General features: G+C 43.9%; 4 protein-coding genes across 10 annotated transcripts; 3 read left to right on the forward strand and 1 right to left on the reverse strand.

Annotated features, from left to right (window-relative positions):
* Nucleotides 1-2,756: 2,756 nt before the first annotated feature.
* LOC129811573 (low density lipoprotein receptor adapter protein 1-B-like) lies at nt 2,757-97,911 on the forward strand. Of its 4 annotated transcripts, XR_008752905.1 has the most exons (11): nt 2,757-2,977; nt 48,968-49,110; nt 50,418-50,530; nt 51,998-52,112; nt 52,468-52,540; nt 72,613-72,708; nt 77,281-77,414; nt 77,966-78,000; nt 94,666-94,795; nt 96,121-96,220; nt 96,476-97,911. XR_008752905.1 is itself a non-coding variant. In XM_055862989.1 (10 exons), the coding sequence occupies exons 1-10, from the start codon at nt 2,893-2,895 to the stop codon at nt 84,642-84,644; spliced, it is 873 nt and encodes a 290-aa protein (XP_055718964.1). In that variant the 5' UTR covers nt 2,757-2,892; the 3' UTR covers nt 84,645-84,744. The 4 variants fall into 4 exon arrangements, 3 of the variants coding, with proteins under 3 accessions (XP_055718964.1, XP_055718963.1, XP_055718965.1); XM_055862989.1 differs by lacking the exons at nt 94,666-94,795; nt 96,121-96,220; nt 96,476-97,911 and adding exons at nt 83,655-83,686; nt 84,598-84,744; XM_055862990.1 differs by lacking the exons at nt 94,666-94,795; nt 96,121-96,220; nt 96,476-97,911 and adding exons at nt 5,623-5,696; nt 84,598-86,022 and having other exon boundaries at nt 2,915-2,977.
* Nucleotides 97,912-102,033: 4,122 nt separating this feature from the next.
* On the reverse strand, nt 102,034-153,813 carry fndc5a (fibronectin type III domain containing 5a). Of its 4 annotated transcripts, none has more exons than XM_055862991.1 (6): nt 153,273-153,810; nt 119,490-119,605; nt 117,735-117,936; nt 106,928-107,011; nt 106,325-106,458; nt 102,034-105,749 (listed from the first exon to the last, which is right to left on the reverse strand). In XM_055862991.1, the coding sequence occupies exons 1-6, from the start codon at nt 153,343-153,345 to the stop codon at nt 105,690-105,692; spliced, it is 669 nt and encodes a 222-aa protein (XP_055718966.1). In that variant the 5' UTR covers nt 153,346-153,810; the 3' UTR covers nt 102,034-105,689. The 4 variants fall into 4 exon arrangements, with proteins under 4 accessions (XP_055718966.1, XP_055718970.1, XP_055718969.1 ...); XM_055862995.1 differs by lacking the exon at nt 153,273-153,810 and adding an exon at nt 126,619-126,702; XM_055862994.1 differs by lacking the exon at nt 106,928-107,011 and having other exon boundaries at nt 153,273-153,812.
* Nucleotides 153,814-243,284: 89,471 nt separating this feature from the next.
* LOC129812144 (oligodendrocyte transcription factor 3-like) lies at nt 243,285-244,818 on the forward strand. The gene has a single exon (XM_055864066.1). The coding sequence runs from the start codon at nt 243,621-243,623 to the stop codon at nt 244,386-244,388; it is 768 nt and encodes a 255-aa protein (XP_055720041.1). The 5' UTR covers nt 243,285-243,620; the 3' UTR covers nt 244,389-244,818.
* A 2,989-nt stretch (nt 244,819-247,807) lies between these two features.
* Nucleotides 247,808-258,719, forward strand: LOC129811575 (BSD domain-containing protein 1-like). Its single transcript, XM_055862996.1, has 11 exons — nt 247,808-248,024; nt 248,669-248,732; nt 248,977-249,093; nt 249,684-249,851; nt 250,758-250,812; nt 251,186-251,301; nt 254,110-254,178; nt 255,580-255,664; nt 255,790-256,356; nt 256,909-257,012; nt 257,130-258,719. The coding sequence occupies exons 1-11, from the start codon at nt 248,014-248,016 to the stop codon at nt 257,157-257,159; spliced, it is 1,386 nt and encodes a 461-aa protein (XP_055718971.1). The 5' UTR covers nt 247,808-248,013; the 3' UTR covers nt 257,160-258,719.
* Nucleotides 258,720-288,358: the final 29,639 nt, after the last annotated feature.

Below are 288,358 nucleotides of genomic sequence, written 5' to 3' on the forward strand. Positions count from 1 at the left end.
CCTGCCATCCAGGACCTATATAATAGGCGGAGTCAGAGGAAAGCCCATAAGAATTGTCAGAGACTCCAGTCACCGAAGTTATAAACTGTTTTCTCTGCTACTGCACAGCAAGCGGTTCCGGAGCGCCAAGTCTAGGACCAAAAGGCTCCTCAACAGCTTCTACCCCCAAGCCATTAGACTGCTGAACACCTCATAGAAATTGCCACCGGACAATTTACATTGACACCACCCCTCTTGTACACTGCTGCTACTCGTTGTTTGTTACCTATGCATAGTCACTTCGCCCCCACCTACATGTACAGATTACCTTAACTGGCCTGTACCCCTGCACACTGACTCGGTACCGGTGCCCCCTGTATATAGCCTTGTTATTGTTATGGTGTTACTTTTTATTTTATCCTACTTGGTAAATATTTTCTTCTTAAACTGCACTGTTGGTTAATGGCTTGTAAGTAAGCATTTCACGGTAAAGTCTAAACTTGTTTTTGGAGCATGTGGCAAATAGTTTGATTTGATATAAGGATCAGTCAATTAAAATAAATGATCTATGGATTTCGTCACGGTAATTCTGTGCATTCAAATTGACATCGTTAAAATGCAATTGTGTCCGTAGTTTATGCCTGCCCATACCATAACCCCAGCATGGGGAACTCTGTTCACAACGTTTCAATCAAAACCGCTCTCGCACACGACGCCATACACATGATCTGCGGTTGTGAGGCCAGTTGGACATACTGACAAATTCTCTAAAATGATGGAGGTGGCTTAAGGTAATTGAATGTTAATTTCTCTATCTGGCAACAGCTCTAGTGGACAGACATTCCTGCAGTCAGCATGCCAATTGTATGCTCCTTCAAAACTTGAGACATCTGTGACATTGTGTGACAAAACTGCAGATTGTACAATGGCCTTATTGTCCCCAGCACAAGGTGCACCTGTGTAATGATCATGCTGTTTAATCAGCTTCTTGATATTCCACACCTGTCAGGTAGACGGGTTATCTTGGCAAATGAGAAATGGTCACTAACAGGGAATTAAAGATATTTGTGAGAAATAAGATATTTGTGCATATAGAACATTAGATATTGTATTTCAGCTCATGAAACATGGGACCAAAACTTTACATGTTGTGTTTACTTTTTTTGTTCGGTGTATTATGGATGTTGGTTCATGAAAGATATTTGAAAAATGCAAAGTGGAGACGTTCATAACTCATGTGTGGTACACAGTTTCATTATTCAGATTCAATCAGAGCCAACTCAAAATATTTATATTGACAAAAAACCACCACCATTCCTTCACGAATCTAGGGGAGAAGAGCTTTTGTTATGGCCTGACACCCAAGAGTCCCCTAGGGAGTCCTTTCAACACAGCTCTGTCTCCAGACAGGTGATCATGTCACACAGAGTCTGCCAGGAACAGGGTAGTCTGGAGGGACTTGCTGAGAGCTGGGGTCTATGGTGATGGAGCAAAGGCTCACTGGCACTGCTTTGTTTTTTCACCAGCAGCTGTCTGTCATGGCACCAAGGGAGATTGGGGCTTGGGTTACACAGGGGGAGGGGGGGGTGCTTAGGTTTAAATGTAAATGAAATGTGTAACTTGAGAGGAAATCCAACATCTGTGTGTAACAGTATAACTTTAAACCGTCCCCTCGCCCCGACACGGGCGCGAACCAGGGACCCTCTGCACACATCAACAACAGTCACCCACGAAGCGTCGTTACCCATCGCTCCACAAAAGCCGCGGCCCTTGTAGAGCAAGGGGCAACACTACTTCTAGGTTTCAGAGCAAGTGACGTAACTGATTGAAACGCTAGCAGCGCGTACCCGCTAACTAGCTAGACATTTCACATCCGTTACATGTGCAGTGCACATCATCATGATGACAAATATTGTAGCCCATGACAGGAGTCCTGTCAGATATCTACATGATATGTGGCAACTCGGAATTAATTTATCTAGTCTACATATTCACCATGTCCATAATAATTATTTAGCCACATTAGTTTATGAACACATCAATTAGTAATTTATGTCTATTTTGTTGATATTCTGATAAACTTCACTATTCAAAAGAATAGGAAAATCAGTCACACTGAAGTCACCACCTCAGCGAGCAACAAGGGCCCGGAAAGAGCTGCGTAGCGAGCTTGCTCGTGTGATAAAGGACAAAGAGTTGAATAGATCCTTAATTATTAAGCAGGTGAGTAGTTTTTGTATGGGGGGGGGGGGGGGGGGGGGGGGGGGCGGCGGCGGCAATGAGTGTCGGATTTAGTCAAGTTGAACATAAATTGCTATATTATAAAATTCTTAACGCTTAGGTTGTTATGAGTGTACTGATATAAGTGTAATGCACGTGACATCCGGACAACTGAGAAAAAAACACTTTATATCGGAGTTGTCCCCTGTAGGCGTTCGAGACTGTTTATGCATATTCATGAGGCTAGCATGCGTCTCCATTGAATATAGTCGGTTAACGTCACCCCCCCCCCCCCAACCCCCTCATCGAATATTAAAAACTATATTTAAATAAGGAGATGTTTCCACCAATCCAAAGAGAGGAATAGGCGGGAGCTTGACAGCCCGCCATTCCACTCTGTGGACAACGAATCCCATTGTTAGGGTGGAGACATAAGCATCTCGTCATTATATCTACATCTCCGTTAAATATTCCACAAATATACGTCACGTACATTATGCGGTTAATTTACATAGCTAGCTACATAACACCGCCCAGTGGGACGAATATGATGTTTCTATTCTGGGCTGTCTTTGAAACAGTAGTGGGGGGAAAAAACCGCTGGAAAAGTTTGGGAGAGTGTGACAAACCAAGCGCTTCGAGAGACAAGAATCGAAACCCGTTGGGCTCTTTGCCCCAATTTTGGATTACGATATGGACGCTTTGAAGTCGGCTGGAAGGGCAATAATTCGGAGCCCCAGTCTCGCTAAACAGTCATGGGGTGTGGGCAGACATAAAAGTAAGTAGTATTTGTAGCAAGCTGACTAGCTAGCATGTGGATACTAGTAAAAGGTAAACAAGTGTTTGCTATCTAGTCTTTCCTATGTAACTATATTTAAACGCTGGGTACCGAATGTAGCTTCCTGCTGTATTCCCCAATGTGTTCCTCTGTAGCTAGAGTAAAGTTCAGTACTTAAAGATCATACCTAGACTGAAAGTACTTATCTCACACACGCATACCGAAACACATTCACATTCATATGCAGCTGCTACTCCGTTCTTTATTCTTAAACATATTATCTATCCTGATGCCTAGTCACTTTACCCTGCCTTTATGTACATAACTCTCATACCCCTGCACATGTATCTGGTACTAGTACTCCCTGTATATTCCTACATGCTTATCTTATTCCTATTGTTGCTTTTTTGTAATTATTTTAACTCTGCATCGTTGAAGGGATGTAAGCAAGCATTTCATGATGAAGTCTACACACCCGTTATATTCTGCGCATGTGACAAGTATTTGTAAATATATATATTTTTTCTTGTGATTGCCGATAGATCACTAAAACTAAAACATGCTAGGAAGATTGTTTGGCTATCATACCAGGTTTTCCCCAGGAAGCGTCTAGCCAGAATAGATTCTGACCATACTTTTGCTTACAGCTGTACTGGGGTCGGACTAGCCCAATATTGGACTAAAGGAGCCTAAAGTTACTCCTTAGTCCAAGGAACTTGCATGTTGAGTTTAAAGAGAATTGGCCCTGGAAGCCAAAACGGCCAAATAGCCTACTCAATATAAACGTGAATCGATTCTCAATTCCGGTATAGTTCTAGAAACATAAATCCCTCAATTTAAAAATCACATCAAAATAATTTCACAAATGCCAAATACACACTTACTGTACACTGTTTTAACACCGTTGCAGGTGACAACACGTTTTTGGCGTCTGTCTTCAGTTTACACACAGGTGTTCAGAAACACAGATGGCTAATTAGCACAGGTAATCCACTGTTTTCCATAAACAAATGCTGTAACATGGAAATATGGCCGTGTGGGAACCTTTACCCTATAAAAGGTGTGTATCAATTTAACCATTTGTTTTTTTGGAAGTCATTTCTCACCGATATGAAAGATAAGGTCCTTATGCTTCCAAAACGGTACCGCAAGCAATGCCTGTTAATGTTCTGACGAAGCGTCGCAGCTCTTAACAAAACTCAACGCTACAGAAAACGCCTTCATCCAATGACTTATGTGTATTGTAATGGAACTGAGTCATGATCAAGGGCTAGGGTCGGACAGGCTTCCTGTTTAGATTAAGACACTGCGGAGCCGGCACGAGATATGGCTCAAAAAACAAATTGTCTACACATTTTGCTTCACAATTTTTGTTTAAAGGAGTGGTAGCAGGGAGGTCTTACACGCTGACCAGACCGGACACGTTGCGTGCGCGAGCGTCGCAAAATAAATGTAGAAACCCATGTTATTCAATTATTGCACCCACACTGCTTGCGCACGCCAAGGGGCGTCTGCGACACCAAGGGCTAAAATAGATGTCGTTCCTATTTCTGACGCAGATCGCGCTGCAAGTCCTGCCTCTCCCATCTCCTCATTGGTTTATAGAAGCAGGTATCCACGTGCAAACTCCTCATTGGTTATACCCACGTGGGTGATAGAAAGACGAAAACTGTTTTGCTGGTAGTCGTGGTAATACAATGAAAGTTTAGATGCGATCACCATATAATTTAAACGATGAAAAAGCCTGGAAGGAGGAGAGATGACTAGAAACGATTCGGTTGGCCGTTTTATATGTGGATTAATTGTCGGAGTAGAGATCCTTGTCCATTTCAGGTAAAATAACAACTAAAGGTTTATATCCCAGGACAAATTAGCTAGCACCAGCAAGCTAGCTAAACAGGACAAATTAACGTTAGCTAGCAAGTGCAAGCTAACTAGCTAAAATACCGTACATGTTTAATGCTTTTCGACCTGTCCCCAAATTAATGTCATTGGTTCAGAGTTTGTTTTGATATTTTAACCTGCGTGTCGTGATCACGTTTGGTGTGGGGGTGCAAAATAAATTTATACACGATGGCGCACGCGAGCAGCCGGTTTGGGCAAGGTGTTAGAGGGGGCTCGATTTAGTTTTTTTTGGTTAACATGTAGCCTAAAAAACAACAAGCTGTAAACACCTTTCAAACACATACTGTATGATCAACACTTGGGAAATTGGCTTAAAATGTAATACATGGATCACAAGCCACTTTAAACAATGCCACTTTTATATGTTTACATACCCTTCATTACTCATCTCATATGTATATACTGTACTCTATACCATCTACTGCATCTTGCCTATGCCGTTCTGTACCATCACTCATTCATATATTTTTATGTACATATTCTTCATCCCTTTACACTTGTGTGTATAAGGCAGTTGTTGTGAAATTGTTAGGTTAGATTACTCGTTGGTTATTACTGCATTGTCGGAACTAGAAGCACAAGCATTTTCGCTACACTCGCATTAACATCTGCTAACCATGTGTATGTGATAAATAAAATTTGATTTTGATTTGAAAACAGACTTCTTTACTTATTTTATTACACTGAACAAAAATAAAAATTTCATCAATTTTTTTTTTTATTTCGTTCTTTTCTCCTAGGTATTAGTGCACTGTTTGAGCTACAAACAGAAGCCTTTCTGAAGGGCATTCCTACAGACAGAAATACTCCTCAGGTACTCCTCAGTTTTCACAATGGCTTTGATCTGTCTTCAGTGGTTTGTCACACACAGCTATACGATGTGCAGACACCCGAGTGGGTGCGTATGATCACACTTGTAGTATGGTTTTTCAAAGCGAGGTGTAGCTGCTTCGTAAAACCTTTTTTTGCTTGGTTTCACAGAGGGAACATTGCCTCCTCCCCTTGTCTCACCTTCCTTTTCTTCATAGACAGTGGGGTCGTTGGCAGACTTGGTAGCATGATGCCACATGTGCAATCAATGCTTTGTTTTGGTCCACTTTCTCTGGGTGAATAATGAGGCTTTCTAAAGGCCTACTTCCTGTCCCCAGTCTCTCCCGGCAGAGACGATGCATGGCCAACAGCCAGGGTTGGTGGAAGCTGATAATGCCCATATAAAATCATGGTTACAGATTTATCAGGGCAGCGTTGCATCTTCACCTTTTATGTTGTTGACCTCTATATGCAGGTCATGTGGGCCCTGGTCTGTGATAGCCTCTGGTCTAGACCTGCATTTCCTCTCACCCACACGCTGCCTATTCCTAGCAAGGTCAGGTAGTGTTTATGGCCAAAACATCTATGTGGTTATTTCAATACAGCATGGCTAGTGTAGAGTGCACTGGTAGCTGCTGTTGATAGAAAGTAACTTGTTACATCTTGTCATATCTGGAAGCATACCACTGCTGCAAGATAGTCTGTGTTTTGTTGTGGGCAAGTGACACATGCTGCTTTCAATGCTGAGACCAAAAAGAAGTATTCAGAGTCTTGTTATTGACATGTCTGGAGTCCATGCAAGGCACCTCCAAGTCCAAACACACCTGGATTCAATGTTGGTGTCCTCCACCCCTACATAATAGAATGTTTGAGTCCCAAATAAAGTAACTTGGCGCTCATGCTTTGGGCTTGGCCTTGTACATGCATGCCTATTTTGTTTTGGCATCTATGCACAGAGCACCCCCTGCCCCAGTCTCTTTTTAACCATGCCTTTATTTGTTCCTAATTTATTTATCCCATTGATATTTGAAGTGTTGTTTTCAAGAGAGACCACTCAAGTCTGCAGAGCATAATTCAAGGCATTCACAGCTATGATTTTCCCCCACTTAAAATACTGCTTGACTAGTTGGGCCCAAGCTTGCTGTACAACATTAAAACCCATTCGGTCTGTCTACAATCAGACTCTCAATGTTCTTGATAGAAAGCCCGATAGCCATCACCACTGTTACCTCCTCAGAATGCATAAGCTCCTGAGTTGGGATAATCTTGTGCAATATCTTGTATTAAAGATCCTAATTGGCCTGCCCCCCCCCCCCCCCCCCCCCCCCCACTTAGTGCTTTTGTCAAACAGAAACCCAAAACCCATGGCAGCAGATTCACAAAGTCTGCAATGAGAGGTGACTATATAGTTCCCTTAAGGAAAAGCACCTTTTTTCAAACTGCTTTCTCTGTTAGCGCTTCCCGTGTCTGGAACACACTGCCATCAGACACACGACTATTGCAACTTCACAAAAAGCAAAGACATGGCTAAAGGACAGTCAGATTTGTGAACATAATCCCTAGCTGTGTATTGTCGTTTTCCATGTATTCCAATTCAGAGTTTTAATAGTCACACATACAAGGTTGCAGGTGTGATTGCAGTGTACAGTGAAAAACTTAGGCTTTGAGCTTCAACATTCAAATTATGAAAATGGTAATAAAAAAAAAAACAGTACAAATAAATAGCACTATATACATAAAAACAACTGTGACAGTGATGAATAAATAAATGTTAATTTGGGTAGAGGGAGAGTAAAGACTGAGGGGGTGCGGTGGAATGGCCATCAGCAGCATGACCATTGAGTGAAATAAAAACCAATGTTTTCATATTTAAGTAATATACAGTTGAAGTCGGAAGTTTACATACACCTTAGCAAAATACATTTAAATGCAGTTTTTCACAATTCCTGACTTTTAATCCAAGTAAAAAAATCCCTGTTTTAGGTCAGTTAGGATTACCACTTTTATTTTAAGAATGAAATGTCAGAATAATAGTAGAGAGAATTATTTATTTATAAGCTTTTATTTCTTTCATCACATTCCAAGTGGGTCAGAAGTTTACATACACTCAATTAGTATTTGGTAGCATTGCCTTTAAATTGTTTAACTTGGGTCAAACATTTCATGTAGCCTTACACAAGCTTCCCACAATAAGTTGGGTGAATTTTGACCCATTCCTCCTGACAGAGCTGGTGTAACTGAGTCAGATTTGTAGGCCTCCTTGCTCGCACACACTTTTTCAGTTCTGCGCACAACTTTTCTATAGGATTGAGGTCAGGGCTTTGTCATGGCCACTCCAATACCTTGACTTTGTTGTCCTTAAGCCATTTTGCCACAACTTTGTAGGTATGCTTGGGGTCAATGTCCATTTGGAAGACCCATTTGCGACCAAGCTTTAACTTCCTGACTGATTTCTTGAGATGTTGCTTCAATATATCCAAATTTCCTCCTCATGACGCCATTTATTTTGTGAAGTGCACCAGTCCCTCCTGCAGCAAAGCACCCCCACAACATGATGCTGCCACTCCCGTGCTTCACGGTTGGGATGTCGTTCTTCGGCTTGCAAGCATCCCCCTTTTTCCTCCAAACATAACGATGGTCATTATGGCCAAACAGTTTTATTTTTGTTTCATCAGACCAGAGGACATTTCTCCAAAAAGTACGATGTTTGTCCCCATGTGCAGTTGCAAACCTTAGTCTGTCTTTTTTATGGCGGTTTTGGAGCAGTGGCTTCTTCCTTGCTGAGAGGCCTTTCAGGTTATGTCAATATAGGCCTTGTTTTTCTGTGGATAGATACTTTTGTATCTGTTTCCTCCAGCATCTTCACAGGGTCCTTTGCTGTTGTTCTGGGATTGATTTGCACTTTTCGCACAAAAGTACGTTCATCTCTAGGAGACAGAACGCATCTCCTTCCTGAGCGATATGACAGCTGCGTGGTCCCATGGTGTTTATACGTGCGTGCTATTGTTTGTACAGATGAACGTGGTACCTTCAGGCATTTGGAAATTGCTCTCAAGGATGAACCAGACTTGTGGAGGTCTACAATGTTTTTTCTGAGGTCTTGGCTTATTTTTTTTATTTTTTATTTTTATATTTTTTTCCCATGATGTCAAGCAAAGAGGCACTGAGTTTGAAGGTAGACCTTGAAATACATCCACAGGTACACCTCCAATTGACTCAAATTATGTCAATTAACCTATCAAAAGCTTCTAAATCCATGATGGAATTTTCCAAGCTCTTTAAAGACACAGTTCATTTGGTGCATGTAAACTTCTGACCCACTGGAATTGTGATACAGTGAAATAATCTGTCTGTAAACAATTGTTGGAATAATTACTAGTCGATGTCCTAACTGACTTGCCAAAACTATAGTTTGTTAACAAGAAATGTGTGGGGCGGTTGAAAAACAAGTTTTAAAAACTCCAACCTAAGTGTATTTTAACTTCTGACTTTAACTGTACATATTAAAATCTGCAACAGTGATGAATGTCGTTGAGTCTTATCTGTTCTCTGTAGCTTGTGAGGTGTGTCAAACACTGTTTGTTGCTTTTATATATTATATTTTTGGGCAATTGCTCTGTCAGTGTGCGTACTACGTGTTGCTTGTCCTATGTTGCTCTGCATGTGCTCACTGCTCATTGTTTGTCTGTATTGTAATTGTTTTTAATAACCTTCCCGGGAACGGTTGGTTAAACCAGGACTTTTACTGAAACTCAAAGACAAAGAATAACAATGTAATCTAAAAACAATTCCAATCAAATCAAATTTTATTGGTCGAGTACACAAATTTGCACATGTCATCGCGTGAGTGGCGAAAGGCTTCTGTTTGTAGCTCAAACAGTGCACTAATACCTAGGAGAAAAGAACGAAATAAAAAACTCGCAAAATAATCCAGTGAAGAAATTAAGAATTTCAGAACAAGCAATGTCAGAGACTGGAATATATGTGTGTGTGTGTGTGTGTAGACAGTATATGAATAGAAAAGGTGTGTGTGTAGCAGTTTTTCAATAGGATGAGTCATGACAAGAGTACAGTGCATTCAGAAAGTATTCACACCCCTTGACTTTTTCCACATTTTATTAAATTTTACAGCCTTATTCTAAAATGTATTAAATAATAAGATTTCTTCATCAATCTACACACAGTACCCCATAATGTCAAAGTGAAAAAAGTTATTTTTTAAATTTATTTTTTAGCAAATTCATTAACAAACTGATACCTTATTTACATAAGAATTCATACCTTTTGCTATGAGACTCAAACTTGAGCTCAGGTGCATCCTGTTTTCATTGATCATCCTTGAGCTGTTTCTACAACTTGATTGGAGTCAATTCATTTGATTGGACATGATTTGGAAAGGCACACGCCTGTCTATATAAGGTCCCACAGTTGACAGTGCATGTCAGAGCAAAAACAAAGCTATGAGGTCAAAAGAGCTCCGAGACAGGATGTGTCCGGGCACAGATATGGTGAAGGGTACCAACAATTGTCTGCAGCATTGAAGGTCCCCAAGAACAGTGGTCTCCATTCTTAAATGGAATCGGGGGAGAAGGGCCTTCGTCAGGGAGGTGACCAAGAACCCGATGGTCACTCTGACAGAGCTCCAGAGTTTCTCTGTGGAGATGGGAGAACCTTCCAGAAGGACAACCATCTCTGCAGCACTCCACCAATCAGGCCTTTTTGGTAGTGGCCAGACGGAACCCACTCCTCAGTAAAAGGCACATGACAGCCCGCTTGGAGTTTGCCAAAGGCACCTAAAGGACTCGGACCATGAGAAACAAGATTCTCTGGTCTGATGAAACCAAGATTGAACTCTTTGGCCTGAATGTCAAGCGTCACATCTGGATTAAACCTGGCACCATCCCTATGGTGAAGCATTGTGGTGGCAGCATCATGCTGTGGGGGTGTTTTTTAGATCGAGGGAAAGATGAACGGAGCACACAGCCAAGACAATGTAGGGGTGGCTTCAGGACAAGTCTCTGAATGTCCTTGAGTGGCCCATCCAGAGCCTGGACTTGAACCATATCAAACAACTCTGGATAGACCTTGAAGTAGTGACGCTCCCCATGCAACCTGACCGAGCTTGAGAGGATCTGCAGAAAAGAATGGGAGAAACTGTCCAAATACAGGTGTGCCAAGCTTGTAGCGTCATACCCAAGAAGACTCGAGGCTGTAATCACTGCCAAAGGTGCTTCAACATAGTACAGATTAAAGGGTCTGAATACTTATGTAAGTGTGATATTTCAGTTTTATTTGTAATAAATTTGCAAAAATTTTTATAAACCTGTTTTTGCTTTGTCATTATGTGGTATTGTGGGTAGATTAAGGGGGGGAAACAATTTAATCAATTTTAGAATAAGGCTGTAACGTAACAATGTGGAAAAAGTCAAGGGGTCTGAATACTTTCCGAATGCACTGCCCATACACCGAGTTTACAAAACATTAAGGACACCTGCTCTTTCGATGAAATAGACTGCCCAGGTGAATCCACGATCTCTTATTGATGCCACTTGTTAAATCCACTTCAATCAATGTAGCTGAAGGGGAGGAGACTGGTTTAAACAAGCATTTTTAAGTCTTGAGACATGAATTGTGTGTGTGGCTTTCAGAAGGTAAATGGTTGAGACAAAATATTTAAGTGCCTTTGAATGGGGTATGGTAGTAGGTGCAAGGCGCACCGGTTTGTGTCAAGAACTGCAACGCTGCTGGGGTTTTCACGCTTATCGGTTTCCCGTGTGTATTAAGTGGTCCACCACCCAAAGGACATCTAGTCAACTTGACAACTGTAGGAAGCATTGGAGTCAACATGGGCCAGCATCCCTGTGGAACGATTTCGACACCTTGTACAGTCCATGCCCCAATGAATTGAGGCTGGTCTGAGGACAAAAGGAGGGGTGCAACTCAATATTGGGAAGATGTCCTTATTGTTTTGTACACTGTGTATAAAGTTGGTAAAATAGTATGTAAACATTAGTGACCAGTGTTCAATGACTTTAGGGTAGCAGTCTCAAAGGTGCAGGGTAGAGTACCTGGTGGTAGCTGGCTAGTAACAGTGACTAAGGTTCAGGGCAGAGTACTGGGCGTAGGCCGGCTAGTGGTGACTATTTAACAGTCTGATGGCCTGGAGATAGAAGCTGTCTCTCGCTCCCAGCTTTGATGCACTTGTACTGTTTCCACCTTCTAGATGGTAGCGAGGTGAGCAGGCCTTGGCTTGGGTGGCTGAGATCCTTGATGATCATCTTTGCCTTCCTGTGACACTGGGTACTGTAGATGTCCTGAAAGGCAGGCATTGTGCCCCCAGTGATGCGGTGGGCTAACCACATCACCCTCTGAAGAGCCCTGCGGTTGTGGACAGTGCAATTGCCATACGGGCGGCGATACAGCACAACAGGATGCTCTCAATCGTACATCTGTAGAAGTTTGTGGGTCTTAGGGGTCACCCCTGTGGGGCTCCTATGTTGAGGATCAGCGTGGTGGCGGTGTTGTTGCCTACCTTCCCTACCTGGGGTTGGCTCGTCAGGAAGTCCAGGACTAAGTTGCACAAGGAGGGGTTCAGACCCATGGCCCTGAGCTTAGTGATGAGCTTGGAGGGCACTATAATGTTGAAGGCTGAGCTGTAAATCGATGAACAGCATTCTTACACAGGTATTTCTCGTGTCCAGGTGGTATAGCGCAGTGCAATGACTATTGCGTCGTCCGTGGATCTGTTGGGACGATATGCGAATTGTAGTGGGTCTAGTGTGTTTGGTAAGGTGATATGATCTTTAACTAGCCTCTCAAAGCACTTTATGATGACAGAAGTGAGTGCTACGTGACGATAGTCATTTAGTTCAGTTACCTTCACGTTCTTGGATACAGGGACTATGGTGGACATCTTCAAGCAAGTGGGGACAACAGACTGGGATATGGAGAGAGTGAATATGTCCGTTAACACTCCAGCCAGCTTGCCTGCACATGCTCTGAGGACGTGGCTTGGAATGCCATCTGAGCTGGCAGCCTTGCAAAGGTTAACACTCTTAAATGACTTACTCACATTGGGACACAGAGAACGCGCGAACACAGTCCTTGTGAGTGTTGGTGGCCCGCGTTAGCGGCTAAATGTTTTCCTTGAAGCGGGCGAAGATGTTTAGCTTGTCCGGGAGAGAGGCGTCGGTGAACGCGACCTGCTTGGCATTCCCTTTATTTTATTTTTTTTAATTTTTTTTAATTTTTTTATTTTTTTTATCCCCTTTTCTCCCCAATTTTCGTGGTATCCAATCGCTAGTAATTACTATCTTGTCTCATCGCTACAACTCCCGTACGGGCTCGGGAGAGACGAAGGTCGAAAGTCATGCGTCCTCCGAAGCACAACCCAACCAAGCCGCACTGCTTCTTTAACACAGCGCGCCTCCAACCCGGAAGCCAGCCGCACCAATGTGTCGGAGGAAACACCGTGCACCTGGCCCCCTTGGCTGGCACGCACTGCGCCCAGCCCGCCACAGGAGTCGCTGGAGCGCGATGAGACAAGGAAATCCCTACCGGCCAAACCCTCCCTTACCCGGACGACGCTAGCCCAATTGTGCGTCGCCCCACGGACCTCCCGGTCGCGGCCGGCTGAGACAGAGCCTGGGGGGCATTCCCTTTATAATCTGTGAGTCTGGAGTCGTAGTCCCATACGTCTTGTGTCTGAGCCGTTGAATTGAGACTCCACTTTGTACCTGTAGTGTCATTTTTGTCTCTGATTGCTTTACGGAGGTCATAGCTGGTCTGTTTGTACACGTCCATGTTTCCAGTCCTCTTGCCATTGTTAAATGTGGTGGTTTGCGCTTTCAGTTTTGCTCGAATGCGGCCATCTATCTATGGTTTTTGGTTTGGATAAGCCATAATCGTTGCAGTCGGAACAACATCCTCTAAGCACTTCCTTATGCCCCGGGTCAGTGTACAAGTCAATACTATTCTCAGAGGCGACCCTGAACATTTTCCAGTCCGCGTTATCAAAACAATCTTGAAGAACAGATTCCGATTGGTCAGACCAACGTTGAACAGTCCTTACCACGGTAGCTTCCTGTTTAAGTTTCTGCCTATAGGTAGGGAGGAGAAGAATGGAGGCGTGATCTGATTTGGGGAGGGCCTTGTAGCCGTCCTGGAAGGGAGAGTAGCAATGATCCAGGGTTTCGGGATGTAAAGGTGTTGACATTTGAAGGAGGTATTCCAGATCGTAAGAACCAAAAAATCTTCTGTAACAATGTTGCAGAATGCCTTCTATAATGGATGTCTAAAAGCACATTCCATCATAGACGACTCAATCAGGAAGGAGGGAAAGATGGCGGAAGAGGATGCTGAGTTCGAATCAAGCAGCGCGTCATGCAAATTGGTGAAGACGAATATTCTAAATGGACAACAGTAGTATTGACAACTGGAACAAAGGAAATTGTCTAAAATTGGAGTGGAGGATAAGTTTATGAATGATAATGAATCACTTCTTTTTGGGATGCATTTGAGTAAGGATGCATATGTGGGAGACCTGTTTTGAGGTGTGGAAAATGGTGAAGTATGCGCTGTGAAAAGGGGTGCCTGTCAGTTACCAGGACTGTGTATTTTGATTAAATGTATTTCTGAAGAACAGAGGAAGATTGCAGTGAGTTTTGAACTTCGGAGTAGAGCACCTGTCAAAGAAGTCATCTCAGGGGCGACGGTGGATGTTCAGGTTGAATACCTGAAGAGCATCCCTGATGTGGTTGGTGCCTGGCGTCTGAACCGCTGGGTGAATGTCGGTCCTGTCTTTTGATAAAGAGCTAATACACAACCAAGCTTCACAAACGTAGGTAAGATGCACTGTAAGCGCTTTCGTCCCCTAACCATTGCAATGTAAGAATTGTAAAGGATTTGGTAATGTTTCAAGTGTGTGCAGGCGGACAGAGTGTACTGAAGAACGGTGTATAGAAGGACGACTGTGTTGCAATTTGTGGTGGGGATCATGATCCCAAGTTCCTGGAGTGCCCTTTTTAAGAGTGACAGAGATTGAGGTGGCAAAAGTTAGTGGTCAATCGAATCTTCTATGTGAATGCTATTAAAATAATTGAGAAAACAAGTGATGCTAGTGAAGATATGGTATGGGATGGACTACAGCCTGTAGTAAATGTTTGCTGCCAGTCAAAAGATACCCTGTGTGTTAAAAAGTTGGATTTTGTCATGTTCATTGCCACAGTTATAGACTGTACTACGCTAGTCTCAAAGAAGTCTAAGAAACTGGACATTATTGTGGCTGTGGCAGAAATGTTTTTGGGACTTATGGATTTTACATCTGAAGACTTGCACGGGCTTTCTGGTGCCGGAAGACCTGCCCTCCAAGGTGCCCCCTGAGCCTGTGTAGGGAGCAGATCTGTTTTTATTTTTTAACTGAAAAGTTGTTTAATTTAGTTTAGTTTATTTTAAAATGTTGGTTGTTTTTTGGTAGTTTGTTCTGATTTTGGGAATCTTTATTCCATCCTGCACAGTAGGTGGCGGGATGCATATTAAATTGTGTGATCGCCAATATACCATAGAAGAAGATGGCACAGTCAAGCTAGCGTCCTCTACAACCACAAGTCAATTGGCCCTCCCCTAAGCCCGCCCCCCTTGGTTATTTACATTTACATTTAAGTCATTTAGCAGACGCTCTTATCCAGCGCGACTTACAAATTGGTGCATTCACCTTATGATATCCAGTGGAACAACCACTTTACAATAGTGCATCTAACTCTTTTAAGGGGGGGGGGGTTAGAAGGATTACTTTATCCTATCCTAGGTATTCCTTAAAGAGGTGGGGTTTCAGGTGTCTCCGGAAGGTGGTGATTGACTCCGCTGACCTGGCGTCGTGAGGGAGTTTGTTCCACCATTGGGGTGCCAACACTTTACATGTTGCGTTTTATATATTTTTTCAGTATAGTAATGTTAAAATATACCACATTTACACATTTAGTAATGATAGAATGCATTTTAAACTTCACGCATAGTAACACAATAAAATAATTGTATTGCGATAAGTGGGGTGGGAATCTGAACAAATTTCAATTTTCATGCTTCTTGTACAAATCATCCTAAAGTATCTAAAAATTTGTGCCACAAATGCAAAAAAGTTAGCATTTGAAACAGTGGCCAAGTAAACAAAACCAAAGCATGGGTTGCTGTCATACCTGGTCCACAGACTCCTTACAGGGTAAGAACCAATATGTAATTGTGTAATTTGGGTGAACTAAAATTGACAATTTGGTTGCAATCAATTAGCGTAATTTGTCAGAGATCAAATGAATGCTTATTTGATCTGTTTCTAACTAGAAAAATGTTCAGAACAATCTGAGATGGTGAGTGTCGTGGCTTGCTGAAATTACATGGTACTACACTTTAGCCATTTTTTTTAAAACAATTTTGTTTTTGGATAAACTCTGTTTTTGCAATGCCCTCATTAAACGTAAGGCTGTCTGAGGTGTCGGATTCGACAATGGTTGCGATCCATTGGAGTGCTGCGATTGGTTGTCCCACATTCTGGGGCGGAGCTTAGTGAAGGGTCAATTGTGTCTCTGTTTTCCATCCGCTGCCTGACTTCAGCATATAATAGAGTGAGACTCCTACACTGTTTGCCATTTCCTGCTGACAACAAACGGCTCTCGTGATTTTGGCAGTGCTGCTGATAAAGGCTTACTCTGCACAGCTATTGTCTGATTCGCTTTAGTTTGTCTGATAAATGTTCTCTGACATCAACCTTTAAAACCTCTTCTCAGGCCATAACATTTGGTTTATTTTCTTTCTGCTTCCTTTCCTCTACAATTCCCCATGTTATGTCGGTATGCCTCTGTCTGTGCTTCAGACACATTGCCTTAGTGCTGGCCTAGGAACTGTCACTGTTACCTGCCTGGAGCCCTTTCTACACTGGAAAGACTGGATTTAGAAGCTTGACCAGTTGATCCAGGACATCCACAGATGGACGCCTGGGGAAAGCCCCAAGTGGATGTGACCTGAGGTCAGGTTGAGGGGCAGAAACCATTTGACTCTTTAACCACTCAATGTGTTGGTTTATCAACCAATATAATGGCAGCTGAGGGGATGGCTGCTGTTTTACAGACTCCTAACCAACTGTGCTATTTTGTTTCATTTTTTCGCATTGTTTAACTCATTCTGTACATGCTGCTGCTACCGTCTCTTATGACCGAAAGAGCTTCTGGACATCAGAACAGCAATTACTCACCTTGAACTGGATATAGATTTTTTAATTTATTTTTATGAATCTGACGTGAAGGATTCTTCAGCGTGAAGAAAAGACAGTGTGCCTTGTAAGAATCTCAGGTGAGAAGGTAAACTGAACGATCTACAACTTGGGCTTGAAAAATATTACGCACTACAAAGGAAAACCCATATGCGAGCTGCCCAGTGACGCGAGCCTACCATATGAGCTAAATGCCTTTTTTATGCTCGCTTCTAGACAAGTAACACAGAAGCCTGCATGAGAGCACCAGCTGTTCTGGACGACTGTGTGATCACGCTCTCCGTACCGACGTGAGCAAGACCTTTTAAACGGGTTAGCATTCACAAAGCGGATTACCAGGGCGTGTACTCAAAGCATGTGCAGACCAACTGGCAAGTGTCTTCACTGACATTTTCAACCTCTCCCTGACCGAGTCTGTAATACCTACCTGTTTCAAGCAGACTACCATAGTCCCTGTGCCCAACAAAGTGAAGGTAACCTGCATAAATTATTATCGCCCTGTAGCACTCACGTCGGTAGCCATGAAATGCTTTGAAATGTTGGTCCTTTAGTTTCAATGTTGCTTGTGGAACTTGTTCATGTATTCTTCTCGTGTTCCAGGATCAAGTTATCAAGGCTTGGAAATGGACAGAAATGGCTCACATCAACACCATCATGCCGAAAACCCTAAACCCACTCAAATTCGCATACCGCCCCAACAGATCCACAGATGACGCAATCTCAATCGCACTCCACACTGCTCTTTTCCACCTGTACAAAAGGAACACCTATATGAGAATGCCTATATGTCTACAGCTCAGCGTTCAACACCATAGTGCCCTCAAAGCTCATCACTAAGCTAAGGACCCTGTGACTAAACAACTCCATCTGGAACTGGATCCTGGACTTCCTGACGGGCCGCCCCCAGGTGGTAAGGGTAGGCAACAACACATCTGCCATGCTGATCGTCAACACTGTGGCCCCTCGGGTGCAGGCTTAGTCCGCTCCTGTACTCCCTGTTCACCCATGACTGCGTGGCCAAGCACGACTCCAACACCATCATCATCTCCAACACCAACACCAAGTTAGCTGCTGACACAACACGACAACGATGAGACGGCCTATAGGGAGGTGGTCAGAGTCCTGGCAGTGTGGTGGTGCAGGCGGCCGAGTACATCACTAGGGACAAGCTTCTTGACATCCAGGACCTATATACTATGCGGTGTCAGAGGGCCCAAAAAATTGTCAGACTCGAGTCACCCAAGTCATAGACTGTTCTCTCTGCTACTGCACGGCAAGCGGGGTGGGGGGGTGGGTGGGTGGGGGGGGGGGGGGGGTCAATGTAAATAGTCTGTGTGGCCAATTGATTAATCGTTCAGCAGTCTTATGGCTTGGGGGTAGAAGCTGTTAAGGAGTCTTTTTATCTATGCATAGTCACTTTACAATTTACGTCGACTAACCTGTACCCCCACACATTGACTCGGTACTGGTATCCCCTGTATAGCTTCGTTATTGTTATGTAATTTTCTTCTTACATTTTTGGTTTGTTTTTGTATGTTTAGTAACTCTTTCTTGAACTGCATTGTTGGTTAAGGGCTTGTAAGTAAGCATTTCACAGTAAGGTCTACAGCAGGTAGCCTAGTGGTTAGGGCATTGGGCCTGTAACCAAAAGGTTGCTGGATCAAATCCCCAAGCTGAAGAGGTAAAAATCTGTCGTTCTGCCCCTGAGCAAGGCAGTTAACCCAAATGTACCCCGGGCGCCGAAGATATGGATGTCGATTATGGCAGCCCCCTGCACCTCTCTGATTCAGAAGGGTTGGATTAAATGCAGAAGACTCTATCAGTTGTACAACTGACTAGGTATTCCCTTTCCCTGCTGTATTCAGTGCATGTGACGAATAAAATGTGATTTGATTATAATAGTGATTCCCCTGTTGGTTGTTGTTGCTGTAGCTTCATGGGGTTATGTTGACTAGTGTGGCCAACTGGTTATTGTGGCCTGTGTAACCAGAATATCCTAGGTGACATGATCGGGAAAGATCGAGCCATGGAGGAGTAAAAGTCTGTCTAGGCTCTACTTTTCTGGTGCCCTACTACTGGTACGGGGGCAGTCTTCTAAAACGGACATGCCATACTGGAGCTGTAGTTTACTCTGCTCTGTCCTGGCTAGTTTTTGCCCTCTGCCTCTGGCCCGTGCAGTGGAATTGTGTCCCCTGCACAAAGTCATCCAAAGTACACTGCCAGGTTGTAATTGAGATTGCTTCCTGCATGATTCCTTTATGGAGTTGTAAAGTCCCCAGTGATGTATTGCCCTGTTACATCTCCAGTATCTCTGGAGTTTGCTTGTGTTTGGAGCCACACATGCGTGTGTCACTGTGTGGATGGGATGGAACTGAACAATCATGCTTTGTCACAGTTTTTCTTTTTAGATTGGCAATATGTAACTTTTGGGGTGACTTGACCAAATTCACATAGAAATGTGAGTGATCGACCTATCATTGTACTTGAAAGCAAGTCTGCGTGGTAGAGCTGTTCTATGTGAGCTGTTTCTATGCTTACCGTTTATATATATATATATATTTTTTTTTTGTCTTTTACTTTTGGTTTTATACACCAGCTTTGGTTATTTTTGGTTATGGGAACTATATTTCAGTGGTTTTAGATGGTACAATGACACTACTAGTTTATTTTGTCACCTAATCTGAAAAATATACAAAAATTAATTTAGTGAAAGAACTGTGCAGATGCAAACGGAATCACTGCAAAAATCTCCCTCAGGGTTTTATGCCACCACAGTTTTTGGAAAATGTGTTAAATATCTGCTCCGAATTAAAGATTCAAAGTTGTCTGCAGAAGGAATTGGGTGTCAAATGTGGCAATGCACCTTGAGTTTGAACACATCTATTTTGGTTATTGAACTACAGTAAGTGAAGTGGCATTACACCTGGTAATGGAATTACGGTTACTGAGTTACATCATGGGTCCCTGATCTGTACTACTGTAACGATTCTCCTCTTCGTCTGAGGAGGAGTAGGAAAAGTCAGACCCATGTGCAGCGTGGTAAGTGTCCATAATTAGATTTTTAATAATTCAACATGAACACGGAACAAAATAACAAAAAACACAAACAACCAAAACAGTTCTGTATGGTTAAACACAGACACAGAAAATAACTACCCACAGCCCATAGTGAGAAAACCGGCTACCTAAGTATGATTCTTAATCAGAGACAACGATCGACAGCTGCCTCTGATTGAGAACCATACCAGGCCACACACAGAAATACAAACATAGAAAAAACAACATAGAATGCCCACCCCAGCTCACACCCTGACCAAACACAGAAATAGACAACCTAGACATAAAACATAGAAACATACAAAGCAAACTATGGTCAGAATGTGACAACTACACAGAAATTAGTAATTTATGGATACGAATGTCATTCTCATGTTTCACAAGTTTGGACAGCAGAGCACATTAGAGTACAATTCAGCAGAGTATGGTAGAGGTACAGTGCAATACAATGCAGTAGAGTTCAGTACAGTAAAGTAGAGAAATTTAGAGAAAGGACAATAAATGACGGCCCAGAGTTCCATGGCTGGGGCAGCTCGTCCAGGTGGCCACATAAATTAACTCATACTTTAATGGGATTTGTAGGCCTTCAATGTGCTGTAAGTAGCCTCAAGTGGCATACAATATACTGTACTATACTTTTCTTAACTGTATTATACTATAATATTGTATTGGTTTGTACGTTTCTGTTTACTCACAGTATTGTACTGCGCTCTACTCACTGTACTGTGCTAGCCAAACTTGTGAAACATACGTCTATGATGGGTTCAGATTTGGTCCATTTCGGTCAGTCTGGACGTTTAATCCATTGAGTCCTACCGTAACGCTGGCGTGTTTTGGACTTCTAACGCATTTTAAACATTGTGCATTTGAGCAACAGACTTCTGGGTTGTACTGTTGGGATTCTATTTCTTCTGCATCCGTATATACCAACCATTAGTCTGTGTGATTAATGGGGGCTGAACCAGAGCAGTGTTTGTGAGACAAAGGCGGATCCCAAAGGGGCCTGGGGCGGGTCTTATATTCAAAATTGTCTGTCGAGTCTGAATGATTTTAGTAGTTTGTAGCTCAAACCAATATATGAAAAGCTGAGTCTCTCACGAACAAGCACATGTAATGTTTTGCTCTATGACGCTCACAAGCCACACGAGTCGTTAAAAGTGTTCTTCTACATAGATCATAGGAAATGCCAGGACATAGTGTCTATAATACTGTATTAAGCTCACATAGTTGCTGTCACAAACTCCACACAGTTGTCACTGACCAGTTGTATATTCATTTCCCAGTGAGCAAACCATTTTTGTGTTTACAGCAGACATTTTTTAAACTTATTTTTCGACGTTTTGTCAGTAAAACTCATGAATGCAACTGTTTGTCAAATAGTTTTGTGTTCTACTTGTAGCCCTGCTTGTCCTGAAAAGAAAATGGTAAAACACTTAATTGTGAGGCTAAATATAATGGCTGGACATGCAGATAAATGAAATGCCCATTTTTGCTGGGGTCTTAGAGTAGATAGGGTTAACGTCAAGGCCAGGGTGGACTGGCCAACGTTAAACTACTTTTCAACGTCCATGGACGTTCGGTGTCGGCCGTGCTCAGTTGGTGCGGATGCTGGTTACAGTAAATGGAAAGTGAGGGGGGCTCATGGCAAGAGCTGGGAGAGGTGACGTTAACTAGAGAGGGAGGGGTTGTCCAGACTCTGATTATTTTAACTCTTGGTTTGACCACCAGACAACCAAAAGACAAAGAAAAGTTATGAGCTGAAGTTCACAGTATGCCAGTTGAAGGGAGGCCCGTAACAAGTGGCCCAACTGGTTTGTGTCTATTAGGATTCCTGTTGTAGCCAATCCAGTTTTCCTGTTTTTTGTTGTTGTTGTTGGTAATTATGAGTTTTAATCACTTAATAAACAAACAAAATTAATATCAGTAAAATCACTAACTAATTGGTAGGTCTTCCTTTTTACTTGTTACTTCTGTGAACTTTCATTATCCTCATGAGGGAGTAACATTTGAAAATATCTGAAAGATATGTGGCTTTTTGGTAACGGAATTACAAGGCAATGTTTCTTAAACTTACAGAAGGTAAACCATTTCTTCAAAACAAAATGTGTTGATACAGTATTTGTTGGCATGGGTCTTTACGTCAACATTGTTTTGATGTATTTCTGATACCTTTTTTAAGACTTTTTCTGGCAGATGTTTTCAAAGACCCCTTTTCTATCAGTTTATCCAAAAATAAAAGCCCGTACTTATGCCTCATACATTTTTCAACCATTTTGCTCCCCCCAAAAATATCAATGCTTTCATTTCCCAAAATTATAGACTTTTAGCTTTCATTTGGCACCCAATTTGATATGTTCCTATCAACTTCACATGTTAGTGCTCATGGATCCTTTTAGATGAAAATGCCCTTATTGTCTTTGAAGAGATTAGGCCTGTTTGAAGGGTGACTAATGTTTAGGTAAATGTCAGATCATTCTGTCAGCTTGTTATACCAGTATGGTTAAGCAAGTTTTGGGTTGTACAGTAGGCATTGTGTTGATTTCAGAGCTCTAAAAACCAGTGCATTGTTGGATGGGGTCTGCTGCATAAATGCACGCCACATGAGGCTATTTACAGAAAGTTGAAGGCCAACAAATCCCATTTGAAGTATGATTTTATTGATGTGGCCTCCTGAATAAGCTGTCCCAGCCGTGGAACTCTGGGACGTTATTTATCGTCGTTTCTCTGTGTCTCCTGAGGGATGACAAGGAATCTGAGAACGATGTGTGAAGGGCCATATGCATACTTACTCTAAAGTGAGCCTCTGGACTCACTGGACATTCTCATGGCTGGCCCTTAATGCTATTTCTGTTGTTTAACCTGTTAGGAGGGCCATAAAGGTAATCCAGAGATCTCTCAGGGCATTTTGTCAGGCAGGTTTGAGAAATCGTGCTACTGATGCTGCACATATTGCCTGTCCCACATATACACTGCATGTAATTCAGGTAAGAATGTTCCTGACAGTTTGAGTGAGACTGCTATTGACCTCATGTTGCTTTGCATAGCGGTAATATGTTGCTGCACTCATGTTCTGGTATTAGGATAGGATGTTCTATTTGTGCTGAGGCTGAAGCATTAATACCCCCTAGGCCTCATGACTAGGTCCTGGAGGTATTCATGGTTAGATCACTTGATCAGGAAAAACTCCTGGCCCTAACCATGACGACCTATGCCTGGACAGCCCCTGTGATGTCTACCGTATAATAGTCTATTTAACCAGCGGCAAGTTCATTCTTTCAGCACATGTAAACAGCACAGGCCCTAGCTGACTACTGGTTTAATCCCGAACTGACAGGACAGTTCTCCTCCTTTGATCAGTTCTGCACAGAAGCACCTGTCTCACTGTTGGGACTTACAGGCCTGTGATACGATTCTTATCTGATCTGTGAATCCCTTCAGTCAGCTGGAATTGTTTTGGACACACACCAAATCAAACGCTGATAACTACTCTGGGTTATGCAGTTTCTCCTATACCAGCTGTACGCCTGTGACTGCTGCTGTTGCCATAATGATTTTATTGGGCTGACATTAATTTCTGAAAGCATATTGATCAAACCTGACGTAATTAAATGAATGAATTAATAAATAAATGCGCACACAAATAGATAAATACATCAATAAATGCACATATAAATAGATTAATAATTAAATGCACGCATCAATACATAAATAAATAAATAAATGTACACAAATATATAAATAATGAATCCCACTTTAATTTAATTTATTTCTGAAGTTCTTCCTCCAAAATGATGACGGGGTATCTAACCCACCATTGGTCAATGCCACGGCGCGTTGCTCGATTTGCCTATGCTGCGTTCAGTATGAAACAATAGTGTTCAAAGTTTAAAGTCCATGTTTCACATTAGCATCCCCCAAACAATAATGTGTAGTGCATATAGCTATGTATCAATATATGTCACTTTTTTGGGGGAAATAGGAGGTAAAATCTATATTGTAACGACCCGGTATTGTGTTCTGTGTTTGTGGGTGTGTTATTGTTCTCATGGCTACTAGCAGGGGTTGAATATGTCAGGACAGATGGAAAGGTTGGGGGGGTATGATGGGTAATACCGCGGGATTTGGAAATGCATAAATAGGGATTACTGTCTCATTGTTCTCTCTCTTCTGTTCGTGCCTTGATCTGTTCCTATGAGAGTGACTCTTGACCCGACAGGGTAACATTGTGTACGTTCGGCATTTAGCGGCGTGGGTTGTGGCCGGAACAATAGCCCAGTTTATGAATAAACCTGTGTTCTGACCTGCACACCTAGAGTCCGTCTCTTTTCCCTTTATGACCCAGCCGGGTCATTACATTGGTGTCAGAAGTGCTTTCGAACTACGGGATCGTGACTAGGCGAGTTAGCTGTTCAGTAAAGGCCGGGTTGGCTTTAGCGTGACTCGCATCTACGGTCATGTCGCTTGGGGCGAGGTGGAAAATTAAGGAAGAGTCGGACAAAGTGTCCGTTGTGGGCTCGGGGGTACCCGGTCGGGAGGGTCAGGCGGCGACTGCCGCAGGGAAGCTGGAGAGCCACATGGCGGGAGTTAAATTGTCAGTCAGCAAGATGGCAGAACTGGCGGGTTTTCCTTCGCATCGCTCGAGAGCTGACGTCACGGCGACGGGGATATCGACGTCACCGGGTGCGGAAATGGCTGGGCCTGCTAAGGTAAACAGAGATGGCGGAGACCTATTGCCATTAGCCACGGTAGCGGCTAAACTACCAAAGTTCAATGGACAAGGTAAATGGGAAGTTTTTTTCACTCAATTCGAGTTGTTGGCTAGAGCCGGGAGGTGGTCTGACGAGACGAAAGCGTTACAGCTTGCCCTGAGCCTGGCGTCGGAGGCGTCGGAATGCCTGCTAACGCTAGCCCCGGGCGATAGGGGCGACTACGGTGCGCTAGTGGAGGCATTGGGGGGCCGTTTCGGCAGCGACGCGCAGCCCAACATGCTGCGTATTGAACTGTGTAACAAAAAGAGACTTCAGGGGGAATCATTAAAGGCGTTGGCAAGTGGTATTCTGAGCCTGACCAGGCGGGCTTATGCAACTATGCCGATTGGGGTGCAAGACGAGCTGGCACGGGACAGTTTTATTAGAGCGCTCTCTTCCACCGAACTGGGTAAGCATGTTCAGATGGCGGACCCACCATCTCTGCAGGCTGCAGTGGAGATAGCCAGGAAGAGGGAGCTGATCTGGGGTGAGGGAGTGAGAGTGGAAGTCACCAGTCAACCAGAGGTGAGAGCAGCGGTGGCTGGGGTGCCAGGGGTCACAAAGCCAGAGTGGGTTGACGAGTTGGGCGGGCTGGTTAAGACTGCTTCGCTTGTCATGGAGAGGGGCTCCAGGCAACGTCGCAGTGTCAGCTCAACTCCTATTGTCTGCTGGGGTTGTGGCCAACCTGGCCACATTCAGCGGGAGTGTGGCAGATTCCCCCGTCACCAGGGAAACGACAACGGGTTCTCGCGCAGGGGGCAGCGCGGGCCCACCCCCCCGCCCCCGAACCCACTGTAAGCAAAGGAGGTACCCAGCAGCGCAGACAAGAGGGTGGGGTCCTGCTCCCCCAGGGTGTAGCTGCCGCCGTGTTTCCTAGTCCGGTAGTTGTGGTGGGACGTACCACCGTTGGGGACTTCTGCAATGTCGTCGTCAAGGTAGAGGGGGTGGAATGTTTGGCCCTGGTCGACACGGGCTCTACAGTAACCCTGGTGAGACCAGACATACTACCTGTTGGGGTGCGGGTGGAGCCGACCCATGTCCAGCTACGGACTGTCACGGGGGAGCTAGCCCCCATGTTAGGGAAGTGTCAGCTATCTGTGACTGTGAGGGGGAGAACTGTGGGGTGTCCGGTGTGGGTAGCAGCGGTGCAGGACCCCTGTATACTGGGAATGGACTTTTTGAAAAACTGTGGGGCTCAGTTGGACTTAGCGTCAGGTACTTTGAGGCTGTCGGGGGGGCCCACAGTGGGAATGTCGCCTTCGGGAGGGCCAGCAGGGGGCAGGGCTGTTCCTCCGTCTTCCTCCAAGCTTGCAGAAACTCCACCGGTCATCCCGGCTGCTCCCTTGGTCGTTGTGCCATCCCAGCAGCTGTCTCCGGCGGCGACGGCCTTCACTCCCCATCATGGTGCAAGCACAGGCAGCCCAGTAGCCCAAAACACACTGGCCCCTTCAACCCATCAGCCCGACGGGGGGAAGGAGGAAGCTATCGACGCCGTCGAGGCTGTGTGGCTGAAGAACTGTCAGGGTCTGGATGAGGGACAACAGAGACAGTTAAAGCAGCTGCTGTTGGACTTTAAAGATAGCTTCGCTTGGGGGGAAGATGAGGTAGGACAAACGCACCTAGTTCAGCACGAAATAGACACTGGGGACGCCCGACCCATTAAAATTCGGCCCCGTCGTATTCCCCTTGCCAGGAGGGAAGCAGCAGACACAGCTATTGTTGACATGTTGCGGGCTGATTTCATTGAGCCATCAGATAGCCCATGGTCCGCGCCGGTCGTCATGGTGCCTAAGAAAGGGGGTAAACTTAGGTTTTGTGTTGACTACAGGGGCCTAAATTCTGTCACCACTAAAGACTCTTATCCCCTACCGAGGATTGATGAGTCGCTAGACCACGTGAGAGGGTCCTCGTGGTTCTCCTCCCTTGATCTGCGCAGTGGCTACTGGCAGGTGCCCCTCTCGCCAGGGGCACGTGAAAAAACGGCCTTCTCCACAGATAGGGGCCATTGGCAGTTCAAGGTGCTGTGCTTCGGGCTCTGTAATGCTCCTGCCACCTTTGAGAGGCTCATGGACAGAGTGCTGGCGGGGGTTCCGAGAGACGAGTGTGTTGTGTACCTAGACGACATATTGGTGCACGGCACATCGTTTGAGGGGGCACTGGGGGCAATTAGGCGAGTGTTGGAGAGAATCTCGGGGGCGGGGCTAAAATTACATCCGGGAAAGTGCCATTTCATGCAAAGGGAGGTGGCGTTCCTGGGGCATCAGCTGGGTGGTGAGGGCATCAGCACGATGCCAGACAAAGTAGAGGCTGTGAGGGGGTGGCCAGTTCCAGGGGGAAAAAAAGAGGTTAAGAGCTTCCTGGGACTGGCATCCTACTATCGTAGGTTTGTGAAGGGGTTTGCGGGGATAGCGGCTCCTTTGAACCAGCTACTCAAGGAGGACACTGTTTTTCAGTGGACCGAAGAGCACCAGCGGGCGTTTGAGGCCCTCAAACGGGCCCTGATGGAGGCCCCTGTCCTGGCCTCACCAGACCCGAACCGTCCGTTCATCCTGGACACCGACGCAAGCAATGAGGGGTTGGGGGCTGTGCTGGCTCAGCGGGGTCCTGATGGGGAACACGTAGTAGCTTATTACAGCAGGACTTTTGATAAGGCTGAAAAACGCTACTGCGTGACAAGGAGAGAGCTTTTGGCTGTCGTGGCAGCAGTACGCCATTTCAAGTACTACCTGGGGGGCCTGCCGTTTGTGGTCCGGACGGATCACTCCGCCCTGCAGTGGCTTCTCTCCTTCAAAGAGCCAGAGGGTCAGATTGCCCGCTGGCTGGAGGAGCTACAACCCTACGACTTCCAGGTGGAGCACAGAGCCGGCCTTCGCCACAGCAATGCAGACGCCTTGTCCCGCCGCCCGTGTGCTGAGGATGGCTGTGGGTACTGCGCCAAACGGGTGGAGCGAGAGAGAGAACTGTGCAGGGAGGAGGGAGTCACCGCCACGGTGAGTCAGCTGAGTGTGACAGAGTGCCGGGAGCTTGAGGCTGTGGACGTTGGGGAGTGGAGGCGTCGCCAGGAGGAGGACGCAGAGCTGCGTCCTGTGCTGCGGTGGGTGGAAGAGAGAAGACGACCGCCGTGGGGGGAAGTAGCCCCTCTATCACCAGTCACCAAAGGACTGTGGGCTAAATTCACAGTCCTTAGAGTGGCTGAGGGAGTGCTCCAGAGGGGGTGGAAAAAGCCAGCGACTGGAGAAATTACGTGGCAGGTAGTGGTGCCCAAAAGGCTGCAGGGGAGCGTGTTACAGCAGCTTCATGGGGGAGTAGGCGCAGGGCATTTTGGGGTCTCCAAAACGTTAAAGCGCATGCGTAAAGGCTTCTATTGGGCAAGGCACAGGAGGGATGTTGAGGACTTTTGTAGGCAGTGCGACGAGTGTGCTGCTAAAAAAGGACCTCCAGGTCAGTCACACGCCCTCCTACAACAATTCCCAGTAGGGGAGCCCATGGAGAGACTGGGGGTAGACATAGTAGGGCCGTTTCCAACCACAGACAGCGGTAACAGGTGGATTCTAACCGCCATGGACTACTTCACCAAGTGGCCGGAGGCTTACGCTCTCCCAGACCAGGAGGCGGGGACAATAGCTGATGCGTTGGTGGGGGGAATAATCAGTCGGTTTGGGGTGCCACAGTCTATTCACAGCGACCAGGGAAGAAACTTCGAGTCACGGGTGTTCTCAGAGTTGTGTAGACGGTTGGGCGCGGAGAAGACGCGCATTACTCCGCTTCACCCGCAGAGCGATGGGTTGGTGGAAAGATTTAACAGAACATTAGCACAGCAGCTGGCCATCGTTACCTCAAAACACCAGAGAGATTGGGACACCCACTTACCGTTTATTCTTATGGCGTGTAGGTCGGCTGTTCAAGAATCGACTGCGTGCTCCCCAGCACTACTAATGTTAGGTCGTGAGTTGCGCACCCCAGCCGAACTAACGTTTGGCCACCCTCCTGATAATGACGACGGGGTTTTGCCTGGCCCGAACTATGTGTGTCGTCTGCAGAACCGGTTAGAAGCGGCTCACACCTTCGCAAGAGAGCAACTCGAAAACGCAGGGGTGCGCCAAAAGCGCCACTACGACTCGCGCGCTAGGGGGAGGCACTTTGGAGCGGGAGAATGTGTGTGGCTTCACAACCCCACGCGCAAGAAGGGGCGGTGCCCAAAGCTGGACAGTGCATGGGTGGGGCCGTGTCTGGTGATAGAGAGAGTGGGGGAGGTGACGTACCGGGTGGAGGTTCCCCCACGGAGCAGGAAGGTGGTGGTCCACCGGGATCGATTGGCACCCTACAGAGGGAGGAAAACGGTAGGGAATGGGAGTGAGGGCTCTGATGTGAGCCCACGGGAACAGTCTAACGAGGAGACTCTAGCACAACCTGAGCCTGGGGAGGGGGCTGCTTCTTCGGAGGGCGCTGGAAATGACATTGGGGCAGAGGAGCGTTCTGGGGGGCCACCGCTGAGAGTCACGGGGAGGCCCAAGAGACTGATGCGACCTCCGGGTCGTTTTAAGGATTTTGTTGTGTAACCCTAGGGGCTAGGGTTTAGAAAGGGGGGGGCTATGTAACGACCCGGTATTGTGTTCTGTGTTTGTGGGTGTGTTATTGTTCTCATGGCTACTAGCAGGGGTTGAATATGTCAGGACAGATGGAAAGGTTGGGGGGGTATGATGGGTAATACCGCGGGATTTGGAAATGCATAAATAGGGATTACTGTCTCATTGTTCTCTCTCTTCTGTTCGTGCCTTGATCTGTTCCTATGAGAGTGACTCTTGACCCGACAGGGTAACATTGTGTACGTTCGGCATTTAGCGGCGTGGGTTGTGGCCGGAACAATAGCCCAGTTTATGAATAAACCTGTGTTCTGACCTGCAAACCTAGAGTCCGTCTCTTTTCCCTTTATGACCCAGCCGGGTCATTACAATATGTTGCTGTGCCGCATGCGCACAATAAAAACACAAAAATAACAGATGCAACATTGTGCTTGCTTGATGTAGAAACAGGTGAACAGTTTTGAAACACGGAGCCATTGACTGCTTGCCTGCACCAGGTGGCTATGTTTGAGTGGGTTGCTTATGACAATAAGGCACCGGACTACAGTCATATAGTTTTGAACCGAAAAGAAGAAGACTGGAGTAGGCAAGGATTTGACCGGGATGGGCGAGAGGACTGTCCATTTGGCCAGACAAGTATGGTAGGCTAACGTTACAGAGTGAGTATCAAGCTAGCTAGCTTGGCTACAACTGATAGTCTGAGGCTAGATGGCTTTGTTTTACAGCCAGGCTCTCAGTTTTACAATTAGATAGCTAGCTAGATAATGAACTAAACTGCAATTATCATAAACCATTATCTATGCTGAAAAAAAATATAAACCCAACATGCTACAATTCAAATGATTTTACTGAGTTACAGCTCATATATGGAAATCTGTTAATTGACATAAATTATGTCCTAATCTATGGATTTCACTGGGGAGCCAGGCCCAGCCAATCAGAATAAGTTTTCCCCCACAAAAGGGGTTTACTACAGACAGAAATACTCCTCAGTTTCATCAGCTGTCCGGGTGGCTGGTCTCAGCTCTGGTAACATTCCTGCTGTCAGCATGCCAATTGCATGCGCCCTCAACTTGAGACATCTGTGGCATTGTGTTGTGTGACACAACTGCACATTTTAGAGGGGCCTTTTATTGTCCCAGCACAAGGTGCACCTGTGTAATAATTGTGCTGTTTTAATCAGCGTCTTGATATACCACACCGGTCAGGTGGTTGGATTAACTTGACAAAGGAGAAATTCTCACTAACAGGAATGTAAACAAATTTGTGTGCACAATTTGAGCGAAATAAAGTTTTTGTGCTTATGGAACATTTCTGGGGTCTTTTATTTCAGCTCTTGAGACATGGAACTATAACTACATGTTGCGTACATTTTTTTTTGTTCAGTATATTTTACATTTTAGTCTTAGTTACATTTTAGTAATTTCATCCTTCGTTAGTTTTAGTTATCAGTCGACTAAAAACGTTTAGTTTTAGTTACAGCCATTTTAGTCACATAGTTAATGCATTTTTTCCCCCCTAATAAATAATGAATATTTAGGTTACCTCCTCCTCATCATCATGTGCACATTCAGATAGCCTTGTCCAGTATAGGCCTACTATCCCCTCGTATACATTAGCTGGCAACATTGATATTGAGGCAGATTGTAACCAATGCCAGCCATAATTAGCCATATAGGCTATATAAAGCCTTGGCTTCTGGTCAAACATTTTACAGCTGATTTTCTCCCCATCATAACAGTCAAGGGGGTATATAACAGTGGTCCAAATAACAGGACCTCCACATCCGGCTTCACCTTTTGGGTTGGATGAAACTGGGTTTGCACAGCCAAAGAATTTCTGTACAAACTATCAGAAAATGACTCCGGGAAGCTCATCTGCGTGCTCGCTGTTCTCTCCAGGGTCTTGACCTGATTGTAGTTCGGCGTCGTAACCCACTTTTTAGTGGGCAAATGTTCACCTTCAATGGCCACTGGCATGCTGGAGAGGTGTGCTCTTCACGGAAGAATTGCGGTTTCAACTGTACCTGGGCAGATGGCAGTGTGGGCGAGTGGTTTGCTGATGTCATTGTTGTGAACAGTGCCCCATGGTGGCGGTGGGGTTATGGTATGGGCTAGAGGTCGACCGATTATGATTTTTCAACGCCGATACCGATTTATTGGGGGACCAAAAAAGTCGATACCGATTAATCGGCCGATTGTTATTTTATTTTTATTTGTAATAATGACAATTACAACAATACTGAATGAACACTTATTTTAACTTAATATAATACATCAATAAAATCAATTTAGCCTCAAATAAATAATGAAACATGTTCAATTTGGTTTAAATAATGCAAAAACAAAGTGTTGGAGAAGAAAGTAAATGTGCAATATGTGCCATGTAAGAAAGCTAACGTTTAAGTTCCTTGCTCAGAACATGAGAACATATGAAACCTGGTGGTTCCTTTTAACATGAGTCTTCAATATTCCCAGGTAAGAAGTTTTAGGTTGTAGTTATAATAGGAATTATAGGACTATTTCTCTCTATACCATTTGTATTTCATATACCTTTGACTATTGGATGTTCTTATAGGCACTTTAGTATTGTCAGTGTAACAGTATAGCTTCCATCCCTCTCCTCGCTGCTACCTGGGCTCGAACCAGGAACACATCGACAACAGCCACCCTCGAAGCAGCGTTACCCATGCAGAGCATGGGGAAGAACTACTCCAAGTCTCAGAGCGAGTGACGTTTGAAACACTATTAGCACGCACCCCGCTAACTAGCTAGTCATTTCACATCGGTTACACCAGCCTAATCTCGGGAGTTGATAGGCTTGAAGCACAGCGAAGAGCTTCTGGCAAAACGCAGGAAAGTGCTGTTTGAATGAATGCTTATGAGCCTGCTGCTGCCTACCCCCGCTCAGTCAGACTGGTCCATCAAATCATAGACTTAGTTATAACATAATAACACACAGAAATACGAGCCTTATGTTATTAACATGGTCGAATCCGGAAACTATCATCTCGAAAACAAAACATTTATTCTTTCAGTGAAATACGGAACCGTTCTGTATTTTATGTAACGGGCGGCATCCATAAGTCTAAATATTCCTGTTACATTGCACAACCTTCAATGTTATGTCATAATTACGTAAAATTCTGGCAAAGTAGGTGGCCCAAACTGTTGCATATACACTGACTCTGCGTGAAATGAACGCAAGAGAAGTGACACAATTTCACCTGGTTAATATTGTCTGCTAACCTGGATTTCTTTTAGCTAAATATGCAGGTTTAAAAATATATACTTCTGTGTATTGATTTAAGAAAGGCATTGATGTTTATGGTTAGGTACACGTTGGAGCAACGACAGTCCTTTTTCGCGAATGCGCACTGCATCGGTTATATGCAATGCAGGACATGCTAGATAAACTAGTAATATCATCAACCATGTGTAGTTATAACTAGTGATTATGATTGATTGTTTTTTATAAGATAAGTTTAATGCTAGCTAGCAACTTACCTTGGCTTCTTACTGCATTCGCGTAACAGGAGTGCTCCTCGTGAGGCAGGTGGTTAGAGTATTGGACTAGTTTAACCGTAAGGTTGCAAGATTGAATCCCTGAGCTGACAAGGTAAAAATCTGTCGTTCTGCCCCTGAACAAGGCAGTTAACCCACCGTTCCTAGGCCGTCATTGAAAATAAGAATGTGTTCTCAACTGACTTGCCTAGTTAAATAAAGGTGTACATTTTTTAATTTTTTAAAAATCGGCATCCAAAATTAGGTCCGATTTCCGATTGTTTTGAAATCGGACCTAATTAATTCCGATTAATCGGTCGACCTCTAGTCTCAACCCCACCCTGTGCAACTGGGTCCTGGACTTTCTAACGGGCCGTCCCCAGGTGGTGAGGGTAGGTAACAACATCTCCACCCCGCTGATCCTCAACACTGGGGCCCCACAAATGTGCGTTCTCAGCCCTCTCCTGTACTCCCTGTTCACCCATGACTGCGTGGCCATGCACGACTCCAACTCAATCATCAAGTTTGCAGACGACAACAGTGGTAGGCTTGATTACCAATAACTACGAGATAGCCTACAGGGTGGAGGTGAGGGCCCTCGGAGTGTGGTGTCAGGAAAATAACCTCTCACTACATGTCAACAAAACAAAAGAGATGATCGTGGACTTCAGGAAACAGCAGAGGGAGCAGCCCCCTATCCACATCGACGGGACAGGGGTGGAGAAGATGGAATGTTTTAAGGTCCTCGGCTGCAGCGCCTCTTCAACCTCAGGAGGCTGAAGTAATTTGGCTTGTCACCAAAAACACTCACAAACTTTTACAGATGCACAATCGAGAGCATCCTGTCGGGCTGTATCACCGTCTGGTACGGCAACTGCTCCGCCCACAACCGTAAGGCTCTCCAGAGGGTAGTGAGGTCTGCACAATGCATCACCGGGGGCAAACTACCTGCCCTCCAGGACACTTACACCACCCTATGTCACAGGAAGGCCAAAAAGATCATCAAGGACAACAACCACCTGAGCCCCTGCCTGTTCACTCCGCTATCATCCAGAAGGCTTGGTCAGTACAGGTGCATCAAAGCGGGGACTGAGAGACTGAAAAAAAGCTTCTATCTCAAGGCCATCAGACTGTTAAACAGCCATCACTAACATTGAGTGGCTGCTGTCAACATACTGACTCAACTCTAGCCACTTTAATAATGGATAATTAAATACATAATTTATGTAATAAATGTATCACTAGCCACTTTAAACAATGCCACATTATATAATGTTTACATACCCTACATTACTCCTCTCATATGTATATACTGTACTCTATAGCATCTACTGCATCTTGCCTATGCCGTTCGGCCATCACTCATTCATATATTTTTATGTACATATTCTTATTCATTCCTTTACACTTGTGTGTATAAGGTAGTTGTTGTGAAATTGTTAGGTTAGATTGCTTGTTAGATATTACTGCATGGTCGGAACTAGAAGCACAAGCATTTCGCTACACTCGCATTAACAACTGCTAACCATGTGTATGTGACAAATAACATTTTATCTGATTTTGATATGTTATATTTTTGTTCAGTGTAAATAAATATATAAATTAATAAAATTTAACATTTGAATAATTGGATAATACATAAATAAGAAAATACAGATATGTATAGAATGTATTAATTTTAGTAATTATTTTTGTATTTCTTTGCTCATTAATTTAATTGTGTGGATTTATTTAATTCTAATTACGGCAGGTCTGGTCCTCCATAGAAGTGCACTGTCCACTGTTCTTAATTGCTTGGACAGATTTGGCGGATGTTCCAGCTGTAAAGTAAACACTTCACATGTACTGTAGAGTACGTTGGTCCATGTTTATGTGTGAAAGTGTATAATATTGCTCTAAGCCTCTGACGTAATGTAAACATCTCAACTCTCCCCTCAGTAGCTGAGTTGAAGGCAGCAGCAATAGTGTGTACTACTGTGTACCAGGCAGAAGAAGTCAGTCACAGTGGCACACCTCCTTACTCTCCAGTCTCCACTGGCCTCCTCAACCTTTCCATACTGTCTCCCAGCCTGTCTCACAAAGCCTCCTTTCAGTCCACCGCCTCCACAGCAGCCACTTCTCTGTCTCTGTGAGGAGCTGGAGTTGGTGCCAGGCGCTGCTCTGCACAGAGGCTAGTAGGCACAACACAAGACAGGGTTGAGTGGGTTTAAATGCATAATGTGACATACAGGAGTTCCTACTCACTACTGTGCCAAGCATACTGTATGTGAAGTAAATCATGCATCTCCTGTGGTTTAAATCACTCTTTTTACCTGTGAAAACAAGTGAAGCGAATCTCCTCTCACCACGAGTGAATCTCCAGGTCTGAGTCTGCAGGTTCCTCAATGAGCAATAAGTGCCCTGATTTGGAATCAGATGACTCTTCACTAGTAGGTGAGGGGAGATGGATAGGTCAGATGAGCCCTTAAATCAGAATCTGCTCCGTCAGACAGCAGTACACTGGAGTTCAGCATAGTGATTGGTGGACATGGAGGTATATCTCTAGAATTGTTGTAACGGACCATGAGATCAATACACATCTCAGTCCTGTTTGTTTTTAGGCTGTGTATTTTCAGACTGAGTTCTGTCCCCTAACAGCACAGTTCAGTCTCTCACTCTCTGACGCGAAGGCTGTTCTCCCTGGATCACCTCTTGTTTGTGTTTGAAAGTGTCCACATGTTGGCAAACACATGTGCACACACTCACAAAGATAGTCACTGTCAGACCTGGTGGGTAGGTTGTGTGTGTGTGTGTGTGTATGTCCGTCCCAGATTCCCCACTGTGTTTACTGCACTCACAGATCAATGGGGCTCACACATACACAGGGTGGCTAGTTGTGTGTTAACTCTGTCCCTGGTTAAACAGCCTCACTGCTGACTGGGCCACTGCCATCTTCAATATGCACATCCCAGGGCAAGCCATGAAATTGACTCCCCACCAGCCGACAATTGAAGTTCTGTGTGTGGCTATATGACCGAGAGAGAGTTTGCATGCATATGAGTGCAAGTATTAGTGGACCGTTGAAAATGAATCCCTACTCTTTTTGTATGTGGTGGGAGTACAGTAGGTCATGTGCAGGTGGGCAGAGAGGAGCGTTGGGCCTGCTCTAGTCTAAACAATGCCTCTTTGACAGGCCTGCATTCTGCTGGGGATCAGAGTGCTTAGTTACTTCATGGACCAGGAGCTATTTGCAGGCTCATTCATTTAGACAGGCTTCAGCCAGGCAGGCAGCATTCAGCTCTGCTCAACACAAACCCATGCAGGGAGCGCTCAACTGTCGGAAACTTGTTCAGGCTCTACAAAGGCAAAACTGTTGATACAGCAGGCTTGACTTTCTGGAGCTGCGGGGCTTGTTAATTGACCTGATAGTCTTGTTTGTGTTTGTATGTAACCTGGAGAAGCACAGTAGAGTAGAACAGCAGAGCAGAGTAGAGCAGGAGACCCCTTCCCTCCCACTGGCTCAGGCACAAGTCATTCAGCCTGCCAATGGAAGGAGGAAGACCCAAGGTTAGGGAGCAGTGGTGTAGTGGAGAGTAACACCGTTTTTACCACCTTTTTTAATTTGCCCAACTGTTTACTCACCTTTTGCAGAAAATGCATTAAGTATAGGAAGCATGACCTTTTTCAGCGTGACCGGCAATCAGAGTTTATCCACCTATAATCTTTTTTACCACTAAATAAAAAAATATATATATTTTTATTTTTTATTTAGCTAGGCAAGTCAGTTAAGAACAAGTTCTTATTTACTATGACGGCCTACCCCGGCCAAACATCACAGTTTGGGAGTAACATTTGAATCTGATTACAAAAAAAATGGTTACCAGCAACAATATTGTAATCAGATACTTTTTGAACAGCTAGATTTCTTCTTGGATTACTTTTGAATTCAGAAAGGATGTTTGTGGGAAAATTACATTGATACTTCTGTTTTCTCAATGACATTTAATTCAGAATTGAAAAGTTTTTAAGTTTGTTCCACCTCAGCGAGTCTGACCGCAAGTCGGAGACCACTATGATGACAAAGCAAATGCGTTTGATGGATCCTTTTTTTCTTCTAATGCCTCTTAAGGGGAAAGTAATCAAAGTAACTGAATGTAATCAGATGACATTACTGAGCTTGTGTAATCCAAAAGTTACATTACTGATGACAATTTTGCACAGGTAACTAGTAATTGTAATGGATTACATTTACAAAGTAACCTACCCAACCCTGGGAAGGCCTCTGATGGCAGGATGTTGTGTAACTGACTGACTTAGTAACTGATTCCTTAATAGTTTTTGTTTCTCATGTCCGTGTGGCTTTACAGTGACTTGATTTGGGCTGCCGTTGCGATGATACTAGAGAGGGAGTACTTGAGAGACAGTAAGTGCCTTGTATCTGCCCATGTGTAAGGTGAGTGGGTTAGCCTACGTCAGCTAGCACTTTGCTCAACTCACTGAAGACCTGGCAACCTGATCTGCCTTGTCACCACATAGCCAACATGGTGTTGTGTAAAATAGGTGGATCTCTGAGAGGAGTGGGTTTGTTTGTGTCTTTCCTTTTGTTGATGCTATTAAGGGGCCATCAGCATTCCCTTGTCAACTAGTGAATAGCCTGTCTTGAGATTCTTAACGCCATGGCTAGAAACCATAAACCATAAACACCCTAGGCTGTCACATTGTGGAAATACACAGCCATGATTTGTGTTTTCATAGGCAATCATTGAATGCCTATCTCCTTCAGTCGCTCTGAGCCTCACTATCGCTGTCTGCTCGGGCTGCATTCTCTGAGAGTTGCTGCCTGTTTCCACAGTGATTAAAGACTGTTGCATGTCCCACATATCTGAATAACGTGTAATGGCCTGTCAGACTGGCTGTGTGATGTCTCCTTCTGGTTGAGAGTGTGTGTGCACCTCTTTTTTTCGTCTTGCTCTGTTTGACTGTCTCATTTGTTCTCTCTCTCCTTGTCTGTCTTTCCCTCACTCTCTTTCACCCTCCCACTCCCCCTCTTGTCTTTAGTTCCAGGGCAGAGGGTATCCTATACTTAGATGAGAGCGCTGGATTCCTGTCCTTATTATCTGCGGTAACTGCGGTTGTTGATGGTGGAGACATCGGTGATCTGATGTGACCCTCTGTCTCCCCACCTCTTAATCTCCAGCCTCATTTCCTCTTTGCACAGCACCCTGCAGTATCTGCTTTCCCTCTGCCTCCTCTGTCTCTCCTCTCCATGGTGTCAGGCCTGCAGTTCCTTTGATTCGAATCCCCCTGATCAGAAATGTTGGCATCTCCACTGCTCGTTGCACCAGGAGAGGTCCCATACTAAATAAAATATTTTTTTCATTTTTTCATGAGTTAATATAATTGAGGCTTTATGTTCTTAACCTTTCTGAACCACCCATCCCGGTACTGGGATAATTGTCATCAGCAACGCTGAATAGCATAGCGCCAGTCAAATAATATTACAAAAAATATTTATAATCATGCAATTACAAGTGAACTATACCAAAACACAGCTTAGCTTGTTGTTAATCCACCTATGGTGTCAGATTTTGAAAATATATTTTACAGCGAAAGAAATCCAAGCTTTTGTGAGTGTAGTTTTCAATGGTACATCAGCTAACCCCAAATTAGCATAGTCACGAAAGTGTGAAAAACAATAAAATTCATCGCTTACCTTAGATAATCTTCGGAGGGTTCCACTCAGGAGACACCCAGTTACACAACAAATCTTCTTTTTGTTCGATAAATATTACTTTTATCACAAAAAAACGCCATTTGGGTTGTGCGTCATGATGAAAAAAACGACAGCCTCATTCCGGTCCTGAAAGGAAGACGGAAATTTCCAAACCTATCAGATTAAAAAATATTACTAAAAATATTTATAATCATGCAATCACAAGTGAAATATACCAAAACACAGCTTAGCTTGTTGTTAATCCACCTATCGTGTCAGATTTTGAAAATATATTTTACAGCGAAAGAAATCCAAGCTTTTGTGAGTGTAGCTTTCTATGCTATAACAGTTCAATATAACAGTGATAGGTTTAGGCTACTACATGATACAACATTTTCCCTATACCCATCATGAGGTTGCTACAACCTAGCCTATGAATGTAAGTTTACAACATAGGTACACACAGGTCGAGAGCCAGACGGTGACATTCAATACCGCCTTGCGGCAAGAGTGTGCCTGCATCTGGGTGTTATCATTAGTCCAACAGTTGCAAACGAGTTTTTATTGTATGTTTGTTCCGTTGCTTCCGTTTAAGAAACATTTTTTTTCAACAGGATCGGCTGAATAAATACATCCCTGATCATGCGTAAACAGAGTTCACTCTCATAACAGCCGCGTTGTATTCCTTCTCTTCCCTTCACTTGTGGACTTCAATGCACAACACATCAGCTGTATGTGACCAGGTGAAAAAATGTTTCCAAGCCAAACCTCAACAAACAGCCTACATCGTTGTCACCATATTAACTAAAGTAACGACATAGTCAACATAGCTAATAGAACTAATGCATTAGTAAACCTGTTATAATCATGCAGTAACCTTAGTGTACAGTCAGTAAGCAGTTACACCGGCGGGCCACGGTGGCAATAAATGAGTAATACCAAAAACTTACCTTGACTTGAAAGCGTTCCAGTGTTGTGTTGGAAAGTCATAGCCAGCTAGCTAACACAGCATCCCTCTGTTTTGAGCATGGCATTGCAGTAGGCTACACTAGCTAGCTGTATTTGCTAGCTAAGTAAATGAAACTGAAAGTGAAAAATAACCTCTCTCGCTTGTCCTTCATTTTGGAAGAAATTAATTTATAAACTGTTCAACTATTGTCTTTCTGAGTCAACTACTCACCACATGCTAAGCACTGCAGTGCTAGCTAGCTGTAGCTTATGCTTTCAGTAATAGATTAATTCTCTGATACTTTGATTGGGTGGACAACATGTCAGTTAATGCTGCAAGAGCTCTGATAGGATGGAGGACATCCTCCGGAAGTTGTCATAATTACTGTGTAAGCTTATGTAAGGGGGTGAGAATCATGAGCATCCTAGGCTTTGTATTGACGTCAATGTAACCATAGGAGGACGGAAACTAGCTGTCCTCCGGCTACACCATGGTGCTACCTTAAAGAGTGCTGTTGAGGCTACTGTATACCTTCGTTGCAAAATAGTGTGTTTTAATTAGTTATTTGGTGACGTGATTATATTAAGTATAGTTTTATCTAAAACTTCACTGAGGAGGATTGTCCTCCCCATCCTCCTCTGAGGAGCCTCTACTGATTCCGACCCCTTGACTTCTTCCACGTTTTGCTACGTTACAGCCTTATTCTAAAACGGATTGATGAGGGAATAAAAAAAATACATCTACACACAATACCCCGTAAAGAGAAAGCAAAAACAGGTTTTTCTAAATGTTTGCAAATGTATATATTTTTTACTGAAATGTCACATTTTGTTTAGTATTCAGACCCTTTACTGTGCGGGGCTGCCTTAATCGACAACCACATCATCGGCGCACGGGAACAGTGCCTTGCTCAGGGGCAGAACGATAGATTTTTAACTTGTCAGCTCGGGGATTCGATCCAGCAACCTTTCGGTTACAGGCCCAACGCTACTGCCCGCCAGGCTACCTGCCGCCCATGGGGACCTTTAATGCTGCAGAAATGTTAATGCTCCAGATCTGTGTCCCAACACAATCCTGTCTCAGAGCTCTTCCTTTGACCTCTTGGCTTGGTTTTTGCTATGACATGCACTGTCTACTGTGGGACCTTCTATAGACAGGTGTGCGCCTTTCCAAATCATGTCCAAACAATTGAATTTACCACAGGTGGACTCCACTGAAGTTGTAGAAACACCTCAATGGAAACAGGATGCACCTGAGCTCAATTTTGAGTCTCATAGCAAAGGGTCTGAATATGTGTGTAAATAAGGTATTTTTTATTGATTTTTGTATATACAATTTTAGAATAAGGCTGTAACATAACAATGTTGAAAAAGTCAAGGGGTCTGAATACTTCCAGAATGCACTGTATGAGTAAGGTTATGGTCCTCTCAACTCCTCTCTCATTGGTCTGTTCAACAACAGAGGGAACGGCCAACGTGTGTTCAGAAGCACTGCATTTGAGGTCTCTGGGTAGCAGCTGACATTAGTAGCGATGTGTGGACATCTGAATGACCCACAGTTTCACCAGCTCTCCGGGTGGCTGGTCTCAGACAATCCCAAGAAAACGAATGTGGAGGTCCTGGACTGGTGTGGTTATACGTGGTCTGCGGTTGTGAGGCCCGGTTGGATGTACTGCCACATTTTCTAAAATGACATTGGAATGCTGCTTATGTAGAGAAATGCCCATTCAATTCTCTGGCAACAGCTCTGGTGGACATTCCTGTAGTCAGCATGCCAATTGCACACTCCCTGAACTTTACAACATCTGTGGTGTTGTGTAAATAAAAATGTACATTTTAGAATTGCCTTTTATTGTCCCCAACACAAGGTGCACCTGTGTAATGATCATGCTGATTAATCAGCTTCTTGATATTAAGCCAGCAGCATAAGCCAGCAGCACACCACCCTGCATACCACTACTGGCTTGCTTCTGAAGCTAAGCAGGGTTGGTCCTGGTCAGGCCCTGGATGGGAGACCAGATGCTGCTGGAAGTGGTGTTGGAGGGCCAGTAGGAGGCACTCTTTCCTCTGGTCTAAAAAAAAATATCCCAATGCCCCAGGGCAGTGATTGGGGACACTGCCCTGTGTAGGGTGCCGTCTTTCGGATGGGACGTTAAACGGGTGTCCTGACTCTCTGAGGTCATTAAAGATCCCATGGCACTTATCGTAAGAGTAGGGGTGTTAACCCCGGTGTCCTGGCTAAATTCCCAATCTGGCCCTCAAACCATCATGGTCACCTAATAATCCCCAGTTTACAATTGGCTCATTCATCCCCCCTCCTCTCCCCTGTAACTATTCCCCAGGTCGTTGCTGCAAATGAGAACGTGTTCTCAGTCAACTTACCTGGTAAAATAACGGTAAAATAAAAATACAAAAATAAAATATGCCACACCTGTCAGGTGGATAGATTATCTTGGAAATGCTCACTAACAGGGATGTAAACAAATTTGTGCACAAAATTTGAGAGAAATAAGCTTTTGTGTGTATGGAACATTTCTGAGATCTTTTATTTAATCTCATGAAACGCGTTGAATTTTTTTGTTCAGTATATTTTAAGTTTAGTTTTAGTCTTAAAGTATCTTTCAGTCTTAGTCACATTTTAGTCATTTTCTCCTTTGTCGGTTTGTTATTATCAGTCGACTAAAAAACCTTTAGTTTTAGTCACAGCCATTTTAGTCACATAGTTAATGCATTTTTTCTAATAAATAATGAATATTTAGGTTACCTCCTCACCATCATGTGCACATTCAGATAGCCTTGTCCAGTATAGGCCTACTATCCCCTTGTATACATTAGCTGGCAACATTGATATTGAGGCAGATTGTAACAAATGCCAGCCATAATTAACCATATAGACTATAACGTCATGGCTACTGTTTAAACATTTTACAGCTCAAATTTTCTCCCCATCATAACTGTCAAGGGTTTCAATAATATCAGTGGCTTCCTTGAAAAGGGGAGAATTTGAGGTTTACAAAAATGCCTTAAGTATAACTGTACTCCTAATATTCAACAAATAGCATTTATTTTTCCCATATAAAAAGCAGCCACAACTCGCATTTGCGACCACGTTGCCAGAGCAGCAACACAGCTGAATGAATAACAGTGTACATGGAAAAATAGAGATTCTGACGTGATCAAAGAAAAAAAATAGCCTAGATGAAATAAGAGAAATTTAACATTGTTTCTAGTTGAGGTTAGGTACAAGTCAAGTATCCTGGCTTCGCATCAGTTCAAAAGATTGATGAGTGATGGAAGTGACCGCCTGGGAGCTGTGTGGGAGAGCTGGGCAGATCAGCTCTATCAACCACAGAACTGAACATTTTCAATTCTGACAAAAAGAGGATTGTATGGATTGATTGGACAAAACCTATGAAAAGGAGCTTCATGTCATATGTTCTTGTTTTGTAAAAATTTCATAGACTAAAATTGAAAGTAATTTGTAATAGTTATAATTTTTTCAAGGGTGTCTCGTCATAGTTTTAGTCAGGAAAAATAAGTTGACGAGAGTATTTTATTTTTTGCCATAGTTATTTTTGACGAAATGAACCCTGCTTTCCACTAGTACTGAGAGACCTCAGATGGGCAGAATGTCCATGCACTATCACTGTCACTCAATTATTGGCTAACACTCTTGCCTACCGGTAGTCTAGGAGGCAGTTTGTAGCCGCTGGCACATCTGTTTGATATTCAGAGCCGTTCACTGGTTTTATCTCACTGCTGCCATCTTCCCATGATCCAGCTACCAGACAAGCTCCACTTCACCATAAGACACCAAGACAGTGGGGGGCAGATAAGGTCATTTTCACTAGGCACAGTCCCCTGAAACTATTCTGGGTTCAGATGAGGTAGAACACTGACGGATGGAGAGAAAGAAGGGAGGAGGAAGGTAGTAGGGTTTATTTGTTCCCCTCCTCCCTCCCTTCTTCGTGATTGATGTGTTAAGACTGGTCTGATCCAGGAGGAGAGGAGAAGCAGAGGACTGGAGGTGGTGTATCAGTACGGCAGTGTGTCAGAGTGGGCTCCTCACAGCTTGTTTGATTAGAGGGCTGTGGAGCACACTGCTCTCTCTGTCTCTCTGCAGGATTAGTCTGACACCTCTCACTGCCACAGCTCTGAGGGAAGCACCATTCTATCTGCTGTGACAGAAGACACTGGAATTGGATCACACTTCTCACAGCGATGACATAGACTGAGTGTGGTGTATAGACCCTACTGTTTGAAGAATGTCTATACATTCAATGGGATTCTGTATTCCTGTAACTGTCTCATTGTTAATTCATGATGGTGGTGCCTGATAATGGGATGTTTCAAAAGGGCCTTGTCTTTTATTCATAAAGGGGCATATAGTGTATCACCTCAAAGAAAAATGTGCCTACAGGAATGTATTTGGGCCACTTTAGGGGAATCTCTTATTTCTCTTTCCCTACTTTGGCCATGATTCAATTTCAGTCCACACGTGTGTGTGTGTGTGTGTGTGTGTATGTGTTTTTGCCTGTTCACTGGGTTTTCCTCTATTCTGCCAATTTCCCCATGCGGAGTGAACATGCTTTGGTCAATTAATTTGTGTGCACTTTGCAGAAGCTGGCTTTGGTGTGAGATGGTCTGTTCTTAATGTCGTCCCATGGCAGCAGAAGTAGACACCTGTCCCTCCACTGCCTCAGTCAGAGTCGCCTCCACACACCTCTACTGTTTCATTATCCAGGCTTGGCTTTGAAGATCATGGGCCGAGTCGACCATACTCACGCCCCCTGTTCTGGGAGCAGCTGTGGTCCTCTGTGTCGCTGCCAAGCGGCCTGGGCCGTGTGTGCAGCAGTGTTCCAGCGTCCAGCAGTTACAGGCAGCGCTGTGGTCCAGCCAGCATAGGCAGCCTTTGAAGTGTGCGCTAATAACCTCTCCTGGGCAGCAAGAGGAGAAGAATGAGAATGTGGCGCTCTGTTCCAATATGGAAATGGGATATTATCCATACGAAGCAGCACTCTTAGAATAGGCTACCCCTCTCTCATAGACATTGAATTTGGCTTCAAAGGGTGAATGTACTTTAATGTAGCTATTTCAGGAGTAATTGGCATGTGGAGAATTGGCCCTCCCTCCATCACTAAATTGCTTTTGGGCATGAAAATAGCATGGAAATGTTTTTTTGTGGTATATAATTTTGCTAGAGTATATTATCTCTTGCCCTGCTTATCTCAGCCACTCCTATGGTTTTCTTTAAGAAGTAAGGAGAGAGTGTGAGGCAAGACCGAGGGGAGGGACGGAAGAAGTATACAGTATTTTTATGGTTCTAAGAGAGCGGGAGGGGACAAGGAGAAAAGGATTACAGTGAGGCTCTGTATGTAGAGTGAACTGTTGTCAACCCCACAGCCCCTAATAGGGATTGGTCTCAGTGATCCACGCAGTACACGTGTGTTGAGATAAAAGAATGGAGGAAATGCCCCTGGAGGGAAAAGTAGAGTGTCTAATGTATGCAGATGCTTGTAATTTCAGACGGCTTGATGCCCTTTCGGGTACTATAGCTTTTACGACCTTTTTTGTCCGATCAAGGTACAATGCTATTTTAATGTAAACAAATTGACAAGACTTTCAGCATGCTTCTAGGGAAGGACATTCAACAAGCACGGCACTTACACAAATGACTGATTGGCTGAGAGAAATTAGGGATGAAAAGATTGTGGGATCTGTTTTTGTTCGACTTCAGTGTGGCTTTTGACATAGTCTGCTGCTGGAAAACCTATGTGTTATGGCTTTACACCCCCTGCTGTATTGTGGATAAAGAGTTACCTGTCTAACAGAATACAGAGGGCATTATTTTAATGGCCCTAGTTTTGTCGCACCTGGGCTACTGTTCAGTCGTGTGGTCCGGTGCCACAGAGGGACCTCGGAAAATACAATTGGCAAATGTACACGTAGAGCTAACATTAATAATATGCATGTAAATCTCTCATGGCTCAAAGTGGAGGAGAGATTGACTTGTGTTGACAAGCTGAATGCACTGAGGTGTCTGTTTTTAAGCTACTAGCACACAGCTTGGACACCCATGCATACGCCACCAGAGCTTTCTTCACAGTCACCAAAGTCAAGAAAAGACTATGGGAGGTGCACCGTACTACTTAGTATAAAATGGAGAAGAATGGATGGATTGAGAAGGCCGGAATGGACAAAGCCTGTGTTTACTGAAGGCTGGTCGCCAAGGCTGGGGAGAGAGATGAAAATGATAGATTCCATATTTGAAAATGTTTTTTCTAGTTTCAACTCCTTGTTAGGTTTTAAAGGGAAGTCACGTTGTTGCACTTTTCAAACCAGTGACCTTGAGTGTGGCCTTCGAGTGTGGCCTTCGATGGGTAGATTTTGGTTCTGAAACGCAAGCAAAGTAGCAAGCTAGACCTCAGGCATTTTACATTGGTAGAATATGACTGTGGCTAACCTTTTGCAGTGAAGAGTAGCCTATAGCCTACATGGAATCCAATCCATGGGTTTACCTTTGACGCGCCGAGCATGATTTTAACCTACAGTAGTAACCTTTGCAGTTGGCTGAATGTCTCTGTAAGACCACGGCTGCTGTGAAGACAGGATCTTCCATCTAGATGACCCTGAGGTCAACATATATCACTGACCACCAGAGACCTCCCAAGAAGTGAGCAGTGGCAAGGGTCCAGGTGGCCATGTCTCATGGTGGTCTAACAGAATTGAGCACCCTGATGCTTGTGAATGCTCCTCTTAAGAGCGACGAGTCAATAAAAGGTTTGAGGTGTTGGAGGGTGTGTGTGGGGGATCATCCCAGTCCTTGGAGATCCTAGCTGTTGTAATCCTAACTGTGTGCATGTCATCTCTTCCCTTCCAAATTCCTGTGTCACTATCGAGTGTAAGTTTCTTCCATTTCTCTTTTGATACAGATCTTTTTTATTTTTTCTGATTTCAGGAAGGAAGTGCAGTATGAAGATAATGAAAGCAGTCCAAAACAACCTTTGTCATTCGTCTTTCGTCTCAGAAACATGAATTAGGCTATTTCAGTGTACTGGCCAGCTTTTCAGATCTAAGCCTGTGACACTAATCATTAAGTCAGTGTATTTAAACATGGTGCTTAAGAAGAAGCCTGTTATGTCAATCACAGCTATTTCGAGGATTGTGTGCATGTCTGTGCATGTTCGTTTGTGCTCCTCTATTGCAGTGATCCCTGAAATGAAAGGAGGGCCGCACACTCTAGGAGCTCAGATACAATAACTTAATATATGCAGTGATCCCTCGTGGCCTTGGCTGAGACTGAGGTCTCATGGGAGAGGGGGAGTTGGCTATAGGTAATAGTAGTCCTCTGCTTTGCTCAGCTCTAACTGTTGTTCTGTCCTGAGCCTGAGGCATTTAGTCAATCTGGCCTTATACAGAGACCGAGGGAGAGCGTCCTTGAGCTGCTCACAGTGTATTCTGGAGTTAAAAGGCTAAAGAAATGAAATGGCATGGCTCCTATTCGTCTCATAATATTACAATATTAGATTAATTGAATGTCATTGTTTCATAGACCGGAGGGGGACCTACAATAACAAGGAACACTAATAGAATTTCAAATGAACTTTTTGAAGGAACGGTTTTTGTAGGGAGAGGAGCCTTTTGACTAAATGTATCTGATTCTTACTGTTTTGATAACGTTTTTAATAGAGCAGACACAAAAGCTCTTGATGTGCCAATCCCTTCCCTGCATGTACCAAAGTTTGTCCTGCTGTAATTGCCCAATGTCTGGATAGATGCCTGGTTTGGCAGATTTTCACATTTTAAGGTGACTGTCCAAAGGCTGAAGCTAGGTTTCCATCGAATTGGAGACAGATTCTCATGCAAATATTCAAGAATCTGCATAAAGAAAATATGCGCATTTTCCCACCATTGGTGATTCCACCAAACTGACTTGTTGCGGATACAGATCAGTGCATGATGACTAGTGCACACAAAATGTACTTTTTCGATTAAGTTTTCATGTACAGAATAAAACTCTAAAGTTCATTAAGTGTTTCCATCTCATTTTCAACTCTACCAATAGTTTTATCACAAAATCTGTTGCGTTAAATAGCAAATGTGCTATGGTCTGTTAGTATCGTGGCAAGGAAACAAAACACAAAGCAGATTTAACTTATTTATAAAAACAGCCTTAATGTTGAAAATCAACATAATGTTGTCATCCAGAGTCACATGTATTTATTTCCAATCTATAGCACATCATATTTAACATACAGCAGGTTGTTAAAGGACCAAATAGTTTGGTCTGCTTTATGTTTTCATATTTGGCATCAAAAAATATTGCAATAGTGGTATTGTCCCGGCCCTAAAATGTGCCTACTCTAGTCTTGGCATGTGCGCTGTAGCCAACAGCTCGCAGATAGTGTGGGGAGGCTAGTCTACATGATAAGATTATTATGGATGAGAGCGAGAATATTTTTATTTGATTATCATGTCAACAGAATAAGACCCTCTATTTATTAGAAAGGAGCATCAAGCTCATCACTGTGCACTTTCACCACCCTGTGAAGTTCATTTAAGCAATAATGCATGAGAGTCCATGTGTTTTATTGCCTTTATACAACGGGTTACCAGTTAATCCCCTTTTCTGACAGATTCCAGAAGGCACTTCACTGCAGAGTGTATTTGTCTTGATGTAGCTGTTTCATTTCTCCTTTTCTATGTCGGCTATAACGGCGCTACTGATTTCTGCATGTCTAATGTTAATGTGAGGTTCAGGATGCTGGTCCACTTGCTCTTCTTCTTGTTTCATTTCTTTCTTATTGTTGGCACCATTCTTCAAATGTTGGTGGATAAAACAAATCAAAAGTAACTTTAAAATCATCCATGACGAGTTACAGGTGCTAAGGCTAGTAGTGGTAGTGCATTGCTAGGTAAGGATAGGCTCTAAAAATGGGAATTCCAAACCAGCCGTTGTATAACAACATAACGTATTTATTCTGTAGCCTAATAAACTGCATGGTTTCCCGAGTGGGAGGGCCGCACACCATATCATTGCGATATGATGGTTATTATATCAATATTTGCGCATAACAGTGTTTCCACTAACATTTATCTCATAATTCATTTTACCGACACAAAAAGATCCCACCATGTCGAACGAACAAATTTTGTCTGCATTTATAAAATTGGTATGACTACTCGCATATAAACTGAGGATGGAAACGTGGTTAGTATGATAAACCTTGGTCTGAGACAGTCTGCTTCTCTACAATCTAAGGAATGGTCACACACAACCATAGTATAGTTCAATGGCCTTTGGAGGATTTTACACAAACTGGTGAAGCAAATTAAATTACCTAAAACTTTAATCATAAACTAATATCAGAAATATGCCTACCGTCTGTTTCTAGATGGAAGAACGTTGGGCCATCAGTCTGACCTGTCACCTGTATGTCCTCTACCTGTCTCTTCTCACCTGTGTCCTCTTTCCTCGCCATAGAGCTGCCAGAGAACTGGACAGACACGCGAGAAACCCTGCTGGAGGGCATGGTGTTCCAACTCAAGTACCTGGGCGTCACGCTGGTGGAGCAGCCCAAAGGAGAGGAGCTCTCTGCAGCCGCCGTCAAGAGGATTGTTGCCACGGTCAGCAACGCACACACACACACACACACACACACACACACACACACACACACACACACACACACACACACACACACACTTGACCTTCTATACTCACACTCATCCTCTCCCAAAGAGTTCTGCACCCTATCCCCCCAAAATGTAAACTCCATTCTATATAGATTCCCTGACCTTTAAAGGCCCTTTTGACAATTTTTCCAAACATACAGTGGATGGTGATCTATTCCTTATATTTTAATACCCGTATCACCACAGTATAAAACAGTCCCATTTATTTTCCCATTAAGTTGTTGCCTTCATTTGAACAAGATGCAATTAGTACTGATGCATCTGTGTGTTGCTTTGGCCAGGGTTATTTTACAGTAACAGAAAGGCTTATTGTTAATAAATCTTTCAGCTCCACACTAATTAAATTAGGGAACTCTGATCAGCCCCAGGGCACACAGGACAGAGTCTCATAGGTGACTCACTCTGCTCTCTGTCGCCACCCTGACCAGACTAACAAGGTCCTGACAGTTAATACACTAGGTAGTGTTGTTTTGGACCCAATACTTATTGTATTGACTGGTTGAAAGCAGGATTTTAGAGAATGGCTTAAATAACTGCCTTGAGTCTTTCTAATGCTGTCCTTCTCCTTTCCAGCTGTAAACAAACTCTGTTGTTGATTGCTCTGCCCAAGGCTCTCTGTCGACATTGTTAAGCACCGGAGTGGTGTTTGTGTGTTATAGAACTCTAACAAGCTGCTTGTCTTGACTGTGTGTTATAGAACTCTAACAAGCTGCTTGTCTTGACTCTGTGTGTTATAGAACTCTAACAAGCTGCTTGTCTTGACTCTGTGTGTTATAGAACTCTAACAAGCTGCTTGTCTTGACTCTGTGTGTTAGGGATATCATTAGCAGCTGAGGGGTCTGGATGCATCCCTTCAGACTATAGTATGAAGTTGTCTAATAGATCTGTTTCTCCAGTATAATGATGCATTGTAGCTAGAAAGCGGTTATCGGCCCCCAGCGTTTTCTGAATCATGTGTTTTGTTTCTCTGAGGGAAGTGTGTTTAGGCTAGGGCGTGTAGGTTTGATTAATACCTGCTAGTGTTTTGGGCAGTGTCAGCACTGGCAGTGTCAGCACTGGAGGAGGTAGCAGAAGTGTAAATGGACAATCTAGATGTGTACTTTTAGCAAAGATTTGCACACTGGCAAGTGTCACAGATGTTTGTGATTGCACGAGTTGATTTTAAATATTTAATATTGTCTGTCTGTGATTGCATGAGTTGATTTTAAATATTTAATATTGTCTGTCTGTCTTTCTAGGCCAAAGCCAGTGGCAAGAAACTCCAGAAAGTGACATTAAAAGTGTCCCCTCGAGGAATCATCCTCTACGACTATGCCTCTAATCAGCTGATTGAGAACATCTCCATATACAGGTTAGTGCTCATGTCTCCCTCTTTGTTTCTCTCTCTCTCTCTCTCTGCCTTTCACTGACGGAGAAGAAGATATACTCATGCTCTGGTTGTGAGCAGCTGAAATGTGAAATTCTATCAGGCCAAGCTCATAATTTTTTTACTTGCAAAAAACAACAACATTTTTTTCCCCCCACCAGAATCTCCCTTCCCTTCCAAGACCCTCTCATCTATCACGTTGAGCCTAAAAGTGTTGGGATTTGCGGTGATCTCCTCTCCCTCAAGAGGCCTCTACAACATCTGTGTGTCTGAGCCCTCACCTGGGGTGGGAATACTGACAAACGGGCACGCACGATAGCACACGTGCGCAAGCACAACACACACCCTCAATTTCACCTTTCAAAAGCAGAGTGTGACTTGTAACTGCTTAGGTCAAACTTCAATCACTTGTCTAACATTCCACATTTATGAGAAGTGGAGTTTTAACTGGGTCTCAAGGCCAGAACTTGGATCACTCTCACAGTGACAGAGGGGTTGGCAGAATCACAACCACGTCGCTCAACTCTCCATCATACTGAAGCACTAACTATCCAGCTGTGACCCAATGTAATGGTGTTGGTTAAATTTAAAGCAAACATTATTCACTGGGGTCCTCCTCTCCAGGCATCCGCTAGAGAAGATGAACGAGCAGGAAATGAAATGGATTTACCTACACACCCAATTTTACAATGCTCTCACTCGAACATCTGTCGGAAATCTCACAGCGTCACGTTGTGCAGCTGTGGGCTTTTATAGCAGAATCCTTTTACACATTGCCTTTTTATATCACTGAGTCATTAGTAAACTAGACATTTGATCTCTGCAGTGATGTTGACAGTTTGAGCAGCAGTGTACTGGTGTGGAAAGGAACAGGGAGGGCAGATGGTCATTCGTTATGCCCGTCATCCCACTGCTCTGGGTCCCCATACGACTGGCCAAACCACCTGTCAATCAGGTCTTGAGGTGATGATATCACCAATGATGTCATTTCTCTGAACATCTGCAGAACAGAGCATGTTCCAGGGGAAAATGTTAGAGAAAGAGCAGAACTGTTGTTAAGAGTTCAGGTCCAATCCAATAATGCTAAAACACAACAGGCCCAGGTGGGCTAGGCGGACACAGCAGGCATCAGTCTTTATGGCTGACACGAAAAAAGCCGAGGTACGCTGTGGATCAACTACAGATAATGTCCTCAAGTTAAAACTCTCCGCCTGGATCTTTTGAGTGGCTCTCCACCCGCACGCTATAGTGTGTGGGCAGAATCTATGTGGATTTTTTTTTATTTTTTTTATGTGGAAATGAAAGATTTAAGGGTTTAAATCTGATTGTAGTGTGCTTAAAGGCTTAGTGAAGATGAAGTTGTGTGATAGCCTTGTCTGATCCGCAGGGACTCTTAGATTTTTAGGTTTTATTCAAACTAGTTTGTCTCTCTGTGATTTCCCCCCCCCTCAGGATATCCTACTGCACAGCAGACAAGATGCACGACAAAGTGTTTGCCTACATCGCCCAGAGCCAACAGAACGAAACCCTGGAGTGCCACGCATACCTCTGCACGAAGAGGAAGGTGGTGAGTCCGTGTGTGCCTGTGGGCCCTCTTTCGAATAGTCTCCCTCCAAGGGGGGTTTGTGAATGATTGTGCCACTCCTTCTTTCCTTCCCCTTGTTAATTTAGCTCTGGTCCAAAGGCCACACTTCCTCCCAGCTGCACGAAACAACTTGTAATGAAAAGGAGAAGTTGGACTGCGCAGTAGGGAACGACACCTAGGTTAATGTTCCCTCGTCAAGTAGGCCCTAGTTCTGCTCTCATCCGTCATCAATGGATTTTCTTCTCCCCTCTTGAAACACTTAGCCAACATATTTCTATCATACTTATTGTGTTTATCTCCCCCTGCCTCACTTTCTCTCTCTCTCTCTCTCCCCCAGGCCCAGGCAGTGACGTTAACAGTGGCCCAGGCCTTCAGAGTGGCGTTTGAGTTCTGGCAGGCCGCCAAAGAAGGTAGGCATGGTCACCCCGGACGACTAGAGAAGTGGGATTGCTGACTGATATTCTTTGAGCGTAACCGTTCTTATCCTCCTCTCTCCCTTTCCTTCCCCCCTACTCTTTCATTCTTTCACCGTGTTGCCTCTTCTCTTTCAGTACACACTTCATTCTCTCCTGTTCACATGCAATGCATGTAGCTATTATCTGCAACAGCTGCATGAGGGACAATCACGTGGAGTTTCTCAATCCCACCATAGTTCCTGTACTATGTGGCAACATCAATTCCCCTCTCTTCCCTCAACTTGGCCCTGACCACTCAGAGGCATGTGAAATAGTTAGCTCCCCAATAGGAAGGTCCACATTAGATTAAAACAGTGCCTCTGTTGGCACAACCAGGCCAGAAAGGAGAACCTGGCTTAGTTCAGTAAACCCACTTTATTAAGGGCAGATTACTCTTGTTAAAGGCTGTTATGTTAAATGTGCAACCAGAGGGAAAAAAACGCTCGACCACCTTTACTCCACACACATAGACGCATACAAAGCTCTCCCTTGCCCTCCATTTGGCAATTCTGACCATAATTCTATCCTCATGATTCCGGCTTGAAATCAAAAATTAAAGCAGGAAGCACCAGTGACTCGGTCAATAAAAAGTGGTCAGATGAAGTAGATGCTAAATAACAGGACTGTTTTGCTAGCACAGACTGGAATATGTTCCGGGATTCTTTCGATGGCATTAAGGAGTACACCACATCAGTCACTGGCTTCATCAATAAGTGCATCGATGATGTCCTCCCTACAGTGACTGTACGTACATACCCCAACCAGAAGCCATGGATTACAGGAAAAATCCGCACTGCGCTAAAGAGTAGAGATTCCGCTTTCAAGGAGCAAGACTCTAACCCGGAAGCTTGTAGGAAATCCTGCTATGCCCTCCGACGAACCATCAAACAGGCAAAATGACGATACAGGACTAGGGTTGAATCATACTACACCGGCTCCGACGCTCATCAGATGTGGCAGGGCTTGCAAACTATTAGATTACAGAGGGAAGCACAGCCGAGAGCTGCCCAGTGACACGAGCCTACCAGACGAGCTAAATTACTTCTATGCTCGCTTCGAGGCAAGTAACACTGAAACATGCATGAGAGCATCCTCTGTTCCGGACGACTGTGTTATCACGCTCTCCGCAGCCGATGTAAGACCTTTAAACGGGTCAACATTCAAAAGGCAGCAGGGCCAGATGGATTACCAGGACGTGTACTCCTAGCATGTGCTGACCAACTGGCAAGGGTCTTCACTGACATTTTCAACCTCTCTCTGTCTGAGTCTGTAAAACCAACATGGTTCAAGCAGACCACAGTAGTCCCTGTGCCCAGGAACACTAAGGTAACCTGCCTAAATGACTACCGACCCGTAGCACTCACGTCTGTAGCCATTAAATGCTTTGAAAGGCTGGTCATGGCTCACATCAACACCATTATCCCAGAAACCCTAGACCCACTCTGATTTGCAATCCTGGACAAAAGGAACACCTATGTGAGAATGCTATTCATAGACTACAGCTCAGTGCTCAACACCATAGTGCCATCAAAGCTCATCACTAAGCTAAGGACTTTGGGACTAAACACCTCCCTCTGCAACTGGATCCTGGACTTCCTGACGGGCCGCCCCCAGGTGGTAAAGGTAGGTAACAACACATCGGCCACGCTGATCCTCAACACTGGGGCCTCTCGGGTGCAGGCTTAGTCCCCTCCTGTACTTACTGTTCACTCATGACGGCACGGCCAGGCACAACTCCAACACCATCATTAAGTTTGCAGATGACACAACAGTGGTAGGCCTGATCACCGACAACGACGGGACAGCCTATAGAGAGGAGGTCAGAGACTTGACCATGTGGTGGAATAACAACAACCTCTCCCTCAACGTGATCAAGACAAATGATATGATTGTGGACTACAGGAAAAGGAGGACCGAGCACGCCCCCATTCTCATTGACGGTGCTGTAGTGGAGCAGGTTGAGAGCTCCTTGGCGTCCACATCACCAACAAACTAACATGGTCCAAGCACACAAACAGTGGTGAAGTGGGCACGACAAAGCCTATTGCCCTTCAGGAGACTGAAAAGATTTGTCATGGGTCCTCAGATCCTCAAACCGTTCTACAGCTGCACCATCAAGAGCATCCTGACGGGTTGCATCACTGCCTGGTATGGCAACTGCTCAGCCTCCAACCGCAAGGCACTACAGAGGGTAGTGCGTACGGCCCGGTACATCACTGGGGCCAAGCTTCCTGCCATCCAGGACCTCTATATCAGCGGGTGTCAGAGGAAGGCCCCCAAAAAATGTCAAATACTCCAGCCACCCTAGTCATAGACTGTTCTCTCTGCTACCGCAATGCAAGCGGTACTGGATTGCCAAGTCTAGATCAAAGAGGCTTCTTAACAGCTTCTACCCCCAAGCCATAAGACTCCTGAACATCTAGTCAAATGGCTACCCGAACTATTTGCATTGCCCCCCCTCTTTTACGCTGCTGCTGCTCTCTGTTACTGCTGCTACTCTCTGTTTACGCTGCTGCTACTCTCTGTCTATGCATAGTCACTTTAATAACTACCTACATGTACATATTACCTCAACTAACCGGTGCTCCTGGACATTGACTCTGTACCGGCACCCCCTGTATATAGCCTCGCTATTGTTATTTTCTGCTGCTCTTGAATTATTTGTTACTTTTATTTCTTATTTTCTTTAGGTATTTTTCTTAACTGCGTTGTTGTGTAAGGGCTTGTAAGTAAGCATTTCACTGTAGTGCCACGCATATTGTATTCTGCGTATGTGACAAATAAGATTTGATTTGTTATGTTTATTGACAGGAGTTCAGCGAGTCATAGCCTAGGTGGGTTTGAGTCAATCTGCCTGTTTCCTGTGTTTTCACTGTGGGCTGAGAGAACACGAGGCAGAAGTGGGAGAGATGGAAGTCACCAATGAGATAGTGAGGTCTACTCCTTCAAACGGAGTGGAAATATTTGATTCTAGTACATCAATTATTTACCATGTATATTGTTTAATTTAAGTATTTTTTACTTTGAGCATGTACCAGGCTAAACCGATGAAGGTGTGTGTGTGTGTGTGTGTGTGTGTGTGTGTGTGTGTGTGTGTGTGTGTGTGTGTGTGTGTGTGTGTGTGTGTGTGTGTATTGAAAGTGCTGTTTTAGGAAGGTGTCAAAAACCCATGCATAGTTTTCACAGATCAGCAGAACATGTATGTAATTTACTGCATGTATGACTTCTATGTAAATGAGAACTCCTGGGGCTATTCTCTACGTGTGTGTCAGTATTTCTCCCTCTTCACCACTGTATTACCGCCACACCGGTGTGACTTTACTTTCATTCATCTGATGACTGTTATTTATCTAATCAACTAACTACAGTGGCAAGAAAAAGTATGTGAACCTTTTGGAATTACCTGGATTTCTGCATAAATCTGTAATAAAATTTGATCTGATCTTCATCTTAGTCACCACAATAGACAAACACTAGTTTAAGCACACTGTAACACAAAATGTTTGTATTTTTCTTGTCTATATTGAATACATAATTTAAACATTCACAGTGTAGGTTGGAATAAGTATGTGAACCCCTAGGCTAATGACTTTTCCAAAAGCTAATTGGAGTCAGGAGTCAGCTAACCTGGAGTCTAATCAATGAGACGACACTGGAGATGTTGGTTAGAGGTGCCCTGCCCTCCAGAAAACACTCACAAAATTTGAGTTTGCTATTCACAAGAACCATTGCCTGATGTGTAACATGCCTCAAACAAAAGAGATCTCAGAAGACCTAAGATTAAGAGTTGTTAACTTGCATAAAGCTGGAAAGGGTTACAAATGTATCTCTAAAAGCCATGATGTTCATCAGTCCAAGGTAAGATCAATTGTCTGTAAATGGAGAAAGTTCAGCACTGTTGCTACTCTCCCTAGGAGTGGCCGTCCTGCAAAGATGACTGCAAGAGCACAGTGCGGAATACTCAATGAGGTTAAGAAGAATCCTAGAGTGTCAGCTAAAGACTATCAGAAATATCTGGAACATGCTAACATCTCTGTTGACGGGTCTACAATACGTAAAACACTAAACAAGAACGTAAGAAGCCACTGCTGTCCAAAAAAAACATTGCTGTACATCTGAAGTTCGCAAAAGAGCACCTGGATGTTCCACAGCGCTTCTGGCAAAATATTCTGTGGACTGATGAAGCTACAGTTGAGTTGTTTGGAAGGAACACACAACACTATGTGTGGAGAAAAAAGGCACAGCAAACCAACATCAAAACCTCATCCCAACTGTAAAGTATGGTATGGTAGTAACGTCATGGTTTGGGGCTGCCTCAGGGCCTGGACAGCTTGCTATCATCGATGGAAAAATGAATTCCCAAGTTTATCAATACATTTTGCAGGAGAATGTTAGGCTATTTGTCCGCCAATTGAAGCTCAACAGAAGTTGGGTGATGAAACAGGACAACGACCCAAAACACAGAAGTAAATCAACAACAGAATGGCTTCAACAGAAGGAAATACACCTTCTGGAGTGGCCCAGTCAGAGTCCTGACCTCAACCCGATTTTTAAAATGCTATGGCATGACCTCGAGAGCAGTTAACCCCAGACATCCTAAGAATATTGCTGAACTGAAACAGTTTTGTAAAGATGAATGGTCCATCATTCCTCCTGACGGTTGTGCAGGTCTGATCCGCAACTACAGAAAATGTTTGGTTGAGGTTATTGCTGCCAAAGGATAACCAAGCAGTTCTTAAATCCAAGGGTTCACATACTTTTTCCACATTACACTGTGAATGTTTACACAGTGTGTTCAATAGACATGAAAAATTATAATTGTTTGTGTGTTATTAGTTTAAGCAGACTGTTTGTCTATTGTTGTGACTTAGATGAAGATCAGATCAAATTTTATGACCAATTTATACAGAAATCCAGGTAATTCCAAAGGGTTCACAAACTTTTTCTTGCCACTGTATGTTTAATTGGTACCCGATTTTGTATTTTTTTATTTGTTTTTTTTTATAGTTAATTGGGTAACAATTAACTCATTAGGAATTGGTGCAACACGAGAGCAGTTCTTTAAAGAGTTACCATCTCCCGAATTAAACTCTAAAGGTCTTAACCTATCACATCTATAAACAGTCATCTTATTTATCATAACCTTTATCATATAATTCTGAACAGTTGTAACCTCCTGCCTCTGCAAAAACCCCAGCCTTACTTATGATTCAGTACTACACAAATTGGTTTAATTATTTATTTACTCGCTAGATAAATGGTAACACAGGATAAACATACATTAAAAACAGGTCTCTAGTGGACTGACCATATGGTGGCTTGTTACAAAATACATGGAGAGAGAGGGGAGGGGGGGGCAGAGAGGGACAGAGACATAATACTAAAAACATACTTTAGAAACTACTCTCACAGTAATCATATACTTTTCACACAAACTGACACACATTTGGAGTAAGAACTCATGAATGTATTTACATGTAAATGTCTTGGTTTTTCATGTATTCTGTCAGAACCAGGCCTTCTTGGAAGAATGGTTGTTGGGCCTTTTTGCGGCACGCTTGTAAGGCTCTGATTGTCCAAAAGGGGTCCCCATCCGTCTCTTACTGTTCAGTCACTCCAGGATTATGCTACATTTTTTGGGGTGATTTCTGGTTCCAAAAATGCTTGATTTTGCGGCAGCTTTTTTCTGAAATTCTGTGATATATTATGCAGTGGTTTTTTATGTTCATTTCATATAAAGCAATAAAAAGTCATATGTGCTCAGTTTTAGGACAATTTTAAGCATAATACATAACACAAAAACAATTAGAAACATTTAAAGTGTTTATTTTCCTGAACAACAGCTCTTTTTTTGAACAAAAAAAGTGTAGAAGCTAGCTCAGTGTTCCAACATTAAAAAAATGCATGCCCCCATAATCTGTAGGTACTAAAAAAAGTTAAACTAAGACAAAAGAAACACCTGGGGTCCAATCTGCAATTAAGACATATTATATCTCAAGTTCATCTTTCATGAAAACAATTAGAGACAAAGTTCTCTTTTGGGCTGTTTCTTTTTTTGAATAAACACAGCTCTTTCTGAACAAAACGAGAGGTGGGGGGTGACCAAGGGCCTAGCACATCTAGGCCTATATCTTAATGTAATCGTCCATTTCATCCTCCTCCATATCAGTTGCTCCACTGCAGAGTCATTGGTTGTGGTACCATAAGTTTTAGAGTTTAAAACGGCAAAGCTGACAAATTGCACTCAGTGCTTTGAGCAGCGCTCTCCATAGACAGACTGGGGAGCACAGAGTGCCGACCACCCTACTAAAGCCAAGGTTAGCGGATTATAAGTTTGAGTAAAACGCTACTCACCTTGATTGGTCAAAATTGCGAGCTCTAGCATAATATGCGCTGATTGGTTTTGCATTGAATTATGCAATCGCAGAATCACGGAATCCTGGAGGGACTGACTGTTGCTCTCCTTTGCCGTCGCCTGCCATCCGGCGACCTGTCGCGTAGTCCTGAACAGAACTACAGAGCTCACTCTACTTCCACTCGCTCTGGAAGATTATTCTTTGAAGATATGCTAGCCAGCCGTGTTGATGGTTCTCAGTGGGGTGATGAGAGTAGCGTACTACAGTGATTTGAGAAGAGTAGTAGAATGGTCCCAGTTTATTTCACTTTTCTTGATACTTTACTTAGGACAGCTAATCAGCCATACCAGTGATTGTCCGGGAGGTGACTATCGTCTCTACCTCGTGTTGAGATTAAGAGTTCCAACCACTAAATGTGAGCTGTAGCTCAATGTCTTTTTGGTCTGATGTTAATTCTTATCCCATCATTTTATACAGTTCATTCAAAAGGAGCGGTTCCACCAGGCTGACATGCTCTTTGACCTCACTCAGGGGGCTACATACTTGTTAAAAGTTATAGAAACAATTTTCTCTTATAGTTTCTAAAATCACATTCCTCTCTTAACAAAAACACTTTAATCATTTTTCATATTTCATGCACAACGTAGAGGATGGACACTTCACACATATAATGTGTGTACTTTTCAAGTTACAATATTTCCTTTACCATTTTTAATGTCATCTCAAATTAATAACCAAAATGACATTCTTTAGATCGCCTCTGACCATTCCCCACGTTCTATGTTAGAAATGTTGTTGCAGTATTCACTTTAGAATGTGTTAGAGTTTCGGTGGGAAAATTTCTGTGAAACAAAGGTACATTCCTGTGTGAATTTGGAGAGGGAGATGGCTGAATTTTCTTGTCCTTGATTTACTACAGGGTGTGATGTCATCCCCCCACCAGCTCCTTTCTCCCACCTCTGCAGGTGAAAGGGGGTCTGGCCAAAGTAATTTATTGCGAAGCTGATCTGACCTATTTGGATCTTTACAGGACAGTCATGACAGTCCCCCTCTGGTGGGTTCAATCTTGGAAGGATTCGGCAAGTTGCAACCCACCTCAAGAATGACCATGGGGTGTCCTGGTTTGTGGATCATCATGACAGTCCCCCTCTGGTGGTTTAACCTGGTAGGATTTCTGCAAGCTGCAGACCACCACAAGAATGGCCATGGTTGTGTATCTTCTTTCCAGACCCCTCGTCTGGTTGTCCAGGCTGGTGGATCTAGGCAGTAACTTAGACACTCACAAAATACATCATTACATTTCTTCCCCAAATGAGCGTCGTTGTTGCACTAACTGGTGGTCGTATGGGGAACTTGTTTGTAAAAGAAAAGAAAATGAAATAAAAATGTATAAAAACACAAACAATAAAAATATACAAAATATAGTTACCACACCTTAATCATCAAGTTGGACTCTATTCTATATACCTCCACGGTTTTGGGTAAATGACTCTATCATTGCATTTTTGTCTACTGTCATGTCTAGGGCGATCCTACTTGCCCTAAGCAACACACCACTATCCTAAGTTGATAACTACATGAAGTATACAGGTGTAAGGCACTAGCTTCGAACGCTCTACAGGGGTGACCTACGGACCTCTGGGGAGTTACTGGTTATTAATGTAGCTGTAGAATCAAAAGGGGCTTCAGGGTCTATTTGCAACTTTACCAAGACTGGTATTTTGCTCGGACCCTTAAGTGATCCTAGTTTAAATCCTCATTAAATGTGTGTTTGTTTGCACAAACGCACATGCCAAGGGCAAGAACACCAAGTATTCTGGTAGGCTACAACCTGGGCAGAATGAGTCTGACGTCATCAGATCATTTCCATGTCAATAATCGTGTGTCAGTAAGAATCTGTGCCGACCTCAAGCCATATGCCAAGGGGGCCTGCAGATGTTTTGCTACAAGTCAATGTGTCTTACACCATTGTAGTGGCGATGGGTATGAAGGAGTCTATTTCATAGCGACATTATCCACAGAGGAGCTAACCTCACGACGGAAGTACTCTATAACAACTGAACCAGTCTCACTTGGTGTGATCATGGTTCAGGAATTCTAATAACTTTCCTCCTGAATGGAGGGTTCTATTTATTAGCGGCATGTGTGTTAATGATCAGAAGAGAGTTTTGGAGATTCCCTTCCATGTGTTGCAATCTGAGTGACTACTACCTCATCTGTTATCAAGGGCAATTCGAATTGTTAGGTCTCTAACCTTCTTACTGATTGTGGCTGGACTGACTGTTGCTGGCATTGGTACTGGTACCCAAGGGGACCAGCTACTCTACCAATTGCTTGCGTAATGTTATCCTACCGGAACACTTTACCATTTTTTTGTGGGTGGTGGAAAGCCAGTGTGGGACACCTCAGTGATATCTCAAGGTGTATTCTAAGGTTATCCCCGTCGAGGGGCTTGTCCGCTCCTCTTTGTTCTCATGGGGAAGTTTACAACTTGATTTGTTTCCTGATCGGGCGGCCTCGTACAGTGTTGCACGTAGAGGCTCATAATGGGTCTGGGCCTGTATTTCCCCCCCTTTGTGTCTCTGGACCCCCCCACCAGCGGTTGGTTGGTGTCCCAAACACAAGTCTGCTGATGGGTGATCGAGCGATAGGTTTTGGAAGTGTAGTTTCAGCGTAAGTCGCATTGTGAGAGATGACATGGATTTTCTCCCCCCTGCACCTGTTTCGAGACAGGTGCATGCTAATGGTCCATTCTAAATCAAGTCTGATGGGTGACAATATTAGTCTATCACTTGTGATGATTCCCAGCTTGTGAGGTAAGCTGCGAAGAAGCGCATGCCTTTTTTTGTGCAACCTTTTCATGTACACTAGCCTAGCCCATAGGCCTATATGTTTTGATAAGTTTTGTATCACAACTAAAGTGGCAACAAATTCTTAAAATTAAGAGTATTAATCCGCTTTACAACAGGTGTAGAGCCTAACTGCCACACAAATGGGATGCTGCTGGGAAATTTGAGGCCATTATCAAGTGCTTGTCAAATTGTGAATGAGAGACTGATGAAATGTGTGCAGCCTACGCAAATAACATGCAGCGCTCATGCCTTTCCTGCAACTTTTTTCAAATCGTCATTAGTGTCGCATGATGCAGACATAGAATGTATTAAACATGCAAACGTTGGGCTATATGTTTTGATCATAGCTAAAGTTGCATAAATAACTCTAAATTAAGCATATAGGAAGACCTGTTTCTTTGTTAACCGCTCAACACAGAATAGCTGCATGTGCGCAATAGCTCAAATCTTTTGGAGAAAATATCCTTTATATTGTATTCAGCTATTTTCAATTGTATTCTTCATACTATATAGAATACGGAATTCTAAGCAAATCTTGTCTGCTAAATGTGACCAACCTGCTCGATTTGATCTTTGGCAAAATTTGAAATTGTTTTTGCATTGGATAAAAGTAGCGACTCAGAACTAGAAAATGTTATATCATATACTACAGTTGAAGAACAATGGGAAAGTAATTCTGCTTTGAAAGTTGATAAACTTGTTAGCTCACTTTTGAGAAAATGGCCATTGAATGTTTTGGTACACCTACTGGAGGGCTCTTTGTCTACACCCATTCAGCATCGTTCCCTCCCTCTAAAGCCTTAGCCTCACCCATCTCTTTAAGGATTCACATGAGGCCATGTACTAAACAACCAAAGATTTCAAGACTAAAGGCTGGTTTATACTACGGGTGTGTACGTAAATTTAATCTGTAGTGCCAGAGTGTGCTCTGGGCATTCATAAACTTGTCAGATTGTCCGTTGGTAAATTCAGAGCGTTTTGTTTTCGAAGCGTTCAGAGCGCACACTGGACGCTCTGGCCGAGGAGTAGGGTTGATCCAAGTGTTCTGACCTAACAGCAGTCAAGCACCCAAGCTAACTGGCTAATGTTGGCTAGCTACTTACAGAGAACACCTCACTCTGACCATTTTACTTGCCCTAGCAGAGCTGGTTAGGCTATTTTTATGTTATCCAGAGTGTTGGTGACTGCAACTATGCTGCTGGCAACAATTTAATTACGCTTTTTTGCCAACGTTTACTGACAACCCGGCCATATTCAAGGCGTGTTGAGTGTTAGTAAACTCATCAGTTATTCTGCGCTCTGGCACACTCAGACGAGAGTGCTCTGAAATCGGAGTAGATAGCCAGAGTGAATTTACCAGCTATGTCTGTCGACAGTTGTCGCAGTGACATCTGGAACGTACTATTGAAATGATTACTTGCATAGTGGAGTCTTTTGTTTAGACATGTAGCTAGCTAGCTAAACAGTGATCCATAATCCCAACTCATAGAATTACTACCGTACATGAATCTGCAAGAAGCTAACCAACCAGGTTCAATGTTAGCTAGCTAACATTAGGCCATAGCTAGCAATGCAAATGGCTCTGATATACCTACACAGATCATACAGGTAATGTTAGCTAGCGAGCCAGCCAGCTGACGTTAGCTATTTAACTGTACACTTGAAATGAAAATGACTTTCTCACAAAATCAGACATGTGTAATGTCTGAAAATGTAGCTAGCTAGACTATCTAACCCGTATACATGGATGGACACTTCTCCCTCTGTCACGGATGCCATGGTTGCCCGTAGTTTGAAGATGTAATCTGGAGACGTGTTTTATCCTTTTTGGGAAAGGTGGGGCGCTAGCGCCCCATCTCGACAACATCCGGTGAAATTGCAGAGCGTGAAATTCAAAATACAAAAATCGTAATATTAAACATTCATGAAAATACAAGTGTTTTACATTGTTTTAAAGCTTAATCTCTTGTTAATCCAGCCGCTTTGTCAGATTTCAAAAAGGCTTTACAGCAAAAGCATACCATGCGATTATCTGAGGACAGCGCCCCGCGTACAAAAGCATTAAAAACATTTTCCAAACAAGGAGAGGCATCACGAAAGTCAGAAATAGCGATAAAATAAATAACTTATCTTTGAAGATCTTCCTCTGTTTGCAATACCAAGGTTCCCAGCTACATAACAAATCATCGTTTTGTTCGATAAAGTCCTTCTTTATATCCCCAAAAAGTCAGTTTAGTTGGCGTGCTTGATTCAGTAATCCACCTGTTCCCCTCGTTCAAAATGCATACAAAGAATCCCAAAAGTTACCAATAAACTTCGTCCAAACAAGTCAAACAACATTTCTAATCAATCCTCAGGTACCCTAATATGTAAATAAACGATACAATTTAAGATGGAGAACAGTATGTTCATTACCGTGCGCGCCCTCATCCATGCACGCCACAAGATGACAGTCAAAATGAGAACCACCTAGAAAAACTACAAATTCTAGCTCATTTAAAAAAAAACAAGCCTGAAACGCTTTCTAAAGACCGTTGACATCTAGTGGAAGCCCTAGGAACTGCAATCTGGGAGGTATTCCTTTGATTTTCCCATAAACAAGCATTTGAATGGGCAGACACCTAAAAAAAAAAAAAATTATCTGTATGGATTCTCCTCGGGTTTTCGCCTGCCATATCAGTTCTGTTATACTCACAGACATAATTTTAACAGTTTTAGACACTTCCGAGTGTTTTCTAGTCAATACTACCAATGCTATGCATATCCTAGCTTTTGGGCCTGAGTAACAGGCAGTTTACTTTGGGCACCTCAGTCATCTGAACTTCTGAATACTGCCCCCTATCCCGAAGAAGTTATACAACAGCCTTATGTGTGTTCTCTTTTTGACTCCGTCTGCATATTTGCAATCAAACGCCAGACTTTTCTCCATCTCCTTAGCTATCATACTCTAATTCCACTGATTTCAAAACTCGGTCCTCCAGAAAGTGGAGAGCAACACTTACGCAGTTCTACTACATGATATCTTTCAAAAAAGCCGTGTTAGAAAGGATTACCTACACATACTGACCAGCTCATGTTATAGACAGAAGAATGCTACATGGCAGACCAATCTGAACTCATCTCTTGGCATGTCCAGCACACTCATTATCTCAGCTAATCATGGCTAGCGTGAAGGTTGCCTAGTTTCCTGAAACAAGTCACAAATGAACTAGTGTAGAGGTCGACCGATTTAATCGGAGTGGCCAATTTAATTGGGGACGTTTACATAACAGCATTTTTGGACACCGATTATGGCCGATTACATTGCACTCCACGAGGAGACTGCGTGGCAGGCTGACTACCTGTTATGCGAGTGCAGCAAGGAGCCACGGTAAGGTGCTAGCCAGCATTAAACTTATCTTATAAAAAACAATCAATCTTCACAATCACTAGTTAACTACACATGGTTGATGATATTACTAGTTTATCTAGCTTGTCCTGCGTTGCATATATCGATGCGGTGCCTGTTCATTTGTCATTGAATCACAGCCTATTTCGCCAAACGGGTGATTTAACAAGCGCATTCACAAAAAAAGCACTGTCGTTGCACCAATGTGTACCTAACCATAAACATCAATGCCTTTCTTAAAAATCAATACACAAGTATATATTTTTAAACCTGCATATTTAGTTAATATTGCCTGCTAACATGAATTTATTTTAACTAGGGAAATTGTCACTTTTCTTGCGTTCTGTGCAAGCAGAGTCAGGGTATATGCAGCAGTTTGGGCCGCCTGGCTCGTAGCGAAATGTGTGAAGACCATTTCTTCCTAACAAAGACCGTTATTAATTTGCCAGAATTTTACATAATTATGACATAACATTGAAGGTTGTGCAATGTAACAGCAATATTTAGACTTATGGATGCCACCCGTTAGATAAAATACGGAACGGTTCCATATTTCACTGAAAGAATAAATGTTTTGTTTTCGAAATGATTGTTTCCGGATTTGACCATATTAATGACCTAAGGCTCGTATTTCTGTGTGTTATTATAATTAAGTCTATGATTTGATAGAGCAGTCTGACTGAGCGGTGGTAGGCAGCAGCAGCAGGCTCGTAAGCATTCATTCAAACAGCACTTTTGTGCATTTGCCAGCAGCTCTTCGCTGTTCTTCAAGCATTGCGCTGTTTATGACTTCAAGCCTATCAACTCCCGAGATTAGCCTGGCAATACTAAAGTACCTACTAGAACATCCAATAGTCAAAGGTATATGAAATACAAATGGTATAGAGAGAAATAGTCCTATAACTCCTATTATGACCTCAACCTAAAACTTCTTACCTGGGAATATTGAGACTCATGTTAAAAGGAACCACCAGCTTTCATATGTTCTCATGTTCTGAGCAAGGAACTTAAACGTTAGGTTTTTTACATGGCACTAATTGCACTTTTACTTTCTTCTCCAACACTTTTGTTTTTGCATTATTTAAACCAAATTGAACATGTTTCATTATTTATTTGAGACTAAATTGATTTTATTGATGTATTATATTAAGTTAAAATAAGTGTTCATTCAGTATTGTTGTAATTGTCATTATTACAAATATATATATAAAAATTGGCCGATTAATCGGTATCGGCTTTTTTGGTCCTCCAATAATCTGTATGGTATCAACGTTGAAAATCATAGTCGGTCGACCTCTAAACTAGTGTAGCCCACAGCCATATGGTATAGCCAGATCAGGGCCTAACATAAGGACACAGAGTATGCTATTCTGTTCTTCTGAAATAGACTACATTCTCTTCATATCTTGTTTCTTTAGACCTGTCTAAAATACATAATGAATTTATTGTGATGGTGTAGGCTATGGATTTATTTTTAAAATGTAGATGTTCCAAAGGTCTGCATCAGTGGCTTGTAGGTTATGCGTGGAAGCCAGGCGATGCTAAATATATTTATGTTATTTAACGGTCAATTACCGTGAGACTGGCAGATATTTGCATGACAATCACCAGCTGACAATTTCTTGACCGCCACAGCCCTATTCACACCTCCATATAGCACGTCCTGTCTTACTATGTTGTCTTCTGAACATAGTGCCTTAGAATCAGAGGTCCATTCTTTTTGTTTGATATAAAATGTCAATTCTTATCAAGATTCAGTTGCAACAAGCATACAGTTATCTTTTGTTTCTAGATGTTTCCAAATGTATTTTGTGACTGTGCATCTAGTCTGGCAACTGGATCTAGAGGGCTGCATAGACCTGCGGGTCTCGACAGAGATCATTGCGGGCGCGCTCTGCCACTTTCATTCTTCAGGTGGTCAGACAACTTTGGGATGAAATTTTATTTTTGTCCCGCATATCATTTGGAAACGGTCAAACGGTCGTCTTAATGCTGTGTATGCGTTAGTAGCCTTTGACGCATTATTCACACACTCAGAATTTGCTTCTTCAATTTCAGTAGCCTACCTCTCCTACAGTAGTTTGGCATGCGAGATCAAGTGCATCCTACATTAGGCTATATGTGTGGTCTCAATGAAATAGAGTAGGCTACCTATGCATGGACTGAGAATCATGTGGCAGTTATCTTTCCAAGGAAATTAACTTAAATACGATTAGGCTGTAGTTTACTACAGTGTCTGTAAAATAAATATTGATAATGCAGAGAAGTAGAGGGCACTCAACCAACGTGAGTTGAGGTGCGATCCAAAAATTGCAACGTGCAGACCATGGTGAGTGAGCGTTGCACCTTTTTCCTTTTCAATAAATATTTATTACCCATTTAATTGTCTTTGCCTACAAATTTTCCCACTCCTAAAAGGTAGGCTACGCATTTGCAAAACTCAGTTCAAGAGAAAGTGCAAGCGTCCGCTCTCTCTCCGACTCTGCTCCCTTCAAAGTACATCTATCCTAAAAACTGAAAACCAGCGGGAGCGGGCAGGTGTGGTATGAAAAGCTGCAGGTTTTAGTGGGAGCGGATGTAGAACTCCATCCCGCTCAAACATCTACCTAGATCAGGGGTGTCAAACTCATTCCACGGAGGGCCTTGTGTCTGCAGGTTTTTGGTCTTTCCTTTCAATAAAGCCCTAGACAACCAGGTGTGGGGAGTTCCTAACTAATTAGTGATGTTAATTCATCAATCAAGTACAAGGGTGGAGCGAAAACCCGCAGACACTCGGCCCTCCATGGAATGAGTTTGACACCTGTGACCTAGATCCTTGTGAAGTTCCTGTTTTTCTTGTCTAAACCCCTCTTTCTGTTTCACTGTCTCACTGTTTCACTGTCTTGGCCAGGTCGCAATTGTAAATGAGAACGTGTTCTCAATTTGCCTGCCTGGTTAAATAAAGGTGAAATAAATCAAATAAAAAAACTGTCCGAGATGAGGGAGGGGGGAGAGTATGTGACAATGGCAGTTCAGTCCTGTCTGTGACAGCTGGGTGCCTGTGCAGTTGATCCTGTCTCACTGAGAGAGTGAAGGAGAGGTTATTTATTCATCCCTTTACACCCCTAGCCTTTCATTTACTCCCCCCTTTTTAGTGGTTTTGGACAGGAGAAGGTTGTGTTTACCACAGAGCCTTTTGATAGTGTTTTAATTTGGATGCATTTCCATTTTATTTCATTATTTTTCAGAGATCAAGGCAGCAGAGGGCTGTTTATTTTCCCCACTTCTGTGTTCCACTCTGCATTTCAAAAATGAATATTAAAGCTGCAAATTAGGAGTGCAGTCTTTTCTCCCCTTGCGCTCTCTCCTCGTCCTCTCAATCTCTCCCCCCTTGTACCTCGTCAGAGTTTGCTCAGACTCCAAGCCATCAGGAGTGCTAACCCCTCTGATGTGCTGGGCTGCGTCTTGTCTTGTTCTACACAATGTGGCTGATGAGGAAGAGAAGTAGACAGGAGTGAGGCTTTGGGGAGATATCAAAGGAAGTAGTTGTGTTCTCTTGTGGCAGAAGGAGAGAGAACTAAAAAGCTTTGAGACTGCTCCGTGAGTTACATGGCCCTAGAGGATTGTGGGTAGGAACATCAGGGTGGTTGTCTCTTTGCTGTACATCATTGCACCCCCACCCCACCATATTTCTGTAAACCGCATCCCTGACCCAAAGCTCTCATCTCTCTGCATGAGAAATAGTGATTTGAAGTGTACTTTACAGTAAACACATAGCTTTGATTTTGCCTCTCAATATTATTTGGAATTGTTTCAATGCTTGATGACACTCTCTCTCACACCCTATCTGGGGTCTATCCAGTTTAGTGGAAATAAGGGTGCAGTCGCCCAGGGAATGGTTTAGAACCCAGTCACCACTCAGCCGCCTGGCTCTCCTGGAGAATGGGACTCACAGGAGGGGGGCTATGTTTTTTTTATGCTTCAGCTGGACGATGGCTAAGGAATCCTAAAAAGGCTTTAATGTAACCAATGCCCTTGAGGGACAGGCTGAGATGTGCTTTTAATCTCCATTGACGGCAATGGAAGCATTAGGTACAGTAGGTCAGCAGCCAGGCCTTTTAAGAATGACCAAGCCTGCTCAGATACTGTGTTTTCGTTTGCTTGAGTGTATCACAAGTATGTGTTTGTGCGTCAGGAAAAAAACTCACCATTTATCATAGGGGAATGGAGACATGCATGCCCATAGTGGATATGTTCGGTGCGTTCAGAAAGTATTCAGACCCCTTCCCTTTTTACACATTTATTATGTTACAGCCTTATTCTAAAATGGATTAGATTAATTCATTTAATTTTTCCCCCTCATCAATCTACACACAATACCCCATAATGACAAAGCGAAAATAGGATTTAGACAATTTTGCACATTTTATTACAAATAAAAAACAGAAGTACCATACTCTGGGAGAACCTTCCAGAAGGACAACCATCTCTGCAGCACTCTACCAATCAGGACTCTCTGGTCTGATGAAACCAAGATTGAACTTTTTGGCCTGAATGCCAAGCGTCATGTCTGGAGGAAACCTAGCACCATCCCTACAGTGAAGCATGGTGATGGCAGCATCATGCTGTGGGGATGTTTTTCAGCGGCAGGGACTGGGAGACTAATCAGGATCAAGGGAAAGATGAACGGAGCAAAGTACAGAGAAATCCTTGATGAAAACATGCTTCAGAGTGCTCAGGATCTCAGACTGGGGTGAAGGGTCACCTTCCAACAGGACAATGAGCCTGAGCACACAGCCAAGACAATCCAGTAGTGGCTTTGAGACAAGTCTCTGAATGTCCTTGAGTGGCCCAGTAGGAGCCCAGACTTGAACCCATCTAACATCTCTGGAGAGACTTGAAAATAGCTGTGCAGCGATGCTCCCCATCCAACCTGACAGAGCTTGAGAGGATCTGCAGTGTAGAATGGGAGAAACTCACCAAATACAGGTGTGCCAAGCTTGTAGTGTCATATCCAAGAAGACTTGTAATCGCTGTAAATGGTCTGAAATACTTATGTAAATGTGATACAGTGCCTTGCAAAAGTATTCATGCCCCTTGGCATTTTTCCTATTTTGTTGCCTTACAACCCGGAAATCAAATCTATTTTTTGGGGGTTTGTATCATTTGATTTACTTAACATGCCTACCACTTTGACGATGCAAAATATTTTTTTATTGTGAAAGAAATGAGACAAAAAACAGAACTTGAGCATGCATTACTATTCACCCCCCAAAGTCAATACTTTGTAGAGCCACCTTTTGCAGCAATTACAACTGCAAGTCTCTTGGGATATGTCTCTATAAGCTTGGCACATCTATACGCTGGGATTTTTGCCCATTCAAGGCAAAACTGCTCCAGCTCCTTCAAGTTGGATGGGTTCCTGCTGGTGTACAGCAATCGTTAAGTCATACCACAGATTCTCAGTTGGATTGAGGTCTGGGCTTTGACTAGGCCATTCCAAGACATTTAAATGTTTACCCTTAAACCACTTGAGTGTTGCTTTAGCAGTATGCTTAGGGTCATTGTCCTGCTGGAAGGTGAACCTCCATCCCAGTCTCAAATCTCTGGAAGACTGAAACAGGTTTCCCTCAAGAATTTCCCTGTATTTGGCGCCATCCATCATTCCCTCAATTCTGACCAGTTTCCAAGTCCCTGCCGATGGAAAAACATCCCCACAGCATGATGCTGCCACCACCATGCTTCACTGTGGGGATGGTCTTCTCGGGGTGATGAGAGGTGTTGGGTTTGCACCAGACAGCATTTTCCTTGATGGCCAAAAAGCTCAATTTTAGTCTCATCTGACCAGAGTACCCTCTTCCATATGTTTGGGAGATCTCCCACATGCCTTTTTGCAAACACTGTTTGCTTATTTTTTTTCTTTTAAACAATGGCTTTTTTTCTGGCTACTCTTCCATAAATCCCAGCTCTGTGGAGTGTACGGCTTAAAGTGGTCCTATGGACAGATACTCCAATCTCCGCTGCGGAGCGTTGCAGCTCCTTCAGGGTTATCTTTGGTCTCTTAGTTGCCTCTCTGGTTAATTCCCTCCTTGCCTGGTCCGTGAGTTTTGGTGGGCGGCCCTCTCTTGGCAGGTTTGTTGTGGTGCCATATTCTTTCCATTTTTTAATAATGGATTTAATGGTGCTCCGTGGAATGTTCAAAGTTTCAGATTTTTTTTTATAACCTGACCCTAATCTGTACTTCTCCACAAATTTGTCCCTGACCTGTTTGGAGAGCTCCTTGGTCTTCATGGTGCCGCTTGCTTGGTGGTGCCCCTTGCTTAGTGGTGTTGCAGACTCTACCGCCTTTCAGAACAGGTGTGTATATATACTGAGATCATGTGACAGATCATGTGACACTTAGATTGCACACAGGTGGACTTTATGTAACTAATTATGTGACTTCTGAAAGTAATTGGTTGCACCAGATCTTATTTAGGGGCTTCATAGCAAAGGGGGTGAATATATATGCATGCACCACTTTTTTTTATTTTATTTTATTTTATTTTTTGAAACAAGTCATTTTTTTCCATTTCACTTTACCAATTTGGACAATTTTGTGTATTTCCATTACATGAAATCCAAATAAAAATAAATTTAAATTACAGGTTGTAATGCAACAAATTAGGAAAAACACCAAGGGGGGTGAATATGTTTGCAAGGCACTGTATTTCAGTTTTTAACTTTTAATACATTTGCAAACATTTCTAAAAACCTGTTTTTGCTTTGTTGTTATGGGATATTGTGTGTAGATTGATGAGAAAAACAACAATTTAATCAATTTTAGAATGAGGCTGTAATGTATCAAAATTTGGAAAAATTCAAGGGGGCCGAATACTTTCCAAATGCACTGTGTCTATACATGTGTATGTTTGTGTGTACATTTTATAGGACTATACTTCCTGTAGAGATGCTTCTCTTGGTATATAAACCATACTGTGTAGACTGAGACTGAAATTCAGAGAAAAGCATTCAGATTTTCCAGGAAATCCCAGGAAAGCTCTTTGGGTCTGTGCTCAACATAAGCCCTGCTCCCAGCAGGTGAGAATGTTAGGAGAGGAGACAGGCCTTATCCATGTGACCCAGATGCTCCTTATTAAGGCAAAGGAGGAACTGCCTGCCTGACTGACTGGGTCCTCAAGCTACAGACATGACCAGTGTTTGGTTCTGCCCTATTTAAAACTCCTAACCAGTGGTTACTGACTGACATGTGTAAGTGTAGCTACTACAGAGCTTGTGGTCTTTGTGGCATCTTGTCTAAATATATTTGGTCAAGTGCCCGATATCTGCTGAGAATGATAAACTATGATTTACAGACATCACACACATGATCAGCTAGATGTAAATATTCTCCTGTATTTCGCTGATGGTCTCCCCCCCCCCCCCCCCCCCCCCTCTCTCTCTCTCCCACAGAGAAGGAGAAACACGTGAAGTCTGGGTCAGATGTGGAAGAAGCAAGTAATAGCCAGTCAGAGAGCTTGTCCAGACTGGGCAGTCTGAAGGGAGGAGGTGAGTCACCAGCCTGAAGTTTCAGCCTGAGGGCCTCAGGAATGGGATGATATTTAATGGGTAGGCTATTCATATAGCCCAGGGCAGGTGACTATGTCAATCTGGTGCTTGTTAAGTCTCCTCCGTCTACATCTCTATCCACCATCCTTGCCTCACGCTGGTTACAGTCTTTATTCTCCTGAAGATACTCACGTAGACATGATCAATACTTCAGTAGGAAGTAAAGGTGATCTGTTTTTCTCAGGATCTTGTCTCTCTTATTTGAGCTATTTGTTTTTCAAATATATTTTGCACTGTGGAATGGTAAAGAGAACAGTGACTTCTGCCATGGACACTTGAGAAGTCCAACAGCAGGAAACACTGTTTGTTTGAAAAGTGTGAGGGATCTACATTCTTTGTGGCAATTAGCTTCCTCTTCTGTAGAATTCTGTAAGCAGAGAGATTCTAGTCCCTGTGTCCGTTTCCTCAAATACTGCTGGTGAGGCTTGTGCAGTTTTAGGCCCTGAAGTGCTGCATTCCTGATCCAGAGCCTGAGAGAGGATGATGCTCACCCTTCACTCTACAGTACCTCTGGCACACCATGTTCTCCCTCTTCTCCCCTCTCCTCCTCTGTGAGGGGATCACAGGGTTCAGTCACTGTGTGATGCAGAGAGAGCAGACTTAAAACATCAGCTTTGGCCATGCGTCCCCCTAGTCTGGCCAGGTGGACCCCAGCCTGCCAGAGTGGGATCCCTCTAAATCTCATCTGATACTGTTAACATGGGATGGGACTGGATCAGCTCACGATTACAATAGGATTAGGCCTGTTTGGGTTCAGTGGTTTATAGATCATCTCTAGAGAGGAGAGCAAAACCCTTGACCTAGAAATTGTATTTTTGTAACAGAGAGGCTTGATGTAAGGGGATTGCAGCCCTGTCCCTTTTATCTTTTGGCTGTCCTTGAGCTATGATTCATAGTCCCATAGAGGGATGTGTGGGTTAGACCCATAAGGAAGTGGTATTGACCGAGACGCAAAGTGCTTACAGTAAGTATTCACCTCCTGGGAGCCTCAGGAAGGAGTGTTGCTGGAGACTATTCAGCTTTATTCAGGAGACATGATACCCACCCCACATCTTCCCTCTGCCAGTTTTCTGCTTGCCACACAAACTGGTGTGTGTGCGCGGGTGTGGGCACATGCTCCTGTGTCCTCTACTTGGAGATGTAGTTCCTGAGAGGCCTGTAAAATTATATTCCTGACTCAATCTGCCACTCACTCCCTGGGGCCAGACGGCCAGACGGTGCCCAGACCCATTCCAAGCCCCCACACCCATCTCACTCTCAACCTAAGCCCTCCGCACACAGCCCCAGACCCAATGTGGTGATGAACAGTGCGGCGGTGCCTCCCTGCATGCTTCACCATGCCAGACAGACCGATACAATGAATAATCACCTGCTAATAATGGCTTTCTTAGTGATAGGGAAGATGCAGTAAATGTCAGAGGTCGTGTTGATGGAGGGAACCAGTGGAGGGGAACTGCTGCAATGGCTGATTTGATCATTTATGAGCCTTCCTCTTTTGGGGGCCTCCTGTTATGCAGAGAAAAGAGGAGGAAGTATATGAGGTTATTAATAAACCCAAGTACAACTTTGAGACAGATTTAGAGAACCTACTGAGATTTGACCTTCTCTTCTCAGGGGACTGACACCCGTCTGTCTGACCAGGGAATCAATAAGCACACATGGCGCAGACACACACACACACACACACACACACACACACACACACACACACACACACACACACACACACACACACACACACACACACACACACACACACACACACACACACACACACACACACACACACACACACACACACACACACACACACACACACACACACACACACACACACACACACACACACACACGATTCCCAACCCTATAAAACAGCTGTGTCCACAGCAGCCATTGGAGACGATCCCATTATAGCACAGTCATCATGGTGAGGTGTGTGTCGGGGGATTATTCCATGCCCACTTATCAATAAGTGACAAACAACAGATGGGCATGTTTTTCTATATTTTTTTATTTAACCTTTATTTAACTAGGCAAGTCAGTTGAGAACAAATTCTTATTAGAGGTCGACCGATTATGATTTTTCAAAGCCGATACCGATTATTGGAGGACCAAAAAAAGCCGATTCCGATTAATCGGACGCTTTTTAAAAAAATTATTAAATTAAACAAATAAAATAAAAGATTAAAAAGATTTAAAAATTTAAATTAAATTAAAAAATGTAAAAAAAAAAAAAAATGTATTTAAAATATATTGATTTTTTTTAAAACATTTATTTGTAATAATGACAATTACAACAATACTGAATGAACACTTTTATTTTAACTTAATATAATAAATCAATCAAATCAATTTATCCTCAAATAAATAATGAAACATGTTCAATTTGGTTTAAATAATGCAAAACCAAAGTGTTGGAGAAGAAAGTAAAAGTGCAATATGTGCCATGTAAAAAAGCTAACGTTGAAGTTCCTTGCTCAGAACATGAGAACATATGAAAGCTGGTGGTTCCTTTTAACATGAGTCTTCAATATTCCCAGGTAAGAAGTTTTAGGTTGTAGTTATTATAGGAATTAAAGGAATATTTCTCTCTATACCATTTGTATTTCATATACCTTTGACTATTGGATGTTCTTATAGGCACTTTATTATTGCCAGTGTAACAGTATAGCTTCCGTCCCTCTCCTCGCCCCTACCTGGGCTCGAACCAGGAACACAACAACAACAGCCACCCTCGAAGCATCGTTACCCATCGCTACACAAAAGCCGCGGCCCTTGCAGAGCAAGGGGAACAACTACTCCAAGTCTCAGAGCAAGTGAAGTTTGAAGCGCTATTAGAGCGCACCCCGCTAACTAGCTAGCCATTTCACATCGGTTACATCAGCCTAATCTCGGGAGTTGATAGGCTTGAAGTCATAAACAGCACACGAAAGTGCTGTTTGAATGAATGCTTACGAGCCTGCTACTGCCTACCACCGCTCAGTCAGACTGCTCTATCAAATATCTAATCATAGACTTAATTATAACATAATAACATACAGAAATACGAGCCTCAGGTCATTAATATGGTCAAATCCGGAAACTATCATTTAGAAAATAAAACGTTTATTCTTTCAGTGAAATACGGAACCGTTCCGTATTTTATCTAACGGGTGGCATCCATAAGTCTAAATATTCCTGTTACATTGCACAACCTTCAATGCTATGTCATAATTACATTAAATTCTGGCAAATTAGTTTGCAACAAGCCAGGCGGCCCAAACTGTTGCATATACCCTGACTCTGCGTGCAATGAACGCAAGACAAGTTACACAATTTCCCTAGTTTAATATTGCCTGCTAACATGAATTTATTTTAACTAAATATGCAGGTTTAAAAATATATACTTCTGTGTATTGATTTTAAGAAAGGCATTGATGTTTATGGTTAGGTACATTCGTGCAACGATTATGCTTTTTTCGCAAATGCTCTTTTGTTAAATCATCCCCCGTTTGGTGAAGTTGGCTGTCTTTGTTAGGAAGAAATAGTCTTCACACAGTTCGCAACGAGCCAGGCGGCCCAAACTGCTGCATATACCCTGACTCTGTTGCACAGAACGCAAGAGAAGTGACACAATTTTCCTAGTTAAAAGAAATTCATGTTAGTATGCAATATTAACTAAATAGGCAGGTTTAAAAATATATACTTGTGTATTGATTTTAAGAAAGGTGTTGATGTTTATGGTTAGGTACACATTGGTGCAACGACAGTGCTTTTTTCGCGAATGCGCTTGTTAAATCACCAGTTTGGCGAAGTAGGCTGTGATTCAATGATAAATTAACAGGCACTGCAACGCAGGACAAGCTAGATAAACTAGTAATATCATCAACCATGTGTAGTTAACTAGTGATTATGTGAAGATTGATTGTTTTTTATAAGATAAGTTTAATGCTAGCTAGCACCTTACCGTGGCTCCTTTCTGCACTCGCATAACAGGTAATCAGCCTGCCACGCAGTCTCCTCGTGGAGTGCAATGTAATCGGCCATGATCTGTGTTCAAAAATGCCGATTACCGATTGTTATGAAAACTTGAAATCTGCCCTAATTAATCGGCCATTCCGATTAATCGGTCGACCTCTAATTCTTATTTACAATGACGGCCTAGGCAGAACGACAGATTTTTACCTTGTCAGCTCAGGGATTCGAGTTAGCAGCCTTTCGGTTACTGGCCCAACGCTCTAACCACTAGGCTACCTGCCGCCCCAAACCTTCCATGTTGTTGACACACATTTTGAGGGGTAATAAGGAAGTTTTGGTCCTAATGATTCCCATAATGGCCTTTGTCTGCATGATTCATGTTACTGTTATGTTTGCACATGATGTTCATAAGTGTGCGTGGGGTTTTGGTGCCAGTATGTGACAATAAGATATGTAATAGATGTCTGTACAGAAGTCCTGCAATGTTGTTGATATTGAAAGTACTGTTCTTCCCTCTGAGATTAATGTAGTGTGTTTGTTTTCTCTGTGTTACAGAAGTGGCCACAGGGAACCTTCTGGACTTGGCAGAGGGGGCAAACATGGCGCTGCTGCACTCAGGGACAAAGGAGAGCGAACCAGACCCATTCATGACGCACAACCACGCCACAGAGAACAACAATACTGTATGGGTAAGAGAATGGGGGCTAGAATAGAACTACTGTAGCTACACATGCTTTATAAGAGAGGCAATGCTTTATGGATGAGAGAATGAAAGCTTGGAGAGCTGTATGGTAACATCAAATGAACATAGAATGGCTACCAGTATACTGTAAGGGTAAGATTGAAATAATACAGTATTGACAGTAGCTCCTAGCATACATACTTGATTCAAAGGCAGTGTCTTTATAGTAGAGTATGATTATGGGTTGAGTTTAGCTCAGGACAATGGTGCATTGAACAGAACAAGACTTATCAGATGGTCCCCATAGCAGGGGAGGGTGTGGAGCTGTTACTCTGCAATCATATACTTCTATTACAGGGAACATTTGGATAGAGTTGTGTGTTTCCTTTAGCTGCTCAGAACCCAAACCTTCCATTTATAGTCATGATGCCATCACTTCCTGTAGTTTAGCTACTGTTAACCTTTCTGAAACAAATGTAGTTTTTTAAACAGTATTTCAATTATTTTGACATGGTCTTCTTTCCCTGAACTTGTCTATATGTGTGTTTTGTCTGGTAGGAGCTTGAGGATGGTCTGGATGAAGCTTTCTCAAGGTGTGTGATTTTACTGTGCCCTGTCCAGTCCCTCTGCATTACCACACACACAATGTTAAGGCTTGTCTTATAAACACTGCCATTCCCACCTGCTGGCTCGCCGCTGGGCACTCGCTGCACTTATATCCAAGAAACTGTCTGTGTTTAGTTTACTGGCCTCAACGCCCAACTTAGCCTGTTTGGGGTGCAAGCCCGACCTCGGACCGAAAATGACACCCCTGCAGAGCGCGAAATTCAAAATCTATTTTTTAAAAATATTTAACTTTTACACATTAACAAGTCCAATACAGCATTTGAAAGATAAACATCTTGTCAATCCAGCCAACATGTCCGATTTTTTAAATGTTTTACAGAGAAAACACCACATATATTTATGTTAGCTCACCACCAAATACAAAAGTGGACAGACACGTATGAATTATGATTATGAAGTATGAATTATGATTGAAGTAGCATGCACAACCAACCGAAATAAACTAAAACCAACCTAAAGAGCCCAGAAAAAACGACCTCAGATGACAGTCATATAACATGTTACACAATAAATCTATGTTTTGTTCATAAAAAGTGCATATTTTAGCTATAAATCAGTTTTACATTGATGCTACCCAAAAATGCTAATACATAGCTACAGTCTGAATCCAGCCGGGAGTAGCCAGAGAAAATACATACACCAACGTCGGCTACTAATTACACCTCATAAAACATTTCAGAAAAACATATGGTGGATAACTAATGAAAGACAGATATCTTGTGAATACAGACAACATTTCCGATTTTTGAAGTGTTTTACAGCGAAAACACAATATATCGTTATATTAGCTAACATCATAAGCTAGCATAAGGCAGCATTGATTCTAGTCAAGCGCTAGCCTAGCATAGTTAGCAGAGTTAGCATTCAACAGTTCGACATATATATGAAAAAGCATCCCAAATTGGGTCTTATCTTTCTTGGTACTCCATCAGAATGTTGTAACGGGGTCCAATGTCCAGTAGAGTCTTTAGTTGGGTTCCAGAACGAATGATTTCCCTCTTTGGTTAGCTAGCACGGTAGCATTGCTGCGCCAGAAAGCGTTTCTTCAAAAAATTCTTCCGTCGTTTCACATCTAAAGTCCAGAATAAATTGCAATAATATAATTAAAGTATATTGAAAAAACATACTTTAGGATGATTTTGTGACATGTAGCAAATAATATCGTAGTCAGGCATCATATTCAACGTTATCTACCTTGTTCCAGAAGCCGAGATCAAATTATCCTTCGCGCCCGGATTTTTATTTTAACTGCGCAGGTCTCACAAGAAGTTCTGTTATTCAGTCCAGGGACGAGATATTCGACCCCTTTCAATTCTCACTTCCGCATTACAGTCTGAAGAACGCCTCTGACGTGTTTATATGGTCCCAAGTCAAATGGCCTTTTATAGAGAAGGTCTTAAAGAGACACATCGCATTTTGGGAAACTCAATTCGGCTGGGAAAATGGCTGTAAAAATATTTCTGTTCGACTTAGAGAAACAATTCAAACCTTTTTAGAAACTACAGACTGTTATCTATCCAACAGTAGTAAATATATGCATATTGGAAAATAAAAAGTTTCTTAGGAGGCCGTTTGAAAATGTGCACACATTTTCCAGTTTTTTCAATATTCAGCGTGCAGCCATAACAGGTTAGTAATCTTTTGCTTTCTCAGCCTGCCTTTCTACTGGCCAGGCCCCCACAAGCAGTGATTTAACAATAGTTTTTTAAGTGAGGACTTTGGATAGATTGTATTCTGCAAGCTTCAGTGGCAGTGGTTGCGGGATAAATACACAGAGCATTGGTTTTCGGTCATACAACTAGCAGGTTCAAGGTTAACTGGACACGTCCTTCAGTGTATTCTCTGTGCTCTTGTACAGACTGGAATTCCTCAAGGGCAGGGTTCGGTAGGTTACTTTTTAAATGTAATCCGTTAGTTACCTGTCCAAAATTGTAATCAGTAACGTAACTTCTGGATTACCCAAACTCAGTAATGTAATCTGATTAGTTACAGTTGGAGTACTTTCCCCTTAAAAGAAAATTCCACCCCAAAATTATCTTTTGGTATTTGTTTCATTAGTCTATTGTTGATATAGTCCCAAAATGTTTTGCATGTCAGCAATCAAGTTATCAATATATATTACTTTCAAAATACAGAAATACAGCCAGTATGATGCATTTTGCATCATATGACTGAAAATGCATCATACTGGTTGTATTTCTGTATTTTGAAGGTAATATATCTTAACTTGATTGCTGACATGCAAAACATTTACCAAAATATTGTTTTGGGGTGGAATTTTCCTTTTTAAGAGGCATTAGAAGAACACAAAAAGGATCTATCAAATGCATTTGGTGTGTCATCATAGTGGTCCCTGACGTGGTCAGACTCTGAGGTGGAACAAACTAAAACTTGCACCCTTTTTCAATGATTCATTTCATTGAGATAACAGAAAGATGGCATCATGTATTTTGTCACAAACTGTCACGCCCTGGCCTTAGTATTCTTTGTGTTCTTTATTATTTTAGTTAGTTCAGGGTGTGACATGGGTAATTTATGTGGGTTTTGTAGTGTCTAGGGTGGTTGTAAGGTTTAGGGGGTTTATTTAGAGTAGTTGGGTTTATGTTTAGTATAGTTGTCTAGCTGTGTCTATGGTTGAGTGTAGGTGTTTAGGAAAGTCTATGGTTGCCTGAATTGGGTCTCAATTAGAGACAGCTGGTTATTGTTGTCTCTGATTGGGAGCCATATTTAAGGTAACCATAGGCTTTAGCTGTTTGTGGGGAATTGTCTATGTCTAAACGTTAGTAGCTTGTGTGCACTTTCGTTTTGTAGCTTCACGGTTGTTTTGTTAGTTTGTAAGTGTTTTGTTTCGTTTTACCTTCTTCAAAATAAAAAGAAGATGTATTTTCCACGCGCTGCATGTTGGTCCTCACTCTCTCCAAAAGATGATCGTGACACAAACATAATTTCTAAATGTAAATGTTATCCAAGAAGTAATCTAGTTTTTCAAAATTATCTTTAATCCGATTACAATATTGTGGCTGGTAACGTAACTGATTACAATTACAGATTTTTTGTAATCAGTTACTGCCCAACCCTGCTCAAGGGCTCATTTTAAACTAACCCAACTCATGCAGAGCTCAAAGGAGTCCATCTTGTTTCAATGACATGTCCTGATGAGGTCTTTAGGGATGCTGAATCACAATTCCTAAGATGTTTTTTTTTTTTTTTTTTTTTTATGTGGCCACTAAGTTATAGTCTAATTCCAGTCTTATCAGTGCTTTCATTTCCCCCAAGGCTCTTTTCATTTTGTTTTATTTGAAACTGACGGTGGCCTCTCCTCTGTTTATCAGTCTTTGTCTGGCGGTAGGGACAGTGTGCTTCAGAGGGGCGGTAATCAAGCATTGAGACCATTCTAGTCCTGTTATCAGATAATTATTTGTCTGCACACACAGTAATTACTCACTAGGCCGTTAATCTATGCTGCTGTGATTAACGAGGGGACTCTGTGGAGAAGTGATGGGCAGTCCGACCACAGATTGGTTTAATTGAGGGAAATTTAGTAGGCAGAGGACCTGCGGCCTTATTTATCAACCATGTGTACATTTCTTACTAAATTCTGTCGTAAGTGGAGATTCTAGTGTTCGCGTGCGCAACAAATGATTGGGATGAATCGAACTGTTGCAGCAACATATACACGTTTTCATTGAAAAATTAGAGCCATATATTTGTGTGCTTGTGAACGAGCGATACAACCCTGTCTGGAAAACGCCTTCCGTTAATCTTTTATACTAACAAAAACACCCTCATTTGCTGTATTATTTGGACATTTTGGAACTGGGACATGTCTGTTTCTAAAAGAAAGTGCAAAGGCAAATTTCATCACATTTCTGTAGAGGTGTGTGTAGAATGTTTTAATATTTTGCAGTGACTTTTTCAAACTAAAAATGCATGCCGACTATAGCAAGTGCCAAGCACATTCTGCAAGATTGATTGTCTATTCAAACAATTTAAATGTAAATGCTACGGCCCACACACTATGCAAAAGTTGAATTGTTGTTCAATATTTTGGTAATCAATAGATTGGGTTTCTATCACCTGCCTTGGTATAGGCTCTAATATTAAATGGGCTATGACGTCGCACTCCTATCTTACAGCAATACTGTAGCCTACCCGTACTATCAATATTTTAAATAGACTACTGGTCTATATACTTCCAAGCTTTCTTGGCTATTGAATTATTAATGGATAAATGGTAGCCTAATATTTGTTGTCTAGCGGGAATAAACTAGTCATGTCAGAAAATACGAGTATGATTTAGGCCTTAAGTCAAAAACATTATGCTGTAAACTACTATGTGATCTCCTTACCAATGGCAAAGGTATCTGTTTTATTATTACGTTATTTGCTTGCAATACAATTGATCAACCACTAGAAGTTGTGTGTATGCATGGTCTGAGCTGTAGTTTGATACACACACTTTCCCATGTTCAAAATGGATAAATACCAACCTTTGCAGGAAAACTGGCACACGCAAGGTGTAGAGTATTTTTGTTACGCACGCACCATTGATAAATGAGTCCCCCGGTTCAAGCCTTTAGTCTATCAGAGAGAGCTGATTGCAGAGCTGCACTCTTATTATTGAAGTAGTGGGTGTTGAGCTGTGGTGAAGAGTGAGAGGAAGTTCTGTCACTATATCTCCATATATGAGTGCTGCTGAACTTATTCACTGTCACTTGGCCTGATCAAACATGACTGATGTCAGTACTTGCTTTCCTTGTATGTCTGTAGCCGATATATGATAGGAGTATGGATCGTTTTTAGTTACTTGAGGAGACTTGGAAGTGGCAACTGGAGATTTTCAACAAGCTCCTAAGAGCACTTTGAGTATAGATTTTCTAAAAAGACCAAAACCAGCGATGACAGAAAATAAGCTTCTGTCTGAGACTTTAGTTATTCTCTTGACTGGGTTGTTTATAAACTCCGGCATATTGACAGTCAGGGATATGTTGTTGTTGCTAATGCTTGTTCTTTCCTTTATTTTATCTCTGGGAATGGGGTGAAATGAGGTCAGACTTTTCCTCTGAGTATCAGGAAATAACTCAGTAAAAGACAGTTTATTGGCAGATGGGCTTTTGTCCCTCCAAACTTGCTGTGGGTGGTATAATGGTGTAGCAGAACTCTAGAAGTCCAGGGATGCCTGTCATTTTAGACTGAATGGTTTTCCTCCTTCAGGACTTCTTCTGAAGCAAAGAACAGTTTTAGTGACAATCCTCCATCCCTGTTATTTAGTTTTTTACTAGTCAGTTATAAAATAAGAGACAGAGTTGACATTTCTTGCCTTCATTCTCTGTGTGAGTGATTTAGTTTAGCTGTGTGGGCACCTACACTTTCTCTCCTTGTACATTCCTTTAAACATCATATGAAGGACGTTTGTGCCCAGGAGTCGGAACTCTCAACACTGACACTGACCTCAGTAAGATCGCTGTAACTCAAGAAGGATTTACAGTGCCATCTTCTGGCTGCAGGAAGTTAATGCAACTTTTAAGTTCATTGGGAATGCTCTGGTGTTCATCATAATAAAAATATAGGGGAATAGTAACAGTTGTCTGATTATTGACATTTCCTTTGCACCCCTCAGCCGCAGTCTGGATAGCTTTGAATCATACTCAGGTAATGACGTCATCCATTGGACGTGCAGTGTCCCACCCTCACTTTCCCCAGTCACCCGCACTCCATTCACCACCCTCACCACAACTGTGACCCCTTTGTCACTCTCCATCCTCACCGTACCCAGCCCATCTGTCTGAGCATGGATGTGGATCTGTAGCATTCTGCCATTACAAATGCCTGTAGTTGCATATGTCCCTATAGGAGCATCCCATTACCATGGCTCAGAACCCTGTCCTATTGACTTCCCTTATGTTGATACCACGCTGAGCAAACGTATGGCTCAAACCAAGACAGAGAAGTTACCCGTCTGATGTAAATTTGGACTACAGGTTCCAACATTACACCAGCAAAGTGCACAGAGGTTGGGAAGGCTGTGCAGTGTATGAACGGCAGGGTTCTCCGCTAACATGTTGATTGTCATTTATTCTCATTTTGTCCATGCCCACATGGTCTTGGATTTGTGTGTTATTCTGCTTCACATCTACAGTCATTTCGCCATTATTGCAACATCACTGAATGAGTAATGACATGGTGAGCCAAGTGGTGTTGCTGTCGTAGCAGTGAAGTGGTGTTGAGAGTCAGGCCGGAGAGTTGTAGCTGTGTGAAGTACTTAGATAACCATACCTCACTGTTTGATCATTTAAAAAGACATGCCTCTACAGTTTAGTTCTAGATACTGTAACTCGAGACCAACACACTGTCTTTTTAGTTGCTTACTCAAGTTTGACACATTTTTGTATAGTATCTTTCCTATCATATCAATACACACATTTGTCATTTTAAATGCTTTTGAATGTTAAAGTTTCCACATGTCTGTTAATTTCAATGTATTGAGTTTTCACATCCCATCTGATATTTGGTATCTTTTGCCTTATGAATGTGATAAGTGAAATGTCTCCTCCCCCCTCCAGACTCGCTGAGTCTCGCAATAACCCCCAGGTCCTGGACATTGGGGTAAACCCTCAGGACTTCAACACTGAAGAGTGCCTGTCCCCAGCTAACTGGGACAAAACGGATGCCGACAACACCGAAAAAGACTATATGTTTGGGTTCTAAGGGTGGAGCCACTGCGGAAGCAAGGCATCGAGGGGGAGAGCGAAAGATGGAGAAGGAAGCGATAGGTATGTGGGTGAAAGCAGTAGAGAGGCAGTGACTGTGGGATGTCTGTGAAAGAATAGCAGGCCTAGTGGAGTTTGTACATGATTCGATCTGAAAGACCACTCAGTGTTGCCATCTTGAGGGATGTGACTGTTAGTGTGTCTAACTGACCAACCAGGAGGGACCTAGTGGAGTCGAGAGCCTCCAGAACTAAGACCAAAGCAATACAACCATTTATTTTCAACCATTGTTTTAAACATCCAGTCATCTGGTGTTTGCTACATTCAATACCCCATTATTCAATGTGCCTCTGTCTCTACTGACTGGTATGTATGTGTGTATATACAGTATACATAATCTGATACAAACGGAGCTATAATTTATCACTTGTTGAGCATTTGGTGAAGGCACATTTAAGCGTTAGAGGCAGAAAGTAATGAGTATATTTAAGGTCAACACATCCATGGTCAGTGTTTGAGTCTGGGTGAATGCCACAGTTATGTTCCTTTTGTTAATATAAGTGGATGGAGGAGTAACTCACTCAGAGGGGAAACTTACTGGTGATGTAGTCAAAGCCACCAGCTGGAGTGAACTTCAGCCATGATGCCAAATATAAGAATAAAGTGAGGGTGACCATCACCTCCTCTGAGCTCAATGGCTCTAATAATTGGGAAAATGGGCTTTAACAAAATGTACTTGCCACAGGAGGCTGCTGAGGGGAGGATGGCGCATAAGGACTGGAATGGAGTGAATGGAATGATATCAAACACATGGAAACCGTGTGTTTGACGTGTTTTCGATTCCATTTATTGCCTTCTAGTCATTACTATGAGCATGTCCTCCCCAATTAAGGTTTCACCGGCCTCCTGTGGTACTTGCATACATAATATGTGGGTTGTGTGTGTATAAAGAAACTTATTTTTATTCTATTGCATAATCTATTTTTGCACTCTCCACTCATCCCTCTACAAAGCACATACTTTCATGTCATTGATGGTTATTATAATAACCATCTAGCTCTTACATGTACCACTGTAATATTGTCTAATCTGGTTTGTGCTCATTTTGATAGTTTACTTGACAGTTTGGAGATTTAATTTTGAAGATATCATATGAGGGTTTGAGTTAAGTTCAAGTCTCCGTGTTAATATCGCTGACATTTTTGATACAGTTTGAAATACATTTTTATAATTTCTGGTATTATGTTACCTCTGAATTCAATAAAATGTATGCATCAGTGTGAGGCTATTGTATTTTATTTATATACAGTTGAAGTCTGAAGTTTACATACACTTAGGTTGGCGTCATTAAAACTCGTTTTTCAACCATTCCACAAATGTCTTTTTAATTAACTATAGTTTTGGCAAGTCGGTTAGGACATCTACTTTGTGCATGACACAAGTAATTTTTCCAACAATTGTTTACAGACAGATTATTTCACTTATAATTCACTGTATCACAATTCCAGTGGGTCAGAAGTTTACATACACAAAGCTGACTGTGCCTTTAAACAGCTTGGAAAATTCCAGAAAATTATGTCATGGCTTTAGAAGCTTCTGATAGGCTAATTGACATAATTTGAGTCAATTGGTGTACCTGTGGATGTATTTCAAGGCCTACCTTCAAACTCTGTGCCTCTGCTTGACATGGGGAAAATCAAAAGAAATCAGCCAAGACCTCAGACGAACATTGTAGACCTCCACAAGTCTGGTTCATTCTTGGGAGCAATTTCCAAACGCCTGAAGGTACCACGTTCATCTGTACGAACAATAGTACTCAAATATAAAAACCATGGGACCACACAGCCATCATACCGCTCAGGAAGGAGGCGTGTTCGGTCTCCTAGAGATTAACGTAATTTGGTGCGAAAAGTGCAAATCAATCCCAGAACAACAGCAAAGGACCTTGTGAAGATGCTGGAGGAAACAGGTACAAAAGTATCTAGATCCACATGAGTCCTATATCGACATAACCTGAAAGGCCGCTCAGCAAGGAAGAAGCCACTGTTCCAAAACCGCCATAAAAAAGCCGGTTTGCAACTGCACATGGGGACAAAGATTGTACTTTTTGGAGAAATGTCCTCTGGTTTAATGAAACAAAAATAGAACTGTTTGGCCATAATGACCATCGTTATGTTTGGAGGAAAAAGGGATGCTTGCAAGCCGAAGAACACCATCCCAACCGTGAAGCACGGGGGTGGCAGCATCATGTTTTGTGGGTGCTTTGCTGCAGGAGGGACTGGTGCACTTCACAAAATAGATGGCATCATGAGGTAGGAAAATTATGTGGATATTTAAATATATTTGTACCTTTATTTAACTAGGCAAGTCAGTTAAGAAGAAATTCTTATTTTCAATGATGGTCTAAGAGCAGTGGGTTAACTGCCTTGTTCAGAACAACAGATTTTTACCTTGTCAGCTTACGGATTTGATCTTGCAACCTTTTGGTTCAAGTCCAACACTCTAACCACTAGGTTACCTGCAACATCTCAAGACATCAGTCAGGACAATGACCCCAAGCATACTTCTAAAGTTGTGGCAAAATGGCTTAAGGTCAACAAAGTCAAGGTATTGGAGTGGCCATCACAAAGCCCTGACCTCAATCCCATAGAAATATTGTGGGCAGAATTGAAAAAGCATGTGCGAGCAAGGAGGCCTACAAACCTGAGTTACACCAGCTCTGTCAGGAGGAATGGGCCAAAATTTACCCAACTTATTGTGGGAAGCTTGTGGAAGGCTACACGAAACGTTTGACCAAAGTTAAATAATTTAAAGGCAATGCTACCAAATACTAATTGAGTGTGATGAAAGAAATAAAACCTGAAATAAATCATTCTCTCTACTATTATTCTGACATTTCACATTCTTAAAATAAAGTGGTGATCCTAATTGACCTAAGACTGGGAATTTTTACTAGGATTAAATGTCAGGAATTGTGAAAAACTGAGTTTAAATGTATTTGGCTAATGTGTATATAAACTTCCGACTTCAACTATTTAGATATATATATATATACTGTATACACACACACACACACATAGTACCAGTCAAAAGTTTGGACACCTACTCATTCCAGGGTTTTTCTTTATTTGTACTATTTTCTACATTAGAAGAATAGTGAAGACATCAAAACTATGAAATAACACATACAGAATCATGTAGTAACCAAAAAAGTGTTAAACAAATCAAATACATTTTATATTTGAGATTCTTCAAAGTATCCACTCTTTGCCTTGAAGACAGCTTTGCACACTCTTGGCATTCTCTCAACCAGCTTCGTGATGTAGTCACCTGGAATGCGTTACAATTAACAGGTGTGCCTTGTTAAAAGTTAATTTCATGAAGGTCAGTCAATGCGGAAAATGTAAAAAGTTCACTTGCAAACACAATCAAGCGCTATGATAACTGGCTCTCATGAGGACCGCCACAGGAAAGGAAAACCCAGAGTTACCTCTGCCTCAGAGGATAAATTCATTAGAGTTACCAGCTTCAGATTACAGCCCAAATAAATGTAACAGACACATCTCAACATAAACTGTTCAGAGGAGACTGCGTGAACCAGGCCTTCGTAGTTGAATTGCTGCAAAGAAACTACTACTAAAGGACACCAATCATAAGAAGAGACTTGCTTGGGCCAAGAAACACGGGCAATGGACATTAGACCACTGGAGATTTTTGATTCCAACCGCCAGGTCTTTGTGAGACGCAGGGTAGGTGAACGGATTATCTCTGCATGTGTGGTTCCCACGGTGACGCATGGAGGAGGAGGTGTGGGGGTACTTTGCTGGTGACAATGTCAGTGATTTATTTCAAATTCAAGGAAAACTTAACCAACAGCATTCTGCAGCGATAAGCCATCCCATCTGGTTTGCGCTTAGTGAGACTACCATTTGTTTTTAAACAGGACAATGACCCAACACACCTCCAGGCTGTGTAAAGGGCTATTTGACCAAGAAGGAGTGTGATGGAGTGCTGCATCAAATGACCTGGCCTCCACAATCACCCGACCTCAACCCAATTGAGATGGTTTGGACTGCAGAGTGAAGAACAAGCAGCAAACATGTGCTCAGCATATGTGGGTACTCCTTCAAGACTGTTGGAAAAGCATTCCAGGTGAAGCTGGTTGAGAGAATGCCAAGAGTGTTGAAAGCTGTCATCAAGGCAACGGGTGGCTACTTTGAAGAATCTCAAATATAAAATATATTTTTGGTTACTACATGATTCCGAATGTGTTATTTCATAGTTTTGATGTCTTCACTATTATTCTACAATGTAGAAAATAGTCAAATTAAAGAAAAACCCTTGAATGAGTAGGTGTGTCCAAACTTTTGACTGGTCCTGTATATAATACACACTGCTCTGCTCCGTCATCAAATAATAGCTATCTCTGTGGTTATATTCAAGTAATCAATGCCATTGACATTATACATGAACATAAATTCATGTTATATGAGGATAATAATGTTAGGTCTTGTTTGTTTAGGTCATTGTAGGCAGAGATGGGCAGTATTTCTGTTACAAGTATTTAAAATGTGTATTTCAATTACTTTTGAGGATTTACATTAGTCATTTGTATTTCAAAGGCCTGGGAAAATCCCAATGTAATTTGTAACAAGATACTTCAGAGAATGGTATTTTATATTTTCAAAATACTTTTTTCATAGTGGTTCACAATTTTGTGGCCCTCTATCACTCCAATGTTGCTCCACTGGTATCAGAAGTCTGATGGTACTGTAGTGTGAGGCCTTGAGAGGTGTTGGTAGTTGAAGCACATAGAATCCAGTGAATTTGCTCCAAAAGGTGGGACTGAACTCAACTTTGAAAGCGAACACACTATGTTATTGCCACACTATCATTATACTTACTCTCATTCGGGAAGCGAGTCCCCTGCCTCAATTTCAAACCCTTTTGTGCCTCCACATGCACCTCTGATTATGTCACTCTCATGGAAACTCATTACTGACACCAACACATTGAATTTTGAGTAATATGTATTCGCTAAATAGTGGCCACAAAGCTCTGAAGACTTACTCTATGAACTGTGCCAATTATCTGGGATATTGGTCATAGATGGTAGCTATTAGTATTGTTCATGGCATTGTTGGTCGTAGGGTCACATTGTTTGGCAGCAGTATTTTATATTTGATTGGTCTTTATGATATTTTGGATTTTGTAACAAGATATATTTTAATGTATCTTTGCCTATTTCTGATTGTAGATCTTCGGGGAGATCTGGCTAAATCCATAATGTGAAGACGTCATATGAACTCACTGACCTCTAGTTTCATGCGTGCACCTGTTAAAACACAGGGGTGTCAAACTCATTCCACGGGGGCCGAGTGTCTGCAGGTTTTCGCTCCTCCCTTATACTTGATTGATGAATTAACATCACTAATTAGTTAGGAACTCCCCACACCTGGTTGTCTAGGGCTTTATTGAAAGGAAAAACCAAAAACCTGCAGACACTAGGCCCTCCGTGGAATGAGTTTGACACCCCTGTGTTAAATGAAGGTGCCAAGCTTTTTCCCGTGCCATTGGTGGTTTATCCAAAATAGAATTGGTTTATGAACATTAGCTAAATTTGACACTTCACTCGCACAGTCCAACAAGTTGTACAAACCCATAAGGTTAGTGCTTCAATTTTTTTCTTTGTAATGGTAAATGCTATAAATATGATATGGGGGAGGGAAGCAAATAATTGCAAATGTGTTTGCTAGCTAACAGTAGCTAGTAACATCAGATGAGCCGCTTTATGCTAGCCCACAAACATTAGCATTTCGCTCATTTTCCCATCAACTTTGTAAAAAACTAAAACCCTGTTAGTTAAGACCTCTTAGATGTAAGGGGACCTGTGTGATTCTGGTACCGGTTCCGACCGACATTTCATTTATAAATTGATCTGTGGATACCGTAGATCGAAATGGCTTGCATTGGGTGATAGCCCTGGTTACCACGGACACAATAGTATTTTTTCTGATGTGAAATCTGAAACCACTTGAAGCTGGGATGTCCGTCCTACCATTTCATTCGCTCTTCTGACTGTCCATCAACTCCTGGCTGAACCCAACATCACAGCCACTGACAAAGCACATGCCTGCAATCATTACATAATAGCGCAGCAGGAGAAAGTGGCTTAATCATGGTTCAGAGATCGATTCATAGCCATTAATCTTAAATAATTCATAGATTTTAAACAAAAAATACTTTGTTTGTCAAAGATGGACAATATTAATATGAGATGAACAGTGAGTTCCTAAAGAGTCCAGGAATCCAAGCTAGAGCTCTGTGACATACACATCAAAGGGGGCAGACAATTTGATCAAGAGAGACCTTTAGAAAATATACAAATGTTCTCTAACATTAAACATACAAAGATGTATACAGTTATAAGGAAGGTGAAATCTTATAGTTAGAACAGTCTATGACTAGGGTGGATGGTCTTCAATTTTTAGGACCTTCCTCTGACACCGCCTGGTATAGAGGTCCTGGATGGCAGGAAGCTTGGCCCCCGGTGATGTGCTGGGCCGTACGCACTACCCACTGTAGTGCCTTGTGGCCGAGCAGTTGCCATACCAGGCAGTGATGCAACCCATCAGGATGCTCTCGATGGTGCAGCTGTAAAACCGTTTAAGGATCTGAAGACCCATGCCAAATCTTTTCAGTCTCCTGAGGGGGAATAGGTTTTGTCCTGCCCTCTTCACGACTGTCTTGGTATGCTTGGACCATGTTAGTTTGTTGGGGATGTGGACACCAAGGAACTTTAAGATCTCAACCTGCTCTACTACAGCCCTGTCGATGAGAATGGGGGCGTGCTCGGTCCTCCTTTTCCTGTAGTTCACAATCATCTCATTTGTCTTGATCACGTTGAGGGAGAGGTTCTTGTCCTTGCACCACACGGTCAGGTCTTTGACCTCCACCAACAATGATGAGACAGCCTATAGGGAGATCAGGCCTACCACTGTTGTGTCATCAGCAAACTTAATGATGGTGTTGGAGTCGTGCCTGGCCGAGGTCCTGGAACCACCAAGCTCTAGGAAGAGTCTTGGTGGTTCCAAACTAATTCCATTTAAAAATGATAAAGGTCACTGTGTTCTTGGGGACCTTCAATGCTGTAGACATTTTTTGGTACCCATACCTAGATCTGTGCATTTGACACAATCCTGTCTCGGAGCTCTACAGACAATTCCTTCGACCTTATGGCTTGGTTTTCTTCTCTGACATGTAATGTCAACTGTGGGACCTTATATAGACATGTGTGTGCCTTTCCAAATCATGTCCAATCAATTGAGGAAACAGGATGCAGCTGAGCCCAATTTCAAGTCTCATAGCAAAGGGTCTGAATACTTATGTTTTTTATTTTTGATGAATTTGCAAAACATTCAAAAAACCTGTTTTCAATTTGTCATCTTGGTGTATTGTGTGTAGATTGATGAGGAAAAAATGTATTTAATCCATTTTAGAATAAGGCTGTAAAGTAATAAAATGTGGAAAAAGGGAAGGAGTCGGTCTGAATACTTTCCGAATGCATTGTATATACAGCCTGAGAAATTTGTGTGCAAACTCGAGTAAATGTTCCTTACAAGTCAGAGTGTTGAATAAAATTACATGCAAACTCTACCGGTTACTGTACTGTTTGTCCTTCTGCTGCTCTAAATTTGAGACAAAAATATCCGCAGGAAAGTAATGTTTACCCAACTTTTTAAAGAGCTGGTAGGTGTATGGCTTGGTTCGGCACAGAGGTAAAGCTAGTTTCATGTTAGATTTTCTTATTTCAATCTTTAGAAAAATAAAATAAAAATGTGGATTGTTCACCATTCTCACGTGATTCTGGATCATTTTCATTGTCATGGCATCCTTGGTTTCATATGCTTAGTAGTGAGAAACCATGCATAAAGTAGATGATAATTGTACTTTTGGCCACTTGAGACCACTCTGTGAATTCCAGAATGATAACTTGCAAAAGTGGTAGATTAGTCCTAGCAGCAGTAACCAGTCACACAATTCAGACATTCTGCAACTTGAAAATAGAGATTGTGAACAACAATGCCCCTAGAAGTCACAAGAGGCAATTGGATGGCTCCTGAATTGATGACAGGAACAAGACTCCTTTCAAAAAGCCCTGTAGTCCAAAGACAGTCTCCCCAGACCTGTCTTGTGTTGTAGATTCATGCAACCCCTTCCAGATATAGTCACTGTCTCCCCTGCTACTGACACCCAAGAAGTTCCATCTAGTGTGGAAAATACAGTGAAAGATAAAGTTAAAGGTACACCAGAATCTGTATGTGTGTCAAACTTCGATAATGTCTAGAGTGGGCAAGAAGGAGAAGCAGGCACTAGACAGGGTGGTGTTGCGGCTCCAAGCAGCCCAGCATCTAACGACACTGAGGCCTGTTTTTGACTTTGACGTGGATGGCATGTGCCTGAGCCCCATTGACAGCGACAGGGGGAGGGATGAGGGCATTGAAGCCTTCGTCGAAAGCTGTAACAGCTTTTACGACACGGACAGTGTCCGTAACCCTAGTGACGGAGACAACCAGCAACTAAGCCTCTCTTGGCTCAGTCCAACACAGGGTAGGGAAATGATGAGGTGGGAGAGGGGGAGGATGGAAAAGGAGACGAGATGGTGGGAGAAGGAGAAAGAGGGAAAGGAAAAGATAAACCAACAGGAGGAAGAGGAGAGCGTAAGCGATGAGGGTTATTTCTCCAGGTCCTACCTATAAGCACTGAGGGCAGGGAAGGTCGTGTCTCAAGCTGTGACGCCCCTGCAGCCCCACATCTCGTACAGCCCTTTGGTCAGGGGAAGGGAAGGATTGCAGAGGCCACAGGTGGCTGTGTCAGAGGAGGGGGAGCCACCGTGTCACCCAGATTTCCCTGAGACCAATGAGTGCCAGGCTGTGGTTTGCCAGCCGATCAACTCATTCACTCTGGAGGTTGTTTCTTATGGGTTAAATGGGGAACCTCTAGTCCCAGTGGAGGGTGCAGATGAGGGCTTGGAGGTGGAGGAGGAAGGGGGGCTTCATTCATTCCATAGCCTCTCCAAGTCCAGGTAAGAGGTCCTTAAGCTGACCAGAGATGTGACAAATGGACAATTATGCTTAACGTTAAAACAGCCATTTAAAAAAAAAAAAATTCTGTTAAACGATAGAAAATCATAAAATTCCATTTCAATTCACAATGCAGAACAATGATCCTATTACATATATATGACCGCTAGGGCCGGGCAATAAAGTTATATCTACCGCAGTAATATACCCTTGAAAGTGTCTCGGAATGCCGCTTCTGAAGCGGGACTAACGTCCATTACTAGGCTACCAGAACTGTCAATCAAACAGGACGCAGACCACTCTCTCTTAAAAGAAAGTTCTTGAAAGTTTGTTAGTAGAAAGAAAATACATCTTCTGCTAGGAATCGACTCCTAAGATGCAGTACTTTGGAACGGAGGAGACTGATTAGTTGCCATACTTCCAAGAACACTTCTTTCATAGAGAGCTAGCGAGGGACTGAGAGAAGAGGAGGGGCACAGTATAGGCAGTTGGCAACCAGGCCGAATCGTGCACTAGGCCTATCTATCCGCATTGGAATGCTGTATAGTTTTTCCTTTAGGGATTTTTCTTAATGTTAAGGATCCCAATTTGGTTTAAATGTTCACACCCCTAAAGCTGGCACATTGTAATATGCAAATATATTGTTTCTCTTAATGTAGCTGTGAGATGTAACTAATAATATTTCATCATTAACAAACAAGTTTCCTGTATTTTGTGTCCATATGCATATTTATTCATTTGTTTTGCCTCTATCAACTGTTAAGATTTGGTTGTGACTGTATAGCTGTTGTGTGGATATTTCTGTTCATATTGCTCTAAAACCTTCTGCCGTGTCCAGGGGAGGTCAGTAGTGGTGCTTCCCAGCGTGCAACAGAGCAACAGCAGCAAACCCTCAACGCCGCCTGAGCAGAAAGGATCCGAGACCAGGTCTGTGAAGAAATCTTCTCCAGAGAAGAATCTTCAAGAGGGTACATTTTAGAGTCCTTTTGAAGTTCTCTATTTCCTCTAGAGGGAGCAATTTGATCATTTCTTATCTGACAAGTATTTTTCCAGAGACTGGTTTATTTCTCTGAAATTCTACTCTGAATGTAGACAGCCAGTCTGTTTTTTTCTCCCACTCAACCACTTCACAAATGCATCATTATTTAATCATTGCTTTCACATGACTAGAAGGGTGAAAGCATCAATATAGCATAACTTATTCAACTCTGTCAGGTCATATCTGAGGTCTTGTAAGGAAGCAGGATATACTCTATTTCTTGAGTGTTGCCTTGCCTCTCGTTGTCCTCTTGAAGTCTGTATTTATCCCCCCAAAACCCTTCCCTGTCCACACACACACAGTCCATGTAGCGTTTATCCGTTTACCAAGTCCTTATCTTATGTTGTCGTGAATCCTCCGTGGTTGGCGGTAATGATCTGCAAGGCTGTGTGTGAAATCCCAGTCTGTTGTGAGACTTAAAGATGCGTTATAAAGGTTTTGTATAATTTCAGGCAGTAATTTTGAATGTATCGCTCATAAGCCAAAAAGTGTGCACAATTGTGTACAGCATCATCCATTTCATGTTATGTCCTGCAAAACAATAAATCTCTTGCAGTTTTTATATGTCACAAATTCCAATTCATACAATATGTAAAAAATGTGTAAGTGCTTAAGATCCTGTTCAATCTCTTTAATTCATACCAGTATTATAAACTTGAATCCTAACCTACCTATGGAACTTAAAGCTGCTTTCAAACCTGTGCAGTGCTTAAGCCACATGGAATCCATGTGTTTGATGTATTCGATACCATTCCGCTCCAGCCATTACCACAAGCCCTTCCTCCTCAGGTGGTGCACATGTAACAATAGGAAGCTCTCTAGGATTTCCATTTGTCAGCGCGCTATGACATCACATGGTTTTTGGCGAGTTTCCCACGTTAGAGCAGACTTGTTTCAGATGTGATTTTTCTAGATTGATCATTTCCTTTTTTATCTCGAATACAATTATTGCATCCCTTTTTGATAATGGACACGAGCTTAATATAATATATAATCATAATAATAATACTTTGATAAGTATTAGTATTATTAAGTAATGGTATATAAGCCACTTAGCATACGGTTTTATCCAAAGCCACTTATTCAAGCTTTCTGAATGACACTCATAATGACCCTCAAATGGAATGATAATTCCCAGGTTTTTCATGCCATTGATATTGTATATTCTTTCTGTCCTGCATCTTATTCTTATGATTTTTCTTTGAACTTGTTCAGCCTGTAATGTGTGTGTAACTTGTATGGGTTTGTCTCCAGGGGTGATGACCGAGCTGCTGAACCTGATGAACCATGTGGCTGACCAGGCACCAAGCCTCAACGGCAGGCAGTGGCAGCCCCCCTCAGATCTCCACTGCAGGTACAGGCATCTCCGTGTGTGTGTGTTTGTATCTACTGCTGCCCTCTGTAGAGGACATTTTGGTCTTAATTTGATAATTGATTGCATGTTTTCTTCTAATGCAATCAAGTACTCATTTCTGAATATTGATTTCACTTTACCCCTTTTTTTTGGTGAAATTACATTTTAATACTTTTTTCCCCATTTAGTTTTTTCAGCAATTACCAAAGAACCTTTAGAACTAACTTAACTATTTATACTCTGGACGAATTGCAGAACCAGAACTACAGGAACCCCCGGTGCTTTGCCAAGGTCCCACAGATCTTCGAGAGAAGTCCGGTTCTGTCAATCCAAGCAACAAAGGATATTTTATCTGAAATGTATTAATTTGCATCAATATGTAATATGTTAATTGCTAAAGTGGCTTGAAGCCCAGTGATTGCAGTCAGTGTTTGTTTTTATTTTGTCTTGATTCCTAGTCTTGATTCCTAGTCTTGATTAGCTTTTTGAATGCTGTGCGTATTTCCCTGTCTAAGTACTTATTTATGCAGTTTTAATTTCTTACCCAATATATTTTGTGTTCATACTGTTGAAGTTTTTTTAGTACTTCTGATTAACCCTGGTTCAGCTAGAACAGTTTGAAGGGACAATCACTTTTTTGATCCAGACATGCTCTTCACTTGCTGCCTCAGATGGTCTGTCATTTGTTTATTAGCATTAGTCCGAATTTAAGGTAATTTTGTCTGTGGCCATGTTATGCTTAATTTGCATGAGTCTCTAGCCTTTCTAGGCTTTACATGACAGTTTTCATATCATGCTTTTTTCTACTGGTCCAGTGACCTTTGATACCTCTTATCTGACTCCTTCCCAGGCATTTTAATGACACTCCTCCCTCTGGTTCCCAGCACCATTCACAGGAGGTGAGCAGTTCTCCTTGACCTACTTATTGAGAGATTTTTCAGGGAAAGGGAAGACATTTCACCTGAATTATGTATGCCAACCTTGCCTAAAGATGATTGAATCAGTGACTTATGAGCACCTGCCTTCGACCTTACAGGTGACATTGAACTGCTTCCCAGAACTTCCTAATGGAATTAAACGCCTTTTTAAAACAGTGTTGTAGCTACAGTTAATGTGGTTCAGATGCCTTTGCTGCAGATATCACACTTGGTCTGTGAAATGGTCTAAAATGCCAAGTGTCAGTTCAATGTGAAGGAAAGGAAGAGGATCATTTATTATGTAAATGTATGTTATAGAAGCCCAGAGTCCTTTAACTTGTATAACATTTATAGTCCTGTACAGCCCACAAACATCTAGAGGTCTCTCTGTGAACAAGCCTGTTGATGCTTATTATTGTAGAGTAGCATTGAACAGTAGGCGCTGATGTAACATTTGAGTTTATTTGTTTGCTTTGAACTGGTGACAATATTTGGTATTGTAATGGATCTCTATAGAATCCGGTAAAATGTCTCAGTCCCAAAAGTTGGATTATAATTATGTTTGTGGGTGGATGCCTATGGCATACCATCAGCTTGTTTCGCCTTGTGTCTGTGTACATGTGTACATTTTTGGTGTTTCTTCTAACGTTTATTGTATACTATAATGTTGTATGTGTAGGCCCTGTCACTATGTCCTCCATCCATTAAATAATGCAGGCAGTTAAAGTAAGCGCGTCTCCACAGATATTCTGACAGTCTGTCTCTAGCCAGCCATCCAGAAGCTGTGTGTGTGGCCTGAGCCAGACGGATTACCAGGACGTGTACTCAGAGCATGCGTGGACCAACTGACCGAGTCTGTAATACCAACATGTTTCAAGCAGACCACCAAAGTCCCTGTGCCCAGGAAAGCGAAGGTAACCTGCCTAAATGAATACCACCCCGTAGCACTCAGGTCGGTAGCCATGAAGTGCTTTGAAAGGCTGGTCATGGCTCACATCAACACCATCATCCTGGAAACCTTAGATCCACTCCAATTCGCATACCGCCCCAACAGATCCACAGATGACGCAATCTCAATCGCACTCCACACTGCGCTTTCCTACCTGGACAACACATCTGCCACACTGATCCTCAACACGGGGGCCCCCCAGGGGTGCTTGCTTAGTCCCCTCTTGTACTCCCTGTTCACCTACGACAGCGTGGCCAAGCACAACTCCAACACCATCATTAAGTTTGCTGGCGACACAACAGTGGTAGGCCTGATCACCGACAACGATGAGACAGCCTATAGGGAGGAGGTTAGAGACCTGGAAGGGTGGTGCCAGGACATCAACCTCTCCCTCAACGTAAGCAAGACAAAGGAGCTGATCATGGACTACAGGAAAAGGAGGGACAAACATGCCTCCATTCACATCGACGGGGCTGTAGTGTAGCGGGTCGAAAGTTTCAAGTTCCTTGATGTCCACATCACCAAGAAAAGATTTGGCATGGGTCCCCAGATCCTCAAAAACGTACACAGATGCACCATCGAGAGCATCCTTACCGCTTGCATCACCGCCTGGTATGGCCACTGCTCGGCATCGGACCGTAAGGCGCTACAGAGGGTAATGCGTATGGCCCAGTACATCACTGGGGCCAGGCTTCCTGCCACCCAGGACCTGCAGTATATACTAGGCAGTGTCAGAGTAAGGCCCAAAACATTGTCAAAGACTCCAGTCACCCAATTCCACTGCATTTTTTCATTGTTCCCCTCTAATCAGGGACTGATTTAGACCTGGAACACCAGGTGGGTGAAATTATTTATCAGGTAGCCTGATCTAGCCTATTCTATGCTGCGATGCGATGCAGATAGGGATTTGCCTTGTATTGATGCTCGTGATGGAGAGACTGATGTAAACACAATCTAGTGTGAGAATTGAGTGAGATAAAAACCTATTTGTAGGGTTCTGTTATGTGCGGGTATTGATTTCTGTGACATTGTGAATCTCTGCACGTTTCTAGCACAGGTTGCTAACTCTACAATAACAGCAGTTGCCTGAAACCCTGTTGTTGATTTTTTTACAAAGATAAATGTCTAGCCCAGTCAGAATACCATATGTAAGTGCAGTCAGTGACTGAGATGTGGCTCACTGGTGCTAATGTCTAGGAAGGGGGGACTCTCTAACTTCTTTACTTGTTATTTTTTTGTTCTTATAATCATAACATTGTTATTCTAAACCTCTGATTTACATGTATTGCCTATGATTGTTGAAGTACCTATATGTCGATATGAATACTAAACTTGAGTTCATCCCTCTCAATTACCATGGTTGGAATCGTGGAAGAAAATCATTTGATGTACAGTATTATTTGACCTCAAAAACTAATGTGAGAAAAGGAGAAAAACTAATATACTTTATTTGAAAATGTTAAATAATTTTTATTTGATTAACCATCATCCAGAAGTAACCTAAGCATTATTCCTCATTATAGAAATGGTGTAACCGTGTGCATAATAGTTGAACCATGCTAGCCCTCACTAAGCAATTACTTGTTTATTTTATACATGGAATATAAACATGATGACATTGATAAAGCTTTTAACATTTTCTTAACCAGGCTTCTTTGCAAGTACCAAAGTAAAAGTAAAGAGACCCACACCCTAAAATCATTGCTTTTCATTTTAAGTTTCTTTTGGCTCTGCAAAATGTACAACTTAGAATAACATCTCTTTGTATTTGCCTGATATTATCATTGGACTAAACCTCACGAAACAAGTCCCATCCCCTGGTTTTTGTCCTACGAGGAGAGCAAATCAACAATCCCAAACAAATCTGTTTAGCGAACATCATTTTTCAGCATTATAAAATGTGTGGGTTACCACCACAAGATCGAAGTGGAACGTTAAGTTCTTACAGTCTTAAAAACAGCTACCTATCCCCTCAGAAGCTCCAGCTGGGCCCTAAGCTTGATCAGGCCCATCTGAATACTGGATGAAAATATCACCAAGTCATATCAGAAACCTCTGACAGCTGAGTTATTTTAAAGAGTCTGTATCTCCCAAGGGACTTTGATCCAAAGAAACCAGTTCATATATGGCAAGGTTGCAGAGAACTGTTGGCCATATAAATAATATAATATTTTTATGCTGTTGGCCTCCTTGCATGGATGATTGATCAATCCCTCTGTATATCTACTATGACATCAGGATGTGTTGGCTCCCAGAGCAAGTCAAGCAGATAATCCATCAACGCAGAACTGAAACTGCATGGTTGGACCACAACTTGGCAACATAACAAAAATGTAATATGCTTTACAGTACATTAGCCCTAAATGTATGAATATTATTGAAACAGGAATGACATTATGATTTTATTTACATTGGCAACATAGAGCAAACGGTGTGCCATAGTGAAAAGTTCATACTTCATTCAATAACTTTTTTTGAGAATGAACTTTAAGCAACTTTTAATAAAATATTTGAGCACTGTATTGGTTATGTTTGGCCCTGACTATGAATCTCAACGTAACTGAAAGTTTAGAGTTGCCAAATCCAATGTGGACAGTAAAATACTCAACTCTGCAAGTAAGTAGGTGAATGAGAAAGAAGCTATTCCTGTGTGCCATTGTGGGATGTAGTGCGGGTACACTGCAAACAGACATGGACCCAGTTCAAAGGAAATCATCCAGGGAGAGGATCATCATCCGTTACTAAGTCGACGGATGCCTATCGACTGCAATGAGCTACCAGTACCAGCAGTCCTAAGTGCAATGAGCTACCAGTACCAGCAGTCCTAAGGACACATGGTTTCAACCTTCAGAAACTTTTGTGAGAAGTGCTTGGGGTAATGCAGCAAAACACCAAGTTTGTCCTCCGAACATCCATATGTCTGTGTTAACCAATCAAATGGGCCCTCTCCTTCTCATTCCTTCCGTTCTCTCTTTCTCCCTCCCTCATTTTCTTTTCTCTCTCCTCCCTCTCTGCCTAAAGCCTGCTCTTGTCCCTGACATGAATCACAGTTTATTGGAGAAATGGAAGCCGAGTTCTGCCCCCGTCTTTCTCATTAACGGTGGAAGTGAGGAGAGAGAGAAAGACAAAACCCTGCCATTGTATTAGTTATCAGTCAGCTCCCTCCTTCTATAACATGTACACATCGCTGGGCTATGCCTGTCATTACAGACTGCCTCTCTCCCACAGCCAAGGTTAATCACCTGCAGGGAGGACTGTCTGCACCGCAACGGGTACAGCTGGAATTACTGTGTGCTACCTTAGTCTGTGTGTGCAAATTATGTGTGTGCGTGCATGAGTACGTGCGTGTGTGTGCGTGCGCCGTGCATAAGTGTGTGCTACCTCAGTGTTTTTGTGTGTGTAGGTCTAGGTCTGTGTGTGTGCGTGCGTGCGATAGGAAGGTGGAGAGTAGCAGAAGGCTGTTTATGTGTCAACAGTCACAGTTCAGTAATGGCTAATCTGACACAGAAGGTGATGAGTCGTAACAGAGCTGGAGTAATTAATGCGATACTGTACAAACCAGTGGAGGCTGGTGGGAGGAGCTATAGGAGGACAGGCTCATTGTAATGACTGGAATCCACATGTGTGATTCCATTCCATTTTTATTCCATTCCAGCAATTTCAATGAGCCCATCCTCCTATAGCTCCTCCCACAAGCCTCCACTGCTGTGTTTATGGCTATTGTGAGAATTGTTTTATTTTATTTGGTCATGTCTGGTTGATCAATACATATTAAGTAGGTCGCTTTTTTAGAGTGTCCACAGGAATGTTCTGTGGCAAATATTAAGATTTCTCTATTCCTCTATATTCACAATTAGCAAGATTGTTTTATAATGGATATATGTTAAATAAGACAACCATAGAATGTGATAGAAATACATTGAAAGCAAAGAAGTATCATGAACACATTTTCTACAATGAAATTATATTTCAATTGCCCTTGAGACTCCCAAACCATTTCCTGAAAACACAATAATATATTCTCAAATAATATTTATATGTAGCATTTCTAGAAACCACATAATAATAACGGAGAAATTATATGTACACATTTATTTGTCATGCTCTTCTTTGAGCATTACGTTCACCCATCCCTTAGCAATGTTCTCTGAAATCTAATTATAGTTTTTCTTTTAGCATGTTTCCCCTAAACCAAGTCCAAACAGTTGTAGACAGACTACCATACTGCAGCCTTCCCATGGGACAAGAGGCAGGAAAAGGCGAAATGGAAAAACATGTGGAACAAATTGGGCCTTTATCATTCCATCCTATCAAAGAAAATGGAAGATTTAGGTATTTAAGGCAGTGCTTTTTTAATCAGCCCTAAAACACATAACCTCATTCACCACAGCGATGTCCCCTTCATGGGGATGTGGCGGAGGTTGTTTGGCCCATTGAGAATCTCCACATTATAGTCTCTTCATACAGCATGTCAACAACACCTCTGTCTGTGTCTGTGATACACAGTACATGGGGTGGGGAGGGTGGACTCACACACGCTGAAGAAGATGAGTCCGTAGAAGCAGAGATACTGTATATAAAGACGAGATGGACTTGTCTCCTCCCACCCTTAGCAGATGCATCCGGTTTTCAGGGATACGGCCCACTGGGCACAGACGTTAATTCAACGTCTATTCCACGTTGGTTCAACTTAGTTTCATTGAAATGACCTGGAAACAACATTAATTCAACCATTGCGCTATCGTCAACCGTAGCTTCATTTTCCACTGAAAATCGGATGTGGGAACTCCGGGCAAGCGTTTCCTTTACGCCTGCTACGTTAGGTTAGTCTCCGCCCTAACAATGGGAGTTGTTGTCCCAAAGGCGGGAGGGCAGGTGGTCTGCTTATCGGTATGCTTATCAGTCTGCTTATCGTAGACAGATTTTGATGGAGTAAACCCTCTCGCTTCGCCTCTTCCTCTTTGGTAGAAGCCCTTCTGTCAAGCTGGCAACTAGTGATGGTGTCAGATGGGACTGAATTAAAGGGGTCAAAGTTTAGAACCAACATATGGAGCTCGTGATCAAATCTTTGATTAGGCCTGGGCACCCTAGTGGCAACTTTCAGGGCAAGTTGGAGTTGGCAGGCATTTCATAGAAAGGTCTTCCATAAACAAGGATACTCATAAAATAAAACGTATCTAAACCCCTCAAAAACTCCTAACAATGTTCATCACCTTTTAAAATCACCCTGCATCAAGTTTGTTGAGTATTGTTGCCCCCGAGCTCAGAATGCTGGGAAGTACGTGGACAGGTGTGGCCCTCCCAGGTGCTTCATGGCCTGCTGGTGTGTGAGACGCTCCACTGCTCCACTCAGTGATGTTATTGCTGACATGGGAGAGGCCTGTTTAGCCCTTCTTCAGAGATACATCCAGTCTATACACATGAGTCAAGTCCCTCTTAAAGGTGAGTCCATAAACTTAACAAGACTTGCCTAAATCGTATTTGCTTTCTCCTCTCTAGAAGGCTCACTAGTAAAAGTAGGTGATAAGAGAAAGGATACACTTCAAAAATATAAATTTACTAATCAGTAAAAAAAAATACTTTCAAGGAAAATGCAATATTTAAGATGACCAATGATAAATAAGAAGTTTCTTGGTGTGTGTATGCACAGACCAACTTTGTTTATCAATTACATTGTTATTTCTGCTGTCAGAGCTAACGAGTTTTAATACTCCAGATATATTGAGCATTCTGCCGCACAAGCGTCTTGAGTAATCTTTTGATCCTGCTCTGACGCCATTGCCGTCGCCTTGCGTCAGATAGGCCTCCCAAATTAGCCTTGTGTTGTCTGGATTCCTTGATCGAATGAAAACATCTCTCAGAGGATGTTTCAGGGAGTTTAACCAGAGTGAGATCTAGATAACCAAAGGGAGATCTAGATAACCATTGGGAGATCTAGATAACCATAGGGAGATCTAGATAACCATAGGGAGATCTAGATAATCATAGGGAGATCTAGATAACCATAGGGAGATCTAGATAACCATAGGGAGGTCTATATAACCATAGGGAGATCTAGATAACCATAGGGAGGTCTAGATAACCATAGGGAGATCTAGATTACCATAGGGAGATCTAGATAGCCATAGGGAGATCTAGATAGCCATAGGGAGATCTAGATAACCATAGGGAGATCTAGATAACCATAGGGAGATCTAGATAACCATAGGGAGATCTAGATAACCATAAGTAGATCTAGATAACCATAGGGAGATCTAGATAGCCATAGGGAGATGTATATAACCATAGGGAGATGTATATAACCATAGGGAGATCTAGATAACCATAGGGAGATCTAGATAACCATAGGGAGATCTAGATAACTATAGGGAGATCTATATAACTAGAGTAAGATCTAGATAACCATAGGGAGATCTATATAACTAGAGTGAGATCTATATAACTAAAGTGAGATCTATATGACCATAGAGAGGTCTATATAACCATAGGGAGATCTAGATTATCATAGGGAGATCTATATAACTAGAGTAAGATCTAGATAACCATAGGGAGATCTATATAACTAGAGTAAGATCTATATAACCATAGGGAGGTCTATATAACCATAGGGATATCTATATAACTAGAGTGAGATCTAGATAACCATAGGGAGGTCTATATAACCATAGGGAGATCTAGATAACGATAGGGAGATCTAGATAACCATAGGGAGGTCTATATAACCATAGGGAGATCTAGATAGCCACAGGGAGATCTATATAACCATAGGGAGATGTATATAACAGGAGTGAGATCTAGATAACCATAAGGAGATCTATATAACTAACATTGGTTGGTATCCTGCAAATACGTTTTTGTGAGTAGATTGACAAAAAAAGAAGACAGACTTTGATACAGAGATGTAGTTTGAGTTTGAATAACAGGTATAATATGTCAAACAAGATAAACGATAGCAAAGACAGTATGTGCCTTACAGCAAGAGCTTGATAGGAGGCAAATAAAGAAAGAAACAAGGTTACTGTTTAAGAGAGAAGATACAACAGGTGGAATTCATTTTCACACGGTTCTCAGTGCTCCAGCCTCGGTTGCAGCATGGAGAACAGGGGGGAAACAGTGTGTTTCAGTTCATTGATAACAAGCTGAGCAGTGGAGGCTGCTGAGGGGAGGACAGATCATAATAATAAAACTATGTTCTAGCCATTATTATGAGCTGTCCACCCCTCAGCAGCCTGCACTGAAGCTAATAGAGAGATGGCCTCTGGCCCTGGTTACCTGCAGTCCCCTGGCCATGTTCATATCTCCCGTCTGTTTCTCAGCTTACAGCGGAATCCATTTGTCCTTATCTCCTTGGCCCTGTGGCAGTGATTAGATCAGTGACAGCCACAGTCCTGCCATCACACCTAGAGCCTCTCCTTTGAGGTCTGACCCCTGGAGTCCTGGGGGCCCAGTTCACACCCAAGCCCCGTGCCAAAGGGCTGGGCACGGTCAAGGGGGCGTGCCCACAGTCCCAGCCTCACCCTAACAAGCAGATGGGCATAACGGGCATTTTGGTTGCTCTGTTCAGAAGACACTCAGTCCTTTGGATTAGAGAGGGTCCTAGCCATCACAGCTCGATGATGTTCACAGATGGCGTGCGGTTGTTGTTGTTATTGTTCTTGGGGAACTGTAAAGGGGAAGAAGGGGAACAGCAGTGATGAGAAAGATGAAGGCCACTCTCTAAACCTTGAATAAAGGGTCATTCTGCTATGAACACGGAGCACCTGGACAAAATGGGAGGATGCCTTGGTCTTATGATGCTTTCTCTCTGGAAGGGAGATAGAGAGTATTTGATCATTTTAGTGTCAGAATTGGTCTAGTTGGCTTGATCGGAGATGACCAGAGGGCATCAGCCAGTTGTTGAGGGAGATGGAGAGGAGCGAATGGACATGGGACAATCATGCCAGCAGCAAATGGGCTGTTTGTGCATTGATTGAAAGGCTTTGGATTTATAGCACTGTTGTGGCTTATGTCCTGAGAGAGATGCATGTTTGCATTTTAACTGTGTTTTTTAGGACGAAGTGCTGCCAAAAATGCTGGGAAATCAATGCATATTCTGTTATAGGGTGGGCGTAGCCCTGATGGTACTATGTGTGTTACTGTGCTAGGTGCAGGTGGAAGTGGAAGGTTTTAAGTCGCCAGGACGATTCACCTGTCCGGTGTCGGTTGGGACTCAGTGTGGAGGGGGTGGGGGGGTTATACCTTACTGCGCAACAGTCCCCCCGTTGGGTGCTCCGGAGTACTGCACTCTGATGAGGTCTTGGCTTTGTCCTTGTTGTTGTTGGGCTCGTTGTCTTTGATGATGTCATACTGACGGCAGAAGAGAGCGATCACACCTGACAGAGAGAGGAGAAGAGGGCACACACAGACAGATCGTAAATAACAACCACATTACCGAAGTGAAGAGTAGACGGAAATAATTTTACACGGACAAATTACTACAAATTGTGAACCATGTTTGTTTAAAATATAACCTTCCTCTGTTCTACACTCTTGAGGGTGTATGTGTGATGGTGTGTGTGTGTGTGTGTGTGTGTGTGTGTGTGTGTGTGTGTGTGTGTGTGTGTGTGTGTGTGTGTGTGTGTGTGTGTGTGCGTGTGTGTGGTAGGGTTGTGAAATTATGGTAAATTTCACACAATTTCAAGGATTTCCAATAATCCTGGTTGGAAGATTCGCAGAATTAGCAGGAAATCCAGAATCCTCCAAATATTTCTGGAACACCTGACAATTTGGGGAAACTTACTGGAATGTTGTATCCCTAGTGTGTAGGTAGCACTCTGACCTTTGGAACATTCCACCCCTCACCTGCCCACATGATCAGCACCACCACGATAATGATGAACTCCCCCGCCCTCAGCTGAGCTCCCACTTCCTCCATGGTCACCTCGTCTGGAGGGTCAAATACAGCAGCACAATCATTTGGTCACCATGGCAACACCATCATCAGAGTTATTATTGGTAACTGGCATCTTATTAAATATTCGGACTCCACTGGTGCTCACAACAGGCCAGTTTAATGATGGGGGAGTGTTGGGGTAAAAGTCGTCATTTGAATAGGAAGGGCATAACCTCAGTGAGCCCCGTATACCCTCTCCCCTCTACTGTAACTATACATACACTGTAGTTGGTCTGCTCCTTGTCAGCTGGATAGAACTGTCTGCTGACAGTGTATTGTGTAGACTGATCTTGCTATTCCTCTCCAGTCCCAGAATGGCACCACTCATCACTGTCTCTCTGTCAATTAGCACTGCTTCAAACAGACCACATTTTTCATGACTCCAGGTGATTCTGACACAACCCTAAACACTTGTGTACAGCCTCCACAATTATACTGAACAAAAATATAAACGCAACATGCAATTTCATTGATTTTACTGAGTTACAGTTCATATGAGGAAATCAGTCAATTGAAATAAATTGATAGGGCCCTAATCTACAGATTTCACATGACTGGGACTACAGATATGCATCTGTTGGTAACAGATAACAAATACATAAAATGGGCCTCACAATGGGCCTCAGGACCTCGTCAAAGTATTTTTGTGCTTTCAAATTGCCATCAATAAAATGCAATTGGGTTCGGTGTCCGTAGCTTATGCCTGCCTGCCCATACCATAACCCCACCTCCACCATGTGGCACACTGTTCACAATGTTTACATCAACAAACCTGCTCACCCACACAACGCCATACACGTGGCATTATTCTCTGGCAACAGCTCTGGTGGACATTCCTGCAGTCAGCATGCCAATTGCACGCTCACTCAAAACTTGAGACATCTGTAGCATTGTGTTGTGTGACAAAACTGCACATTGTAGAGTGGCCTTTTATTGTCCCCAGCACGAGGTGCACCTGTGTAATGATCATGCTATTTAATCATCTTCTTGATATGCCATGCCTGTCAGGTAGAGAAATGCTCACTAACAGGGATGTAAACAAATTTGTGCACAACATTTTAGAGAAATAAGCTTTTTGTGCGTATGGAACATTTCTGGGATCTTTTATTTCAGCTCATGAAACATGGGCCCAACACTTTACATGTTGCGTTTATATTTTTGTTCAGTGTAGCTCCCCAATGAAGAGCGCAGCTATGTGGGAACCTCACAGCAGACGCCCCAATTAGATCACTCTGTCTGAGAGAGGCTAATAGTGTCAAATGATTCATTAGAAGCTGAGCATGAAGAGAATACATAAGGTTGAGGCAGGGCCAGTGGAGATCCCCACTCTGAAGGGGTTGGAGAGAGACAGTTAATCACAGCAGCCAGGATTGATTGTGCTGGGCCTAGACAGAACTCAATATTCATTATTATTACAAATAAAGCGCCAAAAAGAATCAGAGTTGTTTGTGTGTGTGTGTGTGTGTGTGTGTGTGTGTGTGTGTGTGTGTGTGTGTGTGTGTGTGTGTGTGTGTGTGTGTGTGTGTGTGTGGCCTATGTTTGTGTGTGTTCATGGTCCACTCATACAAAGCAACTGAAAGCAACATCACATATTGGACTGTTTGCGAATTCAGGAGATTGCTGGCAAAAGTTTACCACACAACAGCATACTGAGTGCACCCCATTTAAAGACCAAACAGAAGAAGGCAGTGACTCTGAAATTCTGAGGGCCCTGGGTAGCTCCACTACCCTCCTGCATGTTCTCCCAATGAGCGATTCAGTCAATCGATGGGACTATGTACCTGGGCATTAACAAATCAAAGCTGGACAGCCAAACGCTCCTGACACCACTGCCAGATGGCCTCCACGTGGCTAATATTGGCCAGCTCTAATGTCATGGACACACAGTCTCCAGTCCCAGAGACAGATTGAGTCCCCTGCAGACAGTAAGAGGTGGGGCGTACTGTATGTAGAGTAGGGAGTTTGCAGGTGGGTGCATTCAGGGACATGGTCAACTGTATGCCATATAGCTGCAGGATTATGTATTGGAGTGTTATACATCTGTTTTACTGCAGTAATGTTTTGCAGACATCCCACTGGTCACTCTAGAAAACCTCCCTCATCAGAGTCTTAGGCACAGACCACATGTTTGTTCTATATCTATGGTCTTGGGAGACAAACACATACAGTGCCTTCCGAAAGTATTCATACCCCACATTTTGTTGTCTTACAGCCTTAATACAACTTAATTGGAGTCCACCTGTGGCCAATTCACTTGTTTGGACATGATTTATTTAGAAAGAAACATACCTGTCTATATAAGGTCCCACAGTTGACAGTGCATATCAGAGCATAAACTATACCATGAAGTCTAAGGAACTGTCTGTAGATCTCTGAGATAGAATTGTGATGAGGCATACAGTACCAGTCAAAAGTTTGGACACACCTTCTCATCGTTTTTCTTAATTTGTTCTATTTTCTACATTGTAAAATAATAGTGGTCCTCATGAGAGCCAGTTTCATCATAGTGCTTGATGGTTTTTGTGACTGCACTTGAAGAAACTTTCAAAGTTATTCAAATTTTCCAGATTGACCGACCTTCATGTCTTAAAGTAATGATGGACTGTCATTTCTCTTTGCTTATTTGAGCTGTTCTCTCCATAATATGAGCTTGGTCTTTTAGCAAATAGGGCTATCTTCTGTATACCACCCCTACCTTGTCACAACACAACTGATTGGCTCAAACGCATTAAGAAGGAAAAAAACTCCACAAATTAACTTTTAACAAGGCACACTTGTTACTTGAAATGCATTCCAGGTGAGTAGTTAATGAAGCTGGTTGAGAGAATGCCAAGAGTGTGCAAAGCTGTCATCAAGGCAAAGGGTGGCTACTTTGAAGAATCTCAAATCTCAAATATATTTTGATTTGGTAAACACTTTTTTGGTTACTACATGATTCCATATGTGTTATTTCATAGTTTTGATGTCTTCACTATTATTCTACAATGTAGAAAATAGTAAAAATAAAGACAAACCCTTGAATGAGTAGGTGTGTCTAAACTTTTGACTGGTACTGTATATCTGGGAAAGGGTATAAAACAATGTCCAGAGTGTTGAAAGTTTCCAAAAGCACAGTGGTCTCCATCATTGAGAAATTGAACTAATATGGAACTACCCAGACTCTACTTAGAGCTGGCCGTCCGACCAAACTGAACAACCGGCCAAGAAAGACCTTGGTCAGGGAGGTGACCAAGAACCCAATGACCACTCTGATAGAACCACAAAGTTCCTTGGCTGAAATGGGAGATCCTGCCAGAAGGAAAACAGTCTCTACAGCACTTCATCAATCTGAGCTTCATGGGGGAGGGGCTAGACGGAAGCCACTCCTGAGAAAAAGGCACAACAGCACGCCTGGAGTTTGAAATAAGGCACATGAAAGAGAGCACAAGGCAAACTATGATGTATTCTGATGAGACAAATTTGAACACTTTAGCCTGAATGCAAAGCGCTATGTCTGGAGAAAACCTGGCACAGCTCATCACCCGTATAACACCATCCTTACCGTGAAGCGTGGTGGTGGCAGCTTCATGCTATGGGGATGCTTTTCAGAGACAGGGACTGGTAAGGATAGATGGGACAATGAATGGAGCCAATTACAGGCAAATCCTTGACGAGAACCTGCGTCAGAGTGCAACCGACCTTAGACTGGGGGGAAGATTTACGTTCCAACAGGACAATGATGCAAAGCAACGCTGGAATTGCTTCAGAACCGTTCAAAAGTTTGGGGTCACTTAGACATTTCCTTGTTTTTGAAAGAAAAACACCTTTTTTGTATATTGAAAAACCATTAAATTGATCAGAATACAGTGTATGTCACGGCCGTTGAATGAAGAGGACCAAGGTGCAGCGTGGTATGCGTACATATTACTTTATTTATATGACGCCAACAATAAACAATCCAAAACAACCGTGAAGCTAAAGGCTATAGTGCCAACAAACAAAGACAACTTCCCACAAAGACAGGTGGGAAAATGGGGTACCTAAGTATGGTTCTCAATCAGAGACAACGATAGACAGCTGTCCCTGATTGAGAACCCTACCTGGCAAAAACATATAAATACAAATAATAGAATGAAAGAACATAGAATACCCACCCCAAGTCACACCCTGACCAAACCAAAATAGAGACATAAAAAAGGCTTTTTAAGGTCAGGGCGTGACAGTGTAGACACTGGCGGAACTCCTCCCACATTCCACTGAAAAGGCAGAGCGCGAAATTCAAAAAATATTTTTGAGAAATATTTAACTTTCACACATTAACAAGTCCAATACAGCAAATGAAAGATACACATCTTGTGAATCCAGTCAACATGTCCGATTTTTAAAATGTTTTACAGCGAAAACACCACATATATTTATGTTAGCTCACCACCTCTTCTTTCTATTCTGGTTAGAGCCAGTTTGTGCTGATCTGTGAAGGGGGTAGTACACAACATTGTTTGAGATCTTCAGTTTCTTGGCAATTACTCGCATGGAATAGCCTTCAGTTCTCAGAACAAGAATAGACTGACGAGTTTCAGAGGAAAGTGCTCAGAGTATCCTGCTTTGGCAAATCGTGCTGTTATTAAGACACTGATGCCCTTTGCAACCACCCACCTATGTGAGAGTGGATTCTTGACTGTGTGTGGAAAATGATTTAAGACTGAGACTCTTTCCAATACAACCCAGCATTGCAGAGTTATGTCCATCCTTTCAAGCACACCCTTCTCATTAACCTGTGATGAGTTATTCCCAATTGTCGATGAACAAATAAGGTTTTATATGTAAGATGGTTAAGTAAAGAGCAAAATTATTGATTATTATTATATTATTTTTTGTGCCCTGGCCCTATAAGAGCTCTTTGTCACGTCCCACGAGCCGGGTTGTGACAAAAACTCACACTCATTCTTATGTTTAATAAATGTATCGTATAGTGTCTGTGTGGCAGGCTTACAATGATGGCAGAAAACAACATTTGAGAGTGCGCTGACCCTGGTGCTAGAGGGGGTATGCAGCTGGAGGTTGAATGTTTGAAGGGGTACGGGACTATAAAAAGTTTGGGAACCACTGTCCTAGGCTACCTGGTTAAAATGCTTGCTCGCTAGCCTAACTTCCTTTCATGGGCAACGTTATCTAGTTAACATTAGCCTTCTACATCAAGCTACATACTGAACTTCCATCCTCTCAGGCCAGGGGAACAATGTATGAATTTATGGTTTGATCAGAATCGCAGTTATAATTATTGGCCACTATGGAGAATTAAGTAAAACCACAAGCTCAAATCGTGATCTCCATCCATGGCTAATTTAGGAAAGGACAAATTTTAGCTAGCTAGCCACCGGACAACCACACAACGAGATGCAACTATTAAAGTTTTTCTGTCAATTGCTCTCAATGTGATATGATTGGAGGAAAGCCAAATCCAAACTGGCTTCCCTTGACACTTTTTTTTGGTGGCTTCTCTTGGGATCCATAAATACACGTCACTGTGTATATGAGACTGCCAGAGAGGTTATGCAATACAAACAAACTGAGAGAGTCATTTGATAAGAGAGGACGGTACATTTAGCACAGGTCATCTCTCCCTTAGTATGATGACTGTGTGCTTTGGGATGCAATGTGTGGGGGAACTTGATTGGTATGTGCGATGGTGTAGTGCTTGGGGAAATGGATGGATGTGTGTGGTGTTCATTGCCGTGTTTACTGCAGTGTTAAATGGTGCAGTCAGTGTTTACCGGTATGTATAAAAAAGTGTGTGTATGTATTTGTGTGGGATGGTAAAGTGTGATTGTTTGTACATAGAGCTCTGTGTGTTTGTGTGATATGGCGCAGTGTTCTGGGAAATGGATGTCTGAGCTGAACCAGAAGGCTGTTGAGTCCCAGAGTGGTGCCCTTGAGTGGGATGTTGTGCCCTTGAGTGGTATGTCTATTCTAAATGGCCTCATTGGATTTCACAACACATAAATATACACTACATGACCAAAAGTTTATGGACACCTGCTCATCGAACATCTCATTCCAAAATCATGGGCATTAATATGGAGTAGGTCCCTCCTTTGCTGGTATAACAGCCTCCAGTCTTCTGGGAAGACTTTCCACCAGATGTTAGAACGTTGCTTCCATTCAGTCACAAGATCATTAGTGAAGTCAGCACTGATGTTGGGCTTTTAGGCCTGGCTCGCAGTCGGCATTCCAAATGATTTCAAAGGTGTTCATTGGGGTTGAGGTCAGGGCTCTGTACAGACCAGTCAAGTTCTTCCACACCGATCTCGACAAACCACCTCACTTTGTGAACAGCATTGTCATGCATTGTCAACATTGTCTTGCTGAAACAGGAAAGAACCTTCCTCAAACTGTTGCCACAAAGTTGGAAGCACAGAATCGTCTAGAATGGCATGTATGCTGTAGCATTAAGATTTCTCTTCACTGGAACTAAGTGGCCTAGACCGAACCATTAAAAACAGCCCCAGGCCTTTATTCCTCCTCCACCAAACTTTACATTTGGCACTATGCATTAGGGCATGTAGCGTTCCCCTGACATCCGCCAAACCCAGATTAGTCCGTCGGACTACCAGATGGTGAAGCGTGATTCATCACTCCAGAGTACGCGTTTCCACTGCTTGAGAGTCCAATGGGTACGAGATTTACACCACTCCAGCCGACGCTTGGCATTGCGCATGGTGATCTTAGGCTTGTGTGCGGCTGTTCGGCCATGGAAACCCATTTCATGAAGCTCCTGACGAACAGTTCTTGTGCTGATGTTGCTTCCAGAGGCAGTTTGGAACTCAGTAGTGAGTGTTGCAACAGAGGACAGCACTTGGCGGTCCTGTTCTATGTGCTTATGTGGCCTACCACTGCAGCTGAGCCGTTGTTGCTCCTAGAAGTTTCCACTTCACAGTAACAGCACTCACAGTTGACCGGGGAAGCGCTAGCAGGGCAGCAATTTGACTAACGGACTTGTTGGAAAGGTGGCATCCTATGACGTTGCCACGTTGAAAGTCGCTGAGCTCTTCAGAAAGGCCATTCTACTGCTAATGTTTGTCTATGGAGATTGCATGGCTGTGTGCTCGATTTTACCTGTCAGCAACGGGTGTGGCTGAAATAGCCGAATCCAATCATTTGAAAGGGTGTCCATATACTTTTGTATATATAGTGTATAAATACACAAATCATCATAAACTTTGACTCCTGCTTCTACTAATGGTAATAGTACCATTGCGCTGCTACCACTACTGAACATTGTTATTGCAATTACGGCAACAAACTATTACAACAAAGCAACTGTGCGTTTGTGCGTGTGTGTGTGTGTGTGTGTGTGTGTGTGTGTGTGTGTGTGTGTGTGTGTGTGTGTGTGTGTTGCCCCTTCCTGGCATAGTGTTGTAGGTAGTACTCTGAGCCAGGTTGACAGTGTGGTATGATGTGAAGAGAGGGATGGAAAGAGAGGGATGTAGAGGTAGAGAGAGAGGGATAGAAAGAGAGTGATGGAAAGAGAGGGAGAGAGAGGGATGTAGAGGGAGAGAGAGGAATGGAAAGAAAGGGCTGGAAAAAGAAGGAGAAAGGGATAGAAAGGGAGGGGTGTAGAGGCAGATAGAGAGATGTGGAGGGAGACAGAGGGAAGTGGAGCCCTATCATTATGCGACTGGCTCTGAGTCACTCCTCAACACTAGAGTCATTTGTCAAGGTGTCTGCCTGGCTTTACACAGAGAAACAAACACTTCTCAGAAGCATGCACAAATCAGCCTCAGCCATATCCATCTCATCTCAGCCCAGCCATCGCTCACACACTACCACCACTTTCACTGCACAGGGTCTCGTCTCATCTCATCCACCTATATGGATGTAGCTCTGGGAAGGTTGGGGCCCCTGGGGACTGGACGTCAATGTGATGGAGTTGTTTGTAGCATTTTCTGCTAGTTTCTACTAGCTGAGAATCATGAGAATGTCTCTACTAAGTGTGTGCGTGTTAGTGTGTGCATGTGTGCGTGCCTACGGCCGTGTGTGCAAACAGCCTATGCCTGTGACTGAGAAGTGTTCTCAGAATCACAAGCCCCTTGCTGTCCTTGCGTCTGCTTCCTGTGAGTGTGAGTGAGAAGTGAGTGAAGGAGCGAGGCTGTGAGTGGGGTGAGGAGTGAGTGAAGGAGCGAGGTGGCGAGGGGGTTGAGGAGTGAGTGAAGGAGCGAGGCGGCGAGGGGGTGAGTAGTGGGTGAAGGAGCGAGGCGGCGATGGGGGGCGAGGAGTGAGTGAAGGAGCGAGGCGGCGAGGTGGGTGAGTAGTGAGTGAAGGAGCGAGGCGGCGAGGTGGGTGAGTAGTGAGTGAAGGAGCGAGGCGGCGAGGGGGGTGATGAGTGAGTGAAGGAGCGAGGCGGCGAGGTGGGTGAGGAGTGAGTGAAGGAGCGAGGCGGCGAGGTGGGTGAGGAGTGAGTGAAGGAGCGAGGCTGTGAGTGGGGTGAGGAGTGAGTGAAGGAGCGAGGCGGCGAGGGGGGTGAGTAGTGAGTGAAGGAGCTAGGCGGCGAGGTGGGTGAGGAGTGAGTGAAGGAGCGAGGCGGCGAGGGGGGTGAGTAGTGAGTGAAGGAGCTAGGCGGCGAGGTGGGTGAGGAGTGAGTGAAGGAGCGAGGCGGCGAGGGGGTGAGGAGTGAGTGAAGGAGCGAGGCGGCGAGGTGGGTGAGGAGTGAGTGAAGGAGCTAGGCGGCGAGGTGGGTGAGGAGTGAGTGAAGGAGCGAGGCGGCGAGGTGGGTGAGTAGTGAGTGAAGGAGCGAGGCGGCGAGGTGGGTGAGGAGTGAGTGAAGGAGCGAGGCGGCGAGGGGGTGAGGAGTGAGTGAAGGAGCGAGGCGGCGAGGTGGGTGAGGAGTGAGTGAAGGAGCTAGGCGGCGAGGTGGGTGAGGAGTGAGTGAAGGAGCGAGGCGGCGAGGGGGTGAGGAGTGAGTGAAGGAGCTAGGCGGCGAGGTGGGTGAGGAGTGAGTGAAGGAGCGAGGCGGCGAGGGGGTGAGGAGTGAGTGAAGGAGCGAGGCGGCGAGGTGGGTGAGGAGTGAGTGAAGGAGCGAGGCGGCGAGGTGGGTGAGGAGTGAGTGAAGGAGCGAGGCGGCGAGGTGGGTGAGTAGTGAGTGAAGGAGCGAGGCGGCGAGGTGGGTGAGGAGTGAGTGAAGGAGCGAGGCGGCGAGGGGGTGAGTAGTGAGTGAAGGAGCGAGGCGGCGAGGGGGGTGAGTAGTGAGTGAAGGAGCGAGGCGGCGAGGGGGTGAGGAGTGAGTGAAGGAGCGAGGCGGTGAGGGGGGTGAGTAGTGAGTGAAGGAGCGAGGCGGCGAGGGGGTGAGGAGTGAGTGAAGGAGCGAGGCGGCGAGGTGGGTGAGGAGTGAGTGAAGGAGCGAGGCGGCGAGGGGGGTGAGTAGTGAGTGAAGGAGCTAGGCGGCGAGGTGGGTGAGGAGTGAGTGAAGGAGCGAGGCGGCGAGGGGGTGAGGAGTGAGTGAAGGAGCGAGGCGGCGAGGTGGGTGAGGAGTGAGTGAAGGAGCGAGGCGGCGAGGTGGGTGAGGAGTGAGTGAAGGAGCGAGGCGGCGAGGTGGGTGAGTAGTGAGTGAAGGAGCGAGGCGGCGAGGTGGGTGAGGAGTGAGTGAAGGAGCGAGGCGGCGAGGGGGTGAGTAGTGAGTGAAGGAGCGAGGCGGCGAGGGGGGTGAGTAGTGAGTGAAGGAGCGAGGCGGCGAGGGGGTGAGGAGTGAGTGAAGGAGCGAGGCGGTGAGGGGGGTGAGTAGTGAGTGAAGGAGCGAGGCGGCGAGGGGGTGAGGAGTGAGTGAAGGAGCGAGGCGGCGAGGTGGGTGAGGAGTGAGTGAAGGAGCGAGGCGGCGAGGGGGTGAGGAGTGAGTGAAGGAGCGAGGCGGCGAGGGGGGTGAGTAGTGAGTGAAGGAGCGAGGCGGCGAGGGGGGTGAGTAGTGATTGAAGGAGCGAGGCTGTGAGTGGGGTGAGGAGTGAGTGAAGGAACGAGGCTGTGAGTGGGGTGAGGAGTGAGTGAAGGAGCGAGGCGGCGAGGGGGGTGAGTAGTGAGTGAAGAAGCGAGGCGGCGAGGGGGTGAGTAGTGAGTGAAGGAGCGAGGCGGCGAGGGGGTTGAGGAGTGAGTGAAGGAGCGAGGCGGTGAGGGGGGTGAGGAGTGAGTGAAGGAGCGAGGCGGTGAGGGGGGTGAGTAGTGAGTGAAGGAGCGAGGCGGCGAGGGGGGTGATGAGTGAGTGAAGGAGCGAGGCGGCGAGGGGGTGAGTAGTGAGTGAAGGAGCGAGGCGGTGAGGGGGGTGAGGAGTGAGTGAAGGAGCGAGGCGGCGAGGGGGGTGAGGTAAGGGGTACAGGCCCAGCACAGGGCAGGGCCTGTGGGCAGTTGGGGTAGACACATCAGTACATCATGAAGAGCACCCTGAAGGTGTTGTATTCAGGAATTGTGGTAAGAGTGCTTGAGCATTCTGTTGTGGAACTTAATTTCACGCTTTGCGTCCCTATTGATTTTAATTGGCCTTTACGGAATCTGTCAAGAGTTGTAAAGAGTCCAACTGCAAGCTGTACTCTAGAAATGGTATGTGGAGGCACTGCTGTGCACAGAGTTTCCTCATTATTTTTTGGCACTGTGCGTGTATTACAACAGGTACAGGAACACGGAGAAGTACTTTAGACTTTGTTTTTACCTTAGTTACTGTGTGTATTTGCTTGTTGAGTTGGTTGAGATGTTTACCTTTACTCTTGGAGGCCTGTGTCTCGGCCTCCTTGGGCGTGCGGAAGCGCAGGGGTTCGCTGTGCGGACTCATGGGCCCACTCATGCTGATGGACTGCACGTGCACAATGTAGTCGGTCTCCTCCGCCAAGTCCCATAATGCACAGGAGCGGGTGGTGGTGTTCACTTCCTGGATGAAGCGTAGCATGCGCACGTCCTTCTTCTGTTGGCACATCATCACAGAGGGGCGTTTAGCGAGCAGTGTAACACAAACATATCCACTGATGTTGAAGAGAAGTCTCACACACAACATTGCACCGTAGTGAACTTCTCACAGATATCACCCACTCACTCCCAATAAGTTTAGTTTAGTTTATTAGGATCCCTATTAGCTACTGCACATGCAGCAGCTGCTCTTCCTGGAGTTCACATAAAACATACAAATACATGACAAAGAACAGAACAGTTATAGACAAGGACATTAAATAAATCAATAATAATACTTTTTTTTAAGTATATAAAAAAATAAGAGTTATATTTTGAAAAGACGGCAAGAAACAAACAAAAAAGTCTTAGTAGTAGAAGTATGCAGGTACTGTACAGTAATAGTAGACAGAAATAGACTGTGTGGAGAAGAGCTGTATGTGGAGGAGTGGAGAGAGGGAGCAGCAGTCAGGAGATGGGCGGGACCAGGGCTCTCATCTGGGCTTCTGGGACCAGGAAATCATCTGCCTAATGGGCTAGAATGGAACCGAACCATTTACTCCATTTCAAAGGTTAAGCCCTGATCTTTGCCTGCAACAAATACCATTACTTCTTAGTAAAGTGTGTTTCCAATATGGATTTGTCATGTTTGTTTAAAATAACCCATGGGAACAGCTTTACTCAGGCCTACTGCTCAATGATTGGATCAACTACTCTCTTTTGTACTATTTCACTTCTGTCACATTTTGGTTGTTAAATATAAAGGTCAAAACATCATTAAGTGTCTCCTAGTCTTTATCCTCTAACCCAGGGGTGTCAATCAAATTTTGCCCCAGGGGCTGCATTTAGTCTTCAACGAGTTCCAGAGGGCCAAACTCAAAATTGGTTACATTTCCTCGCCATCAAAATTTGCAAGCTATATTTATCTCTATCCATCGTTTCTGGAATTTTCAATGCTCCCTGATTGTCTAGCTTTAATTTCGGTGATAATTAGCTAGCTGGACACACTCAAGAAATGTTGAATATAATTTCTAAACAGTTTAGAAATGGATTCTTTAACCAATTTGGTTTTAGTCATTTTAAAGGATATTGAGTTTGTTCCCTCGCGGGTCGGATCTGGCTCACGGAGGCGTATGTTTGACCTCCCCTGCTCTAATCCTAACCTACACTTTGCTGTCTCATTGGCCAAGTTATCACACTGACTGTCATATTGACCACACACCTGTCCATCTGCATTACTATGCTGGAATACAGAGTGTGTGTTCGGAGATGTGCAAAGCAAAGATGTGTGCTGTGCAGGGACTGTGTGTACCAGGATAAATAATATTGTTTTTCCCTCTTTACATAGCTGTCATCATCCACTGCTGTTGTCGAGGAGACAGGCGATCTGGCAGGATCGTCCCGACAACATAACGTCCTGTGACAACGGTTCTGCAAAACAAGCGGCTGGCCGGGGACGCCGAGGAGAGATGGTGGGTAACGATTGGTGACAGGTACTAATTAATCTCCTGTTGGCGAGTGTGTGGTGTGTGTGAGTGTATGCTCCTCCACGTTGCGCTCTGTCTCTCTCACCTGCTGTGTGATGGCGAAGCCGATGACGGGGTCCCCCTCGGGGATGTCCCATGTCACCACGGCAGAGTTGGCCTTCAGAGCCTTGATGGTCACATTGACAGGAGCCGTCAAGCTGTCTGCAAACACACAGAGAAAGAGAGAGAGGAGATACACATGAAGCAAATTAAGTAGACTTTCTTACTGTCTAGTGGGTACTGGGTAGAGTGGGTACAGTCATGGGTACATGTATTATTTACACCGCCTCAATAGAGTACTTCAAACAACTCAGAAAATCGCAGAGCTTGGCTAGTCTAGACAGTATGGCTACAGATTGGCCATCAGCCTTCCTGAGGTGGTTTAATTGTTCACTACTACTTACCGTGGGAGAGCTGTGGCCTGATTTATTATTCACATCCCTTCAGCATAATTATGATTCATAAGAAATACAACTGCAATCAAATCTAGAGTGGAGCTAGTATTAAGGGATTGGATTTTGAATAGCCTTGCATTTAAGGGTAGAATTTTGAATAAGTTCACATTTAGCATCAGTTGAATATTCAGTGAAATTACACTCAACTCAAAATGGGGTACTGTATAGAGATGGATCACTTTTGTTATTCAGTGTAATGATACGTTGTACGTGCTGCTTACCGTGGCAGTTTAATTAGGGCTTATATGATACATGACTTCAAAGTAATGATTTGTTGCTGTGTAATTCATTTTTGTTGTGTGTGTGTGGGTGTGTGTGTCCTCAGCTATTGCCTGAGGAGAGACATGGTAAAATCTATTCTGCGCCACCCCTACAGATTATATCTACACCTGGTTTTCTGAGCAATCTTTAGAATGATTAGAACATGTAAAGAGGTTAATCAACATTCCAGGGTGTATTTGTGCCAGCACCGGTAACACAAGCCTCCCTCTTATAGGCGAGTGGTGAGTTCGAAAAAACGGAAAGTATGCACTTTAGAAACAGTTTTCACATACAAACTGTCCGAACACAGAATCAAACAGGCTTCTCAAAAATGACATTGTCACAGTGGTAGAACGTTTGTTTTGATTGCTGAGTTTATTTACGGCCCATCAGGTAGCCTGACTTCAGATGTGTAAACAGGATTATTAGGGAAATCGATCTTCTTGCAAAGCATGTAAAAGTTTTAAATTAATTATTATATTAATCTGACTATCAACAAAAATTGTGTTACTGTGTGCATGTAACCGTGCTCTCTGTCTATCTTTCTCTCTCTCTTTCTGTCTCAATTCAATTTCAATGTAATTCAAATTTAAATTTAAGGGGCTTTATTGGCATGGCAAACATATGTTTACATTGCCAAAGCAAGTGAAATGGATAATAAACAAAAGAGAAATAAACAATAAAAATGTACAGTAAACATTACACTCACAAAGGTTCCAAGAGAATAAAGACATTTCAAATGTCATATTATGTCTATATGCAGTGTTGTAATGATGTATCTCTCTGCCTTGTATGTGAATCCATTCATTTTACAATGATATTAAATCTATTTGTATTTAGAATTCCATACTCAGACCATTCTTGATGGCCTATTACCCAAACTCAACTATAGTCTCTTGCATATTTCTTAATCATCTTTATGGAGTCAGATAATTCATGTAGCCCTTTCCTGCAGTCAAATTACCTAGTGGCATCATGGTTGGAATGTTATTCATATTTTTTATAATTTAATTATTAATAAACATTGAAAAAAATTTAAAGCCGAAAATGTGGTGTTTCTATGTCAAACTTTAAAAAAATAAATAATAATCTTCTGTGGTTTAAATAAAGTATTGGAATGCAAACTAAACAATTGAATACATTTCAAATCTGTATCTGACATACTACAGGTGTCTTTAAAAAGAACATAACCATGTGTGTGAGGTGTTTGTTTCAAAGTAGATTTGTTTAAGACTACCAAGAAACACTGTGTGACCCTGATTTAGCCTGCTGCAGTAGACTTTGTTAACATATTAATTGCATAGTCTTATCACGAGTCGCATAGGAGGTAGATATAATATGTATAGATATCAAATATTACCAAAAGTAGTGCACTATAAAGGGAATGGGGTGCCATTTGGGACGTACTCCTCTTGGGTTGTTTGGCCTGCTGTTGACACAAAGAATAACAACAGCTGAGAGGTGGATGCAGTGTGAAGCGCCTTGTTCTAGTGCAGAGCACCAAACGCCAACCACCAAAGCTCAGGTGGATGTTTTTACATGTTGGTTTTGGGTCGTTGTTTCTTTTGACTCTAGAGTTTGTGTTTGTTTGTTTGTGATTCCTAAAAAAGCTGCAGGGGAGGGCAACCGGGCAGGCTGGTCGGCTGGCATGCAGGCGGCATCGTAAACTGTGTGACAAATCACACTCATTATCTCTTTATTAATCATCATGTGGGTTGGTCCCCCTGCTCTCCAGGGAATGGCAGTGAAGACACACAGCAGCCACCCTTAAACCAAATCCCAGGTCTAAATGTGCTGTGTCAGACAGTGTTTAGTTCCCAATGCCACCAGCAGGGGGATACATTCATTTCTGTGACTGTGACACAAATCAGTTGTTTGTGCATTCACACGAATGTATGTATGCATATACGCACACACACACACACATGCACACACACACACATATTGTCAGTTCTGTGCATGATAACCCAACTAGTGAATGAGTGCTTATGACAGAGCAGGAGAGAGAGAGAGAACGACAGAAAGACAGAAAGACAGGCAGAGAGAGAGAGAGAAACAGAGACAGAAAGACAGGCAGAGAGAGAGAGATATAGAGAAATAAACAAAGACAGAGAGACAGAAAGACAGGCAGAGAGAGAGAAACATAGAGAAAGAGAGAGACAGAAAGACAGGCAGAGAGAGAGAGAGACAGACAGATAAAAAGACAGAGAGAGGCCCATGCTGTGAGAAGAAATGTCCTCTGAATGTTTCTCCAGTTTGACATATACTATTTAACCTCTATGCAAAGAGTCCTCCTCACGTTCAGTACTTCCAGTCACTGAGTCAGTGACTCTTTGATCTGATTGTTCTCCATTTTGCTCTAATACCCGCCACAAAAAATGATATGTGGTGACATTGAATCAACGTGGAAAACAGATAGGATTTGCAAAAATTCATAAATGTAAGGGAATTTCGGCTTTTTTCCACCCAACTTATTTTTTTGTTGACTTCACATTGAATGTACATTAGTTGTCAACTAAACCAAATTCACATGAAAATTCGATGTTGAACTGATGTCTGTGCCCAGTGGGTGGGCATGTTAGTGCAGTATATTGAGATGTGTGATTTACAACAGTCAGAATGACACCCTGATTTAAAATGACAATTGAACAGGTAAAGAGCAGTGCTGTTTTTTTTATGACGTCAATCAAAGTTTGTACCGACAGATGTAACCAATTGAATAGCATATCATTATAGAATGTGCATAAAATGCATTCTCCAACTGTAACGTCTGCCTAGGCCCACACATATTGTCTCAAGAAAATGTTATAATTTTAATACCCTCAAACACCACGTTAGGCATAGGCTACCTAATTTAAAAATAAGCCAAATAGGCCATCATCACTGTCAATTGTGAATGACAATTATTCATGTTTTACCAGTGAAATGTCCAAACTGCTTCTCCATGACAATCATTTGATTGATCTCAATCCCTTTAATGGGCATTTAGATCCTCTTGAAGGACTGTTGTGTGAGCCAATTAGAACAGATGGTGTTAACAAACCATTAGCCTTTCTTGTATTTTGTTTCAATCAGAGAGTACTTCCTGCATAGTGGTGCTCTCTGTTGAGTTTTGGCGCATGTGATGTTTTTTTTTTACTATTCAGCTTCAGCTAACCATCCTTAAAGGTGTTTGTGATGTCACAGTAACAGTAGGCCTACTATGCTATGGTATTGTATTCCGTTCTGTTATGTAACGTTCAAATGAATTGACCTTGCCAGACATTGATTCAGCTTTGATCTAACTTTACTAAACAAGCAACATGGTGAGAAGTGACAATCTTTTATTTGAAATAATAAGTTATGAGTAGGAAGGACTAGGTAACAGATCTTGATGAGATGTTCAGCAATTGGAGAGTAGTTTGTGGTAATGAAGGGACAATGCCAGGATCGCGCAATGATGTTAGTTGAACCAGCTTGTGGTGCTGAAGGATAGCTCTGCCCATTCGGCCAGTTCAGAAACAAACAACAATCATTTGCAGTAGGCCAATAGCCTACGACAACATGGTATAGCTATTTGTAGGCTATAGCCTAAGGTAAATACCTATAGCTCAATATCATTGTACTGTTTGCGACAAGAGCTTTATTGCTAGTAGGCATTTGATTGTATTAGGAAAGCAGATACCTAGTCAGTAGCACAATTGAACGCATTCAAACGAAATGTGTGTTCCACATTTAACCCTTCTGAATCAGAGATGTGCTGGTGGCTGCCTTAAACAAGGTCCACGTCATCAGTGCCCATAGAGCAGTTTTTGTTGCTTAACTGCCTTGCTCAAGGGCAGAACAGCAGATATTTCCACCATGCCAGCTCGGAGATTCAAACCAGCGACCTCGGTTACTGGCCCAACGCGCTTAACCGCTAGACTACCTGCTGCCCACAGGGAACAGGAAAGGACTTACATGCCGTATCATAAATAAACTGATTTGGTTAGCTTAAACACATGGTTATAAAATACCCTATTATAGAATGAAACAAAACTGAGAGGTGAACTATCAATGAATTGAATTTATTTGTATAGATTAAACATGCTATCAGTAGTGATGTAACGGTAGTCCTCCTCCTCTTCAACCGAAAAGGAGGAGTAGTGATGGAACCAAGGCGCAGCGGGTTGTGAACACATAATTTATTGAAAGACAAGACGAAAAAACCACGAATTTCACTATAACTAACAAAACAACAAACGGAGTAGACAGACCTGGACGACGAACTTACATTAAACACGAAGAACGCACGAACAGGGAAAATAGACTACACAAAATGACGATGTACAAAAACAAACCGAACAGTCCCGTATGGTGCGACAAACACTGACACAGGAGACACCCACCCACAACGAACACTGTGAAACAACCTACCTAAATATGACTCTCAATTAGAGGAACGACAAACACCTGCCTCTAATTAAGAGCCATACCAGGCAACCCTTAAACCAACATAGAAACAGAAAACATAGAATGCCCACCCAAACTCACGTCCTGACCAACTAACACATACAACAAACTAACAGAAATAGGTCAGGAACGTGACAAGTGAACATAAATCATTTACTACTGTCACGGCTGTCTTCCTCTTCTTCGTCTGAAGAGGTGTAACAAGGATCGGACCAATACGCAGCGTGGTAGGTGTCCATGTTTTAATATAGAAAACTGAACAATGAACACCAATACAAAAACAGTAAACGCGAACAAACCGTAACAGTCCCGTGTGGCACAAACACTGACACAGGAAACAATCACCCACAAAATACCCAAATAACATGGCTGCCTAAATATGGTTCCCAATCAGAGACAACGATGAACACCTGCCTCTAATTGAGAACCAATCTAGGCAACCATAGACTTACATAAACACCTACAATGAACACAACCCCATAACTCTACAAAAAAAACCTAGACAATACAAACACCCTAGACGAGACAAGAACACACAAACCACCCTCGTCACACCCTGACCTAACCAAAATAATAAAGAGAACAAAGATAACTAAGGCCAGGGCGTGACAACTATGTAGAATTGCAGGAAAGTCCTTTTAAAATAGCTTTAAAATCAAGCTTTTGGTTTGGTGTATTCATGCATCTCAATAAACTATAAGCTAAATGCATTATTATCTCCCAATTCAATTGCCCATCCTGACACACCAAGTTTGAACAGGCCCTGCGCCTCAACCAATAGCCAATGTAGGCTAAATATCCCAAGCAGGGCTACAGCAACTTCCAGAGAGGGTCAGGCTCCTTGGGCTTTGCATATAAACACAACATGTAAAGTGTTGGTCCCATGTTTCATGAGCTGAAATAAAAGATCCCAGAAATTTTCCACAAACACAAAAACTACATTTTTCTGAAATGTGTTTACATCCCTGTTAGTAAGCATTTGTCCCTTGCCAAAATAATCCATCCACCTGATAGGTTTTGCATATTAATAAGCTGATTAAACAGCATGATTATTACACAGGTGCACATTGTGCTGCAGACAATAAAAGTCCACTCTAAAATGTGCAGTTTTGTCACAAATCACAATTTTTGAGGGAGGGTGCAATTGGCATGCTGAATGCAGGAATATCCAACAGAGCTGTTGCCAGAGAATTGAATGTAAATTGTTCTACCCTAAGCAACCCCCAACGTCGTTTTAGAGAATTTGGCAGTACATTCCGTGCTCCTACTTTTTCTTATTTCTCTTTTGCTAGTCCTCTCGGTTTTGACCCTTGCCTGCCTTGACTCTGAAGCGGCCTGCCTGACCATACTGCCTGCCCTGACCTTGAGCCTGCCTGACCATACTGCCTGCCCTGACCTCCAGCCTGCCTGCCACTCTGTACCTCCTGGACTCTGACATTGGTTATGACCTTTTGCCTGTCCACGACCATTCTCTTGCCTGCCCCTTGGATTATATTTATATATCAGAGACTCGAACCATCTGCCTCCTGTGTCTGCATCTGGGTCTCACCCTGTGCCCTTATACTTACCTACCTCTAGGCTGCTATACATATTTATTTGGTTTGTCATTCTATCGTTTATCATGGAGTTTTGTGGCAATTAAATAACATTATTTAGAATTTATTTGAATACATTTTCCAGAAATAGTTTTACCAGCTCCGTGCAATAGTGTATTCTGAAATACACCCCTGGTAGAGAAAAATGTAGATATTATTAAAAAGGAATTAGGCATAATGATTATTATAAAAAATAAAAAAAACATTCACCTTTTATTTAACCAGGTAGGCTAGTTGAGAACAAGTTCTCATTTACAACTGCGACCTGGCCAAGATAAAGCAAAGCAGTGTGACAAGAACAACAACACAGAGTTACACATGGAATAACATGGTGTGGCAAACCTCTTCAAGGTTATGAGCATTTGTCACATATTAAGTGGGAAACTGTCACCAAATTACCCCAGAATGAGAGTTCTTTCGAACAGGACAGTACCTGTGTGTTTGTCTCTCCGTCCTGGTCCACCCAGGTCGTAGGCAAGGTCAAGGATAGCAGGGTTCGGTACACGAATCAGGTTCTCAGTAGGTCCAGGTCCAAACGCCAACAGGTAAGTCCAAAACAGTCCAGCTCATACACAGTAAATCCAGCCAATATCTATTGTCTCTTTCTCTATGGTTCACAGATCCTTCCAGCCCTCACTTCCTCTTCCTGGTTTTCCTTGACCCTTTATCTGTGTGTCGGCTCCACCTTCTGTGGGTTCCCCTTGCTTCTGGGACTTGTAGTTTTGGCAGTCGGCCATTTTGTGATCTGTAGTTCTGATCGGGGTGGCCATTTTAGTGATCGGGCAGAGCCCATTTATTAGTTCTGCTCTCACATATCTGCCATTTATCACTCGACCCCCTTCTTTGCCACATATCTCCCCCCCTAGATCCGACCCCCTAGGTCGGGCTACCGCAGCAAAATATGCGTGCATGCGGGATAACCCATCCACATTTCCCATTTCCTTCCCTGCTTTGTGTTTCAAGTCAAAGTGAAACGGTTGGAGACTCAAAAACCACCGCATCACCCGAGCGTTCTTCTCTTTAGCCCTATGCATCCAGGTGAGTGGGGCATGGTCACTGATGAGGGTGAAGTGGCGCCCCAGCAGGTAGTATTTCAGGCTTTCTAGAGCCCACTTTACTGCCAGCGCCTCTTTCTCAACGACCGCGTAGTTGGTTTCCCGTGGTTCCAGCTTCCTGCTTAAAAACAGGATGGGGTGTTCCACCCCTTCTACCTCTTGGGATAGCACTGCTCCCAAGCCGACCTCTGAGGCATCCGTCTGAACCACAAACTCTTTCTCAAAGTCTGGTACCACCAGCACTGGATTACAGCAGAGAGCCTCCTGTAATGTCCTAAATGCTTTGGTGGCCCTTTCATCCCATTTGACCATGTTTGGCCCTCTGGCTCTAGTCATGTCGGTGAGTGGGGCGGCCACTGTGGCATAACTTGGGATGAACTTCCGGTAGTAACCAGTCAGCCCTAGGAACGCTCGAACTTGCTTCTTATTTACTGGTTTCGGCCATTCTCTAATTGCCTCCACCTTCTTCTGTTGGGGTTTGATTAACCCTCTTCCCACGGTGTATCCCAGATACTCTGTTTCCCCTAACCCCACATAACACTTGGCAGGGTTCGCCGTGAGCCCTGCCTTTCTAAGGGCGTCTAACACCGCCTGTACCCGGGGTAAGTGGGATTCCCAATCAGGGCTGTAGATTCCCACGTCATCTAAATAAGCTGCGGCGTATGCCTGGTGCGGTTTTAGGACCTTGTTCATGAGCCGTTGAAAGGTGGCTGGGGCCCCGTGTAAGCCGAATGGCATGACGGTGTATTGAAACAAACCGTCAGGGGTTGCAAAGGCTGTCTTTTCTTTGGCCCTGGGGGTCAGAGGAATTTGCCAGTACCCTTTTGTCAGGTCCAGGGTCGTAATGTACCGAGCTTTACCAACTTTCTCCAGTAGTTCGTCTACTCGGGGCATGGGGTAGGCATCAAACTTGGAGATTTCATTTACCTTCCGAAAGTCGTTACAGAACCGCAAAGACCCATCGGGCTTGGAGACCATCACAATTGGGCTAGACCACTCACTATGTGACTCCTCGATCACTCCAGCTGTCAACATTTTCTCTGTCTCTGCTCTAATCGCGGCCTGTCGAGCCTCGGGTACCCGATATGGCCTCATGCTCCCTTTTTTCCCTGGTAGGGAAACGATATCGTGAGCCGTAACCTCAGTTCGGCCGGGTACCTCTGAAAACACATCTCTGTTTTTCTGGATCAGGGTCTTTACTTCCTGTACTTGTGCTGGGAACAGAGTAGGTGAAATATTTACTTCGGCTGCCCCCTGAGTGTGTGTAGGGTATGTGACCATTAGTGTTTCTCTCTCTCTCCATGCTTTTAAAAGGTTTATGTGATAGATCTGTTCCTGTGGCCGTCGACCTGGCTGTCGGATCCGATAATTCACTTCTCCTATTCTCTCCAGTACTTCATATGGTCCTTTCCATGTGGCTAGTAGTTTGCACTCTACCGTGGGGATCAGCACTAACACCTTATCTCCCGGTTGAAATTCCCTCAGGGTAGCCTGCCGGTTATAAGTGTGCCGCTGGTGCTCTTGTGCTTGTCTCATGTGCTCTCGGACGATGGGCATGACTGTGGCTATCCTGTCTTGCATTGCCGTGACGTGCTCTATGACACTAGTATACGGGGTGGATTGGTGCTCCCAGGTTTCCCGGGCGATGTCTAAGATTCCCCGGGGGTGCCTCCCATATACCAGCTCAAAGGGAGAAAACCCCAGTGAGGCTTGAGGAACCTCTCTAATGGCAAACATCAGATACGGCAACATGCAATCCCAGTTTTTCCCATCCTTATCGATTACCTTCCTGAGCATTGACTTCAGGGTCCTGTTGAATCTCTCAACCAGCCCGTCCGTCTGAGGATGGTAAACCGATGTCCTCAACTGTTTCACCTGCCACAATTTACAAAGGTCCGCCATAAGGCGGGACATAAAGGGGGTCCCCTGGTCAGTAAGGATCTCCTTTGGAACCCCTACCCTGGTGAACAAGAGCACTAATTCCTTGGCAATATTTTTGGAAGTCATCGTCCGAAGGGGAATGGCTTCTGGGTAGCGAGTGGCATAATCTAGAATGACCAGAATGTATTGGTGTCCTCTGGCGGACTTGGGTAGTGGGCCCACTATATCCATCGCTATCCTCTCAAATGGCGTTTCGATTATGGGGAGTGGCACTAACGGGCTTCTAACAGCTGGTCGGGGAGCTGTTAACTGGCACTCCGGGCACTCTCCACAATGCCGAGCCACTTCAGCCTGAATTCCTGGCCAGTAAAACCTCCTTACAATCCGGTCTCGGGTTTTATCGATACCAAGGTGTCCACCCAGAATGTGCCCATGAGCTAGATCCAGTACTGTCCTCCGGTACCGGGTGGGGACCAACAACTGTTCAACCACATCAACCCCTATTTTTGAGACTCTGTACACCAAACCCTTTTTCATAATAAAGTGGGGAAAACTATTAGGCCTCATCCCATCATTTATGGGAGTACCATCGACGACCTGCACGTCTGCTCTGGCTTGCTGCAGGGTTGGATCCTGGTTTTGGGCCGTCCCGAAATTAGTCAAGGACCCTGCCAGGTCTGCTGGTTCTAGATTGTCATCCTCTGGATTCAGATCGACACCAGCCCCAGTAGTACCAGGCTGTTCGTTGTCAACGAGGTTTGCCACTTCATCCTCATCCTCCCCTACTAGCACCTGTGAGGTTGGCCCCTCGGAGACCTCTTTTCTTGGTTTTGGTTGAAGGCCCCATGCCTCTTCCTGCTTGGTCAGGGTTGTTGGCTTCTCAAATATGCCATTCTTTTGGCCTAACTTCGCAAAGTTAGGAAAGTGTCTACCCAATATTACATCATATGGCATCTTTGGGACCACGCCGACCTCACAATTCAGCAGATCGTCCTCTGTTTGTATGCTCACTAAGGCTGTGGGGTACAGACGGGTATCCCCATGAATGCAGGTAACACTGATATCCTGACTTGTATCCAGTTTATGAGTTGGCACTAGGTTTGCAACGACCAGGGTTAGCATACTGCCGGAATCCAGCAGTGCTTCAACCTCTTTCCCTTCAACTGTCACCCTGCACATATGTTTGTTTCTTGATCTTTCAAGTACAGTGGTTACAACAGGACATGCATACCACATATCATCTTCTTTTTCACCGAGGTTACATTGCATTGGCTCTTCTTTAATAGGGCAGTAGGCTGCAATATGTCCTGGTCGATTACAATTGTAACAGATAATAGGCGTTCGGGCGGGAGACCCCCTCAACCCCCGGTCCCGGTTTCTGTTTTCTCCCTTAGTGTCTCGGCCCGATTCTGATTCTTTCCTCACGCCCCCACACTGCTCTCTTCCCCCTCCACCTGTTGGGACAGTCTTACCCTGTCCGCTGGTTCGCCCAGGCCTGGGGAATGGGAATCTTTCCTCCTGTGCCTGCTCAGCTGTTCCTGCCGTACAATACCGTTCAACTAGGCCCACGAGATGGTCGGCGGAAAGTACCTCGTTCTGGCCAACCCATCGTCGCACTTCTTGGGGTAGACCTCGCTGAAACTGGTTGAGTACGATGGTCTCGACAATCTCGGCGGAGGAACGGGTCTCCGGTCGTAACCATTTCCGTGCCAGGTGAATCAAGTCGAACATCTGTGTTCGGGGCGGTTGTCCAGATCGGTAGGACCACTGGTGAAAGCGGTGTGCCCTCACGGTATCGGTCACTCCCAGTCTTGCCAGAATCTCTCCCTTTAGTTTATCGTAATCCTGTGCATCTGTCAACTCCAGGTCGAAATACGCTTTTTGAGCGTCCCCTGCCAGGTATGGTGCCAGAAGCCCTGCCCATTCTTCTTTCGGCCACTTCTCCCTCTCTGCAGTCCTTTCAAAGGTGGTAAGATATGCTTCCACATCATCCTGTGCTGTCATTTTTTGAAGAAAATGATTGGCCCGCCTCTGGGTATTTGCAGCTGGTAATTGAGCCCCAATTTGGTCCGCTAGCCCCTTTAGGCCTTCTCTTAACTCCTGGGTGTTTCTCTCTTGCTCTTCTCTGAGCAGCTGGTTGGTGCGGTGCTGGACCTGTAACGTGTCCTGGTACATTCGCATTGCATCCTGATGAGCTATTTGTTGAGCTCTAGTTGCCTCTTGTTGGGTGGCCGCCGCTTGTAACAGGGCTTGTATGGCTCCCTCCATACTCATTTTCCTGAGAAACTGTCCTAACCAAACAAAGCCACAAAAAAAAAAACCTGACTCCCCTTTGGAGTGCTAACTGATTTTTTTTTTTTTCTTTTTTTTTTTCTTTTTACCTAACCAGCGGAATGGTTAGTCCATATGCCCACATTCTCCACCATGTGTGGCAAACCTCTTCAAGGTTATGAGCATTTGTCACAAATTAAGTGGGAAACTGTCACCAAATTACCCCAGAATGAGAGTTCTTTCGAACAGGACAGTACCTGTGTGTTTGTCTCTCCGTCCTGGTCCACCCAGGTCGTAGGCAAGGTCAAGGATAGCAGGGTTCGGTACACGAATCGGGTTCTCAGTAGGTCCAGGTCCAAACACCAACAGGTAAGTCCAAAACAGTCCAGCTCATACACAGTAAATCCAGCCAATATCTATTGTCTCTTTCTCTATGGTTCACAGATCCTTCCAGCCCTCACTTCCTCTTCCTGGTTTTCCTTGACCCTTTATCTGTGTGTCGGCTCCACCTTCTGTGGGTTCCCCTTGCTTCTGGGACTTGTAGTTTTGGCAGTCGGCCATTTTGTGATCTGTAGTTCTGATCGGGGTGGCCATTTTAGTGATCGGGCAGAGCCCATTTATTAGTTCTGCTCTCACATATCTGCCATTTATCACTCGACCTCCTTCTTTGCCACAATGGAATAAACAATAAACAAGTCAATAACACAATAAACAAGTCAATAACACAGTAGAAAAAAAGAAAGTCTATATACAGTGTGTGCAAATGACGTGAGGTAGGCAATAAATAGGCCATAGTAGCGAATAATTACAATTTAGCAGATTAACACTGGAGTGAGAAATGAGCAGATGTGCAAGTAGAGATACTGGTGTGCAAAAGAGCAGAAAAGTAAATAAAAACAGTATGGGGAGGAGGTAGGTAGATTGGGTGGGCTATTTACAGATGGACTACGTACAGCTGCAGCGATCGGTTAGCTGCTCAGATAGCTGATGTTTAAAGTTGGTGAGGAAAATATAAGTCTCTAGCTTCAGCGATTTTTGCAATTCGTTCCCGTCACTGGCAGCAGAGAACTGGAAGGAAAGGCGGCCAAATGAGGTGTTGGCTTTTGGGATGACCAGTGAGATATACCTGCTGGAACGCGTGCTACGGATGGGTGTTGTTATCGTGACCATTGAGCTGAGATAAGGCGGAGCTTTACCTAGCATAGACTTATAGATGACCTGGAGCCAGTGGGTCTGGCGACGAATATGTAGCGAGGGCCAGTCGACTAGAGTATAAAGGTCGCAGTGGTGGGTGGTATAAGGTGCTTTGGTAACAAAGCTAGATTGCAGGAAAAAGCTGTATGAACCCCCCCCCCCCCTCCATTCTCACGTACTTCTTGCCTCCTCTAAAGTAATGGGTGCATGACGCTCCTGTATGTGTGTGCGTGTGTGTGCATGCTTGTGAGGAAGCAGTCACTAGCAAGTCTTTGTTAGATTCATCAGAGTGACAGGCAGTAGTGTGTGGAGCGCTGGGCTGTGTCATGAGGGTGACAGTGTTCAGGGGTGACAGCTTACTAACATCTCCCTTCATTACAGAGCACTGCTCGAGGGTGGCTGAAGTCTTTCAAACACAAGTACTGCAGACTTCTAAGGAGAGGGGGATGTAGAAGAGCAAGGCTGTATGTTTGAGCATATGCATCTGCCTCTGATTACAAAGTTCCAATCCAGCGATAGAAAGTTGCTTTGAGATTTTTGTTTTAAGCCTATCCCAAACCTTAACCCAAATCTTAACCCAAACCTTAACCCAAACCTTAACCCAAACCTTAACCCAAACCTTAACCCAAACCTTAACCCAAACCTTAACCCAAATCTTAACCCAAACCTTAACCCAAACCTTAACCCAAGCCTTAACCCAAACCTTAACCCAAAACCTAACCCAAAACTTAACCCAAACCTTAACCCAAACCTTAACCCAAAACCTAACCCAAAACTTAACCCAAACCTTAACCCAAACCTTAACCCAAACCTTAACCCAAAACCTAACCCAAAACTTAACCCAAACCTTAACCCAAACCTTAACCCAAACCTTAACCCAAACCTTAACCCAAACCTTAACCCAAATCTTAACCCAAACCTTAACCCAAACCTTAACCCAAGCCTTAACCCAAACCTTAACCCAAAACCTAACCCAAAACTTAACCCAAGCCTTAACCCAAACCTTAACCCAAAACCTAACCCAAAACTTAACCCAAACCTTAACCCAAACCTTAACCCAAATCCTAACCCAAACCTTAACCCAAACCTTAACCCAAGCCTTAACCCAAACCTTAACCCAAAACCTAACCCAAAACCTAACCCAAACCTTAACCCTTACCTTCAGAGTTAATGCCTAAACTTAACACTATCCTTAAAAATGTGGACGTAATGCCTAAACTTAACCTTAAACACTTTTACATTTGGCATTTAAAACAACTTTGAAATTTGACGTTTGAGAAACACGGATGAACTTCTGATTCTGATGTGATACTGTGAGAGCTAGTTGTAATTGTTAGCCAGAAATTATGTGATATACTGTATAAATAAAATGGCTGCATTAGTCCTTTAAGTACACACACACACACACACACACACACACACACACACACACACACACACACACACACACACATACACGTAAGCACACACACACGTAAGCACACACACACACACAAACCCTGGCTGTCTCCCACCTAGTCTCATTCTCATTAATGAATGTACTTCTCTGACCTCCCTAGGCCCTTCTCTCTCAGCTCCGACCAGCCGTTCTCTCGCTCTGTCTGTCTGTCTGTCTGTCTGTCTGTCTGTCTGTCTGTCTGTCTGTCTGTCTGTCTGTCTCTGCACTGCTGTGACACAAGCCACACATTAATACAGTCAGTGATGTGGGCACACCTGCCCCTGTGACCTTCCTTCCCTCTGTACTGTCCATCTGTCCCAGAGAGTTGCACTCTCTGAGTGTTGAACCAAGGCTGAATCTTTCTGAGTGTTGAACCAAGGCTGAATCTTTATGAGTGTTGAACCAAGGCTGAATCTTTCTGAATGTTGAACCAAGGCTGAATCTTTCTGAGTGTTGAACCAAGGCTGAATCTTTCTGAGTGTGTCACGCCCTGACCTTAGAGAGCTTTTCTATGTCTCTATTTGGTTTGGTCAGGGTGTGATTTGGGGTGGGCATTCTATGTTTTGTTTTCTATGTTTCTTTATTTCTATGTTTTGGCCGGGTATGGTTCTCAATCAGGGACAGCTGTCTATCGTTGTCTCTGATTGGGAACCATACTTAGGTAGCCCTTTTTCCCTCCTTTCAGTGTGGGTAGTTAACTTTGTTTGTGGGACTAATGCCCTGTAAGCGTCACGGTTGTTTCTTTCATTTGTTGTTTTGTTGGCGACATTTTTTTTTAAAAATAGGAAAATGTACGCTCACCACCCTGCACCTTGGTCTTCTTCCAGCATCGGCCGTGACAGAGTCTTGAACCAAGACTGAATCTTTCTGAGTGTTGAACCAAGGCTGAATCTTTCTGAGTGTTGAACCAAGGCTGATTCTGACTGAGTGTTGAACCAAGGCTGATTCTGACTGAGTGTTGAACCAAGGCTGATTCTGACTGAGTGTTGAACCAAGGCTGATTCTGACTGAGTGTTGAACCAAGGCTGATTCTGACTGAGTGTTGAACCAAGGCTGATTCTGACTGAGTGTTGAACCAAGGCTGATTCTGACTGAGTGTTGAACCAAGGCTGATTCTGACTGAGTGTTGAACCAAGGCTGATTCTGACTGAGTGTTGAACCAAGGCTGATTCTGACTGAGTGTTGAACCAAGGCTGATTCTGACTGAGTGTTGAACCAAGGCTGATTCTGACTGAGTTGCTTTGTTGATCTTAGACCCTGGTCTGGTCCTACAGCATTTCATCCTTTCATGCCTCTGAGCTCATACAGCTCTTACTGCTCAGCAACCAATGACACCCTTCTCATTTCATTGGTAAATATCACACAGACAGACAGACATGCTGGCAGTAATAGCTGAGGGGATTAGATTATCAAAGTGGACCCATACGGTGGTGTTTCTCACCGATGTGTGTGTGCAATGACCCAATGGGCACATCCTGGTTGAATCAATGTTGTTTCCACGTCATTTCAATGAAATTAATAGACGTTGAATTGGCATCTGTGCCCAGTGGGGAGAGACCATAAACAGACAAATGAACTGAACCTTGGGTTGCTGTCTCAGCCATAGTCTACCCTCCTGGGGATATGAGCGGCGATAAATTAGCACATGTTCATTAACACGTCCTCGCATGCTGCTAACGAGCACGCTGGGGGAATCACAAGTGGCTTTTCAATATCCTTCAAACGTGTCATTGAGATTGCAAGAGGAAACACTTCTCCTTTTGTGCTTCCCAGTCATTCCTACTCTTCTCCAGGCTGACTGTACTGTGCAGTACGTCCCTGCATTATCAAAAACAGTTGGCAGGTGTGTTCTTTGTTCATTCATAGTTAGTGTGCCATGATAGAGAAATCAGTGGTTTGTGCTGATCTGTAGTTTTTCAGAAAGGACCTTGGCGCCCACTCCTGCCTGCACGCACGCAGTCACATACTCACTTTCAAACCCACAGCAGTTAAAGAAACAGCAGGAAAGGCTGAGGCAGAGTTGGAACAATATAGTTAATGTGTCTCATTTGGCATCTAAAGCAGCTGTTGAATAATTAAGGTCTGCGATAGGCGTGCAGGGAGAGACTGGGAGCCATAACACGATGGCATGTTCAATTATGAATGCACTATCACCTGTTTTATTAAATCTACCTCTTCAATCTCACTCTATCTCCACTGCTTATTGCCACTGCTTATTGCCGCTGCATGGGCCCTTCATCTCCATCTTTCTCATACATGCTCTCTTTCCCTCCTCTTTCGTTCAGCCATTCTCTCTTTCCTTGTCTATCTGACTCAACAAAGCTATCTTTATAATACTCTCCCTCTTTCTCTTTCTCTCTCTTCATCTGTACCTGTCTCCATCTAGGTTACTAGTGTGTTTGTGCTCCAGTAGGGCCTAGTCTGACAGGTGGACTGCAGACAGTATCCTAGTCCTTTTGAATGTAAAGAGTGCTCAGGAGGACTGACACTTCAGTGGGAGCTGCTCAGTGCCTCCTCCACTTCAGACAATAGAAAGTCAAAGTTAAGGCTTGGCATAGAACAACCAACCCCTACCACTACCCCATCCCCTCATTTTTTTTTTTTTTTTTTTTTTTCTTATACCTTTATTTAACTAGGCAAGTCAGATAAGAACAAATTCTTATTTTCAATGACGGCCTAGGAACAGTGGGTTAACTGCCTGTTCAGGGGCAGAACGACAGATTTGTACCTTGTCAGCTCGGGGATTTGAACTTGCAACCTTCCGGTTACTAGTCCAACGCTCTAACCACTAGGCTACGCTGCCCCCCATAATCTCTGCATCCTTCCAACACCCCCATATCAATCCACAGCCTCTAAAATAGAGCACAATATGACTCAGTTGCATACTGTTAACGTGGTTTGTACTATGCATCCCTCTGGTTGTGATTGGCAGAAGAAGTACGGATAAATAGACACACTCCAGGTTTACAGTAAATACAGAGTTACAGAGGCACAGACAGCTCCGAACTAAGAGGTCATTAAGACCTGGTTTAACATAGAAAATGGTATGGTCTAGTTTACTGTGGAAATGTACAACCCAGAATGCGAACCACTGGAGTGTGGCTTCAAACCCCTTGCCCAAAGCCACAGAGACCAGTGTGTGTTTGCATAAGTGTGTCATTTCCCTGTCTTTTCCCTCTCCATGCAGTAGCTCCACTCCACAAATGAGTGTTGTGATAAGCATACCTCCAAGGCTTTCCTCTTTTGAAGAGAAATTAGTTATTTACTTTTACCAAATGAATTCTACAACCCGCCGGCCAAGAGATCGGCAAAGAGGCGAGCTCCGAAATATCGTCACACTCTATCACTCTCTCACCCACTCACAATCCCCCTCACTCGTGCAATGAACAGATGTGCCACGAAGACAAGAATACTGTTCTCGGCACCAGTGTGACAGATTTGTATTTGTATTTATTATGGATCCCCATTAGCTGCTGCCAAGGCAGCAGATTACGTGTATGCCCTCAGGCCCCTACTCTACTACCACATACAGTGGGGCAAAAAAGTATTTAGTCAGCCACCAATTGTGCAAGTTCTCCCACTTAAAAAGATGAGAGAAGCCTGTAATTTTCATCATAGGTACACTTCAACTATGACAGACAAAATGAGAAAAAAAAATCCAGAAAATCACATTGTAGGATTTTTAATGAATTTATTTGCAAACTATGGTGGAAAATAAGTATTTGGTCAATAACAAAAGTTTATCTCAATACTTTGTTATATACCCTTTGTTGGCAATGACAGAGGTCAAACGTTTTCTGTAAGTCTTCACAACGTTTTCACACACTGCTGCTGGTATTCCAGCTCCCCGCATCGGCCGGGCTAGAGTGGGCATCCAGCCAGGACGGATGGTGCCATCACAGCGCATCTGGCCTCCAGTGCGTCTCTACGGCCCAGGATATCCTGCGCCGGCTCTGTGCACTGTGTCTCCGGTGCGCCTGCACAGCCCAGTGCGTCCTGTGCTAGCACCCCGCATTTGCCGGGTGAAAGTAACCATCCAGCGAGGACGGGTTGTGCCAGCTCTACGCTTGAAACCTCCAGTGCGCCTCCACGGCCCAGTGTATCCGGTTCCTGCTCCACGCACCAGGCTTCCAGTGCATCTCCCCAGTCCGGTGAGACCTGTTCCGATTCCACCCACCAGGCTTGCTGTACGCCTCCACAGTCCAGTACGTCCTGTGCCTCCTCTCCGGACTCGCCCTGAGATGCGTGTCATCAGCCCGGTGCCACCGGTGCCGGTCCCATGCATCAAGCCTCCAGTGCGCCTACACACACCAGAGCTTCCGGCGACAGTTCCCAGTCCAGAGCTTCCGGCGACAGTTCCCAGTCCAGAGCTTCCGGCGACAGTTCCCAGTCCAGAGCTTCCGGCGACAGTTCCAAGTCCAGAGCTTCCGGCGACAGTTCCAAGTCCAGAGCTTCCGGCGACAGTTCCCAGTCCAGAGCTTCCGGCGACAGTTCCAAGTCCAGAGCTTCCGGCGACAGTTCCCAGACCAGAGCTTCCGGCGACAGTTCCAAGTCCAGAGCTTCCGGCGACAGTTCCCAGACCAGAGCTTCCGGCGACGTTTCACAGTCCGGAACCTCCAACGACAGGCCATAGTCCGGAGCCTGCAGTGACGGTCCCCAGTCCGAAGCCTCCAGTGATGATCCTTGGCACGAAGCCTCCAGTGATGATCTATGGCACGAAGCCTCCAGTGATGATCTATGGCACGAAGCATCCAGTGATGATCCCTGGCACGGAGCCTCCAGTGATGATCCATGGCACGAAGCCTCCAGTGATGATCCATGGCACGAAGCCTCGAATGATGATCCATGGCACAAAGCCTCCAGTGATGATCCATGGCACGAAGCCTCGAGTGATGATCCATGGCACGAAGCCTCCAGTGATGATCCATGGCACAGAGCCTCCAGCGACGGTCTCCAGTCCGAAGCCTCCAGGGACAATCCCCAGTCCGGAGCCTCCAGCGACGGTCTCCAGTCCGGAGCCTCCGGCGACGATCCCCAGTCCGGAGCCTCCAGCGACGATCCCCAGTCCGGAGCCACCAGCGACGATCCCCAGTCCGGAGCCTCCAGCGACGATCCCCAGTCCGGGGCCTGATACGAGGGGCCCCAGTCCGGGGCCTCCAGCCAGGGTCCCCAGTCCGGGGCCTGCAGCGAGGGTCCCCAGTCCGAGGCCTGCAGCGAGAGTTCCCAGTCCGGGGCCTGCAGCGAGGGTCCCCAGTCCGGGCCCTGCAGAGAGGGTCCCCAGTCCGGGGCCTGCAGCGAGGGTTCCGAGTCCGGGGCCTGTGGCGAGGTTTCCCAGTCCGGGGCTTGCGGCGAGAGTCCCCAGTGCAGAGCCTGTGGCGAGGGTCCCCAGTCCGGGGCCTGCTTCGAGGGTCCCCAGTCCGGGGCATGCAACGAGGGTCCCCAGTCCGGGGCCTGCGGCGAGGGTCCCCAGTCCGGGGCCTGCGGCGAGGGTCCCCAGTCCGGGGCCTGCAACGTGGGTCCCCAGTCCAGGGCCTGCAGCGAGGGTCTACGTCCCGCACCGGAGCACCCGCCGTGAATAGATGCCCACCCGGTGTGGGCATCTGATCAGAGGCAGCTGTCTATCGTTGTCTCTGATTAGGAATCATACTTAGGCAGCCTTTTCCCACCTGTGTTTTGTGGGTAGTTATTTTCCGTTTAGTGCCTGCACCTTACAGAACTGTATCGTTCCTCACTTTGTTATTTTGCTTGAGTGGTTTTGGTGAATAAATGATCATGAACACGTACGACGCTGCGCTTTGGTCCACTTCTTCAGACGAGGTTGACAGGTGCCCTGTTCTGAGCCAGTTACAATTTTACTGTCCCTCTTGGTGGATAGACTTCTGCCCATATTAGCTGGGAAAAACGCCCTAGAAAAACTCCCTAGAAAAACTACCTAGAAAGGCGAACCCTAGGAAGAAACCTAGAGAGGAACCAGGCTCTGAGGGGTGGCCAGTCCTCTTCTGGCTGTGCCGGGTGGAGAATATAACAATACATGGCCAAGAAGTTCAATCGTTTATAGATGACCAGCAGGGTCAAATAATAATAATCACAGTGGTTGTAGAGGGTGCAACAGGTCAGCACCTCAGGAGTAAATGTCGGTTGGCTTTTCATTGCCGATCATTCAGATGTGGGGGACATGGCTGAAGATTTGTGATTCGTCTGTTAGCATGGAAATAACTGTGAATTAGCAGGGAGCTAATGTGGCCATTACAACTAGAGCACACTAGCTAACTCCTGCTAGCTAACTGGGGTGGCAGGTAGCCTAGTGGATAGAGCGTTGGGCCATTAACCAAAATATTGCTAGATCAAATCCCAGAGGTGACAAGTTAAAAATCTGATGTTCTGCCCCTGAACGAGGCAGCTAACCCACTGTTCCTAGGCCATCATTGTAAATAAGAATTTGTTCTTAACTTACTTGCCTAATTAAATAAAGGATAAATAAAAAATATATTAAAAAAATAACTTGCTCCTACATCAATAACATGCAAAAGCATATCCCAGGATGCCCCCAATATCTAACAGGTACCGTACACACATATATACATCAGCACATGTACATAGTGAACTCATACACACTGTAAATATGAAATTAGAATACAGTATTTCAGAATGTGACCTATCGCTTGCATGTCAATATCAGACTGGGAATAATTTACATTTGCGATCTCTTCCTATCTGCAAGCGTAACCAATGCCATAACACCTTATTGATATGTAAATTCAACCAACCAATAAAAATACATAAACATTGAATCCATATTTCTACAGTGGCAAGTGGAAACATAACCAACCCAGTTAAAGGAGCGTGGGTGGCGGTGCTGATTATTTGACAAGCCCGTGCATCTGCTCGTCTGTTAACTGCAAATTAAATCTAATCCCCATCAAGGCTCCTGCACAATCAATGTCCCAGTAGAGCTAGGCACATAATACACACAGCACGGAAACATGATAGGATTTTTTCACTATTCTGCCTTTCTCCTTCTTTCACTCTGTAACAGTCCTGACCTGTTTTATGTTGTTTTTTATGTGTTTATGGTCAGGGCATGTGTTTTGGGTGGGCAGTCTATGTTATCTGTTTCTATGTTGGTTTTGGGTTACCTGGTATGGCTCTTGATTAGAGGCAGGTGGTTTGCGTTTTCCTCTAATTAAGAGTCATATTTAGGTAGGGCGTTCTCACTGTTTGTTTGTGGGTGATTGTCTCCTGTGTCAGTATGTATGTTCGTGACACACGGGACTGTAGCGTTTGTTTGTTTCGTTTCGATGTCGTCTGTTTCCTGTACGTAAGTTTATGTTTAGTTATGTAAGTTTATGTTCAGGTTTCGTCAACGTCGTTTTCTTGTTTTGTAGTTTTGAAAGTGTTTTGTTTCGTGTTGCCATCTTCATCGTATTCATAATAAAGATGGCTTATTTCCCAAATGCTGCGTTTTGGTCTGAAGATCCTTCTCTCCTCACCTCATCCGAGGATGAGGAGAGCGACAGCCTTAACACACTCGCTCCTATTCATCACTCTTCTTCCCTGTAACCTAGTCTTCTCCTGTCCACTCTCTCATCATCTATCTCCCTGTCCCTGTTTCACTCTTTCTCCTCATCCCTTACTTCCTGTCTAATTCTCTTTATTTCTCTCTCTCTCTCTCTCTCTGTCTCTCTGTCTCTCTGTCTCTCTGTCTCTCTGTCTCTCTGTCTCTCTGTCTCTCTGTCTCTGTGTGTGTAGAGTGTAAGCCACTCTGTTGAGGCAGCTGGTGTGGTAATGTCTAGCTGCCGGCCTAAAAGGATGGCACTGGGATGGAGATGGTGGTGAGAGAGAGAAAGAGATGTCGTCATTGACTTTCTCTGTGGCTTTCTCTCTTTGCCTTGCATTTTTCTATCTGTATCTCTCGCGCTTTCTTTCTCTGTCTGGCTGTATTTCCCTCTCACTTTTTCTCTCTCACACTCTTGGTCTCCCTCTCTCTCCCTCTCTTGTTTTCTCTTTCTCTGTGCCTCTCTCTTCCTTTTCTCTCTCTCACTTTCTCTCTCTCTCCTGGTGAGCATGACTGTTCTGCTCTGAGAGCCGCCTGTGGTGGTGAGAGGTATGCTTCTCTCCCTCTTCCTGTCTGAACGGCCTGAATGTCCCCAGGCCTGTAGCTCTTAAACTGGATTTGGCAGCAGGAGAAAGAGTGTATATCATGCACAGATGTGCAATTTCAGGAAGACGAGGGAAAATTTTAGTTTTAGACTGTGCAGCAGCAGCAGAGAGGATTAGCACTGGGACTAGCGCAGCAGAGATCTGGCAGCAGAGTTAGATAGCATGTTATTACAGAAGAGAGAGAGGGGGAAACTGATACAGGTAAACTCCTGGAAGTATACTAATGTAACTCACACCATCTGGGCTATCCCCCAGGACATTAACAGAGAGGAGAAAATAAAAACCGTATTTTTACTCACTGGTGAGCTGCTGAGGGGGCTGTGTGTGTGTGTGTGAGTGAGTGTATGTTTGTGCGTGTGTGTGTGTGTGTGCGTGTGCATGCACGTGTGTGTGTGTATAACAGGAACTTATAACAGCACTATAGCAGTCACTGGTGCAAACCACCCCTCCATTATCATATTGCATTCATGGGCTCTAAATGGCAAATTTGAACCCCCACCCCCAAAAGCTCAGCCCCCCCCACCAATACCCCCTGCCATTCCCCTCCTCACCACCCACTCTTGGTAACAGAGCAAACTCCAGACTGCGTCAGAGACATGGCAAGGACACGTCAGTCTGTCCTGGCCATTGCAGGCCTGATGGCCAGGAGCTAGTGTCTGTCTGGCTGTCTGTCTAAGTCTGTCTACTGTGTGTTCTCAATGTCAGCAACAATGCCCCTCATTCTCAGACAATCAAAAGTACATCCATTCATTTCCATCTAGCTCAGCTCTCTGAGATCAGAAATGTAGAAAATATGCACTCCGACAAAAAGTGAGCAATTGAGTACACTACATGGTGCCCTGGAGTACACTACATGGTTTGCTGGAGTACACTGCATGGTTTGCTGGAGTACACTACATGGTTTGCTGGAGTACACTACATGGTGCATTGGAGTATACTACATGGTGCGCTGGAGTATACTACATGGTGCCCTGGAGTACACTACATGGTGCGCTGGAGTACACTACATGGTGTGCTGAAGTACACTACATGGTGCATTGGAGTACACTACATGGTGCGTTGGAGTATACTACATGGTGCGCTGGAGTATACTACATGGTGCCCAGGAGTACACTACATGGTGCGCTGGAGTACACTACATGGTGCCCTGGAGCACACTACATGGTGCGCTGGAGTACACTACATGGTGCGCTGGAGTACACTACATGGTGCCCTGGAGTACACTACATGGTGCCCTGGAGTACACTACATGGTGCCCTGGAGTACACTACATGGTGCCCTGGAGTACACTACATGGTGTGCTGGAGTACACTACATGGTGCGTTGGACTACACTACATGGTGTGCTGGAGTACACTACATGGTGCGCTGGAGTACACTACATGGTGCGTTGGACTACACTACATGGTGTGCTGGAGTACACTACATGGTGCGTTGGACTACACTACATGGTGTGCTGGAGTACACTACATGGTGCGCTGGACTACACTACATGGTGCGCTGGAGTACACTACATGGTGCCCTGGAGTACACTACATGGTGCCCTGGACTACACTACATGGTGCGCTGGAGTACATTACATGGTGCCCTGGACTACACTACATGGTGCCCTGGACTACACTACATGGTGCGCTGGAGTACATTACATGGTGCCCTGGACTACACTACATGGTGCGCTGGAGTACACTACATGGTGCCCTGGACTACACTACATGGTGTGCTGGACTACACCACATGGTGCCCTGGAGTACACTACATGGTGCCCTGGACTACACTACATGGTGTGCTGGACTACACTACATGGTGCCCTGGAGTACACTACATGGTGCGTTGGACTACACTACATGGTGCGTTGGACTACACTACATGGTGCGTTGGAGTACACTACATGGTGCGCTGGAGTACATTACATTGTGCGCTGAAAAATAAGCTGCTGAAATGAGTTCCACTGTAAAAAGATGCTGAACAGATTCTGTTTTGTTGAGATGTATTTCAGTTAACCATACTCAACAGTTCCTAAATACATACCCTCACAGAATAAAATAAAATACAATTTTATTAGTCAAATGCGCTGAATACAACCTTACAGTGAAATGCTTACTTATGAGCCCCTAACCAACAGTGCAGTTTCAAAAAAATATGGATAAGAATAAGAGATAAAAATAACTAGTAATTAAAGAGCAGCAGTAATGTAAGGGGTGCGTAATTGGTGGCAGGGAAGTCAGACGCAGGAGAGCAGAACTTGGTAATAGTCGGAGCAGTTTATTAGCAAAACCCACGGCATAAAAATAACAAGAATAATTGGGTACAAAACCCGTCGCGCACCAAACAACACGTGCACAAGCACTTACAAAAAACAATCCCACCCAAAGACATGGGGGGTACAGAGGGTTAAATACACAACAAGAGATTGAGGGAATTGAAACAAGGTGTGAGGAAAAACAAGACAAAACACATGGAAAATGAAAAGTGGATCGATGATGGCTAGAAGACCGGCAACGCCAACCGCCGAGTGCCGCCCGAACAAGGAGAGGACCCGACGACAAGTAAAAAATAGTCAATGTGCGGGGGCACCAGTTAGTTGAGGTAGTATGCACATGTAGGTAAAGTTAATTAAAGTGATTATGCATAGATGACAACAGAAAGTGGCAGTGGTGTGGAGGGGGGGCAATGCAAAGAGTCTGGGTAGCCATTTGACTAGATATTCAGGAGACTTATGGTTTGGTGGTAGAAGCTGTTTAGAAGCCTCTTGGACCTAGACTTGGCGCTCCGGTACCGCTTGCCGTGCGGTAGCAGAGAGAACAGTCTATGACTAGGGTGGCTGGATTCTTTGACAATTTTTAGGGCCTTCCTCTGACACCGCCTGGTATAGAGGTCCTGGATGGCAGGAAGCTTGGCCCCAGTGTTGTACTGGGCCATCCGCACTACCCTCTGTAGTGCCTTGAGGCCGGAGGCAGAGCAGTTGCCATACCAGGCAGTGATGAAACCAGTTAGAATGCTCTCGATGGTGTAGCTGTAGAATGTTTTGAGGATCTGTGGACCCATGACAAATCTTTTCAGTCTCCTGAGGGGGAATAGGTTTTGTCGTGCCCGATTCACGACGGTCTTCGTGTGTTTGTACCATGTTAGTTTGTTGGTGATGTGGACACCAAGGAACTTGAAGCTCTCAACCTGCTCCACTGCAGCCCCATCGATGAGAATGGGGGTGTGCTCGGTCCTCTTTTTCCCGTAGTCCACAATCATCTCCTTTGTCTTGATCACGTTGAGGTAGAGGTTGTTGTCCTGGCACCACACGGCCAGGTCTTTGACCTCCTCCCTATAGGCTGTCTCGTTGTTGCCGGTGATCAGGTCTACCACTGTTGTGTCATTGGCAAGTTTAATGATGGTGTTGGAGTTGTGCCTGGCCGTGCAGTCATGAGTGAACAGGGAGTACAGTAGGAGGCTGAGCACGCACCACTGAGGGGCCCCTGCCCTGTGTTGAGGATCAGCATGGCGGATGTGTTGTTACCTATCCTTACGGGGGGGGTCCGTCAGGAAGTTCAGGATCCAGTTGCAGAGGGAGTTCAGTCCCAGGGTTCTTAGCTTATTGTTGAGCTGTGAGGGCACTATGGTGTTGAACGCTGAGCTGTAGTCAACTAATAATATTCTCACATAGGTGTTCCTTTTGTCCAGGTGGGAAAGGGCAGTGTGGAGTGCGTTTGAGATTGCATCATCTGTGGATCTGTTGGGGCGGTATGCAAATTGGAGTGAGTCTAGGGTTTCTGGGATGATGGTGTTGATGTGAGCCATGACCAGCCTTTCAAAGAACTTCATGACTACAGCCGTGAGTGCTACGGGTCGGTAGTCATTTAGGCAGGTTACCTTAGTTTTCTTGGGCACAGGCACTACGGTGGTCTGCTTAAAACATGTTGGTATAACAGACTCAGACAGGGAGAAGTTGAAAATGTCAGTGACGACACTTGCTAGTTAATCACCGGATGCTCGCAGTACACGTCCTGGTAATCCGTCTGGCCCGGCGGCCTTGTGAATGTTGACCTGTCTAAAGGTCTTACTCACATCGGCTGCGGAGAGCTGTGGCGGATGAATCAGAATTAGTTGGGTAACATAGATGAATAAGATGTTTTATTTACATAATATGCTTATGTGAGATACTTGTCATTAGAATGTATCTCTTTGGACTATACTGTTGGCAGTTGTACTTTTCCCTTCTCAGCTAGGGCTCAGTCACTTGGGGCCCAGAGAGGGGAGAGGTCAGGCTTGTCTTTTACATGTTTCTGGTAATATGCAGAATATCAGAAAGGGAGGAGTACAGAATGGAACATTGTCTTCATATGTGAATGTATCTGCTAAACCATGTGAAGGGATGGCATGATTGTCTGTGCGCAAGTCACTCCCCTCAGTGAGCTTGTCCAGGAGTGGGGAGAAGAGGGGGTTAACTTGAGACGGGAATATATAGAGTTGACAATTGAGTTATGCCTTGGATGAGGTAATGTTTTGGTACTAGGAAGTACCAGGAACGAGATTAGGACCTCGTTTTTGAGACCAAACTGAGCGATAATTTATAGTGAATGCAATCTGGCTAAGGGATACTACATTTCTCAAGTAAAAGGCCCTTTGTGAAGAGTTCCTAAGATCTGTGGTTCGTCATGTAAGTTGAGAGGGGTGTATCTTTGCTATAAAAGATCTCAGTTGCCATTATGTTGAGACTCTCAACAATTCATTATAGATAGTGAATTGTTGAAAGTCACAGGGCTATGGTAAAGATCATATTATTAAAGATGAAGTTTAAGTATAACTCTGACTGGTGTGTGGTTTGTAACTCTCCTCATTTGGTAATACAGGAAATTGCCACGACAGAGCGTGATCACCCAGTCTTCTGGTACAGATGGTGCTCTCATGCATGTTTCAGTGTTATTTCCCTCGAAGCGAGCATAGAAGTAGTTTAGCTTGTCTGGTTGGCTCGTGTCACTGGAAAGCTCTCGGCTGTGCTTCCCTTTGTAGTCTGTAGTGGTTTGCAGGCCCTGCCACATCCGACGAGCGTCAGAGCCGGTGTAGTACGACTCGATTTTAGTCCTGTACTGATGCTTTGCCTGTTTGATGGTTCGTCTGAGGGCATAGCGGGATTTCTTATAAGTTTCCGGGTTAGAGTCCCTCTCCTTGAAAGCGGCAGCTCTGGCCTTTAGCTCAGTGCGGATGTTGCCTGTAATCCATGGCTTCTGGTTGGGGTATGTATGTACAGTCACAGTGGGGACGACGTCATTGATGCACTTATTGATGAAGCCAATGACAGATGTGGTGTACTCCTCAATGCCATTGGATGAATCCCGGAACATATTCCAGTCTGTGGAAGCAAAACAGTCCTGTAGCTTAGCATCTGCTTCATCTGACCAATTTTTTATCAATCAAGTCACTGGTGCTTCCTGCTTTAATTTTCGCTTGTAAGCAGGAATCAGGAGGATGGAATTATGGTCAGATTTAGCAAATGGAGGACGAGGGAGAGCTTTGTACTGTATGCGTCTCTGTATGTGGAGTATAGGTGGTCCAGAGTTCTTTCCCCCTGGTTGCACATTTAACATGGATTTAAGTCAAATCAAATTTTATTTGTCACATACACATGGTTAGCAGATGTTAATGCGAGTGTAGCGAAATGCTTGTGAAAAACAAAATACTGCATAGTTTCCTAGGAACGCGAAGCGAGGCGGTCATCTCTGTCGGCCATCTCTGTCGGCGCCGGACGTTTAAAGTTTCCCTGCATTAAAGTCCCCGGCTACTAGGAGCGTCACCTCTGGGTGTGCGTTTTCTTGTTTGATTATGGCGGAATACAGCTCATTCAATGCTATCTTAGTTTCAGTCTCTGACTGAGGTGGTATATAAACTGCTACGAAGAATACAAATGAGAACTCTCTCAGTAGGTAGTGTGGTCTAATCTTTTCAGTCTCCTGAAGGGGAAAAGGTGTTGTCGTGCCCTCTTCACGACTGTCTTGGTGTGTTTGGACTATGATAGTTTTTTGGTGATGTGGACACCAAGGAACTTGAAACTCTCGACCCGCTCCACTACTGCCCTGTCGATGTTAATGGAGGCCTTTCGGCTCTCCTTTTCCTGTAGTCCACGATCATCTCTTTTGTCTTGCTCACATTGAGGGAAAGGTTGTTGTCCTGGCACCACACTGCCAGGTCTCTGACCTCCACCATATAGGCTGTCTCATTGTTGTCGGTGATCAGGCCTACCACTGTTGTGTGGTGATTGTGTTGGAGTTGCGCTTGGCCACGCAGTCATTGGTGAACAGGGAGTGCAGGAGGAGACTAAGCATGCACCCCCGAGGGTTCCCAGTGTTGAGGATCAGTGTGGCAGATGTGTTGTTGCCTACCATTACCACCTGGGGGCAGCCTGTCAGGAAGTCCAGGATCCAGTTGCAGAGGGAGGGTTTTAGTCCCAGGGTTCTTAGCTTAGTGATGAGCTTTGTGGGTACTATGGTGTTGAACGCTGAGCTGTAGTCAATGAACAGCATTCTCACATAAGTGTTCCTTTTGTCCAGGTGGGAAAGGGCATTGTGTAGTGTGATTGAGATTGCGTCATCTGTGAATCTGTTGGGACGGTATGCAAATTGTAGTGGGTCTAGGGTTTCCGGGACAATGGTGTAGATGTGAGCCATGACCATTCTTTCAAAGCACTTCATGGCTTCTGATGTGAGTGCTACAGGGCGGTATTCATTTAGGCAGGTTACCTTCATATTCTTGGGCACAGGGACTTTGGCGGTCTGCTTGAAACATGTAGGTATTACGGACTCGGTCAGGGAGAGGTTGAAAATGTCAGTGAAGACACTTGCCAGTTGGTCCGCGCATGCTCTGAGTACATTCCCTGGTAATCCGTCTGGCCCCGCGGCCTTGTGAATGTTGACCTGTTTAAAGGTCTTGCTCACATCGGCTACGGAAAGCGTGATCACACAGTCGTCCGGAACAGCTGGTGCTCTCATGCATGCTTCAGTGTTGCTTGCCTCGAAGCGAACATAAAAGGCATTTAGCTCATCTGGTAGGCTCGTGTCACTAGGCAGCTCGCAGCTGGGTTTCCTTTTGTAGTCAACAATAGTTTGCAAGCCCTGCCACATCCGACAAACGTCGGAGTTGGTGTAGTAGGATTCAATCTTACTCCTGTATTGATGCTTTGCCTGTTTGATGGTTCATCTGAGGGCATAGTGGGATTTCTTAAAAGCGTCCGGATTAGTGTCCCACTCCTTGAAAGCAGTAGCTCTAGCCTTTAGCTCGGTGCGGATGTTGCCTGTAATCCATGGCTTCTGGTTGGGATATGTACGTATGGTCACTGTGGGGACGACATCATCGATACACTTATTGATGAAGCCAGTGACTGAGGTGGTATACTCCTCAATGCCGTTGGATGAATCACGGAACATATTCCAGTCTGTGCTTGCAAGACAGTCCTGTTGTGTAGCATCCGCATCATCATTGAGCAAGTCACTTGTACTTCCTGCTTTAGTTTTTGCTTGCAAGCAGGAATCAGGAGGATAGAATCATGATCAGATTTGCCAAATGGAGGGCAAGGGAGCTTTGTATGGGTCTCTGTGTGTGGAGTAAAGGTTGTCTAGTTTTTTACCTCTGGTTGCACATACGACATGCTGGTAGAAATTAGGTAAAACTGATTTCAGTTTGCCTTCATTAAAGTCCCCGTTCACTAGGAGTGCCACTTCTGGTAGAGCATTTTCTTGTTTGCTTTGGCCTTATACAGCTCGTTGAGTGTGGTCTTAGTGCCAGCATTGGTTTGTGGTGGTAAATAGACGGCTACGAATAATATAGATGAGAACTCTCTTGGTAGATAGTGTGGTCTACAGCTTACCATGAGGTACTCAAATAGACCCCCCCCCTCTTACCAGGCGTAGCTGCTCTGTCCTGCCGATGCACGGAAAACCCAGCCAGCTCTGTGTTATCCGTGTTGTCGTTTAGCCACGACTCATGAAACATAAGATATTACAGTTTTTAATGTCCCGTTGGTAGGATAGTCTCAACCGTAGATCATCCAGTTTGTTTTCCAATGATTGCACATTGGCCTATAGAACCGATGGTAGTGGCAATTTACTCACTCGCCTACGAATCCTCACAAGGCACCCCGACCTTCACCCCTGTATCTCTGTCTTTTCTTCATGCAAATGCCGGGGGATTTGGACCTGGTCTCCGGGAAGCAGTGTATCCTTCATGTCGGACTCATTAAAGAATAAATCTTCATCCAGTTTGAGGTGAGTAATCGCTGTTCTGATGTCCAGAAGGTCTTTTCGGTAATAAGAGACGGTAGCAGCAACTTTATGTACAAAATAAGTTACAAACAATGCGAAAAAACAAACAAAATAGCACAGTTGGTTAGGAGCCCGTAAAACGGCAGCCATCCCCTCCGGCACCATTATCACTTCCACAGCAAATGATTTGGCAGTAGAGTGGAGATGATGAGTGTTTAACTACCTTTGACTCCTCTGTCTGGGTGCTGTAACTCCTCCAGGTGGATGGTGTGATGACTTGACACTTGACAGTTAATATACTACCGCTACTGAAAATCTGTGGCAGGGTTAGGGAGTGCCAAGACTCCTCTGGTTCACTAGCATTAGAGTCCTCATTGGGGGAGTATAATAGTCATATTACATTATATAGTAAAAAACATGTTTCTTTAGAACAGCTAGTCGGTTCATCAGAACATGAAAGGGTCCCTAAAGGAGGACTTGCTGGGCATTTCTACTAATTGGTTACTGTTTAATTATTTGATTGATTGATTGGTTGATTTAATTTGTTGATTGACTGATTTATTGTGTCATGGTGAGCCTGTTTCAGAGCAGGAAATGTCTGGTGGAATTTACACCCACGTTAAGAGTGTGAGGTTCATTTTAAATGGAAACGTTAGCTTTGCATTCGTAGTCCAGGGTAACTGACACTTTATGACTCACAATAAACAGAAACACATTAAAGGATGTCACAACTGTAAAGTTTACAGTGTGTTGACGCCCACCCACATGCTTGTTTCAATCTATCCGTCCTACTCACACTAATTGTTTCATACATTCTGATTGTGCTGGACGATTGAATAAAGCACTGACTCATGAGCCAGTCCTGCAGGCAGTGCAGAGAGAATTTGCTCCATCTACATCAAACTACTTATAGCCACAGTAAATGTCACCTATTGTATGTCATTTCACAAGACAGTACTGTCTAGAGAGAAAATACACATAGCAATGCAGCTAGCCCCTAATTCATAGATCTAATGGTGTTCGTCAATGCAGTGGACCTAGGGATACACCGAGTGTGCAGGCTTTTTTACAGTCCAGTTCTAACACCCTGTGGGTCTCCAGGACCAGGATTGAAGAACACTCAGACAATCAGAGAGACCATTAATCCTCTTCCATCTCCTTAGTAGAAGTGTTAAGTGGAGAGAGTCAAGGGCACTTCTGGATGGAGATTGGATTGGAGTGGATTGGAGGGAACATTACACTTGTCTAAAATACTCTTCAGAATGTGTTTCTTCTGAAAAGTCTTCAGAAAGTCAATGGAGAGGAGAAAGGAAAGTATGACAGGTAGCCAGAGAAGAGGGTATGAGAAGCTAGATTGAGGAGCCATGCCGCCCATATGTGCACTCCACTTTCTGCAAAACATGATGTGCTTACACAGTAAGGATGTGTGTGTGTGTGTGTATGTGCGTGCATGAAATTGTCTGTGTCTAGGCTATGTCTAAGTATCTGTGTGTATGTATGAGTGTGTGTGCGAAAGAGAGAGAGGGTGATAGGTGGTATAAAGAGGAGGCCGATGGGAGCAATGCAATCCAGCTGAAATGTAAATGCTGGAGAGGGCAAGAGGTGAATTCTGATTGCAGTAGTGTGTCAGTTTGATTAGCAGCACTCCATCAAGATGAGCTGTGAAAGCCATAGCACTCATGTGTTTCGGGCATGCACAATATGGATTCTGCTGGGGTTCTTCTCACCAGTCTATTCCCAGGGTTCACTCCCACGCATAGATCTGCCAGCACGCCTTCCAAGGAACAATGTGAAATTGTTATTTTCTTCCACAGATTGTATTGCAACTTGTGCCAGTGGTCCATTAACTGTTATTTTGGTCCCTGCTGTATAGATATGACATATTACTGTGATGTGTTTAGAATAAGATATGTATAGATTTGTTATCCTACTCCATCATTATGTAATAACAGTACATGTGACTCACAGCCAAAAAACTAGATTTCTGCATAGTAAAAAATATATAATTTTATTAAAGCTATTTCATTACCTGGGACATTAGGCTTGAACCTGTACATTGTGCTACTTAATCAAATTCAAAGATCAGCTTTACTTGAACACACACACACACACACACACACACACATGCAAACACACATGCAAACACACATGCACACATGCAAACACACACACACACACACACACACACACACACACACACACACACACACACACACACACACACAGTTGGTTATCTATGAACCTGTTTGGGTTAAGTCAGTGTAACATCATATGAGTCTAAATCTTATGAAAGTAACCACTTGGCAACTGCTTGGCTCAACGTCTAGTACTATTCTTGCTTATTGGTACTAAATATGAAATAGGCTACATTAATTAAAACATCCTGGAAACACGAAGTAGGCAATAAAAACGATTGGTGCTGAGATGTTACAAATCAATTTGTCTAGCCTTTAAATCCAGAAACGTAACTGCTCTTGTTCCATAGCATATAGAATGTTTTTGCCAAAGATATCCTATTCTCATACCAAATTCTTTGGTTTCTTCACCAGTATAGACCAGTCCCAGTATAAAATGTCTGGAGCATTGTATCAATACAGGATCTTACACACACAGGCTTCATCACTCATTGCACAGAATAGGCTAGCCTAAATGCCAATTAGAAACAAATTAGGACAAACATTCACTTATTCCCATGGTTTATTTGCACGAACACCAATGCAATCCTCCTAACGCTCGCACACTAACCTTATCGTTCTCACTGCATGGCGAATACGTGAATGCCTGGGTGAATAATTGCTGAAAAAAAAAAATATATTTTTAAGTAGCCTACATAAATATTAACTTACCCGCTAAAACGCGAGAGACACCTAGACAGCTGAGAATTAGCAGTGGCACGGTTGACAGGAAAAATCTCTCCATCCTTCAAACAATAGAGGACTTGAGATCCAATTTACTCTGCACAGCGCTATGTTAACCGCTTGGTTGTTGTTCAGCATTCACGTCAGTCCATGCGTATTTTCTCGACCAAAAAACGTTTACTGTCTCGCAACGCTTGCCGCAGATCGACTGGCAAGCGCATTCAGCACCAGGGACAGCGACCGCGCTCTGCCACCTGCATTCAACAGTGGCTAAACATGCTTAAACATGCTGCGGACCTTGTTCGTGTGTGTCGCTCACGACCGCTCTTCCTCGCGCCACTTCAACTACGAGAGATAATTACAGACATTGAATTACAGACGAGAGACGACCAGACACATCTGTGCCACTGAAGTCGGGTGGTGCTCAGGGGCATTCAACTAGGCTACCTCAGACAGAACGTGCTCGCGCTGCTCTCACTGCCTGTGCCACTGGCTCGAGATGCCTGTCCATTGACTCTCGCGTGCGTAATCATGGGCTAAAGAGGAGAGATGCATCATGCACAAACACACAGGCATACACTCGAAGCTCCTGTTATTATTAATATGCGCAGCAATTATACCTCTATGCACACATAATCTCTGCACACACATGTCCACTTGTAAACTTTATTAATTATGATTAAATTAGGTATGAAAGCATCTCACAGATTGCTATTGGTTACACTAAACAGCAATAACTTAGAATTCTGCTTATTAAAGTGTCAGTATATTTTTTCTCAGGTATAGACAAAGGCTGTGAGAGCCTTGAGTTCAGTGGTTGAAGCTTGAATATTCAGACATTTCAGACTTGCATTTTGGTGGGCTATAGTGGGGTAGGATATGTGGCATATTTCAAGTTTGGGGTAGGATAGTGGGGTAGGATATGTGGCATATTTCAAGTTTGCATAGTTTGTATAGTTTACCCACTGGGCACAGACGTCAATGCAACGTATATTATACGTTGGTTCAACGTAATTTCATTGAAATGACGTGGAAACAACGTTGATTTAACCAGTGTGTGCCCAGTGGGTACTTAATGCTCTATAGGCAATTATTATGGTGTATTATGGCTATGACAAAATGTTATGCAGAATAGAAATAATGCATAAAGAAACATGTGCACTCTGTTTCTTCATAGATCTGGTCATTTATTGACGGGACATACAAACATGGTTCCCTATTTCATCCGTTGAAGTGCCCTGGGGTAAGGAATGTTTTTTACAATCAAAAATGCATTCCAATTAAGTCTAAACTTTTAATTTAATAATTTCCGTTTTCATACAATTACACATGGGGTGATGCTATCTATCACTGTGATTGATATCAATAAGACCAGGTCAATCTAGAGGACATCCCATTTGTCATTGACCAGTTAAATATTCTGAGCCTGTCATGTCAGTGATGTGATCGAGTGCACTCTGTCACCGACACCCCGTCGCATCCGTTTGCGTCTAAGAATTATTTTCAGTCTACACCACTATCAAATAATGCATGTACAAACCCACGCTAAAAACAGCCGCCTCAGCATATATTCATAATTTATGTAGTCTTTGACACGCGGTTGAACGGCACAAATTCGTCCATTCGCTATAGTTAAAGCAGCCACACCACCACACCCATGACCTCCTCTGACTATTTCAATATATATATAACTGCCGATAATTATTTTACAGATAAAAGTTACATGAAAGCCGATCTTACCTGAGCTGTAGCCTATATCAGTCGCCGCTCAAAGATGTGTGCGCATGCTTCACTTTGAGAAAGCTTCGTCACGAGTTTAGAGCGCACCCGTCGGGAGTCGGGCTGCCCAACTGAGAAGCGACGTTAGCGAATGTCCTCTGTGTCCCCAAGACAGGCACCACACCACACTTCCTCTCACACTACACACAGCTTTACAGCATCTGGCTGGGTGATGGCGTGTGTGCGTGTTGTAGAGAATAAGTGAATGAAGGTGTGCTTGCGAGTGTGTGCGCGCGTGCGTGTGTATGTGTGTGTAATTGTTCTTTGCAGCTTTGCAGTAGTCATAAAAGCAAGTGTTTCCAAGTCAATTCCGTGGAGGTTGATTATTTTTACCTCACACATTTAAGGTAAAGAGGAAGACACTCCTTAGAAATTAGCTGCATGTTTATGAGTTGCAACAGTAAAACGTGAAACTCTGTCCCTGTGTACAAACGTTGTTCTGGTGCAAAAGCCTCAGTGTGTCACTTGTGCATGGTTAATGGGACATCAGGTGAAATATACTGCTGCTACTCAGTCCAGCCTGGTCTCATAGACTAGCATAGTAACATAGTAAATGTAAATTCAGGACTTTGTTAAATAAGACAGAAGACTACTTATTTAAGGCAACAATTAAAGAAGGGTGGTTGGTTGGGGTGGATGGGTAGGAGTATATTCTTCATGAATCTCATCATGGACAACTTTATCATTTCTGCTAATTAGCAACTTTGCAACTACTTATTACTTTGTAGTTATTTTGCTATTACTCAGCATGTTAACTAACCCCTCCCCTAACCTAAACCATAACCCTTTAACCTAACTCCTAACCCTAACCTTAACTCTTTAACCTTTTAACCTAACACCTAACTCTAACCTTAAACCTAACCTTAACCCTATAACCGTTTAACCTAACATCTAACTCTAACCTTAACCCCAAACCCTAACCCTAACCCCTAGTCTATCTGACGTTAGCCACCTAGCCACATTAGCCACAACAAATTGGAATTCATAACATATTATGGACATCCACAAATTAAAACATACTGTACGAAACGTAACATATCATGCTAAATGGAGTGTTTTGGATTTACATACAGAATATTACGAAATGCTCTGAGACCAAGTTGTAGCGTCCAGCTTTGTTCAGGTGTGTTCTATTCAAACAATACCAATACTTGTGTAATTGTGTAAGTGATTTTCACTCTGCTCCAGAGTCATAGAGCCGACTGAGAATTTGAGCCCAAAGGCCGGCAGATGGCGATATTGAGTCGTTTCATCTTACCCTCCGAAGTGAATCTATGCACACGATTATACACTCCTATCCCTGTGGACCGTGTTCAGAAATAAAATATTCTCCATTCAGTATGCAAAGGCATCAATTTCCTCAACTCAATTTAAGGGTGAGGTGGAAAAAACAGAAAAAATATGGTTACTTTCTTTATGAATCACCATTTCCCACCAGTGGCTAATGCAAGTCCCGGATGTTGCAGCGCTTCCCTTCCTTGTTTTTCTTCTACAGCACAGTGAATTGTTGACCGGACCCAAATGGAGGAATTACAAGAGATCTCTTAAGTCTAGTGCCAATAGAATATGAATGGGCTTTAAATTCACCACTCAGCAAACACATAAAGGACTCCAAGCGTGTAATTTGCTTTTGGAAAGGGCTTCACTGATACCTTACAGTTCACAATAATAAACACAGATCAAGCAGAAAATCACTAATAAATCAGAGGCTGTTTTAAATGGACATTGTGGTATATCCAATCTCTCGGAGGTCCTCACTCTGATGGAAGATGCTGAACATTTACACCCTGTCTGGGTTTGTTTTGGTGTTTGTGTGTGTGTGTGTGTGTGTGTGTGTGTGTGTGTGTGTGTGTGTGTGTGTGTGTGTGTGTGTGTGTGTGTGTGTGTGTGTGTGTGTGTGTGTGTGTGTGTGTGTGTGTGTGTGTGTGTGTGTGTGTGTGTGTGTGTGTAAATTTCTATGGTTGCTATAATCATCTCAAAGTAAAAGGGAGCCATAAAGAGAAAAATTAGACTGGAGTTAGTGAGAATACGAAAAATAGTTGTTTTCCCGACCCTTTGAAGTTTCCCAACCTGCCTGGGACCCATCTGCCACATCCACGTGGAGACTGTTGAAGCCAATGGCTCTGTGTTTGCATAGAGAATGAATTGGTCCAGTCATTCGTGGTGGATTAGCAATATGGTAGAGAGATTGAAAACAAGAGCTGAGGGACTATTGATTTGGCGTTTCTCTGGGTTGATCAGAGAGCTTGATTTTGATTATCATTAGTAGGTGGATGTAGATCAGGCTGTGGAGGCCCTACAGTGGTCACACTGACAGGTTTTAATGCATTCCATTGGTGTTTGAGGCAGACATGGTTTACCTTGGTTTTGAATAGATGGGTTCATTTGTAATGTATTTTGTATGCATTTACCGTGGTAAAAACCTGCAGCCATTTCTAGTTGCTGAGGCAGAACTCATATTGTGTGACTTTCAAGGAGGACAGAAAGTTATATCTATCTGTTCTGAATGAACATGATGACCATTTGCAAGCCTAAGGGATGGATTATAACCTACCCAACAAAATATAATCCCAAATTTTGTTGGAATTCATAGCCTGAATCAGCATTTGAGGGAGGGGAAAGCAAACAATTTACCTGAGCATGAATATTTCACACAAATATTTCCTGATATGACATTTTGATTTACCTGGGACTAACCCTCAATTCAAAATTAGTTTTGGATTATGAGCTGTGAAATCTCAACTCCTGGAGGTTGTGGGGAGGTGAGGGTTTGTCAAGGAGTCCTGAGGGGGATTGGAGGACTGGTGGTGGAGGGGAGGCAGGGTGGCAGGGCTACTCTGGTTGAAGGGCAGGGCTATTCTGGTTGGAGGTCCAGTGGAGGTAGCAGCAGGACAGGACTCCTTTGTTCTCTGTCTCAGGCTGACCTGATTGGAATGCTGGCCCAGAATATGTTATGTGAGGCTAGCTGGCCAGAGCATCAGGAGGGAAGAGACTGGAAGATAAGGCCATGACAGGAGAGTCTCCGTTGGTAGAGCATGGCACTTGCAATGCCAGGGTTGTGGGTTAGATTCCCACAGTGGACCAGTATGAAAAAGTACGAAAATGTATATGCTCACTACTGTAAGTTGCTCTGGATAAAAGTGTCTGCTAAAATGTAAAAAGGAAAGGGAAGAGAAGAGGGAGGGGAAATAAATAAGGGAAGGAGATTTCCAGTTTAGTTTTGATGTTGGTTTTAATCTATGATTTCTGAACAATTTCCAAACACCTACAAATGTATGATATGAGCTAAAATGTTCATGTGGCTTGGATTCTTGGCCCTGACACTGTTTTTGCACAAGAGGATGAGCACTCTGCTCATGTGGAGTTCGCCATTGAACGATTGACTTCCCTTTCTTCCTGGGATGAAGGAGTGGACCAAAATGCAGCGCAGTTAGTGTTCAACATGTTTAATATAATGAACTGTGAACACTTACAACAATACAAAACAACAAACGTGAAAACCGAGACAGTCCTATCTGGTGCAGAACACAAACACAGAGACAGGAAACAACCACCCACAATCCCCAACACTAAACAAGCCACCTATATATGATTCTCAATCAGGGACAACGATTGACAGCTGCCTCTGATTGAGAACCATATTAGGCTGAACACAGAAACAGACAAACTAGACACACAACATAGAATTGTTTAGTATGGTCACGCCCTGACCATACTAAACAAATACAAAAACAAGGGAAAACAGGTCAGGAACGTGACACCCGGTCCTAATCTCATTACGGCTCCATTGAATTCAGAGTTAATTTCTTCACTTTGTGCCGAGACACACTCCCGTCGGAAAAGTGGAAAATCTGAACAGTAGCACACCGCCACAAAGCCTCTTATGTTTAACACGAGAAATATACCATTTCAGAAAAAAATTAAACAAAACAAATTTTAACGGTCACGGAAGGACTAGCAACGAAACTCATGATCCACGGTGGCTATTTTTATCCCCAAAAGTGTTAAGCGGAGCGACACAGGGGAACCCAAGAGCAGACTCAGATGGGGAAACAGGGATGAATTAATCAAAATATTTGTTTTTACACAGAGAGATATGGAGTGCAGACCCGGGGAAGCTCAGATGAGTTGCAGAAAAGCCAGATGTGGAGACTGATTTGATTTGATTTGGATCTCCTTTAGTCCCCATTTGGACTAATCTTCCAAGAGTCCTTAAACATTAAAATACAATTTATAACACGAACACATTTCCACATATTAACACACTATTACAAACATACATAATATACTAACATAATGACCCAATAAATACTCAATCTAAAAAAATATTGATTCTTCATCTACTATAGTCCCACAACATTTCTATGTATTATGTTTAAATTGTTTTAAAATCATGTTTAAATTTATATATTGAAAGGTTTCTGGTTTACTCAGTTAATTTATTCAATTTCTTAATTGCTCTAAATCGAAATGTTCTTTTGCCTATTTCTCTTTTCTGTTTGGACCACGCATAGATGGTGGACAATCTATTCCTAGAATTTACGGAATGTCTGTCTCTTACCAACTGAATACCTTTGTGAATAGAATTTGGCCGTTTTAAATGATGTATATTATGAAATAAAATAAGCATGTTCCTTTCAATTATTTTCTCGATTGTTGACCAACCAAGAACACTGCGCATGACTGCAACAGAAGAACCATATCTCCACCTTAAAACAATCCTTACTGCTTTGTTCTGTGCATTCTGCAGCCTCCTAACTTCACTATGATGCATTTCCCCAGACCACAGAACAGTAGTTCACCTGATTCTCAATTAATGCTTGTGTTAGTATCTGAAGAATTTTTCCTGGTAAATATTTAGCCATCCTTCTGATTATGCATGCTGTTTTAAAACCTGTTAGGGGTGCAGCCCGACACCGGTACACTTATGACAACATCCAGCTCAAATGCAGGGCGCGAAATTCAAAATATATATTTTTTAAATATTTAACTTTCACACATTAACAAGTCCAAGACACCAGATGAAAGGTGCACATCTTGTGAATCAAGCCAACATGTCCGATTTTTAAAATGTTTTACAGGGAAGACAAAATATGTAAATCTATTAGCTAACCACGTTAGCAAAAGACACAACTTTTTCTAACTCCATCAGTTTCTTACTCCATCAGGTGCTATCACAAATTCGACCAAATAAAGATATAAATAGCCACTAACCAAGAAACAAATTCATCAGATGACAGTCTGATAACATATTTATTGTAAAGCATATGTTTTGGTCGAAAAATTTGCATATTTCAGGTATAAACCATAGTTTACATTTCAGCTACAATCAGAAATTGCACCGAAAGCAGCCATAATATTTACAGACACCAACGTCAAATAGCTAATTACTCATCATAAAACATTTCTGAAAAATACATAGTGTGCAGCAATTGAAAGACAGGCATCTTGTGATTCCAAACAATATTTCCGATTTATTAAATGTTTTACAGCGAAAACAAAATGTAGCGCTATATTTGCGTAGCCACAATAGCCAGATACACTTGGGCGCCCACGACCAATTCACATGCACGACAGATATATGAAATAACATCATAAATTGGTTCTTACTTTTGCTGATCTTTCATCAGAATGTTGAACAAGGTGTCCTCTGTCCAGATGAGTCGTTGTTTGGATTCAGAATGGCAAATTTCCCTCTTCACTTAGCATTGGCACTAGCCGAGTGGCACAAATCTCTCCGACGTAAACACAGTCAGAGGACGGAACACGGCAAAACTCCCGAAAAAATTTCAATAATCTGATTAAACTATATTGAAAAAACATACATTACGATGATATGTTCACATGTATCAAAAAAATTCAGAGCCGGGGATAGTTGTCGTCTATTACGGCAGCAAAACAGAAGGCAATGGCACTTCCTTGTCGCGCGCTTCAGAGTACCGGAAGTGGACGGTCACGTCATACAAAGAGCTTTTATTCCACCCCAGACCAAGATGAACACAAAATTTCTTCTCTCACATCCTCTTGACACCAAGAGGAAGGCGTATGGAGTGTAAGTAGACTCCTAAGTGTCATGACCATGTATATGCATCAAGTTGAACAGAACACATATTTCTGACATTTCACTTCCTGGTCAGGGAAAGTGCTGCCAAATGAATTCTGTTTCACTCAGAGAAATAATTCCAACGGTTTTAGAAACTAAAGAGTGTTTTCTATCCAATATTAATAATAATATCCATATTGTACGAGCAAGAATTGAGTAGGAGGCCGTTTGAAATGGGCACGATTTCACTGGCTACTCAACACTTTCCCTTGCAGCCATAAGAAGTTAATATTTTTTTTTACATGGATTAGTTATTTGAGACGACCATGATAAGCAGTTGTCTAGCTGCACTCCCAATAGTTTGGTTTCTGCCACTTCTTCAATTTGTACTCTTCCCATACTTAATTGTATCCCATGCTGTTTTGGCCTTTTCCTAGTGGAACAGACCAACATAACTTTGGTTTTCTTGGTGTTTAAACCAAGTTTGTTTTGGCAAACCCACTCCCTAATATTCTCCAAATATCCTTGTAAAGCTTGCTGTACCTGTTGAACCGATTGTCTTGCTGCATAAATTGTAGGATCATCTGCAAAATATAGTAGCTTGAGTTTCAGCTAAGACATAGGGAAGGTCGTTGGTATATATTAAATAAAGAAGTGGCCCAAGGCAGCTGCCCTGCGGTATTCCACAGTTTAATACATGAGGGGAAGAAAATTAACCATTGATATAGGTGGACTGTTTCCTGTCAGTTAGATATGACTGTACCCAATTCAATGCTACCTCCTTAAAAGCATAATGCATTATTTTTGTCCAAATTATTTCATGATCCACTAAATCAAATGCTGCACTGAAATCTAAAAATAGTACACCCACAAACCTGACATTATCCATAGCATTGAGCCACTGGTCAGTCATGTCAACCAATGCAGTGGTAGTGGAATGGTTTTTGCGATAAGCATGCTGATTGGCTGTAATCAGATCATTATTTTCCATCTACTCCCATATTTGTCTACTCACAATACCCTCCAATATCTTACTGAGTGTAGGGAGTAGACTAATTGGTCGACTATTGGCAGGAGTAATGGGTTCTTTGCAGTCTTTCGGAATAGGACACAGTTTCGCATGCTTCCATACATTTGCAAACTTCCCCTTTTCCAGTGACCAATTAAATATGTATCTCAGTGGAACTGCAATCTGGGGGGCAGCACAGCAAAGCAAAAAATTGTCCATAAGACCATAACCTGTAGATTTACCATCAGGTAATGACTTCAATAGGTTTAACACCTCCTCCACTGACACTGTTTGCAGACTAAAAGAGCAGATCTTGTTGCTCATAATATGATCATCAATCCTTTGGACCATAGCTTGTTTGGAAGAATGTATGTTTACATTGTTGCTCAGTAAATTAATTTTCTTTGTAAATAAATCTGCAAAATGATTGGCAATATCAACTGGTTTTGTTATTATTCTCCCGTCCACACTAGATGGGCATGATGAGATAGATGTACCAAGTAAGCCCTTAACTGTGTTCCATACCTTTTTATAAAAGCATTGTTGTAAAATATTTTTTTTTTCCTTTCGATTCAATTTAACTGCATAATTACGCCTTGTTCTATAATTCTGTTCATCAATTTCTAATTTTGACTTGGCTGCTAAGACTTTTGCCATATTTCTTTGAGAAAAAGCCTCAGCCTCACCATCATTAATCCATGGAGATGGACGAGCACCAAGTGTACTCTTTCTTATATGATGGTCCATTACATCAGTAAGCAAATCAATAAAACATTCTGTAGCGGGATTTAAATCATCCTCTAGATAAATCAGCTCCCAGGGTACAGCAGCCAAATCATTTAGAAATAGCTCATGATTAAATGTTTTAAAATTTCTCTTAACCACAATCCTAGGGGGTTTGTTTGGAACCTTGGTGTTCATGGTTATGGTCACAATATTATGGTCTGTCCAGCCTACTGGCATTGATCTGGCTTTTAAGCATTGCAATAGTATATTACAGAAAATCAGATAAATTCTTTGCATCAATTCGACCACGAAGGGAGGAGAGTTTGATAACAGAGTTAGACTAATCTCCCAAAGCACAGCGACTCATATTTTCAGCGTCAGCGTTGAGTCTGTTAGCCTCAGGTTGGAGTCTGTTAGCCTGAGGTTGGAGTTAGGACCTGTTAACCCTGTTCTACTCGGCTGAGGGGAATCCAAGGTAGTGATGGTGAATAAAATCCAGAGCAAGATAGTTGTGTGGTGAGATGTGGCACAGGAGACAGCGGTAACTGCAATGAAAGGATAAACGGTGTCAGGCATGGAAACAGGCACAGCAGAGTAACAGGCTCTTGCGTAATCACAAATGGCTAGAATCATGAACTGACTGAGCAGAGATTACGATCTGGCGGATTGGAAGTGGCAGGACTGAGTATTTGTAGAGGTCTTGATTATGGAACGAGTTGCAGCTGGTAGCAATCTGCTCTGACTCCAGCACACCTGTCTCCAACCACACAATCACACAGAGAGGGAGAGGGAGAGAGCGAGTGTACAGGGGGAGTAACTGCAGGTCAAGAAGACACCGGATGAACACCAGAGGGCGTAGCAGGAACAGATGTGCCAAAAAAGTCCCCATTTATCAAAATGTCTATCTTCTTATGGTGATCACTGCTTTAGATAAATAGTTTCTTGAGGGACACTTAATTGAATCAATTATTATGTCTATTGTCGTGGATCTACTCCACTACTGTGTGTGTGTGTGTGTGTGTGTGTGTGTGTGTGTGTGTGTGTGTGTGTGTGTGTGTGTGTGTGTGTGTGTGTGTGTGTGTGTGTGTGTGTGTGTGTGTGTGTGTGTGTGTGTGTGTGTGTGCGCGTGTGCGTGTGTGTGTACAGGGGCGGACTGGGACCAGAAATTGACCATGGTTTTTTAATACACCGGACCATTTTTTCCCCCTTGAGGCCCCCAGTATTAGCTTGATAATGATCAAAGTTAGACAAGCCCATCTGGCATTTGCCCGAAATGGCCAGTGGCCAGGTTTTTATGTACACCCATCTAGTACCGGGTCGTACCCCTTTTTCCTCCAGAACAGCCTGAATTCTTCAAGGCATGGAAATGTTGCTCAATTGGTATAAAGGGACCCAACGTGTGCCAGAAAAACATTCCCCACACCATTACACCACCACCACCAACTTGTACCATTGACACCAGGCAGGATGGGGCCATGGACTCATGCTGCTTACGCCAAATCCTGAATCTGCTATCAGCATGGCGCAACAGGAACCCCGGATTTGTCGGAGCAGGCTATGTTTTTCCACTCCTCAATTGTCTAGTGTTGGTGATCATGTGCCGAAAAGAGCTGCTTTTTCTTGTTTTTAGCTGATAGCAGTGGAACCCGGTGTGGTCATCTGCCGCAATACCGTCTGTGACAAGGACCGACAAGTTGTGTGTTCCAAGATTCCATTCTGCACATTGTTCTACTGCCATGTTATTTTCCTGTTTGTGGCCCGCCTGTTAGCTTGCACAATTCTTGTCATTCTCCTTCCACCTCTCATCAAAGAGCTGTTTCCACCAACAGGACTGCCGCTGACTGTATGTTTTTGTTTGTTACACCATTCTTAGTAAACTCTAGACACTGTTGTGCGTGAAAAGCCCGGAGGCCAGCCATTTCTGAGATACTGACACCGGCGCGCCTGGCACCGACAATCATACAATGATCAAAGTTGCTTAGCTCACTCGTTTTGCCCACTCTAACGTTCAGTCGAAACGGAACTGAATGCCTTGACGCCTGTCTACCTGCTTTATATAGCAAGCCATGACTACATGACTCACTCTGTAGTAGCGAACCATTTTCGTGAATGAGGTGGTGTACCTAATAAACTGGCCAATGTGTGTATATATACTGTACCTATTAGACAGTATCAGGCGCAGTCTTAACAGTTAAGTATGGATGTCCATGCCTAGTGCCACAATAGGATATGTCTCATTGCCTTAAGATTTAGGGCTTTACCTCAGTCAGAGCTAAATCAGCCAGGCAAGTCTACCCGAATAATTACACCCATGAATAAGGTAATGAATGAACCAAGGAAGGAAGGGATTCTGGACCATGGACAGCACTCAAGGTTATAGTCTACATTCAGGACCATGGACACTGCTTCTAGTTGTAGTCTATAGAGTTCTATTCAATGTCAATAACAGTGTGGGCCCTGTGTCTTCTAATGTATGATCAAATAGGTGATTTTCAAGGGGTAACGGAGAGAACATTTTCAATCCATATTTAAAATACCTTCTTTTTTACCTTCGGTTCCATGGTTACAGTGGGGACAATTGCTACTTGAGTGGAAAACCCAATTTAATCTGAATGGTTCTGCAAAGCAGAGAGTTATTTTACTATATATTTTTTGAGAGCGTTTTGCAGCCCTAGTCGGAAAATGGTCTCCCTCTACATAATTCATCTACGGTTTAAAATCCAACACAATTGTGAAGAAGTACTGTTAATTCTATGAAACAAGTATGAAATTATGCAGGAGGGAAAATTATCATTAGATGAAGCATCAGAGAGTATAGGCAACATTACAAGTAAATCTGTCAATAGGGGGGCGCCATTTAGACTTTGTAAAAATTCGTTCCCAAATTAAACTGCCTCGTACTCAATTCTTGCTCGTACAATATGCATATTATTATTACTATTGGATAGAAAACACTCTCTAGTTTCTAAAACCGTTTGAATTATATCTGTGAGTAAAACAGAACTCAAGTTGCAGCTAACTTCCTGTCAGGAAGTGAGAAATATGAAATCGGGCACTCTGTTCCAGGGACAGTTTATTAATTTGCATGTAATCTATGAGTCGACATGCACTGCATACAATTTCCCCTAGATGTCAGTAAGCAGTGAGAATTGGAATGGTGTTGCTAGGCAGATCTGAGGCCATATAAAGGCTCTTGGAACCGGGGGTGCACTCTTTTCAACGTTCGTCATGGCGCAAGACAGACCTCAGGATGCCATTCTGAAAAGCTCTCGTTATAGGCCTTAGATATATCCGGCTCTGATTTTATTCGATATAGGTGTTAAAAACCTCATAATGTAGTTATTTTAAACCGAGTTATATCAGTTTATATCAGTATATTGCAATTTTCGGAATTTTCTTTGTGCTTTCTTTGTGCTGCGTTATGAAGAGTTGGACACGTCTGGGCCACATAGCTAATGTTTGCTGCTAATTTCTAAGTTGAAGACGACAATCTACAACTGAGCAACGATGATTCTGGACAAAGGACAACTTGCACAAGATTCTGATGGAAGCTCATCAAAAAGTAAGAACTATTTATAATGTTAATTCGTTGTTCTGTTGAAAAATGTAAAACCACTATTATGCCATTAATTTCATTGTGGTCTCGCTTTAACGCACGCTGTATGTCGTAGTAACGTTAATTTAAAAAATCTAACACAGCGGTTGCATTAAGAACTAATGTATCTTTCATTTGCTGTCCAACCTGTATTTTTTAGTCAAGTTTATGATTAGTTATTGATTAGATTAGTTGTTTCTTGGTTAGTGACTATTTATATCTTTATTTGGTCGAATTTGTGATAGCTACCTATGCAGGAAAAAAATGGTGGGAAAAAAAGTTGTGTCTTTTGCTATGGTGGTTAGCTAATAGAAATACATATTGTGTCTTCCTGTAAAACATTTTAAAAATCAGAAATGATAGCTGGATTCACAAGATGTGTATCTTTCATTTGGTGTCTTGGACTTGTGATTTCATGAACATTTTATTATATGATATCCCTGTGGCTTTAGGCTAGGCTATGCTAGTCAGCTTTTTTGATGGGGGGGATCCCGGATCCGGGTTTGTGACTCGTTAGAGGTTAAAGTTTGAAAAGAAAGTGAATGCATTGCTTCAAATTATGCACTTTGCACACCAAAAGAAAGGCAGTTCTTTGTACCTGATAGTCAGGTAAATCAGTAAAGCACAGTGCTGCTTGGCATGAAATGCCCAGATAATCTCGATCAATTACAGTATGTGCGTGCTATTTTAGTTTTGTTTAAACATATTTTCTTTGGATTTCAAGCATAATAACCTCCTTTTAGATCCACAATGTAGCAATTCGAATGGGAAGCTGGCACTGGAATGCATTGTGTTAAAATAAAATACCTCACTGAAATTCTTGAAATTACACAAATCCATAAACAAAGGAATCTGCTGTAGGCGACCGAATGTGTGGAATGGTGTGATTCATACAGTATTTTTTGTCAAACTAGCTCAGTCAGTTCAAGCCAGTTTCTTGTTTTGCCCAGGTTTGGTGGATCTCATTCACTATCACACACCAACGCCTTATTTCTAGTAGTTGCCTATTTCTCTGCACCAGTCATCAAAGCAGAAAGCTCTAAATCCACCTCCTATGAATCAGTTTATGTGAATGAGAGCGATTGAGTTAGGAAAAATCCCAAAGCAGCATCTGTAGGATGCTGAGATGCTGACAGTTTAGGGCTGCAATGTCATTGAAGTTCCATGCATCGCTCCAGGAAACCACTGTGGAATTGTTTTTTACATTTTGTAAATGTCAAAATGAAGTAGCTGGGAATTGCCAAAACGCGATACACATTTGAAATCAGATTGAACATCATAATAATATTTCACTCTTCATGAGATGAAAGCAAGAGCATCAGACTTCCTTTGTATGGCTGTTCGTTCCTCTTTCGCATAACGTCTGTTCCTGCAGTGACAGGCCAGTAAATGCAGTGCAGGAATCTCACATATCCACTGTAGCTTGGCAGAAGCCTCCCACCCTCCTCTTTACCTGCCACTCACTGCCTCTCTCAATGAAATGGACCACTAACCACAACTATTACTATCCAATGAGAGATTCCCTGCCAGCGGCCATGGGGCTAATGGCTGGGGCTGACAAACCTTTCCTCCCACTATAATAAACTCTATTTCAGGGGGACATGGACAAGGACGATAGGGCTATGTGTAAGGGGTGCGTGACTGGCTGCAGGGAAGTCAGGCTCAGGAGAACAGAACTGGGTAATAACCGGAGCAGTTTAATATGCAAAACCAACGGCACCCAGAACCACAAAATATGGGTACAAAATAACCCGTCGCACAAGCACTTTACAACAAACAATTTCACACACAGACATGGGGGGAACAGAGGGTTAAATACATGACAAGTAATGAGGGAATGTAAACCAGGTGTGTGGAAAAATAAGACAAAAACAAGACAAAACAAATGGAAAATGCTAGGTGGATCGGCGATGGCTAGAAGACCGGTGACATCAACCGCCGAACGCCGCCCGAACAAGGAGAGGAACCGACTTCGATGGAAGTCGTGACAGTACCCCCCCCTTGACCCGCGCCGACACCGGCCTCGGGGACGACCCGGAGGGCGAGGTGCAGGGCGATCCGGACGGAGACGGTGGAATGCCCGCAGCATTGAAGGGTCCAACACGTCCTCCACCGGAACCCAGCATCTCTCCTCCAGACCATACCCCTCCCACTCCACGAGGTACTGAAGGCCCCTCGCCCGACGTCTCGAATCCAGTATGGAGCAAACAGAATACGCCGGGGCCCCCTCGATGTCCAGAGGGGGCGGAGGAACTTCCCACACCTCAAACTCCTGGAGCGGGCCAGCCACCACCGGCCTGATGAGAGACATATGGAACGAGGGGTTAATACGGTAATCGGGGGGAAGCTGTAACCTGTAACTAACCTCGTTCAGTCTCCTCAGGACTTTAAATGGCCCCTCAAACCGCGGCCCCAGCTTCCGGCAGGGCAGGCGGAGGGGCAGGTTTCGGGTTAAGAGCCAGACCTCACTGCGGTGAGACCTCACCCGGCCGGGGGAGTGGGCGGCGTTCGTGCCCTGGCCCTGGCAGAGATGGCCCAGAACTCGCTCCGCCACTCCTCCACTAACCTCTACCCCTTCCAGTGCATACTGGGGTACCAGCCTGTTCTGGCGCCTTGGCATCAGAGTCAGATCGAAGCTCCTGCGGTGACCGTCTGCGCTGGCTTTCTGGCGCAGCACGGCCCGCTGAGGGTGAACATGAGCGGCGTCCCATGTCTCCTCCGCGCGCCTGAACCAGTCGTCCACCGCAGGAGCTTCGATCTGACTCTGGTCCTGGCAATAAGACCTCAGAAACCTACCCACATCCTGGTTAACTCTCTCCACCTGCCCGTTACTCTCGGGGTGAAAAACCGAGGTAAGGCTGATCGAGACCCCCAGACGTTCCATGAACGGCCTCCAGACCCTCGAAGTGAACTGGGGACCCCGATCAGACACTATATCCTCAGGCACCCCGTAGTGCCAGACGACGTGTGTAAACAAGGCCTCCGCAGTCTGTAGAGCCGTAGGGAGACCGGGCAGAGAGGGAAAGACGGGACTTGAAAAAATGGTCCACAACGACCAGGATCATGGTGTTACCCTGTGAGGGAGGAAAATCGGTAAGGAAATCAACCGACAGGTGCGACCAAGGCCGTTGTGGAATGGGTAAGGGGTGTAGCTTACCTCTGGGCAGGTGCCTAGGAGCCTTACACTGGGCGCACACCAAGCAGGAGGAAACATAAACCCTCACGTCTTTAGCCTAAGTGTGCCACCAGTACTTCCCACTCAGACAGCGCACTGTCCGACCGATGCCTGGATGACCAGAGGAGGGTGACGTGTGGGCCCAATAGATCATCCGGTCACGGACAGCAGACGGAACGTACAGACGCCCAGCGGGACACTGGAGGGGAGTAGGCTCTGCACATAACGCCTGCTCAATGTCCGCGTCCAGCTCCCACACTACTGGCACCACCAGGCAGGAGGCCGGGAGTATGGGGGTGGGATCCATGGGCCGCTCCTCTGTGTCATACAGCCGGGACTGTGCGTCTGCCTTCACGTTCTGGGAACCTGGTCTGTAAGAAAGGGTGAAAACAAAACGGGTGAAAAACATGGCCCACCTTGCCTGGCGAGGGTTCAGTCTCCTCGCTGCCCGGATGTACTCCAGATTGCGGTGGTCAGTCCAGATGAGAAAAGGGTGTTTAGCCCCCTCAAGCCAATGTCTCCACACCTTCAAAGCCTTGACGACAGCCAACTTCTCCCGGTCCCCCACGTCATAGTTTCGCACCGCTGGGCTGAGCTTCTTCGAGAAGAAGGCACAGGGACGGAGCTTCGGTGGCGTACCCGAGCGCTGAGAGAGCACGGCTCCTATCCCAGCCTCGGACGCATCCACCTCCACTATGAACGCCAAAGAGGGATCCGGATGGGCCAGCACGGGAGCCGAGGTAAACAGAGCCCTCAGGTGACCAAAAGCCCTGTCCTCCTCAGCTGACCACTGCAAACGTACTGGGCCCCCCCTTCAGCAGTGAGGTAATGGGAGCCGCTACCTGACCAAAACCCCGGATAAACCTCCGGCAGTAATTGGCAAACCCTAGAAACCTCTGCACCTCCTTTACCGTGGTGGGAGTCGGCCAATTACGCACAGCTGAATTCTCCACCCCTGAGGTGGAAATGCGGTACCCTAGGAAGGAGACGGACTGCTGGAAGAACAGGCATTTCTCAGCCTTAACATACAGGTCATGCTCCAACAGTCGACCAAGCACCCTGCGCACCAGGGACACTTGCTCGGCGTGTGCAGCGGAGTATATCAGAATGTCATCAATATACACCACTACACCCTGCGCAGGTCCCTGAAAATCTCGTCTACAAAGGCTTGGAAGACTGATGAAGCATTCATCAACCCGTACAGCATGACGAGATACTCATAGTGCCCTGAGGTCGTACTGAACGCCGTCTTCCACTCGTCTCCCTCCCGGACACGCACCAGGTTGTAAGCGCTCCTGAGATCTAGTTTGGTGAAGAAGCGCGCCCCGTGAATTGACTCAATGTGGCTTTGAGCGGTAGCGGGTAACTGTACCTCACAGTGATCTGGTTTAGGCCTCGATAGTCAATACACGGGCGCAGACCTCCCTCCTTCTTCTTCACAAAAAAGAAACTTGAGGAAGCGGGAGAAGTAGAGGACCGAATTAACACCTGACGCAGGGATTCGGCTACATATGTTTCCATAGCCACCATCTCCGCCTGTGACAGGGGATACACGTCACTCCTGGGAAGTGCGGCGTCTACCAGGAGATTTATCGCACAATCCCCCCGACGATGAGGTGGTAATTGAGTCGCCCTCTTTTTGGAGAAGGCGAGAGCCAAGTCGGAATATTCGGGGGGAAGGTGCACGGTGGAGACCTGGTCTGGACTTTCCACCGTAGTAGCACCAAGGAAACCCCTAAACAATAGACCCTGCTATTCTTTAAAACACTTGTATTATTGGACTTTGTTATCTATGTATGTTCATTAATAGGTCACATTTGCAGGCGATCTGTATTATCTGTAATCTGTGAATAAATCGCTGAGGTCTGTCCTCATAGTCTCTTTCTCAATATTGATTTGTCTCTGTGTGGAGAGCAATGTATTGGAAAACAACGCAATTGTGTTCCCATGATTAGATGACCTTCCCCAAGCATGAACTGTATAGTGTACATATGGATATAAATGACCAAACTTAGTTTCACTCTGTGAAGATGGCCTTATCCAAGACAGCCTAAAAGGTTTGGAATGGGGAAAACACCTGTCAATCTTCTCACTCCCAAGCCATGGTTTGATATTTGGTTTTCTCTCTCTCTTTCTCCCATTCTATCTCTTTCTGTCTGCTTTCTCTCTCTTCCTCACTCACCCACTTTCTCTTTCTTTCTTTCTCCTTCTCTTCTCCTTCGGTGCAGGTCATTGCTATTAGCCATCTTTCAGGGCTGACATAGGCCTACCTGCTGAATGCTGACACAGACAGAGAGCAATGCTCACAGGACCAGCCTTGGCCAGAGTACTCTAATGCAACTAACACACACACCTACACACACCTACACACACCTACACACACACACACACACACACACACACACACACACACACACACACACACACACACACACACACACACACACACACACACACACACACACACACACACACACACACACACACACACACACAGAGAAAAGGCTGTTCTGATAGAATGCTTTAGATTAAAGGAGGAACAGAGGAGGGACAGAGGAGGGACAGAGTTGCAGTGAACTGAAGAACAGACAGACAGATTGAGGATGAATAAAAAAAGATTGCATGTATTCAGGGGAAGAGGAAGAGGAGCTGACAGTGATGGATGCACAGGAGGGAGAGATGACGTTGAAGAATGAGAGGAAGGGAATTGTTTTTGGGGTGATATACTGATGGGGATGGCTACAGAGCGGGGGATGAAGGGAGAAATAGGAAAGCAGCGGAGGTGAACCTGACTTTAGAAGGGGTCAGCTGCAGTGTGATGTGTACACCTCACACAGCCTGCCAGTCTATTATATACTCTGTGTTGTGGCCAGTGTGTCTGTCTCTCTGTTGGAGCTCTCAGGGCTTGACGCTCCTGGCTCAGCACTAAAGGACCAGACAGCAAGAGTGGAGGGTCACTACACAATGAGATCCAGCTATCCCCCAGGGGAGAGGAAGAGGATGCAGCATTGAATTGTTACTGTATAGATGTTGAATAGCAGGACAGGAGAGAGAATAAGAAATAGATGATGAAGAGAGAAAGATGAAGAGAACAGATATGGAGAGATAAGGGGAGAGGGAAAGTAGAAAGGGAAGCAGAGAGAGAGAGTGAGAGAGCGAGAGAGAGAGAGAGAGAGAGAGAGAGAGAGAGAGAGAGAGAGAGAGAGAGAGAGAGAGAGAGAGAGAGAGAGAGATATGGTTTGAGCAGCAAACCAGTAGCACACGGTTGTTGATGAGAAGATGCATGACACAGGGTGTGATATTTACAACAGCGCCTGCTGGATGGCCCTTGCGGCTGTGAATTTACATGTCTGTTCTGTGGCCTTTCCACTGTTTGAGAGTCACGCATCATGGAAGTCTGTAGAGAGAACCTGGTACACTAGGTGGAACTCTCTCTTCTCATCCATTTGAGATTTGACTCAGTCATTGGCTTTCACATTTGAGGCTGATTTAGTCTCTTAGCTAAATACTTATTTATAATTATCAAGCGAGAGAGAGAGAGAAATAGATTGAATATGCAAATTATCTGTAATTCAAACACGCCTTAACCATTTACGATGTAGAACATCAATACTCTTCACCATAAATATGCAAATAAATAAAGGAGGCAGTTAAGTGAGAAGAGTGGTGCTGTCTAAAGCTTTCAGGTATTGAAGATCGATTGAAGCAGGGTGGAAGTACAGTATGTTAAAAGTATAAAGTGTTCATTACCCATTGATAAAAGCAGCTCACTTTAATATCACTCATAAACAGCCTAACCGCATTATAAAGGCAACATTCATCACCTACCCACTTAACTATCATCATTTACCCACATAGGATGCCTAAAACATTTAGGGAGGAACTAAGAGCATTTCAAGTTGACCATGTTGGGGACTCCTTTCATAGATGCACTGGTTTTCTCAACTGTGCAGGTTGTGGGCTGAGAGAACAGGTTGTTGACCCTGGCTACTCTACAGCACAGCCACTGGAATAGGACTACTGCCTCATTGCAGAAGCACTTACTAACTTTATTGTGATTGGATGAGCCAGGATAGCTGATCGTAAAAAGTAAATGATCCTGTCATCAGATGTTTACCACTCAGATTCATTTATGTGTTTCTTGGATACTTGGGAGTATTTATAAAGTTTGTATTGATCGTTAACTGGTGACATTATGGCCAGATGGTTGCTGAAATCATCTAGCTTCATGACTGACATTCATGAGTTTCCTTGGATGTTCGATGGAAATCTTCTCTGATATAATTATATGTAAGAGCTTCCTCACTGTTTGTATTTGGTTTGCAGGTTTGAACTATTCCCCCTATTGAGCACAGTAGTAGGTATAGGACGACAAGAAAAACTCAACTTGACTTAACTATATCAGAATAGGAGTCAACAACAAGTCACACCTCCATCTCTATGGAGATGTAACGGTCCTGACCTGTTTTATGTTGTTTTTGTATGTGTTTATGGTCAGGGCGTGTGTTTTGGGTGGGCAGTCTATGTTTTGTATTTCTAGGTTGGTTTTTGTGTTCGGCCTGGTATGATTCTCAATTAGAGACAGGTGTGTATCGTTTGTCTCTAATTGAGAGTCATACTAAGGCAGCCAGGGTTTCACTGGGGTTTTGTGGGTGTTTGTTCCTGTGTCCTCACAGGACGGTTGAAGGTTAGTCACATTTGTTGTTTTGTAGTGTCTTGTTTGCTGTTTTCATTAAAAGATGGCTTATTTTCCCTCAATCCGCATCTTGGTCCTATCCATGCTCCTCCTCGTTTGAGGAGGAGAACAACATTGACTGCCTTTACAGAAACACCCACCATAACAGGACCAAGCGGATTGAGGAGAGAGAAAGGGAACTAAAGCACTGGACACAGGAGGAATGGTCTTGGGAGATCATGGACGGAAAGGGACCCTGGGGAAGGGTTGGAGAGAATCGCCGCTCTCGGGAGGAGAGGAAGGCAGCCACAGCCCAGGAGCGCTGGTATGAGGAGGCAGCACATAGGAGAGGCTGGAAGCCCGAGAGGCTCACCCAAAAATTTCTTGGGGGGGGGGGGGCTAAAGGGGAGTGTGGCGAAGCCGGGTTGGATACCTGAGCCAACTCCCCGGGCTTGCCGTGGAGTAAGAGGGCGTCGTACTGGTCAGACACCGTGTTATGCGGTAAAGCGCACGGTGTCCCCAGTACGCGTGCTTAGCCCAGTGCGGGCTATTCCACCTTGCCGCACTGGGAGGGCTAGGTTGGGCATCGAGCCGAGTGCCATGAAGCCGGCCCAACGTATCTGGTCTCCAGTACGTCTCCTCGGGCCGGCGTACATGGCACCAGCCTTACAGGTGGTGTCCCCGGTTCGCCTGCATAGCCCAGTGCGGGCTATTCCACCTCGCCGCACTGGCAGGGCTACGGGGACCATTCAACCTGGTAAGGTTGGGGAGGCTCGGTGCTCAAGAGCACGTGTCCTCCTTCACGGTCCGGTATATCCGGCGCCACCTTCCCACCCCAGCTCAGTACCACCAGTGCCTACACCACGCACCAGGCTTCCAGTGCATCTCCAGAGCCCTGTTCCTCTTCCACGCACTCTCCCTATGGTGCGTGTCTCCAGCCCGGTACCTCCAGTTCCGATACCACGCACCAGGCCTAGAGTGCGCCACGAGAGTCCAGTGTGCCCAGTTCCTGTTCCCCGCACTCGCCCTGAGGTGCGTGCCCTCAGCCCGGTACCTCCAGTTCCGGTACCACGCACCAGGCCTATAGTGCGTCTCAGTCAGCCAGAGCCGACCTGCCATGACCAGCCAGAGCCGTCCTGCCATGACTAGCCAGAGCCGTCCTGCCATGACCAGCCAGAGCCGTCCTGCCATGACCTGCCAGAGCCGTCCTGCCATGACCTGCCAGAGCCGTCCAGCCAGGACCTGCCAGAGCCGTCCTGCCATGACCAGCCAGAGCCGTCCTGCCATGACCTGCCGGAGCCGTCCAGCCAGGACCTGCCGGAGCCGTCCAGCCAGGACCTGCCGGAGCCGTCCAGCCAGGACCTGCCGGAGCCGTCCAGCCAGGACCTGCCGGAGCCGTCCAGCCAGGACCTGCCGGAGCCGTCCAGCCAGGACCTGCCGGAGTCCCTCAGCCCGGACCTGCCGGAGTCCCTCAGCCCGGACCTGCCGGAGTCCCTCAGCCCGGACCTGCCGGAGTCCCTCAGCCCGGACCTGCCGGAGTCCCTCAGCCCGGACCTGCCGGAGTCCCTCAGCCCGGACCTGCCGGAGTCCCTCAGCCCGGACCTGCCGGAGTCCCTCAGCCCGGACCTGCCGGAGTCCCTCAGCCCGGACCTGCCGGAGTCCCTCAGCCCGGACCTGCCGGAGTCCCTCAGCCCGGACCTGCCGGAGTCCCTCAGCCCGGACCTGCCGGAGTCCCTCAGCCCGGACCTGCCGGAGTCCCTCAGCCCGGACCTGCCGGAGTCCCTCAGCCCGGACCTGCCGGAGTCCCTCAGCCCGGACCTGCCGGAGTCCCTCAGCCCGGACCTACCGGAGTCCCTCCGCCCGGACCTGCCGCCCCTTATCCTGGTGCTGCCCCTTATCCCGGTGCTGCCCCTTCATTTAGGTGGTGTTCGTGGGAGGGTGGTCATTGGGAAGGGGATAAAGAAGCGGGGATTGATTATGGTGGGGTGGGGACCTCGCCCTCAGCCTGAGCCACCACCGTGGTCAACTGCCCACCCAGACCCTCCCCTGGACTTTGTGCTGGTGCGCCCGGCGTTCGCACCTTGAGGGGGGGGTTCTGTAACGGTCCTGACCTGTTTTATGTTGTTTTTGTATGTGTTTATGGTCAGGGCGTGTGTTTTGGGTGGGCAGTCTATGTTTTGTATTTCTAGGTTGGTTTATGTGTTCGGCCTGGTATGATTCTCAATTAGAGACAGGTGTGTATCGTTTGTCTCTAATTGAGAGTCATACTAAGGCAGCCAGGGTTTCACTGGGGTTTTGTGGGTGTTTGTTCCTGTGTCCTCACAGGACGGTTGAAGGTTAGTCACATTTGTTGTTTTGTAGTGTCTTGTTTGCTGTTTTCATTAAAAGATGGCTTATTTCCCTCAATCCGCATCTTGGTCCTATCCATGCTCCTCCTCGTTTGAGGAGGAGAACAACATTGACTGCCTTTACAGGAGAACTAGTTTGAGGTAAAGCGTTGTGTTTCTGTGCAGGCCACGTAGCAGACAGTCACCTCTAAGCACCTGACCTGTCCACCACCGGAATTAACCACTCTAGTCTCCACCATCTGGTCCAATCTTGTTAATGAAACACATCATACCACAGGCACCGCAAGGCGAGGCAGCACCTCTACGATGGCTTAATCAGCCTGGCTACGCCATCGCCCCGCCTGGGACCCCTCCCTCCCTTCCTCACTACCAGATAGACCATTTCATCAGCAACAAGCTTAATGAACTAGAGGAGAGCAGAGCTGAGGAGGGAGCAGGGGAACAAGGGAAAACACAGAGCCAGGGTCCTTTGTAATAATGAAGAGACTCTCTCCCTAATGAAAAACACCCTTTTGTGTACAGTCTTCTCTCTCTGAGGAGCAGACTTAGCGGACAAGAGGAACGCTAACATTCAGCGGTTTGATGAATGTTCAAGCACTGTATTATTTTCCCTTTTTGGGGTGTTTCATTCTGACAGCTCTTCATTGCTCTCTCCTTTTAATGAATTGAATTATTTGAGATTTGTGACCTCCCACCCCACCTCCCACTTATTCTGAACTGAGCTGCCATTTCTCTGTCTTTCTAGAGGCACTTCCCTCAGAATCCAATATTTCAACACCAACTGAGTATAATCAGCATCATCAGCCCCAGTCAGTCAGGAATAGTGGAAATACACGTTTTTGAGCACAGTACTGGTTACCTGACTGGGGAGGCTGAGGCCTCTTTGTAGAATAAAAATGTTTTATATTATTTTTTGTTCCTAACCAGATTTACGTAATTAAACAGACAAATCACTAAACAGAAAAATCACTACAATTAAACAGACAAATCACTAAATCACAAATATGTTAAGAAGTACCACCATTTACTGGAGGGAAAAAGACAACGGTTACTGAGGAATGGTTTTAGAGAGCATTACTTATAACACAATTTCAGCGTTACACTAGATGGTGGTAATCATTCAAGATCTCTTCTGCCCCCGCTCTTACTCACAGAGTCTGATTCTATATTTGGCATCTCTCTCTCTCTATCTATCTCTCTCTATCTCTCTCTCTTTCCCTCTCTCTTTCCCTGTCACGTTCCTGACCTGTTTTCCTTGTTTTTGTATGTGTTTAGTTGGTCAGGGCGTGAGTTGGGGTGGGCATTCTATGTTATGTGTTTCTATGTTGGGTTAAATGTGTTGCCTGATATGGTTCTCAATTAGAGGCAGGTGTTTGACGTTTCCTCTGATTGAGAACCATATTAAGGTAGGCTGTTATTCTGTTTGTTGTGGTGGTGATTTTGTATAGTGGATACTGTCCTATTTATGTTGGACAGTATTTTTGACGCGCCCTTTGTTGTGTGGCGTAGCCGTCTCAGATTATTTCTGGTTGAAATAATAAATTCCACTTGCTCAGAACTACCCTGCTCTCTGCACCTGACTCCTTCATTTCACCATTGGAATTGTGACATTCCCTCTCTCTAGCTATGCTGATTGTGGCATTGCTGCAGCCAGTGGTTGTGAAAACGTTATGATCCAACATTTCTCATTCCTCTTAGTTGAAAGACATTCCTGCCTGTGTTTGTTTGTGTGCCTGATAGAAGCTACTTGATAATTGTGTGTTTTTATGGATATGTGCCAGAGGAAAGCCAGGCAGGTTATGGGGACACGCTGGTGTGTTTGATCATCACAATAGTGAGAAAGCTGTTCACACGGCGTCCCTTAAACAAACTTTGTTATTCTTTTTAAATTCAGCCTGCAAAGGCAGCCACGCGTGAGTCCATTTACATTTAGAGGAGTTTTATTGAGTCTGCAGGAATGATAAAGCATATGATTTATGCCCAGTAAGAGCATGCTATGCCAAACGTCATCTTATGGAAGGAGAGTGGAAGAGTTCAGTTTGGGAAACTGCAGATTGCATCTGAGATGGACATTGTAGATTACAGTATGTTCAGATATTTTTTTCTCTGAATAGAAAAAAGTTAAACATGTGATAAATCAAAACTTAAGCATTTAATTTATTAAGTATTATGAGCAGATACAATGTTCCACTTTGTTCAAGAAATACATCTAACTGACCAGTTCAGCACAGACAGCCTGTATAGATAAGCACCTGTGTTGGCATTTGTTCTCATTTAACCTCCAGCACCTCAACCCACATCAGCCATCCCTCTTCCACAGTATCCATGTGCTGGGGTTAAAATGTAGCAATCCAAAAAGGGGTTTTATGAGGTATCCCAGGGGCTCAGCATCTACCAGTGGCTCTGGCTGTTCTCTGGCTGTTCTCTGGCTGCTCTCTGGCTGCTCTCTGGCTGCTCTCTGGCTGCTCTCTGGCTGCTCTCTGGCTGCTCTCTGGCTGCTCTCTGGCTGCTCTCTGGCTGCTCTCTGGCTGCTCTCTGGCTGCTCTCCACTCATTAGCCAGCAGACTGGTCACACATTCCACCTGTTAGCCATCTGCTTCTGCTACTGCTCACCACAACTTTCAGCACACTGACACTGGCCCAATACTAAATAGGTCTGCCATCTCTCTCAAGTATAGCAACTAAATACCATCCCTGTCTGTAACACAGCACACACTGGCCCAATATTAAATACCATCCCTGTCTATTAACACAGCACACACTGGCCCAATACTAAATACCATCCCTGTCTGTAACACAGCACACACTGGCCCAATACTAAATACCACCCCTGTCTGTAACACAGCACACACTGGCCCAATACTAAATACCACCCCTGTCTGTAACACAGCACACACTGGCCCAATACTAAATTCCATCCCTGTCTATTAACACAGCACACACTGTCCCAATACTAAATACCATCCCTGTCTGTAACACAGCACACACTGGCCCAATACTAAATTCCATCCCTGTCTGTAACACAGCAAACACTGGCCCAATACTAAATACCATCCCTGTCTGTAACACAGCACACACTGGCCCAATACTAAATTCCATCCCTGTCTGTAACACAGCAAACACTGGCCCAATACTAAATACCATCCCTCTCTGTAACACAGCACACACTGGCCCAATACTAAATACCATCCCTGTCTGTAACACAGCACACACTGGCCCAATACTAAATTCCATCCCTGTCTGTAACACAGCAAACACTGGCCCAATACTAAATACCATCACTCTCTGTAACACAGCACACACTGGCCCAATACTACATTCCATCTCTGTCTGTAACACAGCACACACTGGCCCAATACTACATTCCATCTCTGTCTGTAACACAGCACACACTGGCCCAATACTAAATACCATCCCTGTCTGTAACACAGCACACACTGGCCCAATACTAAATACCATCCCTGTCTGTAACACAGCAAACACTGGCCCAATACTAAATACCATCCCTCTCTGTAACACAGCATAAACTGTCTGTCACGATCGTGTGGCGGATTGACGGACCAAAATGCAGCAGTTGGAAAATAAGCCATCTTCTTTTATTAACACCACGAAGATGAACACGACACAAAACTCTATACAAACTAACAAAACAACAAAACGACCGTGAAGCTACAAACGTTGTGCACATACACACAGGCTACAAACGTTTTACATAGACAATTACCCACAACCAATGAGAGCCTATGGCTACCCTAAATAAGGCTCCCAATCAGAGACAACCGAAATCAGCTGTCTCTAATTGGGAACTCATTCAGGCAACCATAGACTCGCCTAGACAACCAAACATACATAGACAACACTAGACACATGTACTCCACACAAACCCCTATACTATACCCAACACCAACAAAACAAAAACATTCCCCATGTCACACCCTGACCTAACTAAAATAATAAAGAAAACAAAGAATACTAAGGCCAGGGCGTGACATAACCCCCCCCCTTGAGGCGCGAACTCCGGGCGCACCATACACAGTCTAGGGGAGGGTCTGGGTGGGCTTCCATCCACGGTGGTGGCTCCGGCTCTGGTCGCGGTCCCCACGTCACCACAGTACCTAACCACCCCCTAGGCTTCCTCCAAACGACCCCCCTCCACATTAACCCCATTGCATGAAGGGGCAGTTCTGGACTAAGGGGCAGTACCAGGGTAAGGGGCAGTACCAGGGTCAGGGGCAGAACCAGGGTCAGGGGCAGTACCAGGGTCAGGGGCAGTACCAGGGTCAGGGGCAGTACCAGGGTCAGGGGCAGTACCAGGGTCAGGGGCAGTACCAGGGTAAGGGGCAGCACCAGGGTAAGGGGCAGCACCAGGGTAAGGGGCAGCACCAGGATAAGGGGCAGCTCCGGACTGAGGAATGGCAGCTCCGGACTGAGGAATGGCAGCTCCGGACTGAGGGACTGCAGCTCCGGACTGAGGGACGGCCCATGGCTGGCTGACAGATCTGGCTGCTCATGGCTGGCTAACGGATCTGGCTGCTCATGGCTGGCTGACGGATCTGGCTGCTCATGGCTGGCTGACGGATCTGGCTGCTCATGGCTGGCTGACGGATCTGGCTGCTCATGGCTGGCTGACGGATCTGGCTGCTCATGGCTGACTGACGGATCTGGCTGCTCATGGCTGGCTGACGGATCTGGCTGCTCATGGCTGACTGACGGATCTGGCTGCTCATGGCTAGCTGACGGATCTGGCTGCTCATGGCTAGCTGACGGATCTGGCTGCTCATGGCTAGCTGACGGATCTGGCTGCTCATGGCTAGCTGACGGATCTGGCTGCTCATGGCTAGCTGACGGATCTGGCTGCTCATGGCTAGCTGACGGATCTGGCTGCTCATGGCTAGCTGACGGATCTGGCTGCTCATGGCTAGCTGACGGATCTGGCTGCTCATGGCTAGCTGACGGATCTGGCTGCTCATGGCTGGCTGACGGATCTGGCTGCTCATGGCTGGCTGACTGATCTGGCTGCTCATGGCTGGCTGACTGATCTGGCAGATCCTGTCTGGTTGGCGGCTCTGGCAGATCCTGTCTGGTTGGCGGCTCTGGCAGATCCTGTCTGGTTGGCGGCTCTGGCAGATCCTGTCTGACGGGCGGCTCTAGCGGCTCCTGTCTGGCTGGCGGCTCTAGCGGCTCCTGTCTGGCTGGCGGCTCAGTTGGCTCATGGCAGACGGGCGGCTTTGCAGGCTCATGGCAGACGGGCGGCTTTGCAGGCTCATTGCAGACGGATGGCTCAGATGGCGCTGGGGAGACGGATGGCTCAGATGGCGCTGGGGAGACGGATGGCTCAGATGGCGCTTGGCAGACGGGCAGTTCAGTCATCGCTGTGCAGACGGCAGACTCCTGCCGGCTGAGGCGCACTGTAGGCCTGGTGCGTGGTGCCGGGACTGGTGGCACCGGGCTGGGGACACGCATCTCAGGGCTAGTGCGGGGAGCAGCAACAGGACGCACAGGACTCTGGGGACACACAGGAGGCTTGGTGCGTGGTTTAGACACTGGTGGTAAAGGGCTGGAGACACGCACCATATAGCTAGTGCGTGGAGGAGGCACTGGTGGTACTGGGTTGGGGCGGGGAGGTGGCGCCGGAAATACCGGACCGTGCAGGCGTACTGGCTCCCTTGAACGCCGAGCCTGCCCAACCTTACCTGGTTCTATGCTCCCCGTCGCCTGACCAGTGCGGGGAGGTGGAATAACCCGCACCGGCCTATGTAGGCGAACCGGGGACACCATGCGTAAGGCTGGTGCCATGTACGCCGGCCCGAGGAGACGCACTGGTGACCAGATGCGTTGGGCCGGCTTCATGACATACGGCTCAACGCTCAGTCTAGCCCGGCCGATACGTGGAGCTGAAATGTACCGAACCGGGCTATGCACGCGTACAGGAGACACCGTGCGCTCTACTGCGTAACACGGTGTCTGCCCGTACTCTCGCTCTCCACGGTAAGTACAGGGAGTAGGCGCAGGTTTCCTACCTGACTTCGCCACACTCCCTTTAAGGCCCCCCCCAAGAAATTTTTGGGTTGTACTCACGGGCTTCCAGCCTTGTCTCCGTGCTGCCTCCTCATATCGCCTCCTCTCGGCTTTAGCTGCCTCCAGCTCTTCACGAGGAAGGCGATATTCTCCCGGTTGAGCCCACGGCCCCTTACCATCCAGTATCTCCTCCCATGTCCATGAATCCTGTGTAGGTAGATCCTGTTGCCGCTTTCCATGCCGCTTGGTCCTATGGTGGGTAATTCTGTCACGATCGTGTGGCGGATTGACGGACCAAAATGCAGCAGTTGGAAAATAAGCCATCTTCTTTTATTAACACCACGAAGATGAACACGACACAAAACTCTATACAAACTAACAAAACGACCGTGAAGCTACAAACGTTGTGCACATACACACAGGCTACAAACGTTTTACATAGACAATTACCCACAACCAATGAGAGCCTATGGCTACCCTAAATAAGGCTCCCAATCAGAGACAACCGAAATCAGCTGTCTCTAATTGGGAACTCATTCAGGCAACCATAGACTCGCCTAGACAACCAAACATACATAGACAACACTAGACACATGTACTCCACACAAACCCCTATACTATACCCAACACCAACAAAACAAAAACATTCCCCATGTCACACCCTGACCTAACTAAAATAATAAAGAAAACAAAGAATACTAAGGCCAGGGCGTGACACTGTCCCAATACTACATTCCATCTCTGTCTGTAACACAGCACACACTGGCCCAATACTAAATACCATCCCTGTCTATTAACACAGCACACACTGGCCCAATACTAAATACCATCCCTGTCTGTAACACAGCACACACTGGCCCAATATTAAATACCATCCCTGTCTATTAACACAGCACACACTGGCCCAATACTAAATACCATCCCTCTCTGTAACACAGCACACACTGGCCCAATACTAAATTCCATCCCTCTCTGTAACACAGCAAACACTGGCCCAATACTAAATACCATCCCTCTCTGTAACACAGCAAACACTGGCCCAATACTAAATACCATCCCTCTCTGTAACACAGCATAAACTGTCCCAATACTACATTCCATCTCTGTCTGTAACACAGCACACACTGGCCCAATACTAAATACCATCCCTGTCTATTAACACAGCACACACTGGCCCAATACTAAATACCATCCCTCTCTGTAACACAGCACACACTGGCCCAATACTAAATTCCATCCCTGTCTGTAACACAGCACACACTGGCCCAATACTACATTCCATCCCTGTCTGTAACACAGCACACACTGGCCCAATACTAAATACCATCCCTGTCTGTAACTTGGAGCCTATACAATACAGCAGCCCAAATACTCAACACCCTCATACACTGTGAACATACATACAACACATACATCCCAAATATAAAAGACCTCCCCCACACAGTTACCTGCACAAAGTCCTTACCTCTGTCTCAAATAATATATATTACACATGGGCCATTTGATCCCAGATCTGAAGCAGTCACTTTCATAGTTAGCCATGGCAGTGTAGCAGGCAGGTAGCCTAGTGGTTAGAGCGTTGGGCCAGTAACCAAAAGGTTGCTGGATCAAATCCCTGAGCTGACAAGGTAAAAAATCTGTCGTTCTGCCCCCGAAAAGGCAGTTAACCCACTGTTCCCTGGTAGGTCGTCATGGTAAATAAGGATTTGTTCTTAACTGACTTGCCTAGTTAAATAAAACAAAACAAAATGTAAATCCCTCACTCACTAGCTAACAGTCTTCAGCACATACCACTAGTCTTCAGTACTTGATAGATTATGGGAGATGTGTTTACAGATGAGCTCTGTAATTCTTCATAATGACCTGCAAACCTGTTAAAGGTCTTATATCTCATCTCTGTGTCTAATAGCTTAATGTAAAGTAATATACATCACACAGTCCCTCCCATGCTGAGCCTGACTGAGACACTGGAACGCACGGCTCAACATGTAACAGCGTGGACCATTCCTTATGCAAATCTGACATGGGCCACAATAGTAGGCTTAACACAGTTACATTTGCTGCAGGGATTACATGGTGGGGGTGGAGCAGTCTATCTCTGTCTGTGGCGCGGATGAGACATTCTCTCACATTTAAAATGATTAATGGAATGGGAGCAGAGAACAGGAGAATGGGGATGTGGGAGTGTGCCTCGGGAATGGCATGGCAGAGATCGGGACAGTTGAATTGGAGAAAATATAGAGGAAAGGCCACAACAGCCGAAGAACACAACAATCTGTCAGGTGAAATTCAACTGGCTGCAGCATTCATGTGGTATAGCCACATCCATTTATTTCTGTTAAATATCTACACAAAAGACTTGATTGCAAACATGACACATATCTCGAATCAGGACTAAGCCCTATGCGCAGATAAACCCTATGCGCATATAAGCCATATGAGCAGATAAGCCTTATGCGCAGATAAGCCCTATGTGCAGATAAGCCCTATGCGCAGATAAGCCCTATGCGCAGATAAGCCCTATGCGCAGATAAGCCATATGCGCATATAAGCCATATGAGCAGATAAGCCCTATGCACAGATAAGCCCTATGCACAGATAAGCCCTATGCGCAGATAAGCCATATGCGCATATAAGCCGTATGAGCAGATAAGCCCTATGCGCAGATAAGCCCATACACAGATAAGCCCTATGCACATATAACCCATATGAGCAGATGTCTCATTTTGTCTTTAATTAGTGAAAGTGCCCCTCCTCCATATTGTCCCCTCCACACCCACACCCACACTCCCACCTGTGTTGCCGGAGTGGCAGGTGTCACAGAGAGGGGTGACACTGAGTGACGAGTCACCTCCCTCCTCACATCAAAAGGCCATTGAGCCAGATGGAGAGCTGATGGGTGGTTTATTATTGATGTGCTCCACACACCAGGGGAATGGATCGATAAAGAAGAAAAATGACCCGTCAGAGATTCTCAAAAAGTGGGCTTGGCAAGCGCTCATAATCGAATGGCAGCCACTTGTAAACGATGTGAAAAGGATCAGCTTTTAACCTCATGATTTATCAGAATAAATGTCAGCTAGGTGGACGATCCGAATGAAGATTATATTGCATTATATAAATTATATCACACACACACTGCCCCTGCCCTTGTCCGTCCACACACTGGTTAATACTAATGCCGCCCCAGCATTAAGTTGGCAGAGCCAAATGACATATTGGCAATTAGAGGAGAGCATGTTTGATGATTTAACCAGTGCTGCGGTATGGTCCTGCTTTGTTTAATTGCTTTCCAGAGAAAAGTTCTGGAGTGGTGACACAATGTCAATACATTGCTGGGAGGACAAAAATGTTGCTGATGATATGAGTTGAACCAGGCCTGTTTTTAACCAGGATTAAAATAGCTTTGCTTGTTGTTTAGTTCGGCGCCAAACTTGATATTCTGAAGCTGTATTGGCAAATAATGGGCACACTACAATGTGGCTGACGCTACCAATTTGGGATGAGGGAAAAATCGATACAGTAGAGTATGGCAGTAATATTTTAGCAAATTTTATATCAATACTGTAAAAAAAATGGCTTGGTTGTTTACGTTAGCTAGTGTTAGTCGTTATACCTGCTTCAAAACTCAGGTATTTATCATCCTATAACTCATGCTCCATCTTGTTTTTAAATGTTTTAAATGGTGAGCAAACATGTTTTGAGCGATTTTACCTCCAAAATGATCGAATTGCAATACATATAGAATCGCCACCTAAGTATCGTGATAATATTGTATTGTGAAGTCTCTGGCAATTTCCAGCCCTGCCTACTGAGCCATGCCTGAGATGATATGAACGGTCATGTATGCGATTTACTCATATCTGTGAGCAAAGGGATGGGGGGGGGGGGGGGGGGGGGTTCTCTGCACCAATGTACTTTCTTTAATAAATGATAATGCATTCTTGGTGTGACAAAGAGGGTATGACATCATTACCCATCATTTTGACAGACTTTGTATGCCCTGCATGTGTAACAGACAAGGTGAGTGTGTGAATGTGTGTACTGTATGAGTTTGTGAGTTTGTGTGTGTGTGCATACCTACGAGCCGCGCTGCAGATCAGTCTGGCTGCAGGCCCAGATCTCCTGTCACCTGATGCCATCACCCCCTCATCATTGTCAGCAACCCCGCTCCTCCCAGGATGCCAACAGAATGCTAATGGTGCCCTCGGACAAGTTGGAAAGGACTCTGTTCTACTGACGGACCACAGAGCCTGAAGACCAATACACAAGCTTACTGTAGAACGAGGATGTGTGTGAAGGGGCTACTCACATCATACTAGTCAACTCCAGTCATAAGTGTGTCAGTAATGGCAGTGATGTGGGTAGCAGTAGAGCAGTGTAATAGTAGTTGGGGGAATCGATAGAGTCATTTATATTGCCGTGTGGAGATGGAGAATGGTATTGTTGGTCATTACGGGTGCTGTTCCTGGCCTTGGCCTGCTGAGATACTAATGTACAGGCCAGCCTCCTGATTCATGTAGCAGGCGGATTGGGGCTGTGGAATACCAATTCACCAGCCAATTCCCAACCCTCATCAGTACTCTGTGCTGTTGTGCTGATGCGGATTTGGTTGTCATTCATGATTGAATAACTCCAGGAATATTGGTGTTTTCGACTCCGGTGTCGCCTTCCCCTCAGTGGTGGCCGTAGCGCCGGACAGAGATGCCATAGTGGTGAAATTAAAATTCATTGATCCCGCCAAAGGGAGCCTCAAATAAATGTATCATTTTCCTCCACTGGCACTTTATTGATCAGGGAAGTTTGGGGCCCTTCCTCTAAGTAATAACCTGCCGTCTGCACTTCTGGAAAAAAATACCAATAATTGAAAAATAGATGTAGACTGTGTGAGGGTTTGAGAAGACTCACTAAAGTTGTGGAAACATGGAGCATAAATCCTGCCCATGTTTAATTTAATTTCTCCCTCTCTCCAAAGTTATTAATGTATGAGCCTAAATTACTTTGTGGACGGTGGCAAGGCGGGCTTTTATCCCGGGTAAGACACATTTTTTTCTGTGGAGGAGCCACTCTTCACAGGAGCACCTTTGTAAGAAATGCTTTGGAATATAATTAATGGACAGGACAAAACCATGAATAGCAATGTGGTGAATATGCCATTTCTCCAATGCCTCGCTCCCCCTCGGCCCCGAACCTCCTCTCTCTTACCCAGACTCCTCTTTAGGGACCACTTACGCTGTTTCACAGCCGAGTGGTTCATTTGAAGGTGGGCCGTTAAATGAGGATGTGTGTTTAATCATAAAGCCTACGATAGTGACAAGGCCAAACGAGTTACAGCTCCACTCTATTCACTGCGTCCTACTGTCTGTCTGTGACCATACAATACGTCGTCTCGGGCCAGACACCTCTTTAGTGGTTGGCCAGGCATGGCCTGATTAAAAACATACACAATCACATTTGCCAGACAGCAAATTACCCTCATTCTGTCTTATCACTCATAACTCACTGTGAAGAGTCACACCTTCAGGAAACCCTTTCTGAGACAAATTGCAACATCAGCAATACTTGATGTGGTGAATGTAGATGGAGCTCAGTGAGGAACAGAAAGTCAATCCTTTAGTGTGTGTGTGTGTGTGTGTGTGTGTGTGTGTGTGTGTGTGTGTGTGTGTGTGTGTGTGTGTGTGTGTGTGTGTGTGTGTGTGTGTGTGTGTGTGTGTGTGTGTGTGTGTGTGTGTGTGTGTGTGTGTGTGTGCACGAGCATGTGTGTGTGTTTAACACTGGACATGTTAGATTACTACCCAGCCATTTGAGGAGGATGGATGGGTATCATTAGCCAGGTATAAGATCTAAATCATTTGGCCTAAAAAAGTGGTAAAGCTGTGCTAGTTGTGCCTGTAACATTACAACAGGCTTCTGCTTGATAATCATTATAATCCCTCAATCACTGGAGTCTCCATTCAGCCACGATTTGACAAATCAACTTTCTCAGCTTCCTGCCTCCTCCTCCTCTCCACTTCCTCTCCTACTGGCCACATATGAAAGGAAAACCGACAGTGGAAATCTTTTCTGCCACATTTTCTGGAAATACATCCCACAGTTCCCACAGCTTGGGTTCTGTAATCCATAGGCACCATGGATAATGCTGCACGGCTATTGAGGTTTACTCCAGCAAATGGTGTCTGCTCTATTCACGGACTGCTACTCCAAGAAGCTGCTCAACTCTCTCTCCATCTGTGAGCTGAGAGCTGAGGGATAGCTTCAGATCACTTCTTGGAGACCTGACTGTGTGTTGTTTAACCACCTATCCTTACAGATACTACGCTTAAGTTCTCATAGGTATTACTGACCACTGCACAAGGACTGTTGCTACAAATTGGACCTATGATAAGCTATTGTGGTATAGCAAATGAAAAGAGAAACTATTTGAACCGACCAGTTACCCACCCCACAGCCCAGACTCCACTGACAGGAGTATATCCACAAGTGATAGGTTGAATTGAACAGCATGCAATATCGAAAGTCCCTGCGGTGTACTTAGACAGACAGATTGACCCCTATGATATACCCTCAGCTCCTAACTGCTCTAACTCACAAACTACTCTAATTCACTAACTGCTCTAACTCACTAACTGCTCTAACTCACTAACTGCTCTAACTCACTAACTGCTCTAACTCACTAACTGCTCTAACTCACTAACTGCTCTAACTCACTAACTGCTCTAACTCACTAACTGCTCTAACTCACAAACTGCTCTAACTCACTGACTGCTCTAACTCACTGACTGCTCTAACTCACTGACTGCTCTAACTCACTGACTGCTCTAACTCACTGACTGCTCTAACTCACTGACTGCTCTAACTCACTAACTGCTCTAACTCACTAACTGCTCTAACTCACTAACTGCTCTAACTCACTAACTGCTCTAACTCACTTACTGCTCTAACTCACTTACTGCTCTAACTCACCAACTGCTCTAACTCACCAACTGCTCTAACTCACCAACTGCTCTAACTCACCTACTGCTCTAACTCACTAACTGCTCTAACTCACTAACTGCTCTAACTCACTAACTGCTCTAACTCACTAACTGCTCTAACTCACTTACTGCTCTAACTCACTTACTGCTCTAACTCACTAACTGCTCTAACTCACTGACTGCTCTAACTCACTAACTGCTCTAACTCACTAACTGCTCTAACTCACTAACTGCTCTAACTCACTGACTGCTCTAACTCACTGACTGCTCTAACTCACTAACTGCTCTAACTCACTAACTCACTAACTGCTCTAACTCATTGACAGAACAAAGTTCAGTTCCATCCTGACTCTCTGCAAGATTGTCTTGGGGTGAGACAAGGACATGTAATGCACGCATGCGCTCTCTTCATTCTTCTCTCTCTCTCTCTCTCTCTCTCTCTCTCTCTCTCTCTCTCTCTCTCTCTCTCTCTCTCTCTCTCTCTCTCTCTCTCTCTCTCTCTCCCTGCATGACTATACTGCCTGCCCTGACCTCGAGCCTGCCTGACCATACTGCCTGCCCTGACCTCCAGCCTGCCTGACCATACTGACTGCCCTGACCTCGAGCCTGCCTGACCATACTGCCTGCCCTGACCTCGAGCCTGCCTGACCATACTGCCTGCCCTGACCTCCAGCCTGCCTGACCCTACTGCCTGCCCTGACCTCCAGCCTGCCTGACCATACTGCCTGCCCTGACCTCCAGCCTGCCTGCCACCCTGCACCTCCTGGACTCTGACTTTGTTATGATCCTTTGCCTGTCCACGACCATTCTCTTGTCTGCCCATTGGATACTAATAAATATCAGAGACTCGAACCATCTGCCTCCCTTGTCTGCATCTGGGTCTAGCCCTGTGCCCTAATAGTTGTGTATGTATTTAATTATGTGTGTGTGCTGTTTTGTATAATCACCAAATTGATTGTTTTGTAACACATTGTTTATAACTTCATCGCGGAGATGTGCTGTCCTGTAAATTAGTGAATTGCGAGTTTATGTTAGTCATTACATACAATCAATCACATTATGTGGGCGTATGCCTGGTGTGCACTATACACTATGAGTATGGATGAGATGTTGTAAATCATTATATTACAGTGTCCTGTACATTATCTCATTATGTCATTGGGTTCTACAGCCCTCCAGTGACTGTGAGAGTCCTTGTCTGGATGGAGTGTGTGCAGTGTTTAAATGATCAGGGCTGTTTGAGATGCACAGACATGTCTCAGCCCAGATCCATAAACAGCCATCAGAGGGCCACAGAGCCTCATCAGCCCAGTAATAACCAACCTGATTTAAGAGTCCTTCATGCTACCATACTGTACCATACACACATGCACACCAGTGCATGCACACTCTCATCTCATGGCCATACACAGCTCTTGAATTCAACAAGCTGTCACAGTCTCACATCAGAATTAGACGTTCATCCATGATTCTCAAACATCCAATTTCGAAGTGTTTGGTTACTTCTCTGTATCGTTCCAACGTTAAGTTTAGGCATTGACTCCACATTTTTAAGGTTAGGCATTAACTCAGAATTATTAAGGTAAGGGTTAAGGTTTTGGTTAAAGTTTGTGTTAGGCTTAAAACAAAAATCTAAAAAGCAACTTTCTATCGCTGGATATGATCAAGCAACCTTTGGAACCAGAGGCAGATGCTTATGTAACCGATGTGAAATGGCTAGCTAGTTTGCGGGGTGTGCGCTAATAGCGTTTCAATCGGTGACATCACTCGCTCTGAGACCTTGAAGTAGTTGTTCCCCTTGCACGGCTTTTGTGGCGCGATGGGTAACGATGCTTCGAGGGTGGCTGTTGTCGATGTGTGCAGAGGGTCCCAGGTTCGAGCCCAGGGAGGTACGGAAGCTATACTGTTACACTTACACCCATTCACCATCCCCGTTCACAACACCTACTTGAAGGTAACTGTGTTCACTATTGCCCCTAGTGGCAGGTTTCCACATCCTCTCCCGACGCCCTCAGACATGGATGGATGTTGTATACTGACTTGTATTTATGCAGGGGTCATCTGTAAAAGAGACCCTAGTCTCAGTATGACTTCACTGTCAAAATAAAGGTAAAAATAAAAATGTACAAATGAGAGGACTGAGCCCTGGCCTCTGATGAGCCCTGACCTCTGATGAGCCCTGGCCTCTGATGAGCCCTGGTCTCTGATGAGCCCTGGTCTCTGATGAGCCCTGGCCTCTGATGAGCCCTGACCTCTGATGAGCCCTGGCCTCTGATGAGCCCTGGTCTCTGATAAGCCCTGGCCTCTGATGTACTCTACACACTGCACTTACTGTAACCACATCTGATCCACACACCATGCCAAGCTGCTCCTTGTTCAAATACAACACCTAACTGGATCTAATGTGAAAGCAGGGTCAGGACACAATAAACTTTTTGTTAAACAACATAATACATTTTTTCCATAATGTTATTTCCAGCTATGGCACATTATTAGTTTTCCTATTTTCAGCCATGACCGTGGATGTTCTTGGGTCCCGCTACAACATCCTGGCATTGTCTCTGTGATTGTCTACATTGACAGATGACGTGGACTGAAACAGAGGAGGGAAGAGAGAATGAGTCTTTTAAAAGACAATGTTACCCACCACGGAGAAGCGTCACCAGCTCCCCAGCCCCTCCACTTCGCAGTACATTACCACAACACAGAACAGAACCACAGCCGACTATTAGCACTGCGCCCCAATAACACATAGCACCGCAGAGCTTACCTTTTATATGGAATCAATGAACAAGTCACTTTGAGCCACCCTAGGTAGTACCTTTTTTTCTAAGATGGAAAGGTTTCCTGTTTCTACAGGAAGGCTGAGCTTTTAATGGCATTGGACCGCCTATTTTGGGCACTTATCTTGAATGCAAAATAATTATAGTGTAGCAGCAGAGGGTTGAGACATGACAGACCATATTGTAGCAGCAGAGGGTGGAGACATGACAGACCATACTGTAACAGTAGAGTGTGGAGACATGACAGACCATACTGTAGCAGCAGAGTGTGGAGACATGACAGACCATACTGTAGCAGCAGAGTGTGGAGACATGACAGACCATACTGTAGCAGCAGAGTGTGGAGACATGACAGACTATACTGTAGCAGCAGAGTGTGGAGACATGACAGACCATACTGTAGCAGCAGAGGGTTGAGATATTGCAGACCATACTGTAGCAGCAGAGGGTGGAGACATGACAGACCATACTGTAGCAGCAGAGGGTGGAGACATGACAGACCATACTGTAGCAGCAGAGGGTGGAGACATGACAGACCATACTGTAGCAGCAGAGGGTTGAGACATGACAGACCATACTGTAGCAGCAGAGTGTGGAGACATGACAGACCATACTGTAGCAGCAGAGGGTGGAGACATGACAGACCATACTGTCGCAGCAGAGGGTGGAGACATGAGAGAACATACTGTAGAGGCAGAGTGTGGAGACATGACAGACCATACTGTAGCAGCAGCGGGTTGAGACATGACAGACCATACTGTAGCAGCAGAGTGTGGAGACATGACAGACCATACTGTAGCAGCAGAGTGTGGAGACATGACAGACCATACTGTAGCAGCAGAGGGTGGAGACATGACAGACCATACTGTAGCAACAGAGGGTGGAGACATGACAGACCATACTGTAGCAGCAGAGGGTGGAGACATGACAGACCATACTGTAGCAGCAGAGGGTGGAGACATGACAGACCATACTGTAGCAACAGAGGGTGGAGACATGACAGACCATACTGTAGCAGCAGAGGGTGGAGACATGACAGACCATACTGTAGCAGCAGAGGGTGGAGACATGACAGACCATACTGTAGCAGCAGAGGGTGGAGACATGACAGACCATACTGTAGCAGCAGAGGGTGGAGACATTACAGACCATACTGTAGCAGCAGAGGGTGGAGACATGACAGACCATACTGTAGCAGCAGAGGGTGGAGACAAGACAGACCATACTGTAGCAGCAGAGGGTGGAGACAAGACAGACTATACTGTAGCAGCAGAGGGTGGAGACAAGACAGACTATACTGTAGCAGCAGAGGGTGGAGACAAGACAGACTATACTGTAGCAGCAGCAGAGTGTGGAGACATGACAGACCATACTGTAGCAGCAGAGGGTGGAGACAAGACAGACTATACTGTAGCAGCAGAGGGTGGAGACAAGACAGAACATGAAAGATTTTTATGACTGATGAATATTGACTGATTGGAACAACATCACTTAATGAGGCCTGGGGGAATACGATCAATAGCACATCTCATAGAAGGACAGACAGAGAGCCTGCACGGCTGTTTAATTTAACATGAGTGTGTGGGTGAATGTCTTACCTTGTTAGTGACGTTATGAAACTCAGATCAGCTGTGTAATATTCCCTGCCAGCTTAGCGTGCAGGAATGTTGAGAACAGGTTCCGCGGCATTCATTTGTACATTTCAGTCATTACCCACTGGGTAAAACCTTGTTTAACCTGTCTGGCTCTGGCGTTCCGCTAGCGAAACTCCTCCCACATTCCACTGAAAAGGCAGAGCGCGAAATTCAAAATATATTTTTTAGAAATATTTAACTTTCACACATTAACAAGTCCAATACAGCAAATGAGATACACATCTTGTGAATCCAGTCAACATGTCCGATTTTTAAAATGTTTTACAGCGAAAACACCACATATATTTATGTTAGCTTACCACCAAATACAAAAAAGGACAGACATTTTTCACAGCACAGGTAGCATGCACAAAGCCAACCTAACTAACCAAGAACCAACCAAACTAACCAAGAAACAACTTCATCAGATGACAGTCTTATTTATTTATTTATTTTACCGTTATTTTACCAGGTAAGTTGACTGAGAACACGTTATAACATGTTATACAATAAATCTATATTTTGTTTGAAAAATGTGCATATTTGAGGTATAAATCAGTTTTACATTGCAGCTACCATCACAGCTACCGTCAGAAATAGAACCGAAGCAGCCAGAGTAATTACAGACACCAACGTCAAATACCTAAATATTCATCATAAAACATTTCTGAAAAATCATTGGTGTACAGCAAATTACAGACAAACATCTTGTGAATCCAGCCAATATTTCCGATTTTTTAAGTGTTTTACAGCGAATTTTTATTTATTTATTTATTTCACCTTTATTTAACTAGGTAGGCAAATTGAGAACACGTTCTCATTTACAATTGCGTCCTGGCCAAGATAAAGCAAAGCAGTTCGACAAATACAACAACACATAGTTACACATGGAGTAAAACAAACATACAGTCAATAATACAGTGAAAAATAAGTCTATATACAATGTGAGCAAGTGAGGTGAGATAAGGGAGGTGAAGGCAAATAAAATATATATATAAATACAAATATAAAAAAGGCCATGGTGGCGAAGTAAATACAATATAGCAAGTAAAAAAAACACTGGAATGGTTGGTTTGCAGTGGAAGAAGGTGCAAAGTAGAGATAGAAATAATGGGGTGCAAAGGAGCAAAATAAATAAATACAGTAGGTAAAGAGGTAGTTGTTTGGGCTAAATTATAGATGGGCTATGTACAGGTGCAGTAATCTATGAGCTGCTCTGACAGCTGGTGCTTAAAGCTAGTGAGGGAGATAAGTGTTTCCAGTTTCAGAGATTTTTGTAGTTCGTTCCAGTCATTGGCAGCAGAGAACTGGAAGGAGAGGCGGCCAAAGGAAGAATTGGTTTTGGGGGTGACCAGAGAGATATACCTGCTGGAGCGCGTGCTACAGGTAGGTGCTGCTATGGTGACCAGCGAGCTGAGAGAAGGGGGGACTTTACCTAGCAGGGTTTTGTAGATGACCTGGAGCCAGTGGGTTTGGCGACGAGTATGAAGCGAGGGCCAGCCAACGAGAGCGTACAGGTCGCAGTGGTGGGTAGTATATGGGGCTTTGGTGACAAAACGGATGGCACTGTGATAGACTGCATCCAATTTATTGAGTAGGGTTTTGGAGGCTATTTTGTAAATTACATCACCGAAGTCGAGGATTGGTAGGATGGTCAGTTTTACAAGGGTATGTTTGGCAGCATGAGTGAAGGATGCTTTGTTGCGGAATAGGAAGCCAATTCTAGATTTAACTTTGGATTGGAGATTTTTGATGTGAGTCTGCAAGGAGAGTTTACAGTCTAACCAGACACCTAGGTATTTGTAGTTGTCCACATATTCTAAGTCAGAGCCGTCCAGAGTAGTGATGTTGGACAGGCGGGCAGGTGCAGGCAGCGATCGGTTGAAGAGCATGCATTTAGTTTTACTTGTATTTAAGAGCAATTGGAGGCCACGGAAGGAGAGTTGTATGGCATTGAAGAAAACACAATATAGCATTATATTAGCTTACTACAATAGCCTACCACACTACCGCATTCATTTATCAAGGCACGTTAGTGATAGCAATAGGCACATTAGCGATAGGGAATAAACCAGCAAAATATATTAATTTTCACTAACCTTCATAAACCTGCATCAGATGACAGTCCTATAACATCAGGTTATACATACACTTATGTTTTGTTCGAAAATGTGCATATTTAGAGCTGAAATCAGTGGTTATACATTGTGCTAACGTAGCATATTTTTCCCAGAATGTGCGGATATTTTTATGACACTCCAACTATTCTGACCAAATAACTATTCATAAACGTTACTAGAAAATACATGTTGTATAGGAAATGATAGATACACTAGTTCTTAATGCAATCGCCGTGTTAGAATTCTAAAAATAACTTCATTACGACATCCAGCTTAGGTATAGGGAGAGAGTACCCAAAATCTGGGCGCAAACGACTAGTACAACATGTTCGACAGATATATGAAATAGCGTCATAAAATGGGTCCTACTTTTGATGATCTTTCATCAGAATGTTGTACAAGGGGTCCTTTGTCGGGAAAAATCGTTGTTTGGATTTAGAATGTCCTCTTCTCCAGTCAATTAGCACGGAAACCTAGCAAAGTGGCGCTAAGCTCTCCTTCCTGAACAAAGGCACACAACGCAACACGCCTAACGTCCTGAATAAATTTCAATAATCTAATAAAACTATATTGAAAAAACGTACTTTACGATGATATTGTCACATGTATCAAATAAAATCAAAGCCGGAGATATTAGTCGTCCATAACGACAGCTTATCAGAAGGCAAATCCAGGTCCCTTCACGCGCTCCAGAAAACAGGAAACTGGTGACACGTCATGCCGAGAGCTATTATTCAACCACAGATCAAGTTACACACTCCATTTCTTCTCTCACTGCCTGTCGACATCTAGTGGAAGACGTATGAAGTGCATCTATACTAATAAATATCAAGGACATTAATAGGCAGGCCCAAGAACAGTGCATCGATTTCAGATTTTCCACTTCCTGTCAGGAAGTTTGCTGCAAAAGGAGTTCTGTTTTACTCACAGATATAATTCAAACGGTTTTAGAAACTAGAGAGTGTTTTCTATCCAATAGTAATAATAATATGCATATTGTACGAGCAAGAATTGAGTACGAGGCCGTTTAAATTGGGCATGATTTTCCCCCAATGCGGCAGGGTAGCCTAGTGGTTAGAGCGTTGGACTAGTAACCGGAAGGTTGCAAGATCAAATCCCCGAAGTGACAAGGTACAAATCTGTCGTTCTGCCCCTGAACAGGCAGTTAACCCACTGTTCCTAGGCCGTCATTGAAAATAAGAATTTGTTCTTAACTGACTTGCCTAGTTAAATAAAGGTAAAAAAATAAAAAATAAAAACAGCGCCCTCTGTCCTCAACAGGTTAAAAATCTGTTTGGGATAGGGGGCAGCATTTTCACTTTGGATGAATCGCGTGCCCATAGTGAACTGCCTCCTACTCTGTCCCAGATGCTAATATATGCATATTAGTATTACTATTGGATAGAAAACACTCTGAAGTTTCTAAAACTGTTTGAATTATGTCTGTGAGTATAACAGAACTCATATGGCAGGCAAACTTCCAAACAGGAAGTGAGAATTCGGAGAAGGGTCGATGTTAAAGTCATCGCCTATTCAATTCCCTGTAATATATGGATCTCTTTGCACTTCCTACGCCTTCCACTATATGTCAACAGTCTGTAGAACGTGGAATGAAGCCTCTAGTGTGATGTGGGGCCGGATGGCAGCTATTTGAGTCAGTGGTCTGGCAGAATGCTAGTTCCTGGTCACGCGCGCTAGTCATGAAATGTAATGTGTTCCATTACTTATACAGACATGAGGAAATGCTCCGGTTGGAACGTTATTGGATATATATGATAACAACATCCTGAAGATTGATTCTCTACTTATTTTGACCAGTTTATTCGAATATAAACTGGAATATAACTTTTTGAAGTTTTCGTCCGAGTTCGCCTGGACCGGCGCCAGCGTTTGGACATGTGAACTAAAAATGCTAGCAAAAGTAGCTAATTGGACACTAGTAATGGACATTATCGAACAAAACAACGATTTATTGTGGAACTAAGATTCCTGGCACTGCATTCTGATGAAAGATCATCAAAGGTAAGGGAATATTTATGATGTAATTTCGTATTTCTATTGACTCCAACATGGCGGAGAAATGTTGTGTATTTCTGAGCGCCGTCTCAGATCATTGCATGGTATGCTTTTTCCTGAAGTTTAAAAAATATCTGACACAGCGGTTGCATTAAGAACCATCTTTAATTATATGTAAAACATGTATCTTTCATCAAAGTTTATGATAAGTATTTCTGTTATTTGACGTGTCTCTCTGTAATCTGTAATCTGTACTCCGGATATTTTGGAGGCATTTCTGAACATGGCGCCAATGTAAACCAAGATTTGTGGATATAAATATGCACATTATCGAACAAAACATAAATGTATTGTGTAACATGATGTCCTATGAGTGTCATCTGATGAAGATTATCAAAGGTTAGTGATTCATTTTATCTCTATTTCTGCTTTTGTGTGACTATCTTTGGCTGGGAAAAATGGCTGTGTGTTTTTTGGATTTGGTGGTGATCTAACATAAATATATGTTGTGTTTTCGCTGTAAACATTTAAAAAATCGCACACGATGGGTAGATTAACAAGATGTTTATCTTTCATTTGCTGTATTGGACTTGTTAATGTGTGAAAGTTGCATATTTCTAAAAAACATTTTTGAATTCCGCGCGCTGCCTTTTCAGCGGAATGTTGTGGGTGTTCCGCTAGCGGAACCCCTGGGCTAGAAAGGTTAATCAAAGTTGTTTCCACGTCGTTTCAACAAAAAAATGCAATGTGATTACATTTTAATCAACGTGGAAAACTGTTTGGGTTTGCAAAAAGTCATCACCATAAGGGAATTTTCTTGTTTGACCTAAAGCCAATGACATGGTGATATTGATTTCATGTTGAATTCACGTTAGTTGACAACAAATCCAAAATAGATGTTGAACAAACATCTGTTCCCAGTGGGTATCTACCCAACACCTGAGTCCTCTGTGTCAGACACCCATGGCTCCTCTTTCTTCATCTTCCTCATACTATTTGAGTCATGAGTGCTGCTTAAAATACATGGATGAAATTTGTATAAATTCCCTCTTACAGGCTCTGCTGAAAGTTCTCTGACTGCTCCAATAAGTACAAGTCTGTCTGTCTCCCTATCTCCCTAATTCAAGCGTTTGGTAACACTTTATAATAAGGTCCAGTAAGTGGTAGGGAAAACATATCTCTTCTAAGCCTGTGTGGCCCTTTGAAATTTTGGAGAGAAGAGAAGAGGAGAGGGAAAGGGGAGGAGTGGAGAGGAGATGAAGAATCTTTGCTTCAGAGGAAATTTATATTGTAGCTCTTTATTTGCTGTGGGTGTGATGAAATATTCAGAGTATTGTGAGGAGCAGAAAATCCCCATTGAGGAATCACTATGACTAGCGAGGCTGTGACACAGCTAATAACCATTTTTTAAATCCATGAGATTTGTCTGCTTTAAATAGCTTTGATACCTTTTGGTTTATGTTTTTACTTTTCTAATCGCTATTCTTTCCAAGAAGACAGTATAGACTAATGAAATGTACTGATAGGATGTGGTGTATTTGCATCTGCACTAAGCAGCCCTTCTCTATGCATTGTGCATGTATGTGCATTCACATGTGTGTGTTGGCTCCCAGGGTATGGATGGCTCACTGCTGTCAGTCATGTTAGATCATTTTTATTGTAGCTCTGGACAAGCACACCTGATTCAACGTATCAATTAATCATCAAGGCCTCAATGAGTTGAATGAGGTGTGTTTGTCAAGGGCTAAAACAAAACTGTGTACTGTTGTGGGTCCTCGAGGACCAGGGTTGGGAAACACTGTGTTAGATGATAAGAGATAAGGATGGTGGCGATGGAAGATGCAGCATGTGGATCTGACAGGGAGAGAAGGAACAGTCCCAGTCCCTCACTAATGAAGGGTGACCCAGATGACCCCTCAGCCCCATAGAGCATCTCTATCCCCAGCCTGCACCAATTAGAGCTGCTCCTCAACCAAGGAACACAGACGCAGCGATTCCACAGGATCAGAGCGGCAGACACTGATGAAAGTGAGTTGGTTGAGAAGGGTTGGTTGAGAAGGGTTGGTGTTATCTCCCTCTCTCCAAATCTCTCTCTGAGGGTGTGCATGCACACCAAGGTTATTATATACTTTTTTATTTTATTAAACCTTTATTTAACTAGGCAAGTCAGTTAAGAACAAATTCTTATTTACAACGGACGACGCTGGGCCAATTGTGCTCCGCCCTATGGCATTCCCGATCACAGCCAGTTGTGATACAGCCCGGGCTTTAACTCCAAAACCAACTAAAATAAAACCAGAATGAATTATGTTTAGTTTTAGTTTTAGTTTTGGGGCTGGGGGTAAACATCAAATAGGTTTTTCAAGCATTTTTTCGAATGGAGTTTTCAAGCTTCTGAATCTGGTGGGTCACATTGATGTTTACTTTATCATTTAAAGGTAGACTCAGCGAGATGACGTTGCCATGATCAGCACTGCAAACATTGGGTGCAACTGGGTGGTAAGGCTAAAGCAACTGACTCTAGGTGAAAGTCGGACACTAATGTGACTTTTCAATGTCCCATTTATTTGTTATATCCACTCAATACATAAAAATACATAAATCGCAGTTTCAGTCATGTCTTTGGTCATGTTCACGTGGGTCAAACAAAAACACCCTAATGATTGGTTGACAATAGAGCCTCCCACAATGCAGGCGATGACTGCAGGATGAAGGTGGTGAAGAGCAACTGAAGAAACTTGCAGATGACTGCAATCAAAACTCAATGACCTTTGATCACGTAATTTTATAAAGTTCATGCAGTTGACCTATATGTGCAAGTCCGACAATTTTTTGCCCCAGAATGTAACACACTTTGAAAGGCTGGTCACCGACTTGACAAAAGTGGTCCGCTCTAACTCGGCCATTGAGGTGAGCACGATGCAAGACTTTGCTCTCACACAGTCACACAGATTATCTGTGCATGTGCACGGGTGCACAATACGCTGCTACAACATGGTAGCTACGGAACCAAAACAGCAGAGAAGTTTAGCCTCCAGCTCCTCTGGTTGTTGCGGAAATTGACAGACAACTACTGTTTACTTTGTGCATCTACGTCATTAACATTTGTGCATCTACCAGGTGGTGAAAGTGGGCAACAACACCTCTGCCACACTGATCCTCAACATGTGGGCCCCACAAGGGTGCATGCTCAATGACCCAACACACCTCCAGGCTGTGTAAGGGCTATTTGACCAAGAAGGAGAGTGATGGAGTGCTGCATCAGATGACCTGGCCTCTACAATCACATGACCTTAACCCAATTGAGATGGTTTGGGATGAGTTGGACCGCAGAGTGAAGGAAAAACAGGCAACAAGTGCTCAGCATATGTGGGAACTCCTTCAAGACTGTTGGAAAAGCATTCCTCATGAAGCTGGTTCAGAGAATGCCAAGAGTGTGCAAAGCTGTCATCAAGGCAAAGGGTGGCTACTTTGAAAAACCTAAAATCTAAAATATATTTTTATATGTTTAACAGTTTTTTGGTTACTACATGAAGGTGGTTGGTTGGTTACTCATTCCATATCTGTTATTTCATAGTTTTGATGTCTTCACTGTTATTCTACAGTGTAGAAAATATAAAAAAAATAAAGAAACATAATGAGTAGATGTGTCCAAACTGTTGACTCGTACTGTACAATATGTTCTTTTACTTTCGTTTTTTTTTTTACCCCCGGTGAATACCATACTACACAATTGTATCTTCTATGTTTGACCAATTTTTGATTGTTGTTTAATAAAAGTGTGTAAATCATAGTACACTATGTCTAATCTTTATTTCTTACATTTAAAAATCAACACAACTAAGCATATTGAAGAAGTTTATGCTCCAAAATCTGCTAAATGTACATCCTTTTCATTGTTTAACAGTAGGCTAAATTCAATGAAAACCAAATGAAAGCCAAATTCACAATGCTTTTTGGTGTAGTGCAAGTTTACACAAGTATTTTACATAAGACCTTCAGCCAGTTTAGTATAGTGACTGCTGGTGTCTAAAGTCCTTTTATGGCTTGGACAAACAGTCCAAATACAGCTATGAAGCTGTTGTTTAATTGACGAAGCGGTCTGGGCCATCTCAGCTGCCCTAGCTGTCCTGTCTGCTGCACTGGCTGATGCCTCATCTTCCCACAGCTGATTGAAGTCATTTGATTTGCTGATCCTGCTGCTGACGTTGGCCCTCAAGTGTCTCCTGGTATGAGGCCTCGGTCTCCCTGATGAAATGCAGGTATTCGCTGGTTGTGCTCGAAGTGTGTTTTCTCTTCTCTGAGAAAAGATATAGGCAGACGTAATGACGTACAGTTCAGGAATGATAAGGTACAGACTCCACAGCAAACCTGAGTGCAGCCTGTGTCAGTGCAGTTTTGTTCTCCAACCATGTATTGTCTCATCACATTTATGAAATATTATCCAGCAAAGGCCAGTGTGGAGCCAACCAGATCTACCAACCAGATGCACCAATGATGCAAATAATAAAGGCTATGGGTCAAACTATGATTAATTGAATAAGTGTGACAGTTGTAAATATCCATTCCTAGATCCACACTATCTCCTTGAATAATGTTTAGGAACATAACCCTGCCTTGTCAAAAGCCCTCTGTGTATGAGATTGGCCACCCTTGTTGAATTTAGATAACTTTTCTGACTTTTGACAATCAATTGACAGTGAACTGTTAACCATCCAAGAATGGACATTTGGCGCCTGATGGTGCAGGGCTCAGGGGTTGAAGGACCATTTATTGTGTCGATGGACCCTGGGTGACTGGGGGTGCAGGGCTCTGAGGTTGTGACTTCACTATTCGAGCACGCAGCTTCCTCTGAGTCCATAGGTTCAGGAATGTCCTCTGAAAGTATAAGAATGTTTTTATAATGTCAAGTTAGATACTCCGGCTAATATCAAACACGCAGCTAAGCCCACGCATTGGCCTTCCACGGATGTTTATATGACAAATTGTTGACCCAGATTCACATCTTGCGCAGTGCTCACTCTCACACACTACAACTAGCTACACTGAAGACACCGGTAGCTAACTAGATAGTAATTTAGCTAAAAACAATATATTACCGTGCTGATCATCGCTGCTCTGCGTCATCATGGCTTCAAATATTGCTGTCTGATCCATCATTTTTTTAATGGATTTATTCCTCACGAATCAATGACCCTACAAACGTGACTTTTACCTTCTAAAATAATTTTTTGAGTTTCTTATTTCTTTCCCTGCACTGTTTTACTGACCGATGGATTCCCATCTCGGCTAATGTTTCCCCCTTTTCTTATTTTTTTACCTTTCCATTCCTGGTCGAAGAATCCTGTTGTCTCTGCATGCTGGAGTCTGATCAAATGCTCACAAGCACCTGGACATCTCCAACTGACAAATTTGATGCTTCCATTATTAGTTTTAGCTTTAGAGTTATTGCTTAGTGTAGCTGTACCAAGTTTTATCTGTGGTTGTACCGTTCGTAGACAGATTTACCTTCTCTTATAAAAATGTCTCAAGTAACAAAATACCCAACATTGTGACATCTTTGCGTGAGACCAATCATTGAGTATGGCCATTTGTAACAGCACTCACTAGCCTACTTGGTTCGAGGTCAGTATGAGATATCAAACGAGGCTGAATATCCCAATTTGTTCCAGGAATCAAGCGGGAATGGCCCTGCAGTGGAAAAGCGGCATTAGAGAATGCTACCCTAAGTACATAGTCATCAAATTCAGACCCTTTACTCAGTACTTTGTTGAAGAACCATTGGCAATGATTACAGCCTCGAGTCTTCTTGGGTATGATGCTACAAGCTTGGCACACCTGTATTTGGAGAGTTTCTCCCACTCTTCTCTGCAGATCCTCTCAAGCTCTGTCAGGTTGGATGGGGAGCGTAGCTGCACAGCTACTTTCAGTTATTTTTGATTGGGTTCAAGTCCGGGCTCTGGCTAGGGCATTCAAGGACATTCAGAGACTTGTCCCGAAGCCACTCCTGGGTTGTCTTGGCTGTGTGCTTAGGATCGTTATCCTGTTGGAAGGTGAACCTTCGCTCCAGTCTGAGGTCCTGAGCTCTCTGGAGCATGTTTTTATTAAGGATTTCTCTGTACTTTCCTTCATTCATCTTTCCCTTAGATTCTGACTAGTCTCCCAGTCCTGCCGCTGAAAAACATCCCCACAGCATGATGCTGCCACCACCATGCTTCACCGTAGGGATGGTGCAAGGTTTCCTCCAGAAGTGCTGCTTGGCATTCAGGCCAAAGAGTTCAATCTTTGTTCATTAGACCAGAGAATCTTGTTTCTCATGGTCTGAGAGTAAGGAATTGCCTTTTGGCAAACTCCAAGCAGGCTGTCATGTGCCTTTTACTGAGGAGTGGCTTCCATCTGGCCACTCTACCGTAACGGCCTGATTGGTGGAGTGCTGCAGAGATGGTTGTCCTTCTGGAAGTTTCTCCCATCTCCACAGAAGAAAACTGGAGCTCTGTCAGAGTGACCATCAGGTTCTTAGTCACCTCCCTGACTAAGGTCTTCTCCCCCGATTGCTAAGTTTGGCTGGGCGGCCAGCACCAGGAAGAGTCTATCAACTCTACTGTCAACTGTGGGACCTTATATAGACAGGTGTGTGTGCCTTACCAAATCATGTCCAATCAATTGAATTTACCACAGGTGGACTCCAATCAAGCTGTAGAAACATCTCAAGGATGATCAATGGAAACAGGATGCACCTGAGCTCAATTTCGAGTCTCATAACAAAGGGTTTGAATACTTACCATGTAAATAAAGTATCTGTTTTTTATAGTTAGTACATTTTCTAACATTTCTAAAAACCTGTTTTTTCGCTTTGTATTATGGGCTATAGTGTGTAGATTGATGAGGAAAGATTTTGAAATTAATCGATTTTAGAATAAGGCTATAAAGTAACAAAATGTGAGAAAAGGAAAGGGGTCTGAATGCTTTCCGAATGCACTGTATATATATATATATATATATATATATATATATATATTCCGGATAAAAACTAAATATAAATATTTTGATAAACTTAAACTAAATAAAGACGAATTAAGTGGATCTGAAAACTAACTTGAACTAAACAAAATTTCAAATAAAGATCAAAAAGCGTATTTTTCTACAATTTTGTGCACAAATTTGTTTTTATCCCTGTTAGTGAGCATTTCTCATTTGCCAAGATAATCCATCCACCTGACAGGTGTGTTATATCAAGAAACTGATTAAACAGCATGACCATTACACAAGTACACCTTGTGCTGGGGACAATAAAAGGCCACTCTAAAATGTGCAGTTTTGTCTAACAACACAATCCCACAGATGTCTCAAGTTGAGGGAGCGTGCAATTGGCTTACTGACAGCACAAATTTCCACTCAAGTTATTGCCAGAGAATTGAATATTCATGAATCTACCATAAGCCGCCTCCAACGTCGTTTTAGAGAATTTGTCACTACGTCCAACTGGCCTCACAATCATAAACCATGTGTATGGCATAGTGTGGGTGAACAGTTTGCTGATGTCAACATTGTGAACAGAGTGCCCCATGGTGGCGCTGGGATTATGGTATGGGCAGGCATAAACCACGGACAATGAACACAAGTGTATTTTATCAATGGCAATTTGAATGCACAGAGATATAGTGACGAGATCCTGAGGCCTATTGTCGTGGGACAACATTCTACAGGCAACAATCAACAGCCTGATCAACTCTATACGAAGTGGATGTGTCGCACTGCATGATTTAAATGGTGGTCACACTACTGACTGGTGTTCTGATCCATCGCCTACCTTTTTTTAAGGGATCTGTGACCAACAGATGCATATCTGTATTTCTCTTCATGTGAAATCCATAGATTATTATTTCCTTATATGAACTGTAACACAGTAAAATCTTTGCATGTAAAATCTTTGAAATTGTTGCATGTTGCGTTTATATTTTTGTTCGGTATTTAACAACCTTGGTGCACACACAGGCACACACACACGGCAAGGTGCATGAGGCACTGTGGATGAGGTGTGCAATATCACGTGTGTTGTCCGCCACATCCTCTTTACCTCTTGGCATGACGTGTGAGTAGAATATATCTCCTGTCTTGCTGTGAAGTAATGGAGGAGCAGTTTAGCCTCTTCCTCCACAGCTCTCTCCAGGGAGCCAAACACATCCACTGTCCCCGTAGTTACGTCCCTCCATCTTCGTGGAGACCCAGTGAGCCATCTGTTCACAGGAAGCTGCTGTCAGCTCCTGACTGACGAACGGCTCTGGCGGCTCCTGAGTGACGAACGGCTCTGATGGCTCGGGACAGACGGGCGGCTCTGACGGCTCGGGACAGACGGGCGGCTCTGACGGCTCGGGACAGACGGGCGGCTCTAATGGCTCGGGACAGACGGATGGCTCAGATGGCGCTGGGCAGACGGATGGCTCAGATGGCGCTGGGCAGACGGATGGCTCAGACGGCGCTGGGCAGACGGACGGCTCAGACGGCGCTGGGCAGGCAGGCAGCTCAGACGGCGCTGGGCAGACGAGCAGTGCAGGCGGCGTTGGGCAGACGGCCGACTCTGACCTGCTGAGGCGCACAGTAGGCCTGGTGCGTGGTGCCGGAACTGGTGGTACCGGACTGGAGACACGCACCTCAAGGCTAGTGCGGGGAGCAGGAACAGGGCACACTGAATTCTCGAGGCGCACTATAGGCCTGGTGCGTGGTACCGGAACTGGTGGTACCGGGCTGAGGGCACGCACCTCAGGGCGAGTGCGGGGAGAAGGATCAGTGCGTACAGGGCTCTGGAGACGCACAGGAGGCTTGGTGCGTGGTGCCGGAACTGGAGGCACTGGGCTGGAGACACGCACCACAGGGAGAGTGCGTGGAGGAGGGACAGGGCTCTGGAGACGCACTGGAAGCCTGGTGCGTGGTGTAGGCACTGGTGGTACTGGGCTGGGGCGGGAAGTGGCGCCGGATATACCGGACCGTGCAGGCGTACTGGCTCCCTTGAGCACCGAGCCTGCCCAACCTTACCTGGTTGAATGCTCCCCGTAGCCCGTCCAGTGTGGGGAGGTGGAATAACCCGCACTGGGCTGTGTAGGCGAACCGGGGACACCATGCGTAAGGTTGGTGCCACGTACACCGGCCCAAGGAGACGTACTGGAGGCCAGATATGTAGAGCCGGCTTCATGGCACTTGGCTCAATGCTCAATCTAGGTGGAATAACCCGACACCGTGCGCTCTTCCGCATAACACGATGTCTGCCCGTACTCCCGCTCTCCACGGTAAGCATGGGAAGTGGGCGCAGGTTTCCTACCTGCCTTCGCCACACTACCCTTTAGCCCCCCCCCCCCCCCACATTGCTCCATCGAATCCCAGGCGGGCTCCGGCACTCTCCCTGGGTCAACCGACCACCTGTCCATTTCCTCCCAAGTGGTGTAACCCAGATCCGGCTCCTGCTGCCAAGCTAGCTCCTCGAAACGCCGCCTCTCTGCTTTTGCTGCCTCCAGCTCTGCTTTGGGGCGGCGATACTCCTCTGGCTCTGTCCAGGGTCCTTTTCCGTCCAGCTCGTCCTCCCATGCCCATTTCTCCTGGTCCCGCTGCTGCTGCTGCTGCCCAATACCCCGCTGCTTGATCCTTTGTTGGTGGGTGATTCTGTAACGGTCGTCATATTCGTTCTCCTCCTCAGACGAGGAGGAGCATGGATCGGACCAACACGCAGCGAAGTATGTAGACATAATGAATTTAATAGGCAAGACGAACACTGACACAAACTACACTTGATAATTTACAAAATAACAAACAAACGACGTAGACTGACCTGAACATGAGAACTACATATAACGAAGAACGCACGAACAGGAAAAACAAATGAACGAACAAGACAGTACCGTGTGGTGCAACAAAACACAGACACAGCGACAATCACCCACAAACAAACAGTGAGAACAGCCTACCTTAATATGGTTCTCAATCAGAGGAAACGTCAAACACCTGCCTCTAATTGAGAACCATATCAGGCAACACATTTAACCCAACATAGAAACACATAACATAGAATGCCCACCCCAACTCACGCCCTGACCTACTAAACACATACAAAAACAACAGAAAACAGGTCAGGACGTGACATTGAGCCCCTTGTTTGTGTCGTTCCAATATTGCATAATCTGTACCTCCTCTGACAGAACAAAGCAATAACAGCCTGTGGATAGATATAAAACATGCCTCTGAAATGAACTCCACAGTTTTGTCTAATCTTTCCTCACTTTCATCATCCAGAGAACAAAGCACAGTGGAAGATCCCTGTCTATAAAGAGTCTCACTCTGTTCTTGGAGGCTTGGGGTTGAGCTGCTACACTACGTTCTTAACAAAAACTACAACTCTTCTACAAAGTTTCAGCAGCGCAGCTTCCTCCCCCAGCACTTAGACAGGCAGGAATTTGAAGGACATGCTAATTTGTTTTCTTCACTTAATCCAATCTCCCCAGAGCTCCTATGGGTTCAAGCTCCACCTTGAAGAATGAGCTCAGATCAAGACTTCTGCCATGCCTCTGATTCATCATGCTGCTCCCTCTCTTCTCTGATATCTGTCCTATGTAGCACGGCTCGGGACAGACGGCTCGGGACAGACGTGCTGTTTTCGCTGTAAAACATTTAAAAAATCGGACATGTTGGCTGGATTCACAAGATGTGTACCTTTCATTTGCTGTATTGGACTTGTTAATGTGTGAAAGTTAAATATATTTTTAAAATATATATTTTGAATTTTGCGCCCTGCACTTGAGCTGGCTGTTGTCATATTGTGGGCGGCCTCGGGCTTGCAGCGAGAAGAAGTTAATGTATTATTTCTTACATTGTTAGCCCAGAAAACCTTAAGTGTTATTACATACAGCCAGGAAGAACTGTTGGATATCAGAGAGACGTCACCTTACCAGCACATCAGCAATACGACAAAGATTACGACTTTCCCAAAGCGGATCCTTTGTCTGCACCTCCCAGAGCATTCAAACTGATTCCAGAGTCCGACCCAAAACAACACCGCCGGAGGAAAGCGTGCCGGAGCGGTCTTCTAGTGAGGCTTTGGATGTGCGCACACCACCCACAGCTTCCGAGTATATTACTCAATAATGTCCAGTCCCTAGTTAACAAAGTCGACGAAATCAGGGCAAGAGTTGCCTTCCAAAGAGATATCCGGGATTGTAACATACTCTGTTTCACGGAGACAAGGCTAGTTGGGGACATGCTGTCGGAGTCCGTACAGACAACGGGATTTTCAGTGCATCGCGCCGACAGGAACAAACTTCCGCAATGCATACAAGGCCCTCCCCCACCCTCCTTTTGGCAAATCTGACCATGAATCCATCCTGTTGCTCCCCTCCTATAGGCAGAAACTAAAACAGGAACTGTCCGTGCTTAGGTCTATCCAACGCTGGTCTGACCAATCGGATTCCACGCTTCACGATTGCTTCAATCACGTGGACTGGGATATGTTCCGGGTAGCCTCAGAGAATAACATTGACGTATACGCTGACTCGGTGAGCGAGTTTATAAGGAAGTGTATATGAGATGTTGTACCCACTGTGACTATTAAAACCTTCCCTAACCAGAAACCGTGGATTGATGGCAGCATTCGTGCAAAACTGAAAGCACTTACCACCGCATTTAGTCATGAAAAGGCGACTGGAAATATGGCCGAATACAAACAGTGTAGTTATTCCCTCCGTAAGGCAATCAAACAAGCAAAGCGTCAGTATAGAGACAAAGTGGAGTCGCAATTCAGCAGTTCAAACACGAGACATATGTGATAGGGTCTACAGACAATGACGGATTACAAATAGAAAACCAGCCCCTTCATCGACATCAACGTCTTGCTTCCAGACAAATTAAAAAACTTCTTTGATCGCTTTGAGGACAATACAGTGCCACCAATGCGGCCCACTACCAAAGACTGTGGGCTCTCCTTCTCCATGGCCGACTTGAGAAAACCATTTAAACATGTTAACCCTCGCAGGGCTGCCGGCCCAGACGGCATCCTTAACCGCGTCCTCAGAGCATGCGCAGACCAGCTGGCTGGTGTGTTTACGGACATATTCAATCAATCCCTATCCCAGCCTGCTGTCCCCACATGCTTCAAGATGGCCACCATTGTTCCTGTTCCCAAGAAAGCTAAGGTAACTGAACTAAATGACTATCGCCCTGTAGCACTCACTTCTGTCATCATGAAGTGCTTTGAGAAACTAGTTATTGCGTTCCCCAGTTTCTGTGTTGTTGTGGGTTTGTATGTATGTGTATATATTTCAAAACTGCTTCCTGGAACTGCTTCCTGGATTCCCCTAAGCAGCTGATTGGTCGGCCCCATTGATGATTGGAGCTCTGACCCCGCACTTTCGTCAGGAGAACAGCTGTTTTCAATTACCGACTCCTTCTGCAGCTTTAAAAGCCAGTGTTCCTTTGTTAGGAGGAGAGAGCTTATTGGTATGTCCTGTGTTGGTTGTTGCTCAGAGAGAGAGCGTCTTTGATGTCCTGTGTTGGTTGTTGCTCAGAGAGAGGTTTTGTTAAGTATTTTGTAGCCGCTGCTTCTGAGGTATGTGCGTGCCAATAGGATGGAGTGTGGCGTTAAGAATTGCTAAGTTGTGGGTAGGTAGGAGAGGGGGCTCTTTAACTTGAACTTTCTTTGCTTTGGTTCCGTCCAGCCCCTTTTCCCCAATTTACCGCGTGAAGGAATAAATTCTCTGTTAACGGTAAAACTCTCTGGCTCAGTCATCCTTACCCGTCACATACCTCTTTCACTCCACAGGGAGTTGAGTGTAGCAGGGTGTTGCGTTCCCCCCTCCAAGAGGTGTGCGTAACACTAGTCAAGGATCTTATCTCCTCCACCCTACCTGTCACCCTAGACCCACTCCAATTTGTTTACCGCTCCAATAGGTCCACAGACGATGCAATCGCCACCACACTGCACACTGCCCTATCCAATCTGGACAAGAGGAATACCTATGTAAGAATGCTGTTCATTGACTACAGCTCAGTATTCAACACCATAGTGCCCTCCAAACTCATCATTAAGCCCTGGGTCTCGACCCCGCCCTGTGCAACTGGGTCCTGGACTTCCTGCCGGCTGCCCCCAGGTGGTGAAGGTAGGAAACATCTCCACTCCACTGATCCTCAGGCCCCTCCTCTACTCCCTGTTCACCCGTGACTGCGTGGCCATGCACGCCTCCAACTCAATCATCAAGTTTGCAGACGACATAACAGTGGTTGGCTTGATTACCAACAACGACGAGACAGCCTACAGGGAGGAGGTGAGGGCCCTCAGAGTGTGGTGTCAGGAAAATAACCTCTCAGTCAATGTCAGCAAAACAAAAGAGATGATCTTGGACTTCAGGAAACAGCAAAGGGAGCACCCCCCTATCCACATCGACGGGACAGGAGTGGAGAAGATGGAAAGTTTTACGTTCCTCGGTGTACATATCACCGACAAACTGAAATGGTCCACGCACACAGACCGCGTGGAGAAGAAGGCGCAACAGCACCTCTTCAACCTCAGGAGGCTGAAAAAATGTGGCTTGTCACCCAAAACCCTCACTAACTTTTACAGGTGCACAATCGAGAGCATCCTGTCGGGTTGTATCACCGCCTGGTACGGCAACTGCACTGCCCACAACCGCAGGGCTCTCCAAAGGGTGGTGCGGTCTGCACAACAAATCACTGGGGGCAAACTACCTGCCCTCCAGGTCACCTACAACACCCGATGTCACAGGAAGGCAAGAACAATAACCACCCGAGCCGCTGCCTGTTCACCCCGCTTCCATCCAGAAGGCGAGGTCAGTACAGGTGCATCAAAGCTGGGACAGAGAGATTGAAAAACAGCTTCTATCTCAAGGCCATCAGACTGTTAAACAGCCCCCACTAGCACAGAGAGGTTGCTGCCTACATACAGACTTGATATCATTGGCCACTTTAATAAATGGAACACTAGTCACTTTATTAATGCCACTTTAAGAATGTTTACATATCTTGCATTACTCATCTCATATGTATATACTGTATCCTTCACTATCTATTGCATCTTAGCCGCTCTGTCACTGCTCATCCATATATTTTATACTAATGTATTCTTATCCCATTCCTTTAATAGATTGTGTGTATTAGGTTTTGTTGTGGAATTATTAGATATTACCTGTTAGTTACTGCTGCACTGTCGGATCTAGAAGCATAAGCATTTCAATACACTCACAATAACATCTGCTAACCATGTGTATATGACCAATAAAATGTGACTTGATTTGTTTGTCTGTGCACATCTTTGTCTGTGCACGTAGACAAAGATCATGATACACTTGGATACTGTGAATGTCTTGATCGGTTGCAGACCACTGTATTAAAGGTTACGTTGATTCAGTATTGTAACGATCGTCGTAATGTGGAAGAGAGGAGGACCAAAGCGCAGAGTGGTAAGTGTTCATGATGATGTTTTTAATAAACTCAGAACACTAAAAAAAACAATAAACAATGTGAACCAGGGGTGTCAAAGTCAAATGGACGGAGGGCCAAATAAAAAATTTAGCTACAAGCCGAGGGCCGGACTGTTCGAATGTTCATTGAAAATTTTTTAAATGACGCATATAGTCTAGTGAACCTAATTGAACCTACTGAAAACCTAACAAATATATTCCAATATGATCAGATAAATAAAGCAATATTTTCTTATGGCTCTGTCAGTAATCTTTAATTTTCAACAGACACAAAAGACAAATTTCCTTTATATAAAAATCCCCATAACATGAACATTAAATGAAAGAAACCGGTATTCAAGGCACCATCAGTAGCCTATATTTTCTATTTTAGCAAAAGTGGGCTAAATTTACTTCAAAGAAAAAAACAATAATAGCAATTTTCTATCATCCACTCAACTGAAATATTTTTAAAATATAATTGGATTGAAAGACAATAAAATAAAGTGCAAAAATCTATTAATCAAAAACAACACTTTGTTTAAGGAGAAGTAACATGCAGTGAAAACAAATATTAAACTTTAACTTTTAAACTTGAACTGAGTAAAAACTCTAAATATGTGATTGCACAGTAATGTTCACTTGTTTGAGGTTGAGGGTGATACTTGGTGGTGTCCCATCTTTCCCACAAGTTCATCAATGTTCGGGGTAAGGCTCTGAGCTGAGGAAATCCTCAGAATTGAGTGGAGGTGTTCAGCAGTAAGTCGACTTCTGTGTGATGTTTTGTTCAGGTTCATCAAAGAAAACAGTTGTTCACACAGGTATGTGCTGCCAAACATAGACAGCGTTTGAGCAGCCTGGATGCGCAGCTGGGGCATTGTGTCGGGGAGGAAACGGGCGAACTCCGCAGCACCCACTGCCGCATATTTTGCCCTCAGTGCATCATTGCATTGGAGGTCAATCAACTCCATTTGGAGGTTTGGTGGTGAGCTTTCCACGTCAACAGCAAATGGGTTACCGAGCAGTTCCAACCTGCTTTTTTGTGCTTCAAAGTCAGCAAATCGGCGTCGAAAGTCAGCGGCAAGCATACCTATTTTATCAGCCAACTGTGCGCTCGGGAACGCACTGGTAGAGAGCTTCTCTTTCATGGTCTGGCAGCTGGGAAAGTGGCTCAAATTTTCTTTCCGCATCTGCGTCTCCCACAGAGTCAGTTTGGTTTTAAATGCCTTCACTGTACTGTACATATCAGAGATGACATGATCCCGACCCTGCAGCTGCAAGTTCATTGCATTCAGATGACTCGTAATGTCACACAGAAAAGCCATTTCACACAGAAACATTTCGTCTCGGAGTTGTGTTGTGTCTTTCCCTTTGCTGTCCAAGAACAGACAAATCTCCTCACGAAGCTCGAAACATCTTTGAAGCACCTTTCCCTGGCTTAGCCATCGCACCTCTGTGTGATAAGGCAAATCACCATGCTCCGTTTCTAACTCCGTCAGAAATGCCTTGAACTGGCGGTGATTCAAACCTTTGGCTCTGATAAAGTTAACTGTGCGCGTGATGATGCTCATTACATGCTCCATTTTCAAGGCTTTACCGCACAACGCTTCCTGGTGTATGATACAATGATAAGCTGTCAGCTCACCTGTCGCGTTTTCCTCTTGCATCTTTTCCCGTATCTTCGCCACCAGTCCGCTCCTGTGTCCACACATCGCAGGTGCTCCGTCGGTTGTCAAACCCACGAGTTTTTCCCAAGGCAGCTCCATCTCATTTACACATCTTGACACCTCTTCATACAAATCATGCCCCGTAGTTGTGCCATGCATAGGACGTAAAGCCAAAAACTCCTCTGTCACGCTTAGGCTGGAGTCCACTCCGCGGATGAAAATTGACAACTGGGCAATGTCAGAAATGTCGGTGCTCTCATCCACAGCCAAGGAATATGCAATGAAATCTTTTCCCTTTTTCACAAGCTGCTCTTTTAGATTGATGGACAACTGGTCTACTCTCTCGGCAATGGTGTTTCTGCTCAGACTCACATTTAAAAAGAGTTGCCTTTTTTCTGGGCAAACTTCGTCACAAACTTTAATCATGCAGTTTTTGATGAAATCCCCCTCCGTAAATGGCCGGGCTGATTTAGCGATCTCTTCTGCCAAAATAAAACTGGCCTTGACAGCAGCCTGGCCTTGTGATTTGGCTTTTTTGAACAGAGCCTGTCGAGATTTGAGGCCTCGTTTTAATTCCTCTGCCTTTTGTAGCCTTTGTTCCATGTCCATATTCTTGTTTTTGTCCGCGTGTTTCGTTTCATAATGTCGTCAGCCTACTGCTCGGTGCGTCACCGTTGCATTGTGGGAAATGTAGTATTGGTGCGTGTAAAAGATCTGCGGGCTGCCGGCTTGCTGCGGTCTGCGGGCCGGTTCTAATAATAAATCAAGATCATCCCAGGGGCCGTAAAAAACCTTCTCGCGGGCCGGATGTGGCCCGCGGGCCTTGACTCTGACATATGTGATGTGAACAAACGAAACAGTACCGTGTGGCGACATACACTGACACGGAAGACAAACACCCACAAACCAAAAGACAAAACAGGCTACCTAAATATGGTTCCCAATCAGAGACAACGACTAACACCTGCCTCTGATTGAGAACCATATCAGGCCAAACACAGAAACAGACAAACTAGACATACAACATAGAATGCCCACTCAGATCACACCCGGACCAAACAAAACATATAAACATACAAAGCAATCTATGGTCAGGGCGTGACAAGTATAGTGTCTGATTAGTCTGATCCCTAATCCCTGACCCCATGACCTCATAGCAGGGTCAGTAGTAACATTGTAGACACTGACATAACCTAATAACAGCTGTTTCTAACGGAAAAGTGGGTATATATGTGAGGATGACGGTTTAGCTAGCCTTTAGTGGTAATGACACTGTACTATTTCACCAAGCAGTCAACACAGTGGTTATAGGATGTTCATGATTTACAGAGAAAATATTTCGGACACTTTTCACAGTGACTAAACAACAGATTGGAGGAGATATATTTTATATGTGAAGGACAATGCAGTGTCTGCCTGGCTGGTGAAGACCATGGGAAGCTACACAAAGCAATCTTAATTCAATCTGAAATCTAGCATCACGGATGCCTCTGATTCACTCAACAGGCCTCAGCTGAATAAATACCAGGCTCAAGCTAACCGGTACTCGCCATAATTATCCTGTAGTCATAGCGACCAAACATCAATATTTCCATAAATCCATGACACAAATTCCCTGCAAATAGCGTTCCTCCTCTCTCGCTCGGGCATCATTGTGAGACAGTCGGGCCCCTGCGGGACTCTGGGAAACATTATGGTCCTCCAGAAGAATTAAACCATGGTGTTTAACAAGGTTGTTTACAGTGTGAGGGTTTTGTATGGAGGGTAGAGCGCTGGATGTTTTTTTATGAGGTATGGATCCGGACTCCGTTGAGCAGGAGAACGTGTTCCGTGCCAGGAGGCGTCATGAGCTTCGGAAGTCTATTGGACCAGGAGAACCAACCACATAACCCCTTTAGCTCCACATCACCCTGGCATTCCTGTCTACTCCTATTGACAAAGGTGTTTTTGGGCCTAAGGACTCTGAAGGTTTACTCTGTACCAGCAGTAAATTAGTTCTTACAAACCCCTGACCAAAGCCCACTGAGGTGGAATAACATCTTGCAAAGCTCTGTGCTGTGTGTAACCGAAGGATGAATTGAGAGTACATTTGAAAGTATAATAGTTTGACAGAGTAACATGAAAGAACACATTTCCGTAGCAGTGTCTCAGTCTGTATGTCTGTCAGATGACATGGTGGTTCAATTAGATTGGCTGCTGTCCGATTCAAACCGTAATCCGTTAAATGAAGAGTTGATGCGCTGCACACTTTTTTTAATAGCATCATTTTAAATATTTGGGCTTGGGGAGGTTATCAAGTCAGGTCGAGTCAAAAGGCTCAAGTCCAAGTTAAATCACGAGTCATTGGTGTTAAAGTCAAAGTCGAGTTGCAAGTCATCATATTTTTGACTCGAGTATGACTCGAGTCCAAGTCATGTGACTCGAGTCCACACCTCTGCCAGCCACCCTCCTCAGAGCAGAGTCACAGTCCCTCTCTCTGCCTGATAAGACACATGTGTTTTCCTTGTCTCTCTCTGAGGCTAAGACTCAAGAATGTGCTCTCTCTTTCTGTGACAATGTTTGTGTCTGTGTGTGTCAGTGTGGTGTGTATGTGTATGTAAGAGGAGTGAAGCTGTGTCTGGGGACGCACCAAGGCTTGTCTGTGCTGCTGCTGTGCCTTCTGGGAGATGTAATACCCCTACAGATGAGATGCCTGTGAACAGCAGGCCTGGAAACTCTCATACTCTTTTAAAAAACTATCTCTCTCTGTCTGTCTCTGTATTTCTCTTTCTGTCTGTCTCTGTATTTCTGTCTTTCTCTCTCTGTCTGTCTCTCTATTTCTATTTTCTGTCTCTTTCTCTCTCTCTCCACACACACACACACACACACACACACACACACACACACACACACACACACACACACACACACACACACACACACACACACACACACACACACACACACACACACACACTTTCTGAGACTTAACCATTAACATTAACATCAGATGTGCTGTTTAAAGGCCCAATACAGTTGTTTTGATATCAATATCAAATAATTTCTGGGTAACAATTAAGTACCTTATTGTAATAGTTTTCTATTAAAACTGATAAAAAAAGCTTTTCAGCTAAATATCATTTCTCAAGCAAGAATTAGGCTTGGACTGTCTGGGGGTAATCTGAGTGTCACGCCCTGACCTTAGTTATCTCTGTTTTCTTTATTATTTTTGTTAGGTCAGGGTGTGACGAGGGTGGGTATGCTTGTTTCGTATTGTCTAGGGTTTTTGTATGTCTAGAGGTGTTTGTAAGTCTAGGCATATGTATGTCTATGGTGGCCTGAATTGGTTCCCAATCAGAGGCAGCTGTTTATTGTTGTCTCTGATTGGGGATCATATTTAGGTTGCCATTTTCCCTTTTGGTTTTGTGGGTTCTTGTCTATGTGTAGTTGCCTCTTCAGCACTCTTTGTATAGCTTCACGGTTCGTTTTGTTAGTTTTGTTCATTCTTATAATAAAGAGAATGATGTCACCAGGCAAGCTGAAACTCCCGCCCATTCAAACAGGCTGATTAGAAGCTCCTGTGTAGATTGTATTTTCAACCAGCAACAATCAGGAAATAACACAGATCACATTTTTTCACACTTTTACAGCGTTAGTTTCATCAATATCATAGGAAACACAGGAAAAACAGAAGTTACCTTGGGTTACCCCTGGCTGCCTACTATACATGGCTGGCTGAGCACATGGTATTACCTTACTAAATCCTTCTGTGAGAAAGGTCCAACATTTTCCATCTCTTTTTAAGCATGTTGGTGCCCTGGGTTTGAAAGATTGAGTTATTAACCTTTCACGAGCCTCTACCCCGGGTCCGGGAGCACCGAACCCCCCCGCCCCCCCACACTGATTAGCATCGCTAGCATAGCGTCACAATTAAATAGTAGCATCTAAATATCATTAAATCACAAATCCAAGACACCTAATGAAAGATACAGATCCTGTGAATAAAGCCACCATTTCAGATTTTTAAAATGTTTTACAGGGAAGACACAATATGTAAATCTATTAGCTAAACACGTTAGCAAAAATCACCATTTTTCTTTGTCCACCATTTTCTCTCAACACCAGTAGCTATCACCAATTCGGCTAAACTAAGATATTGATAGCCACTAACCAAGAAAAATCCTCATCAGATGACAGTCTGATAACATATTGTCACGATCGTGTGGCGGATTAATGGACCAAAATGCAGCAGTTGGAAAATAAGCCATCTTCTTTTATTATAACACGAAGATGAACACGACACAAAAACACTTTAACAAAACAACCGTGAAGCTACAAACGTTGTGCACTTACACACACTGGCTACAAACGTTCTTACATAGACAATTACCCACAACCAATGAGAGCCTATGGCTACCCTAAATAAGGCTCCCAATCAGAGACAACCGAAATCAGCTGTCTCTAATTGGGAACTCATTCAGGCAACCATAGACTCTCCTAGATAACTAACCAACATAGACAACTCTAGACATATACACTCAACACAAAACCATCTACTACACCCCATAACCCCTTTACCAAATAAACACCCAAAACCAACAAAACATAAACATTACCCATGTCACACCCTGACCTAACTAAAATAATAAAGAAAACCAATAATACTAAGGCCAGGGCGTGACACATATTTATGGTATATGATAGGTTTTGTTAGAAAAATGTGCATATTTCAGGTAGAAATCATAGTTTACAATTGCACCCACCGTCACAACTAGACTAGAATAAATACATAGAGCAACGTGTATTATCTAATTACTAATCATCAAACATTTCGTAAAAATACACAGCATACACTAATCGAAAGACACAGATCCTTTGAATACAGACAATATTTCAGATTTTCTAAATGTCTTACAGCGAAAACACAATAAATTGTTATATTAGCATACCACATGTGCAAACATTACCAGAGCATTAATTCTAGCCAAAGAGAGCGATAACGTAATCATCGCCAAAATATATTAATTTTTTCACTAACCTTCTCAGAATTCTTCAGATGACACTCCTGTAACATCATATTACAACATACATAGAGAGTTTGTTCGAAAATGTGCATATTTAGCCACCAAAATCATGGTTAGACAATGACGAAAGTAGCTCAGCTGGTCAGAAAATGTCCTGCACCATATTAGACAGTGATCTAGTCTTATACATAAATACTCATAAACTTGACTAAAAAATACAGGGTGGACAGCGATTGATAGACAATTTAATTCTTAATACAATCGCGGAATTACATTTTTTTTATTATCCTTACTTTTCAATACAGGTTGCGCCAAGTGAAGCTATAGCAAACAAGATGGCGGCATAAACGTTTAACATTTATCGACAGAAACACGATTTATCATCATAGATTGTTCTTACTATGAGCTGTTCTCCCATCAGAATCTTGGACAATGAATCCTTTCTTGGGTCTAATCTTCTTTTGGTCGAAAGATGTCCACTTGTCCGTCGAAATGCCCACTAACGTACGACCGGGACCCCGAAACGTGCCCGGAGCTTCAAAGTCTATTACAAAGCAATGCCTCAAAATCGCACTAAACGGAAATAAATTGCTATAAAACGGTTTAAATTAACCTGTCTAGGATCAGCGTGGCGCTAGCGGCACACCCCCCCCCCCCCCCCCACTGAAAAACCAGAAAAACCATTTTTTTTAAATATTTAACTTTCACACATTAAAGTCCAATACAGCTAATGAAAGACACAGATCTTGTGAATCCAGTCAACATTTCCGATTTTTAAAATGTTTTACAGGGAAGACACAATATGTAAAGATGTACATCTATTACCTAAAAACACATTAGCATAATCCACCATCTTTTATTTGTCCACCAACACCAGTAGCCATCACCAATTCGGCTAAACTAAGATATTTATAGCCCCTAACCAACAAAAAAACTCATTAGATGACAGTCTGATAACATATTTATGGTATGGGATAGGTTTTGTTAGAAAAAAGTGCATATTTCAGGTAGATGGCATAGTTTACAATTGCACCCACCATCACAAATGGACTAGAATAATTACAATGAGCAACGTGTTTACCTAACTACTAATCATCAAACATTTCGTAAAAATACACAGCATACACGAATCGAAAGACACAGATCCTGTGAATACAGACAATATTTCAGATTTTCTAAGTGTCTTACAGCGAAAACACAATAAATCGTTATATTAGCTTAGCACATAGCAATTAGCAGCCCAGCATTGATTCTAGCCAAAGTGAGCGATAAAAGTCAACATCGCCAAAAGATATTAATTTTTTCACTAACCTTCTCAGAATTCTTCCGATGACACTCCTGTAACATCACATTACAACATGCATATACAGTTTGATCGAAAATGTTTATATTTAGCCACCAAAATCATGGTTAGACAATGTGAAATGTAGACAAGCTGGTAAAGAAAAAGTCCTTGCGCCACTTAGACAGTGATCTACTCTTATACATAAATACTCATAAACGTGACTAAAAAATATAGGGTGGACAGGGATTGATAGACAATTTAATTCTTAATACAATTGCGTTATTACATTTTTTAATTTATCCTTACTTTTCAATACAGTTTGCGCCAAGCGAAGCTACGTCAAAAAACATGGCGTCCTAAGCCACTAAAATGTTTCGACAGAAACACGATTTATCATAATAAAAATGTCCTACCTTGAGCTGTTCTTCCATCAGTATCTTGGGCAAAGGATCCTTTCTTGGGAGAAATCGTCTTTTGGTGGAAAGCTGTCCTCTTGCCATGTGGAAATGTCAACTGCGTTCGGGATGAACTGAAAAGCGTGCCCAACTTTTCACATCGTTGCAAAAATAAATGTCCCAAAATCGCACTAAACGGATATAAATTGCTATAAAACGCTTTAAATTAACTACCTTATGATGTTTTTAACTCCTATAACGAGTGAAAAGATGACCGGAGAAATATAACAGGCTAAACTAACGCTTGGAACAGGTGCGCGCCGGTGTCCTCTAGGCTCATGACGCAGCTCCCAAAGAATGACTAGCTTCAGGGTTTTTTCATTTGTAGGGCCTGTGAACGCGCAATCGACCCCGTTGGAATCGTCATCACGTAAAGGCATCCAGGGGAAGACGTAAGAAGTGTCCGTATAGTCATAGCAACGACAGTGCCCTTTTAACTGACTTCAGAAGAGTGGCCAACATTTCTCAAATCTGACTCCATGTCAGGGAAATTGCTGTAGAATGGGCTCTGTTCCACTTAGAGACAAAATTTCAACTCCTATAGAAACTATAGACTGTTTTCTATCCAATAATAATAATAATATGCATATTGTACGATCAAGGATTTTGTGGGAAGCCGTTTAAAAAATTAGCCAAATTAGCATAAATAGTCTAAACAGCGCCCCCATCCCCAACAGGTTAACTACATTATGATGTTTCTAACACCTATAACAAGTAAAAAGATGACCGACGCTATATTACTGGCTAAACCAATGCTTGGAAAAAGGCCAGTCAGATATCCTTCTTGCGTTGAGCGCAGTGTCCAAAGGAAGGCTACTTCCGGTATTTTGTCATTTATAGAGCCAATGATTGCGCAATCGACTCCATTCAAATTGTCACCACTTACTGACATCTAGAGGAAGGCGTGGGCAGTGTTTGTATCTCATAGGATTAACAGAGACTTTTAAAACTGATCTGGAACCAGAGGCCAAGATGTCTAAATCTCACACACTGGGAGGAAAAGTGCTGTAGAATTAGTTCTGTTTCACTCAGAGACATAATTCAAACGGCTATAGAAACTAGAGAGTGTTTTCTATCCAATAATAACAATAATATGCATATTGTACGAGCAATAATTGAGTACTAGGCAGTTTAATCTGTAGAGACAATTATGCTAATTTGAAACAGCACCCCCTATAGTTGCAAGAAGTTTTAAACAGGTTTGACATTACTAAATAATTTCAGCCTTTTCAAAGTTTAGCTGATCCCCTTATGACTTATGTAACCAGTCTGCCCCGGAGAATATGTTCTCCTAATGTGGATGTTCCTTAACCTCCCCACCATTGCACTCAGCCCAATGAACCCAATGACTGGGTTACATGAGGTTTACCATAGAGGCCCTGGTGAGGACGCCTGTAAAGTGATGTAACACCACCAACCAGGGCTCTTTGTCTTCTACAGGAAACTTTTCTTATTTGACACGAGACACAATGATACTCTACTTTTGCTGCCAGGATTGGTGGTGTGGGCAGAGCTCCATAGCGCCCTCTGTCAGTCATAGTAAACCCTCTCCCCAGTGGAAGACTTGGTAGTACTCTGATCTCTCTGTGTTCAGCTCTTTCGATCTCTCCCCATGTAGTCGTGTACCTGCAGCTGAGTCACACTGACAGTCTGTGCAGTGGGAGTGTTACAGAGCAGGCAGTAGGGCCACCAGGGAGCACAGTAAATATTACTGGTAAGCAGACACAGACACACACAAGGAACTGTTTATCTCAGCCTCAGCTGTCTGCTGTGTGCATGGTGTAGGGCTGACTCATCAGGTCTGGCTGGGATCTCTGTTGTGATGTTTAATCTCTCCTCTGTGAGGCCACAGACATGTGGGGGGTCAGAGGGTTTAGAGGTCAACCTGATAGAGTGACCATACCTCCAGCTCATACTCATACTCTCTCTCATATACTTCCTTTTCATGAAGGTCAGTGAAATGGCATGTTTGTTATCCCATAAAACTGATGTCCCTGACTTGAAAAGACTCCTCAAAGTCCTAGTGATGAGAGAGTTGACCAGGACCTCTCTATGTTCGTTATATGCCCTACTGAAAACTAAACGTTTGTCCCAGCAGGCGGGAGGCTATCAATGTCTCTGTTATTAACCAGCTCATGTTCAATGACAGAGGAATCGTAGGAGGAGGGAGGGAGGTAACAGAGCCGTGAGCCCCTCCAGCTTTTCCTCTCCTCCTCTCCTTCTCTTTCTCACAATTTAAAAACGGGCCGCGGAATTAAATTACTTTTCAGAGTGACAGAGGGAGGGGAAAAGAATGAAAAGAGAACAGGCTTCCACTGCCCCAGGATATCTCAGCTTCCTCTCCCAAATTCTAGGATCTTTGGAGCTGCAAATTTGGAAAGAAATGAAAGGTAATAATATGACAGTTTATCTGCAGCGTGTGAGTGGGATTCTGTAATCCACTTCTACTCCGCATCAGTAGTTGGAAAATAATAGGATCTTTTATTCAAAATTATCGTTTTACGGGCGGAGATTGACATTCAGGCAAATTCACATTTTTTGTGTGAAAATTTGAACAGAAAATGGAATCTGGAGGATTTAGTCAAATTTAAAAGGACATGTGAAATGTAATCCTCTGCTTTACTGCAGAGCATCCTAAGCCTCCTAGCTACCGGCTTGTGCCGGTCCATGGAGGGGAGGTTGATTAACACAGACCTAACATCAGAGGCCTACTAAAGTAACAAGCACACAGGCAGTACTCGCCCCGGCCTAACCACAGATCCAGGATCAGATTACCATATACATTGTACCTCCCTTCCAAATCATTAGGAGGATGAAAAAAATATGAGTGAAGGGCAATATCTACCACCTGCTCCATCCTACTGTTCTGTTGGCAGCTATGAGTCAATAGTTTTCTGGCAGCCTTAGTTCTCCTGGGGGAGGAGATGTTCTCCTTGGCCTCGCTTTGTGCATTTACGCTCATAAATGTTTGAACCTACGTGTCTCCCTGGATGTTCGTCCCCCTCCTCCAGCCACCCTGATGCCATTAAATATGGAGAGCGCACCTTCACCTCACAGATAGAGGAGAGAGGAGAGACAGAGAGAAAAGATGGAGAGAAAGGAGAGATAAAGAAATGTAGAGGGCTATGAGGTTTACCTACTGAGTCTTGTAAACAGAGATGTATCTCCTCCCCTTGATGCCTTTTAGTATAATATCTTCAGACATAACACAAACTTAATAATGAATGATGCATGAATAACAATGATGGTGATAACTACTCTATGCCAGTCATAAATATCCTATGACAATCAATCCCTGATCTACCATCCAAACTTGTCATTATTTACATGTGCCAATGGATAAGGACTTGCCTTCTCATCTCCTAGATTGTGTCATCCTGAGGGAACTCACCCCTCTAACCAAGTGTTATGTCTATCAGTAAATGGCTTCCTACTTTCAAAACAAAATCAGCACCTCATCCGTACGGAAAGTCCCTCTCTAAGGTAACTGAGGGCAGACTGAACCAACATCAGGATGGGTAGAATCCCAAGGGTATAGCAATATAGATCCCATAGGGAAGTGGTGGTGGTGAGGTGGCTGCCACTTCAAAGACTAGACCAACTAAACTCAGCCTCAGCCCCATCTCTCTCTCTCTCTCTCTCTCTCTCTCTCTCTCTCTCTCTCTCTCTCTCTCTCTCTCTCTCTCTCTCTCTCTCTCTCTCTCTCTCTCTCTCTCTCTCTCTCTCTCTCTCTCTCTCTCTCTCTCTCTCTCTCTCTCACACACTCTTGCGTAACTCTCCCCTGCGCCAACAGGCCACACAAATGTGCCTCATCAGCTGGCTCCACTGCATTATTCATCCTGCGAGCGGAAATGAGTGATTCTCAGAAAACACATTCAAGATTAATCTTTTACTCTGTGATGGAGCACTGAGGTCCTTTTTAAAAGCCTCAAGTCTGAATTTTAAGAGAGCCCTCTGTGCCTGTGTGACAGAACCTAATATGATGTGCAATGTTGGCGTTGGCTGTGGTGGCATGACGTCTTCCCTTGAAATCAAACATATGACTGGCCCATACAGTATCTTACTATGGTTTTCAGAATTAAAGTCATTTCAAAAGGTTACATTTCATTAGAAATACAGTAAAACAGTGTTTGCATAGATACAGAATATTCTGTACTGTGACTATATATCTTGGTGCTAAGTTTTTCTACACCAGTTGGAATGATGTTTAATTTATTGCTGGAAGAACAACTCTACAGCCTATGATTCACTGCACAGGACTTCAGTACTTTGGCTGCTTGGGTGGCAGGGCAGCCTAGTGGTTAGAGCGTTGGGTTAGAAACCAAAAGGTTGAAAGTTTGAATCCCCGAGCTGACAAGGTACAAATCTGTTGTTCTGCCCCTGAACAAGGCAGTTAACCCACTGTTCCTAGGCATTGAAAATATTGAAAATAAGAATTTGTTCTTAACTGACTTGCCTAGTTAAATAAAGGTTAAAAAAAGATATGAAAAAAGAAACTGCAGTACTATAGAATTACATAAAATTAACAGATGACATGTGTGATTGGTACCACTAGGGGGAGCACAAGCTCTTTTGAAGGTAGTCCAGATCCATCTTATCTGATGGAAAGCATAGAAACGATCACTTTCATTACAGACAAAAAAGGAGCAGAGAACAGCCAAATAACCACGAGAGATAACAAATTATAAAATGCTAGCTGAAAGCAAGAATTAGTTCTATAAACTTAAAGACTTCTAATAATCTATGAAGATGCAGAAATGGTCACAAATCTTTCCCATATCTTTCTTATGTTTGCAGTGCCTCCACCCCCTTTAAACCCTTGTGGTAAATATGACCTTTCCCATCCACTTCACCACATTCCACAGTGTGTATGCCAGCATGTGATCAGGGGAGAACCCAGTGTGAAAGGAAATTAACTAATTCCATAATTTTACAGGATATTCTTATCTAAACCCTACCCACTCAACTATAATGTAGGATCATGTTGTCTTTATCTAACCAAATCCTGAGGTCTTGTGAATGTGATCTGATCCATTTCCCCTCTCTCAGGCGGCTGAGCAGAAACTGGGTTAACCCCCCCCCCCCTCATCACAAAGACAGGGTAAGTTCCCGCTCTTTAACACTCACTTTCCCAAAATATGTGATATATCATGGATCCCCACCCCGAAAGACCTGTTGTTCCCTCTCCCACTGCTACATACAGAGCACAACCACTGGACCTCACGGCGAAACTAGAAACTAGGGTCTCTCTGTATGTTTGGTTTGACCCTACAGCTCACCTATTCAGAAGGAATGTTGACCTAGAAATAATGATATTAATTCCATGTAACTTTATAGATGACTATATTTGGCTATAACAGTATTTGTCAGTCACATTGGAAAATATGCATGACCTCGCTAACAATACAACATTTGAAACGTGTTGTTGTTAGGGGATACACAATGGAAAATATGGTTATTATTTTATTGCCTGTAACCACCTGTGCACTGGAGATACTTATTTTATCCATCCATCCATCCATTCATGCATCCCACCAGAAACAACATTCCCCCTTAACTATTCTCCAACCAAAACCCTCCTCTTAGGTAACTCTGAGAAGTACACTTTTTAGGTTAACGGGGCTTGGAGAGACAACTGCACAGCAACTTTTCTCTCATCCTCTAGTTAAAACTTAGCCATCTTCAGCCCTAAACCACATCCTTAGGGGTTAGGATGTCCCTGGCTGGGAGTGGAACACTGTTTAAGCCACTTTAGTCTTAATTTTATAACGATATGTTTGATGTTAAGGATGACAGTTGAATACACTGTAATGTGACCCCTCCTTAGAGATTATTATCCATGTTATTATTACATTGTGCATTGTTAGGCATCTGTTCGGTGGGGGGAGTAATACCTACTAATACCTCCTACAGCTTCTACCACCAGCCTCCCCTGGCTAAATGTCATTTTTGATCGGTTAAAGTTAAAATGTTGATCATGATCATTCAAACTTTTCCGTCAGTTGATGCCCCCATCAGCCATATTATTACGTTCATAAAGATGTCATGGCGTCTCCAATCCCTTTATCTCCTCTGTTTCCACTGGGATGATGATTTTCTATGGTGCATGAGAGACTATAATAGACATACCGTTCAAAGTTATTGGGATTATATTTCAGGCTCTCCATTGACATGTCTATAAACTTTTCTGAAATAGATTTTGGGAGATGTTTGTTATTGTTGGCTGTAATGTGAATTTAGGAATGTCATAACTGTGGTGAATTCATTAAGATGCATGATATTTGGTATGGTATCTAATGGTATGGTAATTCTTATCACAAAATCTGTATATTTAGGTCTGTGTGTATTTAAACATGCTAATTTGTTGTCTAAAAACATAAAAACATATTTTTTGAGGGGTGGCAGGTAGCCTAGTGGTTAGAGTGTTGGCCAGTAACCAAAAGGTTCCAAGATCAAATCTCTGAGCTGACAAGGTAAAAATCTGTCGTTCTGCCCCTGAACAAGGCCGTTAACCCACTGTTCCTAGGCCGTCATTGAAAATAAGAATTTGTTCTTAACTGACTTGCCTAGTTAAATAAAGATACAAACATTTAATAAACTGTGACCTATAGGATGGGATGGATTCACTAGCAGATCTCTTCAAATCTGCTAGTGAATCCAACCCTTCTGCTCAGTTTAGCATAACAACATTCAATTTAGGCTATGTATTATTATCAGTCTCCTCAGAGCCTTTTAGCAGCGCAGCAGAAGGCAATTGTTTAAGAGATCATAGAATTGGTGGGAGGAGACGTGGAGGGGGAATGGTGCAATCTTACAGGAGTTTCCTCTTTCTCGGATGCCCAATAAAACTGGGATAAAGACTGAAAGTGAATGGTTGGAATGGGGTCATTGATGGAGAGAATGTCAGAAGAGGAGAGAGGAAATCTAATATGCTTGCAGATGCAAATTTTATTGAGCACCAATTAAGGATATTTTTTTATTATGTTTCTCTGGGAAACAAAACAACCCAGTCCTCGTAGAGAGGCCATGGCAGAGTAGCCCTGTGGCCCCTGTGCAGCAGTGAGAGGCCCCCTCCAGCCAGCCTAGCCTGAACGGCATGGAGCCCAAGTCCTAATGGGCTGGCACCTCCTTTGTGCCTGCCTTCGCCCACATTGTGAAAATGAGGCCATGTCTGGAAGGCCTCATGTTCCGTCCATCACTGTCACACACCAGAGACACATAAGAGGAGGACTAGATGGGGGCTCACCCTGTCCAAGCTGTCCCTCTTTGGGTTTTTACGACCGGGGATCCCACGTGTTGACTACCCCAGCCCGGACCCATACATCTCCATCTGAGTTTTTCGGGACCGACGGCTTTTGTATTGGCTCACTCACGCTGCCAGGACCTGTCTCTACGCTGCTAACAGTGGCCTGGGCAGAGCTGCTAACTAAACAATAAGGCATGACCCCTCCCAGCCCTGGCCCTGCAATGGTTAACCAGCGTCCAGCCCACTCGCTCACCATTCCGGCCCCAGCCCGGCCCCATAGCTCCCTGGGCCTTTGTAGGGACACAGTTAATGTTTTAAGGGCCGGAACTTAGCCCGTCCCCCTTCAACCCACTGTCCCCCGAATATACTGTGGTGCAGTCAGTAGAGCTGTACTTGAAAAAGGAAACATTTCCTCTATGCCCCGTGGCAAAATGTGTAGAATTGCAGAATACTTTTGCCAGTCTGACTGTGACACTGATATTGAATTATCAATCCTTTATCACTGATTGATATTGTCGACCTGTAATTGATTTGCAATTTATTTTCTGCAATCTGTATTTCATCATCCTCTTCAAGCCGATTTTCACTAATATGATCTTTGCATGGAGGAAGATTGATTTGTAATCCTTTTACTCAGTATAATGTCAGATAATGATATCCTAAGCAGAGTAAAAATCATTGCGCATTAATATGCAACACACTTTAGGGATCCACAAGGCAATAATGAGCTGTAGATTTTAAGGCAGAGCACACAGTACTTAATCAAAAAGCCTAATTCAAGCAAGTTTGCTGCAATTCTACACATTTTGACATGATTTATGCCGTGTTGATATGATATCTGAGTGAGATTGACAAACAAAATCAATGGTGGACAGGGCCCCTGGGCACGTGCCCTGCGTACCCAGTCGGTAATTTAAACATGATTACTACAAGTTTAGATACAGTAGCTGGCAAGACTAACTTAACCATCTTAGAAAATGTTAGTTGACATGGGCCAAACTGCTGATGCACAACCAAATGTCGAAATTGCAGTAAGTTGAGAGCCCGACTGAGTTCCAATTTATAGATTTTTTATAATAAAGAAAGAAATTGGGTTTGGAGCCTCCTACCGGGGATTGCCCTGTCTACAACCCTCTCTTCTACACTATCCTCCCGTCCTCCTGATACAAATGGCAGGTGAGGTCAATGCATCTCTCTTTTCATCGCTCCCTCGCTCTCTGAGCCCTGCGTTTATGACCATCATAAACGTGTATTGATATTTAATGGCACACTCAGCAGGGCAGGTTCTCAGGGCCCTGCGACTCTCCAACAGGAAAAGCCCTCCCGGGTGGCGCAGTGGTCTAGGACACTGCATCGCAGTGCTAGCTGCGCCACCAGAGTCTCTGGGTTCACGCCCAGGCTCTGTCGCAGCCGGCCGCAACCGGGAGGTCCGTGGGGCGACGCAAAATTGGCATAGCGTCGTAGGGAGGGATTGGCCGGTAGGGATATCCTTGTCTCAATATGTAAAAAAAAAAAAATAATGTAATAAAATGTATGCACTCTACTGTAAGTCGCTCTGGATAAGAGCGTCTGCTAAATGACTAAAATGTAAATGTAAAAGAAAAGTGCAATGCACACATCCATATGACATCCACCTGTAGAATCATATGAGGAACAGGTGCCTGTTTGGCCTAATGAGAAAACATAACAGTCAGAAGATAGAGCTGCAAGTTAGCTCTGTCCTATTAATCAGATCTACCAGCCTCAAAATTCCTCAGGTCTAGAGGGTCATTTTAGAGAAAGGAAAGAACAATCAGATAACTGGGAGTTTTGATCTTGATAGAAGTGAATGATGATCCTGGTGTTTTATTTATTTTATTTATTTCACCTATATTTGACCAGGTAGGCTAGTTGAGAACAAGTACTCATTTACAACTGCGACCTGGCCAAGATAAAGCAAAGCAGTGCGACACAAACAACAACACAGAGTTACACATGGAGTAAACAAGCGTACAGTCAATAACACAATAGAAAAAAAGAAAGTCTATATACAGTGTGTGCAAATGGCGTGAGGAGGTAAGGCAATAAATAGGCCATAGTCGCGAAGTAATTACAATTTAGCAAATGAACACTGGAGTGATAGATGTGCAGATGATGATGTGCAAGTAGAAATACTGGTGTGCAAAAGAGCAGAAAAGTAAATAAAAACAATATGGGGATGAGGTAGGTAGATTGGATTGGCTATTTACAGATGGGCTATGTACAGCTGCAGCAATCGGTTAGCTGCTCAGATAGCTTCAGCGATTTTTGCAATTCGTTCCAGTCATTGGCAGCAGAGAACTGGAAGGAAAGGCGGCCAAAGGAAGTGTTGGCTTTGGGGATGACCAGTGAGATATACCTGCTGCAGCGTGTGCTACGGGTGGGTGTTGTTATCGTGACCAGTGAGTTCAGATAAGATGGAGCTTTACCTAGCAAAGACTTATAGATGACCTGGAGCCAGTGGGTCTGGCGACGAATATGTAGCGAGGGCCAGCCAACGAAAGCATACAGGTCACAGTGGTGGGTGATATATGAGGCTTTGGTGACAAAACGGACGGCAATGTGATAGACTGCATCCAGTTTGCTGAGTAGAGTGTTGGAGGCTATTTTGTAAATGACATCGCCGAAGTCAAGGATCGGTAGGATAGTCAGTTTTACGAGGGTAGGTTTGGCAGCGTGAGTGAAGGAGGCTTTGTTACGAAATAGTAAGCCCATTCTATAATTAATTTTGGATTGGAGATGATTAATGTGAGTCTGGATGGAGAGTTTACAGTCTAGCCAGACATCTAGGTATTTGTAGTTGTCCACATATTCTAAATCAGAACCGTCCAGAATAGTGATGCTAGTCGGGCGGGCGGGTGCGGGCAGCGAACGGTTGAAAAGCATGCATTTTGTTTTACTAGCATTTAAGAGCAGTGTCAAAAGAAGGGTACACAGAAGGGTGTCGTCTGGGTAGAGGTGGATCAGGGAATCACCCGCAGCAAGAGTGACATCGTTGATATATACAGAGAGAAGAGTCGTCCCGAGAATTGAACCCTGTGGTACCCCCATAGAGACTGCCAGAGGTCCGGACAACAGGCCCTCCGATTTGACACACTGAACTCTGTCTGAGAAGTAGTTGGTAAACCAGGCGAGGCAGTCATTTGAGAAACCAAGGCTGTTGAGTTTGCCGATAAGAATACGGTGATTGACGGAGTCGAAAGCCTTGGTCAGGTCGATGAAGACGGCTGCACAGTACTGTATTTTATCGATGGTGGTTATGATATCATTTAGTACCTTGAGCGTGGCTGAGGTGCACCCGTGACCAGCTCGGAAACCATATTGCACAGCGGAGAAGGTACGGTGGGATTCGAAATGGTCAGTGATCTGTTTATTAACTTGGCTTTCGATGACTTTCGAAAGGCAGGGCAGGATGGATATAGGTCGATAACAGTTTGGGTCTAGAGTGTCACCCCCTTTGAAGAGGGGGATGACCACGGCAGCTTTCCAATCGTTAGGGATCTCGGACGATACAAAAGAGAGGTTGAACAGACTGGTAATAGGGGTTGCAACAATGGCGGCGGATAATTTTAGAAAGAGAGGGCCCAGATTGTCTAGCCCAGCTGATTTGTACAGGTCCAGGTTTTGCAGCTCTTTCAGAACATCTGCTATCTGGATTTGGGTGAAGGAGAAGCTGGGGAGGCTTGGGCAAGTAGCTGCCGAGGTTGCAGAGCTGTTGGCCAGGGTGGGGTAGCCAGGAGGAAAGCATGGCCAGCCGTAGAGAAATGCTTATTTGAAATTCTCGATTATCTTAGATTTATCGGTGGTGACAGTGTTACCTAGCCTCAGTGCAGTGGGTAGCTGGGAGGAGGTGCTCTTATTCTCCATGGACTTTACAGTGTCCCAAAACTTTTTGGAGTTAGAGCTAAAGGATGCAAATTTCTGTTTGAAAAAGCTAGCCTTTGCTTTCCTGACTGACTGCATGTATTGGTTCCTGACTTCCCTTGCATATCACGGGAACTATTCGATGGTAGTGCAGTCCGCCACAGGATGTTTATGTGCTGGTCGAGGGCAGTCAGGTCTGGAGTGAACCAAGGGCTATATCTGTTCTTAGTTCAACATTTTTTGAAAGGGGCATGCTTATTTAAGATGGTGAGGAAATTACTTTTAAAGAACGACCAGGCATCCTTGACTGACAGGATGAGGTCATTATCCTTCCAGGATACCCGGGCCAGGTCGATTAGAAAGGCCTGCTCGCTGAAGTGTTTTAGGGAGCGTTTGACATTGATGAGGGGTGGTTGTTTGACCACAGACCCATAGCGGATGCAGGCAAAGAGCCAGAGATCGCTGAGATCCTGATTAAAAACAGCAGAGGTGTATTTGGAGGGCATAATATCTATGAGGGTGCCCATGTGCCCATGATAAGAATGATGAGCTGGCTAACATCTGATGCTGAATTCCTAATGATTACAATTGACGATTAGACAATTCAAGATGGTCATAATGACAATGTTGACATTATCACCAAGGGCCACGACAATGATGTTATTGGCATTTCCGTGGTAGTGATACAGTGACAGACTGAATGGATTCTCTTTGATCCATCCAGAGCCTATAGAGAGGGCAGGTCTGAAACATCATCCCCCTCAGCCCTGTTCAATAACTCCTGTTCCGCTAGTTAAACAACAGGAGGCCGATGAGCCACAGGGTCGTGTCCTCTCTATTGTCCGGCTATCAGAGTGGAACAGGACCTATTTAGGTGGAGAGGGCAGTGAGAGTTTGGGTTTCTGTAGGAGTGGGAGTACGTAGGTGCAGGTATGCCTGTGTTTGTGTGTTTGCTTGGAGATATCCTGACCATCTGTAAATCCTTGACTGTTACATCTGTAGGATACTGTAGTTTTCACAAGGGTTGTGAGCATTTAATGGATATTCTTAATCTCCCACCTTAACCCCATATGTGTTAGATCGTGTGTGTGTGTGTGTGTGTGTGTGTGTGTGTGTGTGTGTGTGTGTGTGTGTGTGTGTGTGTGTGTGTGTGTGTGTGTGTGTGTGTGTGTGTGTGTGTGTGTGTGTGTGTGTGTGTGTGTGTGTGTGTGTGTGTGTGTGGTGTGTATTGTGTGATTTCAACGACAGTAGATTTTGGAACAGTTAGTGAAACACACATCATAGCATACTGTTCTGTCAAATGAAACACACATCATAGCATACTGTTCTGTCAAATGAAACACACATCATAGCATACTGTTCTCTCAAATGAAACACACATCATAGCATACTGTTCTGTCAAATGAAACACACATCATAGCATACTGTTCTGTCAAATGAAACACACATCATAGCATACTGTTCTGTCAAATTAAACACACATCATAGCATACTGTTCTCTCAAATGAAACACACATCATAGCATACTGTTCTGTCAAATGAAACACACATCATAGCATACTGTTCTGTCAAATGAAACACACATCATAGCATACTGTTCTGTCAAATGAAACACACATCATAGCATACTGTTCTGTCAAATGAAACACACATCATAGCACACTGTTCTGTCAAATGAAGCACACATCATAGCATACTGTTCTGTCAAATGAAACACACATCGTAGCATACTGTTCTGTCAAATGAAACACACGTCATAGCATACTGTTCTGTCAAATGAAACACACATCATAGCTGTCAAATGAAACACACATCATAGCATACTGTTCTGTCAAATGAAACACACATCATAGCATACTGTTCTGTCAAATGAAACACACATCATAGCATACTGTTCTGTCAAATGAAACGCACATCATAGCATACTGTTCTGTCAAATGAAACACACATCATAGCATACTGTTCTGTCAAATGAAACACACATCCTAGCATACTGTTCTGTCAAATGAAACACACATCATAGCTGTCAAATGAAACACACATCCTAGCATACTGTTCTGTCAAATGAAACACACATCATAGCTGTCAAATGAAACACACATCATAGCATACTGTTCTGTCAAATGAAACACACATCATAGCATACTGTTCTGTCAAATGAAACACACATCATAGCATACTGTTCTGTCAAATGAAACGCACATCATAGCATACTGTTCTGTCAAATGAAACACACATCATAGCATACTGTTCTCTCAAATGAAACACACATCATAGCATACTGTTCTGTCAAATGAAACACACATCATAGCATACTGTTCTGTCAAATGAAACACACATCATAGCATACTGTTCTGTCAAATGAAACACACATCATAGCATACTGTTCTCTCAAATGAAACACACATCATAGCATACTGTTCTGTCAAATGAAACACACATCATAGCATACTGTTCTGTCAAATGAAACACACATCATAGCTGTCAAATGAAACACACATCATAGCTGTCAAATGAAACACACATCATAGCATACTGTTCTGTCAAATGAAACACACATCATAGCATACTGTTCTGTCAAATGAAACACACAGCATAGCATACTGTTCTGTCAAATGAAACACACATCATAGCTGTCAAATGAAACACACATCATAGCTGTCAAATGAAACACACATCCTAGCATACTGTTCTGTCAAATGAAACACACATCATAGCTGTCAAATGAAACACACATCATAGCATACTGTTCTGTCAAATGAAACGCACATTATAGCATACTGTTCTGTCAAATGAAACGCACATCATAGCATACTGTTCTGTCAAATGAAACACACATCATAGCATACTGTTCTGTCAAATGAAACACACATCATAGCATACTGTTCTGTCAAATGAAACTGCAACTACAATTACTACCCTCAATATGTCACATGGCCAAAACACTCTTTAGTTTTTTTTCACTACAAGAATAAGCACTTTGGGTGTCTTGGGCCAGACAAATCAGGCATAACGCATTACAGCTCTATAAACCGTGCATTCACAGTCCTTTAATGTTCTGGCAAGGAATGTGCCCATTGAAATAAATTGCAGTTATTAATTTAAATTCATCAAATCAGCCAATAAACCCAGTTGTGTGTCTCTAACCAGTCTGATGCCATCAAAGAGCTGATAGACAGGAGGAGCACAGTAGATTTGAAAGGGCCTGCACACCTCTTGAGGAGGATGGCACACACAAACACACACCCTCCACATCCCATGGATCATTGGGGAATGAGGAGGCACAGTGACCACCAACACTTGTGTTTTGTGTGCTGTGACCTTGGGGTCAGCGGTAAGTAGCTCTGTGTTGACCACAGACAATAGGAGCGCATCATGTACTTCACATACAGTGGCGTCACCGACAGCGCCGTCTCAATGGACACATGGTAGCCTCTATCCACAGATGGGATCGGGAAGGGGGGGTGAGGGGGGAGAGGGGTGCGTTGCCGTGGTGAGGGAGCACAAGCGGAGGTAACAGGCTGAAACAATGGTGCTGATGAAAGCCAGGAGTCGTGCCTGGGCGTTGGGGGGAGAGATTATTTGGTGGCAGGTCCCCTTGTTGTCAGGCAGGATGACACCGAGGGGCATGGGGAGGGGACAGAGGGACTGCACTGTGGCAGAAGTGTGCAGATTGGGGACACAAAGCGTTCTCCACGCACCAGTGAGCAGCCAACTGTTCAAAAGTGTGACCGGCACAATGGTACTCTGATTCACTGGGCTCCGAAAAGAAGTGTGTGTGTGTGTGTGTGTGTGTGTGTGTGTGTGTGTGTGTGTGTGTGTGTGTGTGTGTGTGTGTGTGTGTGTGTGTGTGTGTGTGTGTGTGTGTGTGTGTGTGTGTGTGTGTGTGTGTGTTGTTTTTTTGTTTGTGATGAAAGAGATTGTGATAAATGTCTTATCCAATACAAAGATGGAGAGATCATTTGATCAGCCAATTGAATTCATCCTATTTGATGGAAGAAATGCCCTTGTTAGAATAGAGCAATAGGTACCAGGACTTTATTGGTAGTCATGATTCTAGATCGATACTGCACTGGCTTAATCTTTTTCCTAATCTACTCACAGACTAGACTATCCAAGATCAAGTGTTAGTGGAGGTATTGTCACATCATTCACATGGCAAAGAAGATGACGTCACCTTACGGACTGTTGAGGAGATTGCACTGTGTCGCAGGGAGAACTACTGTATGTGTCTCTCTGCAAATGGCCTAGTAGCATTTGTAGGCAACCAACCACAGATAGTGTATGCCTAACAGAAAGTAAACCACTGAAGTAGGTAAAATTAGGTATGTAGTGTAACCTTAACTTTTTTTTGGCATTTTGAGCCAGAGACTACCAGGCAATGTGTGTTACCGGCCCAGAGAGGGGGTAGTGATGGTGGTCTCTGACAGCTGATAGAGAGCTGCTGGACTGGGCCTTCTACTGGTCCTCTACTGGACCTGGGCTTGTCCCCTCAATGTCTCTGACAAACCACTCTCTTTTCTCTCCCTTTCTCCCTTTCTCTCTTTATTACCCGCCGGGCCCCCCTGCGCTCTCTGTGGTAGTTGTGGTGTAATTTATGAAGCGCTAACAGCATGGAGCAGAGCTGTTTATGGGACAGCCTGCTGACTGAGCTCCATTCAGGTCCAGAGGACAGGGCCACGGCTCCTTTCATCCCCCCATAATCAGCCTCTGTCCCTGGGCCCAGGGAGCGGCAGGGACCCTCTCCCTCAAGTCCCCACAGCAGGGTCCAAGCCACAGCCGCTTAAAGATTAAGGGACCTAAAGAACAGCGTGCAGGGAAAGTTATTGGACTCTTAAGTGACTCATAAACATCCCAGGGGAATTTCATAGCATCCTTGTCTTGTTTTTATGGGTGAGATAATGCAATTGTTTCAGGCTGTGTAAATGAATAAATCACAGTGCTGTTTGTGCTAGTGCTCGGTGATGACAATGGGCTGCGCTCCCTGTTCACAGAACACTTGTAAGGCTGTTCATCTAAACTCTGTGAAACAACTTGATAACTCTTTTGCAGACAGTTGAAGTGAGCAAATGAATCAAACCCTAAATATATTTTTCTGATAACATTGCCCGGTCGGCTTTTGGGGAATCTGTCCCACGGCAAACTTAAAAAACAAAGTGAGGGTTTGAGATGGAGAGATGATGAGAGTCTCTTGCCAGTCTATCTCTCTTTCTGTCGTTACTGTTGTTGTTGTCTTTGGTTTTGATGCTGTTGTCTTCTGTAGTGTTGTCCTGTCACCCATAGGTCCAGATTAAGGCCTGATGTGTACAGAGCATCTCTACTGATCCTGTTCAACAATGTCAGAGAGAGAGTGGCGGAGCCACACGGTACACAGGCCAGTGTTTACTCCTCAGTTTAGTGCTTTATTGAGCCGTGATGGGTCTAATCTGGCCTGATCCTCTGTCGCTACAAGCATATGCCTGTGATAATGCCCTCATTTTCTGGTCACCTGAGCACTTTCATAGGACGTGAACCCCAAGAGTTGGCCGAAGGGGTCCCTAAACCAAAATGGAAACTCACGGAGGCCGTGAATAGAGAGAGAGGTCTTTAAAGGCACCGGTCAGAGAGGAAAGTCAAACACTTTAATTCAGGGTAAAAGAGATCGGAGGTTGGCTGCTCTTTCATCCCTTCTCTCTCTCTGTGTGGCCCATCGCTTCTGTAAACACATGAATAACAATGAAGGAGAGAGGGTTTTACAAGGCTCTCACATTTACACATGCAGACAGAGCAGGACTGTTCACCTACTCTCTTGTTGTTAATGTGTTTTTCACATGTTGTTCATTAATCAAATCAAATCAAATTGTTTTAGTCGAATACACATATTTAGCCGTTGTTATTGCGGGTTTAGCGAAATACTTGTGTTCCTTGCTCCAACAGTGCAGTAATATCTAACAAATCACAACATTACACACAAATCTAAAAGTAAAATAATGTAATTAAGAAATATATAAATATTAGGATGAGCAATGTTGGAATCTGGAGTATTATATTATAGATATATATAGGTACACTACCGTTCTAAAGTTTGGGGTCACTTAGAAATGTCCTTGTTTTTGAAAGAAAAGCACATTTGTTGTCCATTTAAATAACATCAAATTGATCAGAAATACAGTGTAGACATTGTTAATGTTGTAAATGACTATTGTAGCTGGAAACGGCAGATTTAGTATGGAATATTCTCTGGATAAGAGCGTCTGCTAAATGACTTAAATGAATATCTGCATAGGCGTACAGAGGCCCATTATCAGCAACCATCACTCCTGTGTTCCAATGGCACGTTGTGTTAGCTAATCCAAGTTCATCATTTTAAAAGACTAAATGATCATTATAAAACCCGTTTGCAATGATGTTAGCACAGCTGAAAACTGTTGTACTGATTAAAGAAGCAATAAAACTGGCCTTCTTTAGACTAGTTGAGTATCTGGAGCATCAGTATTTGTGCGTTCGATTACTGTCTCAGAATGGCCAGAAACAAAGACCTCTCTTCTGAAACTCGTCAGTCTATTTTTGTTCTGAGAAATCAAGGCTATTCCATGCGAGAAATTGGCAGATATCGTACAACGCTGTGTTCTACTCCCTTCACAGAACAGCGCAAACTGGCTCTAACCAGAATGAAAGAGGAGAGGGGGGCCCCGTTGCACAACTGAGCAAGAGGACAAGTACATTAGAGTATCTAGTTTGAGAAACAGGAGCCTCACAAGTCCTCAATTGGTAGCTTTAATAAACAGTACCCGCAAAACACCAGTCTCAAAGTCAACAGTGAAAGTTTCTTCAAAAGCAGTCGCAAAAACCATCAAGCGCTATGAAGAAACTAGCTCTCATGAGGACCGCCACAGGAAAGGAAGACCCAGCGTTAACTCTGCTGAAGAGGATAAGTTCATTAGAGTTAACTGCACCTCAGACATTATACCACACCTACCTTGTCACAACACAACTAATTGGCTCAAACACATTAAGAAGGAAAGCAATTCCACAAATTAACTGTTAACAAGGTCTTGTAATTGAAATGCAGTCCAGGTGACTACCTCATGAAGCTTGTTGAGAGAATGCCAAGAGTGTGCAAAGCTGTCATCAAGGCAAAGGCTGGCTACTTTGAAGAATCTCAAATATAAAATATATTTTGATTTGTTTAACACTTTTTGGGTTACTACATGATTACATATGCATTATTTCATAGTTTGTATGTCTTCACTATTATTCTACAGTGAAAATAGTAAAAATAAAGAAAAACCCTGGAATGAGTAGGTGTGTCCAAACTTTTGACTGGTACTGTGTATATATATATATATATGTGTGTGTGTGTGTGTGTGTGTGTGTGTGTGTGTGTGTGTGTGTGTGTGTGTGTGTGTGTGTGTGTGTGTGTGTGTGTGTGTGTGTGTGTGTGTGTGTGTGTGTGTGTGTGTGTGTGTGTGTGTGTGTGTGTGTGTGTGTGTGCTGGGATGTATAGACCTTATGGACAGTATGTGGATAGAATATTTAATATATCTGTAGAATAAAACAGTATATGTACAGCAATAGTTGACTAGGATGGCATTGACTAGAATACAGTATATACAGTACATATGACATTAGTTAAACAGTATGTAAACATTATTGAAGTTACAAGTGTTCCATTATTAAAGTGACCATTGATTCCATGTCTATGTACATAGGGCAACAGCCTCTAAGGTGCAGGGTTGAGTAACCGGGTGGTAGTCAGCTAGTGACAATGACTGAGTTCAGGTCCCGGTACTCGGTGGAGTATATGGTAGGGTTATTCAACTCTTACAAGGTCCGGAGCCTGCTGGTTTTCTGTTCTACCTGATAATTAATTGCACACACCTGGTGTCCCAGATCTAAATCAGTCCCTGATTAGAGGGGAACAATTTAAAAAAGCAGTTGCACTGGCTTCGAGGTCCAGAGTTGAATTTGAGGGGTCTAATTGTATAAATACAAGCTATTGTAATGATTCATGATTTTCCTAAATCTTGTTGTCATCAAAAGGGGTAATGTGGGGTAAACCTTTATGGTCTTCCCTCAAAAAGAGAAATATGTAGACCATAGACCTGGAAGGATTAACAGTAGATGGAATAGTGACATCCTTGATGTGAAGTGTGGAACATCGTCTCTGTTTGACAGTCAAATCAGCCATTATAAAGTGTGTGTGACTAATAAAGAGCGAAATAAGAGCCATTGTGTCCCACATACTTAATTAGGACCGAACCCAATTAGGAGTCTGAGTCCCCTGCAGCCATTTTGGCTAGCAGCCTAACGATGGTCAAATCCATATGTTCTGAACAAATGGCCCAAGTTGGCTCTCAAGGTTTATCCAATTATAAGATCCCTGAGACTTGGCCAAGCCTTGGAACCCTGCAGAGCCCCCCTATAGGAACAGAGGTAGGGGGTCCTGTAGACCCACTTGATTCTCTCTTGAATTATGTTTGCGCATGTGTGTTTGACGAGCACACAGACACACATGCATGCACTCACACAGAGTAAATGTATGTATTACAGCAGTGTCAAACTCATTCTACGGAGGCCTGAATGTCGGTGGGTTTTTGCTTCTCCCTTTTACTTGATTGATGAATTAAGGTCACTGACTAGTAAGAAACTCCCCTCACCTGGTAGTCTAGGTCTTAGTTGTCTAGGGATAACCAAAACCAGCACACACTAGGCCCTCCATGGAATGACTTTGACACCCCTGTACTACAGAACAGACTAAATTCAAACAGTCAATCATCACAGGCTATCAAAATAAACACACTGTAAATGAGGTAGCCTAACTCTTCAGTGATTGCAACCAAAGCACAAAGAATCACAATGACAACAACACTATATTTTCATTATGGTCCATTTTCACTAACACTATTTAAATGTGTCCACAAATACAACAGCCGTCTGCACCGATAAGACCATCAAATTCTTAGACTCAGGCTTAGTCAGAGAGACCGAAGTACCAGCACACCAGTCAGAGAAGCTAAGTAGCAGAGTCGTGGTTGGTATTGCATTAGACAAGCGGGATGAATAGTTACAAAGTGAGTTATACTTCTCACTTCTGCCCATCAGGACATTGTTCATCAGGACTGAAACTGCACAACATAACACACAAAGCACTGGTGTATTCACCAGCACTCCCACCCACAATACCTCCCTCAGTGTAGGCTAGCGTTGGCAACATTTCACAGGAAATTCCAGCGCAAGAGACAAAAATGTGCTAGTGAAAATAAGAGGAGTGATTCGGAGAAAAGATCGAGCTGGGATTCATATCTCAGCCATATGATTAGAGAAACAGCCAGTCATCTGGACAGCATGCTGGAGCCATGCATGATAATATCCAACCAAATGAAAAGGATTCTCTCCCACTGGGCACAGATGTCAATTCAATGTCTATTCTACGTTGGTTCAATGTAATTTCATTGAAATGACGTGGAAACAATGTTGATTAAACCCAGCGTGTGCCCAGTAGGCTTTGAATATAGCAAATGTGTGGTATTTTCTCAAGCAATTCAGCATGTTGTGGGCAAACATACTGTACATACATACTGTACATACATGTTGATATTATCCTCCCTCTTTTCAGAAATGTCCATGACACATAACTTCTACATAAATTCTGTGTTGTGTCACTGCAGGAAAGTGTTATAACCTGTGTTGTGTGAGTAATCGGAGTCCGTATGAACCAGCACACACACAGTGTGTGTTATAGTGATGTTAATGAAGCCTCCATGGCCACTGCAGAGCCATGGAGGAATAGCCACGCTACACAGGATCTTAGAAAGTTAACCGGACCAATCTAAAGGGCTTTGCGGCTGAATGAGGGCACGACAATGCATCGCCCACTCTTTAGTATCTTTTTAACTACCTCCTCCCCTCTCCAGGACCCCCTTCCAGTGATAGTGATGTGATTTCGCAGACTGTTTGGGGGCTAAGTCTTATTGAATCTGACCCTATTGTCTTTATCCACAGTTGAATTGTACTTAGCCTGCCATTAACACCGTTCTTGTCTAGGTTTAAGCACCACATGCAGGGTTTCATATAACTGTATTTTATATGACCATGTCAAGAATACTATATTAGCCATTAAGTGAAGACAAGAGGCAGTACTAAATATTTCAGGTTCATTACTGACCTAATTTTCACGTTCTTATTGAGATGGAGGTATTTTTTAAATATATGGTTACATTTCCCTCCAAATGAAATGCAACAGATCAAACATTACATGTACTAAATGTCCATCACTGTGATCAATGTCCAGCACTGGCAGCACATACATTTTAATGTTGACTACATTACGCATTGCTTGGGTGAATGTCAGAATTCAACACATATTTCAGTGTCCCGCTGACTCTAATGGGGGAATAATCATTAGTCATTTAAACATAGTTTATCACACCATAACCATTACATTAACGTCTTCACATACTTGCAAATGTAGACCCCTGATGACAAACTGTGTCCTTTATATCTTCACACGAACACGTGAAGACCATTATGAGTCAGTCTAATGTGTGGGTTGTCAGATGGACTGTGAGATGTCTTGTGTTAAGTTAACACAGTGTTGTGTATGCCTTAACACGTACGTGTGAATACCTGCTTGCTCTAGTTAAAAACCTTTACTGCTATGGGCCAAATCAGGGTCACACAGAGTGTTTCTTGGTAGTCAAACAAATCTACTTTGGAACAAAAGTATACACCTCACACTCATGGTTATTATAGTCTTTCATTTTGAGGTTGCATTCCAATTTGACACTTTATATACATCACAGAAGACTGAAATATAACAAAGCCGTTTGACATAGAAACACCGGATTTTCTGCATCTTTTAAAAAATAATGTTAATTAATTATGAAAAACTTGAATAACATTCCACCCACGAGGCCACTAGGTCATTTAATTGCAGGGAAGGGCTACTGTGTATGAGATGATCAGAAGAAGGTAAAGAGATGATGGGGAGTTAAACGTGGGTGTGGGTGTAGGGAGGTGGGGGCTGTAAGGGCGGGGGGGGGGGGGGGGGGGGGGGGGGGGGGGGGGGCTGCAAGGGGTGAAATTGTGTCCCTTCTGCAATTGGCTGCGAGTCTAAATGTCTCATTATGCGCCTCATTGTTCCTTTGTTGGGGTTGGGGGTATAAATTCACTCCTGTAGGACTGCAGGGGGACAGACCCCCGACGAGAACCAGACACAGCCTGCGCCTGCTGTATCTAGCTATCTACTGAACACTGACAGAAGTGACAGTGAGAGAGCATCGGCCCTCAGGGAACTGTGAGCTTTCGTACTCAGACAACAGAGAGTGAAGAAAGATCCAGCTTTGTGTTTTTTCTTTTCAAGAACTTTTCACGAACATCTTTGGCTCTAACCTCAGTTGCTTTGTGGTTTTAGTGGTTTTTTTCCACTTTCGTGTTTTACATTTATTTTCTAAACATCATCTGTTGAGATGGACTCTGACGCTGGCTCCAACTCCAGCCGCTCCTCATCTCCAGATCTGGTGGTGGATGACTCCATGGGCAGCTTCTTCTCCAACAAGATGTTCCAAGCCTACTGCCGGGAGGAGGGGGCAGCCAGGGCCGCTGGGCAGGGCAGGACTGACCGCTGTGCTGGGGGAGGCAAGAGCAAGACCCGGGTTGACCTCAAAGAGGGTGACGTGCAGGACCTGAGGCTGAAGGTGAACGGCAGGGAGAGGAAGAGGATGCACGACCTGAACCAGGCCATGGACGGCCTGAGAGAGGTCATGCCCTATGCCCAGGGGCCCTCCGTCCGCAAGCTCTCCAAGATCTCCACACTGATGTTGGCCCGTAACTACATCCTCATGCTGTCCAGCTCCCTGGAGGAGATGAAGAAGCTGGTGGGGGACGTGTATGGAGGTGGTGGTTCCCAGAGTCGCACTAGCCACCGTCGGATCAACCCTCCGGCCCCCACAGCTCACCTCCCCCTACACCCCCTGGCCCAGTCCCTGCACTCCCTGGTGGGTAGCACGGCCTCGGCTCTCCACCACCCTTCGCCTCTCCCGGCTCCAGCCCCACATTCACCACCCTCTGCAAGCTACCTGGGCTTCCACCATGCACCCGTACAGAGCCTGCTGAAAGACCCTCTCCACCTAGCCAGCTCCTACAGGCACTTTCCTGGTATGCCCTGTCCCTGCTCGCTCTGCCAGCCTCTACCAACCACTGCATCCACCCTGCATAGCTTTTCCATGGGCAAGTGAGCAGGTGACACCCAGGACTGAGCTCTGTAGTTGAGGCCCAGTGCCCACCCCAGGACTAAGTAGTGGACTGAGGACTGAGATAAATTGTTGGTTGAACTGTAAAAAAACATTGGTAACCCCCAGGACCTGTACATATTTTGTATATATCTTCTATTGAGTATGCCGCTGCTATTTTTCTAAATTACATTCCTTGATTATATTGAAAACATTTAAATGCACACACAGAAACACTTAGATAATTTAAGCCAGATAATTTGGTTATGCTTTGCTTTTCATACTGTTGTTCTTGAAGCTCTTTTTTTAATGTAACAGCGATAATATCTGCTATTGCTATTCAATATTGGAAATTCAGTGTTACTGAAACAAATGACAAAGATGGAAAGTGCTGTGTCCTTCTGCAGGTGTCTTATTTTCCTAAATTAAACCTTTAAAAAAATATATTTTTCTGCTGTTTTACTTGAGACATAAATAGATGTAAATCTATTTACATCTGTTTACATTTTATTTGCATGTGTTTCGGCATGTCTTTTATCTTTCTCATTTTGAAACAGGCTACGTAGCACTACAACAGTAAAACACAAAGAACGATATCCCCATCAGTTTACCATCACTGTGGACAGCATGTATTTTAGGGTCTCTCGATGGTACACCCAGGGGGGTGCAGTAGTTAGCGGTGCTGAGCAGGGTAGGGGAGGGGTTGGAGATGAGAAGTCTACCCTGAGCTAAAGAGAGAGAGAAGGGCCAGACAATGCAATGCTGCAGAGGGAGGCTGAATATGGCACTCTGAGCTCTGGGATCATCCATCTTCACCTCAACAGGGTGTGGGAGATGAAAGGGCAGTGCGGGCGCCAGGACGGCGCGTCACTTTTGTCTGGCGCAGGCAGGGGACAGAGCTGTGGCCCTCTCATCTATGGGCCAGAGTATTTGTCACTGTCCCTGTATTCATACCTAGGACACATCAGAATAATAAAAGTAAATATGTGCTGTTTTTACTTAGGATGTTTCAACGTAAGAATACACACCAAGTCTCATATGGCACTATTGCAATTTCAAGTGTTTTGAAAAACAACAGATCAAAACAGAGGATATCAACGTTTTTGTTTTTCAGTGTTTAAAAGATCAAGAAAGATCTATCTTCATGAAATCAATGATATTTTAAAACTTTATAGTCAATGATTGACAAACTATACCAAACACTTCAGAACAATGACATATGTGGGATGGATGACACAGACGTGTATTTACTCAAACCCACAACAATGGCTCACCCTCACTTAGCAACAAATCAAGCGTGTAAAATACATGCTTATCCTCCCATGGCTGACGGATGAGGTCGAGATCAGGGGAGAAATAAAGAGATGTAACTCCTCAGTCCCCCTTCAACCCCCTTCTCCATGAGAGCTCTGAATAGAGCTGGACAATAGCCATGCACGGGACACAAAGACCGGGGGAGGCCAAGCTCTCGTGCCTGGGACACAGGCCCCCTCCATTCAATCTACATTTCATCATGGTAACAAGCGCTGTTGGGCCAAAAGGCCTGACACATCGCCCGCCACAAAGGCGGTTAGCTCTAATTTATGGGGCTATTGACACTGTAAAGAACCCCTGTCAGTACTCTGGGACTGTCAGCTGTGGGACGTCCCAGTGGGGGGAGGCAGCTGCCAGCCTAGCCCGGGGAGGGGCCTTCTGTGGTGGGGACAGGCGCTCCGGCATCACCTGGTCCCTGGTCCCCTGACACTTGGATCCTGGGTCCTCCCACTAGGCCCCCCTTTATTTGGGCACAGGTGGGAATGGGAAGCAGAACACATTGTGGGGATTAGTGGGGTCGGCCTCCCTTTGGTGTTCTCCCTCCTTTAGGTGGATAATTAGGGACATTGACTTGTGCAAAGCTGGTGTTTCCTGATCGTTAGCAGATGGTGTTAACCCACGGAGCAGCAGCAGCAGGATGGAGAGGGTGCGGGAGTGTGTGAGGGTGTGAGGGTGTGTGTCTGTGTGGTGTGCAATTGATATGCATCTTAAATCATACAATACTGACAGTGCCTTTCTGCGCCATTATGACCAGCCACTGTTGTCATCATAGTGCTTTTACCATATGCTGACCTGTTATGTGCTGCCTGAAGTATATACAGTATGTTGGGAGCATATGCTGTGAATATGCAACCACGTTTAGGGCAATCCACATCAAACACATATAACATTGGATGTGTGAATGTAAAAGGGCTTTAAATGTGAAGGTTTTGTCATGTTCAATGACTGCAGGCATATTTCTACGTTACCATGAACAGCTTGTCCATTAAAAATGACAGTCAAAAACAAAATATAAATATTAGGGGCAAAAACATTCCAAAATTCAACAGCTTTTTCAGTAGAAAGAAAAATACCTGAAAGCGACACAATACACTGCAGCATCAAAGAAAATAAAAGTCTCACGTTTTTTCAAATGAGTGGAGAGTAAAGACTGCGTAGTCAGAATTTCCATTATTGTATGCAGTAGTCATGATCATGATAGCTGATGGCCCCCACCCCATAGACACAGATGGATGAGTTAACAGGAGGGAACGCTAATCAATGGAAGGGTGTGTGTTACCCTGGGCTCAGCAGTAGACAGGATCGACAGCGTTAATTAGGGAACTGAAGGAGCCAATTAAGGGGATTGAGGGTCTGGATAGGAGAGACATATTGGAGAACATACGCACACATTGTGCTGCATCTGGATACAGGGGATCTTCAATTAGGGGAGAGCTCTCTTCCAGAAGCCTGCAGCCTGACCTTTTTACTATCAGTTCAGTAAAGTCGGGATCCCTTCACCCTGCATACTGATGAGGGAGAAAACACAGCTGGGATAGGGTCAACAACCCACTGGTCTGGGAATTAATGTAGACCCATTAAAGATCGAGTCACATGCGGGCGGATTTGATTACTAATCATGTGGCTAGGTGAGTTAAATCTTATAATGTGTTGCTTCATTACCTACCTACAACAAAATAGATACATTTTCAGACCTCTCTCTAGGAGAGAGTGCTATTGACTGGCAAGCCACACTTTACATTATTTATAATACTGAACAAGCTCAAACTATTTAAAAATGATAGGCTATAGACCATGAACATTTTCAGAAACCTTTTAAAAAGTAATTACATAATGTGCATCCCATTAAAATGTGTGATACAAACTTTGAAAGGGCATAATTAGCCAAATATGCAAACCTATAACAACTGGCTCAGCCCTAAAAGCTTATTCTGAAATATTTTGATAACTCTCATTTTAGCTGGATTTGATAATAAATACAAGTGGGTGCAAGGTTGGTGTTCAATTATGATACATTTATAAGGAGAATTTGAACGCAATGTTAGATTTAGTTTTCATAAAGTTATTGCACCAGCAATAACGCGAAGCTTGATCCTTTGCAGATACCGTAGTCCTAAAGAAATGTCCAAGAGCGTAGCTAGCTAATAGCTAACAGAATTAATTTGGAAAATAATAACAATATATTTTACATCAGCTATCTATCCTCAAACTGTATTTACTAGAAGCAGATACAAATTGAAAAACTGCCTTTTACAAGCTTCTTCCTCATTCAATGGGGTCAGAGTTCAGTAAATATTGGTGATGTCATGGTCTGAAGATGGCTGAAGGGTGAGTGTGAAGTCGCAAAATAGTTTTTGTTTTATAAATTAACCCTCGTAATATATCCCACTCTCAGCATGTTTTTCTTTCATGTAATATATTCCTCCCTTCATATTTAGCTATTGCCACATTCATCTATTTCAAAAGGATGCAATCAGTTGCTTTGTCTGTTCTCGAGTCAATCGGGTTTTGTTTACCAAAAATATTGCACCAGCTGTTTAGCTCGATGGCTAGCTGGCAGTGGCTAGCAAACTGTTTGCTGCCTAATCGCGGAGACAGACGTATTAATAGTGTGTTGTAAATATTAACAGTGATTGGGACAAATACAGTTCCATGGTTTCCACCGTAGCTTTGTTCGCTATCTAGCTAGCAAGCTAACAGCTAATGCAAATTCACTGGTGTTGGTTAGCAATTCAGCTAAGCTGGCTAGATTGTTATCAAATACGACATAGTTTCCTAAGAACGCGAAGCGAGCCGAACATCTCTGTCGGCGCCATCATACCAGAGTGTATGCGCACTGTCATCCTGCCTGACCTGGTCGTTAATGGCCTAGCTAAATAGTTATATAGCTAAAATGTAAGATATGCGTTTCACCATTAGTACCTGTTGATCACGTTTTAATACTCTGTCATCACTATGTCTCTTTACTTCAGAGAAAGCTGTGAAGGTTGGTGGGGAGGCTGGCTTCAACAAAGCTTCCAGGCCGTCAAAGATAAGGTAGACATCCATGCTAGCCTGCACGGATCCCCAGATGATCTCTCCAGTATCATAATGAGCCGCAAACTATTGTGTTATGTTCTGTGCATCAAAAAGGCTAATTTAATGTCTTCAATATGACTCATTATAAAACAAGGTGAAAATCAATATCCTTGTGGCATCCAAGTACACTGATAATGCAGACATATTACTGTACTCTGTTTGCACTTGTCAATGTAACTCCAACATTTTATTGTTTTTGCAGTCATCAGAGGCATATGAATTTATAAAGCGTGACCTGACAGAGTTCTCCAACGTGGTGCAACATGACGCTGCGTGTTCCATCGTGGCCACAGCAAGTGCCGTTAGAAGCAAACTAGCGGTAGGCCATTTGGTTCTTTACTAGTTTCATGTTTTAATGTCACGTGCAAGTAAAGTGAAATGTCTTTCTTGCTAGTTCTAAACCCAACAATGCAGTAATCAATAAAAATGTAACACTAAAGGTAACATAAGGTAGAGCAGAACCACACGAGAAATAGAAATAACTAGAACATGAGAAAGTAAACAAACATACTATATACAGGGTCAGTTCCAGTACCATATTTATAATGTGCAGGGATACTGGAGTGACAGAGGTAGATATATATAGGGGTAAGGTGACCAAGCATCAGAAGATATGGTAAACAGAGTAGCAGCAGTGTATATGATGATTGTATGTGAGTTGGTGTGTGTAGAGTCAGTATAAATGTATATGTGTGTGAGCAAATGATGGAGTGAGTGTTGGCGTGTATAGGGCCCTGTGAGTGCAGAGACAATGCAACAAATAAATACAAGGGTCAACTCAGGCTGTGTAGCCATTTTGTTAGCTATAGGTCATAGTGACCCATATTAGATAAGTTCGAATGAATTACCACTTGGTTATTTATAGGCATACGTCCTGACTGGTATGTCACCTGTCCCACTTTGTTTCAGGTGGAGGGCTCCTCTGATACCACAGAGAAGGTGAAGAAGAGCCTGTCCAGTTTCTTAGGAGTGATAACAGACACCCTCGCTCCTCCCCAGGACATGACCATCGACTGTGATGTCATCACGCTAGTGGCAACTCCAGCAGGCACCACAGAGGTGTATGACAGCACCAAGGTGAGTATGTTAATACTGTGTTCAGCTTATCACTATGACAGTGTGATTAAAAAAATTAAGGACTAGTTGCCATGCTGTTTTACATTTACTGCTAATATACCAGAATGTTTCTCAGAAAGGATGTGTTAACATCATGTGTTATAATTTTTCCCCAATCTGTTCAAACATGTAAGAGTGGTCAGGTTTACAAGTGTTACTGAGCTCCAGAGTAGAGGATGGTTAATCCACAGGATTTAGCTTTAGCCCTAAAATACGCAGATCAAAGAAATCAAAATGTATTTTTATATCAAAATATATATATATATTCTTTTGAGCCTGTAATCGAACGCACAAATGCTGATGCTCCAGATACTCAACTAGTCTAAAGAAGGCCAGTTTTATTGCTTCTTTAATCAGAACTACTGTTTTCAGCTGTGCTAACATCATTGCAAACGGGTTTTCTAATGATCAATAAGCCTTTTAAAATGATGAACTTTGATTAGCTAACACAACGTGCCATTGGAACACTGGAGTGATGGTTGCTGATAATGGGCCTATGTAGATATTCCATAAAAAATCTGCCGTTTTCAACTACAATAGTGATTTACAACATTAACAATGTCTACACTGTATTTCGGGTCAACTTGATGTTATTTTAATTGACAAAAAATGTGCTTTTCTTTCAATAACAAGGACATTTCTAAGTGACCCCAAACTTTTGAACGGTAGTGTATATATTGATATGTAACTGTTAAAAGACAATAGTTTACAGCATATTGAATATATTAGGCTATTGTTAGCATTAGCATAACGTTATCAATATACTAAACAAACAAAATACGGTCTCTTTTTGTTGCAATACTAGATATCAGAACACATGTTATGTCACATGATCATTTGAGTTACAGTGTGTGTTTTGTTCCCTAGGCTCGTCTCTACAGTCTGCAGGCTGACCCTGCTACATACTGCAATGAGCCTGATGGTGAGGCAGTACACATGCTTCTTTTCTATCTGTCTTCACTATTTTCATTAAAGAAAAAGGTCATGTGCCATGTAACGTCACTAACCCGGCTTCATTCCCTCAAAACATAAAAAAGCCATCAGAATGGCAATGACAAAGGGACTTAAGACCATATAATTACTCATTCTACTCTACCCTAACTGTCCTCAGCTGCACTCCAATACTTTATAAATCATGGTCAAAATCAACTCCTATTACAATGAATGCAAATAACTTGGCAGGACAAGACATGGGTAGTTTGGACTTCTGTGCCACTTATTTTCATGCAGTTGTTAAACGGTCATGAAAATATTGTTTTTGTGTTTTTAATTGTGTGTCCTGTGTTCTGTCCCAGGTTCCCTAGAGCAGTTTGATGCGTGGCTCTCCAGCTTCAGCCTGGAGGAGAGGAAAGGAGAGATCTCCGACCTCCTGGTCAACACCCCCTCTATCAGGGCCCTTTACACCAGAATGGTACACTTTCTAATAGGGTTGGGCCAAATTACAATATGTTAATTTATTAATAATGATTGACAGCCGTTGTCAATGGTGACAACATCGTGATGTGACAGACAATGGTTTATCCTATTTGAACCTGACTGGTGCCGCACAGTAGGCCTAACTGACTCGGGCAGCGCATGAATGACATTCTGAGTAATTCAATAAATATGCTATATAGGCCTTCAGAATGCAAGAAAGGAATGTAGGCTAGACAGAGTGAGGAATTTCACCAAAGCTTTGCAAAATGTCCAGTCAGAAAGAATTGTTTCTCTCACTTTGTCAGATGCGTGGGCCTTATAGCCTAAATCTATAAAACATTTATAACGGACACCTTAACTATATAGTGTTTAGCTGTTTTCAAAAACATAGGGTAGCCTTGTCTCGCCATTCATTATGAATATGACTTTGGGCTAGTACGCTTTTATCGTTTTATGCATGCAAGCTTTCTCGATCAAACAATTCATTAATCTGACAGAGTTCCATCTCAAAGTTGTTTGAATAGTCTAAAAACATAAGGTAGCCAGTGGACTAATAATGAGAGAGAACAAACAATATCAGTGGACTATAAAAAATGGAATGAAAAGTTTAAGCTTATTAAGAAAGAAATTATCTGTGCGGGGCCCACAGAAGCAACCAGGGTCAACGCCCTTCACAAAGCACGTCGACAGGTCTCCCACAAGGTCCAAAACGGGGCCCCGAACCAGCAACCTATCAGCCACCGGCCCAAGCTCCCAACCGCCAGGCCACCAGCCCTCCAAGATCCCTCCCCCACAGTTCCCTGAGAGCTGCCCCTCAACCCCCCCCCAGAAAATAAAAATTATATTACCCACCCCCAAGACCCCCCCAAGCCAAAACAAAATACATCAAGGACAACAAAAATCATAACAGCAAGGCCAACTGAATACATTTGAGTGCATTTATGGCACTATTTACATGTGTGTGCGTTTGAATGAGAGTGTGTGTATATGCATGTGTACACGAGTACAAACACCTGCACGGCATCAGCCTTAGGCAAACAAGCATTAGATATAAAAACATTGCCCACCCAGTGTCATTCAAACATACTTTTTGTTGTTTTATTTTGACTTTATTTTTTATCTTTGTCCGTCGTTCTATCCCCCGCCCAGCAACTCCACTCCCACTTGTCTCCAATTCCACATCCCAACCCTCAGCTTCCCTCAGCCCATCCCACCTATCTCTGCTGGCCACCCTCTTCGGATTTCTATGCACCATATATCTTTCAACTGTGCTGTGATGTTTAACATACAATTTGAATCTATCTAATTGAATAGAATCCACAAATTGTGAGTTAAAGATAAATACTTTCAATGAAACTATTAGTAATTGACTGACCAGTTCTCCCAACAATTCTATTTCTAGGGTAAATTTTAGGTTAATGTTATGCATTTTCAGCCATTCCTGAACCTGAGACCAGAAACAGGCTACTTGAGGGCAATACCAAAACAAATGGTCTATTGATTCTGTATCCTCACAAAAAAATCTGCTGAGCTGCGATGACTATATGCTCCAAATATTCAACATTTTTCAACAAAAAATGAACACAATAAAATAACAATAACAAGGCTATATACAGGGTTACCGGTCCCGAGTCCGTGTGCGGGGGTACAGGTTAGTTGAGGTAATTTGTAGGTAGTCGTAAAGTGACTATGCATAGATAATAAACAGCAAGTAGCAGCAGTGTTAAAAACAAAGGGGGGGGGGGGGGGGGGGGGCGTCGTCAATGTAAATAGTCTGGGTGGCCAATTGATTAATTGTTCAGCAGTCTTATGGGTTGGGGGTAGACGCTTTGGATAAGTGAAGCTTTTAGAGAGAGGTTTAGTGCTTTTCGATTTAGTAATCTCAACCCACCTAGTTTATATTCATTGTATAGTTAGGCACGCTTTATCTTGTCTGGTTTAGCAACCCAGATAAAGCAAAATATTTTTTGCTCATATGATTTGAAAAACAAATCATCAGGAGTAGGCAACGCCATAAGTGAGTAAACTGAGATATGACTAAGGAGTTAATCAGGGCAATTTTTCCATAAATAGACAGGTATTTACCTCTCCATGGTTGCAGGATCTTGTCTATTGTTATAAGTTTTCTATTGAAATTCATTGTAGAGAGCTCATTTATATATTTTGTGATATGCATACCAACTATGTCTACTTCACCGTCAGCCCATTTTATTGGTAAACTGCAGGGTAATGTAAAAGTTATATTTTAAAAAATATATATATATATTGTACACTTATCATAATTAGGTTTTAGTCCAGAGTCCAGAAAAGTTATCTAGATCTTCAATGAGACATTGCAAGGATCTAGCTTGCAGACTTAATATAAAACTTGATTCATCGGCATACATGGACACCTTTGTTTTTAAGCCTTGGATTTCTTATCCACCCAATGATTTATAACCTAACTCTTACTGCAGTAAGACAGCCCGTTCATCTTCAGTTGACTGTCACTTTGCTCCATCATGTGCACGAGTCACACACACACACCTGTTCCATGCTGAAACTCCACCAGAAAGGAATATTAGAAAATATTTGCCTGCACTTAGCGTCTTCCCAGGCTTTCAGCATTATCTTTAGTCATATTTTATATTTGTTTATTTTTTTGTTGGCCAATACCAGCATACATCACAATGTTTTATGAGTACATAATCACGATAGGACAAAGGTTGACATCGCCCAACCCTACTTGTTCAGACCTTATTTCATAGAAGTTAATAACTTTTTTAAATGCTCTGTGTGTAAGAGTAAGTATTTTCATCCATAGGTGCCAGCAGCTGTAGCTCATTCTGAATTCTGGCAGCGGTATTTCTACAAAGTCTTTCAGTTGGACCAGGTAATTCACTCACTTTTTTTTGTTTTGTTACTGGCATGTATAGCTCTCATGAACCATCATGCAACCTCTTCTATCAGAATCACATGTTAGAATGTAAACTGCGCCCCTGCTGGCCAGAGTAGAGCCCGATATTATACGTAGGGTTAGGGCCGGGTAGTGGCTGTTTTTTCATCAATAACTAGGGTACGGGCAGGGCTTGGGTATCACGAAAGAGGATTTAGAGGCTCCCGAGTGGCGCAGAGGTTTAAATGGAAAGGCAAAGGGGGTTACCTAGTCAGTTGTTCAACTGAATGTATTCAACTGAATGTATTCAACTGAAATGTGTCTTCTGCATTTAACCCAACCCCTCTGCCCAGGGAACAGTGGGTTAACTGCCTTGCTCAGGGGCAGAAAGGCACTGCATCTCAGTAATAGAGGCGTCACTACAGACCCTGGTTCGATTCCAGGCTGTGTCACAACTGGCCGTGATTGGGAATCTCATAGAGCGGCGCAGAATTGGTCCAGCTTCGTCCGAGTTAGGGTTTGGTCGGGGTAGGCCGTCATTGTAAATAAGAATTTGTTTTTAACCAACTTGCCTAGTTAAATGAAGGTTAAATAAAATACAAATAAATTAATCACTAACATTTTGAAGCTGAGCCATTTGCTTGTGCTGCGCAGTACAGTGATATCTGACTAAGATCATAACATTGTCAGAAGTGCTTCAACCTCATCAAAAACAAGACAGGAGAGATTATTTCACAGAAATAATAATATTCCTTGAGTGTTGTCAGTTTAGAGTGACGAATAGTAGCGAACAGCTAACTGCTCTCTGTCTCGTCAGTGAGCAGAGCAGCCCAAGCGGAGCCATTGCTATGGATACTCAGAGCTCCGTGAGCAGCTAATGAATTTACTAACGGAGGAAGTTATTTTTGACTTCGGGCCGAGAGGGCCTTATATTTGGCAGAGTCAATCGGGCCTGGGTAGAGTAAGGGTTGAACGTAGCGTGCATGGGTAGGGCTTTGGCTTACAATTAATGCCTGTGCAGGGCTCTACCTCAGAGCTTTGGTAGCATAGTAGACACTTGGAAAACTAATCTTGACACCCAGAACCAAATCTCCCACTATTTGATTTTGATTCGGACGCTTTCCCGTGTGTCCTAACAAAGCCCAGGTCCCCTCTTCCAAAGCTCATTACAATCCTCTCCCTCCCTTTCTGGAAAGTACACGTGTTTTTATGATATTTTGTGTGCTGCATGCTGACAAAATGGAGGTATCAGACAATGTATTCGGTGCAACTATTTCACAGGTAAGCTATGTTTATTAGAGAATTTCCCACTTCATATCATCACCTTATCCGATAAATAGACACACTAACAAGCTGGTAGTGTTTTGCTGATGGGTTACTAATGTGACTGACCACCAGGAGGAGGCCAGGCGACTGGCCTTGAAGCAGAGAGCAGAGCAAACTACCCACACAGAGGCTCTGGGCTGGGAGGAGGAGGATGAAGGTATGTTGGATAGGGAATTTCACAATGGGGAAATGTCTTCTGTGAGATGTGACCTGAAAGAAGTCAGTCAGACTAGTACAGGTCTGTCTCGTGACTCACTGTTTTCTCCCTTATTTCTACCCCAGATGACTTCCTTGGCGCCACGTCTTCATCTCGCCTGGACTTCACGCCCCCATTGGACGACCCTACTACCCAACTGTCCCCACTTACACCAGTCACAATGGCGACGACCCCACTCAGCCCCATCCCGTCTCCGAGCGGGGAGCGCTCCTCTCCCCTCTCCCTGAGCAGCGACAGCGGCAGCCTGCCCACCCAGGTGGAGGTGAGACCAGCCAGGCCACAGCCTGTAGTCGTGGAGCTGTCCCAGAAATTCAACAAGTCCAGCCTGGAGGAGAGAAAGCCAGAGGGGCAGCAGGAGGAGGAGAAGAGGGTTCAGTTAGAGGCCCCAGCCCAGCCTGAGCCCACAGAGAAGGCTACAGCTGAGAGAATAACAGTCCAGGCCCCAGCTACCACAGTCCAGGCCCCAGCTACCACAGTCCAGGCACCAGCTACCACAGTCCAGGCACCAGCTACCACAGTCCAGGCCCCAGCTACCACCATCAGACCAGAGACAGAGGGGCCCCAGGACCTGAGGGTGTTTGAGCTCAACTCTGATAGTGGGAAGTCTACACCTTCAAACAATGGCAAGAAAGGTAAAAGGACATTCTATTCAGTCATTGGTGTGACTGTGGTAACAGGGTTTGATTGAATAGGGTCTAAGCTGTTCATCAAATCAAAATCAAACACATTTTTATTTGGCACATGCGCCGAATACAACGTGTAGATTTACCATGAAATGCTTACATATGAGCCCTTTCCCAACAATGCAGAGTTAAAAGTAAGAAACAGTTATAATTAGTAAATAAGAAGGGGAAAAAATGGAAACGGTAACACAATAAAACAACAACAACCAGGGAATACATAAGAAGTACTGATACAGAGTCAATGTGCAGGGGTACGACGTAGTTGAGGTAATATTTACATGTAGGTAGGAGTAAAAGTGACTAGGCAATCAGGATAAACAGAATAGCCGTGTGTGTGTGTGTGTGTGTGTCATCAATATGCATGTGTGTGTGTGTTGGAGTGTCAGTGTAGTATGTGTGGGTAAAGTTCAGTGAGTGTGCATAGAGCCAGTGCAAGAATAGTATTCTAGAAGAGTGTTAAGTGGTCCCATCTGACCCTGTGCTTCACCCTGACCCCTGCAGGGTCCAGCACAGATGTCAGTGAGGACTGGGAGAAGGACTTTGACCTGGACATGACAGAAGACGAGGTCCAGATGGTGCTCTCTAGAGTTGAGGCTACAGGAGAGGTGGGCAATAAATACAAATGTTCCTGTTGCATTTCTTCTAACCCCAAACTGTAACAAAAAAGAACATGCCTAGTTAGTTCAATTATGTTGAACTCAATGAACTGTTTTATTTTTCAGCTGGAGGAGAACTGGGAGAACTGGAACTGATTGCTGTGGCGTACTGTTTCTATCCCGCCATTAAAGCCAGTTCTCGGCAGACGAACCATGCTTAACGTGTTTTACCTCTGTCCATGCCGTCACCGTGTCACGTTTGTTCGTAGGGGAATGTCCCTTTGGTTTGGACCATGTTGCTGAAGGCTAGCATAGCAATGGCAATCCAAGACAATAAGGTTAGAGCCAAGGCACCATCAGCTGTCAGTTTGTGCATATAGGTTTCAATGCTGATTTACTCAGTCTTTTTGGTTATTTCTTGAAAGCTGCTGCTCTCCCTCTATCTTCTGAAATGCCATTAAGTACATGTAAATTGTTGCTAGTGAACTTCTTCAAAGTTCTGAGTGGTGGGAATTATTACTTCACTTTAGGCTGAAGAATAGCCATAAAACTGTAACGCTGCTTATCACCTTTCATGAGATTAAATTCTTCGTGTGATTTATTGAATGGTGAATATATTGATTTAAACATTTTTTTATATATATTTTTTTCCCCCTCAAGTGATTTACTAACTCGTCTATCTTATGCAAGTGAATATTCATAAGGGAACATATTTTGGCCTTTATAGAGAGCATTCATTTTGGATTCACTCCCAACCCTAGATACATATGACCTTGACAGACAAGTGATAGTGTGAACAAGATATCCAAACGTTTTGTCACAGATCTGAGTTGTGCATTTGCCATTCTGTCTGTTTTCATCCCTGCCCTGCTAAGTAATTGACATGAACATATCAGTTCTTCTGTGACCTCCAGGGGCCACGTTTCCGCTTTATTTCCTGTCTCTGCTACAATAATCTATTATTCGATCAGTGCACGTCTAATATTATTCTGGATGGGTAAGGGTCTCATTTATTGTCAATCGTCAAAAGAGAATATGAAAATGATGCAATAAAGAGCCTGCAAAATGTTTCAGGTGTCATGGTGCCAGAGTATTGGGCTTGGATGTCTGAGGAGGTATGGCCTGTTGTCATGTTATTTCTGATGTAAAATAATTAATGAGATCCCACAGCCTGCTTAGTATGGACATATAGACTGCACAATAGCTCTGAGTATGGAGTTGCAGAGAGCCAAGAGGAAATGAGGGCTTTGTCTGCTTGATTTATTTAACAATACAGTATAGACTAGCTTCATTCTGCACTATCGCTTCATACTATTCTGCTATTTTATTGTCATAATTGTCTTGATCAGTGTAAACCGTGGCCAAGACTCAAAGCATAACGATTTAGTGTATAGATCTCTACAATTACTGCTTTTCATGTGAATGTTATTTCTCTGAGCATTGTTTTGCATGTCAGTGCAATCACTTATGCAAACTGTTGTACAGCAGGTGTACTGTTTTAAGTTGTAAGGTCGCTTACTAGCTTGTAGTTGCTAAAGGAATTACCTGTTTATAATGAATTGATTGATATGTTGCATGTCTCAAGTTATCTATGTATTTCATGTTAATACATATATTTACACTTTAAACAATATGTTTAAAGCTGTTCATTTTAGGCAATTATATTTTTCTCTATTTTTCAAATGATCATTGTCATTAAAAAGAGTATCATGTAAATGAATAGTCAATGTGAGTTGGATTTCCAAAAAAAGATCATGTTCCTAATAGGCACACTTGTAGAAAAAAAAAAGCTAAAGTGGAGTTTGACTCCCAGCTTTCGCTGGGTTTCTAGAATATGATTGCTGCTGAAATGTGAACTCATCAAGAGCTGAATGTTCAGGGCAGCATCTTTGCCATTATGTTGGCACACACCTTGCCAAGGTAACGTCGTAAATTAGACCGGTGTCATCATTCTGTTTTTACGCACCACATGGAAGGTTGACAATTTATTGAGGATGAAAGTTTAATTTCCTTTCGCGGGAAAATATAAAGTTTGATTACCGTGTAAAAAAGGTAAGTACATCAGTAAACCCTAAGCAACTAGCATATTAATCATAGTTGTAGCCTAAACGTGTCAAATCCTACAAACCACATGACTTGTAGAGATTGAACAGGGACCACTACCAGACTAAGTTTACAAGAAGAGTTCGCTGCCCGGTGAGCCATATAGCTGTAATAAACGTATTTTTTTGCAGCAAAGACATACCAAGCAATGTCCCGCCATCTCGGTAATTAGGCCTTCATAGTCTACAGTCCTAGTAGGCCACAAATCAGACATTCAACAATTCAAAAATGTCAAGAGAGCAAGTTTTTTTCTTCTCACTGATAGCCAGCTGCATAGGTGTCCAGGGTAACCACTGCCTGGTCATTTGGCGTGATGAGGCATGTGTAGAGTCCAATGTGAGCGAGGCCTCGCAAAGCACCGAGAACTGAGTAGGGAGGCCGACCAGCTTGCCTGTAAAGGGAGAACGTAGCAGTTCAATTGCCGGTGCTACAAATGTGAGAACTACTGTATAATTAGGGGACATTGGCATTTAAACCGAACCAACCATTATCCTTTGTTTAACAGTTTTTTCTTATGTATTTATGTAGTTGTATTGATTTCTGCCTGGTATGGCTAGGTACCATAGAGTGACCCCAGCATCGGCCGGGGTAGGCCGTCATTGTAAATAAGAATGTGTTCTTAACTGACTTGCCTAGTTAAATAAAGGTATTAAAATGCTTAGGATGTTTATTTTAAAGTAAGCCACCGTGTGGCAGTGTTGTTCCATTTACCTCAAATTCAGATCATGACACTTTTCTACTTCTTCCCAATGGTTGATGTAGTACCATTGTTTATCTGTCAAAACTACTGGAGCTAATTCTGAATTGGTATTTATGATTCACAGTTTACCCCGTGACTATAGATCACAATTTTCTCTATGTCCAAAGCTGTAATGGGTATTTGTGCCGATACCATCTTTCATTTGTTTACTAGTAGGATGGAGCGACAGCAGAAATCCTTCATTGGAAAAATGCTTCTTTAATTGTATAGTTTTTCCGCAGAAAGGGATGCATATGAACCCATGATAGTCCATTTGATATCTGAGGTATTTTGTCTCTAGTTCCCCCATTTTATATTGGTTGACCTGAGAGTGTATGGGCTTGGCTTGTGTTTGATTATGATAGCAGTTGTGGTGTGTGTGTATATGAGGCAGAGTGGTTAATTTAGGTCACACAGAACACCTGCAGGGCCTGTTATTTTTACCCTCTTGTTTTCTAACATGGATGCTATCATAGCCCTTGTCAAGAAATGGCCGTTATAGACATGAAGAATACACATACACATGTCTCTTCCACTCGCGCACACAGTCATGCATACACCATCCCATAATCTCTGTGATATCACTTGCGGCCGCCCTGACACAATAGGAATTGTCTGGTGGGTGTGTTTCTGGGGAAGGAGTGGAGGGGGAGATGGCGAGTGACTGGGAAATACATGGTTATTGATTTGTCTTGCTAACTCTGGGTAGTGCATGTCTCTCTCCCATTTCGCTTGTATCTTAACAGCGAGACAAGTTCACTGGCAATGGATGGAGAGCTCTGTTCAGACCTTTTCTTTTTTTGATTGTCTTACTTCGAACTCTTGTAGAGAAAATGTGAGATGTATTACTTCAGCTATAAAGATTGCTAAAAGGGCTGGATATAACCTTTAAGAATGTAATGTATATGCTCTCTATGTTCAGCGGACTGTATTACAGTCTTTAGACCTTATAGGGGATTTCAGCATGGTATCTATGCAACACTATTCTGTGAAGTACTGCAGAGTAGAATATGCAATAATGTTCCATGCAGGTTACCCATAATAGTGGGTTAATTAAATTAAATCAAACATTCTCTTAAACTATTCACTCTTTGAGCCCTTTAGTCAGCAGAAGTGCTCTGTAGGAATTTCCTGTAGGGAATGACTGCTCCCTTGGCTTGATTGTATGTGTGTTTTACATTACTATAGTCTCAATTCTTAAGGCATTGGTACCACAGTTGTTAATGGTAAGTACAGCAGACTGTTTAAGAAGTAGTTACTGACTGTATGGAATGTAGGCAATGTAGGCTACTGTAGATGAATGACAGATTAGACTAAGTTCAGAGGACTCCTATTACAGTAATGAATAACACCATAAGAAAGATGGTAGAGATGGATTGTAATAAAACAAATGTAAGACTGTAATATAGCCTACTGTACCATCCAGTGAGAGCCTAGATTATCCTATCCTATCTACTCTGCTGCTCAACCTGCACTCCCTATCTGTTGTTGGCCACACCCAAAATGCGGAGTTGTTTTTAGTTTGGCTGCACCTTTAAAAGAAAATAACCATTTATTTGGATGGTTGATGGATTTGCTTGCAAGATTTTAAACATAAGTAAACGTAGTATAGTACGGTCTTTCCTCCAACTCTTCAAAAGTGCTCTGCCTCTCCATTTTCTCAGCATCTCTGTCCCCCTTTCTCTCTGTGACACACACACACACACACACACACACACACACACACACACACACACACACACACACACACACACACACACAAAGAGAGGGGGAGATCACGATGAGGTCATTGTCTTGAGAGAGAGTATTATACTGGGCACAAGAAACCCTGTAACCCCAGTGCCTTTCAACAGGCACAAAAGACTCCCATTGGGGGAGGAGGTGGAGCACTATGGAATGTGTAACCAGGGCTTGGAGACTGACTAGACCTCCAAATTCACACATCTGTGAGTGTGTGTGCGTGCGTGCACAGTGATGTACATGTGGGAGTGTGTTCTCTGCTACACACACAGACACTTTACTATTAACGATTGTCTTGATGAAAAATGTGTGCAATCTGAGATATGTCAAGTTACCACTCACTAGACTACATGGTAGAGAGACAGTCTGTCCAATTGAATAAGGTCTCTGTTGGCTTTGAGCAGGACTCCTGAAGGGCTCTTGAGATGCTTCGGACCTTTTCCGAACAAACTTTGAGTTTCCCAAAATTCAGCGAAGGAGCTGGCCAATTTGTTTCTGCTAAGTGGTGTTGGAGAGAAATGTGAGTTTGAGTTGGGAGGGGAGGGCAGGGGATGGTCGAAAGCAATGATAACTACCCCTCCATTCAGATGTATGGTTCCCAGCAGGTTTGTGTGTTCTTATTGTAAGCAAACATGTAGGCTAGACATCTTATTCTCATATGTTTTTTATGAGAATGTTTGAAAGTGTGTGTGTCTGTCTGTCCTGTCTGTCCTGTCTGTCCTGTCTGTCCTGTCTGTCTGTCTGTCTGTCTGTCTGTCTGTCTGTCTGTCTGTCTGTCTGTCTGTCTGTCTGTCTGTCTGTCTGTCTGTCTGTCTGTCTGTCTGTCTGTCTGTCTGTCTGTCTGTCTGTCTGTCTGTCTGTCCTGTCCTGTCCTGTCCTGTCCTGTCCTGTCCTGTCCTGTCCTGTCCTGTCCTGTCCTGTCCTGTCCTGTCCTGTCCTGTCCTGTCCTGTCCTGTCCTGTCCTGTCCTGTCCTGTCCTGTCCTGTCCTGTCCTGTCCTGTCCTGTCCTGTCCTGTCCTGTCCTGTCCTGTCCTGTCCTGTCCTGTCCTGTCCTGTCCTGTCCTGTCCTGTCCTGCCCTGCCCTGCCCTGCCCTGCCCTGCCCTGCCCTGCCCTGCCCTGCCCTGCCCTGCCCTGTCCTGTCCTGTCCTGTATGCGAGTTGAGTAGACAGCCTTCTCCCACCGACCTGTCCAGGGACCTTAGTCCTGTTCAAGTTCCTCTCTCTGTCCCTCCATTCTGAACATCCCATCCCTCCTCCCTGCTCCATTCTTCTTCATTCATTACCTTCCCCAGACTCCTATCTCCTGCTCTGGGACACCAGCAGATCCATTCATGTCTCACACACTGTTTCATTCCCTGCTCTCATCAGAGGACCACACACGCCCCCATCTCAGCCAGACAGTGAGTATGAGAGTGTTGCTGTGGAACTGCAGTGTGGAGCGGACAGTCTCTGTCTAGCCTTGTTTCACTGGTTGCAACCTGGCGGATTACTGCCCCTTTAAGAGCTAGCATAGATTTTGTACCTTATGTTGTCATTCTTACCAAATATGTTGTTGTCTTCTCACACTATAGGGAGTAATAGTAATGGTATATTTTTGTAGGCACTAACTCTGCCATGGTTCGTTGATCAAAGCCTATGGGAAAATTACATTTTTAAGCATTTATGTCATTTAAAAAACAACACACATAAAGGCTTCATAATTCATAAAAGGTCATGTTAACTGACTGTTATTATCCCATATAAAAAAGTATAACATCTTATAAGCCTGTGTTAACCTCCGAGCTTCTTTTCGGTGTTTATTCCAAAACTCTATTCTTTCCTCATTCGTTCTACTCATAAGAATGGCTCAGAGAACCAGAGGTAAATCATTTGTTTTTTAGGACTACAAGCTGGCAAGCTTTATTCAAACCCCACAATCGAATAAACAGCTTATGAATCTCTCTTAGCCTATAGATCAACATATTGCAAACAAATAATATGAGTTAAAAACTCCATGCATATTTTGGAATCTCTGTGTATCCTTGACAATCACTAATCAATATCCAAAAACAGCACACACTTTTCATCTTCTCTCTTTTGTGGCACCAATGTGAGGGGTTATGGCAGGGGAAACTGTGTTGCAGTAGTCTAGTGTGAGGGGTTATGGCAGGGGAAACGGTGTTGCAGTAGTCTAGTGTGAGGGGTTATGGCAAGGGAAACTGTGTTGCAGAAGTCTAGTGTGAGGGGTTATGGCAGGGGAAACTGTGTTGCAGTAGTCTAGTGTGTAGTGCTGGAATAATGACAAGTGAACCTGGGGAGTTTTGTGTTCACGTTGCCCTAAAAAAGGGAACCGGACCGCGGAATGCAAGTATATCGAACTCAAACCACCTCTCGAGATGGTCTCAGTTCGGTTCACTTTGGGGGCTCTTTTGAGGGGTCTGAGTTCCTTTGGAGTGTTCACACTGCACAAAGAATTCAGCGAACCGAAAATTGTCTGAAAGGGACCAAGTGTGACAACACCCTAGGAGGAATGTTATCAGAAGCTCTTGTTGCCTGTGAGGTTACTCCAAACAATGTGCCAGCCATGATATATGTATTGTGCCCCAGACTTTCTGTGTTAAGGAGAGACCACCTTATACTCTATACATATAGATTCAAGTTAGAGAGGCAGGAACTCTACTTTGTCCCGTTGGTTTCTGTCATGTCTCAGCAGCTGAATGAGTCTGTGCTCACAGCCAGGATCACCTCACCTGACTAAAGTAGAGTGAATGAGATGCTGATGGAGAGAACATGTTCTGCGGGTCCACTTACTCTAACATCAAGAGCTCTTCGGTTGGCTCAGAGAGAGGCCAGTGGCCCCCCACATCATTCACACATCTGCTGGATCGATTGGAATACCAGTGACAACTTTCTTATCTCTTTAGGTATTTGTGTGTGTGTGTGTGTGTGTGTGTGTGTGTGTGTGTGTGTGTGTGTGTGTGTGTGTGTGTGTGTAAGTGTGTGTAAGTGTGTGTGTGTAAGTGTAAGTGTAAAGAGGCTGGTGTTAGGGTGTTATTCCATGTAACACCCAGAGGAAAATGAGCTTGGCATTAGCATGATCACTCATCTAATGAGGAAACGTTTTTCAAGCTCACCTTTACGGCAAATCAATTTATCATTTGAAAGTGAGAAAATGAACAAGGATTCACTTGCTTTCACTTTATATTTAGCCAATAACACTTATGTTTTCCAGGTGGGTGTGTTTTGTGATTAATCTACAACCCATGCTTTTTACTCTGGTGACTCCTGGAGTCTGGGGAAACCTGTGTACCCGGAGACCAACCATGGATGAACACCTAAAGGTTAAAGGAAAACCGGTTGTTTTCATGCTGATGAACATGCCCCTGGAGAACTGTACTGCAACACTGCCTCATCCAGGAGATCTGATTGAGACAACCTGAATGCCATCTGCCCCTCTACAAGATTACACTGGACTGGGCCAAGAAATCCTCCAGCAGACCAGATTAAATATGAAATATAGGGCAGGAAAGGCTGTGTCCTAGTCTCTCGCTCCCTCTTTCGCTCGCTCTCTCGCTCTGTCTCTGCCTTTAGCTTTAGATTTCTGCCTACCTGTTTCTCCATTTTCTCTAGTGGTGCATCAGACACTGTCTGGAATTCTATTAGGCTGACTTTCCTTTCTGTTTTTCTAGTATTGTATACATTAGAGTCTGAGTGTGTATTTTGGTTTGTGTGTATATTTCTGTCTGTGTGTGTTTAGATATACTGTCTTGAATCTAGACAGCTCTTCTACCCTACTCTCTTTAAACTTCAATAAATGCAATCCTCACTATGCTAATTTACCAAGCTTGTTGGTGGTTGATTTTCACCAGGTACCAAAAAACAAAGAGGACTGAAAAAAACATCAAACAGAAAGCCGCTGGAGAGACCAACTCTTTGTGGGAGAGTGGTTACCATGGAAACTGTGCCTTTCTTTTCCCTCCCTCGAGCTGTTTGGCATCATTCGTTTTCCTGTAACATCACTCATTTTCCTGTAACATCACTCATTTTCCTGTAACATCACTCATTTTCCTGTAACATCACTCATTTTCCTGTAACATCACTCATTTTCCTGTAACATCTTTCATTTTCCTTTAACGGTGTGTACAAATTAGCACCACCCACCCCTGTTCCGCTCCTCTGTTCATCTCCCACCGTATGGACTTGAGAGTGATCGCTTCAGAATGGTCCTGATTCTTGAATCCTGACACTGTTGCTGTGGAGCCACTGCTCAACAATGGAACTGACTGTCATATTCGATGACTGTTGTCAAAGAATTCTCTGGTCACTACTAATGATACTAAGAGTGTGTTTGTAAATAACCTCCAGTGTGTCAGAGTGCGCTCTGGGTCTTTTGTAAATTCAGAACTTGTTGACTCTCTGGGCATTCAGAGCGCACACTGGACGCTCTGGCCGAGGAGTAGGGTTGATCCGATCATTCTGCCCTAACAGCAGTCAAGCACCCAAGCTAACTGGCTAAGGTTTACTAGAACACCTCACTCTGACCATTGTACTCACCCTAGCAGAGCTGGTTAGGCTGTTTTCATGTTATCTAGAGCGTTAGGGACTGTAACTGTGCTGCTGTCAACAATTTAATGATATTTTTTGCCTACGTTTACTGACACCGGTCATATTCAAAGGGCATTGCGTGTTGGTAAATTCATCAGTTATTCTGCGCTGTGGTACACTCAGACGAGAGTGCTCTGAAATCGGAGCAGATAGCCAGAGCGAATGTAGGAACACACCCTATACAACACCTTCAGACAGAGATGTCACACCTTCTAGCTCTCACATGATGTATGCAGAGCTATACACTAGTATAGTATGAGTTTTAAAATCAAGATGAACACTATAAGACAGTTATTCCAGATACTATAGTTTGTGCCACAAGTTTCTCTATGAACACAGTGTATAGCATTGGTTGTTGCTACACTTCCCACTGCTGAGGATTTGGTGGATGAAGGAAAGTCTTCTTTCTTTAATGTAGTGAAGTCCAGATATTCATCACTGTAAACCCCTCCGAGTTCCAGCGCACATTGTTCCAGTTTTCACTGCTTTGTTGAACTTGTACAGTGTCTGTCTCTGTGTGTGTCTCTGTTTTTCATCAGCTGATCACATTTATCGCATGCCTATTTGGATCCCGTGCCTCATCAGTCAGATCCTCCATTCAGATCGGTTGCATCATACACAATGTGTTCTAATAAAACCATTCTGTGCGGCCACTGTCATCATGCATGTTTAGGCCCTTTGTGAAAGTGTTGGTAGACTGGTGTGGTTCCATTCCATGTCCTTTGTCACCTTATTCTCCCTTGGTCCCTCTCTCTCTCTCTCTCTCTCTCTCTCTCTCTCTCTCTCTCTCTCTCGCTCTCGCTCTCGCTCTCGCTCTCGCTCTTGCTCTCTCTTGCTCTCCCTGCCCTTATACTCACCTTTCTCTCCCTCCCTCCTCCCGCCCCCTCTGGCCCTCTGGGACCCAGACCCTCATTAGGCCTGGGGTGCCAAGCCTCTGCTGAGATCCATTTGTGGATTACTCACCAAGAAATCATGTGGCACAATTGAATTACCAGTGGCAACAGAGGCCTCACTTACCGCCCAGGCATCTGGAGAATGCTCCTTTTAACAAGCCAATAGCATCACACAAAGAGCTCCTTTTCCATTCCCCTATCGCCCCAAAGGCACTGTGGTGAACCGGACCTTTTGTCCTCCTCATGTAATGTTCGTCCTGGAGCTATGAGACTACTTCCCTATATGGCTTGCATAGCTTTCTACTGCCTTAACCCTGAAGTTGTCGCTCTTATAAAAGTTCAACCTCAATAGGCCTATGGTAATAGGCAGTGAATACACTGAGAGGGATGATGGATGGGAAATGCATCATCATGGAAGCCTTAATGGTCCTACACACATCACTCAAACGCAGTGACAGTGTCATTTTCACACATAGTTCTACATACTTTTGTGTGGCTTACATTTTGGAACGGAAGTGTGTAGAGGCCTTTAGGATATAGGCTACTCACAATACCTGTTAGTGTATTCCATTGCAGGAATCCAGACTGACATTTCCCCTCGTGGCGCTGGAGCCACTAACTTTTTCTGTTGTTGGCACCTGTGTATGTTTTGGTGGCACCCCCAAAATAATTCTCAGCATCACACAAGAGAATACGATTGTCATCTTATAAAGTCATTATCAAGTCATTCAAAATGCTTCATTACAGTTTTTTCCAACTGCTTACACACAAAATCTTTTCATGTCACACGATTTTTGAAACCTCTCACTCAAAGTGCAAAACTACACACCAAATATCCAAAACCATAAGCTATTTCTCAGCCTTTGACTCAGTTGTCAATTGCATAAAACACTTTTTTCAAAACACTACACACAATTCTCTACCTAAAACACAATAATCTAACAGGAAGTGACTTGCTTTCCTTTTCCAAACACAACCAATCAAAATGCTACACTTATTCACCAGGTCACACACACACTCCTCACATGTGCAAACACTAATAGCTTAACTAATCACTAACCAATCACTGCTTTACTGTAGTATAGGCCTATAAATAGGTCAAAGGTCAGATTACCTGTTTTGAACAATGGATGCCAACAATGGACAGAGAGCAAGAGGAGTAGGAGGGAGAGGAAGAGGAAGAAGAGGACGAGGGCAAAGAAGAGAAGGAAGGAGAGCCATCTCTGATGAGATTAGGCAACACTTGTTGATCATGTGATCAACCACGGTTTGACCATGATAGAGGCTGGACTGAGAGTCCAGCCCAACTTGAGTCGATTTACAGTGGCGTCCATAATTCGAACCTTCAGAAATGAGAACAGGTATGCAACTATCTAATGACTATTTTAGCATTACAGTAATGTACTGTAAAATACGTATGACTGAATACGTTTGGCCTTTCTAGAGAGTTTTTCCTAGCCACCGTGCTTCTACACCTGCATTGCTTGCTGTTTGGGGTTTTAGGCTGGGTTTCTGTACAGCACTTCGAGATATTAGCTGATGTACGAAGGGCTATATAAAATAAACTTGGTTGATTGATTGACTGCATAGTATTGCATAAATATTTGTAACTCCAAGCCATCCATTTACTGCACTGCATTGAATGAATGAGGTTGGTTATCATGCTGTACTAAAAAATGTTGTACATTGTTTACAGTTCCTATTTATTTTCTTTTTCTTTTTCTTTATTTTATTTTACCGTTATTTTACCAGGTAAGTTGACTGAGAACACGTTCTCATTTGCAGCAACAACCTGGGGAATAGTTACAGGGGAGAGGAGGGGGATGAATGAGCCAATTGTAAACTGGGGATTATTAGGTGACCATGATGGTTTTGAGGGCCAGATTGGGAATTTAGCCAGGACACCGGGGTTAACACCCCTACTCTTACGATAAGTGCCATGGGATCTTTAATGACCTCAGAGAGTCAGGACACCCGTTTAACGTCCCATCCGAAAGACGGCACCCTACACAGGGCAGTACCCAATCACTGCCCTGGGGCATTGGGATATTTTTTTTTAGACCAGAGGAAAGAGTGCCTCCTACTGGCCCTCCAACACCACTTCCAGCAGCATCTGGTCTCCCATCCAGGGACTGACCAGGACCAACCCTGCTTAGCTTCAGAAGCAAGCCAGCAGTGGTATGCTGAAAGAAGGTATGCTGAAGACATACTGTGTTTGAATTCTGTACAGAGTGGAAAGGCAAAGACATCATGGAGGACATAATTGTTTACAGATGTACAAGAGACTGCAATTATAAATATGGTTTTGGCCAACAATGCAATTAGGATTCGAGAGATAAGAGAGCATATCTTTAATTATGACACCATATTTAACAACATCAATGCTGTAAGCCTGTTGACCATACAACGCATCCTCTAATGGCACCGAGTGACGATGAAACAACTTTACAAAGTGCCATTTGAGAGAAACTCTGACAGAGTCAAGAATATGCGGCATGACTTTGTAGAGGTATGTATGCAACACTACTTCCAGTACTTCAGACATACCATATTTACTCATCTGTACATCCTTTTGTCTGTTACAGAGAGTATTGGAGCTGGATGCCCATGTAATTCGCCATGAATTTATTTATGTGGATGAGGTTGGCTTATACCTCACCAAAACCAGGCGCCGCGGAAGAAATGTAATAGGAAAGAGGCCAATTACCAATGTCCCTGGACAGCGTGGGGGTAATATAACTACAGTGGGGCAAAAAAATGTATTTAGTCAGCCACCAATTGTGCAAGTTCTCCCACTTAAAAAGATGAGAGAGGCCTGTAATTTTCATCATAGGTACACTTCAACTATGACAGACAAAATGAGAAAAGAAAATCCAGAAAATCACATTGTAGGATTTTTAATGAATTTATTTGCAAATTATGGTGGAAAATAAGTATTTGGTCACCTACAACCAAGCAAGATTTCTGGCTCTCACAGACCTGTAACTTCTTCTTTAAGAGGCTCCTCTGTCCTCCACTCGTTACCTGTATTAATGGCACCTGTTTGAACTTGTTATCAGTATAAAAGACACCTGTCCACAACCTCAAACAGTCACACTCCAAACTCCACTATGGCCAAGACCAAAGAGCTGCCAAAGGACACCAGAAACAAAATTGTAGACCTGCACCAGGCTGGGAAGACTGAATCTGCAATAGGTAAGCAGCTTGGTTTGAAGAAATCAACTGTGGGAGCAATTATTAGGAAATGGAAGACATACAAGACCACTGATAATCTCCCTCGATCTGGGGCTCCACGCAAGATCTCACCCCGTGGGGTCAAAATGATCACAAGAACGGTGAGCAAAAATCCCAGAACCACACGGGGGGACCTAGTGAATGACCTGCAGAGAGCTGGGACCAAAGTAACAAAGCCTACCATCAGTAACACACTACGCCGCCAGGGACTCAAATACTGCAGTGCCAGACGTGTCCCCCTGCTTAAGCCAGTACATGTCCAGGCCCGTCAGAAGTTTGCTAGAGAGCATTTGGATGATCCAGAAGAAGATTGGGAGAATGTCATATGGTCAGATGAAACCAAAATAGAACTTTTTGGTAAAAACTCAACTCGTCGTGTTTGGAGGACAAAGAATGCTGAGTTGCATCCAAAGAACACCATACCTACTGTGAAGCATGGGGGTGGAAACATCATGCTTTGGGGCTGTTTTTCTGCAAAGGGACAAGGACGACTGATCCGTGTAAAGGAAAGAATGAATGGGGCCATGTATCGTGAGATTTTGAGTGAAAACCTCCTTCCATCAGCAAGGGCATTGAAGATGAAATGTGGCTGGGTCTTTCAGCATGACAATGATCCCAAACACACCGCCCGGGCAACGAAGGAGTGGCTTCGTAAGAAGCATTTCAAGGTCCTGGAGTGGCCTAGCCAGTCTCCAGATCTCAACCCCATAGAAAATCTTTGGAGGGAGTTGAAAGTCCGTGTTGCCCAGCAACAGCCCCAAAACATCACTGCTCTAGAGGAGATCTGCATGGAGGAATGGGCCAAAATACCAGCAACAGTGTGTGAAAACGTTGTGAAGACTTACAGAAAACGTTTGACCTCTGTCATTGCCAACAAAGGGTATATAACAAAGTATTGAGAAACTTTTGTTATTGACCAAATACTTATTTTACACCATAATTTGCAAATAAATTCATAATAAATCCTACAATGTGATTTTCTGGATTTTTTTTCTTCTCATTTTGTCTGTCGTAGCTGAAGTGTACCTATGATGAAAATTACAGGTCTCTCATCTTTTTAAGTGGGAGAACTTGCACAATTGGTGGCTGACTAAATACTTTTTTGCCCCACTATGTGTGTTGCCATCATCAAAACGGGGTCCTCCATCACAATGCCACACTGGGTCCGTACAACACCGGCCATATGCTCCCTTTTCTGGATGCAATTTACACAATGCTTGTCCCTGATCCAGATCAGGAGCCTGCTAGATTTGTGGTTTTATGGGACAATGTTAGTTTTCACCAGGCTGTTCTGGTCCAAAACTGGTTTGCCACCCATCCACAATTTGTAGTTTTGTACCTACCTCCATATTCACCTTTTCTAAATCCCATAGAGGAATTCTTCTCAGCCTGGCGCTGGAAAGTGTATGATCGCCAACCCTATGCCCGCATGCCGCTTCTCCAGGCAATGGAGGACACATATGGGGACATAGAGGTTGCCTCTGTCCAAGGTTGGATACGCCATGCTAGGAGATACTTCCCTCGATGTTTGGTAAGAGAAAACGTATCTTGTGATGTGGACGAAGTATTATGGCCAGACCCAGGCCAGAGAAGACATGAAGCGTAGCTTAGCACTGGTGACTGCCCCCCCCCCTACCAATTCCTGGACTGCCCCCCCGGAACCCCACACACACAATTGTGTTCTTTACTGTATTCTAAAGAATATACTTTTGGTTTACATATGTTTATGGTTTTGTTGTATGCTACTTTATACAACAGTAATGTTTGGCCTAATAAATATTTTCTGTTTCTACATTGCATTGGTGTTTACAGTGTACTTGTTACCCCTCTCAGCAGATTACTTTCACTGTAGAACATTGTATTGAAATGTAGATATAAGCCTATGAAAGACCAAAGAGCTTTAGATTTAGAACAACAGTGTTTACATGGTATATCCAAAAATGTACTATTATGAAAACAGTGTTTGCCATTTGATGCAAACGCTTCATTCTGACATGTGTTTATGGCATTTTGAATGCAGTGTTACATTTTGAAGGAGATGTGAGGCATTTTGCATTTGTGTGTGCAGTTTTGGGAATTGTGTGTAGAATTATGAAAAAAGGAGACAGTTTTGAAAACGTGTGTAAGTAGTTGGAAAAAACTATAATAAGAAGTGTAATAGACTACTGAGATGGTGTTCAATAAATAAGTTGTTACATCTAACATGTCCAAGCAGGAATGCACGATTTAAAACATTTTGATATGCAACCTAATCCAGTGAATGTTATGAATTTTGAGTTGACAATTAGGCTATTTTTGTTATACTTTCCTTTCAAAATAGAACTCCAGAATTTTCCGATTTTTTTTTTTGTTCAATAGAGATGAATTTGACTTTGTGTACTAATATTATGTATAGCCCAAATTCAATTGGTGCTAATTCACCACCTGAGGAAGTGAAAACACATAAGCTAACTCTAAATATAACTACTGCTAGTAGCCATGTATTAATCTAACAGTAAATGTAATGTCTAGTGAACTTGCAATGAGGCCTAGCGCACTTGCAATGGCCAATGTGTAATTTCACATGCACCGTATTTCAGATTCCTTGACTGTAAAACTGAGCTTTGAGCTCTATAATGGTCATTGAGAAAATAAATACAGTACTTGTAGAATAATAGTGAAGGCATCAAAACTATAAAATAACACATATGGAATCATGTAGTAACAAAAAAATTGTTAAACAAAAAAATATTTTATATTTGAAATTCTTCAAACTAGCCACCCTTTGCCTTGATAACAGTTTTGCCCACTCTTGGCATTCTCTCAACCAGCATCATGAGGTAGTCACCTGGAATGCATTTCAATTATCAGGTGTGCCTTGTTAATTTGTGGAATTTGTTTCCTTAATGCGTTTGAGCCAATCCGTTGTGTTGTGACAAGGTAGGGTTCATATGCAGAAGATAGCCCTATTTGGTAAAAGACTAAGTCCATATTATGGCAAGAACAGCTCAAATAAGCGAAAATAGAAACAACATTCCATCATTACTTTAAGACATGAAGGTCAGTCAATCCAGAAAATTTCAAGAACCGAAACTGGCTCTCATGAGGACCACCACAGTAAAGGAAGACCCAGGATTACCTCTGCTGCAGAGGATAAGTTCATTAGAGTTAACTGCACCTCTTGTTTTTCAATACAGTGTGTGTGTGTGTGTGTGTTGTGTGTCTTTAGGGGACGAGTTTATTCAACAGTTATTTTCCATTATTCATTCCAGCAGTCCAAAAGCAGAGAGGGAAGATGGAGAGGGAAGGGAGGGAGAGAGTGGGGGGGGGGGGGGGACTTGTGAAAAGGTCCATAGACTTTTTATTACCTGACCATTTCCCTTTTCAAAATGACACATTTATATTCATAGTGGTGCCACTAAAATAAATACCAAGTCTTTTAAAGGTTAATGAAATAGCTGGGGTGTGCTCCCACAATGATCGGACAATGCAGAGCCTGTCTGTGGCTGCCATAGCAACCCACCCACTGTAGATTTAAATGACTGATAATTAAACACGGCAAAGAAAGAAACGTCCTCTCGCTGTCAACTGCGTAAATTTTCAGCAAACTCAACATGTGTAAATATTTGTATAAACACAAGATTCAACAGCTGAGACATAAACTGAACAAGTTCCACAGACATGTGACTAACAGAAATTGAATAATTTGCCCCTGAACAAAGGGGGGGGTCAAAATCAAAAGTAACAGTCAGTATCTGGTGTGGCCACCAGCTGCAAGTACTGCAGTGCATCGCCTCCTCATGGACTGCACCAGATTTGCCAGTTCTTGCTGTGAGATGTTACCCCACTCTTCCACGTAGGCACCTGCAAGTTCCCGGACATTTCTGGGGGGGAATGGCCCTAGCCCTCACTCTCCGATCCAACAGGTCCTAGACGTGCTCAATGGGATTGAGATCCGGGCTCTTCGCTGGCCATGGCAGAACACTGACATTCCTGTCTTGCAGGAAATCATGCACAGACCGAGCAGTATGGCTGGTGGCATTGTCATGCTGGAGGGTCATGTCAGGATGAGCCTGCAGGAAGGGTACCACATGAGGGAGGAGGATGTCTTCCCTGTAACGCACAGCGTTGTGATTGCCTGCAATGACAGCAAGCTCAGTCCAATGACGCTGTGACACACCGCCCCAGACCATGACGGATCCTCCACCTCCAAATCGATCCTGCTCCAGAGTACAGGCCTCAGTGTAACGCTTATTCCTTCGACGATAAACGCGAATCCGACCATCCTCCCTGGTGAGACAAAACCGTGACTCCTCAGTGAAGAGCACTTTTTGCCAGTCCTGTCTGGTCCAGCGAAGGTGGGTATGTGCCCATAGGCGATGGTGATGTCTGGTGAGGACCTGCCTTATGACAGGCCTATAAGCCCTCAGTCCAGCCTCTCTCAGCCTATTGCGGACAGTCTGAGCACTGATGGAGGGACAACCAGTTGTTGTTACCATCTTCTACCTGTCCTGCAGGTGTGATGTTCGGATGTACCGATCCTGTGCAGGTGTTACACGATCAACTGTCCGTCCTGTCTCCCTGTAGCGCTGTCTTAGGCGTCTCACAGTACGGACATTGCAATTTATTGCCCTGGCCACATCTGCAGTCCTCATGCCTCTTTGCAGCATGCCTAAGGCACATTCACGCAGATGAGCAGGGACCCATGGCATCTTTCTTTTGGTGTTTTTCAGAGTCAGTAGAAAGGCCTCTTTAGTGTCCTAAGTTTTCATAACTGTGACCTTAATTGCCTACCGTCTGTAAGCTGTTAGTGTCTTAACGACCGTTCCACAGGTGAAAGTTCATGAATTGTTTATGGTTCATTGAACAAGCATGGGAAACAGTGTTTAAACCCTTTACCATAAAGATCTGTGAAGTTATTTGGATTTTTAGGAATTATCTTTGAAAGACAGTGTCCTGAAAAAGGGACGTTTCTTTTTTTGCTGAGTTTAGGAGTAGACATGACTGCGCCTGCAGGTGTGGACACACGCACATATCAGTGGAGGCTGGTTAACTTGAACAATTGAGGAGGATGGGAGACTCACGGTATAGGCGCGGAATGCACAGAGATGTTAAAATGTCTTTCAAAAAATGTCAAAGAGTAATTATTTTAATAAAAACATTTATAGTACCTTTATCTTTCCCCTTTATCTTGCCCACTTCACACATCAAACGATATCATAACCGATATCATAACTGCCATCGATAAAAGACAGTACCGTGCAGCCGTCTTCATCGACCTGGCCAAGGCTTTCAACTCTGTCAATCACCGTATTCTTATCGGCAGACTCAACAGCCTTGGTTTCTCTAATGATTGCCTCGCCTGGTTCACTAACTACTTCTTAGAGTTCAGTGTGTCAAATCGGAGGGCCTTGTCTGGACCTCTGGCATTCTCTATGGGGGTGCCACAGGGTTCAGTTCTTGTGCCGACTCTTTTCTTTGTATATATCAATGATATCGCTCTTGCTGCGGGTGATTCTTTGATCTACCTCTACGCAGATGACACCATTCTGTATACATCTGGCTCTTCTTGGGACACTGTGTTAACAAACCTCCAAACGAGCTTCAATGCCATACAACACTACTTCCGTGGCCTCCAACTGCTCTTACATGCTAGTAAAACGAAACACATGCTCTTCAACCAATCGGTGCCTGCACCCACCCGCCCGACTAGCATCACTATTGTGGACAGTTCTGACCTAGAATATGTGGACAACTATAAATACCTAGGTGTCTGGTTAGACTGTAAACTCTCCTTCCAGACTCATATTAAGCATCTCCAATCCAAAATTAAATCTAGAATCGGCTTCCTATTTCGCAACAAAGCCTCCTTCAATCTTGCTGCCTAACATACCCTCGTAAAACTGACTATCCTACTGATCCTTGACTTTGGCGATGTCATTTACAAAATAGCCTCCAACACTCTACTCAGCAAATTGGATGCAGTCTATCACAGTGCCACCCGTTTTGTCACCAAAGCCCCATATACTACCCACCACAGCGACCTGTATGCTCTCGTTGGCTGGTCCTCGCTACATATTTGTCACTAAACCCACTGGCTCCAGGTCATCTATAAGTCTTTGCTAGGTAAAGCTCAGCCTGATCTCAGCTCACTGGTCACCATACCAACACCCACCAGTAGCACGCGCTCCAGCAGGTATATTTCACTGGTCATCCCCAAAGCCAACACCTCCTTAGGCCGCCTTTCCTTCCAGTTCTCTGCTGCCAATGACTGGAACGAATTGCAAAAATCACTGAAGTTGGAGACTTATGACTCCCTCACTAACTTTATGTACACAGCCCATCTGTTAATAGCCCATCCAACCAACTACCTACCTCATCCCATATTTGTTTTTGTTTTTTTCTGCTCTTTACACACCAGTATTTTTACTTGCACGTACGCATCTGCACATCTATCACTCCAGTGTTAATTGCTAAATTGTAATTACTTGACACTATGGCCTATTTATTGCCTTAACTCCTTAGATCATTTGCACACACTGTATAAAGACTATTCTATTGTGTTATTGACTATATGTTTGTTTATCCCATGTGTAACTCTGTCTTGTTGTTTTTGTCACACTGCTTTGCTTTATCTTGGCCGCAGTTGTAAATGATCGCAGTTGTAAATGAGAACTTGTTCTCAACTGGCCTACCTGGTTAAATAAAGGTTAAATAAAATAAAAATAAAAATAAATAAAAGTCGCCCAAGAAACATTCCTCAATAAAGCCCTGATCATCCACATACCTACAACTGCAAGCAGACTGGAGACTCCATAGCTCCCAGAGTGGGGGGGGGGGGGGGGGGGGGCAGTTTTTACCCCCCTGGGCGTGGAGTTTATCCTTATCTGTTAACCTAACCAGGAAACCTCTGGACCCTATAAGGTCTGACAGTGATTAATCAGTTGTAAAAAGGTTTTAAAGGGCTATGATGGGACCAATTTTTCCTAATCAGGTCTTTTGATTTTAAAAAACTGGGTGAAAACCCTGTCAAACTGCAGCAACCTTATACTTGTTCATTTGAATTATATTTAGACTAGATTAGAAGGGGTATCCTCTACCCAGACACAGAGACAACAACTGATAGAGATTATAACTTGCTTTATGCATGTTTGCATCATGCAGGCCTATGCAACTGTTGGCTTATAAAAATGTACTCACATCTGCTTGGCTCATTCTCTGATCCTAATCCTATGTCAATTCATAGGTTGTCCTCCCGGAAGTGGTCATAATTACCATGTACAGTTGAAGTCGGAAGTTTACGTACACTTAGGTTGGAGTCATTAAAACTCGTTTTTCAACCACTCCACAAATTTCTTGTTAATTAACAAACAATAGTTTTGGCAAGTCGGTTAGGACATCTACTTTGTGCATGACACAAGTCATTTTTCCAACAATTGTTTATACACAGATTATTTCTCTTATAATTCACTGTATCACAATTCCAGTGGGTCAGAAATGTACATACACTAAGTTGACTGTGCCTTTAAACAGCTTGGAAAATTCCAGAAAATTATGTCATGGCTATAGAAGCTTCTGATAGGCTAATTGACATCATTTGAGTCAATTGGAGGTGTACCTGTGGATGTATTTCAAGGCCTACTTTCAAACTCCGTGCCTCTTTGCTTGACCTCAGAAAATACATTGTAGACCTCCACAAGTCTGGTTCATCCTTGGGAGCAATTTCCAAATGCCTGAAAGTACCACGTTCATCTGTACATACAATAGTACACGAGTATAAACACCATGGGACCACGCAGCTGTCATACCGCTCAGGAAGGAGACGCGTTCTGTCTCCTAGAGATGAACGTACTTTGCTGCGAAAAGTGCAAATCAATCCTAGAACAACAGCAAAGGACCTTGTGAAGATGCTTGAGGAAACAGGTACAAAAGTATCTATATCCACAGTAAAACAAGTTCTATATTGACATAACCTAAAAGGCAGCTCAGCAAGGAAGAAGCCGCTGCTCCATAACCGCCATAAAAAAGCCAGACTATGGTTTGCAACTGCACATGGGGACCAAGATCATACTTTTTGGAGAAATGTCCTCTGGTCTGATGAAACAAAAAAAAGAACTGTTTGGCAATAATTACCATTGTTATGTTTGGAGGAAAAAGGGGGACGCTTGCAAGCCGAAGAACACCGTCCCAACCGTGAAGCACGGGGATGGCAGCATCATGTTGTGAGGGTGTTTTGCTGCAGGAGGGACTGGTGCACTTCACAAAATAGATGGCATCATGAGGATGGAAAATTACGTGGATATATTGAAGCAACATCTCAAGACATCAGTCAGGAAGTTAAAGCTTGGTCGCAAATGGGTCTTCCAAATGGACAATGACCCCAAGCATACTTCCAAAGTTGTGGAAAAATGGCTTAAGGACAACTAAGTCAAGGTATTGGAGTGGCCATTACAAAGCCCTAACCTCAATCCTATAGAAAATTTGTGGGCAGAACTGAAAAAGCGTGTGAGAGCAAGGAGGCCTACAAACATGACTCAGTTACACCAGCTTGGTCAGGAGGAATGGGCCAAAATTCACCCAACCTATTGTGGGAAGCTTGTGGAAGGCTACCCGAAACGTTTGACCCAAGTTAAACAATTTAAAGGCAGTGCTACCAAACACTAATTGAGTGTATGTAAACTTCTGACCCACTGGGAATGTGAAGTATGAAATAAAAGCTAAAATATATAATTCTCTCTACTATTATTCTACTACTACTATTATTCAGGAATTGTGAAAAACTGAGTTTAAATGTATTTGGCTAAGGCGTATGTACACTTCCGACTTGAACTGTATATTTAGTATAGTTTTATCTAAAAAGGTTTTTGAGGGGTTTCAATATTTTTATTTTTATGAAATTTCACTAAGGAGGATGGTCCTCCCCACTGACACACACACACACACACACACACACACACACACACACACACACACACACACACACACACACACACACACACACACACACACACACACACACACACACACACACACACACACACACACACACACACACACACAGAGAGAGAGAGACGCACACACAGAGAGACGCACAACCACAAAAAAAACTTATAAAATGCTTTTGCATCCTAGATTTAATATCCTCTCCAATTTGGCTAAGTCCAATTGCTGTCGTTTATTGTCACTCAGATTTAGCTTGACAACTCACAGTAAATTCTTCCGCTGCTCTGTCTTTCGTAACATAGTTTTTTGGAGCGACAGCGTAGCCTAGTGGTTAGAGCATTGGACTAGTAACCGAAAGGTTGCCAGATCTAATCCCCGAGCTGACAAGGTACAAAATCTGTTGTTCTGCCCCTGAACAAGGCAGTTAACCCACTGTTCCTAGGCCGTCATTAAAAATAAGAATTTGCACATTTCTTATGGCTGCAGGGGCAGTATTGAGTAGCTTGGATGAAAGGTGCACAGAGGTGCCCAGAGTTAACGGCCTGCTCCTCAGTCATAGTTGCTAATATATGCATATTATTATTAGTATTGGATAGAAAACACTCTGAAGTTTCTAAAACTGTTTGAATTATGTCTGTGAGTATAACAGAACTCATATGGCAGGCAGAAACCTGAGAAGTTCCACTTCCTGTTTGGATTTTTTCTGAGGCTGGTAGATTTTCAACCAGGCTCCCATTGAAATTACAGTGAGATATGGATGAGTTTTCACTTCCTACGGCTTCCACTAGATGTCAACAGTCAATAGAACTTTGTCTGATGACTCTAATGTGAAGGTGGGCCGAAGGAGACAGGAATGAGTAAGCACTGCCATGAGGTGACCACACTTTGACCACGCGCGTTCACGTGAGAGGCAGCTCCGTTCCATCGCTCTACTGAAGTCAATGTAATTCTCCTGTTGGAACGTTATTCAAGATGTATGTTAACAACATTCTGAAGATTTATTCAATACATCGTTTGACATGTTTCTACGGACTGTTACGGAACTTTTTGACATTTCGTCAGGTATTAGTGAACGTGCTTTCCTGAAGTTGGATTTGTATACCAAACACGCGACAAAAATAGCTATTATGGACATAGATGATGGACATTACCGAAAAAAACATTTCTTGTGGAAGTGGGAGTCCTGGGAGTGCATTCCGATGAAGATCAGCAAAGGTAAGTGAAGATTTATAATGCTTTTTATGAGTTTTGTGGACTGCACAATTTGGGCGGGTAACTGTGTGGCTTGCTTTTGTGGCTGAACGCTGTTTTCAGATTATTGAATATTGTGCTTTTGCCGTAAAGCTTTTGAAATCTGACACAGCGGTTGCATTAAGAACAAGTGTATCTTTAATTCTATGTAAAACATGTATCTTTCATCAAAGTTTATGAGTATTTCTGTTATTTGACGTGGCTCTCTGCAATTTCTCTGGATATTTTGGAGGCATTTCTGAACATGGCGCCAATGTAAACTGAGGTTTTTGGATATAAATATGAACTTAATCGAACAAGACATATATGTATTGTGTAATATGAAGTCCTATGAGTGTCACCTGATGAAGATCATCAAAGGTTAGTGATTAATTTTATCTCTATTTGTGCTATTTGTGGCTCCTCTCTTTGGCTGGAAAAATGGCAGAATTTTTCTTTGAGTTGGTGGTGACCTAACATAATCGTTTGTGGTGCTTTGCTGAAAAGACTATTTGAAATCGGACACTTTGGTGGGATTAACAACCAGATTACCTTTAAAATGGTATAAAACACATGTATGTTTGAGGAATTTTAATTATGAGATTTCTGTTGTTTGAATTTGGTGCCCTGGACTTTCACTGGCTGTTGTCATATCGATCTCGTTACCGGGATTGCAGCCATATGAAGTTAAATCTGACTTGCCTAGTTAAATAAAGGTAAACAAAATGAATAAATTAAAAGGTCTGAGACTGCCATAAGTCATTTGTGGTGATGAGGGGCATTGTACAAAACAAAGTCATCAGGGATTGGATCGTCTTTTTCAAAGCCAATGGTGAATTTACAAACTGCAGCTTTAACCAGCTTTAATCTGGCTCTGGCCCAACCTATCTGTTTCTGGACCAATCAGATGTCCCCAAATGTGTTTGCATTCGGTGAAGGGTTGGGGAGGTACTCAAATCCAGACTCATTATGGCGAAGAACCTAATGTCATTGGACGTGGCGTAGCTTTTCTGCAAGGAGTCTGGGTAGCCAAGCAAATTCAGATTGGCAGCTCACTGGCATTCATACCAACCAGACGGACAGACAGGCAAGAACGTAGTCATCACATGGAGAAGACCCTCCTTCATTACTCTGTAGAAACAACACACACTCTTATTTATCAGAACAAGCACATTATTTTGGGCAAACTCAATCCAATACAGTATAGCACTCAAATACAGTATGGATATATCTACTGCAGGGATGGGCAACTCCAGTCCTCAGGGCCTGATTTGTGTCACACTTTTGCCCCAGCTAACACACCTGACACCAATAATCAACTAATCTTCAGTTTAGAATGCAATTAGTTTAATCAGCTGTGTTTACTAGGGATGGTGTGACAACACTCCGGCCCCTGATGACTGGAGTTACCAATCCCTGATCTACTGCGAGTTTATGGGTTTCTTCAATGGTTAAAAAAGATGGCTCTTGTGGATGGGAGTAGTCTTCCAGAGGTTGTGTCTGCAGACAGACAGACAGACAGACAGACAGACAGACAGACAGACAGACAGACAGACAGAGATTCCTCTCCATGCTCCGTACTGCAGCAGACCCATGATCAGAGGATGCCCTCACCTCAGGGCGTGATTTGGAGTGTGAAACTAATCCAGCCAAATGGATTTCATCAGGTGAAATTGAATGCCAATGATACCTCTGGCAATCTGGGCCTCACTGTCACTTCTCCTCTCTCTTCCTTTCTTCCCCTTTCCTCCCTCCATTCCTTCCTGAGGGCTCCTCTTCCATCAGACCAGTTTATTTAAACCCCCCCCCCCCCCCCCCCCCCACCACCACCATAAAAAGGTGCAGTCTGCAACCAGAAGTATAAAAATGATGGATGATGGCTTGAAATGCGACCTTTCTTTTTGCATTTTTCTGTTGATCCCTCTTTCCCCTCTGACCCCTGCATGCCTGAGCTGATTTTGCCTGGCGGACATTTTTTTGTGAGGAGGGGAGAGAGAGGAGGAAGAGAGGGAGGGGGGGGGGGCTCTGGGTGAGTACGTGGGGTATGGGGGATGAGGGAGGAATGGGGTAGGTTTGGGAGAGTAGTGGGTGGTTGTCCTGAGTGAAACCATATTGCATCACATCCCAGAAGGCCTTGGTGGTTATAAGTTAGATGCTTTCTCTCTGAGATGTGATGTGAGTCAGGAGGAGGAGGGGGTTTTAGGGTGTGGAGCTCTATGCTGTCTCAGACCTTCTTACACCAGACATGAGAAAAATATGGAGCATATCTCATATTTACCTCCTTTCGCTGGCCTCCTTAAAATGTTGCAGTTTCATAGAGGGAGATAAAGCCATGGAGAAATACGAGGAGAGATGTTAAAATATCCTCCCCACTGGAGTCACATATCACGCACGCACGCACGCACGCACGCACACACACACACACACACACACTCTCACACTCTCACACACTCTTCCCACTTCCGGCGCCGACCGAGATGGCCGCCTCGCTTCGCGTTCTTTGGAAAATATGCAGTATTTTGTTTTTTTATGTGTTATTTCTTACATTGGTACCCCAGGTGATCTTAGGTTTCATTACATACAGTCGGGAGGAACTACTGAATATACGATTAACGTCAACTAACCATCGTTCCTACCAGGAATATGACTTTCCCGAAACAGATCCAGTGTTTTGCCTTCCACCCAATACAATGGATCTGATCCCAGCCGGCGACCCTACGCGACGCCGTAAAAGGGGCAAAGGTAGCGGTCTCCTGGTCAGGCTTCGGAGACGGGCACATCGCGCTCCACTCCCTAGCATATTACTCGCCAATGTCCAGTCTCTTGACAATAAGGTTGATGAAATCCGAGCACGGGTAACATTCCAGAGAGACATCAGGGATTGCAACGTGCTCTGCTTCACGGAAACATGGCTAACTCAAGAGACGCTAACGGAGTCGGTGCAGCCAGCTGGTTTCTTCACGCATCGCGCCGACAGAAACAAACATCTTTCTGGTAAGAAGAGGGGCGGGGGGGTATGCCTTATGATTAACGAGACGTGGTGTGATCATCATAACAACACACAGGAACTCAAGTCATTCTGTTCACCTGATCTAGAACTCCTCACAATCAAATGTCGACCGTATTATCTACCAAGGGAATTCTCTTCGATCATAATCACAGCCGTATATATTCCCCCCCAAGCAGACACATCGATGGCCCTGAACAAACTCTATCTGACTCTTTGTAAACTGGAAACCACACACCCTGAGGCTGCATTCATCGTAGCTGGGGATTTTAACAAGGCTAATCTAAAAACAAAACTCCCTAAATTCTATCAGCATATCGATTGTGCTACCAGGGCTGGTAAAACCGTGGATCATTGTTATACTAACTTCCGCGACGCATATAAGGCCCTCTCCCGCCCTCCTTTCGGAAAAGCTGACCACGACTCCATTTTGTTGATTCCAGCCTACAAACAGAAACTAAAACAACATGCTCCCGCGCTCAGGTCTGTTCAACGCTGGTCCGACCAATCTGATTCCACGCTTCAAGACTGCTTCGATCACGCGGATTGGAATATGTTCCGCATTGCGTCCAACAACAACATTGAAGAATATGCTGATTCGGTGAGCGAGTTCATTAGGAAGTGCATTGACGATGTCGTACCCACAGCAACGATTAAAACATTCCCAAACCAGAAACCGTGGATTGACGGCAGCATTCGCGTGAAACTGAAAGCGCAAACCACTGCTTTTAACCAGGGCAAGGTGACCGGAAACATGACCGAATACACACAGTGTAGCTATTCTCTCCGCAAGGCTATCAAACAGGCTAAGTCCCAGTACAGAGACAAAATAGAGTCGCAGTTCAACAGCTCAGACACAAGAGGTATGTGGCAGGGTCTACAGTCTATCACGGATTACAAAAAGAAAACCAGCCCCGTCGCGGACCAGGATGTCTTGCTCCCAGACAGGCTAAATAACTGTTTTGCCCGCTTTGAGGACAATACAGTGCCACTGACACGGCCCGCTACCAAAACCTGCGGGCTCTCCTTCACTGCAGCCGAGGTGAGTAAAACATTTAAACGTGTTAACCCTCGCAAGGCTGCAGGCCCAGACGGCATTCCCAGCCGCGTCCTCAGAGCATGCGCAGACCAGCTGGCTGGTGTGTTTACGGACATATTCAATCAATCCTTATCCCAGTCTGCTGTTCCCACATGCTTCAAGAGGGCCACCATTGTTCCTGATCCCAAGAAAGCTAAGGTAACTGAGCTAAACGACTACCGCCCCGTAGCACTCACTTCCGTCATCATGAAGTGCTTTGAGAGACTAGTCAAGGACCATATCACCTCCACCCTACCGGACACCCTAGACCCACTCCAATTTGCTTACCGACCCAATAGGTCCACAGACGACGCAATCGCAACCACACTGCACACTGCCCTAACCCATCTGGACAAGAGGAATACCTATGTGAGAATGCTGTTCATCGACTACAGCTCAGCATTTAACACCATAGTACCCTCCAAACTCGTCATCAAGCTCGAGACCCTGGGTCTCGACCCCGCCCTGTGCAACTGGGTCCTGGACTTCCTGACAGGCCGCCCCCAGGTGGTGAGGGTAGGTAACAACATCTCCACCCCGCTGATCCTCAACACTGGGGCCCCACAAGGGTGCGTTCTGAGCCCTCTCCTGTACTCCCTGTTCACCCACGACTGCGTGGCCATGCACGCCTCCAACTCAATCATCAAGTTTGCGGATGACACTACAGTGGTAGGCTTGATTACCAACAACGACGAGACGGCCTACAGGGAGGAGGTGAGGGCCCTCGGAGTGTGGTGTCAGGAAAATAACCTCACACTCAACGTCAACAAAACAAAGGAGATGATTGTGGACTTCAGGAAACAGCAGAGGGAGCACCCCCCTATCCACATCGACGGGTCAGTAGTGGAGAAGGTGGAAAGTTTTAAGTTCCTCGGTGTACACATCACGGACAAACTGAATTGGTCCACCCACACAGACAGCGTTGTGAAGAAGGCGCAGCAGCGCCTCTTCAACCTCAGGAGGCTGAAGAAATTCGGCTTGTCACCAAAAGCACTCACAAACTTCTACAGATGCACAATCGAGAGCATCCTGTCGGGCTGTATCACCGCCTGGTACGGCAACTGCTCCGCCCACAACCGTAAGGCTCTCCAGAGGGTAGTGAGGTCTGCACAACGCATCACCGGGGGCAAACTACCTGCCCTCCAGGACACCTACACCACCCGATGTCACAGGAAGGCCATAAAGATCATCAAGGACAACAACCACCCAAGCCACTGCCTGTTCATCCCGCTATCATCCAGAAGGCGAGGTCAGTACAGGTGCATCAAAGCAGGGACCGAGAGACTGAAAAACAGCTTCTATCTCAAGGCCATCAGACTGTTAAACAGCCACCACTAACATTTAGCGGCCGCTGCCAACATACTGACTCAACTCCAGCCACTTTAAAAATGGGAATTGATGGAAATTATGTAAAAATGTACCACTAGCTACTTTAAACAATGCCACTTAATATAATGTTTACATACCCTACATTACCCATCTCATATGTATATGTATATACTGTACTCTATATCATCTACTGCATCTTGCCATCTTTATGTAATACATGTACCACTAGCCACTTTAAACTATGCCACTTTATGTTTACATACCCTACAGTACTCATCTCATATGTATATACCGTACTCTATACCATCTACTGCATCTTGCCTATGCCGTTCTGTACCATCACTCATTCATATATCTTTATGTACATATTCTTTATCCCTTTACACTTGCGTGTATGAGGTAGTAGTTGTGGAATTGTTAGGTTAGATTACTTGTTGTTATTACTGCATTGTCGGAACTAGAAGCACAAGCATTTCGCTACACTCGCATTAACATCTGCTAACCATGTGTATGTGACTAATAAAATTTGATTTGATTTACCCTCCAACACACACACTCTCACACACAACAAATGTCTATACACTCACTCACACAAAGCCCTCATATACCAGGCATATAAAACACTCACCGACACACAATCCACAAAGTACAGTGCCAAACTGTCCCACATATAACGTATCATCCCCAGTCCACTGCCTCACAGCCCCCTCAACACCAATTCCCCCGTTCACAGACAGCCCCCACATACCAAACATCACCCATTGTCCCACAGCCTAACACACTGGCAGACACACCCCTCACATGCCAAGACACACATTAATAACATACCACAAACTCCCAGTCTCAACATACCATACCTCCATACCCACTATCCCAGTCCCAACCTCAACATACCATACCTCCGTACCCACTATCCCAGTTCCAACCTCAACATACCATACCTCCATACCCACTATCCCAGTCCCAACCTCAACATACCATACCTCCGTACCCACTATCCCAGTTCCAACCTCAACATACCATACCTCCGTACCCACTATCCCAGTCCCAGCCTCAACATACCATACCTCCATACCCACTATCCCATTCCCATTGCTTCAAAACCAACAGGCCCTCAACCTCAAACCAAGGTTCCTCTATCTAGAAGTGCTGAGACTGAGTTTACTGAGTTTACTATACTGTACTGTAGCAATCCACCAGACAACAATGTTACAACAAACCCTCCACCCAATCCCTGCCGCCTGTCCCTCCCTATTGTTTTATGGCGTCTGACAAAGCCTCACATATTTTGCTTTGTTGACAAGACACTTTTCATTCCAGCCCTTCTCCGCACCCCTCTCTCTCTCTCCTTCTCTCAGACACTCACAATGTATCCATCCCATGTGTATGCCTGCAGAACGAAGTTTTAGAAATTACATTTCACAGATGGTTTGCTGGCTGTCAATACTCATAAGAGAGGTGGGCTTCCTTTATGGAGCCTATACATTAAATTCCTTTATGGGTTACACACACAAGTGTTTAGATCCAACCAAACTGTTTTGAGGGCCACAGCCACTCGAGGCCACTCACATGAGGAGTGCTGGAGAAAAGCAGGATTTTTTTCACACACGCAAAATGATGGAATGCTCTGCTTGTAAAGACGCATTTCCCGTCTCTTGACTTTCATGTGTTATGCATTACATTACATTACACTTTCCAAGACTTTCTCTCCCTCTTCCATCTGGCATGCGGTCAGTCTCTCCTGACTTCAGGATACCCCATTGGCAAACAAACAAACAATGTTTATCTACTCTCTTGCTTTCTCCTGAATTCCCCTTTCTCTCCTTTTCTGGTTTCAGGCTCATCTCTCTCTTTAAGTCCTTCAAGTGAGACATATTATTGGCATACATGAAGAAGAGAGAAATTCTCCACTTATCTCTACCTCCATTCTGCCCTCCGTCTCTGAATGAAAGAAAGTGCTCATTGTTTTTCATGGGATGAGGGGAGTTATCATAACACCATCTGATTTTCCAGGAGGGTGAAATAGCTTGGGCCCAGACTTGCAGAAGTAACATTACACAGTCCCTTTTCCCAGGCTCTTGGTTCCAGTTTTCCTAGCCCTGTTGAACCAGTAACTATGCATGTCACTGTTATTCATCCAGAGTATGTACATCCCTATCATCTTAGCACAGACTGTATGGCATTCATCACTGATGAGCTCAATGAGCTCATAATTGACTCTGTGTTTATGAAGTCCGGCAGTGTTTTGGTGTGTTAGCACAGGTTTGGTCATTTTCTACTTGGAACTTGGCGAAGGACTTTTTATTCAGTGTAGTTTGACTTTCTATGTATTCAGAAAACCTACTCTTCATACTGTATATCATTTGTCCTTGCTGTATTGTAGGCCCACTCATGTTCAGTGGGACATCCCTCCCATTCCATGTGCTGCTTTTGAAATTATTTTTCATTTTTTTATTTAACCTTTATTTAACTTTCCAAGCCTTGACCATGAATAGA

Source organism: Salvelinus fontinalis, chromosome 15, assembly GCF_029448725.1.
Source record: "Salvelinus fontinalis isolate EN_2023a chromosome 15, ASM2944872v1, whole genome shotgun sequence".
Classification (NCBI taxonomy): domain Eukaryota; kingdom Metazoa; phylum Chordata; class Actinopteri; order Salmoniformes; family Salmonidae; genus Salvelinus; species Salvelinus fontinalis.

Bases quoted from the DNA above. Each gene is read 5' to 3' on its own strand.
- LOC129811573 (XM_055862988.1), top strand. From the start codon at position 2,893: ATGGACGCTTTGAAGTCGGCTGGAAGGGCAATAATTCGGAGCCCCAGT. The intron at 2,978-48,967 runs GTAAGTAGTATT...TCCTCGCCATAG, and splicing joins GGGTGTGGGCAGACATAAAA to AGCTGCCAGAGAACTGGACA. The intron at 77,415-77,965 runs GTAAGAGAATGG...TTTGTCTGGTAG, and splicing joins AGAACAACAATACTGTATGG to GAGCTTGAGGATGGTCTGGA.
- fndc5a (XM_055862991.1), bottom strand. From the start codon at position 153,345: ATGGAGAGATTTTTCCTGTCAACCGTGCCACTGCTAATTCTCAGCTGT. The intron at 117,937-119,489 runs GTGAGAGAGACA...ATGTGCCAACAG, and splicing joins GCTTCGCCATCACACAGCAG to AAGAAGGACGTGCGCATGCT. The intron at 105,750-106,324 runs GTATAACCCCCC...TCCCCTTTACAG, and splicing joins GGGGACTGTTGCGCAGTAAG to TTCCCCAAGAACAATAACAA.
- LOC129812144 (XM_055864066.1), top strand. From the start codon at position 243,621: ATGGACTCTGACGCTGGCTCCAACTCCAGCCGCTCCTCATCTCCAGAT.
- LOC129811575 (XM_055862996.1), top strand. The intron at 248,733-248,976 runs GTAGACATCCAT...TTGTTTTTGCAG, and splicing joins TCCAGGCCGTCAAAGATAAG to TCATCAGAGGCATATGAATT. The intron at 255,665-255,789 runs GTATGTTGGATA...TTTCTACCCCAG, and splicing joins CTGGGAGGAGGAGGATGAAG to ATGACTTCCTTGGCGCCACG.